Source organism: Natator depressus, chromosome 26 (genome assembly GCF_965152275.1).
Source record: "Natator depressus isolate rNatDep1 chromosome 26, rNatDep2.hap1, whole genome shotgun sequence".
Classification (NCBI taxonomy): domain Eukaryota; kingdom Metazoa; phylum Chordata; order Testudines; family Cheloniidae; genus Natator; species Natator depressus.
Window position 1 is genome coordinate 7,754 of NC_134259.1, and position 287,062 is coordinate 294,815.

A 287,062-nucleotide genomic window follows, 5' to 3' on the forward strand; every position below is an offset into this window, starting at 1 on the left:
AGTGATGCAAACCCAGTGCTGTGTAAGAGAGAAGAACAGAGAACGGAGCATCTCTAGTTACAGACAGGTCACTCTGCCAGCAATCGACCTTCCTCCACAGAGAACACACTCCCTCCGTACAATGAGCTCCCTCCCACACCAGTTAAGAACTAGCAGAGTTTGCAGGACTTCTGTCCCTAAACAAGAAGCCTCAACAGCACAAATAATTCTGACTATCGAACCCTTCAGCAGAGACTTAACTTTGACAGCTGCTGCTGCTCTCAAGATCTTCTTGTCCTTTGTACAGGGGCCTTTGCTCCCATACATTGACAGCCATACAGCGATGTTGTGACACAGTCAGAGAAGTAGTCACGACCCTCCACGGAACACAGTACCGATCTGGACACAACTGCAAAGACGAACAAAGCTGCACTGCAAACCGATTCACAAAGTGCCCAACTACACAATATGAAACATTACCTCACCTGCATACTGCTTCCTGAAGAGAAGGAACGCCTACTACACATTACACCCCCCTCAGAGAAGCACCCCCCAACCCTAAACACTCTCATCCACATACTGGTGGCCCTCCACATGTCCCACCACATTGGGACCCATCACTAACTAGAATGCTCACATCCTCCTCAGAAAACCACCACCACATAGAGGAGAACACAAGGTGGAAGCGGTGACCTGTGATGCAAACCCAGTGCTGCGTACAAGAGAAGAACTGAGAACGGAGCATCTCTAGTTATGGATAGGTCACTCTCCCAGCAATCGACCTTCCCTAGGGGGAAACACACACTTCCTCCATACAATGAGCTTCCTCCCATGCCAGTAAAGAACTAGCAGAGTTTACAGGACTTCTGTCCCTAAACAAGAAGCCTCAACGGCACAAATACTTCTGACTATCGAACCCTTCAGCAGAGACTTCACTTTGACAGCCACTCCCGCTCTCAAGATCTTCTGGCCCTTTGTACACAGGCCTTCGCTCCCATACACTGACGTGACAGTCACAGAGACGTAGTCATGACCCTCCACAGAACAACGTGACACGGTACCAATCTGGATGTGTCTGCAAATACAAACAAAGCATCACTGCAAACCTACTCACAAAGCACCCAACTACACAATCTGAAACATGACCTCACCTGCATACTGCTTCCTGAAGAGAAGGCACACCTACTAAACATTACACCCCCCCCCCCCGAGAGAAGCACCCACCCACCCCAAACACACTCATCCACATATTGGTGGCCCTCCCCATGTCCCACCACAACAGGGGCCCATCACTAACTAGGATGCTCCCATCCTCCTCAGAAAACCAACACCCAATAGAAAAGAAAAGGATGAAGCGGTGACCTGTGATGCAAACCCAGTGCTGTGTAAGAGAGGACATCTGAGAACGGAGCATCTCTAGTTACAGAGAGGATAATCTGCCAGCAATCAACCTTCCTCCAGCAGAAACACACGCTCCCTCCATACAACAATCTCCTGCCCACCCCTCACGCGCCCATTAAGAATGGGCAGAGTTTAGAGGACTCCTACCCCTAAATAAGAAGCTTCAACAGCACGAATACTTCTGACCATCAAACCCTTCGGCAGATTCTTATTTCACCAGGATGGGCTGCAATGGTGTCCCTAGCCTCTGCTTGCCGGAAGCTGCAATCGGGTGACGGGATGGATCACTTGATGATAACCTGTCCATTCATTCCCTTTGGAGCACCTGCCATTGGCCGCTGTCAGAGGATAGGATACTGGGCTTGATGGACCTTTGGTCTGACCCACTATGGCCATTCTTATGTACTCAACTTTGACAGCCACTCCCAAGATCTTCTTTTCCTTTGTACACGGACCTTTGCTCCCATACATCAGCATCCATCTGGCACCAATGCACAGCTATGCCATGACAGAACTAGTCACAACCCTCCACGGAACAAGGTGACACGGTACTGGATGTGGAAGCATCTGCAAATACAAACAAAGCTTGACCAAACACCTACTCGCAAAGCTCCCAGATACACGATACAAAAGATGACCCCACCTACATACTGCTTCCTGAAGAGAAGGAACACCTACTACATATTATACCCCTCAAGAGAAGCACCCACCCACCTCAAACACGCTCATCCACATATTGGTGGCCCTCCCCGTGTCCCACCACAACAGGGGCCCATCACTAACTAGGATGCTCACATCCTCCTCAGAAAACCACCACCACGTAGAGGAGAACACAAGGTGGAAGGGGTGACCTGTGATGCAAACCCAGTGCTGCGTACGAGAGAAGAACTGAGAACGGAGCATCTCTAGTTACAGACAGGTCACTCTGCCAGCAATCGACCTTCCCCCGGGGGAAACGCACGCTCCCTCCATACATCGAGCTCCCGCCCACCCCTCACGTGCCCATTCAGAATGGGGAGAGTTTAGAGGACTCCCGCCTCTAAACAATGAGCCTCAACGGCTCAAATACTTCTGGCTATCAAACCCTTCAGCAGAGACTCAACTTTGACAGCCACTCCCGCTCTCAAGATCTTCTTGTCCTTTGTACATGGGGCTTCACTCCCATACGTTGACAGCCGTACAGCGATGTCGTCACAACCCTCCACGGAACGACACGGTACCAGATCTGGATGCATCTGCAAAGATGAACAAAGCTGGACTGCGAACCAACTCACAAAGCACCCAACTACACAATATGAAACATGACCTCACCTGCATACTGCTTCCTGAAGAGAAGGAACGCCTACTACACATTACACCCCCCTCAGAGAAGCACCCCCCAACCCTAAACACTCTCATCCACATACTGGTGGCCCTCCCCATGTCCCACCACAACTGGGACCCATCGCTAACTAGGATGCTCTCATCCTCCTCAGAAAACCACCACCACGTAGAGGAGAACACAAAGTGGAAGCAGTGACCTGTGATGCAAACCCAGTGCTGCATACGAGAGAAAAACTGAGAACGGAGCATCTCTAGTTACAGACAGGTTACTCTGCCAGCAATCGACCTTCCCCAGGGGGAAACGCACACTCCCTCCATACATCGAGCTCCCGCCCACCCCTCACGTGCCCATTCAGAATGGGGAGAGTTTAGAGGACTCCCGCCTCTAAACAATGAGCCTCAACGGCTCAAATACTTCTGGCTATCAAACCCTTCAGCAGAGACTTCACTTTGATAGCCGCTGCCGCTCTCAAGATCTTCTTGTCCTTTGTACACAGGCCTTCGCTCCCATATGTTGACAGCCGTACAGCGATGTCGTGACAATCAAAGAGAAGTAATCACGACCCTCCACGGAATGAGACTACTCGGTACTGGATCTGGACACATTTGAAAATAAAAACAAAGCTTGATTGCAAACCTCAGTTATAAACTCTACTCACAAAGCTCCCAACACTACAATATGAAAGATGACCTCACCTACATACCGATTCCTTGAGAGGGAACAGCTACTACACATTACACCCCCCCACATGGAACACTCTCATCCACATGGAAAATGGCTACGCTTCTACATAGTGGTGGCTCTCCCCGTTTCCCATCGCTAACTAGGATGCTCACATCCTCCTCGGAAAACCACCACCGTGTAGAGGAAAACGCAAGGTGGAAGCAGTGACCTGTCATGCCAACCCAGTGCTGCGTAAGAGAGAAGAACTTAGAACGGAGCATCTCTAGTTACAGACAGGTCACTCTGCCAGCACGCTCAGGGGAAACGTACTGCTCCCTCCATACAATGAGCTCCCGCCCACCCCTCACAGGTCCAGTAAGAATGAGCAGAGTTTACAGGACTCCCATAAGTAAAGAAAGAGCCTCAACATCAGAAACGCTTCTGACCATCAAACACTTTGGAAACTGGACAGGTGCTCTCCCTCTTGAGATCTCCTTCGCCTCGGTAGACAGGCCTTAATTCCCATATGTTGAAATTGCTTACAAAATACAGCACTTGTGTGACAGACAAAGAGAAAAATATTCACAACCCTTCACGTCACAATGCGACTCAGTACCGGGTCTGGAAGCAGCTGCAAATACAAAGAAAGCTTGACTGCAAACATGGTTTATAAACTCTACCCACAGGATTCCAGACAACTGAGTAGGAGAAAATACAGGAGGAGAATGCAGTTGAGGTTAAGAGAAGAAACTCTTACTAAATACTACAGTCTCCTCAGACCAGTCCCCTCCTAACCCAGACAGGAAACTTCTATGCTTCTACAACAGTCCAACACAATGGACACACTACCAATACCAGATGTGTGTTTAACAGAATCTCTGTCAGAAACAACCTCCAATGTCTTCCCTCCTAATGAAAATACAAATGATAACACATGAATCAAACACACTATGAACAACCTGAAATGAAAGAAAACCACATTACACAAAAATAAGCACAGAAAAATAGTACACTAACACAAATACATGTCATCGTTACCTCATATTAACGCTCACCGTGGCCATAAACACCCCCTACAAGTGCCTATGCACATCTCTTTGAACCAACACAAAGTGGAATGACTTACTGTGACAAGACCCCAGCTTATATACTGCCTAAGCTCCACCCCTCCATTTCCCAGCATGCTTTAGAAGCCAAAGGCAGCTATAAATACAGACTCAGGCAACACAGAAACCCTTTCGTTCATGCCTAGCTTAGCAGTGGCAAGCACCGTTCATCTTGATGTATTAATCAGCCTTCCTTCTTACAATACAAATTTGCAGAAGACTTAAACTCTACCACCAGGTAACACTATAATTACCATGTTTCAGTTTCCTAAAAAGAAAATGCTACCAAGAGGGGACTCCACAGTAGGTCCAGTTGGGGGCTGCTGAAAGAGGTACCTCAACGGTGCTGGCGGGGTGCGTTTGTACTGTGAGAGGGTATTTAGGGGGTAATGGAAAGATTATTTAGCTGATGCTTGAGGGCATACCACGGCCTCAAGCTCAAAATGGAGGGCAGTGTCACTCCCTGACACTTTGCCCGGGCAGCTGCCACAAGCCAGAGAAACTGCACCATCCCCATGACCAACTTTAGGGAAAATGGCAACCTGTGCAAACTTGTACTTTGCCCTGAGCTACCTCCCCCCATCCCCTGCACACCCCACTGCCTCCTCCAAGTGCTTAATTTACCTAGACAAAGGTCACAGAGCTCAGGCCCGGCATAAATTAAGCACTGTATGGGCAGCTAGAGAGCACTGGCTGCCAGGTAGGCACCCGGCTCTTAAGGCAACACCACCACCCGCAGCAGAATCACAGACGTAAGGGTCGCGTAGTGTATTGCCACCCTGATGCCACCATTGCTGCTGCAGCTTGTGGTTCCTGGCACTCAGCATGCAGCTCAAGGTGGACTTTGTGCTGTCACACAGGGGGCTGCATCTTGCCAGAGTCCACAGCCCTCTGGCTGCTCCCAGCTCACTAGAGGCAACGTTTATATTTGGGGGGGTAAGGCAATTTTAATCATGATTCCAGGGGCTATTTGAGCACCTGAAAACTCCAGGTTTCTTCCACATGATAACTTAGATATAGTACTCCTGTCAGCTAAATCCTAATTCTTTTATATATATATATAGGAAAAAATATAAACTGAAAATGTGGCTTTAGTTGGAGTTTGTATATACGTATGTTTACAACAATCAGGAGACAATACAGCAAGACAGTCCCACTCCCAAGCCTGAAGGTGTCAGTTCTGGAGCTTTAACACAGATACCAGAAACACACATTTGCTATTTTGTACATTATCTTTAGTACAGATATATACAAAGTGAGCAAATAAGCACATTTTAAGCAGAGTTTATTTAACACACACTCTGTGTTACTACCATTATCTACTCAAAATTAAGTAAATGCTTTTTAGTAGAGTGAAAAACGATTCACTAAAATAAACATACATGATTGATGTGGTGTTTTCTCTTTTATTAAGAAAGGAAATTCATTTCTCTAAATATTTTTGCATTTATGTTTACCAATCGATCAAAATCATAAACATGACTCACTAAAGTTTGACAGGTTTCAGAGTAGCAGCTGTTAGTCTGTATCCGTAGAAAGAAAAGGGGTACTTGTGGCACCTTAGCAACTAACAAATTTATTTGAGCGTAAGCTTTCGTGAGCTACAGTTTATGCTCAAATAAATTCATTAGTCTCTAAGGTGCCACAAGTACTCCTTTTCTTTTTACTAACATTTGAGTCCATCATGATTATTAGTATCGTACATGTAACCACATTTATTTTCATACAAATGTTAAGTTATTTTACAGAGATCACTAAAAATACAATTTGAAAATAAGCGACCTTCAGCTGTAGTGGCTACAGTTGTGAGTAGATGCAGAATTTATGTTCTAGCAGGATACTATTATTTGATTGTCTGACTTTTATCATATTGTGCTTTATCATTGTTATTTTAAATAATTAATGAAAATTAAGCAATTACAATTACCAGCCAGGACAGGTTAGGCATTTTAGAACTCATTTCTACCTTAAATTTAATTATTTGAGTAGTAAAATTATGACATGCACAGACCACAGAAAAAATAAACAACCAGCACTGTAACCCTTATACTTTGAAATGCACCAAGCACATATAGTCTCTGCAATTTTATTCCTTCAAAGGAAGTAATAACAACAACAGTACAAGTGTGTATGTAAGAGAGAGGCTGTGTGTATTTGGAGAGTGAGAGACAGCACACTCTTACTTTAAGCGGAGACCTCACTAATCAGAAGGCTTGTTCAGTCCAGCAGCAGAACTCAGCATCTCCCACTCAGGACCCAGAGGCAACAGCACAAACTCCTCACTCCCCCTACCCAAGCTCAGCAGAGACCAGATACGAAGACGGGGCATTGTGACACCCCAGCATCAGCCTCTGCAGAGCGGACAAGAGGTTCCCAGGACCAGCTTGGCCAAGGGTTACTCCAAGTGTCGGTAGGGGGTAAGAGCAGGGGCACTGAAACAGAGGGCACCAGGGAGCCATGCCCCATTACTTTTAATATTACTTTCTACAAGCCATAAGGGGAAGAAACACCTGTGTTTCTCGACAGGACAGTATTCAGGGCACACCTCATGTTCCCATGAGGAGTACTATCGATGACACACCTCTTGTTTCCAGAGGGGACAGTATTCAGGATACACTCCTTGTTCCCAGGAGGAGTGCTATTGTTGACACACCTCTTGTTTCTGGCTCGGGGGAGGGGCAGTATTCATGTCACACCTCTTGTTTCCAGAGGGGACACTTTTCAGCACACACCCCTTGTTCCCAGGAGGAGTGCTATTGATGACACACCTCTTGTTTCGGGGGGGCAGTATTCAGTACACACCCTTGTTTCCAACAGGACTACAATTCATGACACACTCCTTGTTTCTGGATGGGGCAGTATTCAGGAGACACCTCTTACTTCCAGAGGACACAGTGTTCAAGACACACTCCTTGTTTCCAGAGAACATTGTACTCATAATATATCTCTTCTTCCCAAAAGGAACGGTGTTCAGGACACACCTCTTGTTCGCAGGGGGAGTACTATTGATGACAGAACTCTTGTTTCCGGAGGGGACAGTATTCAGGACACACCCCTTGTTTCCAAAGGGGGACACACCTCTTGTTCCCACTAGGAGTACTAATGATGACACACCCCTTATTTCCTGGAGTACACCAATGATGACACACCCCCCTTGTTCCCAGGAGGAGTACTATTGATGACACACATCTTGTTTCCAGAGGAGACAGTATTCATGGCACACTTCTTGTTTTTGGAGGACACTGTACTCATAACACATCTTTTGTTGCCAGAAAGGACAGTATGCTGGACATAGCTCTCGTTCTCAGGAGGACTATTAATGACTCACCCCTTCTTTTTACAGGGGACACTATTCGAGACTCACCCCTTCTTTCTGCAGGGGACACTATTCAGGATAAACCCCTTATTCCCAGAGGGGACTGTATTCAGAACACACCTCTCCTCTCTGGAGGGAACAGTCTTCGGAACATACTTCTTGGTCCCTGTGGGGACAGTATTCGTGACACACCACTTGTTTTTATGAGAAGTATTATTGATAAAACACCCCTTCTTTCTGTGGGGGGACAGTATTTGTAACACACCTCTCCTTTCCAGAGAGGACAGTATTCAGGACCCACCTCTTGTTCCCAGAGGGAGCACTATTGATGACACACTTCTTGTTTCTGGGGGCATAATATTCGGGACACACCCCTTGTTCCCAGAGGAGACAGTATTCAGAACACACTTCTCGGTCCCACTGGGGACAGTAATTGTGACACACCTCTTGTTCCCGGGAGTACTATTGATGAGACAGCTCTTGTTTCCGGGGGGACGTTATTCGGGACTCACTTCTCGTTCCCAGGAGGAGTACTATTGATGACACCCCTCTTGTTTCGGGGGGATAGTATTCAGGACACACCGTTTGTTTCTGGGGGGACTACAATTCACGACATGCCTTTGTTTCCAGGGGGACTACAATTCATGACACACCCCTTGTTTCGGTGGTCACCGGTCACACCTTGTTCCCAGAGCAGACGGTATTCATGACACACCCCTCGTGTCCAGAGGGCAGGGTACTCGTAGCACATTTCTTATTCCTCGAAAGGACAGTATTCAGGACACACCTCTTGTTCTCAAAAGGTGTACTATTAATGACACCTATAGTTTCCAGGAGCAATACTATTAATGATGAAAAGGAGTACTTGTGGCACCTTAGAGCCTAACAAATGTATTGGAGCGTAAGCTTTCGTGAGCTACAGCAGATGACGCTCACGAAAGCTTACGCTCCAATACATTTGTTAGGCTCTAAGGTGCCGCGAGTACTCCTTTTCTTTTTACAGATACAGGCTTACACGGCTGCTACTCTGAAACCTGTCATTATTAACGATACACCCTTTCTTTCAGGAGGGGACGCTATTCGACACACCTCTTGTTCCCAGAGGGGACTGTATTCAGAACACACCTCGGGGGGCCAGTATTTGTGTCACGCTTCTGGTTTCTGCAGGGTCAGTATACATGACACACCCCTTGTTTAATGGGAGAGGGGGACAGTATTCACGTCACACCTCTTGGTTCCAGAGAGGACAGTATGCGTATCACACCTCATTTCCAGGACTACTATTGGTAACACACCCCTTCTTTCTGGAGGGCACAGTATTCGTGACACACCCCTTGTTCCCCGAGGTTGTGTCACACCTCTTCTTTCCTGGAGAAGTACTATTGATGACACACCCCTTCTTTTTGGAGGGGACAGTATTCCTGACTCACCCCCTTCTTTCCACGTGGAATGCTATTGATAACAGATACCTGGGCTTCCCGAGCACGGAGTCAACCCTGCACGGGACATGTTTTCGCTGAGGGAATGTGGCCGAGAAGACACTGAACGCATCTTGTCACAGGAATGATTATATTGGGGAAAATTAGAATCGCATCATCTGCAAAGTAGACTGCTACAGCAGGGAATTAAACTACTTCCTGTTTCTGAAGAAAACTAACAAAACACACCATATTTTTTATTATACATAAAATGTTACTGACTAACCGTAGATCATTATTGGTTTCCAAGAGGACAGCAGGCTACTATTTGAGTGTTGCTATTAATATTTACTTCAGAAACAAGATGGCTGGGACTGCACCCCAAAGCACAAAGTTTCTAACAGCTGCAGCCCTTGTGCACATTTGAATCCTGCATGGAGAAAAGTGCTCTCTGATTGCCTCCCATACATGCCCCTCCTGGACTACAGCAACCTCTCAGATCTACCGTAGCGCTAGCTCTCTCACTTTCCCTAACCCAAACTCATTCCAAAGGGGCAGGAGGGGGGCCAGCTGTGAGCACTCCTCTTTCCCCAACTCCCAAAGCCTTTGAACGAGCAGTTACAGGAAAAAAAACCCTCCTCCCCATCATGAGCTTCTGTGAAAAACTCATGTCCCCAGAAACTGTCTCCTTTGACTAGAAAATGTTCCTCATTCCATCGCTAGTGTTCCCTACCCACCCAATGAAAATGGTCTCTCTTCCATATAAACAGGAAGTAGCCCTCCTTCCATAACTACATTTATCCCCAGCCTGTAAGTGGCGTACATTCCATCAACAGTAACCTGTCTGAACATAAAATGCCCCAAGTCCCGTCAAGGGTGTGTTCCGTGAAAAACAAGCAACACCCCAAATCCACTGTATACCATCCCCCACAGAAACAAGAAATAGCCCACATACCAATCAAAGTGACCCCCGGTGACGTTCCCCAGGGTAGAACCTGAACTGCTCAACTCCTGTCTCCCTTGAACTGTGCTTGGCTAGTGAAAAGCAGCCGCTCCACACTCTGCTCAAACACATACGTGAACATGTAGTCGCTCCCAGCCGCTCACGAACGACGTACCGGGTGACATACACACATTTTCAGTCCTGGCCTTGGACCCCAGAAATGTGCATCTTTAACTGTCCAGCACACTACTACACAGAACAAGCTCATTATTAGTCCATCACGTTATCCAAGGAAACGATTATGCCCGAGCCTTTGTTAACCTAACTAGAGATTCCCCAAATACATCGACCGCAACACGCTGCTTCGACGCAACAAGTCGATTAACTAGGAAAATATCACTTACGAGGATAAAATCATAAACCAATTCTGAATTTTATGACCTTACACATTTTATTTCTTTTGTAACCAATTCCTAAACATCACCAAGCTAAATACCATTTCAAAGCCAAAAGTTTTCTCACCCAACATCTTACAGCAGTTCATACTAACTGGAAAGACTTCCAGCCACAACCGCCCTCCCCACAGTTTGGTGATGATCCAATTGTCCGTCAAGCGATCTTGTTGCCGTGAGTACAGACAGAGGAGGACAGCTAACGATGAGGTCGCTGTCTCTTATTCTTGGGTCCTCCTCCTCTCTTTCACAAATATCCCCGACTGGGGTGCAGACAATCCATCACGGGCATAACTGAAATGAGTACTAGTTAGTAAAACTAAGATTGCTTTAAATAGTACAAGGACCTGTGATCGTGAGCAAACTGCAATAAATCCTTGCTGATCTTAAATACAAAAAAGAAGCTTACAAGAAGTGGAAGATTGGACAAATGACCAGGGATGAGTATAAAAATATTGCTCGGGCATGCAGGAGTGAAACCAGGAAGGCCAAATCACACCTGGAGTTGCAGCTAGCAAGAGATGTTAAGAGTAACAAGAAGGGTTTCTTCAGGTATGTTAGCAACAAGAAGAAAGTCAAGGAAAGTGTGGGCCCCTTACTGAATGAGGGAGGCAACCTAGTGACAGAGGATGTGGAAAAACCTAATGTACTCAATGCTTTTTTTGCCTCTGTCTTCACGAACGAGGTCAGCTCCCAGACTGCTGCGCTGGGCAGCACAGCATGGGGAAGAGGTGACCAGCCCTCTGTGGAGAAAGAAGTGGTTTGGGACTATTTAGAGAAGCTGGACATGCACAAGTCCATGGGGCCAGATGCGTTGTATCCGAGAGTGCTAAAGGAGTTGGCAGATGTGATTGCGGAGCCACTGGCCGTTATCTTTGAAAACTCATGGCAATCGGGGGAAGTCCTGAACGACTGGAAAAAGGCTAATGTAGTGCCCATCTTTAAAAAAGGAAAGGAGGAGGATCCTGGGAACTACAGGCCAGTCAGCCTCACCTCAGTCCCTGGAAAAATCATGGAGCAGGTCCTCAAGGAATCAATTCTGAAGCGCTTAGAGGAGAGGAAAGCGATCAGGAACAGTCAGCACGGATTCACCAAGGGCAAGTCATGCCTGACTAATCTAATTGCCTTCTATGACAAGATAACTGGTTCTGCGGATGAAGGGAAAGCGGTGGACGTGTTGTTCCTTGACTTTAGCAAAGCTTTTGACACGGTCTCCCACAGTATCCTTGCCAGCAAGTTAAAGAAGTACGGGCTGGATGAATGGACGATAAGGCAGCTAGAAAGCTGGCTAGATTGTCGGGCTCAACGGGTAGTGATCAATGACTCCATGTCTAGTTGGCAGCCAGTATTGAGTGGAGTGCCCCAAGGGCCAGTCCTGGGGCCGGTTTTGTTCAATATCTTCATAAATGATCTGGAGGATGGTGTGGATTGCACCCTCAGCAAGTTTGCAGATGACACTAAACGGGGAGGAGAGGTAGATACGCTGGAGGGTAGGGATAGGATACAGAGGGACCTAGACAAATTGGAGGATTGGGCCAAAAGAAATCTGATGAGGTTCAACAAGGACAAGTGCAGAGTTGTGCACTTAGGACAGAAGAATCCAATGCACCGCTACAGACTAGGGACCGAATGGCTAGGCAGCAGTTCTGCGGAAAAGGACCTAGGGGTGACAGTGGACGAGAAGCTGGATATGAGTCAATGGTGTGCCCTTGTTGCCAAGAAGGCCAATGGCATTTGGGATGTATAAGTAGGGGCATTGCCAGCAGATCGAGGGACGTGATCGTTCCCCTCTATTCGACACTGGTGAGGCCTCATCTGGAGTACTGTGTCCAGTTTTGGGCCCCGCACTGCGAGAAGGATGTGGAAAAATTGGAAAGAGTCCAGCGGAGGGCAACAAAAATGATTCGGGAACTGGAACGCATGACTTATGAGGAGAGGCTGAGGGAACTGGGGATGTTTAGTCTACGGAAGAGAAGAATGAGGGGGGATTTGATAGCTGCTTTCAACTACCTGAAAGGGGGTTCCAAAGAGGATGGCTCTAGACTGTTCTCAGTGGTAGCGGATGACAGAACGAGGAGTAATAGTCTCAAGTTGCAGTGGGGGAGATTAAGTTGGATATTAGGAAAAACTTTTTCACTAGGAGGGTGGTGAAACACTGGAATGCGTTACCTAGGGAGGTGGTAGAATCTCCTTCCTTAGAAGTTTTTAAGGTCAGGCTTGACAAAGCCCTGGCTGGGATGATTTAATTGGGGATCGGTCCTGCTTTGAGCATGGGGTTGGACTAGATGACCTCCTGAGGTCCCCTTCTAACCCTGATATTCTATGATTCTAAATTATTAAAGCTTAGAACATAAACTGTCTAAAATAATAACTGCACCGTTGTTGCAGTCATTCCAGAACAACGGTTTTGGCCTGTAGCTAAATTACAGCAAATTAGTAAACAAATGGTTTTTAAAAAACTGACAATTGTAAAGGTTATTTACTTACTTTTTAAAAACATATTAAGCCGTTAGCCACGTAGTTAATAAATATGCAAAAAACATTTTACCCATGTGTGACATTCCACAGCGTACAATCTACACCAGCGAGTCCCAACTGCGGGTCTGTGAGCCCTGGTGCCCCATGGGGGAGAAGACCTGGCATTGCACAAGGCTAAAGCTGGGAGCCCCAAGCACCAGCCTCCCGTGGGACAGAAGCCCCCAGCCCTCCAATCTGGTGGCTGAAGCCTGGAGCCCCCCACAGCCCCCCCGCGCAGTGGGGCAGAAGCCCTGATGTAGACTGTTGAACAGATGTGTCCCCTTGGTTCTCCAACCTGGAGTGCTTTTTACACCACTTTGCTGTGAGAAGCGCCACTACCGGTCAGTTCGTACACAGCCTCCGGGTTGTGAATTACTCCCAGCTATACAGCGTGAATGCCAGCAACCGGCCACGTGCATGTTACGCCGCAGAAGAAGAGCAGCAAATTCCCAATCTCAGACTCCCCCCACCCCCAGCAATGTGCATCTTGTACTGCCCAGGACACGAGCGGACAGTGTGAGCTCATATAAAGGCTGTCGTTTCATTAATAGAAAATGATATGCACAAGCCATGTTATCTCAAGTGGAAGGTCCCAAATGCACTGCTTAGCAAATACAATTGTTTTATTGTTAATCTTTCTTTCTGTAGTTAAAAGTCAGCAGTTCTCCAACTGCGGGTCCTGATGAAAAGGGGGGTTGCGGCATTGCCAATCTACCTTGTGTGCTGCCTTTAGAGCTGGGGGGAGCTGGCAAGTGGGGGCTGCTAGCTGGGCGCCCAGCTGCGAAGGCAGCACCGCTGCCAGCAGCGGTGCAGAAGTACGGGTGGCAGTACCATACCATGCCAGGTCAGCAGCTGCTGCTCTCTGACTGCCCAGCTCTGAAGGCAGCGCGTAAGTAAGGGTGGCACGGTATGGGGAGGGAGGTTGTCGCAGCCTGCAATATTTTCAAAAGGGGTCCCAGCCAAAAAGTTTGAGATCCTATGTTTTAAATGATTGCAAGTACTGAGGCATGAAAGCAAGAATTGGTTAAAAAGAAAATAAGATAAAACGCATAGCAATACCTAACTTAGCAAGTTGAATGGATTCAAAGCTAAGCTTTTTCTTACCGTACGCTCTTCACAGTCTGTACTATCTAGAGGCCTCCAGGCTAGGACCCATCCACCAGTTCTGTTTCTTTAGGTGCTGTTGCTGCTATGAGTGGTGAAGAGTGGAGGAGAGAGGTGATTTTTCTTCTCTCCTTATACTTTTGACTCACTGTGATTTATGCAAGGGAAATTCATTTTTACTTTGCCCGCTTAACCTAGCTTTGATTTGTTTGGTTCCAAGCATGTGTGTTCCCTGCTCTCATTTCCACTGGCTGTATCTGTCTTATATCGGTTATATTGGAGGTATACATGACCATTACTAACAAATCTGTCCCACCTTCACCTTGTAAAATGCATGGTCTCTATAGATATCAAAGATGATACACAAATCAGATTCAACCTTTGAAGTTGTGCCAACCATATCTGGAGAGCCGTATGAGCAAGAACATAATATATGTAATAAAAATGTATTGAACAAATTTTGCTTTTTGTAGAAAAGAAAACATAATCTAATCATTATGGCTTTGAGTCACAATTTGTGATACAGTTCTCCAATCAGTGGGCTTCATTATAATTTAAGGTTTCAGAGTAACAGCCATGTTAGTTTGTATTCGCAAAAAGAAAAGGACTACTTGTGGCACCTTAGAGACTAACCAATTTATTTGAGCATAAGCTTTCGTGAGCTACAGCTCACTTCATCGGATGCAACCAGCTCTCCTGGACTCCTTTCCCCCTCATGTTATTCTCCCAGGGGATCCGGCCCATGAGTTCCCCGAAGTTGTCAAAGTCTGCTTTTCTGAAGTCTAGGGTCCGTATTCTGCTGCTCTCCTTTCTTCCTTGTGTCAGGATCCTGAACTCGATCATCTCATGGTCACTGCCTCCCAGGTTCCCATCCACTTTTGCTTCCCCTACTAATTCTTCCCGGTTTGTGAGCAGCAGGTCAAGAAGAGCTCTGCCCCTAGTTGGTTCTTCCAGCACTTGCATCCGGAAATTGTCCCCTACGCTTCCTGGATTGTCTGTGCACTGCCGTATTGCTCTCCCAGCAGACATCAGGGTGATTGAAGTCTCCCATGAGAACCAGGGCCTGCGATCTAGTAACTTCCGTCAGTTGCCGGAAGAAAGCCTCGTCCACCTCATCCCCCTGGTCCGGTGGTCTGTAGCAGACTCCCACCACGACATCACCCTCGTTGCTCGCGCTTCTAAACTTAATCCAGAGACTCTCACGTTTTTCTGCAGTTTCATACTGGAGCTCTGAGCAGTCATACTGCTCTCTTAGATACAATGCAACTCCCCCACCTTTTCTGCCCTGACTGTCCTTCCTGAACTCTTTATATCCATCCATGACAGTACTCCAGTCAGGTGAGTTATCCCACCAATGGGCGGCCTCTTGGGAGAATGCCCAAAGCATTTCCCTAATGGAGCAAAAGTGACACTGGGTGGCCACTTGGGGAATGCTCAAAGCATTTCCCACATTGAGCAAGACTGACACCGGGTGGTCACTCGGGGTAACGCACAGAGCATTTCCTTCATGGAGCAACTATACATTACTCCAACAAAAAAACTTCAGAAACAGACTTCAAAGAGAAACAGCAGAACTAAAATTCATTTGCAAATTTAACACCATTAATTTGGGCTACAGTAGGGACCGGCTGGCTCACGACAAAAGCAGCTTTGCCTCTCCTGGAATTGACACCTCCTAATCAATTATTGGGAGTGGACTACATCCACCCTGAGCGAATTGGCCCTGTCAACACTGGTTCTCCACTTGTGAGGTAACTCCCTTCTCTTCATGTGTCAGTATATAATGCCTGCATCTGTAATTTTCACTCCATGCATCTGAAGAAGTCGTTTTTTACCCACAAAAGCTTATGCCCAGATAAATCTGTTCGTCTTTAAGGTACCACTGGACTCCTTGTTGTTTTTGTGGATACAGACTAACACAGCTACCCCCTGATACTCGACACCCGATGTCACTGTTCCTCCACGAGGGAAATGCTGTATGTGTTACCCCGAGTGGCCATTTGGTAACACAAAGTATTTCCCTCATGGAGGAACAGTGACACGAGGTGGCCAGTTGGGGTAATGCACAAACCATTTTCCTTATGAAGGGACAGTGATAATGGGTGGCCACTCTGAGTCACGCACAAAGCATTTCCCTCAGAGCAACGGTGACCTGTCAGAGTAATTCACAAAGCCTTTTTCCCACAGCGTTACAATGACATCCGCTGCCCAGTTGGGGTAACTTACAGAGAGAGCCCTCGAGTAGCAGCAAGCGCAGGGGTTAGGACCCAGGAGCCTGAGCTGGAGCGAGTCAGTCCAGAGCGCTGTGCATAGCCCTGGACCCTCCACATGCCCTGGGTGGTGCAACCTGGTGAGTGGAGACACAGGCCGAGGGCTACTCTCAGACCCCTGCTCACATCCTCGACTGAAAGTGGCCTACTTCAGAGAGGAGGACTAGACTGGCATGACCAGGGAAGCTCACCCAGTGATATAGAAGGAAGACACCTGAGGACTAAGCATCTCTTGTTACAGTCAAGTTGCTCTCCACAAAGTTACCGGACTTCAGGAAGATTCCGTAGCACCTGACAACTCCTTGGAGGGCACAAAGGATTCCCCCAAACTTATCGTGCCCCAGTTAGAAGCAGAGGTCTTTTTTCAGGGGCCCACCCTGTGACAGGTTTGACCCCAGTTCTGGGATGCCACCTGATGTACTGGAATTTCTCTGAGCCTGCCTGCTGCACTAGCCTGGCCTCTCTCTCCCTGTTTTGCTGACTTAGGCTCTCCAGCCTCTGGCAGCACACACACACACACGTGGGGACGCACCAGCTGCAGAATCACACAGAGTCTGTCAACAGCTCTCTACAAGAAGACTCAGCTACGATATCACCCAGCACTCAAGTGCAGTTCCCCTCTGGAAAGCACGCCCAAAATAATATTGTCTTGGGCCGTAGAGAAATCTATACAACATAAGCTCATAAATTGACCCCCTCCCTCAATGTGGAGGAAGATATGCACAACTCCCCCCCCCCCCCCCGTTAGAAGTTGCACAAACTGGGTTTAATGAACTTGTTTTTGTTTATTATTAACTATAAGGGAAGAAGATTTTAAGTGATTGTAAGGGATAGCAAACAGAAGAAGGCAGATTACTAAGCAAATAAAACAAACATGCATACTAAGCCTGAGATCTTAAAGAGACTGGACTCAGGAAGTGATTTCTCACCCTAAAGGTTGTTTTTAGGCAAGTTGCAGGGTTTCTGTAGCTGAGATTTCCAGTTATTTCTCTTTACAGAGCAGACTGCTGTCTTAGTCCGGACTCAGCCCTGGACGTTCCCGCTGCTCAGTTCCTTTGTCCCTTCAGGTACTTTTAGCAGTCTTTCTGCTTCGACAGGAAGGCAAAGGAGAAGAGACCTGTTTGCGTTACTCCCCAGCCTTAAGTAAGATTTACATAAGGCGGGAATCTTTTGTTTCCCAGTCTTGACCACCCCCTCCTTTTAGTGGAAAATTACTAGAAGTCCAAGATAGCGTTTAGTACCAGGTGACAGGACCACCTGACCTAGTAGCGTCACAGCTACATCCCAGGACGCATCTCAGGAAGGAGAGAGATTAGTGTCTTCACAGTCTTATTGTTTCTTCCTAATGGCCCATCAAGGCTGATGGTGTGTTGTCTGGTGGGTGTTTCCCAAGTATATACCCGGTTGTAATTGTTACATAGTCAATATTTCCAACTTTAGATACAGACATGATACATGCATCCAAATTGGATAATCACATGCAGTAAATTATAACCTTTCCAATGATACCTTAAAAGACTATCTCACTGACAGTGGCGGCTGCTCCACTCCCAAATGTATGGCTCCTGCCTCATTTCAACAAGGCTCACAGTCTCCCTGCTCTCGCTCGCTTTCCATCGTACGAGTGGAGTAAACTCTGTCATTTGATTTCTTTCCCCTTGGTACCAAACCCAGCACAAGGGAGAAAAACAAAGAAGTTAGCATCTCAGTCGGCAATGTGGCATAAGCTCTTCTTCTTGCATCTAACACACGCCAGGGCTCTGCCCTCAACCCCCCTCCCATTACACCTTCAGGACTACAAGTAGAAGCACCCCGGCAATGACACCCGAAATAGTCACTCTGCACAGCAGACTCTGGTCAAACACACCAAACCTGTGGGGAAAATACAGAAATTGGGCTTGTTTTTTGCTTAATTGGCTTGAGAGTTGCTTCTTGGCAAGTTTTTGGCTGCTGGCTTGTTGCTTGTTTACCTTGCAGCTTGTTACTTCTTTTTTTTAAATCAGCTCCTGGCAAGCAAGGGCACAGGGCAAGGAGAGGCAAAGTGGGGGAGAGAGTCAGGGGTGCACAGTGGGCCCACCACATTCCCAGACTGCACACCGGGGGGATCTAGTCACAGAGTGTTCGGGTTCTTACAGATTCCTTGTTTTGAAATGGGATTAGCTTGATTTTTGATTTATTGTGAAAGTCGGGGTGCTTATTTACCCCGTGAAAGATGGCAACTGTGAGTGTCATACCTTCCCCAGCCTTAAATACCAAAGAGCCCCGTATCCAATAAGCAAGCACACTGCCTGTGACAAAAACTACAGAGGAGGAATTCCAATCGCTGACTGCTTACACACAGCCAGTTATGCGGGAGGCAGAAAGGAGAGGACTGTTCATGTCTCCTCAGAAGGATGCCCAAGCTGCTCAGCTACACCTCTGCCACTTTCTTCTCTGGCTGGGCTCCTGGACAATTCCTCTGCAAGAGCAGCTGCAAAAGCCAAGCATAAGCCATCAGTACACAAAGCTCTACCGGTGCTTGAAATCTTGCCCTCATTCCTGCCTCCCTCTCCAAACCCATCTACACTGGCCCCACTCGATGACCAAGTCAACACCGACTGCCACGCAGATTTTCATCTGCTCCTACTTCTCCAGGGCTCCCGAGACCTCACCTGTCGGGATGCAAACCTAGTACCCCTGCCTGCGTCCTAAGAAGGGAGACAGCACAAGGAGAGGAGAGAAGACAGAGAGTTGGCCAACACACTAGAGTAGAGAGAAAGAAAGAGAAAAACATGGGAGGAAGGCAAGCAACTCAACACACAAAGTCATCCTCCTAGATGCAACCTTCTGCTGCGGAGGACACACTGCTCCTGGCCAGAGAAATGAGCAGCCCCTGAAAATGGGGACCTTGTCTCCCGCATAACAACAGCTAGTCAGGAACCTTTCCTTACAAACCCAGCCTTAGCTAAAGGAGCGTCCATACCTGGAGCCAGGTGGGCCACGGGCAGAGCAATCACCAAAACAGACACTTATCTCAGAGTGGCAGCAGTTCTGCTCCCAGTTGGACAGCTTTTGCGTGGCATCAACAATACTCACGGTCTTGTCACTGTCGCTCGCTTTCCATCGCATGAGGGCAGTAGACTCTGGCACGCCACTTCTTTTCCCTTGGTACTAAACCCAGCACAAGGGAGAAAAACAAATCAATTACCATCTGTCAGCAACGTCTCGTTGACCCTTCTTTTCCTTCTCCTGCATGGCGGGGCTCTGCCCTCAACCCTCTTCCCGTTACACCTTTAGCATTACAACCAAAAAGCACCCCTTGCAATGGCACCCCACATAGTCACTCTGCACAGTAGACATGGCCCTCCTCAACCTTAATACCACAGAGCCCCATACCCAACAAGGAAGCACACGGCCTGTGAAGAATACTACAGCGAGTACAGATGAGGAATTGAAAGCACTGACCGCTTACTCACAGCCAGTTAAGCGGGAGGCAGAAAGCAGAGGACTGTTCACGTCTGCTGAGAACAATGTCCAAGCTGCTCAGGTCCATCTCTGCCACTTTCTCCTCCGGCTAGGGCTCCTCAGCAATTCCTCTGCAAGAGCAGCAGCAGAAGCCATCGCTACACAAAGCTCTATTGGTGCCTGAGATCTTCCCCTCATTCCTGCCTCCCCCTTCCATTCCATCTACATTGGCCCCACTTGATGAACAGAGATCAAGTTAATACCGACAGTCACCGCTCCACTTTCGCACGCACTGCCCTGCATGATTTTCATCCCCTCCTACTTCTTCATGGCTCCCGAGACACAGCCTGTGGGGATGCACACCTAACATGCCTCCCAGTATCATATGAAGGGAGAAGGCACAAGGAAAGGTAAGGACAGAAAGGTAAGGGGGTGGTGTGCGTTGGCCAACATACTAGAGAAGAGAGAGAGACAGAGAGAAAAAACATGGAAGGAAGGCAAGCGACTCACCCCTGGAGTCATCCTCCTGGATCGAACCTTCTGCTGCAGAGGACACACCGCTCCTGGTGTTAAGGAAAAGTTAGCATATGTGACTCCATTTTGGTTTGGGGCCCACCATTGTCTAAAAGCAAGCACATCATGCAACAGGAGGAGTGTTTCTTAGATACTGCATTCCTGTGAAAATCCTCCCCCCGTTGTCTCCAGCCTGTCTCGACTCCCGGTTTCTGTTCTTTGTCTGTTCCTAACTCCCTGCCTCCTGGACTTGATGCGAGCCTCCCATCCTGATAAGAAAAGTTACTGATGCATTGCTTTAGGACCATGTAATGTAGCTGAAGTAATGGTTTAGCACGGGGAATGTACCTAGCAGGGATAGGTGGTAGATAAGGGAAGGGTTTGTCTATCGGCTAAGGTTTCCAACGCACGAGGGCAACGTGCTTTGCTAAAAGGTATATAATCTCTGTATAACCTGCATGCGGGGTCCCCTCCTGATTAGCAGGGGGGCACCACGCTCGAGCGTAATAAACTTAGTATCTTTGGTAACTCTGCAGTTGTGAACTTTGTTCGTGTGCCTCAGCCTAGACTCGAACTGTGCATGACCTATCAGGTATAATTCGCAGCAGTTCGTGTGCATGACCTGTCAGGTATAATTCGTAACACTGGCCAGAGAAATGACCAGCCCCTGAAAATGGGGACCTTGTCTCCCTCGTAACCACAGCTAGTCAAGAACATTTTCTTACAAACCCAGCCCCAGCTAAAGGGGCGTCCCTACCAGGAGCAAGGTGGGCCATGACCAAAGCAATCACCAAAACAGACGCTTACCTCACCGAGGGTGGCGGCTCTTCCGCTCCCAGTTGGATGACTTTTCCGTGGCATCAACAACGCTCACGGTCTCATCGCTCTCTTTCCGTCGCATGAGGGCAGTAGACTCCAACACTTGACTTCTTTTCCCTTGGGACTAAACCCAGCAGAAGAGGGAACAAAAAAAAAAAATTAGCATCTCCATCCGCAATGTTGCGTTGTCTCTTAATTTCATATCTCCCGTATCCCAGGGCTCCGCCCTTAACTCATCTCCCGTTACTACTTTACAACTGCAACTGGAAGATACCCATTGTAACGGCACCCAAAATAGTCACTTTGCTCAGGAGACTCTTGTCCCTCCCCCAGCCTTAATCCCAGAGCCTCGTACCCAACGAGGAAGCACACGGCCTGTGAGGAAAACTACAGTGAGTACAGATGACGAATTCAAAACACTGACTTCTTACTCACAGGCAATTATGCAGAAGGCAGAAACATGAGGACTATTCACGTCTCCTTAGAAGGATGCTCAGGTCCACTTCTGCCAGCTTCTCCTCCGGCTAAGGCTTCTGGACGATTCCTCTGCAAACTAACAAAGCCAAGCAAGAACCATCACTACACAGAGCTCTCTCGGTGTGTTTAATCTTGCCCTCATCCCTACCTCCCCCTCCCATCTCTGCTTGGGACTGTGTTCCAGTCGTCCAATAAACCTTCTGTTTTACTGGCTGGCTGAGAGTCATGGTGAATCGCAGGAAGTGGGGGTGCAGGGCCCCGACTCCCCCACACTCCATGACACACTGCCACCAGGGCAAGAAGCTTACACAACTTTGATCTTCTTGGGTCTGACTTCGAAGCATTCAGCATCCCCTTCCACACCATGGGCTTCCCGCAGCAAGTCCACCCGGACGGGGCTCCTGGGGAAGCCAGAGGGCCCTGCCCCCCAGCTCCACAGTCAGCGTGACTCTCAGCCAACCAGTAAAACAGAATGTTTATTATTCGACAGGAACACGGTGTAGATCAGAATTTGTTTGCACAGAAATCAGTGACTTTCGGCCAAGTCCACCTTGGGGAGTCGTGGGCCAGATGCCCTGAACTCCCCCTCTTCCAGTCCCCCGAAGCAGACTGCCAGCTTCCAGCGACCCAAAGTCAGACACCCCCATTGCTCCTCCTCCTTGTCTTTGTCTCGTTTCCTGGGCAAAGAGTCACCTGGTCGCACCCCATTTTTTACGAATTATACCCGATTGGTCACGCACACTTCAAGTCTAGGCTGAGGCACACGAAGAAAGTCCACAACTGCAGAGTTCCCAAAGATACTAAGTTTATTATGCTCGAGCGTGGTGCCCCCCTGCTAGTCAGGAGGGGGCCCCGCATGCAGGTTATACAGAGATTATATACCTTTTAGCAAAGCACATTGCCTTCGTGCGTCGGAAACCTTAGCCGATAGACAAACCCTTCCCTTATCTACCACCTATCCCTACTAGGTACATTCCCCGTGCTAGACCGTTACTTCAACTACACAACATGGTCCTAAAGCAATGCACCAGTAGCCTTTCTTATTGGGATGGGAGGCTCGCATCAAGTCCAGGAGGCAGGGACAGACAAAGAACAGAAACCGGGAGTCGAGACGGGCTGGAGACAATGGGGGCAGGTTTCACAGGAATGCAGTATCTAAGGAACACTCCTCCTGGTGCATGATGTGTTTGCTTTTAGACAGTGGTGGGCCCCAAACCAAAACGGAGTCACATATGCAAACTTTTCCTTAACGCATTCCTGGGTCTCAGGTTACAAAGGGCACCATGTGACGGGTTCAGTCACAGAGACCCCCATGGGACTGTCACCCAATGTGCTGAAATTACCTCTGAGCCTGTTTTACCTGCCAACTGGGGACTTCCAGAACCCTGTCTTGTTGAGCCAGACACACTAACCTGCTGCAACACAGACCCAGGGTCTGAACCACGCCCCCAAAGCTGCAGACTTTAAGTGAAAACAGCTCAGCACCTTACTTGTCTCCAGCACCCAGATACCAAGTTCCCAATATGATCCAAAACCCAAATAAATCTGTTTTACTCTGTATAAAGCTTATATAGAGTAAATTCATAAATTGTCCACCCTCTATAACACTGATAAAGAGATATGCACCGCTGTTTGCTCCCTTTGGTATTAATCACTTATTCTTGATTTATTAATAAACAAAAGTGATTTTATTAAGTATAAAAAGTAGGATTTAAGTGGTTTCAAGTAATAACACACAGAACAAAGTAAGTCACCCAGCAACATAAAGCAAAAACACGCGAGTCTAAACCTAGTACATTAAAAAAAGGATTACAGGTAATATCTCACCCTCAGAGATGTTCCAATAAGCTTCTTTCACAGATTAGACTCCTTCCTAGTCTGGGCCCAATCCTTTCCCCAGGTAGTGTTAGTTCCAGCAGACATCTCAGGTGGTAAGCAGGGGATTTCTCATGACTGGCCCCCTTTCTCCTGCTCCACCCCCTTCTATAGCTTTGACACAAGGCAGGAATCTTTTGTCTCTGTGGGTCCCCCCCCCTCCTTCTAAATGGAAAAGTACCAGATTTAAGATGGATTTAATTATCAGGTGACATGGTCACATGTCACAGTAAGACCCCTAGTCTCCATTCCCCATGGGCTGGCCCACACATACACAAGAAGGCTTTCAAGAAACTAAGGCCATTTACAACTGATTGTTTCTGGAGCAACCTTAATGGCCTCTACTTCATATGTTTACATCAGTCAAACAATTTTATAGCTAATTCTCCTAACTCCAGATATAGAAATAATACATACAAACAAATAGGATCAACACAGTAGATTACAAGCTTTCTAATGACACGATACAAGGGGTATTTAGCATGAAGCATATTCCAGTTATGTCATAAGCATATTTCCATAAAGCATATGGAGTGCAACGTCACACACCGGTCATAGCGTACGTGCAGGCAGCCTCACCAGCCCCAGAGGTCTCGGCCAAAGTCACACACCTCTATTCCCACCACCGAGGTATTGGTGCAGCACACAGGGAAACTGAGGCACATGCCGTATTCATGCAAAAGAGTAAAACTCACATAGGCTTAACAGTAAGACTCACATAAAACATAACAAGGAAAAATCCCCACTTTGTCACACCCTCTATCCCTACTCCTTCTCTGTTATATTTACATGGAGAAAAATGGTACAAAGCCCAACTGCTATTCAGCAGAACCCAGTGCAACGTGGCAACAACTGGGAATGAGGCAATCTGTCCCTAGTGGGGGAACCTGGTGACTAACAATCACTTTGCAGTGGGAGAAAAAAGTATAAACGTGATGCTCCAAATTTGGTTAGACTAGAAAAAGTCACGGAGCTTGTGTCCAGAGGTGAGGAAATTTGCTACGTTACCCTGGACGCTGTATGGGCTATTTTCTTTCTTGAAAAAATAGCTGTGTTTTAATATCAGGATCGCAAACTCCATGGAAAACCCTAGTGGTGTCAAGGCCCAGATAGATTTAACCTCCATGTACCTAGTAGAGGTCACTCCTGGTTCCCCCACCTGGGACCGATGGGCATTCCTGTTGGAGGGACGCACACTTCCATGACAGAGGACGAAGGAGTTGATGAAAAACACTGTGGGCTTCACTCCAAGGAAAGGTGAGCAGCAAAAGGGAAAAGCAGAGAACTCACCTGAAGGAGCTGAGATGCCACAAATGCTGCCTTAAAGTGCACTACTTGGGAATTAGGAAAAAACAATCTTTTCTGAGCCCAAGAAAAGATTTTCATGGTGTTTATCTCCCTTGCAGCTTCTCTGGTGATAAATAAGAAAAGAGTTGTGATGGAAGAATTTCCCACACTCACAGCATTCATGGGGTTTCTCTCCTGTGTGGATCCTCTGAGGTATGATAAGGCTTGAGCGCTGAGTGAAGGTTTTCCCGCACTCACAGCATGTATAGGGTTTCTCTCCTGTGCGGCTCCTCTGATGTGTAATAAGGCCTGAGCTCCAAGCGAAGGTTTTCCCGCACTCACAGCATTCGTAGGGTTTCTCCCCTGTGTGACTCCTCTGATGTGCAATAAGATGCGAGTGCTGAGTGAAGGTTTTCCCGCACTCACAGCACTCATAGGGTTTCTCCCCTGTATGGATCCTCTCATGGCGAATAAGGTGTGAGCGCTCAGTGAACGTTTTCCCGCACTCACAGCATTCACAGGCTTTCACCCTTGTGTGGATCCTCTGATGTTTTGTAAGGGCTGAGTTCCAAAAGAAGGTTTTCCCACACTCACAGCATTCATGGGGTTTCTCCCCTGTGTGGATCCTCTGATGGCAAATAAGGTGTGAATGCTGAGTGAATGTTTTCCCGCACTTACAGCATCCATAGGGTCTCACTCTGGTGTGGATTCTCTGATGGGTAATAAGGTGTGAGCGCCTCCTGAACTTTTTCCCACACTCAAAGCCTGTGTTATTTCTCTCTCCCGTCAGGATTCTCTGCTGGGCTGTGGTTTCCTTCAGGCCTTTATGAGTTCCCCGATAATGAACAGATATTCCAACTTTCTGCGCTGGCTGGTTTCCCTGCCGCTTCTCTGGCCTGTGCTGCCCCTGAGAGACTTTTCCCTGCTCACAACTTCTGGACACGCTCTTTTTGCATCTTTGCAACAACGCCCCATGTGGTTCCACTTGCTCATCTTCCTGCTGACGATTCTGTTCCACGGTCTCTCTCACCATCCCATCACCTGCTGGGACAGAGAAAGAAAAACCTTAGAAACCGGAAGGGAAAAGGGGAGAAGAAACCAAGAGAACAGCTGAAGATGGAAAAAAATCAGGGACTGAATTTCCCGCAACTCTTCCCCAAAGGGGCGAGAGGAGGGGATCAATTCTGCATCCAGTTCCCATCCAAACACTCAGGGAGATGGGAGTTTGGGGAGGGAACTACTGCCAGGAGTTAGTCAGGATGGGTATCAGAGTAGCAGCCATGTTAGTCTCTAAGGTGCCACAAGTACTCCTTTTCTTTTTTCAGGATGGGTAGGAAGCCATAAACAGTATTTGCCCAGAGGATATGACACCTGCTGGGGACCATCCTGAACCCAGAGACCTCACAAGGTCTTTGCTGGGAATCCCAGCTGTTTCCTTCAATGATCCCTCACTCGTGCAGCTGCCTCTCAGGATCTCTGTTTCCTCTGAGCCCTGGAGATCTGGGGCCCACGGCTCTTCCCCTCGTTCCAGCTGGGATATGACATCGGGTTTGGAAACTGGAAACCCTGCTCAGGGGAAAGAAGACCAGTGAGATCAGGTAACAGCAAAAGAAGAAATTACACAACTTGTGTATTAATGATGGTTCTTGTTAGGATATAGATATTCAGGCCTGTCTGCAAAGGCCTGTACTTTAAGAATGTAGATTTATTCTTACCACTTGGCTAGTTGGAGGTATAAAAGACAGAATCACAATCACTGTCTGCCGGTGTAAGGTCCTTCTCTTACTGTGACAGTCTGAGGCCCTGTTCTTAGGCTAAGGCCTTTGACTGAGCAACAGAGGCAGCCGTAAGCTGGGAAGCAACCGGTCACATCCTCACATTCCAAACTAGTCACATTGAAATAAGGTGCTATTGGGCTGTTAGGAATACACTCCTGTCCTGATAGTGCCTATCATCTCCAGAGAAAGGGAAGTGCCTAGAAGATGTAAAAGGAAACTTAGTTTGATAGCATCCTGTCTGGCAAGAACTCACTTATCAATCGCAGGGATGTGAAATCCTGACTTCTGTAATGTTTTGTCATTATAGTTCCCACTTCGCTATTGTTTGTCTGTATAATCTCTGTCTGGTTCTGTGATTGTTTCTGTCTGCTGTATAATTAATTTTGCTGGGTGTAAACTAATTAAGGTGGTGGGATATAATTGGTTACATAACCATGTTACAATATGTTAAGATTGGTTAGTTAAATTTCAGTAAAATAATTGGTTAAGGTATAGCTAAGCAGAACTCAAGTTTTACTATATAGTCTGCAGTCAATCAGGAAGTGAGTGGGTGGGTGTAGGGAGGGGAAATGGGAACAAGGAATGGGGCTGGGGAAATTCTAATCGTGTTTGGCTAACGGCAGGAATGGAAACAAGGACACAGGTGTAAGGCTCTGTAGTGTCAGAGCTGGGAAGGGGGACACTAAGGAAGGAAACTGGAATCATGCTTGCTGGAACTTCACCCCAATAAACATCAAATTGTTTGCACCTTTGGACTTCGGGTATTGTTGCTCTCTGTTCATGTGAGAAGGACCAGGGAAGTAAGTGGGTGAAGGAATAAGCTCCCTAACAGTTCTTTGAGAGGTGTCTCCTTATGGGTGCTCCACTGTAGGTGCTAGCCCATTAAAAATAGCTGTGTAGACTGGCGGCTTTCCACCCTACTGTGCCCCTTTCAGGAGTCTGATTTGTCTTGCGTACCTCTGAGTTATGCCTCATTTAAAAAACTACTTGCTTATAAAATCAGACATAAAAATAACAAAGCGTCACCTATCAGGGGATAGCCGTCTTAGTCTGTATCCACAAAAACAACAAGGAGTCCGGTGGCACCTTAAAGACTAACAGATTTATTTGGGCATAGAATTCAAGGTAACATTTACAAATTGGAGAAGTGAGCTGAATGAATGAGATGAAATTCAATAAAGACGAGTGCAAAGTACTAGACTTAGGGAAGGAAAACCAAATGCACAACGACCAAGTGGGGAATAGCTGGTTACAAGGTAGTACTACTGAAAACGATCAGGAGTTATAGTGGATCACAAATTGAATCTGAGTCAACCACGTGACTCAATTGTGAAAAAAACGTAATTAAGCACTGGAATAGATTAGCGAGAGAGGTGGTGGAATCCCCATCATTAGAGGTTTTCAAGGACAGGTTGGACAAACACTTCAGTGCTGGGGGATGGACTAGATGCCCTCTCATGGTTCATTCCAGCCCTACCGTTCTTCTACGATTCTATGCTGGGGAAATGTTTGGTCACTTGATTACAGTATTGACCGACCCCTCCCACTAGCACTAAACCAGCGAGACATTTTAAAACCCTCCCAGTAACAAAGTCTGGGAACCGAATGGGAGAGAAGAGCAGAACAAAAGGAGTGACATTGGGGGATTCCCCCTGACATTGTCCCCAGGGCAGCACACTCCTACAGCAGGGGGTACAGGGAGAGTCAGGAGCTGGCTTTTCCTCCCCCTGCACCTCACCTTGTTCGTAGCAAAGTGAATCCACCCAGGGATGCGGCAATAAGCGTGCATGGGCCGGTCAGAAATCTGGGAATCTCTCCCCCCAATTATTTCTCCCACTGCCCTTTTCAGTCTCTCTCTCTCTCTCCTTGTGTCTCCCTTCCCCTGTCTCTTGCTGGCACCCAATCCTGGGGGTTCCCTCTCCTATGGCTGGATCAGCTCCTGCAATTGCTGAGGGGAGGAGAAGCTCTTGGTGCAGAGTCACTTTCATGCCCACTCCCTGCCCACTCCCTGCACGTTCCCTGAGGTCTCTATCCATCGCCTGGAGTCTCTGGCTCAGATGTTGGTGTGGGCAGAGCCTTGGGTTGCCCTATGGGGCTAATTACAGCTGGAGAAAATCCTCACCTTGACTGGGCACAGAGGAAGCTTTACTCACGGTCACTCCCCAGCCCCGATCCCGCTGGGGGAGCAGCAGCTGCTCAGCCTGGGCTCCCAGATCAGGAAGCTCAACCCCAATATCCTGAGGCAGAGAAAGAGAGTAACTTTCCCCCCTTTAGCAACAACTGAAACCCCCTACAGGGACACAGGGACACACCCTGATCTTATCTGCCCCCCCATGTTAATTTGAAGTCACTCCTTGTTCTGCCTTGCAGTGACTCCGGATTAACACGCCTCTCAGCGAGACCAGAAACGTGGCTCAGGCTGGAGGAGGCCAGACTCCTTTTAAATGGATCATTGCAGCGGGGGATCGAACCTGCTCCCGCCCCCCTCGTTCCCCACGTGCTGAGAGAGAATCACAGCAACAGTTTCCCATGTCCCCCCCGCCGCCTGAACCCCCCCTTCACACCATCTGCCCCTCCCCGGCTCCGGGAGTCTATGTTTTCGCGGCTCCCCCGGCGTCTCTCAGCCAATCAGCGAGCGGGGCGCCCGTAGGTTGGGGCAACGTTATTTCCGGCCCGAGGTGCGTCAGGAACTACATCTCCCAGCCTGCCCTGGGGCGCTGCCGAATTCTCGGGCCCAGCCCGTACATATCCCCCCGTTCATACAGACCAGACCGCCCCGCTCCGCCCCGCCCCGCCTGTGAAACGCGGTGACACCGGATCAGACCCGCGAGGCGGGTTCGGCGGCGATGGGCCCCCGCGCGCGCTACCTGAGCTGGGAGTGAGCGTGCGGATTGAACACGGATGGCGCATGCTCAGTAGTAGCTGCTGAAGCCGCTACGTCCTCATTCTGCCCTGACTTGGCCCTAAACTTCCCTACGCGGGAGGGGGGAGGGGCGGAGTGTGGGAAGGGGGCGGACGCTGACGGTGCGGGGTGTGCGGGGCTCAAACAGCTGGGAGCGGGGACAGGGAAGCGGCCAAATCCGGGGTCGGGGAGCGGGAGTTAAGCTTGGGGGGGGGGGCAGAACCCCGGCACGGGGAAGGGGAGGAGCTGGAGGGTATTTTTTTATCCCCCCGCACCGACAGCCCAGCCCCCGTGTTGAGTGTTGTGCTGTGTGTGATGTTTTGTGTGCCGTTGTCTGTGTGGTGTGTGACGTGTTGTGTGTCATTTTGTGTGTCATGTGACGTGTTGTGTGTCGTGTTGTGTGGGTGTGACGTGTTCTGTGTGTCGTGTTGTGTGTGTGTCGGTGTCGTCTGTTTTGTATGGGATGTTATTTGTGTCACGTTGTGTGTAGTGTTGTGTGTGTATGTGACGTGTTGTGTGTGTGTGTATCGGGGTTGTGTGTCGTCTTCTGTGTGTGTGTGCCGCTGTTGTGTCGTGTGTCGTGTTCTGTGTGTGTGTCAGAGTCGTCTGTTGTGTGTGTGATGTTTTGTGTGTCGTGGTGTGTGTGTGTGTTGTCTTGTCTGCCTTTTGTGTGTCCTGTTGTGTGTGCGTCTCATGTGTTGTGTGTATCTTTCTGAGACTGGTTGTGTGCAATGTTGTGTGTGTGGGACGTGTTCTGTGTCATCTCGAGTGTTGTGTGGAGTGTGTGTGTGTCATGTTGTCCGTGTGCTGTGTGTCATCTAGCGTGTGTGTGACATGTTGTGTGTGTGTCCGTGTGGTGTGTTGTGTGAGCGTGTTGTGTGTGTGTGTGACGTGTTGTGTCTCATGAGAATGTGTGTGTCGGTATTGTGCGTCGCGTGTCGGTGTCGTGTGTCGTACATCGGGTTCTGTGTGTGTGTCGGTGTCGTGTGTCGCGTTGTCTGTGTCTGACGGTGTCATGTGTTTTGTGTTTGATGTTATTTGGGCCGTGTGTGTGTATTGTTGTGTGCCATTTTGTGTGTCGTCTTCTGTGTGTGTGTCGGTGTTGTGTGTCATGTTCTGTATATGTGTCACGTGTTCTGGGTCGTGTTCTCTGTGGGTGTCGCTGTCGTGTGTTGTGTGTGTGTCACGTGTTCTGGATCGTGTTCTCTGTGGGTGTCGCTGTCGTGTGTTGTGTGTGTGTCACGTGTTGTGGGTCGTGTTCTGTGTGGGTGTCACGTGTTATGTGTGTGTCGTTCTCATGTGTTGTGTGTGTTGTCTTATATGTGTTGTCTTGTGTGCCTTTTTGTATGTCCTGTTGTGTGTGAATCTGACGTGTTGTGCGTTGTGTTATGTGTGTCTTTGAGAGACTGGTTATGTGTAGGGTTGTGCGTGTGTGACGTGTCTGTGACGTGTTGTGCGTGTATCATGTGTCGTCTCGGCTGTTGTGTGGAGTGTGTGTCGAGTGTTGTCTAGCGTGTGTCTGAGACATGTTGTGTGTTCTTGTGTATGTGTGTCTGTGTGGTATGGTGTGTGTGATCTTTTGTGTGTCGTGTGTCTGTGATGTGTTGTGTCTCGTCTTCTGTGTCTGTGTGTCGGTGTCATGTGCTATGTCGTGTGTGTGACGTTATGTGTTGAGTGTGATGTGTGTTGTGTGTCTGAGGTGGGTTGTGTGACGTGTTGCGTGTGTTTGTGTGTGGGTGATGTGTTGTGTGTGTCATATTGTTTGTGTCTGTGTGATGGGTTGTCTGTGTTCTGGTGTGCATGCGTGCAAAGTTTTGTGCGTGTGCGAAGTGTTGTGTGTGATGTGCAATGTGGTGTGTCTGTGCATGTGACATGCGACGTGCTGTGTACGTGTGACACGCAATGTGATGTGTGTGCGACGTGTTGGGTCTGCGCTTGTGACGTCCCACGTCTTGTGTGGGTGACGTGCGAGATGTTGTGGGTTACGTGCAACGTGCAACATGATGTGTGCAAAGTGGTGTGTGTGTGTGACATGCAACTTGCGACATGTGTGTGGCATGGGACATGCGACATGCTGTGTGTGCCACGTGCAATGAGTGGGGTCTCGTGTGTGTGTGACACGTGTTGTGTATGTGTCGGTGTCGTGTGTGATGTTTTGTGTTTCATGTGTGTGTTGTGTTTTGTGCCATTTTGTGTGTCATGTTGTGTGTGTGTGTCAGTGTCATCTGTTGTGTGTGATTTTTGTGTGTCGTGTGCCGTTGTATGTCATGTTGTGTGTGTGTGTCGGTGTTGTCTGTCTGTGAAGTTTTCTGTGTGATGTTTTGTGTGGTGTGCCATTCTCTGTGTCATGTTGTGTGTGTCGGTGTCGTATGTTGTGTGTGATTTTGTGTGTTGTGTTGTGTGCCATGTTGTGTGTCATGTCGTGTATCATTTTGTGTGTGTGAGACGTGTTTATGTACCTGGGACATCTGTTCTATGTGTGTGTAACAGGCTGTGTGTCGTGTCGAGTATTGTCTTGAGTGTGTGTGTAACGGGCTGTGTGTCGTCTTGTGTGTGTGTCCGTGTCGTGTGTTGTCTTGAGTGTGTGTGTAACAGGCTGTGTGTCGTGTTGTGTGTGTGTCCGTGTCGTGTGTTGTGTGTGTGTTGTGTTGTGTGCCGTTTCATGTTTCGTGTCGTGTGTTGTGTGTCATGTTGTGTGTGTTGGTGTCGTGTGTTGTGTGTCATTTTTGTGTGTCATGTTGTGTGACATACAACGTGTGATGTGTTGTGCATCACATGTGATGTGTGACATGCAACGGGTGATGTCTGCAATGTGGTGTGTGCGACGTGTTTTCTGTGTGACGCAACAGGCGACGTGCTGTGCAGGTGATGCAACATGTGACGTGCGACATCTGACATGCTGTGTATAATGTGTGACGTGCGACATGCTGTCTCTGCGACGTGCAGTGTGTGTGACATGTGTGATGTGCTGTGTGTGCCACATGCAACGTGTCGTGTGTCTTGTCATGTGCCGCCTTGGGTGTGTTTGTGTGCATGTGACGCGTTGTATGTGTGTGTGTCAGTGTCGTATGCCATCTTCTGTGTGTTTGTGTGTGTGAGACGTGGTGTGTGTGTGTGTGTGTTTCAGTGTCGTATGCCGTCTTGAGTGTGTTTGTGTGTGTGTGACATGGTGTGTCAGTGTCATGTGTTGTGTGTGATTTTTGTGTGTCATGTGTGCCATTTTGTTTGTCTTGTGACTTATTGTGTGTCGTGTGTGTGTGTGTGATGTGTTGTGGGCGTGCGCACACGTGCAACTTGTGCGTCTGTGAAGTGCAACATGTTGTGCGTGACGTGCGACGTGCGGTGTCTGCGACGTGTTGTGTGTGTGCGCGCGCGCGCGCGCATGCGACGTATTCTGCGTCACATGCGACGTGTGCGATGTGAGATATGTGACGTACTGTGTATGCGACGTGTGATCTGCTGTGTACAACGTGCCACGTGCGGTGTCACGTGCAATGTGCGACGTGTTGTGTGTCATGTGGTGTGAGTGTCGTGTTGCGTGTGTATCTGTCGGTGTCCTGTGTCATGTTGCGTGAGTCTGTCAGTGTCGTCTGTTGTGTGTCATGTGTGTGTGTCATTTGAGTGTCATGTTCAGTGAGAGTCGGTGTCATGTGTTGTGTCATGTTGTATGTGTGTGTGTCAGTGTCATGTGTTGTGTTGTGTGTATATTATGTTTTGTGTGTCATTTGTGTGTGTGTGTTGGGGTTGTGCGTCACATCATGTGTGTGTATCGCTGTTGTGCGTTGGGTTCTGTCTGTATGTAGGTTTCATATTGTGTGTGTGTTGGTGTTGTCTGTCGTGCTTCACGTTGTGTGTGTGTGACATGTGTAGTCTTGTGTGTCGGTGTCGTGTGTCATGCTGTGTGTCGGTGTCATTTGTGTGTGTCGGTTTCGTCTGTCGTTTAGTTTGTGTGTGTCAGTGTCATCTGTCGTGTGTCGTTTTGTGTGTGTGGGTCAGGGTCGTGAGTGTCGTCTGTGTGTCGTGTGGTTTGTGTGTGTCAGTGTCGTGTGTGTGTTGTGTGTTTCCTTGACTACAGTGTGTCGTGTTGTTTCAGTGTCTCTGTATCGTTTCTGTGTGTGAGACGTTTTCTGTCTGTGTATGTCGGGGTCATGTGTCGTCTTGTCTGTGTGTGATGTTTTGTGTATGATGTTTGTGTGATGTTCTGTGTGTGATGTGTGTGTCTGTTCTCTTGCGTGGCCACACAGCGTAAGTCACAAAGCATTTCTCTCATGGAGCAACAGTGTCACCGGGTGGCCACTCAGGGTAATGCACCAACGATTTCCCTCACGGAGCAACAGTGTCACCGGCTGGCCACTCAGGGTAATGCACCAACAGTTTCCCTCACGGAGCAACAGTGACACTGGCTGGCCACTCAGGGTAATGCACAAACAATTTCCCTCACGGAGCAGCAGTGACACTGGGTGGCCACTCAGGGTAATGCACAAACAATTTCCCTCACGGAGCAACAGTGACATTCCGTGGCCACTCTGGGTAATGCACCAACAGTTTCCCTCACGGAGCAACAGTGACACTGGGTGGCCAGTCAGGGTAATGCACAAACAGTTTCCCTCACGGAGCAACAGTGACACTGGGTGGCCACTCAGGGTAATGCACCAACAATTTCCCTCACGGAGCAACAGTGACATTCCGTGGCCACTCTGGGTAATGCACCAACAGTTTCCCTCACGGAGCAACAGTGACACTGGGTGGCCAGTCAGGGTAATGCACAAACAGTTTCCCTCACGGAGCAACAGTGACACTGGGTGGCCACTCAGGGTAATGCACCAACAGTTTCCCTCACGGAGCAACACTGACACTCGGTGGCCAGTCAGGGTAAGGCAGAAACCATTTCCCTCACGGAGCAACAGTGACACTGGCTGGCCAGTCAGGGGAATGCACAAACAATTTCCCTCACGGAGCAACAGTCACACTGGGTGGCCAGTCAGGGGAATGCACCAACAATTTCCCTCACGGAAAAACAGTGACACTGGCTGGCCACTCAGGGTAATGCACCAACAATTTCCCTCACGGAGCAACAGTGACACTGGGTGGCCACTCTGGGTAATGCACCAACAGTTTCCCTCAAGGAGCAACAGTGACACTGGGTGGCCAGTCAGGGTAATGCACCAATAGTTTCCCTCACGGAGCAACAGTGACACTGGGTGGCCAGTCAGGGTAATGCACCAACAATTTCCCTCACGGAGCAACAGTGACACTGGGTGGCCACTCAGGGAAATGCACCAACAGTTTCCCTCACGGAGCAACAGTGACACTGGGTGGCCACTCAGGGTAATGCACCAACAATTTCCCTCACGGAGCAACAGTGACACTGGGTGGCCACTCAGGGTAATGCACCAACAGTTTCCCTCACGGAGCAACAGTGACACTGGGTGGCCACACAGGGTAATGCACCAACAATTTCCTTCACGGAGCAACAGTGACACTGGGTGGCCACTCTGGGTAATGCACCAACAGTTTCCCTCAAGGAGCAACAGTGACGCTGGGTGGCCAGTCAGGGTAATGCACCAACAGTTTCCCTCACGGAGCAACAGTGACACTGGGTGGCCACTCAGGGTAATGCACGAACAATTTCCCTCACGGAGCAACAGTGACACTGGGTGGCCACTCTGGGTAATGCACCAACAGTTTCCCTCAAGGAGCAACAGTGACACTGGGTGGCCAGTCAGGCTAATGCACCAAGAATGACCCTCACGGAGCAACAGTGGCACGCGGTGGCCAACCATCGTTATCTACGAACAATTTCCCTCAGGGAGCAACAGTGACACTCGGTGGCCACTCTGAGTAATGCACCAACAGTTTCCCTCACGGAGCAACAGTGACACTGGGTGGCCAGTCAGGGTAATGCACAAACAATTTCCCTCACGGAGCAACAGTCACACTGGGTGGCCAGTCAGGGGAATGCACCAACAATTTCCCTCACGGAAAAACAGTGACACTGGCTGGCCACTCAGGGTAATGCACCAACAATTTCCCTCACGGAGCAACAGTGACACTGGGTGGCCACTCTGGGTAATGCACCAACAGTTTCCCTCAAGGAGCAACAGTGACACTGGGTGGCCAGTCAGGGTAATGCACCAACAATTTCCCTCACGGAGCAACAGTGACACTGGGTGGCCAGTCAGGGTAATGCACCAACAATTTCCCTCACGGAGCAACAGTGACACTGGGTGGCCAGTCAGGGTAATGCACCAACAGTTTCCCTCACGGAGCAACAGTGACACTGTGTGGACATTCAGGGTAATGCACCAACAGTTTCCCTCACGGAGCAACAGTGACACTGGGTGGCCACTCAGGGTAATGCACAAACAATTTTCCTGACGGAGCAACAGTGACACTCGGTGGCCAGTCAGGGTAATGCACCAAGAGTTTCCCTCAAGGAGCAACAGTGACACTCGGTGGCCAGTCAGGGTAATGCACAAACAATTTCCCTCACGGAACAACTGTGACACTGGCTGGCCACTCAGGGTAATGCACCAACAGTTTCCCTCACGGAGCAACAGTGACACTGGGTGGCCACTCAGGGTAAAGCACAAACAATTTTCCTGACGGAGCAACAGTGACACTCGGTGGCCAGTCAGGGTAATGCACCAAGAGTTTCCCTCAAGGAGCAACAGTGACACTCGGTGGCCAGTCAGGGTAAGGCAGAAACCATTTCCCTCACGGAGCAACAGTGACACTGGCTGGCCAGTCAGGGGAATGCACAAACAATTTCCCTCACGGAGGAACAGTGACACTCGGTGGCCAGTCAGGGGAATGCACAAACAATTTCCCTCACGGAGCAACAGTGACACTCGGTGGCCAGTCAGGGGAATGCACAAACAATTTCCCTCACGGAGCAACAGTGACACTGGCTGGACACTCAGGGTAATACACAAACAATTTCCCTCACGGAGCAACAGTGACACTGGGTGGCCACTCAGGGTAATGCACCAACAATTTCCCTCACGGAGCAACAGTGACACTGGGTGGCCACTCTGGGTAATGCACCAACAATTTCTCTCACGGAGCAACAGTGACACTGGGTGGCCACTCTGGGTAATGCACCAACAATTTCTCTCACGGAGCAACAGGAACACTGGGTGGCCAGTCAGGGGAATGCACAAACAATTTCTCTCACGGAGCAACAGTGACACTGGGTGGCCACTCTGGGTAATGCACCAACAATTTCTCTCACGGAGCAACAGTAACACTGGGTGGCCAGTCAGGGTAATGCACCAACAATTTCTCTCACGGAGCAACAGTGACACTGGGTGGCCAGTCAGGGGAATGCACAAACAATTTCCCTCACGGAGCAACAGTGACACTGGGTGGCCAGTCAGGGTAATGCACCAACAATTTCCCTCACGGAGCAACAGTGACACTGGGTGGACACTCAGGGTAATGCACCAACAATTTCCCTCACGGAGCAACAGTGACACTGGGTGGCCAGTCAGGGTAATGCACCAACAATTTCCCTCACGGAGCAACAGTGACACTGGGTGGCCACTCAGGGTAATGCACCAACAGTTTCCCTCACGGAGCAACAGTGACACTGGGTGGCCACTCAGGGTAATGCACCAACACTTTCCCTCACGGAGCAACAGTGACACTGGGTGGCCAGTCAGGGTAATGCACCAACAATTTCCCTCACGGAGCAACAGTGACACTGGGTGGCCAGTCAGGGTAATGCACCAACAATTTCCCTCACGGAGCAACAGTGACACTGGGTGGACACTCAGGGTAATGCACCAACAATGTCCCTCACGGAGCAACAGTGACACTGGGTGGCCACTCTGGGTAATGCACCAACAGTTTCCCTCAAGGAGCAACAGTGACACTGGGTGGCCAGTCAGGGTAATGCACCAACAATTTCCCTCACGGAGCAACAGTGACACTGGGTGGCCAGTCAGGGTAATGCACCAACAGTTTCCCTCACGGAGCAACAGTGACACTGGGTGGACACTCAGGGTAATGCACCAACAATTTCCCTCACGGAGCAACAGTGACAGTGGCTGGCCACTCAGGGTAATGCACCAACAATTTTCCTCAAGGAGCAACAGTGACACTGGGTGGCCAGTCAGGGTAATGCACCAACAGTTTCCCTCACGGAGCAACAGTGACACTGGGTGGCCAGTCAGGGTAATGCACCAACAGTTTCCCTCACGGAGCAACACTGACACTCGGTGGCCAGTCAGGGTAAGGCAGGAACCATTTCCCTCACGGAGCAACAGTGACACTGGCTGGCCAGTCAGGGGAATGCACAAACAATTTCCCTCACGGAGCAACAGTCACACTGGGTGGCCACTCAGGGTAATGCACCAACAGTTTCCCTCACGGAGCAACAGTGACACTGTGTGGCCACTCAGGGTAATGCACCAACAATTTCCTTCACGGAGCAACAGTGACACTGGGTGGCCACTCTGGGTAATGCACCAACAGTTTCCCTCAAGGAGCAACAGTGACGCTGGGTGGCCAGTCAGGGTAATGCACCAACAGTTTCCCTCACGGAGCAACAGTGACACTGGGTGGCCACTCAGGGTAATGCACCAACAATTTCCCTCACGGAGCAACAGTGACACTGGGTGGCCACTCTGGGTAATGCACCAAGAATGACCCTCACGGAGCAACAGTGGCACGCGGTGGCCAACCATCGTTATCTACGAACAATTTCCCTCAGGGAGCAACAGTGACACTCGGTGGCCACTCTGAGTAATGCACCAACAGTTTCCCTCACGGAGCAACAGTGACACTGGGTGGCCAGTCAGGGTAATGCACAAACAATTTTCCTGACGGAGCAACAGTGACACTCGGTGGCCAGTCAGGGTAATGCACCAAGAGTTTCCCTCAAGGAGCAACAGTGACACTCGGTGGCCAGTCAGGGTAATGCACCAACAATTTCCCTCACGGAGCAACAGTGACACTGGGTGGCCAGTCAGGGGAATGCACAAACAATTTCCCTCACGGAGGAACAGTCACACTCGGTGGCCAGTCAGGGGAATGCACAAACAATTTCCCTCACGGAGCAACAGTGACACTCGGTGGCCAGTCAGGGGAATGCACAAACAATTTCCCTCACGGAGCAACAGTGACACTGGCTGGACACTCAGGGTAATACACAAACAATTTCCCTCACGGAGCAACAGTGACACTGGGTGGACACTCAGGGTAATGCACCAACAATTTCCCTCACGGAGCAACAGTGACACTGGGTGGCCAGTCAGGGTAAGGCACCAACAATTTCCCTCACGGAGCAACAGTGACACTGGGTGGCCAGTCAGGGTAATGCACCAACAATTTCCCTCACGGAGCAACAGTGACACTGGGTGGCCAGTCAGGGTAATGCACAAACAATTTTCCTGACGGAGCAACAGTGGCACGCGGTGGCCAGTCAGGGTAATGCACCAAGAGTTTCCCTCAAGGAGCAACAGTGACACTCGGTGGCCAGTCAGGGTAATGCACAAACAATTTCCCTCACGGAACAACTGTGACACTGGCTGGCCACTCAGGGTAATGCACCAACAGTTTCCCTCACGGAGCAACAGTGACCCTGGGTGGCCACTCAGGGTAATGCACAAACAATTTTCCTGACGGAGCAACAGTGACACTCGGTGGCCAGTCAGGGTAATACACCAAGAGTTTCCCTCAAGGAGCAACAGTGACACTCGGTGGCCAGTCAGGGTAAGGCAGAAACCATTTCCCTCACGGAGCAACAGTGACACTGGCTGGCCAGTCAGGGGAATGCACAAACAATTTCCCTCACGGAGGAACAGTGACACTCGGTGGCCAGTCAGGGGAATGCACAAACAATTTCCCTCACGGAGCAACAGTGACACTCGGTGGCCAGTCAGGGGAATGCACAAACAATTTCCCTCACGGAGCAACAGTGACACTGGCTGGACACTCAGGGTAATACACAAACAATTTCCCTCACGGAGCAACAGTGACACTGGGTGGCCACTCAGGGTAATGCACCAACAATTTCCCTCACGGAGCAACAGTGACACTGGGTGGCCACTCTGGGTAATGCACCAACAATTTCTCTCACGGAGCAACAGGAACACTGGGTGGCCAGTCAGGGGAATGCACAAACAATTTCTCTCACGGAGCAACAGTGACACTGGGTGGCCAGTCAGGGGAATGCACAAACAATTTCTTTCACGGAGCAACAGTGACACTGGGTGGCCACTCTGGGTAATGCACCAACAATTTCTCTCACGGAGCAACAGTAACACTGGGTGGCCAGTCAGGGTAATGCACCAACAATTTCTCTCACGGAGCAACAGTGACACTGGGTGGCCAGTCAGGGGAATGCACAAACAATTTCCCTCACGGAGCAACAGTGACACTGGGTGGCCACTCAGGCTAATGCACCAACAATTTCCCTCACGGAGCAACAGTGACACTGGGTGGACACTCAGGGTAATGCACCAACAATTTCCCTCACGGAGCAACAGTGACACTGGGTGGCCAGTCAGGGTAATGCACCAACAATTTCCCTCACGGAGCAACAGTGACACTGGGTGGCCAGTCAGGGTAATGCACCAACAGTTTCCCTCACGGAGCAACAGTGACACTGGGTGGCCACTCAGGGTAATGCACCAACAGTTTCCCTCACGGAGCAACAGTGACACTGGGTGGCCAGTCAGGGTAATGCACCAACAATTTCCCTCACGGAGCAACAGTGACACTGGGTGGCCAGTCAGGGTAATGCACCAACAATTTCCCTCACGGAGCAACAGTGACACTGGGTGGACACTCAGGGTAATGCACCAACAATGTCCCTCACGGAGCAACAGTGACACTGGGTGGCCACTCTGGGTAATGCACCAACAGTTTCCCTCAAGGAGCAACAGTGACACTGGGTGGCCAGTCAGGGTAATGCACCAACAATTTCCCTCACGGAGCAACAGTGACACTGGGTGGCCAGTCAGGGTAATGCACCAACAGTTTCCCTCACGGAGCAACAGTGACACTGGGTGGACACTCAGGGTAATGCACCAACAATTTCCCTCACGGAGCAACAGTGACAGTGGCTGGCCACTCAGGGTAATGCACCAACAATTTTCCTCAAGGAGCAACAGTGACACTGGGTGGCCAGTCAGGGTAATGCACCAACAGTTTCCCTCACGGAGCAACAGTGACACTGGGTGGCCAGTCAGGGTAATGCACCAACAGTTTCCCTCACGGAGCAACACTGACAATCGGTGGCCAGTCAGGGTAAGGCAGAAACCATTTCCCTCACGGAGCAACAGTGACACTGGCTGGCCAGTCAGGGGAATGCACAAACAATTTCCCTCACGGAGCAACAGTCACACTGGGTGGCCAGTCAGGGGAATGCACCAACAATTTCCCTCACGGAAAAACAGTGACACTGGCTGGCCACTCAGGGTAATGCACCAACAATTTCCCTCACGGAGCAACAGTGACACTGGGTGGCCACTCTGGGTAATGCACCAACAGTTTCCCTCAAGGAGCAACAGTGACACTGGGTGGCCAGTCAGGGTAATGCATCAATAGTTTCCATCAAGGAGCAACAGTGACACTGGGTGGCCAGTCAGGGTAATGCACCAACAATTTCCCTCACGGAGGAACAGTGACACTGGGTGGCCACTCAGGGTAATGCACCAACAGTTTCCCTCAGGGAGCAACAGTGACACTGCGTGGCCACTCAGGGTAATGCACCAACAGTTTCCCTCACGGAGCAACAGTGACACTGTGTGGCCACTCAGGGTAATGCACCAACAATTTCCCTCACGGAGCAACAGTGACACTGGGTGGCCACTCTGGGTAATGCACCAACAGTTTCCCTCACGGAGCAACAGTGACACTGGGTGGCCACTCAGGGTAATGCACCAACAATTTCCCTCACGGAGCAACAGTGACACTGGGTGGACACTCAGGGTAATGCACCAACAATTTCCCTCACGGAGCAACAGTGACACTGGGTGGCCAGTCAGGGTAATGCACCAACAATTTCCCTCACGGAGCAACAGTGACACTGGGTGGCCAGTCAGGGTAATGCACCAACAGTTTCCCTCACGGAGCAACAGTGACACTGGGTGGCCACTCAGGGTAATGCACCAACAGTTTCCCTCACGGAGCAACAGTGACACTGGGTGGCCAGTCAGGGTAATGCACCAACAATTTCCCTCACGGAGCAACAGTGACACTGGGTGGCCAGTCAGGGTAATGCACCAACAATTTCCCTCACGGAGCAACAGTGACACTGGGTGGACACTCAGGGTAATGCACCAACAATGTCCCTCACGGAGCAACAGTGACACTGGGTGGCCACTCTGGGTAATGCACCAACAGTTTCCCTCAAGGAGCAACAGTGACACTGGGTGGCCAGTCAGGGTAATGCACCAACAATTTCCCTCACGGAGCAACAGTGACACTGGGTGGCCAGTCAGGGTAATGCACCAACAGTTTCCCTCACGGAGCAACAGTGACACTGGGTGGCCAGTCAGGGTAATGCACCAACAGTTTCCCTCACGGAGCAACACTGACAATCGGTGGCCAGTCAGGGTAAGGCAGAAACCATTTCCCTCACGGAGCAACAGTGACACTGGCTGGCCAGTCATGGGAATGCACAAACAATTTCCCTCACGGAGCAACAGTCACACTGGGTGGCCAGTCAGGGGAATGCACCAACAATTTCCCTCACGGAAAAACAGTGACACTGGCTGGCCACTCAGGGTAATGCACCAACAATTTCCCTCACGGAGCAACAGTGACACTGGGTGGCCACTCTGGGTAATGCACCAACAGTTTCCCTCAAGGAGCAACAGTGACACTGGGTGGCCAGTCAGGGTAATGCATCAATAGTTTCCATCAAGGAGCAACAGTGACACTGGGTGGCCAGTCAGGGTAATGCACCAACAATTTCCCTCACGGAGGAACAGTGACACTGGGTGGCCACTCAGGGTAATGCACCAACAGTTTCCCTCAGGGAGCAACAGTGACACTGCGTGGCCACTCAGGGTAATGCACCAACAGTTTCCCTCACGGAGCAACAGTGACACTGTGTGGCCACTCAGGGTAATGCACCAACAATTTCCTTCACGGAGCAACAGTGACACTGGGTGGCCACTCTGGGTAATGCACCAACAGTTTCCCTCAAGGAGCAACAGTGACGCTGGGTGGCCAGTCAGGGTAATGCACCAACAGTTTCCCTCACGGAGCAACAGTGACACTGGGTGGCCACTCAGGGTAATGCACCAACAATTTCCCTCACGGAGCAACAGTGACACTGGGTGGCCACTCTGGGTAATGCACCAACAGTTTCCCTCAAGGAGCAACAGTGACACTGGGTGGCCAGTCAGGCTAATGCACCAAGAATGACCCTCACGGAGCAACAGTGGCACGCGGTGGCCAACCATCGTTATCTACGAACAATTTCCCTCAGGGAGCAACATTGACACTCGGTGGCCACTCTGAGTAATGCACCAACAGTTTCCCTCACGGAGCAACAGTGACACTGGGTGGCCAGTCAGGGTAATGCACAAACAATTTTCCTGACGGAGCAACAGTGACACTCGGTGGCCAGTCAGGGTAATGCACCAAGAGTTTCCCTCAAGGAGCAACAGTGACACTCGGTGGCCAGTCAGGGTAATGCACCAACAATTTCCCTCACGGAGCAACAGTGACACTGTGTGGACATTCAGGGTAATGCACCAACAGTTTCCCTCACGGAGCAACAGTGACACTGGGTGGCCAGTCAGGGTAAAGCACAAACAATTTTCCTGACGGAGCAACAGTGACACTCGGTGGCCAGTCAGGGTAATGCACCAAGAGTTTCCCTCAAGGAGCAACAGTGACACTCGGTGGCCAGTCAGGGTAATGCACAAACAATTTCCCTCACGGAACAACTGTGACACTGGCTGGCCACTCAGGGTAATGCACCAACAGTTTCCCTCACGGAGCAACAGTGACACTGGGTGGCCACTCAGGGTAAAGCACAAACAATTTTCCTGACGGAGCAACAGTGACACTCGGTGGCCAGTCAGGGGAATGCACAAACAATTTCCCTCACGGAGCAACAGTGACACTCGGTGGCCAGTCAGGGGAATGCACAAACAATTTCCCTCACGGAGCAACAGTGAAACTGGCTGGACACTCAGGGTAATACACAAACAATTTCCCTCACGGAGCAACAGTGACACTGGGTGGCCACTCAGGGTAATGCACCAACAATTTCCCTCACGGAGCAACAGTGACACTGGGTGGCCACTCAGGGTAATGCACCAACAATTTCCCTCACGGAGCAACAGTGACACTGGGTGGACACTCAGGGTAATGCACCAACAATTTCCCTCACGGAGCAACAGTGACACTGGGTGGCCAGTCAGGGTAATGCACCAACAATTTCCCTCACGGAGCAACAGTGACACTGGGTGGCCAGTCAGGGTAATGCACCAACAGTTTCCCTCACGGAGCAACAGTGACACTGGGTGGCCACTCAGGGTAATGCACTAACAGTTTCCCTCACGGAGCAACAGTGACACTGGGTGGCCAGTCAGGGTAATGCACCAACAATTTCCCTCACGGAGCAACAGTGACACTGGGTGGCCAGTCAGGGTAATGCACCAACAATTTCCCTCACGGAGCAACAGTGACACTGGGTGGACACTCAGGGTAATGCACCAACAATGTCCCTCACGGAGCAACAGTGACACTGGGTGGCCACTCTGGGTAATGCACCAACAGTTTCCCTCACGGAGCAACAGTGACATTGGGTGGCCAGTCAGGGTAATGCACCAACAATTTCCCTCACGGAGCAACAGTGACACTGGGTGGCCAGTCAGGGTAATGCACCAACAGTTTCCCTCACGGAGCAACAGTGACACTGGGTGGACACTCAGGGTAATGCACCAACAATTTCCCTCACGGAGCAACAGTGACAGTGGCTGGCCACTCAGGGTAATGCACCAACAATTTTCCTCAAGGAGCAACAGTGACACTGGGTGGCCAGTCAGGGTAATGCACCAACAGTTTCCCTCACGGAGCAACAGTGACACTGGGTGGCCAGTCACGGTAATGCACCAACAGTTTCCCTCACGGAGCAACACTGACACTCGGTGGCCAGTCAGGGTAAGGCAGAAACCATGTCCCTCACGGAGCAACAGTGACACTGGCTGGCCAGTCAGGGGAATGCACAAACAATTTCCCTCACGGAGCAACAGTCACACTGGGTGGCCAGTCAGGGGAATGCACCAACAATTTCCCTCACGGAAAAACAGTGACACTGGCTGGCCACTCAGGGTAATGCACCAACAGTTTCCCTCACGGAGCAACAGTGACACTGGGTGGCCAGTCAGGGTAATGCACCAACAATTTCCCTCACGGAGCAACAGTGACACTGGGTGGCCACTCAGGGTAATGCACCAACAGTTTCCCTCACGGAGCAACAGTGACACTGTGTGGCCACTCAGGGTAATGCACCAACAATTTCCTTCACGGAGCAACAGTGACACTGGGTGGCCACTCTGGGTAATGCACCAACAGTTTCCCTCAAGGAGCAACAGTGACGCTGGGTGGCCAGTCAGGGTAATGCACCAACAGTTTCCCTCACGGAGCAACAGTGACACTGGGTGGCCACTCAGGGTAATGCACCAACAATTTCCCTCACGGAGCAACAGTGACACTGGGTGGCCACTCTGGGTAATGCACCAACAGTTTCCCTCAAGGAACAACAGTGACACTGGGTGGCCAGTCAGGCTAATGCACCAAGAATGACCCTCACGGAGCAACAGTGGCACGCGGTGGCCAACCATCGTTATCTACGAACAATTTCCCTCAGGGAGCAACAGTGACACTCGGTGGCCACTCTGAGTAATGCACCAACAGTTTCCCTCACGGAGCAACAGTGACACTGGGTGGCCAGTCAGGGTAATGCACCAACAGTTTCCCTCACGGAGCAACAGTGACACTGTGTGGACATTCAGGGTAATGCACCAACAGTTTCCCTCACGGAGCAACAGTGACACTGGGTGGCCAGTCAGGGTAATGCACAAACAATTTTCCTGACGGAGCAACAGTGACACTCGGTGGCCAGTCAGGGTAATGCACCAAGAGTTTCCCTCAAGGAGCAACAGTGACACTCGGTGGCCAGTCAGGGTAATGCACAAACAATTTCCCTCACGGAACAACTGTGACACTGGCTGGCCACTCAGGGTAATGCACCAACAGTTTCCCTCACGGAGCAACAGTGACACTGGGTGGCCACTCAGGGTAATGCACAAACAATTTTCCTGACGGAGCAACAGTGACACTCGGTGGCCAGTCAGGGTAATGCACCAAGAGTTTCCCTCAAGGAGCAACAGTGACACTCGGTGGCCAGTCAGGGTAACGCAGAAACCATTTCCCTCACGGAGCAACAGTGACACTGGCTGGCCAGTCAGGGGAATGCACAAACAATTTCCCTCACGGAGGAACAGTGACACTCGGTGGCCAGTCAGGGGAATGCACAAACAATTTCCCTCACGGAGCAACAGTGACACTCGGTGGCCAGTCAGGGGAATGCACAAACAATTTCCCTCACGGAGCAACAGTGAAACTGGCTGGACACTCAGGGTAATACACAAACAATTTCCCTCACGGAGCAACAGTGACACTGGGTGGCCACTCAGGGTAATGCACCAACAATTTCCCTCACGGAGCAACAGTGACACTGGGTGGCCACTCTGGGTAATGCACCAACAATTTCTCTCACGGAGCAACAGGAACACTGGGTGGCCAGTCAGGGGAATGCACAAACAATTTCTCTCACGGAGCAACAGTGACACTGGGTGGCCAGTCAGGGGAATGCACAAACAATTTCTCTCACGGAGCAACAGTGACACTGGGTGGCCACTCTGGGTAATGCACCAACAATTTCTCTCACGGAGCAACAGTAACACTGGGTGGCCAGTCAGGGTAATGCACCAACAATTTCTCTCACGGAGCAACAGTGACACTGGGTGGCCAGTCAGGGGAATGCACAAACAATTTCCCTCACGGAGCAACAGTGACACTGGGTGGACACTCAGGGTAATGCACCAACAATTTCCCTCACGGAGCAACAGTGACACTGGGTGGACACTCAGGGTAATGCACCAACAATTTCCCTCACGGAGCAACAGTGACACTGGGTGGCCAGTCAGGGTAATGCACCAACAATTTCCCTCACGGAGCAACAGTGACACTGGGTGGCCACTCAGGGTAATGCACCAACAGTTTCCCTCACGGAGCAACAGTGACACTGTGTGGCCACTCAGGGTAATGCACCAACAATTTCCTTCACGGAGCAACAGTGACACTGGGTGGCCACTCTGGGTAATGCACCAACAGTTTCCCTCAAGGAGCAACAGTGACGCTGGGTGGCCAGTCAGGGTAATGCACCAACAGTTTCCCTCACGGAGCAACAGTGACACTGGGTGGCCACTCAGGGTAATGCACCAACAATTTCCCTCACGGAGCAACAGTGACACTGGGTGGCCACTCTGGGTAATGCACCAACAGTTTCCCTCAAGGAACAACAGTGACACTGGGTGGCCAGTCAGGCTAATGCACCAAGAATGACCCTCACGGAGCAACAGTGGCACGCGGTGGCCAACCATCGTTATCTACGAACAATTTCCCTCAGAGAGCAACAGTGACACTCGGTGGCCACTCTGAGTAATGCACCAACAGTTTCCCTCACGGAGCAACAGTGACACTGGGTGGCCAGTCAGGGTAATGCACAAACAATTTTCCTGACGGAGCAACAGTGACACTCGGTGGCCAGTCAGGGTAATGCACCAAGAGTTTCCCTCAAGGAGCAACAGTGACACTCGGTGGCCAGTCAGGGTAATGCACCAACAATTTCCCTCACGGAGCAACAGTGACACTGGGTGGACACTCAGGGTAATACACAATTTCCCTCACGGAGCAACAGTGACACTGGGTGGCCAGTCAGGGTAATGCACCAACAATTTCCCTCACGGAGCAACAGTGACACTGGGTGGCCAGTCAGGGGAATGCACAAACAATTTCCCTCACGGAGCAACAGTCACACTGGGTGGCCAGTCAGGGGAATGCACCAACAATTTCCCTCACGGAGCAACAGTGACACTGGGTGGCCAGTCAGGGTAATGCACCAACAATTTCCCTCACGGAGCAACAGTGACACTGTGCGGACATTCATGGTAATGCACCAACAGTTTCCCTCACGGAGCAACAGTGACACTGGGTGGCCAGTCAGGGTAATGCACAAACAATTTTCCTGACGGAGCAACAGTGACACTCGGTGGCCAGTCAGGGTAATGCACCAAGAGTTTCCCTCAAGGAGCAACAGTGACACTCGGTGGCCAGTCAGGGTAATGCACAAACAATTTCCCTCACGGAACAACTGTGACACTGGCTGGCCACTCAGGGTAATGCACCAACAGTTTCCCTCACGGAGCAACAGTGACACTGGGTGGCCACTCAGGGTAATGCACAAACAATTTTCCTGACGGAGCAACAGTGACACTCGGTGGCCAGTCAGGGTAATGCACCAAGAGTTTCCCTCAAGGAGCAACAGTGACACTCGGTGGCCAGTCAGGGTAAGGCAGAAACCATTTCCCTCACGGAGCAACAGTGACACTGGCTGGCCAGTCAGGGTAATGCACAAACAATTTCCCTCACGGAGGAACAGTGACACTCGGTGGCCAGTCAGGGGAATGCACAAACAATTTCCCTCACGGAGCAACAGTGACACTCGGTGGCCAGTCAGGGGAATGCACAAACAATTTCCCTCACGGAGCAACAGTGACACTGGCTGGACACTCAGGGTAATACACAAACAATTTCCCTCACGGAGCAACAGTGACACTGGGTGGACACTCAGGGTAATGCACCAACAATTTCCCTCACGGAGCAACAGTGACACTGGGTGGCCAGTCAGGGTAATGCACCAACAATTTCCCTCACGGAGCAACAGTGACACTGGGTGGCCAGTCAGGGTAATGCACCAACAATTTCCCTCACGGAGCAACAGTGACACTGGGTGGCCAGTCAGGGTAATGCACCAACAGTTTCCCTCACGGAGCAACAGTGACACTGTGTGGACATTCAGGGTAATGCACCAACAGTTTCCCTCACGGAGCAACAGTGACACTGGGTGGCCAGTCAGGGTAAAGCACAAACAATTTTCCTGACGGAGCAACAGTGACACTCGGTGGCCAGTCAGGGTAATGCACCAAGAGTTTCCCTCAAGGAGCAACAGTGACACTCGGTGGCCAGTCAGGGTAATACACAAACAATTTCCCTCACGGAACAACTGTGACACTGGCTGGCCACTCAGGGTAATGCACCAACAGTTTCCCTCACGGAGCAACAGTGACACTGGGTGGCCACTCAGGGTAAAGCACAAACAATTTTCCTGACGGAGCAACAGTGACACTCGGTGGCCAGTCAGGGTAATGCACCAAGAGTTTCCCTCAAGGAGCAACAGTGACACTCGGTGGCCAGTCAGGGTAAGGCAGAAACCATTTCCCTCACGGAGCAACAGTGACACTGGCTGGCCAGTCAGGGGAATGCACAAACAATTTCTCTCACGGAGCAACAGTGACACTGGGTGGCCAGTCAGGGGAATGCACAAACAATTTCTCTCACGGAGCAACAGTGACACTGGGTGGCCACTCTGGGGAATGCACCAACAATTTCTCTCACGGAGCAACAGTAACACTGGGTGGCCAGTCAGGGTAATGCACCAACAATTTCTCTCACGGAGCAACAGTGACACTGGGTGGCCAGTCAGGGGAATGCACCAACAATTTCCCTCACGGAGCAACAGTGACACTGGGTGGCCACTCAGGGTAATGCACCAACAATTTCCCTCACGGAGCAACAGTGACACTGGGTGGACACTCAGGGTAATGCACCAACAATTTCCCTCACGGAGCAACAGTGACACTGGGTGGCCAGTCAGGGTAATGCACCAACAATTTCCCTCACGGAGCAACAGTGACACTGGGTGGCCACTCAGGGTAATGCACCAACAGTTTCCCTCACGGAGCAACAGTGACACTGGGTGGCCACTCAGGGTAATGCACCAACAGTTTCCCTCACGGAGCAACAGTGACACTGGGTGGCCAGTCAGGGTAATGCACCAACAATTTCCCTCACGGAGCAACAGTGACACTGGGTGGCCAGTCAGGGTAATGCACCAACAATTTCCCTCACGGAGCAACAGTGACACTGGGTGGACACTCAGGGTAATGCACCAACAATGTCCCTCACGGAGCAACAGTGACACTGGGTGGCCAGTCAGGGTAATGCACCAACAGTTTCCCTCACGGAGCAACAGTGACACTGGGTGGCCACTCAGGGTAATGCACCAACAATTTCCCCCACGGAGCAACAGTGACATTCCGTGGCCACTCAGGGTAATGCAGCAACAATTTCCCTCACGGAGCAACAGTGACACTGGCTGGCCAGTCAGGGGAATGCACAAACAATTTCCCTCACGGAGCAACAGTGACACTGGGTGGCCAGTCAGGGTAATGCACCCACAGTTTCCCTCACGGAGCGACAGTGAGACTCGGTGGCCAGTCCGGGTAATGCACCAACAATTTCTCTCACGGAGCAACAGTGACACCGGGTGGTCCGTCAGGGTAATGCACCAACAATTTCCCTCACGGAAAAACAGTGACACTGGATGTCCACACAGGGTAATGCAGCAACAATTTCCCTCACCGAACAACTGTGACACTGGCTGGCCACTCAGGGTAATGCACCAACAATTTCCCTCACGGAGCAACAGTGACACTGGGTGGCCACTCTGGGTAATGCACCAACAGTTTCCCTCAAGGAGCAACAGTGACACCGGGTGGCCAGTCAGGGTAATGCACCATTAGTTTCCCTCACGGAGCAACAGTGACACTGGGTGGCCAGTCAGGGTAATGCACCAACAGTTTCCCTCACGGAGCAACAGTGACACTGTGTGGACATTCAGGGTAATGCACCAACAGTTTCCCTCACGGAGCAACAGTGACACTCGGTGGCCAGTCAGGGTAATGCACAAACAATTTCCCTCACGGAACAACTGTGACACTGGCTGGCCACTCAGGGTAATGCACCAACAGTTTCCCTCACGGAGCAACAGTGACACTGGGTGGCCACTCAGGGTAATGCACAAACAATTTTCCTGACGGAGCAACAGTGACACTCGGTGGCCAGTCAGGGTAATGCACCAAGAGTTTCCCTCAAGGAGCAACAGTGACACTCGGTGGCCAGTCAGGGTAATGCACCAAGAGTTTCCCTCAAGGAGCAACAGTGACACTCGGTGGCCAGTCAGGGTAAGGCAGAAACCATTTCCCTCACGGAGCAACAGTGACACTCGGTGGCCAGTCAGGGGAATGCACAAACAAATTCCCTCACGGAGCAACAGTGACACTCGGTGGCCAGTCAGGGGAATGCACAAACAATTTCCCTCACGGAGCAACAGTGACACTGGGTGGACACTCAGGGTAATACACAAACAATTTCCCTCACGGAGCAACAGTGACACTGGGTGGCCACTCAGGGTAATGCACCAACAATTTCCCTCACGGAGCAACAGTGACACTGGGTGGCCACTCTGGGTAATGCACCAACAATTTCTCTCACGGAGCAACAGTAACACTGGGTGGCCAGTCAGGGTAATGCACAAACAATTTCACTCACGGAGCAACAGTGACACTGGGTGGCCAGTCAGGGGAATGCACCAACAGTTTCCCTCACGGAGCAACAGTGACACTGGGTGGCCACTCAGGGTAATGCACCAACAATTTCCCTCACGGAGCAACAGTGACACTGGGTGGCCAGTCAGGGTAATGCACCAACAGTTTCCCTCACGGAGCAACAGTGACACTGGGTGGCCACTCAGGGTAATGCACCAACAATTTCCTTCACGGAGCAACAGTGACACTGGGTGGCCACTCTGGGTAATGCACCAACAATTTCTCTCACGGAGCAACAGTAACACTGGGTGGCCAGTCAGGGTAATGCACAAACAATTTCACTCACGGAGCAACAGTGACACTGGGTGGCCAGTCAGGGGAATGCACCAACAGTTTCCCTCACGGAGCAACAGTGACACTGGGTGGCCAGTCAGGGTAATGCACCAACAATTTCCCTCACGGAGCAACAGTGACACTGGGTGGCCAGTCAGGGTAATGCACCAACAGTTTCCCTCACGGAGCAACAGTGACACTGGGTGGCCACTCAGGGTAATGCACCAACAATTTCCTTCACGGAGCAACAGTGACACTGGGTGGCCACTCTGGGTAATGCACCAACAGTTTCCCTCAAGGAGCAACAGTGACGCTGGGTGGCCAGTCAGGGTAATGCACAAACAGTTTCCCTCACGGAGCAACAGTGACACTGGGTGGCCACTCAGGGTAATGCACCAACAATTTCCCTCACGGAGCAACAGTGACACTGGGTGGCCACTCTGGGTAATGCACCAACAGTTTCCCTCAAGGAGCAACAGTGACACTGGGTGGCCAGTCAGGCTAATGCACCAAGAATGACCCTCACGGAGCAACAGTGGCACGCGGTGGCCAACCATCGTTATCTACGAACAATTTCCCTCAGGGAGCAACAGTGACACTCGGTGGCCACTCTGAGTAATGCACGAAGAGTTTCCCTCACGGAGCAACAGTGACACTGGGTGGCCAGTCAGGGTAATGCACAAACAATTTTCCTGACGGAGCAACAGTGACACTCGGTGGCCAGTCAGGGTAATGCACCAAGAGTTTCCCTCAAGGAGCAACAGTGACACTCGGTGGCCAGTCAGGGTAATGCACAAACAATTTCCCTCACGAAACAACTGTGACACTGGCTGGCCACTCAGGGTAATGCACCCACAGTTTCCCTCACGGAGCAACAGTGACACTGGGTGGCCACTCAGGGTAATGCACAAACAATTTTCCTGACGGAGCAACAGTGACACTCTGTGGCCAGTCAGGGTAATGCACCAAGAGTTTCCCTCAAGGAGCAACAGTGACACTCGGTGGCCAGTCAGGGTAATGCAGAAACAATTTCCCTCACGGAACAACTGTGACACTGGCTGGCCACTCAGGGTAATGCACCAACAGTTTCCCTCACGGAGCAACAGTGACACTGGGTGGCCACTCAGGGTAATGCACCAACAATTTCCCTCACGGAGCAACAGTGACACTGGGTGGCCTCTCTGGGTAATGCACCAACAGTTTCCCTCACGGAGCAACAGTGACACTGGGTGGCCTCTCTGGGTAATGCACCAACAATTTCCCTCACGGAGCAACAGTGACACTGGGTGGCCTCTCTGGGTATTGCACAAACAGTTTCCCTCACGGAGCAACAGTGGCACTGGGTGGCCACTCAGGGTAATGCACCAACAGTTTCCCTCACGGAGCAACACTGACACTCGGTGGCCAGTCAGGGTAAGGCAGAAACCATTTCCCTCACGGAGCAACAGTTACACTGGCTGGCCTCTCAGGGTAATGCACCAAGAATGACCCTCAGGGAGCAACAGTGGCACGCGGTGGCCAACCATCGTTATCTACGAACAATTTCCCTCAGGGAGCAACAGTGACACTCGGTGGCCACTCAGGGTAATGCACCAACAGTTTCCCTCACGGAGCAACAGTGACACTGGGTGGCCACTCAGGGTAATGCACCAACAATTTTCCTCAAGGAGCAACAGTGACACTCGGTGGCCACTCAGGGTAATGCACCAACAGTTTCCCTCACGGAGCAACAGTGACACTGGGTGGCCACTCAGGGTAATGCACCAACAATTTTCCTCAAGGAGCAACAGTGACACTGAGTGGCCAGTCAGGGTAATGCACCAACAGTTTCCCTCACGGAGCAACAGTGACACTCGGTGGCCAGTCAGGGTAATGCACAAACAGTTTCCCTCACGGAGGAACAGTGACACTGGGTGGCCACTCAGGGTAATGCACCAACAGTTTCCCTCAAGGAGCAACAGTGACACTGGGTGGCCACTGTGGGTAATGCACCAACAGTTTCCCTCAAGGAGCAACAGTGACACTGGGTGGCCAGTCAGGGTAATGCACCAACAGTTTCCCTCACGGAGCAACAGTGACACTCGGTGGCCACTCTGAGTAATGCACCAACAGTTTCCCTCACGGAGCAACAGTGACACTGGGTGGCTAGTCAGGGTAATGCACCAACAATTTCCCTCACGGAGCAACAGTGACATTCCGTGGCCACTCAGGGTAATGCACCAACAATGTCCCTCACGGAGCAACAGTTTCCCTCAAGGAGCAACAGTGACACTGGGTGGCCAGTCAGGGTAATGCACCAACAGTTTCCCTCACGGAGCAACAGTGACACTGGGTGGCCAGTCAGGGTAATGCACCAACAGTTTCCCTCAAGGAGCAACAGTGACACTGGGTGGCCAGTCAGGGTTATGCACCAACAGTTTCCCTCACGGAGCAACACTGACACTGGGTGGCCACTCAGGGTAATGCAGCAACAATTTCCCTCACGGAGCAACAGTGACACCGGCTGGCCACTCAGGGTAATGTGTTTGCGTGTGTTTGCTGGGAGGGCAGTGAGAGAGCCTGAGTGAGTGTCTGATTGGCTGCTAGCCTGCAGGGGGCGGGCATTAGGGTGTCTGTGTGTTTGTGTCAGGGAAGCCTGGCTGTTTAAAAATAGCCAGAGCCTCGCAAACCAGCTGAGCGGCGGCGAACCAGCAGAGGAGCGGGGGACAGCAGAGCAGCTCACAGCAGGAGTTTGCCTGGGAGTTCGCCTGGAGTGAGCCCAGTGAGGCTTACATCTTGCAAACGTCTCTGAGGAAGCTCATAGTAGGTAGGTGATACGGAAGGGGGGTTCAGCTGTTGTGACCTGCACTGGATGTGCCATGTTTGTCTTTCTTCCACAGGACAGACGCGGCTTTGTCTGTACAAAGTGCAAGCTGGTCTCCATATTGGAAGAGAAGATTGAAGGTCTGGAGCAACAGATAACGACCCTGCGTTGTATACGAGAAACTGAGGATTTTCTGGACAAAACTCAGGATAGGCTTCTAGGGGCACAAAGCTCTAAAGATATAGAGCAAGTTGCACAGAGGAGCCAAGAGGCCAGTGAAGAAGCTTGGCAACATGTGACCTCCAGAAGAGGTAAGCGGAATGTCCGGGTTCCAGTAACACAGACACAGGTAACTAACCGCTTTCATGTTCTCTCCACAGGTACCATTGCGGAGAGTGGACCAGATGATATGTCTGGGGGGAGAAAGCAGAAGGAGACTCCGCTGGTTGGAAGGCATGTGATGCGATGTCCTGAGGTTGGGGGTTCCACGACCACCACTCCCAAGAGGAGAAGGCGGGTGGTGGTGGTCGGGGACTCTCTCCTCCGGGGGACTGAGGCATCTATCTGCCGCCCTGACCGGGAAAACCGAGAAGTCTGCTGCTTGCCAGGGGCTAAGATTCGCGATGTGACAGAGAGACTGCCGAGACTCATCAAGCCCTCGGATCGTTACCCCTTCCTGCTTCTCCACGTGGGCACCAATGATACTGCCAAGAATGACCTTGAGCGGATCACTGCGGACTACGTGGCTCTGGGAAGAAGGATAAAGGAGTTGGAGGCGCAAGTGGTGTTCTCGTCCATCCTCCCCGTGGAAGGAAAAGGCCGGGGTAGGGACCGTCGAATCGTGGAAGTCAACGAATGGCTACGCAGGTGGTGTCGGAGAGAAGGCTTTGGATTCTTTGACCATGGGATGGTGTTCCATGAAGGAGGAGTGCTGGGCAGAGATGGGCTCCATCTTACGAAGAGAGGGAAGAGCATCTTTGCCAGCAGGCTGGCTAACCTAGTGAGGAGGGCTTTAAACTAGGTTCACCGGGGGAAGGAGACCAAAGCCCTGAGGTAAGTGGGAAAGCGGGGTACCAGGAGGAAGCACAGGCAGGAATGTCTGTGAGGGGAGGGCTCCTGCCTCATACTGGGAATGAGGGGCGATCAACAGGTTATCTCAAGTGCTTATATACAAATGCACAAAGCCTTGGAAACAAGCAGGGAGAACTGGAGGTCCTGGTGATGTCAAGGAACTATGACGTGATTGGAATAACAGAGACTTGGTGGGATAACTCACATGACTGGAGTACGGTCATGGATGGTTATAAACTGTTCAGGAAGGACAGGCAGGGCAGAAAAGGTGGGGGAGTAGCACTGTATGTAAGGGAGCAGTATGACTGCTCAGAGCTCCGGTACGAAACTGTGGAAAAACCTGAGTGTCTCTGGATTAAGTTTAGAAGTGTGTGCAACAAGAGTGATGTAGTGGTGGGAGTCTGCTATAGACCACCGGACCAGGGGGATGAGGCTTTCTTCCGGCAACTCACAGAAGCTACTAGATCGCATGCCCTGATTCTCATGGGTGACTTTAATTTTCCTGATTTCTGCTGGGAGAGCAATACAGCGGTGCATAGACAATCCAGGAAGTTTTTGGAAAGCGTAGGGGACAATTTCCTGGCGCAAGTGCTAGGGGAGCCAACTAGGGGGGGCGCTTTTCTTCACCTGCTGCTCACAAACCGGGTAGAATTAGTGGGGGAAGCAAAAGTGGATGGGAATCTGGGAGGCAGTGACCATGAGTTGGTTGAGTTCAGGATCCTGACGCAGGGAAGAAAGTTAAGCAGCAGGATACGGACCCTGGACTTCAGGAAAGCAGACTTCGACTCCCTCAGGGAACAGATGGCCAGGATCCCCTGGGGGACTAACATGAAGGGGAAGGGAGTCCAGGAGAGCTGGCTGTATTTCAAGGAATCCCTGTTGAGGTTACAGGGACAAACCATCCCGATGAGTCAAAAGAATAGTAAACATGGCAAGCGACCAGCTTGGCTTAATGGTGAAATCCTAGTGGATCTTAAACATAAAAAAGAAGCTTACAAGAAGTGGAAGGTTGGACATATGACCAGGGAAGAGTATAAAAATATTGCTCGGGCAAGTAGGAATGAAATCAGGAGGGCCAAATAGCACCTGGAGCTGCAGCTAGCAAGAGATGTCAAGAGTAACAAGAAGGGTTTCTTCAGGTATGTTGGCAACAAGAAGAAAGCCAAGGAAAGTGTGGGCCCCTTACTGAATGAGGGAGGCAACCTAGTGACAGAGGATGTGGAAAAAGCTAATGTACTCAATGCTTTTTTTGCCTCTGTTTTCACTAACAAGGTCAGCTCCCAGACTGCTGCGCTGGGCATCACAAAATGGGGAAGAGATGGCCAGCCCTCTGTGGAGATAGAGGTGGTTAGGGACTATTTAGAAAAGCTGGACGTGCACAAGTCCATGGGGCCGGACGAGTTGCATCCGAGAGTGCTGAAGGAATTGGCGGCTGTGATTGCAGAGCCCTTGGCCATTATCTTTGAAAACTCGTGGCGAACGGGGGAAGTCCTGGATGACTGGAAAAAGGCTAATGTAGTGCCAATCTTTAAAAAAGGGAAGAAGGAGGATCCTGGGAACTACAGGCCAGTCAGCCTCACCTCAGTCCCTGGAAAAATCATGGAGCAGGTCCTCAAAGAATCAATCCTGAAGCACTTGCATGAGAGGAAAGTGATCAGGAACAGTCAGCATGGATTCACCAAGGGAAGGTCGTGCCTGACTAATCTAATCGCCTTTTATGATGAGATTACTGGTTCTGTGGATGAAGGGAAAGCAGTGGATGTATTGTTTCTTGACTTTAGCAAAGCTTTTGACACGGTCTCCCACAGTATTCTTGTCAGCAAGTTAAGGAAGTATGGGCTGGATGAATGCACTATAAGGTGGGTAGAAAGCTGGCTAGATTGTCGGGCTCAACGGGTAGTGATCAATGGCTCCATGTCTAGTTGGCAGCCGGTGTCAAGTGGAGTGCCCCAGGGGTCAGTCCTGGGGCCGGTTTTGTTCAATATCTTCATAAATGATCTGGAGGATGGTGTGGATTGTACTCTCAGCAAATTTGCGGATGATACTAAACTGGGAGGAGTGGTAGATACGCTGGAGGGGAGGGATAGGATACAGAAGGACCTAGGCAAATTGGAGGATTGGGCCAAAAGAAATCTGATGAGGTTCAATAAAGATAAGTGCAGGGTCCTACACTTAGGATGGAAGAATCCAATGCACCGCTACAGACTAGGGACCGAATGGCTAGGCAGCAGTTCTGCGGAAAAGGACCTAGGGGTGACAGTGGACGAGAAGCTGGATATGAGTCCGCAGTGTGCCCTTGTTGCCAAGAAGGCCAATGGCATTTTGGGATGTATAAATAGGGGCATAGTGAGGAGATCGAGGGACGTGATCGTTCCCCTCTATTCGACACTGGTGAGGCCTCATCTGGAGTACTGTGTCCAGTTTTGGGCCCCACACTACAAGAAGGATGTGGATAAATTGGAGACAGTCCAGCGAAGGGCAAGAAAAATGAGTAGGGGTCTAGAGCACATGACTTATGAGGAGAGGCTGAGGGAGCTGGGATTGTTTAGTCTGCAGAAGAGAAGAATGAGGGGGGATTTGATAGCTGCTTTCAACTACCTGAAAGGGGGTTCCAAAGAGGATGGCTCTAGACTGTTCTCAATGGTAGCAGATGACAGAACGAGGAGTAATGGTCTCAAGTTGCAATGGGGGAGGTTTAGATTGGATATTAGGAAAAACTTTTTCACTAGGAGGGTGGTGAAACACTGGAATGCGTTACCTAGGGAGGTGGTAGAATCTCCTTCCTTAGAAGTTTTTAAGGTCAGGCTTGACAAAGCCGTGGCTGGGATGATTTAATTGGGGATTGGTCCTGCTTTGAGCAGGGGGTTGGACTAGATGACCTCCTGAGGTCCCTTCCAACCCTGATATTCTATGATTCTATGCAGCAACAATTTCCCTCCCAGAGCAACAGTGACACTGGGTGGCCACTCTAGGTAATGCACCAACAGTTTCCCTCAAGGAGCTACAGTGACACTGGGTGGTCAGTCAGGGTAATGCACAAACCATTTCCCTCACGGAGCAACAGTGACACTGGCTGGCCACTCAGGGTAATGCAGCAACAATTTCCCTTACGGAGCAACAGTGACACTCGGTGGCCAGTCAGGGTAATGCACAAACAATTTCCCTCACGGAGCAACAGTGACACTGGGTGGCCACTCTAGGTAATGCACCAACCATTTCCCTCACGGAGCGACAGTGACACTGGGTGGCCAGTCAGGGTAATGCACAAACAATTTCTCTCACGGAGCAACAGTGACACTGGGTGGCCACTCTGGGTAATGCACCAACAATTTCCCTCATGGAGCAACAGTGACACTGGGTGGCCACTCTGGGTAATGCACCAACCGTTTCCCTCAAGGAGCAACAGTGACACTCGGTGGCCAGTCAGGGTAATGCACAAACAGTTTCCCTCATGGAGCAACAGTGAAACTGGCTGGCCACTCAGGGTAATGCACACCAATGCTGCGAATTATACCTGATAGGTCACGCACAGTTCGAATCTAGGCTGAGGCACATAAACAAAGTCCACAACTGCAGAGTTCCCTAAAGACACCAAGTTTATTATGCTCGAGCGTGGTACTCCCCTGCTAGCCAGGAGGGGACCCTGAATACAGATTATACAAAGGTTATATACTTTTTAGCAAAGCATGTCGCCCTCGTGCATTGGAAACCTTAGCCAATAAACCAACCCTTGTCTTATCTACCACCTATCCCTGCTTGGTGCATTCCTCGTGCTATACCAGTATGTTAATTACACAGCATGGTCCTAAAGCCATGAATCAGTAACTTTTATTATCAGGATGGGAGGCCTCACATCAAGGCCAAGAGACAGGGAGTTAGAGACTGACAAAAACCAGATACTGGGAGTCAAGGCAGGCTGGAGACAAGGAGGAGGATTTTCACAGGGATTCAGTATTCAAGGATCACTCCTCTTGGTGTATGATGTGCTGGCATTTAAACAATGGTGGGCCCCAAACCAAAATGGAGTCACATGTGCTAACTTTTCCTTAACAGTCCTCCCTTTCTTTTTGTACATCAGTAAGCTATATTGGGACTGAGTAACCGCGCTGCAGGGTTAGCAACTGCCAACAGCACATACTGCAGCATTGTAGGCATACAAAAAGTAACGCAAAAACAATAACAGTCAAAAAAAGTAAATACAAAATACGCCATCCCCAAGTCCCCACATCCGGTAGCCATGAGGTGAGCCAGTCCCAGACCTCCTGGAATCCGGCGCTGGTAGTGTCGAGGCTGATGTGGTGGAATAGGGCTGCCTGTTGCTTGAGGATGTGGATGTCAGTTTCCACCCTATGGTGCTGATTTACAAATACACAACAGCTTGAGTTGACCAGAGCACAAAACCCACCCTGATTTGCAAGGAGATAATCCAGGGCTAGGAGGTTTTGCAATGTAGTTTGGGATAGCTGGGTGACTTCAATTTGAAGGGCAGATAGAGCATCTGCAGTAGCATTTGCCATTAGTTTCAAAGCAGCTGAAATGTTAACTATAGCTTTTTTCAGCTCACTTACTCCCAACCATGGCAGAAACCAATGCACAAAGGAGTGAAAGCCTTTGGGCCGTTGAGAAATGGGGTTTAAAGGAATACTTTGTCTGTCCCTCCATACTAGATTGCGGATCTCTCCCCGGGTCAGGTTCTGGTGTACTGTCACGGCGGGTACGATAGCCCCTAAGGTACATGTACGACACCATCCTGCTGGGAGAACCTTATAGGCTGTGTGATTGCATAACCAATACCAGCCAGACCCTTTGGGGACTGGCCACGGGGTCCTGGAGTAGGTAGAGGGGCCTTCTGCACCAGAGCTGATTTGGCTGGTGTGCTTGCACCCCACAAAATTCCCTACAAAAACTGTATTTTCTATGCCCTTACGTCGTGACACACATAAAGCATAATTACCCTGGGCCACCATATCAATAGACCATATTTGGATTGTAACATCCAGTTAAATGTAGTGTTTGCCCATAGCTTAGTTTGGAGTGTTCGATTAAGGGGGATAGGTACCCCTACCAACGGGACCCCCTGACCTAAATACGTGGGGGTATGAATACCAATCCAACACTGCGTTCGATTTACACCCTGTTTGACAGCGCGGGTTAAATTCAAGAAGCTATTGCCCTCCCATCCTTGTACTGGACTTGGGAATAGGGAGAGGAACCCCCCAGGCAAACCATACCAATGTTGGCATTCTCCTTTATACCATATAAAAAACACTACCCCCAATGTAAGTCCAATAAACAGGAACACAAAAAGTCCTGGTGGGCTGTGAAGGTCCCAGTAGCTGGAAAGCTTAGTCCATGGGTTGGTCGTGGTGTTCATTCGTGAAGTGGCTCGTCCAATGGCTTGGCAGGGTCAGGTGGGAGTCCCAGCGCCAACTTAACGTAGCTATGATGGATCCAGGAACCTTTACCTGCAAAGGAGTGGTGGCAGATGGTGGGAGTAATGTTCGTGGCTGTAAGGCGTTTTTGGTATTTATACTTGCCTACAAGCACAGGTTCCAGCCTCTGGAATAAACCCACCCCACCACTTTACTTCACATTCCCAAGAATACATCCCGCAACTTCCTCCCTGCCAATGTACAATGCTCCGTCTTTGCCATGAAGGCCAATTCTCAGTGACTTTTGCAGTCAGGAATCCTTGGATTTTGGTGGTTTTAGCAGAGCAGGCGTTTCTTCCCCCTTTTTTTTTTTTTTTTTTTTTTTTGGAACAGTCATGGTTTTGCATTATACAAGGGAGAGGTTACTAGCACATCACCCTGTAGTGCTTTGGTTTCTTTAGCAAATACTGAATGCAGGTTAGCTTTGTCAGTGGACAAGGAAGAGGTTACTAGCACTTTACCTTGTTTTTTTTCCTGCTGTCCAAAAGGAGGAAAGAAAAAAAACCCAGAAGGAGGGACAGGCTGATCAGTAGTCAAAGTGAAGTCATCTTGAGGTGGAGGGGTCTTTTGCAGTAAGAAGCATGGGTCCAGGCAGTCAGTCCTTGGCACTTCACAGCGGTGTTGGTAGTTAGCAGGACTTAATAAGGGTCTTTCCAGCATGGGGCCAGAGTAGTTTTTTGTTGATGGACCTTTATGTAGACCCAGTTACCTGGTTTTAACAAATGGCAGGTTTGCTCAGGATTTTTGAAGCAGGACTTCTTTTACCTGTAAATACAGAGACTTAACACATTTTATTAATGTTTGGCAGTGTGTTGCAGATCTTACAGCTGCTTGGGAACATTCAAGCCCCCCTCTTTCTTGGCTGTTAGCCAAATCCTAGCTGTGAGTAGTGTCCTTGGGCAGGCCAGTGTCTTATCTTTGGACCGAGCCTGCCAGCTACAGCGTTGAATTAGCTTGTCCTCTGTTTTATTTTTTTTTCCCTTCTTGCATTTTATTAACCTGCAAAGGAAACTTTTACTTTTTACTTATACACCTTTGTTTAAAAAGGAACACATGTACATTGCCCATTATACAGCACTTTAGTCTTATTGTTTAATGTATGCACATACACCCTTTTAGGAAAACGACTTTATTACAGAGCTTTGGAGCAACAAGCCAGGACAAGCACACCCACTTTTGAGAAGTCCACTTGGTACAACTTCTGGTGTCCAATAGTTTTCCTCCCTCCCCAGCCCTCTGACTAGAAATGTGAGGTAGCCAGAAGGATCTCATGTATAATATGGGGAGTGGGTTAACCTTTCATGTCCTTGCTTCCAAAGACTGTTGGAAATTTTAACAACAATTTTTTTTAATTAAAAGATCTGGCCAATGAAATTTTTTTTTTTTACTTAAGCAAATGTATTAAACTTTAGTATATATTTCAAGTTGAATAAAACGAGTATCTGCATTTTGATTTAACCCTTCTATTTAGTTTTAAACTAAACTGTCCTATGAAAAATTAAACACAGCAATTCTGACCACAAGACAAACACCACAAGAAAACATAGAACACAGAACAGAATTCTTATTGTGCCAGTACATTTATGAGATGTTGAATTGCTTTTTAGCTGGCATCAGTTTTTTCTGATTTTTTGAAAGACAAAAAAAACCACAGATCTACCCCCTTTTGGGCAGTCAGTCATTGCTTAAAATATTTCCTTTTTATACAAATACACTTGTTAATTGCAGGCAAAACAGAGGAATTACCCATATTTTTTTGTATATGTTTTATAGGCAGCCCAGGTTTCAGTGGCCTCTACTTTATCAGTTAGGTAATTTACATTAAAACAAATGCTTTCTGGCTTGCTTTTGGATCCACAGGTTAAAGATTCTTACTTTAAAAAGGGCACAATAAACTTTACTAGACTTTTGATTGCCTTTTACTTTTAACTCCTGCTGTCAAACACACAGCGACCTGAAAAGGAAGACACCACCTATTGTAGCCCCTTGGAGCCTAATAAGATATTAATTAAGTAGCACTGTATAATTGCATTTCTTTGGAAAAGGGCCCATTTTTTCCAAAATGGCTGCAAAGAAACCAAAAATTTTTTTTCTTTCCAGTATTTTACAAAGTTTAACTGCTTAATTCTCTCCAGCAACTACAGAGTTAACTTCTTACTATCCTTTTTAAAATCACTTGCTTATTTCCCAAAACGACACCCAATTAACTTAGATTTTACCATTTCAAGTATTATTCCGGGATTTACGTTCTCCATTCCTGTAATTATTTACTCCTCTTTTTTCACTATGACCTCCAAGTTTCCAACCTGTTTTCCAATTTCTCTATCTGTTGCCTGCCCGCTTGGGCCCGATCCTGTTTTTTTCTCTGAACCGTCCCTTCCATGAGCACCAGCTTTGTTTCATTACCAAATTAACAAGGAGGGTGGGCTTCTTAACTAGCCCCAGGCCTCCTGGTCTCTTTTTTTAAATATTTTCACTTACAAGGGCTACCCGAGTCCTCCCCCCATGAGGCTTGACACCTGGATAGAAAGCAAGGCTAATTGGCAAGCAAGGAGGTGACGGGCATAAGTCAGAAAGCCGAGGGTAAGCCGGAGGAGGGGCAGAAGCAGGCATAGCACAGGGTGGGGCTGGAGACCCCTGAGATGAATAAGAAAAGGAGGAGGAAAGAGGACGTCCTTTCGCATGCGCATAAGCCCAGTTGTCCCATACATACCAATAATCCATCTGGGCTGGAGCTTTGTTTTCCAGCCTTTTCCTAAGCGCTGTTAATTTTTCCCCAGCAAACGAACCACCCAGTGGCCAGTCAAAAGGTGTTTGAGTTGTTAGTGCTGGCCACTCAACCTTGCACAAGATTACAGGTTTTTTTTTTTTTTTACCTAACCCATGGGAACCAGAAATATTCCCCCAATTCTTGAGAATTTCAGCCAAAGGGGTCCCCTTACTGACACTCTGACCAGAACCCATAATGGGCTACCAAAAGGACACCAAATGTGCCACCTTATCGCCTAAGCAACAGCTCACACCTCCCCTCCTCTGAGTTCTCAAAGGTGAACTCACCCTGTGCCGGCTGGAGCTGTCCGAGAGGAGGAGTGTAGTCTCGCTTGTTGCGGCGAGCCTAGAGCCCCTTCGTCGTCGCCAAAACTGCTGCGAATTACACCTGGTAGGACACGCACACCAATGCTGCGAATTACACCTGGTAGGACACGCACAGTTCGAATCTAGGCTGAGGCACATAAACAAAGTCCACAACTGCAGAGTTCCCTAAAGACACCAAGTTTACTACGCTCGAGCGTGGTGCCCCCCTGCTAGCCAGGAGGGGACCCTGAATACAGATTATACAAAGGTTATATACTTTTTAGCAAAGCACGTCACCTTCGTGCATCGGAAACCTTAGCCAATAAACAAACCCTTGTCTTATCTACCACCTATCCCTGCTTGGTGCATTCCTCGTGCTATACCAGTATGTTAATCACACAGCGTGGTCCTAAAGCCATGCATCAGTAACTTTTATTATCAGGTTGGGAGGCCTCACATCAAAGGCCAAGAGACAGGGAGTTAGAGACTGACAAAAACCAGATACTGGGAGTCAAGGCAGGCTGGAGACAAGGAGGAGGATTTTCACAGGGATTCAGTATCTAAGAATCACTCCTCCTGGTGTATGATGTGCTTGCTTTTAGACAATGGTGAGCCCCAAACCAAAATGGAGTCACATGTGCTAACTTTTCCTTAACAGCACCAACAGTTTCCCTCATGGAGCAACAGTGACACTGGGTGGCCAGTCCACATAATGCACAAACCATTTCCCTCATGGACGAACATGACACTGGGTGGCCAGTCAGGGTAATGCACAAACAATTTCCCTCACGGAGCAACAGTGACACTGGGTGCTCAGTCAGGGTAATGCACAAACAATTTCCCTCACGGAGCAACAGTGACACTGAGTGGCCACTCTGGGTAATGCACGAACAATTTCCCTCACAGTGCAATAGTGACACTGGGTGGCCCGTCAGGGTAATGCACAAACCATTTCCCTCATGGAGCAACAGTGACACTCGGTGGCCAGTCAGGGTAATGCACCAACAGTTTCCCTCACGGAGCAACAGTGACACTGGGTGGCCAGTCAGGGTAAGGCACCAACAATTTCCCTCTCGGAGCAACAGTGACACTGGGTGGCCACTCAGGGTAATGCACACCCTCATGGAGCAACAGTGACACTTCGTGGCCACTCTGGGTAATGCACAAACAGTTTCCCTCACGGAGCAACAGTGACACTGGGTGGCCAGTCAGGGTAATGCACCAACAATTTCCCTCATGGAGCAACAGTGACACTGGGTGGCCACTCAGGGTAATGCAGAAAGTATTTCCCTCACGGAGCAATGGCCAATGCGTGGCCAATTCAGGTAGTGCACAAATCATTTCCGTTATGGACCAACAGTGACAGTTGGTGGCCAATTCAGGTCGTGCTCAAATCATTTCCCTCATGGACCAACAGTGACACCGGGAAGCCCTTTGGAGTAATACACAAAGCATTTCCTCACGGAGCACCAGTTGCACAACCTGGATTTAAGAATAATAATAATAAACAAAAAATAGTTTCACTATTAAAGTTAGATTTTCAATGACTGTAAGGGATAGCAAACAGAAGAAGGCAGATTACTAAGCAAATACAAATACACACACATACTAAGCCTAAGATCTTAAAGAGACTGGATTCAAGAAGTAATTTCTCATCCTAAATGTCTTTCGGCAACTTGAAGAGTTTCTGTAGCTTAGACTTCCCGTTGTTTCTCTTTACAGACTAGACTCCTGTCTTAGTCTGGACTTCCCCCTTCTCAGTTCCTTTGTCTCTTCAGGTACTTTCAGCAACCTTTCTACTGCCCTGCATGATTTTCGTCCGCTCCGACTTCTCCATGGCTCCCGAGACCTCACTTGGGGGAATGCACACCTACCCGTGTCCTACAAAGGGAAACGGCACCAGGAGAGTAGAGGAGAGAGAGACTGAGAAAGTTGGCCAACACACAAGAGAAGGGAGAAGAACATGGGAGGAAGGCAAGCAACTCACCAGCTGGAGTCATCCTCCTAGATGCAACCTTCTCCTGCGAAGGAGACACTGTTCCTGGCCAGAGAAATGAGCAGCCCCGAAAATGGGGACCTTGTCTCTCTCGTAACCACAGCTGGTCAGGAACCATTTCTTACAAACCCAGCCCCAGCTAATGGGGAGTCCCTACCTCGAGCCAGGCGGACCATGAGCAAAGCCTTAACCAAACCAAACACTTATCTCACTGACATTAGCGACTGCTCCACTGCCAACTGGACGACTCCTGGCTTACATCAACAGTGCTCGCGGGCTCACTGCTCTTGCTTGCTTTCCATCCGATGAGGGGAGTAAACTGTTTGTACTAAACCCAGACTGAGGAGGAAAAACAAATAAGTTACCATCTCAGTGGCCAACATGGCATAGGCTATTTTTTTTTCTTCTCCTGCACAGCAGCATTCCGCCCCAACCCTCCCCACCATGAGGCCTTTAGTACTACAACTAGAAAGCACCCCTTGCAACGGCACCTGAAATAATCACTCTGCACAGCAGACTCAGGCCCCTCATCAGCTGTAATTTCACAGAGCCCCGTACCCAAAGAGGAAGCACACGGCCTCTGAAGAATACTGCAGCCAGCACAGATGAGGAATTCAAAGCACTGACCGCTTACTCAGAGCCAGTTATGCGGGAGACAGAAAGCTGACGACTCTTCATGTCTGCTTAGAAGGATGTCCAAGCTGCTTAGGTACACCTCGGCCACTTCTCCTCTGGCTCAGGCTCCTGGACAATTCCTCTGCGAGAGTAGCTGCAAAAGCCAACCATGAGCTATCATTATACAAAGCTCCATTGGTGCTGGAAATTTTGCCCTCATCCATGCATTGGCCCCACTCGATGAAGAGAGATCGAGTTAACACTGACAGTCACTGCTCCACGCTCGCACGCACTGCCCTGCATGATTTTCGTCCTCTCCTACTTCTTCTTGGCTTCCAAGACATAGCCTGTGGGGATGCACACCTAGTGTGCCTGCCCGTGTCCTACGAAGGGAGACAGCACTGGGAAAGGCAAGGACGGAGAGAGAGAGACAGAGGCAAAGTGTGTGTGTTGGCTAACATACTAGAGGAGAGAGAAAGAGAAACATGGTAAGATAGCAAGCAATTCACCTCCTGGAGTCATCTGTGACAAAGAAGGACTGTTCTTCATGTTTCCTCTGAATAGTGTGGGAGTGCCTCAGTTTCCCCTATGCAGTTCTTAAGTATCTAGGTGGTGGGAGAAGGGTGTATGATCGTTGCAGAGCTCTAGAGGGTGGGTGTGTGCAGGGGTCTGGACACAGAGAATGGCCGACACCCTCTTTCCTGGCAACTGATGGTCTGGCCCTTGAGAGCTAAAGGGTTGGAGAACAAAGGAATCCGGTGACCTCCTGGCCCAGGATAGGGACAAAGCCTAGAGGAGGAGGGACTAGAGGGGGAGTCAGTTTGGGGCTGACTGTGTCATGTTGTCTGCCCTTTTGTGTGTCGTGTGTCAGTGTCGTGTGTCATGTTGTCTGCCCTTTTGTGTGTCGTGTGTCAGTGTCGTGTGTCGGTGTCGTGTGTCATGTTGTCTGCCGTTTTTTCTGTCGTGTGTCGGTGTCGTGTGTCATTTCTGTGTCATGTTGTCTGCCGTTTTTTCTGTCGTGTGAGGTGTATCATGTGTCGGTGTCGTGTGTGATTTCTGTGTCATGTTGTCTGCCGTTTTTTCTGTCGTGTGAGGTGTGTCATGTGTCGGTGTCGTCTGTGTGTGTATGGGTACGTGAGAGAGACATCGTGTGTTGCATGTGTGTGGGCACGTGAGAAAGACTCGCGTGTTGTGTGTGTCGGCATCTATCGGCGTTTGTGAGGCAACGTGTGTGAGATGGCGCGTGTCGGTGCGTGTGAGAGATGGCGCGTGAGAGACTTCATGTGTGTGAGACGTCAGTGAGCGTCATCGTGCGTGAGTGTCGGCGAGCGTGAGACGGTGTGCGTGAGTGTCGGCGAGCGTGAGACGGCGTGCGTCGCGCTTGCGTGAGTTGGCGGATGTGAGACGTCCCGTGTCATGCGTGTGTGAGTCGGCGAGCGTGAGAGACGGCGAGCGTGGGTGTCGGCGTCGTGTGTGAGAGACGTGTTTGTGTGTGAGAGACGGCGCGCGTGGGTGTCGGAGTCGTGCGTGAGACGTGTCGTGTGTTGGTGTCGTGTGTGTGTCATGTGTCGGTGTCCTCTGTGTGTCGGTGTCCTGTGTGTCGGTATCCTGTGTGTCCTGTGTGTGTCGTGTGTCGGTGTCGTGTGTGCGCAAGACACGTTTATGTGTGTGAGACGGCACGCGTGGGTGTCGGCATCATGCGTGAGACGTGTTGTGTGTCGGTGTCATGCGTCGGTGTCCTGTGTGTGTCGTGTATGTGTCGTGTGTCGGTGTCGTGTGTCATGTATCGGTGTCGTGTGGGTCGTGTGTGTGTGCCGGTGTCATGGGTGTGTCACGTGGGTCGTGTATGTGTTGGTGTTGTGTGCCGGTGTCATGTGGGTCGTCTGTCGTGTGTGTGTCGTGTGTGTGCCGTGTGTCGTCTGTCATGTGTGTGCCGTGTGTCGTGTGTCATCTGTCGGTGTCGTGTGTCGTGTATGTCCTGAGTCATCTGTCGGTGTGGTGTGGGTCGTGTGTCAGTGTCGTGTGGGTCGTGTCTCGGTGTCGTGTGGGTCGTGTATCGTGTATGTGTCGTGTGTCAGTGTGGTGTGGGTCGAGTCTCGGTGTCGTGTATCGTGTATGTGTCGTGTGTCGTGTGGGTCGTGTGTCGTGTCTCGGTGTCGTGTATGTGTCGTGTGTCGTGTCGGTGTCGTGTGGGTCGTGTGTCGTGTATGTGTAGTGTGGGTCGTGTGTCGTGTGGTGTGTTGGTGTCGTGTGGATTGTGTCTCTGTCGTTGTCGGGTGTCTGTGTGGTGTGTCATGTGACGTGTCGTGTGTCGTGTCTGTGTGTCGTGTGGGTGTCGTGTGTCAGTGTCGGTGTCGTGTGTCGTGTCTGTGTGTCGTGTGGGTGTCGTGTGTCACTGTCGGTGTCGTCTGTCGTGTGTCGTGTCTGTGTGTCGTGTGGGTGTCGTGTGTCAGTGTCGGTGTCGTCTGTCGTCTGTTGGGTGTCGGTGTCGTGTGTCATGCGTGTGTCGTGTGTCGTGCGTCATCTGTCGTTTGTCGTGCGTGTGTCGTGTGTCATTTGTCATGTGTGTGTCATGTGTCGTGTATGTCCTGAGTCATCTGTCGGTGTGGTATGGGTCATGTGTCGGTGTCGTGTGGGTCGTGTATGTGTCGGTGTCGTGTGTCAGTGTCGTGTGGGTCATGTATGTGTTGGTGTCGTGTGTCGTTTGGGTCATGTATGTGTTGGTGTCGTGTGTCGTTTATGTGTCGTGTGGGTCGTGTGTCATGTATGTGTCGTGTGTATTGTGTCTCTGTCGTGTGTGTCGTGTGGATTGTGTCTCTGTCGGTGTCGGGTGTCTGTGTGGTGTGTCATGTGACGTGTCCTGTGTCGTATGTGTGTCGTTTGGCGTGTGTCATGTGTCATGCGACATGTCTGTGTCGTGTGGGTGTCGTGTGTCAGTGTCGGTGTCGTATGTGTGTCGTTTGGCGTGTCATGTGTCGGTGTCGGTTGTGTGGCGTGTGTCGTGTGTTGTTTGGGTGTCGTGTGTCGGTGTCGTGTGTGTGTCGTGTGTGTCGGTGTCATGTGTGTCAGGAGTCATCTGTCGGTGTCGTGTGTGGGGTGTGTATCTGGTGTCGGGGTCGTCTGTCGGGGTCGTGTGTGTGTCGTGGCGTGTGGCGTGTATGCGGCGTGCGGGTGCGGCGTGCGGCGTGTCGTGTGTGTGCGGCATGTGTCGTGTGTGTGCGGCGTGTGTCGTGTATCGTGTGCCGTGCATCGTGTGCCGTGCGGCGTGTGTCCTGTGTGCCGTGTCATGTGTGCGGCGTGTGTTGTGTATGTCGTGTGTCGTGTATGTGGCGCGGCGTGTATGTGGCATGTGTGGCGTGTGTCATGCGGCGTGTGCGGCGTGTGTGTGGCGTTTGTCATGTGCGTGGCGTGTCTGTGTCGTGTGCGTGGCGTGTCAGTGTCGTGTGTGTGTCTCGTCACGTCTTGTGTGTGTCTCGTGTGTGTTGCGTGTGTGTCGGTGTCGTGCGTGTGGCGTGTCACGTGTCGTGCGTGTCTGTGTGGCGTGTCACGTGTCGTGCGTGTCGGTGTCGTCTGTGTGTCGGTGTCCTGTGTGTGTGTCGGTGTCACGTGTCCTGTGTGTGTCGGTGTCGGTGTCGTGTGTCGGTGTCACGTGTCCTGTGACACCTGTCACGTGTCCTGTGTGTGTCGGTGTCGGTGTCGTGTGTCGGTGTCACGTGTCCTGTGTGTGTCGGTGTCGGTGTCGTGTGTCGGTGTCACGTGTCCTGTGTGTGTCGGTGTCGGTGTCGTGTGTCGGTGTCACGTGTCCTGTGACACCTGTGACGTGTCCTGTGTGTGTCGGTGTCGTGTGTGTGTGTCAGTGTCACGTGTCCTGTGTGTGTCGGTGTCGGTGTCGTGTGTCGGTGTCACGTGTCCTGTGACACCTGTGTCGGTGTCCTGTGTGGGTGTGGGTGTCGTGTGTGTCGTGTGTCGGTGTCCTGTGTCGGTGTCCTGTGTGGGTGTGGGTGTCGTGTGTGTCGTGTGTCGGTGTCCTGTGTCGGTGTCCTGTGTGGGTGTGGGTGTCGTGTGTGTCGTGTGTCGGTGTCCTGTGTGGGTGTGGGTGTCGTGTGTGTCGTGTGTCGGTGTCCTGTGTCGGTGTCCTGTGTGGGTGTGGGTGTCATGTGTGTCCTGTGTCGGTGTCCTGTGTCGGTGTCCTGTGTGGGTGTGGGTGTCATGTGTGTCCTGTGTCGGTGTCCTGTGTGTCCTGTGTGGGTGTGGGTGTCGGTGTCCTGTGTGTGTGTCGGTGTCCTGTGTCGGTGTCGTGTGTGTCCTGTGTCGGTGTCGTGGGTGTCCTGTGTCGTGTGTGTCGGTGTCAGTGTCCTGTGTGTGTCGGTGTCGTGTGTGTGTCGTGTGTCGGTGTCACGTGTCCTGTGACACCTGTGACGTGTCCTGTGTGTGTCGGTGTCGTGTGTCGGTGTCACGTGTCCTGTGACACCTGTGACGTGTCCTGTGTGTGTCGGTGTCGTGTGGGTGTCGTGTGTGTCCTGTGGGTGTCCTGTGTGGGTGTGGGTGTCGTGTGTGTCGTGTGTGTCCTGTGGGTGTCCTGTGTGGGTGTGGGTGTCATGTGTGTCCTGTGTGGGTGTCGTGTGTGTCCTGTGTCGGTGTCCTGTGTGGGTGTGGGTGTCGTGTGTGTCCTGTGTCGGTGTCCTGTGTGGGTGTGGGTGTTGGTGTCCTGTGCCGGTGTCGTGTGTGTCCTGTGTCGGTGTCGTGTGTGTCGTGTGTGTCCTGTGTCGGTGTCGTGTGTCATGTGTCGTGTGTGTCGGTGTCAGTGTCGTGTCATGTGTCGTGTGGTGTGTGTGTCGGTGTCATGTGTCATGTGTGTGTCGCGTGTCATGTGTCGTGGGTGTCGCGTTTCATGTGTCGGTGTCGCATGTCATGTGTCAGTGTCGCATGTCATGTGTCATGTGTGTTGGTGTCGGTGTCGTGTGTGTCATGTGTCGTGTGTGTTGGTGTCGGTGTCGTGTGTGTCATGTGTCGTGTGTGTTGGTGTCGGTGTCGTGTGTGTCATGTGTCGTGTGTGTGTCGTGTATGTGTCAGGGTAATGCACAAAGCATTTCCCTCACAGAGCAACAGTGACACTGGGTGGCCACTCTGGGTAATGCACTAACCAGTTCCCTCATGGACGAACAGTGACTCTGGGTGGCCAGTCAGGGGAATGCACAAAACAGTCCCCTCATGGAGCAACAGTGACACTCCGTGGCCACTCAGGGTAATGCAAAACTATTTCCCTCACGGAGTAACAGTGACACTCGGTGGCCAGTCAGGGAAATGCACAAACAATTTCCGTCATGGAGCAACAGTGACACTGGGTGGCCAGTCAGGGTAATGCACACACTATTTCCCTCACGGAGCAACAGTGACACTCGGTGGCCAGTCAGGGTAATGCACACACTATTTCCCTCACGGAGCAACAGTGACACTGGGTGGCCAGTCAGGGTAATGCACAAAGCATTCCCTTCACGGAGCAACAGTGACACTGGGTGGCCACTCAGGGTAATGCACCAACAATTTCCCTCACGGAGCAACAGTGACACTGGGTGGCCAGTCAGGGTAATGCACCAACTATTTCCCTCATGGAGCAACAGTGACACTGGGTGCCCACTTGGATTAATGCAGAAAGCATTTCCCTCACGGAGCAATGGTGACACTTCGTGGCTAATTCAGGTAGTGCACAAATCATTTCCCTCATGGACCAACAGTGACAGTGGGTGGCCAATTCCGGTTGTGCTCAAATCATGTGTTGGTGTCGTGTGTCGGTATCGTGTGTGTCATGTGGGTCGTGTGGGTGATGTGTGGTGTGTGTGTCATGTGTCATGTGGGTGATGTGTGGTGTGTGTGTGGTGTGTCATGTGTGTCTCGGTGTCCTGTGTGTTGGTGTCAGGTGCGTCGTGTGTCGGTGTCGTGTGTCTCAGGTGTGTCGTGTGTGTCGTGTTTGTGTTGGTGTGAGATGTCTTAGTGTATGTGACGTATTGGTTTATGTGACATGTTGTGTGTTGTGTTGAGTGTGTGAATGGTGTGTCGGTGTCGTCTGTGATTTTTGTGTGTCGTGCTGGGTGCCACTTTGTGTGTCGTGTTGTGCGTGTGCGACGGGTCGTGTGTCATATTGTGTGCATGTTCGACGTGTTGTGCGTGTGCGACGGGTCGTGTGTCATATTGTGTGCATGTTCAACGTGTTGTGCGTGTGCGACGGGTCGTGTGTCATATTGTGTGCATGTTCGACGTGTTGTGCGTGTGTGATATGTGTGCCGTGCTGTTTACGTGCAACGCTCAACGTGCCTGCGACGCGCAACGTGTTGTGTGCACATGTGACGTGCTGTGTACGTGCGATAGGCTGTGTGCGACATGCAAAGTGTTGTGCGATATATGACGTGCAGTCTACAACCTGCGACGTGTGATGCGCGAGCAACGCTCGACGTGCTGTGTGCTACATGTTGTGCGTGTGACATGCAACGTGCGACGTGTTGTGCGACGTGCTGTGTGTGCGACGTACATGCGTGCCACGTGCGTGTCAGTGTCATGTGTGCCGTTTTGTGTCATGTTGTGCGCCGTTGTCATGTGTCGTGTTGTGCGCGTGTGCACGTGTTGTGCATGTGCATGTGTGTAGTGCGATGTGTTGTGCGTGAAGTGATACATGCGACAAACTGTGCAACATGCTGTGTGTGACATGCGACGTGCTGTGTGTCGTCTTGAGTGTGTGTGGGTCGTGTTGTGTGACAGGTTGTGGGTCGTGTTGTGTTGGTGTCGTGTGTGTGATGCTTTGTGTGATGCTTTCCGTGTCGTGGTGTGTGCCGTGTGAGGTGTGCCATTTTCTGTGTCGTTTTGTGTCATCGTGTGTGATGTGTGCGCGTCCACACGTGTGACGTATTGTGCATATCCATGTGGGAAGTGCAAAATGGGATGGGTCAACTTACCACCCCCTTCCCCCACAGTTTAGCCCCGTCATAAACATGACCCTACCCCCTCCCTAGGGTGCTACTGACACTAAAACGACCTAAAAGACCCCCGACTTATCACTATTGGCTGGCATCCTATTGCCACCCGCACTTCTATGCTGCTGCTGCTGCTGGCCAAACCCTCCCCGCAAAATCGAAACCCCACCCCCTACCCGGAACCCAACTGGAACCCTTACCCTATAACCTGCTCCCCAACTCTAAACTCCTGAACCAAAACTGTAACCCAACCCTCACCCCAACCCTAACCTCCAGCTCTGAACCCAGCCCCTCTATGCCTGACACCGCTTTAAGGCAGAGCCCAGTTCCCCATTCCCACCCTGTGCAACAACAGTGCAAACCACACCCTCCTGCCCCCCCCATCCCCGGCCCAGGAATCCTGCTTCTTATCACCACTTGTTTTGAAATTAACCTTTTCTTCATTTGCATTCCACAAACCTTCATTCTCATTTGATGGGTTATTTAGTTACAGGGCTCTACACAATGTAACTCTTTGCTATTACATTGTAACAGGATACAGATAAGTGAAAACAGTGCAAACAACATTCCACTAGTTTTCAGGAGGTTTAAACACCCAATACATTTGAACATTTAACAATTGCTTTGATCTATACTAATACACACATCAATTGGCCTGAATACACTCTGACATAAGCTGCTGTGCCAGCGTCACACCTTGTACAAACATTACTGCAACAGCGTGTAGGGCAGCGTGACCCCCAGAGGTCTATGAGCTGGTTTCAGGGCGTCTGCAGGACCCTGCAGCTGAAGCACAGAGCCCCCACGCCTCCTGCGGGGCAAAAGCCCGGAGCCCCACTGCTCCCCACTCCTCAGGGCAGAACCCCAGAGCTGCCCCCCTACCCCAGCTGCGCCCTGGAGTTTTTATAGCATGTTGAGTGGGTGGGGAGGAGCAAAGTGCTCTAGCGAGGTGGGTCACCTCTTTTATAGGGCACAAGTGCCGGAAATCCTTCCTCCTATGCCCAAATTTTATTCCTCACCCACAATTGGGCGTATTGATGACATGTATAGACGCACGTTAAGTTTCCTTGTGATGTTCCTGTTAAGTCTGTGGGTACCACATTAAAAAACCCTATGCCATTCTTCATTATCTGTTGGTCTAGATAGAAGGTTATAGACATGTGTGTGAATATTTATTTATTTAGGTAACAAGATATAGGTTAACTTTACTTTTCTGAGTAAACGGTCTTAAGATAGATGTGTTAACTTTCCTTAGCTTAACATACAGGATATGGCCTTTAGGTCTCTTGCATTACAGCCAAGCTTACTTTAATATTAAATCTCTACACCTATTACAATAAACCAAATATTTAAACGTATACGAAAAAAATACATCTATGCAAGCAAGCAGCTTAGTCTTATTGGTTGTACGACTCAATCAGGACAAGCGATTCTCCCATTGCATTCTCCTCTGAGCCATTCAAACCTCCTTCACTCATTAGTTTTGAGTCATATTATTTACAAAAGTTCTAGTATTGTCATAATGGAAAAAAAACAAAAAACAAACCAGCCAGCCAGCCTCCCCCTCTGCAAACAAACAATCTCATCTCAGTAGGAAAAGTCCTATAACAGGCTTTGCCAACAGGTGGAAACTGGGATTTAAACTCCAAATGATCTCACTGTATTTCAGATCCATTCAAATTCCCCATCCAGGTCTGTGATACTTTCATCTCAGGCCCTAATTTACTGTTTTAGGAGCAAAGAAAACAAATTGTGATCCACAAACAGAGGGCTGAGAACCTTGAATCATAGGACACATTGAGCGGTGGAACTGTAGAAAGTGGAGATCAATTCTACATGGCTCAAAAAGAGGAAACACTGCTGGGGTAATTCGGAAGGTGGGAATCCCTCCGACTCACCACTTCAGGTGTCACAGAGGTTGAAAACACACACTCTCTCCCCTCCCCCCAAGTCAGAGTCACCAGGCGATGCTCTGGAACTACTCCATATGAAGCCAGTCAGGACTCTGGGGGAGCATGTCTCCTCTCTCTCAGCCCATTGTCACCAGGGCAAGAAGCTGACACAACTTCGACCTTCCTGGCTCTGACCTCGAAGTATTCAGCATCCCCGTCCACACCGTGTGCTTCCCGCAACGAGTCCGCCCGGACGGGGCTCCTGGGGAAGCCAGAGGGCCTTGCACCCCAGCTCCGCAGTGACTCTCAGCCAGCGGGTAAAACAGAAGGTTTATTATTCAACAGGAAAACGGCGTAGAACAGAACTTGTTAACACAGAAATCAGTGACTTTCGGCCAAGTCCATCTTGCGGAGTCGTTCAGTCACAGATGCCCCCTTGGGACTGTCACCTGACGTGCTGAAATTACCTCAGAGCCTGTTTTCCCTGCTAGCTTGGGACTTCCAGAACCCTGTCTTGTTGAGCCAGACACGCTAGCCTGCTGCAACACAGACCCAGGGTCTGAACCACACCCCCAGAGCTGCAGGTTTTAAGTGAAAACAGGGGGGAGGGATAGCTCAGTGGTTTGAGCATTAGCCTACTAAACCCAGGGTTGGGAGTTCAATCCTTGAGGGGGCCAGTTAGGGATCTGGGGCAAAAAATCTGTCTGGGACAGTACCTGGTCCTGCTAGTGAAGGCAGGGGATGGGACTCGATGACCTTTCAAGGTCCCTTCCAGCTCTATGAGATAGGTACATCTCCATATAAAAAAAATAAAATAAAAAAAACAAAAACAAGTGATGTTATTAAGTATAAAAAGTAGGATTGAAATGGTTTCAAGTAATAACGGACACAACAAAGTAAGTCACCCAGCAAAATAAAGAAAAACACGCAAGTCTAAGCCTAATACATTAAGGGCGGGTAGCAATCCATCGATCGGGGGGGTCGATTTATCACGTCTAGTCTAGCCATGATAAATCGAACCCCAAGCGCTCTCCCGTCGACTCTGGTGCTTCAGCGCCGCAAGAGGCACAACCACAGTAGACAGGGGAGCGACAGCAGTCGACTCGCCACCGTGAAGACGCCGAGGTTAGTCAACCTAATTACGTCAACTTCAGCTACGCTATTCCCGTATTCTTAGGTCGATCCCCCCCTTAGTGTAGGCCTGGCCTAAGAAACTGATGACAGGTAATCTCCCCCCCTCAGAAATGTTCCAATAAGCTTCTTTCACAGATTAGACTCCTTCCTCATCTGGGCCCAATCCTTTCCCCATGTAAAAAGAAAAGGAGGACCTGTGGCACCTAAGAGACTAACCAATTTATTTGAGCATAAGCTTTCGTGAGCTACAGCTCACTTCATCGGATGCATACAGTGGAAAATATAGTGGGGAGATTCTCCCCCCGATGAAGTGAGCTGTAGCTCATGAAAGCTTATGCTCTAATAAATTTGTTCGTCTCTAAGGTGCCACAAGTCCTCCTCATTCTTTTTACGGATAAAGACTAACACGGCTGCTACTCTGAAACCTTTCCCCAGGTAGTGTTAGTTCCAGCAGACATCTCAGGTGGTAAGCAGGGGATTTCTCATGACTGGCCCCCTTTGTCCTGCTCCACCCCCTTTTATAGCTTTGGCACAAGGCGGGAATTTTTTGTCTCTCTGGGTCCCCACCCCTCCTTCTAAATGGAAAAGTACCAGATTTAAGATGGATTTCAGTACTAGGTGACATGGTCACATCACATGTCACTGTAGAACCCCTAGTTTCCATTCCCCATGGGCTAGCCCACATGTACACAGGAAGGCTTTCAAGTAACTAAGACCATTTACAACTGATTGTTTCTGGAACACCCTTAATGGCCTCTACTTAATATGTTTACATCAGTGATACAATTTTATAGCTTATTCTCCTAGCTCCAGATATAGAAATAATACATGCAAACAAATAGGATGAACACACTTTGTAGATTACAAGCTTTCTAATGACACCATACAAGGGGTCTTTAGCGTAAAGCGTATTAATAAGCATATTTCCATAAAGCCTACGGACTGCAACATCACACACTGGTCATAGCACAGGTGCAGGCAGCTGGAGCAGCCTCACCTGCGCCAGAGGTCTCAGCAAAGTCACACACCCCTATTCCCACCACCAAGGTATTGGTGCAGCACACAGGAAAACTGAGGCACACGCAGTATTCATGCAAAACAGGAAAACTCACATAGGCTCAACAGTAAAACTCACATACAACATAACAAGGGAAAATCCCCACTTCGTGACACCCTCTATCCCTGCACCTTCTCTGTTATATTTACATTGAGAATATAGCTAATATAATGCCAATATTTAAAAAGGGCCCTAGAGGTGATCCCGGCAATTACAGACCAGTAAGTCTAATGTCAGTACTGGGCAAATTAGTTGAAACAATAGTAAAGAATAAAACTGTAAGACACATAGAAGGACATAAATTGTTGGGCAAAAGTCAACACGGTTTCTGTAAAGGGAAATCACTAAAGCTTATGCTCAAATAAATTTGTTAGTCTCTAAGGTGCCACAAGTCCTCCTTTTCTTTTTGCAAATACCGACTAACACGGCCGCTACTCTGAAACTAATCTACTAGAGTTCTTTGAAGGGGTCAGCCTGAGCCTGAGGAGGAGACAGAATTTACTAATGTACATTGCCAAAGAGCCACAGTAATATGTCAGCAGCCCCCCCATCAGCTCTCGCCTGCTCCCAGTGCCTCCCGCCCAGCGGCTGCCCATCAGCGCCTCCCCATCCCTCCCGATCAGCTGTTTTGTGGCATGCAGGAGGTTTGGAGGGGGAGGGAGAGGAGCGAGGGCATAGCAGGCTCACGGGTAGGGGTGAAGTGGGGGGCACATTGGAAAGTTGGCACCTATAGCTCCAGCCCCAGAGTTGGTGCCTATACAAGGAGCCACATATTAACTTCTGAAGAGCTTCATGTGGAGCCACAGGTTGGCCACCCCTCTACTAATCTATTAGAGTTCTTTGAAGGCTCAACAAACATGTAGACAAGGGGGATCCAGTGGACATAGTGTACTTAGATTTCCAGAACGCCTTTGACAAGGTTTCTCACCAAAGGCTCTTATGTAAATTCAGTTGTCGGGGGATAAGAGGGAAGATCCTTTCACGGTTTGAGAACTGGTTAAAAGACAGGGAACAACGGATAGGAATAAATGGTAAATTTTCAGAATGGAGAGGGGTAACTAGCAGTATTCCCCAAGGGTCAGTCCAAGGACCAATCCTATTCAACTTATTCTTAAATGATCGGGAGCAAGGGGTAAACAGTGAGGTGGCAAAGTTTGCAGAGGATACTTGTCACCGAGTCCAGGGGCGATGCTCTGGAACTGCTCCCTACAAAGCCAGGCAGGACTCGGGTGAAGTCTCCTTTCTGTGAGCAGCCTGTCTGCAGGGCAAGAAGCTCACACGGCTTCCACCTTCCTGTGTCTGAACTCGGAGCATTCAGCATCCTCTGCCCCTCCGTGCGCTTCCCACAGCAAGTCCGCCCAGGCGGGGTCCTGGGGAAGCCAGAGGGTCCTGCACCCCAACTTCGCAGTCAGACGTGACTCTAGCCAGCCAGTAAAACAGAGGTTTATTAGATGACAGGAACATGGTCTAAAACAGAGCTTGTAGGTACAGAGAACAGGACCCCTCAGCCGGGTCCATTTTGGGGGGCATTGAGCCAGACAACCCCGTCTGCACTTCACTCCATGTCCCCAGCGTGCCCAAACTGAAACTCTCTCCAGCCCCTTCTCCTCTTTGTCCCTTTCCTGGGCCAGGTCACCTGATCTGTTTGTCTTCAACCCTTTAGCTCTCACCTTGCAGGGGGGAAGGGCCAGGCCATCAGTTGCCAGGAAACAGGGTGTTGGCCATTCTCTGTGTCCAGACCCCTGCACACATCTCTAGGGCTCTGCAATGATCTAACACCCTTATCCCCACCACCTAGATACTTAAGAACTGCATAGGGGAAACTGAGGCACCCCCACACTATTCAGGGGAAACATTAAGAACAGTCCCACTGCGTCACAATACTAAACCGCTCAAGATAGTAAAGACCAAAGCAGACTGTGAAGAACTTCAAAAAGATCTCACAAAACTAAGTGATTAGGCAGCAAAATGGCAAATGAAATTTAATGTGGATAAGCGTAAAGTAATGCACATCGGAAAAAATAACCCCAACGATACATTCGATATGATGGGGGCTAATTTAGCTGCAACTAATCTGGAAAGAGATCTTGGAATCATCGTGGATAGTTCTCCGAAGACGTCCATGCAATGTGCAGCGGCAGTCAAAAAAGCAAACGGGACATTAGGAATCATTTAAAAAGGGATAGAGAATAAGACAGAAAATATCTTATTGCTCCTATATACATCCATGGTACACCCACATCTTGAATACTGCATACAGATGTGGTCTCCTCATCTCAAAAAAGATACACTGGCATTAGAAAAGGTTCAGAGAAGGGCAACTCAAATGTTTGGAACAGGTCCCATATGAGGAGAGATTAAAGAGACCAGGACTTTTCAGCTTGGAAAAGAGGAGACTAAGGGGGATATGATAGAGGTATTTAAAATCATGAGTGGTGTGGAGAAAGTGAATAAGGAAAAATTATTTACCTGTTCCCATAATACAAGAACTCGGGGCCACCAAATGAAATTAGTGGGCAGCAGGTTTAAAACAAAAATAAAAGGTAGTTCTTCACACAGCGCACAGTCAACTTGTGGAACTCCTTGCCTGAGGAGGTTGTGCAGGCTAGGACTATAACAGGGTTTAGAAGAGAACTAGATAAATACATGGAGGTTAAGTCCATTAATGGCTATTACGTAAGAATGGTGTCCCTGGCCTCTGTTTGTCAAAGGGTGGAGATGGATGACAGGCAAGAAATCACTTGACCCTTACATGTTAGGATAACTCCCTTTGGGGCACCTGGCATTGGCCACTGTTGGCAGACAGGATACTGGGCTGGATGGACCTTTGGTCTGACCCAGTTTGGCCATTCTTATGTTCTTATGAGAAAAATGGTACAAAACCCAACTGCTATTCAGCAGAACCCAGTGCAACGTAGGAACAACTGGGAATGAGGCAATCGGTCCCTAATGGGGGAACCTGGTGATTAACAATCATAGAATATCAGGGTTGGAAGGGACCTCAGGAGGTCATCTAGGAGGTCACCAGCTTCTCTGGTGATAAATAAGAGAAGAGCTGTGATGGAAGAATTTCCCGCACTCACAGCATTCATTGGGTTTCTCTCCCGTGTGGATCCTCTGATGTACGATAAGGCCTGAGCTCTGAGAGAAGGTTTTCCCGCACTCACAGCATTCATAAGGTTTCTCCCGTGTGGATCCTCTGATGGCGAATAAGTTGTGAGCTCCGAGCAAAGGCTTTCCCGCACTCATAGCATTCATAGGGTTTCTCCACTGTGTGGATCCTCTGATGGCCAAGAAGGTGTGAGCTCCGAGCGAAGGTTTTCCCGCACTCACAGCATTCATAGGATTTATCCCGTGTGGATCTTCTGATGGTGAATAAGATGTGAGTGCTGAGTGAAGGTTTTCCCACACTCGCAGCATCCACAGGGGCTCACTCTGGTGTGAATTCTCTGATGGGTAATAAGGTGTGAGCGCCTCCTGAACTTTTCCCCACACTCATAGCCCGTGTTATTTCTCTCTCCCGTCAGGATTCTCTGCTGGGACATGGTTTCCTTGAGGCCTTTGTGAGTTCCCCGATAATTAACAGGTATTCCAACTTTCTACACCTGCTGGTTTCCCTGCCACTTCTCTGGCCTGTGCTGCCCCTGAGAGCCTTTTCCCTGCTCACAACTCCTGGACACACTCCCTTTGCATCTTTGCAATAACATCCCCTGCGGTTCCACTTGCTCATCTTCCTGCTGAGGATTCTGCTCCACGGTCTCTCTCACCATCCCATCACGTGCTGGGACAGAGAAAGAAAAACCTCAGAAACCAGAAGTGAAAAGGGGGGAACAAACCAAGAGAATACCTGAAGATGGAAAAAAACCAGGGACTGAATTTCCCCCAACTCTTCCCCAAAGGGGAGAAAGGAGGGGATCAATTCTGAATCCAGTTCCCATCCAAACACTCCCCAGGGAGAAGGGAGTTTCGGGAGGGAACTACTGCCAGGAGTTAGGATGGGTAGGGAGCCATGAACAGTATCTGCCCTGAGGATACGACACCTGCTGGGGACCATCCTGAACCCAGAGACCTCACAAGATCTTTGTTGGGAATCCCAGCTGTTTCCTTCAAGCACTGAGTGGGTTTAATCATCCCTCACCCACGCGGCTGCCTCTCAGGACCTCTCTTTCCTCTGCGCCCCAGAGATCTGGGGCCCACAGCTCTTCCCCTCATTTCAGCTGGGAGATGACATCGGGTTTGGAAACTGGGAACCCTGCTCATGGGAAAGACTACCAGTGAGATCAGGTAACAGCAAAAGAAGAAATTACTCAACCTGTGCATCAATGATGGTTCTCTGAGATGTGTCTCCCTGTGGGTGCTCCCCTGTAGGTGCTAGCCCATTAAAAACAGCTGTGTAGACCGGTGGCTTTCCAGACTACTGTGCCCCTTCCAGGAGTCCGATTTGTCTTGCGTACCTCCAAGTTACACCTCATTTAAAAACTACTTGATTATAAAATCAGACATAAAAATACAAAAAAGTGTCACCACACACCGTGAATTGCTGACTTGCTCACTTTTACCATCTAATTATAAAATAAATAATCAGAATATAAATATTGTACTTACATTTCAGTGCGTATGTCAAGGTTCCGTCCCCACTCTGAACTCTAGGGTACAGATGTGGGGACCTGCATGAAAGACCCCCTAAGCTTATTCTTACCAGCTTAGGTAAAAAAAACTTTCCCAAGGTACAAACTTAGCCTTGTCCTTGAATGCTATGCTGCCACCACCAAGCGTGTTAAACAAAGAACAGGGAAAGAGTACACTTGGAGACGTCTTCCCCCAAAATATCCCCCCAAGCCCTACACCCCCTATCCTGTGGAAGGCTTGATAAAAATCCTCACCAATTTGTATTGGGGAACACAGACCCAAACGCTTGGATCTTAAGAACAATGAAAAAGCAATCAGGTTCTTAAAAAGAAGAATTTTTATTAAAGAAAAGGTAAAAGAATCACCTCTGTAAAATCAGGATGGTAAATACCTTACAGGGTAATCAGATTCAAAACATTGAGAATCCCTCTAGGCAAAACCTTAAGTTACAAAAAGACACAAAACCAGGAACATGCATTCCATTCAGCACAGCTTATTTTACCAGCCATTAAACAAAAGGAAATCTAATGCATTTCTAGCCAGATTACTTACTAACTAACAGAAGTTCTGAGACTGCATTCCTGATCTGTTCCCGGCAAAAGCACATCACACAGACAGCGAGACCCTTTGTTTCCCCCCTCCAGCTTTGAAAGTATCTTGTCTCCTCATTGGTCATTTTGGTCAGGTGCCAGCGAGGTTATTTTAGCTTCTTAACCCTTTACAGGTGAAAGGGTTTTGCCTCTGGTCAGGAGGGATTTTATAGCACTGTATACAGAAAGGTGGTTATCCTTCCCTTTTTTCTTATGACAGCATAGTATATAGATCAGCATAAGCAAGTCATTGTATGAAATTTTACTTTGTACTGACTTAGCTAGTGATTTTTCCATAGGAACTCTGGAAGACCTCTGCGTACCCCAGGGGTACACATACCACTGGTGTAGACACTGCAGCTCAGGCTTAAGAGACTGAGCTCCAGACCAATCTGCAACCCCTCTCTCTCTCTCTCTCTCTCTCTGTGTTGCCTTGTTTTTTCGCCCTGGATAGCAGCAAACTTGAGCCCAGTCTGTTTGTACCGTAGTTCCTGTGTCCCAAAGTGCAGTGCAGTTGTGTTCCCGTGTTCTGCTTCCCTTGGACCCAGTCATTACACATTAACCTTCAGGAGACTTCCACTGTCCAGTGTACTTCATACATATGTGGATCGTCCTTGATAGTGTTTCCATGTAAATGGAGACAGGCCTATGCTACTTCAACAGGAATTACATCCCCAACCCAGAAGAGGAATTCATTCCTTCACACCCAGTGGCTAACAAAGCAAATTGAGAGGGAAGCTGACCCATGCATATTTTTCATAAAAAAAAAAACTACTAAATAAAGCCCCCATTCTCCAGAGGGAGACAAGGTCAAAGTGAAGGGCTAGGATAATGAACTATAAAATCACAGAAACACACAGGGTAAAAGGACCTCAAGATGTCAGCTAGTCCATCCTCCAGCCCTGAGACAGGACCAAGTATACACAGACCGTCGGTCTAACCTCTTCTTAAAAACCTCCAGTGACCAAGATTCCACAACCTCTCTTGGTAACGTATTCCTGTACTTATCTATATGCACAGTTGGAAAGTTTTTCCTAATATCTAACCTAAACATCCCATGCTGCAGAACAAGCCAGTTACTACTTCTCCCTACCCTAACCCTAAGCAGGAGAGAATAAGGGAAGATCAGATTTCAAGAAGACGACCCTAATCAGTAGTGTCAGACAGCTGACAGGTCGAGGAGGAGGAGGAGGATGGAGTGCTGGTTCTGAGCTTTGCCTAGGGACCGGTCATTAGAGACTTCAGCAAAAGCAGCCTCGGTGAAGTGCTACAATCCCTGAATCCTTCCCTTCCTACCCCTCACCAGACCCCCCTGTGATGGGTTGGGTCACAGAGACCCTCTTGTCACCTGAGGTGCTGGAACTACCTCTGAGCCCATTGCTCTGTCAGTTAGCGATGTCAAAAATTGCATCCCCACTGGACATAAATTGCAGCAAAAACGTAGTGCCAACATAGTTACAGTGGCAAAAAAAGTCCATGAAACAGAAAACCAAGGACATTAAAGGCCCACAAAGTACATTAAGCAGAGTTAAGGATGACTAGTGCTGCCTCATGCCCTTCCGGCATGTGGATGGTGGTGAAAAATAAAACCTCTGAAAACCAGGAAATGAAGAATTAAACTACACACCACCCCAGCAATGTAACCTTAACTTCGCCCCTACCCCCTAGCCCTGGAGCTGGCAAATATCACTGGGAATAGGTCAGGAAGGGTGGTGCCAAGGTTACCAAACTACCCAAGGAAGGGGCAAATTTTCCATCTCTTGAAGTCTTCAAGTCAGGACAAGATGCCTTTCTGGAAGATGTTTTCGTCAAACACAAGGAATTCAGCGCACTGCAATGGTAACTGGATGAAACTCCATGGCCTGTATTACACAGGAGGTCAAACTAGATGACCTAATAGTCTCCCCCAGCCTAAAAATGTATTGATCAACAGAAGGAAGGACTAAGAACATGCCGCTGTGTGTTTTACCTTCCTCAGATTTTAATACCAGCATTTCTCCACATTCACTCCAGCAGTGTGCCAGCTGCAGCTTTAAATGAATGCTGGAGGGACTAGTTGGAGCAGCTGGGCAGAGCTGTGCCACGAAAAGAGGTGCATGTGAAACTGTAAGGAACAGGTATTCCTCATTTCAGTGCTGAGCGGCGTAGGCAGCGTCAATAAAGGCGCACAAGGGCGTGTTCTTGCCACAAGGATCGTCAGCAGGCTGGTGCCGTACATGCTAGGGGTCTCCGGAGCTCAGTAAGGGGTAAGTGAAGGCACTGACTCGGAAGGAATCTTCATTGGAAGGGTAAAGGGTTGGTGACATTATGAAAGTCTGAGATGGATTGTGTGCAGTAGGCTCAGTGTCTGAGTGCTGGCCAGGGGTAGGCAGCTTCCATTCCCTACATCGGACCTAACCCCAAGTTTTGCCTTAGCAAAGAGACGGTGTTAGCATTTGTGCTGTCCTGCGCTTGTGCTCTGCTCCCAAAGTGTTCTGTAGCGGGGAGGGTCGAGTGCTAGTCTGTGTGTCATTGGCCTGTCAGTGGGTTGCTGAAACAGGGAAAAACTGAGGGTGCAATGTGAACCTTAACTCTTCATTTCTCCTTCTAAGAACCGAGGGGACAGGAATCCTTACCCAGCGAGGTCACGTTCTCATAATTCTCCCGCATGACGTCTCCGTAGAGGGCTCTCTGAGCGGGGTCCAGCAGAGCCCACTCTTCCTCAGTGAAATACACAGCCACCTCCTCGAAAGTCACCGGCCCCTGAAAGAGCAAGAGCCCCCCACTCTGCACCTGCTGCCCAGTGACAAGCCCACCGTTCACAGGGGAGGAGGGCCAATCACATGGAAGCTCTGGGAGGCAGGCAGGCAGGAAGGATCCGACCTCCTTCCCATCAGAGCAGCCAGGAGGCATCAGGGTGAGGGGAGAAAGAGAGAGAGCCCCAACCCCTTCTAGCAGACAGAGATGGCTGGGGTCTTCACAGTCAACATTCACCTACCAGCCAGAAGTGGATACAAGAGATAGAGCCCCCAGGAGGGTCCAGGGGCAGCCAGCCCCCTGGTAGGAATCCCAAGCCCACCCCGTGCCAGCAGTTGGATGGAAAGGGATGGGGTGTCTTCCCCGGGCCTCACTGGGGTTGCCCTCTGGCTATTAAGTTCAGACTCCAGTATTGGAGTCAGGTACATTTCCCCAGCCCAGTCAAGGGGGGAGTGTTTCCTGCTTGACAAATTAGGGAATTTCCACCCACAAACCCCATGGGTCTATTGCTAGAATCTAGGCCCCACCGTGAACAAATCCCGGCAGGTTTGTCACCCCCTGTCCCCCTCCCTTTCTCCAACCTGTGTATTTCCTGCCCCCTCCCACCTGCCGAAGCACCCACCTCCTATGTCTTTACTGCCCTTCTCCCGCCAACAGGAGCCCACCAGCAACTCCCCGATAATCCCTACCTGAACTGGCCCCACGGCAGCCATTTCCCTTCCCTGGTCCCTGGAAGGATGGGACGTAACGTTGCAGCCTGTCAGGGCAAGAAGGGGACGTGTCAGAACAGGACAGTAACGTCACATCACCATTCCCCCCGGCTCTTTCACTGCAGACTGATGTTCTCGACTCTGTCATGCAAATAAGAGAAATATTCAAAACTCAATTAGTAATGTGGGGGATGGGGGGACATGGGACTTTAACTACTGTTACGAATTACACCTGGTAGGACACGCACACATGTGCTACGAATTACACCTGGTAGGACACGCACACAAGTGCTACGAATTACACCTTGTTAGGACACGCACATAAGTGCTGCGAATTATACCTGATAGGACACGCACAGTTCGAATCTAGGCTGAGGCACAGAAATAAAGTCTACAACTGCAGAGTTCCCAAAAGGCACTAAGTTTATTACGCTCGAGCGTGGTGCCCCCCTGCTAGCCAGGAGGGGACCCTGAATACAGATTATACAAAGGTTATATACTTTTTAGCAAAGCATGTTGCCCTCGTGCATCGGAAACCTTAGCCAATAAACAAACCCTTGTCTTATCTACCACCTATCCCTGCTTGGTGCATTCCTCGTGCTATACCAGTAAGTTAATTACACAGCATGGTTCTAAAGCCATGCATCAGTAACTTTTATTATCAGGATGGGAGGCCTCACATCAAGGCCAAGAGACAGGGAGTTAGAGACTAACAAAAACCAGATACTGGGAGTCAAGGCAGGCTGGAGACAAGGAGGAGGATTTTCACAGGGATTCAGTATCTAAGGATCACTCCTCCTGGTGTATGCTGTGCTGGCATTTAAACAATGGTGGGCCCCAAACCAAAATGGAGTCACATGTGCTAACTTTTCCTTAACAGTCCTCCCTTTCTTTTTGTACGTCAGTAAGCTATATTGGGGCTGAGTAACCGCGCTGCAGGGTTAGCAACTGCCGACAGCACATACTGCAGCATTGTAGGCATACAAAAAATAACACAAAAACAGTAACAGTCAAAAAAAGTAAATACAAAGTACGCCATTCCCAAGTCCCCACATCCGGTAGCCATGAGGTGAGCTAGTCCCAGACCCCCTGGAATCCGGCGCTGGTAGTGTCGAGGCTGACGTGATGGAATAGGGCTGCCTGTTGCTTGAGGATGTGGATGTCAGTTTCCACCCTATGGTGCTGATTTACAAATACACAACAGCTTGAGTTGACCAGAGCACAAACCCCGCCCTGATTTGCAAGGAGATAATCCAGGGCTAGGCGGTTTTGCAATGTGGTTTGGGATAGTTGGGTGACTTCAATTTGAAGGGCAGATAGAGCATCTGCAGTAGCATTTGCCATTAGTTCCAAAGCAGCTGAAATATTAACTATAGCTTTTTTCAGCTCGCTTACTCCCAACCATGGCAGAAACCAACGCACAAAGGAGTGAAAGCCTTTGGGCCGTTGAGAAAGGGGGATTAAAAGAATACTTCGTCGGTCCCTCCATACTAGATTGCGGATCTCTCCCCGGGTCAGGTTCTGGTGTACTGTCACGGCGGGTACTATAGCCCCTAAGGTACATGTACCACGCCATCCTGCTGGGAGAACCTTATAGGCTGTGTGATTGCATAACCAATACCAGCCAGACCCCTCGGGGACTGGCCACGGGGCCCCGGAGTAGGTGGAGGGGCCTCCCGCACCAGAGCTGATTTGGGTGGTGTCCTTGCACCCCACAAAATTTCCTACAAAAACTGTATTTTCTATGCCCTTACATTGTGACACACATAAAGCATAATTACCCTGAGCCACCATATCAATAGACCATATTTGGATTGTAACATTCCAGTTAAATGTAGTGTATGCCCATAGCTTAGCTTGGAGTGTTTGATTAAGGGGGATAGGTACCCCTACCAATGGGACCCCCTGACCTAAATATGTGGGGGTATGAATACCAATTCAACACTGCGTTCGATTTACACCCTGTTTGATAGCACGGGTTAAATTCAAGAAGCTATTGCCCTCCCATCCTTGTACTGGACTTGGGAATAGGGAGAGGACCCCCCAGGCAAACCATACCAATGTTGACATCCTCCCCTGTACCATACAAAAAACACTACCCCCAATGTAAGTCCAATAAACAGGAACACAAAAAGTCTTGGTGGGCTGTGAAGGTCCCAGTAGCTGGAAAGCTCAGTCCATGGGTTGGTTGTAGTGTTCATTCGTGAAGTGGTTCGTCCAATGGCTTGTCAGGGTCAGGTGGGGGTCCCAGCGCCAACTTAACGTAGCTATGATGGATCCAGGAACCTTTACCTGCAAAGGAGTGGTGGCAGATGGTGGGAGTAATGTTTGTGGCTGTAAGGCGTTTTTGGTATTTATACTTGCCTACAAGCACAGGTTCCAGCCTCTGGAATAAACCCACCCCACCACTTCACTTCACATTCCCAAGAATACATCCCGCAACTTCCTCCCTGCCAATGTACAATGCTCCGTTTTTGCCATTAAGGCCAATTCTCAGTGTCTCTTGAAGTCAGGAATCCTTGGATTTTGGTGGTTTTAGCAGAGCAGGTGTTTTTTCTTGGAACAGTCATGGTTTTGCATTATACAGGGGAGAGGTTACTAGCACGTCACCCTGTAGTGCTTTGGTTTCTTTAGCAAATACTGAATGCAGGTTAGCTTTGTCAGTGGACAAGGGAGAGGTTACTAGCACTTTACCTTGTTTTTGTTTTGTTTTTTTTCTGCTGTTTAAAAGGAGGAAAGAAAAAAAAACCCAGAAGGAGGGACAGGCTGATCAGAAGTCGAAGTGAAGTCATCTCGAGGTGGAGGGGTCTTTTTGCAGTAAGAAGCATGGGTCCAGGAAGTCAGTCTTTGGCACTTCACAGCGGTATTGTTAGTTAGCAGGACTTAATAAGGGCCTTTCCAGCATGGGGCCAGAGTAGTCTTTTGTTGATGGACCTTTATTTAGACCCAGTCACCTGGTTTTAACAAATGGCAGGTTTGCTCAGGATTCTTGAAGCAGGACTTCTTTTACCTGTAAATACAGAGACCTAACACATTTTATTAATGTCTGGCAGTGTGTTGCAGATCTCACAGCTGCTTGGGCACATTCAAGCCCCCCTCTTTCTTGGCTGTTAGCCAAATCCTAGCTGTGAGTAGTGTCCTTGGGCAGGCCAGCGTCTTATCTTTGGACCGAGCCTGCCAGCTGCAGCGTTGAATTAGCTTGTCCTTCGTTTTATTTCTTTTCCCCTTCTTGGCTTTTATTAACCTGCAAAGGAAACTTTTACTTTCTACTTATACACCTTTGTTTAAAAAGGAACACATGTACATTGCCCATTATACAGCACTTTAGTTCTTATTGTTTAATGTATGCCACATACACCCTTTTAGGAAAATGACTTTTTTACAGAGCTTTGGAGCAACAAGCCAGGACAAGCACACCCACTTTTGAGGAGTCCACTTGGTACAACCTCTGGTGTCCAATAGCTTTTCTCCCTCCCCAGCCCTCTGGCTAGAAATGTGAGGTAGCCAGAAGGATCTCATGTATAATATGGGGAGTGGGTTAACCTTTCATGTCCTTGCTTCCAAAGACTGTTGGTGTGCAAATTTTAACAACAATTTTTTTTAATTAAAAGATTTGGCTAATGAAATTTTTTTTTTTTTTTTTTTTTTTAACTTAGGCAAATGTATTAAACTTTAGTATATTACATTTTTTGATATTATCCAAACACTTTGTATTCCAAGTTGAATAAAACAAGTATCTGCATTTTGATTTAACAGTTTTAAACTAAACTGTCCTATGAAAAATTAAACACAGCAATTTTGGCCACAAGACAAACACCACAAGACAGGACATAGAACACAGAACAGAATTCCTATTGTGCCAGTAAATTTATGAGATGTTGAATTGCTTTTCAGCTGGCATTAGTTTTTTCTGATTTTCTGAAAGACAAAAATAAAACACAGATCTACCCCTTTTGGGCAGTCAGTCATTGCTTAAAATATTTTCTTTTTATACAAATACCCTTGTTAATTGCAGGCAAAACAGAGGAATTACCCAGATTTTCTTGTATTTGTTTTATAGGCAGCCCAGGTTTCAGTGGCCTCTACTTTATCAGTTAGGTAATTTACATTAAAACAAATGCTTTCCGGCTTGCTTTTGGATTCACAGGTTAAAGATTTTTACTTTAAAAAGGGCACAATAAACTTTACCAGACTTTTGATTGCCTTTTACTTTTAACTCCTGCTGTCAAAGACACAGCGACCTGAAAAGGAAGACATTGCCTATTGTAGCCCCTTGGAGCCTAATAAGATATTAATTAAGTAGCACTGTATAATTGCATTTCTTTGGAAAAGGGCCCATTTTTTTTCCAAAATGGCTGCAAAGAAACCAAGAATTTTTTTTTTCTTTCCAGTATTTTACAAAGTTTAATTGCTTAATTTTTTTCATCAACTAAAGAGTTAACTTCTTACTTTTCTTTCTTAAATTACTTGCTTATTTCCCAAAACGACACCCAATTAACTTAGATTTTACCATTTTAAGAATTATTCCGGGATTTACGTTTTTTATTCCTGTAATTCTTTACTTCTCTTTTTTCACTATGACCTTCAAGTTTTCAACCTGTTTTCCAATCTCTCTATCTGTTGCCTGCCCGCTTGGGCCCGATTCTGTTTTTTTTTTTTTCTCTGAACTGTTCCTTCCATGAGCACCAGCTTTGTTTTACTACCAAATTAACAAGGAGAGTGGGCTTCTTAACCAGCCCCCAGCCCTCCTGGTCTCTTTTTTTAAATATTTTTACTTACAAGGGCTACCCGAGTCCTCCCCCCATGAGGCTTGCTACCTGGACAGAAAGCACGGCTAGTTGGCAAGCAAGGAGGTGACGGGCATAAGTCAGAAAGTCGAGGGTAAGCCGGAGGAGGGGCAGAAGCAGGCACAGCACAGAGCGGGGCTGGAAACCCCTGAGATGAATAAGAAAAGGAGGAGGAAAGAGGACGTCCTTTCGCACGCGCATAAGCCCAGTTGTCCCATACATACCAATAATCCATCTGGGCTGGAGCTTTGTCCTCCAGCCTCCTTCTAAGCACCGTTAATGTATCCCCAGCAAAAGACCCATCCGGTGGCCATTCAACAGAGGTCTGAGTTGTTAGTGCTGGCCACTCAACCTTACACAAAATAACAGCTTTTTTCCTACCTAACCCATGGGTGCCAGAAATATTTCCCCAATTCTTGAGAATTTCAGCCAAAGGGCTCCCCTTACTTATACTCTGCCCAGAACCCATAGTGGGCTACGAAAAGAACACAAAATGTGCCACCTTATCGCCTAAGCGACGGCTCACACCCCCCCCTCCTCGGAGTACTCAAAGGTGAACTCACCCTGTGTCGGCTGGAGCTGTCCGAGAGGAGGAGTGTAGTCTCGCTTGTTGGGGCGAGCCTAGAGTCCCTTCGTGGTCGCCAAAACTGTTACGAATTACACCTGATAGGACACGCACACATGTGCTACGAATTACACCTGGTAGGACACGCACACATGTGCTACGAATTACACCTGGTAGGACACGCACACATGTGCTACGAATTACACCTTGTTAGGACACGCACACAAGTGCTGCGAATTATACCTGATAGGACACGCACAGTTCGAATCTAGGCTGAGGCACAGAAATAAAGTCTACAACTGCAGAGTTCCCAAAAGGCACTAAGTTTATTACGCTCGAGCGTGGTGCCCCCCTGCTAGCCAGGAGGGGACCCTGAATACAGATTATACAAAGGTTATATACTTTTTAGCAAAGCATGTTGCCCTCGTGCATCGGAAACCTTAGCCAATAAACAAACCCTTGTCTTATCTACCACCTATCCCTGCTTGGTGCACTCCTCGTGCTATACCAGTATGTTAATTACACAGCATGGTTCTAAAGCCATGCATCAGTAACTTTTATTATCAGGATGGGAGGCCTCACATCAAGGCCAAGAGACAGGGAGTTAGAGACTAACAAAAACCAGATACTGGGAGTCAAGGCAGGCTGGAGACAAGGAGGAGGATTTTCACAGGGATTCAGTATCTAAGGATCACTCCTCCTGGTGTATGCTGTGCTGGCATTTAAACAATGGTGGGCCCCAAACCAAAATGGAGTCACATGTGCTAACTTTTCCTTAACACTACCGAGACACCTGTTAGAAAAGGAATTCAAACAAACACAAAGCGTCCAATAAGTTCTCGGAATGCGTTAGGGACATCTGTTTGCTTCAGAAGATGGACGTAGTAACCAGGGGGATGGGCATTTTAGGGTTGATTCTGACTAACAGGTGGGAGTTAGTTAGGAAATGGAAGGTATCTGGCTGGTGAATCTTGCCCACATGCTCACGGTTCAACTGATCTCCATATTTGGGGTCGGGAAGGAATTTTCCTCCAGGGCAGATTGGAAGAGGCCCTGGCGGTTTTTCCACCTTCCTCTGTAGCAGGGGCACGGGTCACTTGCTGGAGGATTCTCTGCACTTTGAAGTCTTTAAACCACGATTTAAGGACTTCAATAGCTCAGACATAGGTGAGAGGTTTATTGCAGGAGTGGGTGGGTGAGATTCTGTGGCCTGCATTGTGCAGGAGGTCAGACTAGATGATCATAATGGTCCCTTCTGACCTTAATATATATGAATCTATATGGGCAAAAGTGTTCATGAAATGATGATTTCGACAACGGACTTCAAAAAAGCAGACTTCAACAAACTGTGAAAACTGGTATGTGAGTGTGACATTTCCCTCCATATTCTTTATGAAAATATGCTTATGAAATTAATAGGAGATAACCGAGATGTACTCTGTGCAAGATGGGTCTTGTAAGATATCATTGGAAAGGTTATAATTTATTGACTACGATTATCCAATTTGTGTGCATGTATCATTTCTATATCTGAAGTTGGGAATATTGACTATGTATCTGTATTTCAACTATGCTACTTTGGGTGACGCCCACTGCTAACACTTCAGGTACAACAATGGAAAAGCCAGACAGGACGGAAGGGCCATCAGCAAGAACAATGGACTGTGAAAAGGCTCCATACTGCCACTGACTCCTGGACGCTGTGACACTACAGAGTCAGGTGGTCTTGTCACCGGATACTCAATGTTACCTGGGACTTCTTGTAACTTTCCACTGGAAGGAAAAGGGGATCAAGTTTGGGAAACAAAGGATTCCCACCTTATGTAAATCCTATTTAAGGGTGGGGAGGTAGGCAAATAAAACGACTCCTCTCCGAGGCCTGTCTACCCAAGAAGAAAGACTGCTAAAGCCACCTGAAGAGAAGGCCGGGGGGGGGGGGGGGGGGGGGGAGGGGGAGTCCAGACTGAGACAGGTCCAGTCTGAAAAGAAATTTAACTGGAACTCTGAAACATTGCAACCTGCCTAAAATAACATTTAGGGTAAGAAATTACATTGTGTAACCTGTTTTTTTAAGTATATTGAGCTTAGCTTGCGTATTTTGCTTTATTTGGTCAGTAATCTGATTTGTTCTGTCTGTTAACTCTTATATTCACCTTTTGTAGTTAATAAACTTATTTCTTGTTTATAATTTAACCAAGTTTATGTAATTTCTATCTGCAGGGGGCAAGAAGTTGTGCATATATCCCTCCACATTGAGGGAGGGGGCAAATTTCATAAAACCTTTGAGTCTGTACCGCTTAAAGGGAGTGGGCACCAGAGTGCTGGGGCAAGCCCCTAAAGCTGACTATTTCCAGATCGGATCTCTCTCTTTCTGTGCAGCTGGGCACGGCCCTGCCCGTGTGCTTGGCTGGAAGAGGCTTGTGAGCCTAACCCAGCCAGGTAAAGGGCACCGAGGCTGGTAGAATAGGCTGCCTCAGTGGCACCCCAGCTCATCAAGTGACACCCTAAAGGACCCAAACCTGTCACAGTGAAGTCTTATGGGAATAAGATTCTAAGGAGACTAAAGCTCAGGAGAGCTGGCCGTTGCTCCGTTAATGCTGTCTCTGAGAAACAGCAAACTATCCCAATGGGAAGGAAAGACAGAAAGAATAGTAAGCTGCAAATATGGCTCCGTGAGGAGTTCTTTCATGACCAGACAATAAAAAGGAATCCTACAAAACTCTGAATCATGGACAAATTGCTGTGGAAGTTACACATGTTAGATACGTTAAAGTCAGCCATAAAATTCACCTTAGGGCACTCAAGGAATTAGCTGAAGCAATCTCGGAACCATTTGCAATTTTCTTTGAGAACGCCTGGAGAACAGTGAAGACTGGAGGAGGGCAAACAGAGTACGGATCTTTTAAAAGGGGAACAAAGAGGACTGGGGAATAAAGCCAAGTCTTACTTAGATACCTGGAATGAACAAATTATTAAACCATCAATTTGTAAGCACGTAGAGGACAGTAAGGCAATAAGTTATAGCCAGCATGGATTTGCAAAAACAAATAATGCCAAGTCAATCTAATGTTCTGCTTTCACAGGGGTACTGGACACTGTAGACACGACATATCTTGATTTTAGTCAGGCTTTTGACACAGGCCCCCTGTGACATTCTCATAGTGAACAAGGGAAATATGGTGAACATGAAAGTGCTATAAAATGGGTGAAAATGTTGTTGAAAGGCTGTACTCAGACAGGAATCATTAGCGGTTCACTGTCCAACTGAGAGGATGTATACAATGGAGTACCCAGGGGCCAGTCCTGGATCTGATATACTCAATATTTTCACTAATTACTTGGATCGCTGACTGGAGAGCATGCTGTCTAAATATGCAGATAATAGCAGTTGCAAGGGGTTGCAAGCACATTGGAGGACAGGATTAGAATTCAAGGTAACATTTACAAATTGGAGAACTGGGCTGAATGAATGAGATGAAATTCAATAAAGACGAGTGCAAAGTACCAGAGTCAGGGAAGGAAAACCAAATGCACAACCACCAAGTGGGGAATAGCTGTTTACGAGGTAGTACTACTGAAAACGATCAGGGATTATAGGGGATCACAAATTGAATCTGAGTCAACCATGTGACTCAATTGTGAAAAAACCTAATTAAGCATTGGAATAGATTAGCAAGAGAGGTGGTGGAGTCCCCATCATTTGAGGTTTTTAAGGACAGATTGGACAAACACCTCAGTGCTGGGGGCTGGTCTAGATGCCCTCTCATGGTTCATTCCAGCCCTACCATTCTACAATTCTATGCTGGGGAAATGTTTGGTCACTTGTATACAGCACTGACCGGCCCTTCCCACTAGCACTAAACCAGCGAGACATTTTGAAACCCTCCCAGTAACAAAGTCTGGGAACCAAATGGGAGAGAAGAGCAGAACAAAAGGAGTGACATTGGGGGATTCCCGCTGACATTGTCCCCAGGGCAGCACACTCCTACAGCAGGGGGTACAGGGAGAGTCAGGAGCTGGCTTTTCCTCCCCCTGCACCTCATCTTGTTCATAGCAAAGTGAATCCGCCCAGGGATGCGGCAATAAGCGTACGTGGGCCGGTCAGAAATCTGGGAATCTCTCTCCCCAATTATTTTTCCCACTGCCCTTTTCAGTCTCTCTCTCTCCTTTTTCTCCTTGTGTCTCCCTTCCCCTGTCTCTGGCCGGCAGCCAATCCTGGGGTTTCGCCCTCCTATGGCTGGATCGGCTCCTAAAATTGCTGAGGGGAGGAGACATGGGGTGAGGAGGGGCTGTTTGTGCAGAGCCACTTTCATGCCCATTCCCTGCAGGTTCCCTGAGGTCTCTATCAATCGCCTGGAGTCTCTGGCTCAGATGTTGGTGTGGGCAGAGCCTTGGGTTGACCTATGGGGCTAATTACAGCTGGAGAAAATCCTCACCTTGGCTGGGCACAGAGGAAGCTTTACTCACGGTCACTCCCCAGCCCCGATCCCGCTGGGGGAGCAGCAGCTGCTCAGCCTGGGCTCCCAGATCACAATCGAGGCAGCAGCGTCTGAACCAGGAAGCTCAACCCCAATATCCTGAGGCAGAGAAAGTAACTTTCCTCCCTTTAGCAACAACTGAAACCCCCTCCCCACAGGGACACACCCTGATCGTATCTGCCCCCCATGTTAGTTTGGAGTCACTCCCTGTTCTGCCTTGCAGTGACTCCGGATTAACACGCGTCTCAGCGAGACCAGAAACGTGGCTCAGGCTGGAGGAGGCCAGACTCCTTTTAAATGGATCATTGCAGCGGCGGATCGAACCTGCTCCCACCCCCCTCGCTCCCCATGTGCTGAGACGGATTCACAGCAACAGTTTCCCATGTCTCCCCACCGCCTGAACCCCCCCTTCACACCATCTGCCCCTCCCGCACCCCTGGCTCCGGGAGTCTCTGTCCGGACAGCTGCCCTCGGGGTCCTTTCGCCAATCAGAGAGCGGGACGCCCTCAGGCGCACCGTTAACGGCCTCCGCCCGTAAGTTGGAGCAACGTCATTTCCGGCCTGAGGTGCGTCAGGAACTACATCTCCCAGACTGCCCTGGGGCGCTGCCAAACTCTCGGGCCCAGCCCGTACAGACCCGTCCCCCCCTCTTCATACAGACCCCCCCCGCCCCGCCCCGCCCCGCCCCGCCCCGCCGTACCTGGCCTGTCAGACGCGGTGACACTGGGTCAGACCCGGGAAGCGGGTTCGGCGGCGATGGCCCCGCCCGCAGCGCGCTGGCTTTGCTGGGACTGAGCATGCGGATTGAGCACGGATGGCGCATGCTCAGTACTAGCTGCTGAAGCCGCTACGCCCTCACTCTGCCCTGACTTGGCCCAAAACTTCCCTACGCGGGAGGGGAAAGGGGCGGAGTGTGGGAAGGGGGTGGAGGCTAAGCGGGGCGGGGGGCAGAACTCCGGAACGGGGAGGGGGAGGGGAGGGGCGGGGGGGTCCTTTTTTATCCCCCGCACCGACAGCCCAGCCCCCGTGTTGTGTGTCGTGTTGTGTGTGTGTTGTGTGTCATCTCGAGTGTTGTGTGGAGTGTGTGTGTGACGTGTTGTGTGTCATCTAGCGTGTGTGTGATATGGTGTGTGTCGTGTTGTCTGTATGTGACGTGTTGTGTGTCGTGTGACGTGTTGTGTGTGATGTGGTGTGTGTTGTGTGTCATTGTGTGTGTGTCTGTGTGTTGTGTTGTGTGTGATGTGTTGTGTGCCATTTTGTGTGTCGTGTGACGTGTCGTGTGGGTGTGTGACGTGTGTCTGTGTGAGGCGGGTTGTGTGTTGTGTTGTGTGTGTGACATGTGTGTCGTGTTGTGTGTGTGTGTCAGTGTCATGTGTTTTGTGTGTGATGTTATTTGTGTCATGTTGTGTGTGTGTTGTGTTGTGTGCCATTTTGTGTGTCATGTGTGTTGTGTCATGTTGTGTGTGTGACGTGTTGTTTGTCATGTTGTGTATGTGTGAAGTGTGTCATGTTCTGTCTGTGTGTGTCGGTGTCGTGTGTTCTGTGTGTGTGATGTTTTGTGAATCGTGTTGTGTGTGTGTTGTCTTGTGTGCCCTTTTGTGTGTCCTGTTGCTTGTGTCTGACGTGTTGTATTGTGTGTGTCTTTGTGAGACTGGTCGTGTGTAGTGTTGTGTGTGTGAGATGTGTTGTGTGTGTGTGAGACGTGTTGTGTGTCGTGTGTTGTGTGTCATCTAGAGTGTTGTGTGGAGTGTGTGTGTCATGTTATCCATGTGTTGTGTGTCGTCTAGCATGTGTGTGGTGTTGTTGTTGTATGTGTGTCTGTGTGTTGTGTTGTGTGTGATGTTTTGTGTGTCATGTTGTGTGTGTGTTGTGTGCCATTTTGTGTATCGCATGACATGTTGTGTGTGACATGTGTTGTGGGTCTGTGACGTGTTGTGTGTGTGTGACGTGTTGTGAAATGTGTGTCATGTTGTGTAGGTTTGTGTGTGGGTGACGTGTTGTGTGTCGTATTGTTTGTGTCTGTATGAGATGGGTTGTGTGTTGTGTTCAGTATGTGTGAGACGGGTTGTGTGTGTGACATTCTGTCTGTGCGTGCACACGTGCGACTTTTGTGCGTGTGTGAAGTGTGACGCGTTGTGCATGACGTGTGACGCGCGAAGTGCATGCGACACGCGACGGCTCTGTGTGCCATGTCCGACGTGTGATGTGTGGTGTGTGTCTGTTGTGTGTGTTTCTCAGTGTCGTGTGTTGTGTGTGTGATGTTTTGTGTGTCGTCTTCTGTGCCATTTTGTTTGTTGTGAGGTGTTGTGTGCCATGTTGTGTGTGTGTGTGTCGGTGTCGTGTGTTTGTGTTTCTGTATGTGTGACGTGTTGTGTCTTGTTCTGTGTGTGTGTGAGACGTGTTGTCTGTCATGTTGTGTGTATTATGTTGTGTGCTGTTGTGTGTGTCATGTGAGGTGTTGTGTGTCATGTTGAATGTGTGTAGAGTCATGTATTGTGTGTAATGTTTTGTGTGTCGTGTTGTGTGTGTGCTGTGTTGTGTGTCATGTGAGGTGTTGTGTGTCATGCTCTGTGTTTCTGTCGGTGTCATGTGTTGTGTGTGATTTTGGTGTGTCGTGTTGTGTGCCGCTTTCTGTGTCTTGTGACATGTTGTGTGTGTTGTGTGTTTCCATGAGTGTTGTGTTCTGTGTGTGTCAGTGTCGTGTGTTGTGTGTGTGAGACATGTTTGTGTGTGTGAGATGTGTTGTGTGTCGTGTTGTGGGTTGTCATAAGTGTTGTGTTGAGTGTGTGTGACGTCTTGTGTGTCCTGTTGTGTGTGTGTGTCGGTGTCGTGTGTTTTGTGTGATGTTTTGTGCATGATATTTTGTGTGTCGTGTTGTGTATATGTTGTGTCGTGTGCCGTTTTAGGTGTCGTGTGTCGTGTTGTGTGTGTTGTGTTGTGTGCTGTTTTGTGTGTCGTGGTGTGTGTTTTGTGTGCATGTTGTGTGTGTGTTTTGAGTGTGTTGGCGTGTGTTGTGTGTGTGTGTTGGATTGTGTTGTGTGTGTGTTGTGTGTGTGTAGTGTGTGTGTTGGATTGCGTTGTGTGTGTTGTGTGTGTAGTGTGTGTGTTGGATTTCGTTTTGTGTGTGTGTTCTCTGTGTGTAGTGTGCATGTGTTGGATTGTGTTTTTTGTGTGTGTGTGTTGGCATGTGTTCTGTGTGTGTGTTGTGTGTGTCGCCGTGCGTTGTGTGTGTTGTGTGTGTCAGCATCTGTTGTGTGTGTGTGTTGTGTGTGTGTGTCGGCGTGTGGTGTGTGTGTAGCGTGTGTGTTGTGTGTGTGTCAGCGTGTGTTGTGTGTGTTGTGAGTGTGTTGTGTGTGTGTCGGTGTGTGTTGTGTGTGTATGTCGGAGTGTTTTTGTGTGTGTGTGGTTGGTGTGTGTGTCAGTGTTTTTGTGTGTGTGTGGTTGGTGTGTGTGTCGGCGTGTGTTGTGTGTGTGTGTGTCGGAGTGTGTTTTGTGTGTGTGCTGTCTGTGTGTGTTGGCGTGTGTTGTGTGTGTTGTGTGTTTGTCGGCGTGTGTTGTGTGTGTTTTGGAGTGTGTTTTGTGTGTTTGTTGTCTGTGTGTCGGCGTGTGTTGTGTGTGTCGTGTGTTTGTGTCGGCGTGTGTTGTGTGTGTTTTGGAGTGTGTTTTGTGTGTTATTTGTTTTGTGTGTGTGTTGTGTGTGTCGGCATGTTTTGTGTGTGTTGTGTGAGTGAGTCGGCGTGTGTTGTGTGTGTGTGTGTGTCGGAGTGCGTTTTGTGCGTGTGTTTGTGTGTGTGTCGGCATGTGTTGTGTGTGTTTGTTGTGTGTCGGCGTGTGTTGTGTGTGTGTTGTGTGTGTGTGTCGGCATGTGTTTTGTGTGTGTTTGTGTTTGTTTCTGCGTGTGTTGTGTGTGTGTGCCAGCGTGTGTTCTCTCTGTGTGTGTGTGTTTGTCGGCGTGTGTGTCGGCGTGTCTTGTGTGTGTGAGACGGCGTGTTGTGTGTGTGTTGTGCATGTGAGACGGCTTGTGTTGTGTGTGTGTGTTGCTTGTGTGTGTTGGCATGTGTTGTGTGTGTCGTTGTGTGTGTGTGTGTGTTGTGTGTGTGTCAGAGTGTGTTGTGTGTGTGTGTGTGTGTGTTGGCGTGTTGTGTGTGTGTTGTGTGTGTGTGTGAGAAAGAAGTCGGGGAAAACTACACCTCCTCTGATGCCATTGGCTTCACGGCTCCACACTGGCTGATGGGAGAGAGAGGCTGTGGAGAACTACATCTTCCATGGTGCCTTGGGCCTCCCAATGCTTGATGGGATACAGGACATGCCCCGCAATGGCTGATGGGAGATGAAGGCCGAGAGGAACACTACCACTCCCATCGGGCCCTGGACCCGCAATGGCTGATGGGAGATGAAGGCCGAGAGGAACACCACCATTCCCATCGGGCCCCGGGCCCCGCAATGGCTGATGGGAGATGAAGGCCGAGAGGAACACTACCACTCCCATCGGGCCCTGGACTCGCAATGGCTGATGGGAGATGAAGGCCGAGAGGAACACCACCATTCCCATCGGGCCCCGGGCCCCGCAATGGCTGATGGGAGATGAAGGCCGAGAGGAACACCACCATTCCCATCGGGCCCTGGACCCGCAATGGCTGATGGGAGATGAAGGCCGAGAGGAACACCACCATTCCCATCGGGCCCTGGACCCGCAATGGCTGATGGGAGATGAAGGCCGAGAGGAACACTACCACTCCCATGGTGCTGCAGGCCTCGCGATTGCTGATAAGACGTTGCTAAATTACCCACAATGCACTGCATCTCGTCTTTTCTGCCCCGCGTGTGGGGGCCGGGGCGGAGGAGTCTGCGGTTAATCCGCTCCTCGCTTCCCTCATCCTACCCGGCCTGGCAGCTGCCTGGGACCGAGGCCGCCATGAGCAAGCGGAAGGCGCCGCAGGAGAGCCCCAACGCGGGGATCACGGACTTCCTGAGCGGTGGGTCGGGCGAGCGAGTGGGGGCTGCGCCGGGCTCCGGGAAGCGGGGCGGGGGTTCGCTGTTGGCGCTCGGCGGGCGTGTGACGGGCTGGGCTGAGGCCGCTGGCCCCGAGCCGCGCTCGCCCGCCAAGGGGGTGCCCGGGGCCCGCCCGGGGTCGTTACCCCGCCCGCGCTTTCGTGAGAGCTGGTTCGGAGCGAGCGGTCAGCCCCGAGCGCGAGTAAGAAATGTCTCTGTGTCTCTTCTCATTGCCCCGGGCCGCAGAGCTGGCGAACTACGAGAGGAACGTGAACAGAGCCATCCACAAGTACAACGCGTACAGGTAGGGGCGCCAGCGAGCCGGCCGGGCATCGCCTTGCCCTCCGAGCCCTCCCGGGGTCCCTTCTCCTGGGTGCACGGGAACCTGCTGCGGGCCCAGTAGTTTTCAGTGCGGGTCGGTAGCTGGCTAAAAGACAGGAAACAAAAGATAGGAATAAATGGCCCGCTCTCTGAATGGAGGGGGGTAAATAATGGTGTCCCCCAGGGGTCTGGTCTGGGCCCAGTCCTGTTCAACACATCCATAAATGATCTGGAGAAAGGGGTGAACAGTGAAGTGGCAGCATTTTCAGATGATACAAAACTACTCAAGAGAGTTCAGCCCCAGGCAGACTGCGAAGAGCTACACAAGGATCTCGCAAAACCGGGTGACGGGGCTACAAAATGGCAGATGAAATTCAGTGTTGATAAATGCCAAGTAATGCACATTGGAAAACATCATCCCAACTATACATATAAAACGATGGGGTCTAAATTGCCTGTTACCACTTAAGAAAGAGATCTCGGTGTCACTGTGGATAGGTCTTTGAAAACATCTGCTCAATGTGCAGTGGCCATCAAAAAGGCAAATAGACTGTTGGGAATCATTAAGAAAGGGATAGGTAATAAGACAGAAAACATTATATTGCCTCTATATAAATCCATGGTACGCCCACATCTTGAATGCTGCGTGCAGATGTGGTTGCCCCATCTCAAAAATATATATATTGGACTTGGAAAAGGTTCAGAAAAGGGCAACAAAAATGATTAGGGGTATGAAATGGCTTCCCTATGAGGAGAGATTAATAAGACTGGGACTTTTCAGCTTGGAAAAGAGACGGCTAAGGGGAGATATGATTGAGGTCTATAAAATCATGACTGGTGTAAAGAAAGTAGATAAGGAAGTGTTGTTTATTACTTCTCATGACACAAGAACTAGGGGTCACCAAATGAAATTAATAGGCAGCAGGTTTAAAACAAATAAAAGCAAGTATTTCTTCACACAATGCACAGTCAACCTGTGGAACTCCTTGCCAGAGGATGTTGTGAAGATGAAGACTATAACAGGGTTCAAAAAAGAACTAGATACGTTCATGGAGGATAGGTCCATCAATGGCTATTAGCCAGGATGGGCAGGGATGGTGTCCCTAGCCTCTGTTTGCCAGAAGCTGGGAATGGGAAACAGGAGATGGATCAGTTGGTGATTTCTTGTTCTATTCATTCCCTCTGGGGCACCTGGCGTTGGCCACTGTCGGAGACAGGATACTGGGCTAGATGGACCTTTGGTCTGACCCGGTATGGCCGTTCTTATGTTCTTACATTTAAGCTAGGCTCAGGGTCTCAGCCAGACTCTGATTTGATTAACTGTATTCTGCAATCTTAAAATCCCAGTTCAGCCAGACATTTCATTGTGCACCTAACGAGATCTAAAATTTTTGGAAATTTAGATGGCATTTTAAAAAAAACCTGGGGGGGGTGGTTCTGCCTGTTCTCTCCCCCCACCCCCCCACCCCCAAATTTGAAATATCTATAGTAATTACTTGTTTGTTGAAACTAAAATCTCATTTTTGAAGACTGAGGAATGCGTTCTTTATAAATTAGTTAGCATATGAAGTGCTGTTTGGTATATTGATGACATAGGTATAAATTATTTAGTTTTGATTTGAATAATAATAAACAGGAAAAAAATATAAAACGTTTGAAAATAGAAAACATCAGTATTGTTGTAAGCCAAAAGGAAAGTTTATATCCTTTATGCTCAGAAATAGTATGTAAATAGACCTGACATTATCATGCAGATACAGGAGAAACTTTGTGTTTCCAGAGAAGAAGCTTGGAAAATGACTGTCCATATAATGTAGGTAACAGAGCACGATATTTAAGGATCAACAGTAAATTCAGGTAGATATCCAAACTTTATAGTAACACCACCACCAGATTCTTTAATAGTGTGTTATCATCACATATATGCTAAGTGTCAAAATAGTAGACAAACTAGCTGTTCTATGAACCTGTGTAATATGACTTAGTCTCATTCAAGGTTTTCCTTCTTTCCTTTCTTTTTCACTGTTCATTCTGAGAGAAACTATTTCACAAGTTTCTCTTCATATTTTTCTAAGCTGGGCCTTGGGGTTGGGGGAAATGGAAAAAATGTCCCCTTCTCTCCCCTGAAAATGTCTGAGGTGGCTAAGCAGATTCCTGTAAGTAGTTTTTGTAAAGTACTTCTAACAGGTTCTTTTGTAAATTTAAGTTAGCATTGCTGTTTACCTTATTTATAAAAGTCCATATGTGAGCCCCTTATGTTAAAGTACATAATTGTTACTGATTGGTTTGAGGAAAGTGGTATTCAGGTTGCTGTATGCTGAGCTTTTTCTTTTTTGTGAGGTCTCATATTCCTGGTGCATGAGTAATAGGGGGGTAGTTATACAAATGCCACTGCTCCAGGATGGAATCGCACAAACTGCATTGTATGGAGGGTGCGTACAAAACTTTTGTCTGGTCATTTGATACTGTTCACTGAAGGCTGGAAAGTGAATGGAACTGTCATTTTTTTATACAGAAAAGCAGCTTCTGTAATATCCAAGTATCCAAGCAAGATAAAAAGTGGAGCTGAAGCAAAGAAGCTGGTAAGCTGTAAAACAGATGATAATGTTTTATCAGAGTTCCTCTCATCCTCACAGTTGAATTCCATTTTTGTGTTAATATTTTAGTACATTACAATATATATTATCATAGTTCTAATTGAGGAGACCCAAAGATATGCTTTATTCCTGCATTTTCTCAGACTTCAGAGGTTGAAATTTAGTGCAGGAATTGTAAATTTTGCTAAAAGCCCATTTTGAAACTTCACTGTAAAACAGGGAAAATTAGAGTGTGCTTCTGTTGCTCATAAGGCTGCTGCTTACAATTATGAACATTAGCAAAATATTGTCTTGTAAGTTTGATTGTGTTTCTGTTTTGCAAGTTTCTGATTTTATTTTTTCCATAATGTCTGTGATGCTAGTTATCCTGAAGATAAAGTTTCATTGACTTTTTGGTTCTGTTTCCTTTTTTAGGAAGGAGTAGGGGCTAAAATAGCTGACAAGATTGATGAGTTTTTATCCACTGGAAAACTACGTAAGCTTGAAAAGGTGAACCGCTTTGACTTTCTTCTCTGTGGGCAATTTTTTTGTACCTTCCAAGGCTTCCTGCTAACTCCATGCAACTTCTTTACTGTTTTTGGAAAGGCTGAGGCGAAGCAGGAGGGAGATGCATGTAGATTACCAGGGGAGTAGAAATAAGGAAATAGGTATACAAAAACAAAAAATCCTGAAATAAAGTTGTGCCTCTCTGGAAATATTACAGGATATGATCAGTTTGCCTGCCTGTTCTGTCCAGCAAATTGATGAAGTGGGTTCTCATGGAAGTTTGATTTTAGCCAGGGCCACCTACCTTAGTCTGCACAGACACGTAGAAAGCTTCCTGCACGTGGCTTTTCCCAGTGTACATTAGTCCTGGCCTGTAACACCCCATCTTGTTCTGCCAGTGGATCTAAAACCTGACCAAGTCTCTCTTACGTACTTATTTCCAACTTATAGAGTTTACTTCAGTATATAGAAAGGTTCAGACAATGGCTTTAAAAATGTGTTTGTAAATTTGAATAGACATGTAAGCGAAAACTAAAAAGGACTCTTCTCCCTCCACTAAAAAAAGAACCAGCCTCACTTAAAACCTTAAACATCTCCCTGAGTATCAAACTCTCTTCTCTGAAACCAAAGAAGGAAGTGAATTCTAGAGCCAAGGGCCGCTGAAAACCACCTGTCCAGATTCTTTCAGAGTGGATATAGACAATCATGGCATGAGTCTGTGATGTATAGGTAATAGGTCAGATCTAAAAAGACTACAGCAACTTTCAAGTGCAATAACTCACTGAGTTACTTTATCTTCCTGTGACTTTTCAAGTGAGTTAGAGTACAGTCTCTTTTCTCCAGATTCGACAGGATGATACAAGCTCATCTATCAATTTCCTGACCCGAGTTAGTGGCATAGGGTAAGAATTTTTTTGTATGCTTCTATCTACTTGTAGAGTTACTAACAGCAGTGTAGAGATTGAGGGTTTGAATAAAGAATATGGAGATTGAGTTGGCACCAGGACATCCAAAGTGAGACATTGGAGATTCAAGATTTGAGCCCGGGGGAAATGTACATTTGGGAAATGACAATGAAGAGATGGTAGCAGTCACCTGCTTATAACATAGAGGGAGAAAAGAGGAGCAGAGCCCTGAGAGATACTGATGAGCAGGATTGGAGAGGGGGAGCAGCTTCCAAAAGGAATCTGAAGGAGCTACTGAAGAGTAGGAGGAAATCGAGTTGATGACAAACCACTTTAGCCTTTCCATAGCAAACTTTTTAAGGCGAGTAACATTGTTCTCTTGCATGTCGGGAAACCAAGGCACAAGAAAGTTAAGTGACTTGTCCAAAGTCACTGTTAAAGCTGGGAATAGAACCCAGGTCTTCTGACTCCCATCCTCTTCCTCCATTTTCCTGGTCTATGTAAGCAGTGTATGCCACGTTGAGGGAGAATGAATATAAGAAATGGCTTTGATACTGGAGAATTAGGTGCCTGATTATAAACTTTGGTGTAATCTGTTAGTAAATTCTGGTGTATTGTACTACTGTGTGATGTAACATTTTCTGCTGGAGCGGTTTCCCTGTGTTGATTTGGTTAAGAAGTGCTCTGTCTCTTTGCAGCCCTTCTGCAGCTAGGAAGCTTGTAGATGAAGGGATAAAGACATTGGAAGGTGAGTGTACCATAAACTGTACTGATTTCAGAGCCTTTGATTGGAAAAATGTGGAAAGGTTATGACTCAAGTTGTGCAAAACTGGTCGCTGCATAAATGACAGCAGTTATACAATTAAGGATAAGCATTCAGCATTCCAAAGCTTGAGTCAGTGCAGGGAAGAAAGGCATCAGATAAATTTTCAGATGGGGTTTCTCCCAAAATATGGGGAAAATGAAAATGATTTGGTTTGAAGAAACAGGCTTTTTCAATTATTTCTTCTAGTGCGGCAGTCTCTGAAGTACATGGCTTTGGTAGTACATGTGTGCTTACGTTGCATAAGCGTGATTCCACTGACACTGCATCCATCCCTTTCTTTTGGTTCAGCGCCTAAGAGCTGAAGATAGGATTGCTGCCTGTTGTGATAGCTCTGTGGACTTTTTTTCTTGAAAACTGCCATTTTCTTTTAAGGTCTTCTACTTTGCTGGATACTTTAATTGCAACTTAAATATTTTTGCCTGGGAACATAAAGAAGTTTTTTGGGACACAGGTCTCTAGGCTAGTAGATAAGACCCCTTTTCTCCCCAGGTTGCCCAGCCCTTCTCTCCCTCCTGCTCACCCTCATGTTAGGCCACTGCTGCCCCTCTTAATTTCTCCTTGGCAGTTTTTAAATCGGGATCAGATATTTCTTTAAAAGATGTGATTTGGTTCAAAAGGAATTATGTTGGGGAACTTCTATGGGCTGTTATACTGGAGGTCAGTCTAGATGATCATAATAGTCTCTTCTGGCCTTGGAATTTATGATGTCATAAACTATATATTGTGGCCCATCATGTATGCAGAAACTGATTTTGGTAACTAGCTCTGCCAACAAACTGCTCCAAAACCAGTTCAAGTTACCATTCTTGCCAACAGACTAAAACAAATGTGGGGTTTCTAGGCCAAGCCATTTTGGAGATATAGCTATCAAGCTGGGAAACAATCCTGGATTGGTGCTCCCCTCCTTTTTTGAACCTCATATTTTATCTTCACATAAGATCACACCTTGTCAGTCAGCACAGCCCTTGGACTGTGGTAACTTGCTCCAGAGGCCGCTTCAGTCTGGGATGGTCCAAACCAAAAGACCACCTTCTTCTGCTTCAGCTGTTCCCATACAGCTGAAGGTTTGGCCCTTTATAAATGTAGAAATCAAGTGTGCACTGAGCACGGTATTAAACATTACAATGACTAATTCTGACTTTTTTTTTTTCCCCAAGTTCACTATTTCCTAATAGTTTTGCTCAGTGACTAGAAGTGACTTCTTAGGTGCAACTAAGTGGGACTTTTCATCTGGGAGGAGTCAGGGTTTTATGTGGGTTTTGCAGGGGATGGGTTTTGTGGTGGAGTTTTTTTTTTTTTTTGAGGAATTAAAGAGCCCCAGTCAAGCCAGAGTAGAATTCTCCCCTGAGCAGGCTTTTTGCTAGCCATTTTACGCTGCCCTGCAATGCCCTTGCTGCAAACGGTGGCATAAGGGGTGTGTCCTGGCATAGGGGTGTGGTTTCGGTAGATGCTCCTGCATTCATTCTGTAAGCCATAGGGCAGCCTCCTCATAATTTGCAAGCACAACAAAAACTCTTTTTTGTGTGTGTTTCTCTTTAAAGTTGGTATTGTCTAAATGCTCTCGAGTTAAATCATCTTTACAATGCATGCAAATATCTACTTGCTAAAGTTATTTTCCTCCTCTTGAGTACTTTTTCTATCATTCTGCTTCTTCCAGATCTAAGGAAAAATGAACACAAGCTGAATCATCATCAGCGAATTGGGCTAAAGTAAGACAGTTTCATTTTCATGGACATAGTTGCTTGGCTTCTGTAAAAATTCCTTCAGAGGCCAGTACACTCTTTAAGTTTATAGCAACCATAAGTAGCATGCTTAATAGGTAAGATCCAGTTCCATCCCCTGTTCTACCCTTTTCTCAGTTGCTCATAACTTAACCAAACAAATTTGTTTAGGTATGAAATTAGCTGTGATTGGTCCCAGTCCAAAGATGCATTGTTTTAGAAAGGTTTAGTCAGCTCAGCCCATCCACTTTTGAGTCATTAAAGGAGGGGGAAAAAACAGGCTTTTCCTCTCCTGTTCTGATTTGAAATTTTGTGTCTGGATCACTGAGAGCCTAAATTCTAGAAAAATTGATGGCTTGGGTTGCTTCTGATCACTGCCTAAGGAAAGCTTTCTGTTTGCTGCTGATGAGTCAATTCTTAAAGCCATGTAGTTCTTGTCCCCTTTGGAAGGCTGCAGAAGAAACTCCTGATACAATATTCCTGTACGATAGAAGTACTTCCTCTCCCCTCTGAAATCAGTTTTAATGGTGGTGAAAGAGAGGACTTGCGGCGATGGGAATTTCTGAGGTGTCTGAGACTAGCAAAAGGAACCTATCATCACTGGCTTGCTATCACAGTCTAGGTTATTAGTTTCTAATCAATCAGTTTAATGTAAAGTGTATGGAATTTTATCTAATCTTTGCTTGGTTAAATTTTAAATGCACTGCCTTACCCATAGTCATTCAACTTCTTTTTTTTTTTTATCTGTACAGATATTTTGAAGACTTTGAGAAAAGAATCCCTAGAGAAGAGATGTTACAGATGCAGGTAAGATATAATCTTCCTCGACAAAGCAAGGCAATGAGAACAAATGAAGAGGGCAGCTCAGATTATTTGACGTGGCTTTTTTTTTTTCTCAATAGGAAATTGTATTGAAAGAGGTTAAGAAACTGGACCCCGAATATATTGCTACAGTCTGTGGCAGTTTCAGGCGAGGTTGGTACTCCACCATGCTGTCACATTTACATCGTGGTTCTAGAAGTCAAAACTTACTGACGAATGTCTGAATTGTGGACTTTAAGGTTTTTTTTTTAATTTATACTAATGTGCAGAGTTCTTAATGCGAAGTCTGTTACACTGACCAGATGGAATAAACTTATTTCTTGCTCTTTGCTTAGACTGACTAGTTCAGTTGATACATATAAGGCTATGGGTGCGATATAAAAAGAAGCAGAGTAGGATGCTGCGAATTGTAAAACCAAAGAATAGATCCCTTTAAATTTTCCTTCTCAGAACTCTCGCACCTGCTCCAGAATTACTTTCTCTGGAGTTTTTCTTATTACTGATGTGCAGACATAGCATAACAGAACCTTGCTAATTCACACAAATAATAAACACCCATTGAAAATTACTGAAATTTGCAAAATAGGAAGTCAACCAACTCAATTAAAAAATCAAAGCTAAAATATCATAAAATGTGACGAGTTTGTTTATTTTGGCATCTGTAGTTTAATCTTTTATGATTATTTCTACTAGTGTAGTATGAAGCATAAGAAACCTCACTACATTCGTCTGTTAATAATTTTGCTGAGCAGTGAGGGGTCAACTGTAATATTTTGTGTGAATTATGTATGAGGTCCTCGAGCTTAAAAAATGAAAACTTTATAAATGTCATTGTCCATAATCAGTCACTGTTCATGCCAATAGTAAAAAGTCTAGCATTCTAATGAAGAAAGACTGATGAAGACTTGCGTATATGTTCTGATCCACAATTTAAATTTTATTTTAAATATACCTGTGCCAGACGTAGATTTGGTACAAAATAGTTAAGCAGTTTAGAAGTTGTTCTTACTCAAAATTGCGTTTATTAAATAACAGTGATCTGTCTTTAAACACCATGAGACTATATAAACATTAAGAATAAGAGGCACACGCTTTGCTGTGTAATCAAGTAGTCAAAGTACGAACTTGGTTGGTTGGCCTCTGTGGAGTGAGTCGGTGATATCCGCTCAGTATCCAGTGAAAAGTATCCCCATCACACAGGCTGCCACCAAAATCGGTATTAATTGGAAATGCTTGACAGTTTCATCAGAGAGTCCCATGAAAGTTCATCCGCTTCTTAGCTCTGTTGGAGTCTCCTGTCATAGTCAATATGTGAGAGTCAGTTTGTTTCAGTACGTTGTCTTGCACAAATGTAAACTGATGAGGGATCTGCAGATGCATCCACATGTTAAGCCGATGTGGCTTCATGTGTGTTTTTTTTTTTTTTTTAACCAAAGCGTGCTTTCTTTGCTCATGTTTCTCTGACTTTTTTTTCTCCTCTGCTATTCTTGATGGCTTTAATTGCAGACCAACAGGTCTGCCGCCATCCTAATTTCTCAGCACCAGCAACTTCCCATGTGTTCGTGTTGACGTGGCCAGCTTTTAAGTGAGCTTTCAGAGTGTCATGTCATTTTCATTGGCCTCCCACTGTTTTCAATGGTCCTTACACAACTCCCCAAAGCCATATTTTGTCATCCGTATGTACAGGGTGACCAGCCCAGCAAAATTGCGCCTCTCTGATTAGGAATTCAGTGCTAGTTATGTAGCACTGGTCCAGGACTTCAGTTTTTGGTGTCCTGTCCAACCATTTGATTTTACAGATGAGATGCATACAGCACATGTGAAAACTCTAGTTGCTTCAAGTGCCTGCCATAGTGTCCGTGTTTCACTCCTTTGGAGAAGAGTGCTTAACATAACTGCATGGTAGACACTCATCTTGGTGTGAAGTCGAATGTCTATCTCATTCCACAGGCAGCAGCAAAGTCAAGCATAGGCAGAACTGGCTTTAGAAATGCACTGCGTGATTTTATCGTCAATCATGGATGGCATTATCGGATGATGAAGTGCTGCCAAGATAGCGCAATATTTGTACCGCATTAAGCACTCTGTCATCAATTGCTATTTCAACGGCAGAATACGTTTTTCTGGGAGCAGTCTGGTAAAGCCCTTTGGTTTTCTTGAGGCAGATAGAGTCCAAATAGTTTTGCCGATCTAGAAAAGCCATCTGTCGGATGCTGCATGTCTTGGACGGTATGTGCTGTGAGCGCACAATCATCAGTGAAGAGGAACTCCCTAATGAACAAGTTAGTTGCTTTAGTGTGAGCACGAAGACTCCGGAGATTGAAGATGCTGCCATCTGTGTGGAATTGCATTTAAATACTCCAGCTGTCGACTTTGGAAGAGTCTAGGACAATGGTAAATGGTCCCTGCTCTACACTGTTTGTGACACAGGCTCTGATGAAGCACCATTTTCCAGCTCTTTAGCCAGCATGAATGCATGTAGGATGGTTACAAATTTGTGTGGCCAGCTTAGGTCATGATCCATCAGAGACCCTCCTGACTAACCATGTCAAAGGCTTTGATCAGGTCTACAATCACCATATAGAAATCACAGTTTTGTTCCCAGCACTTTTCCTGTGTTTCGCAAGCAGCAAAAGTCATGTCCGCTGTTCTGTGTCCCAAGCGAAAGCCATGCTGATGCTCTGAAATGATGTTATTGGTGACGTGGAAGAGTCTGGCAAGCAAGACACAAGCCAAAATCTTCCCAGCAATGGAAAGAAGCAAGATACCACGATGGTTGTTGCAGAGTGCTTAATCATCTTTATCTGTATGTATGGACAACTGAAGCACCCTTGAAATCTTGAGGCGTGGTCTTCTGCTCCCAGATGTTGAAGAGCTGCATGAGCATTTCAGATGTTTGATAACCACTATGTTTATAGACTTCTGGCAGTATTCTATCTAAGCCAGGCACCTTTCCTTGTGACAGTTGTTGGTTGGCTGTTTCTGTCTCAATAACACTGGCAGTCTAGTGAGTCCTTCATGTATTGGGAACTGTGGTACACCATCGATAGCAGCTTTTGAAATTGCAGATGGACGATTAAGTAGACAAAGTGTTCAGCCCAGCGATGGATGATGTCTGTGTGTAGTATACTGCTGTTTTCGCTATGGATGGGAATGCTGCCCCAAGATAATGCATGTACAGTACTTGACTCATTGCGTGAGGCACATAAAGCATGGTTATCTGACAAGACTTTGATCGCTAAGAAAGCCACCTATCACGATTCTAAACAATCTGCTCTGTCTAAGATGTGTAAAATAAAAGATTGGTGGAAGCACACAGCAGAAAATATTCAACAGGCTGCAGAAAAGAAAGACCTTAAATGCTTTTACTATCAATTGAAAATGGTTTTTGGTCCCTTATGTCACTTCTTAGTGTTAGCACATTAGGGTTGAGATAGTTTAGAGGCTGTCCTATTAATCATAGACTCAGAAATGTAGGGTTGGAAGGGATCTCGAGAGGTCATCTAGTCAAGCTCCTTGTGCTGTGGCAAGACCAAGTATATACTTGCACCATTCCTGACAGGTGTTTGCTACCCTATTATTAAAAACCTTAACTATTGTGTGCTAGTTCTGCGGATAGAGGAGCTTCTCTTCTTTTCTTTAGCACTAAGATTCAAACGCAACCCTCTGTGATCTGTTCTTTACTGATATCAAGACTTACAGCTAGGTGTGTGTTTGTTTTTTTTTTTCCTTTCACTCTTTACTTTCTCAGGTGCGGAATCAAGTGGGGATATGGATATTCTCCTGACCCATCCAAGTTTTACTTCTGAATCGACCAAACAGGTGCCTGTCTTTATACAACTTATTACTATTTAAAAGCTGAGTTTATAAACTTTTATCAGGAGCTCATAGAATCATAAATTCCTTTGCATTTGGGTTCATATTGCAGCTTTTTGCATTTATTCATTGACACCATAACAACTTCATAGTTTATTAATAAAATCCTGAATATATGATCTAAGCATTATATTGGGGAATTTGCAAACTACCCTTCATGTGTTTGGATGTTACATGTTTTCATAATTTTGTAGAAGTTTTTTGCATAACTATTATATATGCTAAAGAAATTTCACATAATGAACACAATGTGTACAGGCCTGGCTCAATAGCTAGTGCTTTGCACTGCAGCGAGGAAGATAGTTTATTTCAGCCTCTTGCTCCTCAGGCCTCCAGGGAATTAGTACTTAGTCCCTGTGGGGAAAAGGGCATGATCCCTTTTGCCTAATACTACAGACATGCTCAAAAGTGCTTGCTGTTTGCACCTGGAAGGACAGTGGCCAGGACCGTGGAGGGCACAGGGTCATGACACAGCTGCTTGTTCAGTGTAATGTGCTTGGTATCTTCTTATTTATAAATTGAGTGTACTTTTCTGTAGCATTATAGTGATCCTGATTTATATCAAGACAAAAAAAAGGCCCTGCCTTCTTTAAGACCATATGCACTTTTGGCATAAAAACAGGATTTTGTTATCTTATAACCAAAAATAGCTACTTTCGGAACAGTCCCCCACCCCTCCCCAAAAAAGCATTTGTGTTTTAAAATGGAAAAACATTGTCTCACAAAATGTTTAATGCAGGCTTGACTATTGTATCTAAAGCTATGAGCCTCTTATGGGGCACACCAAAAATTTTGTTAATTTACTTACCAGTGTCATTACACTCTGTTCCAGAGTTCCTTTATTCTACTGGCAAGCTACACAATTAAAGTGGAAGTAATGGATTTAAAGTGTCCACCAGTAGCCAAGTTTTTATCAATTTTTTTATTTTTAAATCGGTGTGTCTCTCTTCCACTCAGTTTCACAGACACTGAGGGTGGAAGCTCAGCAGAGGACTAGGGCAAACTTAAAGTAGTTGAGTGACCCTGTAATTTTATACACCCAAATGTTTTGTTTAAGTGTAACCTCAACTTTTTAGAATTTCCAGGATGACATTTTCTGAGGTGTTTTGAAAGAATTGCATCGTTCTCTTAAGGAATTTTTCCTGTTAGGCAGTTGCATATATTTATATGTTTATCACTCTTTAATTACTATTTTTTTAAAATAGGTCTTAAAGAGGAACGAGGTACCTTTTTGTATGGAGGGAACCAACAGAATGGGAAACGAGTCTCCCACCAGATATGCCACAGAACTATCTTTAACTGTCACTGAAAGTTGGCAGTGCTATTCTTTTAGTTTTTACAAGAGAATATTTCTAGATTAAATCAAAGCAGATGCTAATGGACCTATGGAAACTACCAATCCACAGAAACACAGAAGGTCATTAATTTAGAAATGTAAGATTTAAAATTGTACAACAAGTTTTGTCAAGTCTAATGAAAATACTTTAGTGCTCTTCTTTGTCTGGCAATACAACATAAGTTTGAGAGAAGAATTTTCCTTAACCAGATTCTCAAGTATTGATTTATTTCTGGTATGTAGTTTCTGCCAAAGTCTCAGAATCTGGTCCTGAAAAAATATTTTCTGTCAATGAGATCTCCTTGGTTTTCACAAGGACGTATTGTACATCTGTGGGTCACGTTGTTGGTAAACAAACAGGTTCCTCTTTCTTAGTTAGGTAATGTTTCATTTCACTTTGTTTACATTTGACATTAATTATTGTTTCCAGCCAAAGCTTTTGCACCAAGTTGTAGAACAATTGAAAAAAATCCACTTTGTCACTGACACATTGTCAAAGGGTGATACGAAATTCATGGTGAGTCTTCTCTGAATATTTCATGTAAAAGGCAGTATTTCTGTGATTGATATACAAGAAATATGCTGCTTACTGTTTAAAAATGGAAAGTTTATGCAGTAACTCAGAGTAATAGTTGGCTTTTTGTTGTAGGATGTTAATATTATAACAATCTGTTTGCAATAACTAAAGGAAAGAATTTTTTTCCCAAGAAGCATTTTATCCCATTGTGTTTATATTTAAAAAAAAAAAAAATCTCTCAGCTACATGTGTGGAAATGTTGGTAGTGAACATTCTTTTTGTAGATTAATGTGTGGTTTTGCATTCTTTAAATTGTAAAAAACAAAACAAACAATACAAAAAACAAGTAGTATGTAAGGAGTGCAAACTCTAAATCCTGTCCCCACGTGACTTACTATCCAGTATGTCATAATGTTCACCACATCTCCATCCACCCTACTAACTACTGTACTCGCTTTCTAATTCTTTTAATGCTTCCCACCCACTGACCTACCTTTTCCTTTCTCATGCCCCATTACACACCTCTTTTACTACACCTACCACACATCTTAGGCCAGATTCGCAGACTCAAAGTACATTCCCACCTTGCTGTCACTGCTTGTAGCCCATAATGCACTTTCAGCTCCTTCAGCCTACGCCAGATGATGATCCTGAAATTTGTCTTGAATTCACAGTTTGGTCTAGATAACCATATATTCAATGTGAAACTCTCCAAGATTCAGAGGAACCATCTTCTGCTGTGATAATAGCATCTGTTACTTGAAGTTGTAGACTGCTCTGTATGAGTTTCTGTATCATCCTCTTTACTTCTGGATGCCAGTTTATGGCATATGAGACATTTGTGGCTAAGCTTGGACATCTTTCTGTGAATTTCACATAAAAATCAAAGTAAAGGAATCCCGGGCTTCTTCCAGGCTTGACATTCAGAAGTAGGGCATTCCTCTGAAAAATTCTTTCTGAAGTCAACCATGAAGTATTATAGAACAGAACAAGAAAGGAATCTTTGACCGCAGAATAGCCCTGAGGGTTTTATGACCAGTCTTACATTTATTGTAATGTACCTTATCAGGATACAGACCCTTAAGCTAGGCACTCCTTTTTGTCTGGAAGAACAAGCTGAGGTCTTGTTTTCCAAAAGAGAAGTTGGGTTTTTTTTAGGGGTTTTTTAAGTATTGAGTGCTATGATGTTTTACTTCCACATGGAGTTTTGTCTCTACAGGCTCCAAATACCTTGTTCTTAAAGACCAGTGAAAAGTTAATCCCAACAGATGAGTAAAACCATAAGCAACAGTTCCACTCAATCATTGATATTCGCTTAATGATGATCTTATGAAGCCAGAGATTTGTGGGACTGGTGTTGCTGGGCATGCTGTGGGAATCCACTTTTTGCTAAATGATCACCGTTAAGTCTATATGAAACCATTATATTTGGATAAATCATAGAAAAGAATGTAAAATATGAACCAGGATCCTACACAGAAACTCTTTCAAATGGGTATAAATATCTATTCTTGAAACTTATGCGGCTGTTACAGAGGGAAGGGTATTAACAGATGGTTCCGTATATTTTCACTTGAAGTAAAGGGGATGAGAATCAGAAATGGATTTCTGTGCTTACCTCAGTTGAACTCTGTATAGTTCCTTGTGAAATTAAACTTGTTGGTTTTCCTGGCGTTTCTTAGAAGGATAAAATCAGTGAAGTTGTTACCCTCCGTGCTCCTGGGACCAAAAAAAAAAAAAATATAGAGTAAAATTAAATTGAACTTCATCCCAATACTCTGGGCTATTTCCACTTGCTAATTTAATAGAATGGCTCTTATTGATGAAGAATACATGCAGGATAGCTGCTCGATTGCCCCAGACTAGGTAGTGTATATGTGTATGTACTTATGTGGGGCTTTCAAGTAGCAAGAAGAGAGGGAGGACTTTATCAGCCACAGCAGATCAGTGAAAGCCACAGTTAGAGAAGGGCCTTTATATTAGCAGAAGCTGCAGGGTCCCACCCAAAGTGGTGACCATTGATAATCCACCAGCTGGGTATTTTATCCACTGTTAGACTAATAGGTAAAACCACCTGGAACACCAGTTTGTGGGATAAGCTCTTTCAAATGGAACTAGATCTATGCCAGAAACTGGTCACGCTGGGATTTGTGTCTGGCCAAACTAAAAAGAATTCTGTAGAGTAGCAGTGAATTGTCTGGTGTCTCACTCTGATCTAGGATATTTCCATTTTCCGTTCTCTTAGCCCCAGAGCTCCTCTGATCAGAAATATTTATATTTTCTGCTAAGGACACTGTGTGATAGGAAACAAAGTGGTAACATTTTTGACTGTAATAACTTCATTTCTTCATGTCTCCACTACACGTTCTAGTCTTTATTGTTTTTAAAAGACGTACCAAAAATCAGTGAATTGTATCTCCCTTTCAAAGCTATTAAATAAGTGATGGTGGATTTGAGATGAAATTCAATTTCTGTAGGAATAACTGCTACTTCACCTTGGCCAGCCCTTCTGGTATTAGTACCAACTTGCTCTGAATTTAAATCTTGACCAATAGCATTTCCAATCTACAAGTCTATAAGAATGTGACATTTTACTGCATATGTTCTGTGTAAAACAGTCATTACTGGAGAGGACAGGGTAGAATAAGTAGAAATGGCAGGCAGTTGAAATCTTGGAAAAGTAAGTGGGATCAGGACTGCAGCTGAAGGTAGAAATGTCCCAGAGTGAAGACAGAGTGTATAAAAGAATCTATAACACATTCCAAAAGGATACAGAATTGCTGAGCTTTCAGAACAAACGTAACCAGGGGAGGAAGGGGAAACCTTACAGTGTAGCTGGAATACATTTCTACAAGGTTTTTCGGTTTTCCTGTGTAAACAGCTCTGATCATTCATTGCAACTCCTCTTCTCCCTCATCCCTCTGACAGTTATCCAACTGCACATAAAATAAAGATTGAAGGTGAATTAAATGGATTATACAATAATTCTTTCTGTAAGAGCCTTTCTGCTTTTTTTTTTTTTTTTTTTCATGTCAGAAAATGCCTTTCCATTCTGACTTGCTTTGGCTGTACTTTTTATCCATGCTTTCCCTCTGCTTTTCTGTTTAGCTATCATTTTCCATTCGTGACCATGCGTTCTCAGCATATTTGTAATTGCTAAAGTAGAGGCCTGGGAGTTGGGACTCTGGATTTCTATTTGTGCCTCAGCTCCCCAACCTCAAAACAGTTACTTACCTACTCTGTAGGGAGGTGTTGTATTTTGATTTTTTTTCTAAAACCTCATTGCATACAGGTACACATTATTCTGCTCCTCTGTTATAGCTTTTGTGTTAGGGGATTATGTCAGTTGCTACTCTGTTATGGAATTGATATGGTCTATGTCCCTGAAGGAGGGAGAGATAGTTGAGTTGGCCTTTTGAGTCCTTCACCTAACTGTCTTCTAGCTGATTGTGTGCCTTTAGGAAAGGAAGAGGGATTCCTCTGTTTAGTAACTCTCCAGTTTAGTATCAAGAGTACTATGTACATTTTCCCTATGTGGGGAAAGTGGCCTGGTTTGTGTTAAGTTTGACACACCAGGCTAGTTTCAGCCTTGAGTGTTGTGATACTTGCAGAGTTCAGATTTATTTATTTATTTATTTATTTATTTAGGTGGTTTTCCATAAGTTTACAAATCTTTGACAAATGAATATCAGAAACAAAACAATTATTACAACAGTTAGCTTTTGTTTAAAGAGACATTATACAGGAATATCGTCATCAGATCTTTAACATATTACGGAGTGATTATAATTAAAATCCCTATGTTTCTAGTGGTCTTGCTAAATTGAGTGAAATCTCAATATGCACACTTAACAGACATACCCTATCTGATGTATAATATTAAAAAAAAAAAAATTGGACAGGTATTTGGCTTTTTTTTGCAGGTGAATGTATTTTTTTCTGAGTATTAAAGATAACCAAATAGCTAGCTATCTATTTGTCCTCTGTCTATATTGCTGGGTACGTAGTTGATGTGTTAATTTTTCTATAACAGCCACCACCTATATATAAATATAATAATTTTAACTAATCCTCTATGGTTGGGCTATTTTTCTTTTTTCAGTGTGAGGCTGCAAGCAGCTACTAGCAGATGAGATTAATTCTTCGTTTCCATTTTTTGTGACCATTTCCATTCAAAAGCCTTCGGAGGATTAGCAAAGGATCACGTGGTAGTAATATCCAACAATTTGTGATACTTGGTTACTGATTGCATCCTAATACTCGCCGACTGGACACATCTGCCATATAGGCAAAAAATAATCCTCATTCACCACAATTTCTCCAACATTTATCCCCATTCAGTCTATATTTTTTAACCTGACCGGTGTGAGGTACCACTGAAACAGTATCTTAAAGAAGTTTTGTTTGTTTGTTGTGCTGCATACTGAAGTTGTTGGTACTCTTTTCCAGGTCAGACCCCATTCTTCTGGGGTAATTTGTCTACCCACATCCTTTTTCTCAGTGAGTCATATATATAGACACTATTTTGTTAGGGAAGCTGTCTGCGAAGATTAATATAAATTAGTTTATTTTATTTTGTTTTGTTTTCCAGGTTGCCATCACTTCTATTACAATTAGCTTTCTGTATAGAAAGGTTTCTGAGTGGTAGCCATGTTAGTCTGTATCAGCAGAAACAATGAGGAGTCCTTGTGGCACCTTGGAGACTAACAAATTTATTTGGGCATAAGCTTTCCTGGGCTAAAGTGGGTTTTAGCCCACAAAAGCTTATGCCCAAATAAATTTGTTAGTCTCTAAGGTGCCACAAGGACTCCTCGTTGTTTTTGTGTAGAAAGGGTTGTCTAGAAAGTTTAGAAACATTAATGCCTGAGTTGAGAGTACAGGTACCAGGAGAGAGTGGGTCAGTTAAATTTAGTTTTGATAGCTAAATAAGTTAGAAAAGTTTCTTGACTGAATAGCTGCCCAGCTGTGCATGTGTATTCTGTGGCTCTCCCAGTGTTTGAAGCTCTCTGGTTTGTGATTTGGATTAAAATCTGGATGATTTTCAGTGGGTGTCATTGGCAAGGGAGAAGAACTTATTTTCTATCTAGTTCTATCCAAAAGCCATTGTGTAGCCTTTGCTAAAGGATGTGTGTTAATTTCTGGAGGGTGTGATTTCTACTAATCATGGTATCCTAGCAGTATGTAAACTGCTGCAATATTCTTGTTTGTTAAAGACCTGGTGTTTCACTGGGTAAATGCACCCCCAGTCCACTCCTGTTTTGAGTTGGCTGGCTTGATAGTGCCATAGAATATTAGGAACGGCTAGCCCATTCTGTTTGTTGGGTCTGTACAAAGTTACTGGTCTCATTCTTGGTATTTTCGTATTCCGTATAAATTCTAACAACGTCCTCTGTATTCCTATACTCAGTCTTCTGAAGTTAAGTGATGGTAATGAGTCCTAAAATGAATGTTTTCCTGGAAACAAAAAAAGCTTCATTACAAATTAGCAATCATCCACAGCTTTGTTGCTCAAGTTTATGGTAAAGATGAGTATGAGGGTGGGCAAGTGTTTGCATTGGTTTGTGCAAGTGGCACATGATGTGTTTGCTGAGGTGAGGGGCTATGTGTGTTTGAGGTTGTAGTGCTGAGTTTGTCTGAGGGTATGGTGTTGGGAGATCATCCTGATGTGTGACAGTAACATTTGAGGGCAGTGCGTGTTTGGGCTATTTTGTATCTCACTGATATGGCAGGTAGTTGAGCCAAGTAATCCACTATCAGTGCAGTCTCCTTCATACAACCAATGAAATTGTTTCACCCAAATTAGCTGTAGAGTAAGGATGGTGATATCACAATGGTCTGGGACTCTTGGCATGTCATAGATACATGCCTTACTGTAGCTATACACCCACAGGTGTCATTCATAGGGTCACAATGGCTTAATATCAACATTTCTGTAATATTGCACAAATATTAGTTTATGTATATTTAACCCTGGTCTTCAGCATAGCGGATTATTGATCCTGATCTCTGGCATGCTTTAGTCTTAATACGTGCAGTGACTTCAGTAACTCCCGAAATGCAACCTTGTACTTGATAAGTCCAAGGGACAGGAGCAAGGTGCCAGCTATACAGTACTACAAAATGCTGGCATCTGATGCTTTATCTGTTGTCCTAATCTTTCTCTAATTCTTATGTTTCTTTAGAAATCCTCATGGTTATTAACAGGGGGAAATCAGAAGGCAAAACAAGCAAGTTTAATAAGCAAAACCTTTTATTTACCTCTCAGACTATATGCCTGTGCATGATGACATAACTAGACAGACTGCATGGTCTGCATTTTAAAACTATTTTAGTGGTTTTTTTTAAAAAGAAAAAAAAAAGCTCAAGACAATTTGAAAACTCTGATAACTTTATAATTTCTGCTTTCCTTGTGTCCTTTTAGGGTGTATGTCAGTTGACAGGCGAAGAAGATGGAACCAATTATCCATACAGGAGAATCGATATCAGGTAAAATTTTAAATGGAATAGGCCTGCACCCCTAGGGTAGAACAGGCATTTGTTAAAGCATCATCCAAAATGGGGGCATTAGTCATGATTGCACCACGTCATGTGTATCATACAGAACAGGTCTGCACAGCCCACTCAACTTCACGATGGGGCATTTATGGAAGTGCTATGTCCCAGTCCCTGACTGCAAAGCAAGCCCCCCCTTTTCCTGATTGCAGAACAAAGATCTCCATTTCTATCCTTCCCCTCCAGCAATTACTGAACAGGGAGGTTTGTCAGGGTACTGTGCCTTAACCGCTCAGTAATAGTTTAATGTCAAGAGTTGTTGCACCTCCCCTTCCTTTTGTGTGTGCCTGTAGGATGATGGATTTTCAGGAATATTGCAGTCCCTCAGACAGTGGTGATCTAGGAATAGTTATACAGAGTCCTGTGATATTGTGTCAGTAGAGCATTGGGTTTTGCTGTACATGGTAATAAGACTGGAGAAACTGTGCCTCAAATTGTACTGGTCTCAAGTTGCAGTGGGGGAGGTTTAGGTTGCATATTAGGACAAACTTTTTCACTGGGAGGGTGATGAAGCACTGGAATGGGTTACCTAGGGAGGTGGTGGAATCTCTTTCCTTATAGGTTTTTAAGGTCAGGCTTTACAAAGACCTGGCTGGGATGATTTAGTTGGGGATTGGCCCTGCTTTGAGCAGGGGGTTGGACTAGATCGTTAGGATTTAGATATTTAGGCCTGTCTGCAAAGGCCTATACTTTTAAACCAATTAAGGTGGTGGGATATAATTGAGGATTGGTTAGTCTATATAGTAAAACTTGAGTTCTGCTTAGCTATACCTTAACCAAGCAGAACTCAAGTTTTACTATATGAAATGAGGATTTCACATCCCAGCTATTGATAAGTGAGTTCTTGCCAGACAGTTTTTTCTTTAAATCTTCTAGGCTCTTCCCTTTCTCTGGAGGTGATAGATTCGATCACCTTTTTAACAGCCCAGAACTGCCTTATTTCAGTGTGACTGGTGAGGATGTGACCGTTCGCTTCCCAGCTTATGGCTGCCCCTGCTGTTTAGCCAGAGGCCTTAGCCTAAGAACAAGGTGTTAGACTATCATAGTGAGAGAAGGCCAATAAACAGGCAGGCTGATTTTTGATTCCTGTTTTGTACCTCTGTAATTAGCTAAGTGATAAGAATACACCTAAATTCTTAAATATACAGGCCTGAATATCTGTATCCTAACATAGATGACTTCCTGAGGTCCCTTCCAGCTCTGATATTCTGTGATTCTAAGTGAATTCCAACTGACTTGTAACTGAGGTTTTTTGTGTGTGTGGTTTTTTTTTTTTTACTCTAGGCTGATCCCCAAGGATCAGTATTATTGTGGAGTACTGTACTTCACAGGCAGTGACATATTCAATAAGAACATGAGAACTCATGCCCTAGAAATGGGCTTCACAATCAACGAGTACACAATCCGGCCCTTGGGAGTTACTGGTGAGTTTGAGCTTTACGCAGAGTGCTTTTTCCAGTCTCTCTTGTTGTGATGCACCTCAGGGGTACTCAGGGTTGTGAGGCACTTCACCACTTCCTGCCCTTCGTGAGGAGGGGTGTTGTCTGTCCCTGCTGTAGCTCAGCTCCCTGAAACCAAACCCCTCTGGCTACACACAGACTGCTTTTGAGCCCTCCACATACATCTCTTTTTGTGCAGTCTAATAATAAGGACACACCAACCCTCAGAGTCCTTGGCCCGCACCTTGCAGTGTCCCACTCCTGTCACTGGATGCTCACAGAAATTAGTAGATTCGCTCTCCCCCAGGGAACAGTATACACACATTTTGTTTGATTCAACTGAGAGTCAGCTCCTATATAACATTACAGCACTGAGATATATTTATGATGAAAACAATCATATGTTTATTATTAGAAGCTAAGATTTAAGAGCTAATAAGGATAACAATGGAAGCAGAAATAGTTATATATAAAAATGCTTTCTAGAGTTAGAAGTTTTAGTCTGTTAAAGTAGTTTCTCACCTAAAGCAGTCTCCCAGCATCTCCAACTAACATGGCTGAGATCCCCCTTTCATGAATGCAGAAAGCACTATCCTTTTTGGTTCCTTAGTGGAGGATAAAGAGGCATCCTTCTTGCCTTCTCCTTCTAGCCCCCCAAATTAATTGTTTTGTCCCCAGAGTCAGGATGACTCCCTGTGATTTAGTCTCTGGTGTCTTTCCATCCCCATTTACTCAATGTGCAGATTTGGCTTCCATTATATTGGTTTACAGTGATTGAGTTACATAGCCAACAATGTGACACATGAATAAGCTTCCTTTGTGTGACTCAAAACCGGTTTGTCAAATCCACCTTGGAAGACAGTCTTCTTAAAACATATATTTTCAGTACACATACACAACTCCTGAAATATCATCCATACATAGATTTTTGCAACATTTCTGAGGATCAGTATGATACGCTTTTATTAGATACCTCACTTGACTCTCTTTGGATATATGCTACAAAAGCCATGTGGTGGGTCTAGTGAGTTTGTCAGGACTGCCAGGTGTTACAGAAGAGTGAATCCTTTGCCCGTTGGCATTGAGGGGTTGTTAGGTTCACATTTGCCCTGAGAACCTTTCTTCTCCAAACAGACCTATACGCACATAATAGTATTTCAGGACGCTACTGCCAAATGCCGTAGTTAAATGTAGCACGCTATTCTCTCTGACTTCAGAGACCTACCTAGTATCAGGAGGCAGCTTTCTTCTCTCCAGCACCCAAGCGGCACTTTCACACAAGATATTCCCCGGGTCTGCCTGATCCAGCTCAATGGGATTATGCCATTGATTTCAATGAGAACAAGACCTGGTCTATTTCTGCCACACAAGGCGGGCGTCTGTTTTCCAGCACTATAGCTCTCTGTTGGCTTGGGATGGGCATACTGTCTAATTTTTAACTGATGGTGTATATTTATAAAGCTGTGTCAAGAGCTGGTGTTCTAGGATTGGCACTCTGAGGTTGGGATACAAAGTTGCTGCATTTACAGTGATACATTCAACACCTATTGATCAGGTGTGGGTTTGTTTGTTTGTTTGTTTGTTTTTTTTTTTTTTTTTGCTTAAGTTCTAGTTTTTAGACCTTATCTAACTATTAACCAGACTCCTATTTTCCCTTTCATTTTTTTATGCAGCTTCTTGGTTTTCAGACATCAGCCTCTTTTTTTTTTTTTCTAGATAAACCTGTCCTTTATAAAATGGTGTCTGCACAGCACTGCTAGTGATGCCTTGCAAAGTTGCTGTTTTTCACCCGTCTGTCATCTTTATTGTGTTTTCAGGAGTTGCTGGGGAGCCCCTCCCAGTAGAGAGTGAAAAGGATATCTTTGACTACATACAGTGGAAGTATCGAGAGCCAAAAGAACGGAGTGAATAACTTGCATTCATAGGTTTACTAGCTAGTGCTCACTTATTTTGTAGCTTTTATGAATAATCATCAGAGTCAAAGCTAGGTGCATATTTATTGCTTGAACATTACTTCAGAAGGTGTATATTACTGACACTGTTTTTAAACAATAGTTCCATGGCACTAGATTAAAATATGTTGTAAAATTAAATCACCTAGCATTGCAACTTGATTACTTTCCTTTTATTCAAAAATATCTTTAATACAGATGTGGTTTTTATCTGAATTTTAATTAGTCCCTTTGCTAAGGTGCTAAGATAAGTCTGCAGGGAAGATGAGGAACCAAGCAGCTCCCTCACGATAAAATTCCTCCTAGATTAAATTGGGAATTGGTCCAGATTTTTGTCTTCTAATAATAAATTATAGTCTGCCTTTGTCTCCCTGGGATACTGGATATCTGTGTTTAGAAAGCACAGCTTTTGTTTTATTACTTTCCCATACAATTTCCATGGAAAAATGTGGCTGCTCAGCAAGGACAATTACTATTAGTGTATTCAGTGGTGGCTTCTAAATGAAGATATTGTGTTTGTCTTTCATAAAAGTCAATGCACTTGTCATAAATTATATTTAAAATAGTCACCCTGTGAATAGATTTATGGGTGGCCAAGTTAGGTGCAAAATAATGAAGAAAAGTCACACTATCCCCTCTTGTCTCTGACAGTAACAGCATTAGTCCATGGGGTCGCGCTCTCTGCGTAAAGAAAACTGCATTTTAATCTTGATACATTTCCCTGAAGTGCTGCAAGTCAAAGGTCAAATCTGCAGACTTCACAACCATAATCAACTTTAAAAAGCTGAAAACCGTTATCAGATTTCTCTTAAAACATGTTGGAGATGAGCCGCACAAAACTTGGCTGTTTACTATTAGATATGACAGAAAAGCAATTGCATAAGGAAACAGTTTGGTTTAATAGCTATTTACTGTATGTTAGGATCATAGCATTTAGGGAAAGGAATTAGCAGATAATCAAGTCCATTCCTATAGGTCTTCACCTCCTGCCCTGAACTATAATTGTGCATTGTAAACTGGCTGCACGTTCCATCTCAGTGGTGACTGTTTAAGTGGCAGGTGAAATTTTATATTATACAGCCAGTAAATACGTTGGCAGACAGAGCACTTTGGAGTCTTCAGATGAGAGGTGGTGTTACAGGTTTTCCATTAGTAGCAGTTCAAAGGTGTCTGTCGCTGTGATATCTAAATAGCATAGAGAGAATGAAAAAAATATTCACTTAGTGCAGGCTAGGTGCGGTTTAAGTTGCAATATAACTTTCATTATAACCTCCAGTTTTTACTTATTCACCACTTTCACAAATTCCCATTGATGGTCTTAATGGTCTAACCAACCTTCTTTAGGCTTGAGTCCAGGCAGGGAGAGGTTTACTGACTGTTTATGGGGAGATGGAAAGATATCATTTGGATAAACCTTTAGAAATCCAGGTCCAGTCTGGTCTATGTTGACATTAAAGATCCCAGAGGATTTTTTTGTAAGAGTAGTTGTCTGAAAACACTAAGGACAAAACATTGTTTCCTTACATGCAGCTTGCAGTATCTTAGGTGTCTACTGCCTTTTGCCCTAGATAAAGCTTGCTCTCATCTCTGTGCTGCTCTAGGTAAATAGTTTATGAAGCACTTTTTGATGGTAACTGACATTTACATGTGATTCCGTCTTTGAGTCTGAGATGGAGACAGAAGTGGAAACAGCTTTCTTCTGTGGCTCTGAACATCCTTGAAACATTTGGGGAAAAAGTTTGACCCTATTGACAAGTAAATTGCAATTCCTGTGAAAGAATCTACTAGTTCCTTTAGTACACTTTTTTTTATTTTATTTTAGTAAATAACTAAATAGTTGGAAAGCAGCTGGAGAACCTCTGAATTTGAGTATGATAGCTATAAAAAAGGACCCTAAATAGTTTGTAAAAACAGACAAAAAATCAAGCCTTTTTGTACTTCATGCTATCTGAAAACAGAAGCGATTTTGTAAGCGTCTGATAGCTACTTAGTGCAGCCCACAAGGATACAACAGAGCCCATGTGACCTAAATGTACATCTAAGGTTGCCCAGTGCCCAGATCTTGCTTTGAGCTGCATGTTTCCTCCAGTGCAGGGCTCTGTTGGCCTGTGGAAGGTTAGGGAAAGTTTTATAGAATCTTGCATAAATTAACTCTGGAGTAGACAGCGAATCCCTTGCTCTCCCTCTGGAGCCAGTGTGTATTGGCGCTTTAGCTTCTCTGGCAGATGTTTAAGCGCGAGCGTTGTGGCAGCCCGGTGAGCGGTGGTCGGCAAGACAAACCAGGGCCACAATCACAGCGTTGGAAAATTTCTGGACCTTGAGCGACATCTTTGTGTCCCCGGCGGGAACAGACCAGTCCTTCACGGAGAACTGGCTTACAGATTTTGGTCCAGAAATGGCGAGCGCAGCAAAGCCCAAAGGCACAATCTGAAGTGCGAAGGCAGCTTTTTCCCTCTTGACCTGCAGTAAACAGAATAAAATGTGTAACATACCCCATGTCTTTGAGGTTCTTGGCTTGAGCAATGGGTCAGAGGAAAGTTGCTGAGCACAAAACTGAGGGTTGCTAGCAGAGAGGGGTGGGACTCGCTTCAGACCAGTCCTGATCTGCCCCATTGTGGAAAGCCCTCTGTCCTCCCCTATAAAGATCTCTAGCTCAGGGGTGGGCAAACTACGGCCCAGGGGCCGCATCCGGCCCTTGAGACATTTTAATCTGGCCCTTGAGCTCCCAGCAGGGTCGGGGCTTGCCCTGCTCTGCGTGGCACCTGGAAGCAGCGGCATGTCCCTCCTGCGGCTCCTATGTGTAGGGGCAGCCCTGGGGCTCCACATGCTGCCCCCACCCCAAGCGCTGCCCCCACAGCTCCCGTTGGCTGGGAACCGTGGCCAATGGGAGCTGCAGGGGCGGTGCCTGTGGATGAGGCAGCACGCAGAGCTGCCTGGTTGTGCCTCCATGTAGGAGCCAGAGTGGGGGACATTCTGCTGCTGGGAGCCGCTTGGGGTAAGCGCTGCCCAGAGTCTGCACAGCCGACCCCCTCCCACAGCCCAAACTCCTGCCCTCCGAACCCCTTTGTCACAGCCCGGAGCCCACACCCCCAGCCGGAGCCCTCACTCCCTCTGGCACCCCAACCCTCAATTTCATGAACATTCATGGCCCGCAATACAATTTCCATACCCAGATGTGGCCCTTGGGCCAAAACATTTGCCCAGCCCTGCTCTAGCTGATCTTCCAGCTTAAAAATCAGCAGGCATGCTAATGGGTTACATGTCAGTCATAACTGTGGACAAGGCTTGCAAGAATCTTCCTTCATATGGGGATTATTTTTCTAAATGAAAAAGATCTTTGGGCTCCTAATCCCTCCCAGTTTTACCATTTTGAAATCTCTCTGCTTTATTCACCAAAGAAATTAGCAGCTAGTGTGGTGCCTGTGGAACATTACCAGCTGATAATGGGAGCTACAACTACTACTGTGGCTCTGTTTTTGTCTCATTTTTTAAAAAGAAAAGCTGCACTGTCTACAGATAGCACACGTAACCTGTCTATGGAATCATAGGACTGGAAGGGACCTTGAGAGGTCATTTCGTCCAGTCCCCTGCCCTCATGGCACGACTCAGTATTATCTAGACGAGTGCTTCTCAAACTATCTGATGTGGGGGACCGGCAATTTTTTTTCCAATGTGCGTGCAGACCAGCAGCCGATGGCTCACGGACCAGCACCGGTCTGCGGACCACCACTTTGAGTAGCACTGATCTAGACCATCCCTGACAGGTGTTTGTTTAACCTGCTCTTAAAAATCTCTAATGTTGGAGATTCCACACGCTCCTTGGGCAATTTATTCCAGTGCTTAACCACACTGACAGGAAGTTTTTCCTGATGTCCAACCTAAACTTCCCTTGCTGCAATTTAAGCCCTTTGCTTCTTGTCCTATCCTCAGAGATTAAGGAGAGTAATTTTTCTCCATCTTCCTTGTAACAGCCTTTTTACATACTTGAAAACTGTTATCCTTTCCCCCTTCTGTCTTCTCTTCTCCAAACTAAGCAAACCCCATTTTTTCAGTCTTCCCTCATAGGTGATGTTTTCTAAACCTTTAACCATTTTTGCTGCTCTTCTCGGGAGTTTCTCCAGTTTGTCCACATCTTTCCTGAAATGTGGTGCCCAGAACTGGACACAATACTCCAGTTGATGCCTAATTAGCGTGGAATAGAGTGGAAGACAAGAATGTATTTGAGTAACCTAACTCTCCCTTTCCTAAGTTCTCTCTTTGCATATGCCTGTTTGTGATTTACTCTTAAATTGTAAGCTCCTTGAGAAAGAGATTGTTTCCTCTCTATGGCCCCATTCCTACAACCATTTAAGCACATGCATAAGTGTTTGCAATTTCAGACCTAGCGTATGCTAATGTAGTACAAATAATTAATAGTAGTAATAGTTCTTTTGAGCTTTATGAATAACTGAGCTCTTTGTGACCTTATTGCCCTCTGCTGCTTTGGTTCTGTTTGATCCTTTTTCTAATAATGTCAGTTTCCCTAGGTTAATGTTGTTATATCAATCTTAACTTTTGTATTCCCTGTCTTATTTGTTAATGTAATATTAAGGTTACATATTTAGTTTCTTGCATTTAGAGATATTCATATAACGTTACCTGTAAAATGGGGATACTGATACTGACCTTTATTAAGCGCTTTGAAATCTGATGAAAAGCACAACATAGCAGCTAGGTATTATCTATTATTAAATGCAAACAATGTGAAGACAGCCCCAAAGAGTGGTATCCTAAAATGAACTTACATCCTGGCAATAACCTATGTTAGAAAATTTACAAATAAGAAACTAATCTAACAATATTTACTCTGAGCAAGTACTAGCACTCGCAATTTAAATAAATGGAGAAGGGCACATTGCTGAATGTTCTTTTAACAAAGCCTGACCTCTTTCTCTCTTCCCCCCCCCCCCCCCCCGCACCCGTTTGCTATAACTAGCAGAGTTGGTTTCTGATTTATGACAGGTGATTAGTAATGCGCTCAGAGTAAATTGCTAAGTCGATCCAGATGCCATGCTGCACTTAGTGCAGCCGGGGATGGAGAGGGACACCAAGCTAGTTATACTTCAGGTTTGGCGCCTGGATTCTAGAACTGTCCAGGGGCCCAAAGGCTGCAATAATTTAAACTTGGCTGTCCCTAGCTCAAAAGGTGGTCGAAAACTGGGAATAGCCTTGGAATAAGGACATTCCAGCTGTGCCCCCTATGCCAACGGCACACCGGGGGTGGCAGAGAGCTGCTTTTCCTGATGAAAAGGGAATTTCCAGATAACAGCCAGAAGGCTTGCTTCATCAAGTTTTGCATCACCAGAGCAGGGTCCAGAATCTAGTTAAAATATTCCTAGTGAGTAAAGAGACAATGTGGGTGAGGTAATATGTTGTTGGACCAACCTCTGTTTGTGAGAGAGACGAGCTTACAAAGAGCTTGAATATAAAAGAAGTTACCTCACCCACCTTGTGTCTCTAATATCCTGGGACCGATGTGGCTGCAACACTGTATCCAAACCTAGTAAGTAACAGTTTATATTTTTACGGAAAAGATTTTATGGGGATTATTGTTTTTGTTTTAACAATTCCTGACGATTTAATATTCAAAACACCTAATTCTGTGATTGGCATTATTATAACTTCCATGTAGGAAGTAATGCGGTTATCCTCAGTGCATAATTTTAAAGCATGCTGGGACCCATCTGTTTGTTTGCTTTATGTAATAGAATGCTAGGGGTCTCCTCCTTTTCCTAATGAAAGATTACATACACATGCCTCCGTATAATTTTACTTTTCTAATCTGGAATATATTTCTCCTCCAAGATTGAATATAATTATTTCCCTGCTTTTAAGCCCATTTTACCTTTATGGCTTGGAGATTTGACAAGTCCTTTTTTAGAGTTTTCTTGGATCTGGTGTTGAGTTGTCCCTTTTGAATCAGAACCATTCTGTTCGTCAGTCCTTCTTCCTTCTGTTGGGGTAACCTCTTCAGTCTGGCTGCAAACATCTGGTGTAAAGGTAGAAGGTTGTAATTTTGGACAGAAACCGGGGGGGGGGGGCGGGGGGAGGAGGGAGGATGGCGACATTGCTGCTTTGAGACAACAAATGATCTTTTATTCCAGATGTGAAAATGGATCCAATTGCCTTCTGTCTCCCTCCCTCATACATCATGCTTTTATAGGTTCATACCTGCGTAGATTTTAAGGATAAAAGGGACCATTATGATCACCTTAGTTTGACATTTTACATAACAGACCATAAATTCTCACCCAGTAACTTCTGCATGAAACCTCTAAGCTCTGTTTGTGACATAGCAGTGGTTCTCAACCAGGGGTAGGCATACCCCTTGGGGTACACAGAGGTCTTCTAGGGGGTACATAAACTCATCTAGATATTTGCCTAGTGTTACAACAGGCTACGTAAAAAGCACTAGCAAAGTCAGTACGAACTAAAATTTCATACAAAAAATGACTGGATTATACTGCTCTATATAGTATACACTGAAATGTAAGTACAGTATTTATATTCCAGTTGATTTATTTTATAATTATATGGTATAAATGAGAAAGTAAGCCATTTTTCAGTAATAGCGTGGTGTGAGACTTTTGTATTTTTGTGTCTGATTTTGTAAGCAAGTCGTTTTTAAGTGTAACTTGAGGGTACGAAAGACAAATCAGACTCCTGAAAGGGGTACAGTTCTCTTGAAAGGTTGAGAGTCACTGAGCTATAGCATATCTTTTAGAAAGGCATCCAGTCTTGATTTAAAGATTTCAAATGATGGAGAATCCACCATGTCCCTAAGTCAGTTGTTCTAATGGTTAATGAGCCTAACTTAAAATGTGCACCTTATTTCTACTCCCAATTTATCTAGCTTCAGTTTCCAACCATTGAATTTTGTCATGCCTTTTCTGCTAGATTAAAGAGCCAGCTGTCCGCTATCAGAAGTCTCTTTCCTATATAGGAGTTGTAAACCATGATCAAGGCATCTTCCATTTCAGTATCACTGCCTTCCAGAATACTGTCTCCCATCTTATAGGTGTGACCCTACGTTCTTTGTTTCTACGTGTTTGTGACCTTGCATTTGACTATGTTAAAACACACATTGTTCAAGTGAGCCCACCCTACCAAGTGATTCATGTTGGTCTGTATAACTGACCTGTTCCCATCATTATTTATCACTCCATCAATTTTTGTGTCATCTGCAAACTTTACCAGCACTGATTTTACATTTCTTTCCAGATCATAGATACAGATATTGAATATCATTTGGCTGAGAACAGATCCCCGTGAGACCCCCACTAGAAACATCCCCCCTTTAGTTAGTGTCAGCTAATCCAGTTTCTAATCTATTTAATATGGCCCATATTGATTTTTGTACAGTGTTAAACTTTTAATCAGAATGTCATATGGGACTCAAACATATTACAGAAATTAAAGATAGTTGTGTTGACATAATATATTTTATTAACCCAACTTGTCATTTCAGACACACACTATTATTTTTAAGATCTATTTTCCATAAAACCATGTTGATCATGAACAATTATGCTACCATCCTTTAATTCTTTACTAACTGGATCCCATATAATCCTTTCCGTGACTTTGCCTGGGATTAATCCCAGGCAAACTTTCCTATAGTTATTCCTGATCATCACAGTTACCCTTTCTAAACAAGATTTGTTAAATCAATATTAATGATTCAGAGAACTCTGGCAATTCTCTAATCTTGGATGCAGGTTATCCAGTCCTGATGATTTTAAAAATATTTAATAGTTTCTTTTCCTACTTACTGGTGGAATAGTGAGGATGTTAACATGTCGTCTTATCACTGTAATATATTAAAACATCATTGTACTATAGTAGAACTTCAGAGTTACAAACCCCAGTGTTAGAAACTGACTGGTCAACCACACACCTATTTTGGAACCGGAATTACACAATCAGGCAGTAGCAGAGACCATAAAAAAACCCAAAACACACAGATACAGTACTGTGTTAAACATAAACTACTAGAAAAATAAAGGAAAAGTTTGAAACAAAAAGATTTGACAAGGTAAGGTAACTGTTTCTGTGCTTGTTTCATTTAAATTAAATGATTAAAAGACGCATTTTTCTTCTGCGTAGTAAAGTTTCCAAACTGTATGAAGTCAATGTTCAACTGTAAATTTTTGAAAGAACAACCATAACGTGTTGTTCAGAGTTACGAACAACCTGTCTATTCCTGCGGCGTTTGTAACTGAGGGTTCTACTGTACTTTCCCCAAACAGAATTATTATTGAATACTTTTGCCTTTTTCTATATAGCAATTGATATCTTTACAATCCTTATCTAATTTCAGACCGATGAAATTGTTCAGATTTATTTTGTTCCTGATATATTTAAAGAATTCCTCCTGATTGTATTTAACCCTACTGGCCATAGATCTCTTCTCTTCTCTCCCCCCCCCCCCCCCCCCGATACCTTTAGCTTTTATGAATTGTGTGCCGTTCCTAACTACTAATTTTAACTCATTACTATCAACTTCCCTGTTCGACGTGTTCAGATGCATGTATAGGACTTTTATTACTTTATTTTACAGATGCCTCATGGTAAAGATAGTTGCTTGTTTTAAAGAAATGCTGGAGAGTTCGATCATCTCAACATTAGCAGGAGGTAAGGGAAAACCAGGAAAATTTTTAAAACAGGCACCGACCACTTCTGTGTTTAGACCATATAGATTATAATCATGTAGTTCTAATCTCTACCAACCTTTAAATAACACAGACACCAGATGATTATTGCTTACCATTTAGACAAATAGTCCCTGGGCAGCACATAGCATTACGCTTGCATCTTCGTCGTAACCCACGACAGGTAACACAGAAGGACACATCATCTTCATGCTTGAGGCAGAATTTGCTAGCATTACAGTCCTGGTCTGTTATGCACTGTGAATTCTACAAATTAAAAATAACTTTCCTCAGAAGGGGAAAATGCTGTAAATCAGCAACATTTAGAGTAGAATATACATTGCACGCGCACGCACACACCACCTACTGCCCCCTTCATTGATCAGTCCAACATGTTATTTTTGGAATAATCTTTCTTGGGTCTGGTCTATGATCTCCCATTTGATTGGGAGCTCTCGAGGACAAAAGTCTACACCTCTCTATCCTGTATTGGGACCAGCACAGTTCTGATCTTCAGCAAGTAACAGAAACAGCATGTTAAAACTGACATGTTTTTTAAAGCAGCAGTTTGTGCACGTTTGTGTTTATTATACGTGTCAGTAGTGTAACTAGCCTAATGTTACACAGCAAATCACTTCCCAAATCAAGATTAGAACTCTAGCAGCCTTTGCTCACCCCATCTTGCACTCAGTGCATTTTAGAGCATAGTGCTCTGCTGAAGAGCTGATCAGTGCTGACAGGCCATCACTTACTCTGACTTCATTTATATTTTAAGAGGGTGAAATCTTGATGATATTCCCCTTCTCCCAAAGGGACACATTTTTCCATTTTTAAAATGTTTCCAATTTAGAAATACACAACAGCTATGACCGTATTAAAATTCTGTTTGCTAGGATGGTTGATTCACCTCCAGTTATCACATAGCTGGATCTGTTGGGGTCAGGAACATAAGTATTTTTTGTTTCCTCTAACAATTCTAATACTTTCTGGGCCAAGCACTATTCCAAGCAATTGTAACCCTTCTATTTAAAAACTGAAATTAATCATGCAATTTTTGCAGAATATTACTAATATTCTGAGATCATTTAACCCTTGAAAATTCAATTCAGGTCTCCAACTGACCCCCAGAGCTCTCACCTTTCTGGTGCCCTGCACTTCAGCTGAACTCTTGATGCTGTTGTAGTCTAGGACCAGGGCTACCAATGGGGAACAGATGCAGCTGAGCCCCAGCAGCAAGACTGCCACCATTCTTCAGGCAGGTTGATCTGTGTTTCCCCCGTGAGGTCTGGTGCGCTTACCACTGTTGTCTAAGATATGCTGAAACTTGAAAACAAGCAACACAGATTCAGCAAATATGGGATATTTGTGAATCTTTTTAAAGAAAAATTCTTGAATAAAAGTCCTTTTCTTACATTTTACATCTCTAGCCGAAGAGGAAAATCTGTGGAGAGGAGCTCTGTCCTTCCTGGGGTATTTATAGCCAAGTTTGCTGTCCTTTCCATCCCCTCCTCTCCTCATTTCCTTCCTCTTCAGCCCACACAGACTTCAACAAATCTCTTCAAATCTGTTTGATCAATAGTTCAAAACAAGGATTCAATAAAACGAGCAAGGAGGTAGGGCAGCAGCAGCAGCCACCTCTCCTCAGGGGCTGAGCCACTCCTAATTATTGCATATCAAAGTTAGTTCAAAGGGACAGTAGAGGAGCAGGATGTTTGTATCAAAGGCAGACACTGCAAATCACCTGCATTTCCTACCCTCCATACTCCCTTTGCAAAATTTTTTTCTAAGATCTGTTTTGACAGCTAATTGTGCTCTAAGAAAGAGTGATTCATGTTGGCCAGTCTGCCAATTACTAAACATTTATTTATCCCTGGTATGGTGGGAGTATAGAGGAAACTGTCTGGTTAGCTCTGGCATCCAGTCACAATTATCACTTGGTTCAAGGCGACTGCCAAAATAATCCCTGCTCGAGTCAAATATCTGTTTGGGAAAGCTTTCCTGCTTCCTGTAGTGGAACAAAGCTGTTTGAAGCTAGTGTTCATTCTGAAAACTAGGATATGTATCTGCTTTGATCCTGACTCCAAGTTGCGGGAGGTTTATACTAGTAGTAAAATCACAGAATATTTATCTTCACAAAATTTGATTGTCATCTGTATCACATTGCCTTAACTTGAAATAATTGGAACTGAATTACAGATCTATAGCTGATTACTTGCAGAATTTGACATGCCTTGAGTATCCCCAACCAGAACAGTCTTTTTCGCTCACTCAGAACTTTGCCATTCAATTGTCATGTTGAAACATCACCTAGGACAGATTGGAAGTGGGAAGCCTACATGTGTGCCTTAAGTTACTTTGTCGTAATGTTTTAAAGTTAGAAAGAATAAGCTACCTGCTGTTTTTATCATTGTACGTTTCCTGTCAACGCTCCAAGTTAATATGATCTGCTTATTATGCCATTAATGCAGTATGTAGGACATTTATGTAGGACATAAATAATTTCTCCTGAGTCCCATTGCAACTTGGCTATCAAAGGGAGGCATGAGCACAGGGCTGGGAGTCAAGAATTCCTGAGTTCAAACACTGGCTCTACCATTCACGTTCTCTGTGGCTTTTTGCCTCTGTTTCTCCATTATTAAAATGGACCTAACGCCCCTTCAGAATAATGTAATAAGGATATATTAAACAGTTAATGTTTGTACAGGGCTTTGCTCACACAGTTATATAAATGATGTTAAAGGCCTCCTTGCCTCTGCTTTATAGTCAAAATCAGCTTTTAAATTTTGTCTGCCTTAGATACTAGCCATGCTATTTACTATACTTGAATAAAATGATAGTTTTCCTAGGAAGTAGCCCCCCCAAATAATTTAGACCATCATCCTTTTTATATCACACACCTACATTTATCACAAAGAAATTAAATGATAGCTGGAATGGGTGCAGTTTTATTTTAGGGGAACTCTTCTTCCTGAGTGAGCTGTGTTTGTCCCTTCACGAGTGGCTTCCCCATGGTCAATTCTTGTTCCCTGTTAGAAACACATTAGTCCTCTGGAGCAGCACAGATCCCTTTTAAGAACATCAGTAGTGAGAACAGGGAAAGAAAAGGGGTCAAATCTTTTGCCTTTTTTAAGATGCTTTATTTTTATTTCCCCAGCTCCAACCCACAATTTAATTCTGCCCTACCTAGCTTCCCTCCTTTCACACACCACCAGCTCTTGAGCATTCCTGCCACTCTTCCATATAATCTTCCACTTTAGCAATAGCTTCCAGCCACTCGGGCAGGAAAGAGGCTCTTCTGCATTACTTCGCTCTTCCTGACCCACCCACTTAGAGCTGTCACAGTAATTGCAGCAGCACAAGGCAGTCTCCTTTCCCAGTGTACCCAAGTCTGGCTGGCAAGGACTGTGTAGCCTTATCTACACAGAATTTTTAGCAATTCTCATGCTACTGGTTTAGTCCTAGTGTAGCTGCATCAGTGCTAGATCAAAGGTGGGAGAATTTCTGAACGCCTTCCATCTCTGTGCTGTATTTCTGGAGGAATATTTCCCAAGTGATAGACTTCCTTCCATTAAATATCCCACATCCACATTCCACTACACCACCTATGTAACAATCTCTAGATTTATAACTGCTCTTGTTCAAGTAGATTAAAGCAAGTATAATTATGACTCCTGACTCAAACAGTTTAAGAGAAATATAAAACTGATTTGGAGGGGAAAAAAAACAAGTTTAAACAATCAAAGTTACTAGGGTAAGTAATTCCCTGGCAGTAATTTACAGGAAATCTTTATTGAGGTAACAGATGAAAGGGAGACATTGATGAGCAGACAAAATTACAGGAGATATTTATTGTAATTTTTCAAAAGCGTGTTAGTCATAAAAATCAAAGTCAGTACTTCAAATAGTTTACAATTTAAGCTTAGATGTGACATGAGTCTGAGTAACACACAATTTGGAGGGGTTGTAGAAGGGCCAGGGTAACAATATAATGTGGTTTATTACATTAGGCATGTGTATGCCTTTTTCATTCAGTTAAGATGGAGAGAGTCCAGAAGAGAGCAACAAAAATGATAAAAGGTTTAGAAATCCTGACCAATGAGGAAAGGTTTAAAAAAACTGGGCATGTTTAGTCTTGAGAAAAGAAGACTGTGGGGACGATCTGATGAGACTTCAAATATACTAAATACTGTTATAAAGAAGTGTCCCTTAAAGGTAGGACAAGAGTTACCGGGCTTAATGTCCAGCAAAGGGGATTTAGGTAAGGGATTAGGAAAAACTTTATAAGGGTTAAGTTTTGGCCATACTCTCTACACTGGCAGCTTGAAGGGAGACTGGTGTAAAAGTGCTACCATGGCTCTGACCCATCAAACAACCCTTCTACGTGTGCAGTAGTCTTCTTGTGTCACAAATCCTAGCCAAGCAGCCCCTTGTGTTTGCTCACTGTGGGTCCCCAGGTATAAGCTTTCTTGCGTCTCAGCAGGCTGCACTACTGTTTCCTCCCTTTGTCCCTCTCTGGCACATTTCCTGGGCACTGACTTTCACCCTGCTACTCTTTCATGGAAATGGAACCCCTTTGGCCTCAGTACCGGTGCTGAACCCCAAGATACCTCAGAAGCTTAAACATTCTCTCCCAGAACTCCACCCTAAGGTGTAAGCTTCTGTTTTACCATTTTAACTCTCTCATGGGGCTCGTAAATGTTAGCATGTAACACATCTGATTCTTTGCCGAGAGTCTCTCACAATTGTTCTTTTATTTAATCATATAAAGCACAAGAGAGTACAGATCAAACAAAATAGTAAACCCTGCACCTATTTCCCCTGCCTTTGTTTCCTCACCATTGCCGGTCATTCTTTGGCCTGGGGTCCAAATCCTGCTGCAGGGCATTGCTTGTCTGCTGAAATGTGAAAGCTTGTCCTCCAGCTCAACCTCTTGGCCCTAGGCCAGACCATTCCCTTCCCCTCTCCTGCTCCAAGTTCCCCCTGTGTGGTTCCTTATTTGACCCCCTGACTGGTCCCCCTGTACTGCTCCTGGTAAATTTCCACTGCTCCTACTTTCCTCCCTCTCCGAAAAAGGGTAGGGGAAAACTGTTTTTCCTAAGCTTTAGCTCACCTACTGTTCCAAGGGGTTTGCACCAGAATAGGATTGTTGAATTCTAACTATTCCCCATTGTATCTGTTCTAGGAGGATGTGACACCACCCATGGCAGCTAGGATGGGATTCATAGTCACACAGAGGCATTCAGAAATACTGCAATTTTATAGTACAACATCCCAGTGTCACCGTCTGGGCCGAGTCTTTGCAGAGCGGGGTCCTCCCTCTTTCGTGCAGGCGAGCCGTGCTTGCCTTATTGCCGAAGAAGGGGGACCTCCGCGATGTATGAAATTGGTGTCCCGTCTCGCTCCTCGGCACGGACTACAAGGTCGTAGCGAAAGCCATCTCACTGCGGCTAGGGTCTGTGCTGGCGGACGTGATCCACCCAGACCAGACCTACACCGTCCCGGGCTGCACCATCTTTGACAACCTGTATCTGGTCTGGGACCTCTTGGAACTCGGGTGTAGGGACGGTCTGTCGTTCGCCCTCCTGTCCCTGGATCAGGAGAAGGCGTTTGACAGGGTGGATCATGGGTATCTCCTGAGCACTCTGCGAGCGTTTGGCTTTGGACACCAGTTTGTGGGTTTTATCCAGGTGCTGTACGCCTCCGCAGAGTGTCTGGTCAGGCTCAACTGGACCCTGACTGAACCAGTCAGCTTCAGGCGAGGAGTATGGCAGGGGTGCCCCCTCTTGGGCCAGCTGTAGACTCTGGCGATCGAGCCCTTCCTCTGTCTCCTCAGCAGCAGGTTGACGGGGTTGGCGCTGCAGGAGCCGGCGCTGCGGCTGGTCCTGTCGGTGTCCACCGATGATGTGCTCCTTGTGGTCCAGGACCCGGGCGACTTGGCGCGGGTGGAGGCTTGCCAGGCCGTTTACTCGGCAGCCTCCTCCGCCCGGGTCAACTGGGTCAAGAGCTCTGGCTTGGTGGCAGGCGAGCTCCCTCCCACCCACGCTTCAGGCCATCCGGTGGAGCATGGGTCCGCTGCTCTATCTCGGCGTTTATCTTTCTGCCACGCATCCATCTCCACCGGAGAACTGGCACGGTTTAGAGGGCAGCGTGGTAGAGTGGCTCCGGAGATGGACAGGACTACTCCAGTGTCTCTCCCTTCGAGGGAGGGCACTGGTGCTTAATCAACTAGTCCTGTCCATGCTCTGGCACCTGCTCAACACCCTGGTCCCGGTCCCGGCCCCGGATTTCCTGGCCAACCTCCGGACGTTGATTCTGGAGTTCTTCTGGTCAGGACTGCACTGGGTCTCTGCAGGGATTCTCCATCTACCCCTGGAGGAGGGAGGGCAGGGCCTGAAGTGTCTCCGCACTCAGGTCCATGTCTTACGCCTCCACGCCCTGTAGAGGCTCCTTTATGGTGCAGGTAGTCCGGCGTGGAGCGTACTGGCGCACGCCTTCCTGCGCCGCTTCCAAGGGCTCCGATATGACTGGCAGCTCCTTTACCTCCATCCGAGAGGTCTTCCGCGAGACCTCTCCAGGCTGCCGGTCTTCTACCACGACCTTCTGCGGACCTGGAAACTGTTCATAGCGACCAGGTCCTTGGTGGCCTTGGTGGGGGAAGATCTCCTCGCGGAGCCCCTGCTACACAACCCTCAGCTCCGTGTGCAGGTGGCGGAGTCCCCCTTGGTGCGCCAGAGGTTGGTCCTGCAGAGGTCACCAGTGTCGGAGACCTCCTGGACTACGACCGGGGAGACTGGCTGGATCCCCTAACGCTCGCTCAGCGCATGGGGCTCTCCAGACCTCGTACTCCCCTGCGTATACTTCAGGAGGTGAGGGCCGCTTTACCGCCCGCTGCTTGGGTTTACCTCGACCAGGTCCTAAGGGAGGGCGTGCCCCGTCCACCTTCCACGCCAGGCCCTCTGGACCTTTTCATCAGGCCCCTGCCCCGTGGACCCGACCGACCCGACCCCCCCGCCCCTTCACCGTGAGCCAGCTACACGAGCTGCAGCTAATCCGTTTCCAGACCGCGCTAAGGAAACATCTATACACGCTCGTGCTCCACTCCCTTCACGTCCTCACTCTCGCATCCCGCCCTGACACAAAGTGGCAGGACCTCCTGCCACCTCTAGAGGGTGAGGAACCCCGGTGGGCCGGCCTATATTCCACCTTGGTCCCAAGGCCTGCCGGGGATATTAGTTGGCGGCTCCTTCATGGGGCCCTGAGCCCGGGCGTGTACTTGGTGCGGTTCACCCCAATCCCGGACACCTGCCCCTTTTGCGGCATGAGGGAAACCCTGGCGCACGTCTACTTCGAGTGTGCCAGGCTGCAGCCCCTATTCCGGCTCCTCATGAATATTTTGTTAAGATCTTCGTTGCACTTTTCCCCTCCTCTCCTTATCTATGCATTCCCTGTCTGTGGCCCCACTGAGTCACGGGACCTCCTGGTCGACCTCCTCCTGGCCCTGGCTAAAGTGGCCATCTATAAAACCAGCGTGAGGAGGTTGGCTGATGGAGGCTCCTGTGACTGTGGGGTCTATTTCTGATCCTCCGTCCGTTCATGCCTCCGGGCAAAGTTCCTCTGGGCAGCATCCACTGACTCCCTTGACGCCTTTGAGGAGCAGTGCACGCTGTCCGGGGTTCTCTGCTCGGTGTTCCCATCCGGTTCCCTTCGTTTGACCCTTTGACCACACTCCTGTCCCTGTTGTTCATTAGTTGTCCCCCGTAATTATTTGGTTTTCCAGGTTCTGTGGACCCCCCCCTTAGGCTGGGGGGGATACTTTAGCAGTGGGTGGGCTTTGCCTGCCTACTTCCTGGATCCCAATATGATCAGCCATAATTTGTACAATGATTATGAGACAGGTGGGGTGTAGGAAAATGTGATGGGGATGAGTGTTGCCAACTCATAATTTTGAGTCTTGAGATAGTGGAGGATGGTTCTCTTCCCCCTACGGCTCTCTCCCCCCCCCCCCCCCCAATCTGCAGCTGTTGGAATAAAAAAAAGTCCACTTTTTTTAAAAAAATTGTCAAGTGTCCCATTCTAGCACCTGTGGGAAAAGGCTTGAAAATATGAAGCAAGTTCACTGTAAAGGTTTAGAACACAAAAGCCAAATTAAAACAAAGGCCAAAATTATAATTAAAAAACAAACCAACATGATTTTTAAGTTAATGCCATTATTGGGGGGAAACTGATTCATGATTTTTAAATGCTTGGGATTGACATTAGGGTCATAGTGTGAGAAGGGAGGAGCTGAGGGCTGTGTGTAACAGAAGGGAGATGACATTTTGGGGAGACATACTGTGTAGGTGGGAGAAATGGCTTTGAGCTGGGGGGCCTAGATGACCTCCTGAGGTCCTTTCCAACCCTGATATTCTAGGATTCTGTGTTGGAAGGGATGTGTTGGGGGAGCATTGTGGTGTGAACAAAGTGTATGGGGCAAGTACACTTGTGTCACGGTGGTGGGCGGCTCTGTGTGAGAGGCATTCATGCTACAGCTTGGGAGAAAAGGTTGCGGGGGGACGCCTCGGGGAGTTTGTACGTGGTGTGGGGGGTGGAATGAAATCACCTTTTCCAGGTGGAGGCTGGGCACATCTGCAGCCCGGACTGGGCCTGTAGCGTTCAGGGAGGTGTGCACCGCCGATGGTGGAAGCTAGCAGTTACTCCTACCCTTGGCGCAGGCCTATAAGTCTCACTGCTGGGCTGACGCAAGGATGGAGCGGAGCGGGGCTGGGCCGGGCCTGCCTGAGCGGCCTCGGGGACGGCGCCAGCGGAGAGGCCAGGTGGCGGCAGCGTGCTGCCGTGCTCCAGTTATCGCTGCGGAGCCGATCGGCCCAAGGGCAGCTGAGCGAGCCAGGGCCGGCTCCGCCAGCAACTGTGTTTGCAGCCTCCGGGTAGCCGGGCTCCCGCTCGCTGGGACCCCGCTGGGAAGGGCGACCCGCTGGGGGTTGCCATGGCAATAGGCCGGTCATGGCGGCGAGCTAGGCAAGGGGATTCGCCAGGGCCTGGGGCGATAGGGATTGTGTGAGCTGAGCGCATCACTACTGGGAGAACGACGGGCGGGCGGGACACCACCCTCCCCCCAGCTCAGGCAACAGAGCATGCGGAGACTTGAGCCCCTCCTCATCGCCCTGGTGCTCTGAATTTTAGATTGCTGTGTGTCCTCCGCGCTTTTTACTCGCGCATGCGCGGTTGTGGTCTCTAACCACCAGTACATGCGCAGTACTAGTCTGTGTGTGCCGTTCTGCGGTGCTGTGAGAAAGGATTCAACGGGAATTAGAATGGATGGTACTACGCACGCGCGGTGATGTAAGGGAGAGCGACGGGTGTGCGTCATTGGGTATTGGGAGCGTTGGGCATGCGCTGTAGGTAGGCGTGGCGAGAGCGAGACCTTCAGCTTGAGACTAGAGACAGAAGACAGCGGCCTTACGGTACGGGGGGGCGGGTGTCTGAAGCTGGGGCCTGGGGGAGCCGAGTAGAGCCGGGAGCGGTGCCCGTGCCCGTGCCCGTGCCCGGTCTGTTCGCTCCCACACCCCGTCGGGCTATCAGAGCGGGTAGGTCAGTGTCCGGCCTGGGCGGCGTGAGGGCCCGCGCGGGGTGCTTGGAATAGTGCTTGGCCCAGAAAGTATTAGAATTGTTAGAGGAAACAAAAAATACTTGTGTTCCTGACCCCAACAGACCCAGCTATGTGATAACTGGAGGTGAATCAACCATCCTAGCAAACAGACTTTTAATACGGTCATAGCGTGTGAGGGCTGCGGGGGGAGGGCCCGCGCGGGGTGCGTGTGAGGGCTGGGGTCGTATAGCACTCAGGGAGGGTGTGAGGTGAACGTCGCTGCTGAACGGCACATTACGTACTTTATGCCTCAGTGAGTTTCTGTCTCTGGTGTCTGTATAATGTATTTACAGTAACGAAAACCTTTTTGTCTTAGAGAAAATCAATTGCGACCTGACAATTTCCTGCCCTGGGTGTCTCCAGAGTCACCTTGTGGTGCTGTCATGGCAACTGATGGCTTTGGCTGTTACATTCAAAGCAATATGAGCTGTTTCCTTTTTTGCATTTCCATGTCTTGGGGGCAGAAGGTGCGCGCGCGTGTGTGTGTATGTATGTATGTATGTATACATGTACATACATATATCTCTTCACAGTGTTTCCATTGGTTTTGTTCACTGACAGTCTGAAATTGCTTGGGTATTTCTGGACTGTGACACCTGTGACTTTGACTCCTGCCCTTGATTACTGGTTAAAGGACAATATAAACTTAAATCTATCAACTTTTGTTTTAATTGTGTTAAAAGCAGTTTAGGATACTATGCTTGCCTGTGGTTTAGTTGATCTTTTAAGGGTGGCAGGGGATATGGATGGGCACATTGCAGTGTGGATTTGATTTAAATCAATAGTCAGGAAGACTTGATTTAATCATGGCTTTTTACATAGAAGTGCATTCTTGTTGGTTGTTATAACCTTAATGCAGACTCTTCACAACTCAGAGATAGATGTAGGTTTCATTTTTAGAAAGTACACACTATACATTTTTAAGTGATTTATTTTGAAAACTTTTTCAGATTAGTTTACAGCTATACCAGAAAATGAATGATCGTTCGGTTATTTCATTTATCAAAGGTAATTGAAGCAGATATTTATGAAGTCATTGGGAGGTGAACTATCTCCAATTCAACAGGTTAATCATTAATATTTGGAGGATTTTCTTGCCATACTGTATTAGGAGGAGAAGGTCATCAGACAGACATTTAAATTATTTTATTTAACTAAAACAACAACGTTATGTATTCTGGATTTTTTTCTTCAACAACAAACATAATATTTTAACACAACATGCACATGAATTTTTGAATTTAGTTAAACATTCAGGTTTTTTTAAAATCAGGTTTGTTTTTGTTAAAATTGTTTTAACTAAAATAGTTAAATGAAATATTTAAAGAAAACAAACAAATCGACTATGTCAGCCAGGGCAACATGAGAAACTGAAAATATTGGCTTCTGCAGCTAACTCAGTTGTCTTCATCTTCATTTTCCTGTTTGTTCATAATCTGCTTTTCAGGTCCCAAACGATTTCTCAATTTGGAGTTAATTAGTCCAAAGGAAGAAAATATTCTTTCTACACCAGCAGAAGAAGCTACTGCTGTTAAAAGTGAGATTATCATCACTTCAACAGTCTCTCTAAATCCAAGTGCTTAAGTGACTTCTACCAGTTCACTGCTGTGACTTTCTTTAAAACATCATCAGCAAACATATACTTCTTGAATGGCTCACCCTTAGCTCTGAAGTTTATTATAGTTGGCATTATGGAGGCACAATTGCTGGATGTCCATGTCATAGCCAACTGCTCTTCTTCAGCAGTTAAGGTTTGACCCTGGTACGAGTATTGAGAATATTTGCAAGAAAATGAGCTGGAGATAATGCTTGTCCCATTTGTTTTTTTTTAATGCTTGTAATTTAACTTATTTCTCTATTTAAGATCTCACTTAGTTCCTTCCAAATTTCAACAGTGTCGGCAATAAAACAGCTATTCCCCTGCATTTTGTTCAAGGCTTCAGAAATAGTCTTCAGGGTACTCCGCATGAGTTCAACATTTCTCTTAAGCCCAGTGTTGAGAACTTCGGCTGTGACTGTGTAATCTGTTTTTTCACAATTTTATTCACAAAGTGTCATCAGATTAGGCCAGTTCTTGATATAATGCTCAAAACAGTCCATTACTGAGTTCCATCGCTCGTCTTGTGGCAGAGTTAGCGTGGTTCCTCCCACTCTTTTCAGAGCAGCTGCTGCAAAGTGATTGTTACGGAAGTAGTTTGCAATTTCAACAACGTTAGCCTTTATTTCTGGAACACTGAAGTCTTTGGCTAGGAGGTGCATCAAATGAGCACTGCAACCATATTGCTAGCTTGGGACTCTCTTCACACTCTCCTAGATTTCTTCTCACCTTGGATACATTTGCAGCATTGTCTGTGACCAAGGTGCGTACTAGACGTTTTAATTTATTTTCACAGTTTGTTATAGCTTTTACTGCTGCTTCTTGTAAGTATTCTGCTGTGTGCGCATTTCCTGATGTATCAATTGTTTCTGTAAGGAAGACGTTCCCTTCGTCTGTTGTCAAACAAGCACAAAGAACAGGATCATTGTGGAGATTGTTAACAATTTTACCCTCTAGACATTTTGCACACTGTTCAATTTCTCTTTCATAGACTTTATCCAGCAATTTGCGTGCGACATCTGCGCTGTTGGGTGGACTGTATCCTGGTCTTAATGGCTGAACCATGTTAATGAAGTGTGGGTTCTCAATCATACGGAAAGGAGAGTTTGTTGCATAAACAAACCAGGCAATTTTTTCATCAATTACCTCTTTTTGTAATCTGCTGGTTCTTATCACAAACTTATCTATGGTTGCTTCTGGATGGTGGAGTGTTTTTTTTCTTTTTGCTACAGGTGGTGTACTGTGGCTATGTGACATACATGATGTGACTGAAACACTATCATTGGCAGTTAACTCTGAAACTATAGTTAATAGAAAATGATAGTTATCTTGAAGGTGGATAGTCTTCAGAATCCTGTATGTTGAGGATGGATTCTCCTAAACAAAATAAGTCAATGTAGTTATTTAATTATTATTACCATACTGCTCATTTAGTAGTACTCATTGCATTCGCTGACACTCAGTAGTACTTTAAAGGTGAAATTGTAAAAGGAAGATCTGCCTATTTCAGCTATTTTTTTATCACAGCTGCATCTAAAATGATAGTACCATAGAGTAACAACTATATGTTCTGCTCAAACATGAGAATTCAAAAATAGTCCAGAAGGAAGACAGGCAGTCCTTAAGAAAGAAGAATGAAATAAAAAAGTTTACCAACCTGAAGATCATGCATGTTCAGACACGTTCCTTTCATCATCTTCAACACAGCTTCGTTCTGAGAAGGAACACTTCTCATGATGTTGTTTCATTCGGGCAACAAGGCCTTGCATTTCTTTGTTGCACTGTTTGCATTTTGCACACATGCCTGTCTCACCCACTCATAGAGGAACTTCATTAAAATATTCCCAAACTGGGTTTCCTTTACGGCCTGCTGCCATTATAGGTTTTCCCTTCTAGTGAGAGAATGGTATGGTAGATCTCAAATCAGTGAAGACTACACTCAGGAAGACTTCTGGAATATGCTGCTCCAACAATTTCACTTTTGTTTCTACTGCCTGTCCCTCCCTTCTCACATTTATCTCCAGATGACTTCTCCTTGTCCAGATCTATTCCACCCCCAACAATCTTCTATTCATTGAACATTTTGAAACTTTGCCCTTTTAGAGAGAGGTAAGGGATTGACTCTGTGTACACAAATTTGCAGAGGGACAATAGGGTTGAGGTCTGTTGTTTCTCACCTCTATGTATGTATTTATTTATTTTTATTTACTTAACATGCTTGTTAACAGCAAAAATGTGTTTATCTCTGGAGACCCAAATGGACAGTTTGAGAACTGCAAAACTAAGCATCTCTGATGGTATCTTCTAGACTGAGCACTGAGTCCCATTGGGTGGGTGGGTAGATTAATCTATACAGAAGTCCCTAGAACCCCATAAAATGGGGTCCCTAATCCATGAACTATTGGAACTCATTTACAAAACTTTTTCTTGAACGTTACATGAATGTATCGTCTCATACTATAGAATTAGAATTTATAATCCATATTCGAGATATCATTGAGCTATAATGCATCTTAATTAAAACTATCTTTCTCCTCAAAAAGCATTTTATCAAAAAAATTGATTTTTAAAAAAAGTAAAAATAATTGATTTTTTATCTACCCTGGCACGTTGAGTGGCACAGTCTAGCATGTGATGCTACGATCACACACTCAATAGATATGCCTGGGTTGTAATGCAGGCAGATGACTTTTCTCCCTCTTCCTCCTCCCACTGGAAGAAGATCATCCCTGGATTCACGTTGCTGGGACTCCGAAAGAATTTTTAGTTCATTTTGATTGCTCATTCAAAACCAGTGTCTAGAAAACCTTATTCATTCTGAAAGTACTTCTGCTACTTTCCCAAAGGGTGTTTCTGCCCTTGCAAGATGCAGAATACTGATATCTTTAATTAATAAAGACAGTATGACTACTTTTTCAGTATTTTGGATGGATGTTATTAATTTGACACCCCCCCCCCCCCCAAAAAAGATATTTCTTCCTCTTTGAGCAAAGTCTGAGAGCTGTTTGAGTCCTAAGCTGCTGCAGATTGCACGCACAAAGCTGTTTTTTGTTTCCGAGCTGCTACAACTGTCTGATGAAGTTTAATGGAGAAAATGTTTGATTTAATTCCTAGAAGTCTAATAATTTCACTACAAAACTTTATCGGGTAAATGTAGGTACTCTTCAGTGTGGAAATAAGAATTTCTTATGTCTACAGCCACCAGGTATTCACATTGCCTTTTGGACTTTGCTGGGAGAGGGAATTGCAGTGGAAATATAAATATTGACTTTTTTAAAGTTTTTGGGAAGCTGAAATCCATATACATTTTACATTAAATTTGATAAGTGCTGAAAACATACAGGAATAAAGGAAATGTCAATCTAAAATGTGATCATTTTGATAACTCTTTTGCTTACCTCTCACCCTGAAAATGCTTAATTATAGTATGAATAGAAGCCTGTATTTTCATGATCAGAGATTAATCCTCCATACTGATTGAAATGCAGCATTACAATATTGCAGTTGATAGTAGCAGAGTTCTTATTGTGTGCCACAGTGTTTTCATTGACCACCTATCACTACAGTCTCTAAAAACAAGACCACGTTTCTTCTGTGGCTACTGTAGTGGTTAGCGATGTGGGAAAAAAGAATGTGAAAATAAACTTGTTTAATGTGACTGCAGCTTAGTTATGGCCTTCCATTTTGTGTCTCTGCTGCTTTATTTCCTCTCCCTTTGTGTAACCGTTTACATTTTATCAGCATCAATTCTTCCCATGTTGTCTGCAGCACATATTGCTCTAGCTTTTCGAAGGCCTGGTCTAAGCTAGAAAGTTTTACCAATATAGCTATTTCAGTTAAGTGAGGGGGGGAAGAGATCACATCCCTGATGAACATATAGCTATGGCAGCAAAATCCCTAGTGTAGATACAGTTATACCTGCAGAAAAGTCCGTTTGTCGGTATAGCTTATTCTGTTTGGGGAACTGGTTGAAACTATACACACCAAGGAACTATTGCCGGTATAAGCTGTCTCTCCATTAGGAGAATTTACCATTATGTCTCCGCCTGTATATCTCTAGTGGCAAACCCTTTTAAGTGTAATCGAGGCCTAAGTCACTTTGCAGCAAGGTGCATTAATTTAAATCAAAGTGATCATTGATTTTAATCATGATTTAAATTAGCAATCACAAAACTTTGATTTTTAAATAATTTTAAGTGTTTCGCATTTGTACTTAGTTATCTTTGTTTGATAACCTTTAGAACATTCATTCCCAGCTAAATATAGCCCTTTCACTTAGGGAACTTAGTCGATCACAGTCTTTGAAAGTGGAAACTCCCACCCGTGGCTAGCAGAAAATGCTTCTGCCAGAGGCCTGACAAATACGTCGCTCTTGTGAAAAAAGCAGTTTTTCAGACCACCATTTATGAATCACTGGTAACACTGATTCGTACTAGCTCTAATAGTTCCCTAGAGAACAGCTGCTAAAGTCCATTCAGAAGTTGAGTTGGGGAAGAGTAAAAGTGTAATCCAAATGTGACTTCCAAAATCTGATATCTTGTGACTCACAACTGAAATAAGTCACATGCTCAGATTTCCATTGGTCCCTAGAATTACCTCTCTCAAATGATATATGTAGTATCTTGCCTTGAAATGGTCATTATATCTCAGACCAAGCAAAAATTTAGGCCATTTACCCAGTAGAGTAGTTGGGATGCTGAAATCATCCTTTACTTACACCAATCTGCCTTTGCTGCTGAGGTGTTGGATCCATAACTGGTGGTGATAGTCAGCACCTCCTTCAGGGATGGCACGGTACAATTCTCCCTTAAGCAAGCATTTGTGAGTCCCGTGGATTTTGATATCCCCCAAAAAGTCAGTGGGTGGGAGGGGGGGAGAGTGAATTACCTAGTGTGGATAGTGGAAGAGGTAGCTGTTTAATTTACTAGGTTTCTCACCAGGATGCTGCTTGTGCATCTGATGGGGGCTTGTGCAGAGCGCCATCTTTGGTATTGGCTTTTGCTTGTATATGTGCCTAATACATTTTTTAAGCCTCAAAAACAGTTACTGCATAAGCACAATATCTGCTTTTACACTTTCCTGGTGTTGGCTGTGTTCTCTTTATTTTGTTTGCTTTAATTCTTAGTAATGATTTTAAGTTATTGAGCTGTTTTGAAAACAATGGAATGAAAAAATTCTGACAATAATAAACTTTAAAAGATAACAGCAACTTTTTAAAAAATTGTGGAATAATTTGTTCCTGGCTCACCTCAACAGTTCTTTGGTAAAAATCAGGTTTTATATCAGAAACGCAGCCTGCTCCACGACTAGGTTGCAGATGCTGCTGTAATAGTATAAGTAAAACTTGTCTTTCATCTTTAATGATGCATCAATTTTTTTCCATATTTGACAGGTATAAAGGCCTTTTATAAGTTCACATTTGAGACGTACATAATTTATGACCTAATCTTCGTATAAGGAATCTGCAGTCATGTCCAGCTGTTCTGTACCTTCTAGACCCACAGGTATATGTGTGTGTGTGTGTGTGTATATATATATATATATATATATATATATATATATATATATAGCAGAAGGCCAGCTATTAAAAATAAAGAGGTTCATTAGAGAGTGTAAATTATCTCAGCTCTGTGTAATCCATCCACAAGATTGAGTTGTGAATTAATTCAGATACTTTGTTGATATCCTTGCATAATAGCCAGGATATGTGACAGAAAGTGAACTTTGTGAAGCAGTTCTGCGTTTGATTAGTTTTGTCTTTTTGTGAGTGAAGTCAGAATCTGCTTGCTGCAAGAATAGATTTCTTGTCACACAAAGGTCAGAAGAACACAAGTTTGCTCTTCAGCAAGAGCGTGGGGGAAGAGAAACCCAACAATAATAAGAAAGAGACTAAACAGTAGCACTGCTGTGTAGTTCAAAGGAAAGGTAAGTGGTGTGAGTATTTGAAGGGAATTGATGATTTTAAGGATTTTTACCTCTTAGTTTGCATTATTATTGTTCTCTTGGATCAGCGGTGCTTTCGGTGTAATATAATTTATCAAGTGGAGGATTGGAGATATTTCTAGTGGCAGCTGTTCAAGAGAAGATCTGCAACAAATGAGCCATTCAGCTGTTGGTTAGTTAGTCCTTTCTGGAACAGAAGCTACCACAGTAACATGATGGATATTTAAGATTTGCCATTATAAATCCATATTTCTCAGGCACAAACTCTAGAATAGAAGCTACCTATGTTTCTTTAATGTGAAGCCACTAGCAGAATATATTTTAAAATGGTATTTAATAATATTTAGGTAGTGACACCGATCAAAAGGATTGAGACATCCAACGTTAAAACTAACACTCCACTCATAATTTTCAGTTTCTGGCTTTTTTCTGTTTAAAGTTGAGACACAAACAGTTATTTATGTTAGACCATAGTCTCATTTTTTCTTGTAAGTGCATTATCAGAGAGAGAGACTCAGCAAGATCCTGGAACGCCACCTGGAACTGGGGTACCGCTGAGCCCTCTGATCCACCAGCCTGGGCTCCCTGTCACATTGTGCTGCTGTGACAAGTTGCAAAGCCTGCCAAGCTTGCACTTTCACAAGCATTCACACAGATAGGGATGCACCCAGCCGCAGTCACATGCAGGCTTTCTAACCACCAGCCTAGGACCCCAGAGCAGTACTGTACTGCCCTGGTCAAATCTGGCCAGAATGTGGGTTTAACACCCAGTCCGCCTCTCCCTCAATGTAAAGAGGACCATACACACTTTCCTCGGATGCCTTAGTTCAACACACACTGGTTTGGATTAAAATACAAAATAAGTTTTTATTAACTACAAATGGATACATTTTAAGTGGTTATAAATGATTACCTAGTAAATAAAACTGCAAACTGAGTTTAACATACCAGATAGATAGGATATGAATTAACAAATTCTCACCCTGATTGATAAACAGGCTGTCAGATTCTTAAGGCACAAACTGCCTTGGCTTTGCAGCTTGGGTTTCCCAGGTTTTCATACACAGGCTAGAAATCCCTTTTAGCCTATGACCATCGCTCCCTCCTCCTCTTCCCCCTTCCCCCCCTTGTTCAGTCTTTATTCCTCAGGTGTTTCCAGGTATGTTGTTGTAGGGAGAATGAGGTCCCCTCATGATGTCATTTTCCCCCTTTTATATCTTCTCCCCACCTGCTGGAAAGCTCTTTTGCTGTGAGCTGGGTCAAACAGTTCCCATTGTGTAGTGCTATCTTTGAGAGGTTTCTATTGTACACAGTTTCTGGGGTAATCCTTGTGCTTGTGTGCATTTCCTCAACGAGCCATTAGCATTGTTTGGCCTTTTTACTGTTGTACCTGAAAGGCTGCTTGTGGGTGTTTTCAGCCTCACAACAAGTTTCAGTAACACATACATAGCCCAACTTCATAACTTCACATACGATGATAGCACATACAATCCAGCGAGATATTCATGTCTAGCATAAGAACGTAACATAACATAGCAGATCAAGACTTTTAGAATACCTCCTCACAAAGTATACTTTGTACAAAACATATCCTAATTACGTAACAGTGGTGAATATTGGGGTGCCCGGGTGTGTCAGTCACATCCACATACTGTAGACAGATGTCCTTTTTGTATTTTCCAAAGCTCTGGAAGACTACCTGAGGGGAAGAATCAAGAAAATAACGGGGCGGGGGGGAAGAATCTTATACAGTTCTAAATTGGCTTTTAGTTAATATTGGACTCCATGGGCTTTCATTTTGCTGATTCATCAACAATTTAGATAATGGCATAGAGAGTACACTTATAAAGTTTGCGCACAATACCAAGCTGCAAGTGTTTTGGAGAATAGGATTTAAACTCAAAATGATCTGGAGAAATGGTCTGAAATAAATAGCATGAAATTCAATAAGGACAAATGTGAAGTACTCTACTTAAGAAGGAACAATCAATTGCACACATACAAAATGGGAAATGACTGCCTAGGAGGGATTACTGCAGAAAGGGATCTGGGTTCATAGTGGATCACTAGCTAAATATGAGTCAGCGGTGTAACACTGTTTCAAAAAAAGCAAACATCAATCTGGGATATATTGTAAGCAAGACACGAGAAGTAATTCTTCCACTCTACTCTGCGCTGATTAGGCCTCAACTGGAGTATTGTGTGAAGTTCTGGGCGCCACATTTTAGGAAAGATGTGGACAAATTGGAGAAAGTCCAGAGGAGAGCAACAAAAATAATTAAAGGTTTAGAAAACGTGACCTAGGAGGGAAGATTAAAAAAATTGGGTTTGTTTAGTCTGGAGAAGACAAGACTGAAGGGGGACATAACAGTTTTCAAATACACAAAAGGTTGTTACAAGGAGGAGGGAGGAAAATTGTACTCTTTAACCTTGAGGAATCAATGAGCTTAAATTGCAACAAGGTGGGGTTAGATTGGATATTAGGAAAAACGTCCTAACTGTCCAGGATAGTTAAGCACTGGAATAAATTGCCTGGGGAGGTTGTGGAATCTCCATAATTGGAGATTTTTAAGAGCAGGTTAGACAAACACCTGTCAGGGGTGGTCTAGATAATACTTATTCCTTCCTTCAGTGCAGGGGACTGGACTAGAAGATCTCTTGAGATCCCTTCCAGTCCTGCGATTCTATGATTATTCACCACCATGGGCTATGTCACCTAGGGCCCGTGTCAGAACGGTTCCTATCATGAAAGCAGCATTCAATTATTGGAACAGAAATGGAGTCAATACGTTGTTGGGTTCTTTCTCTGATACAATATTAGCAAATTCTGGGACAAGTACATTGCTAGAGTTTAATTCCATTCCTGGGGTACAGTGTTTCTGAATTATAGATTGGCTTATGTTAAATTTCTGATATGATAAAATACCTTTTGTTCTTTCTGACAAAACAAGGTGGAAGTAAGGAAGGTCTCTCTCCGCTTAGTACGATTTTTCAGCTCTGTCTTGTAAAATCTGGGTTCTCTCCACTTCCAATCTTTTCAGACCCAATGGCTGTCCCACCATCCTACTGTGACCTGGGGAAATCTGCCAGGGATGTATTCAACAAAGGATATGGTAAGCAGCATGATCATATGTTGATGCTAATAAACTTACATTTCTTAGGTGTCTTAACAAAAGTAATAACATTATTTACATATGTATTTAGTGAAATAATATTTTGTGATAATAATGTGACCAAATAAGTACAAGTGAAGAAGGAGAAAAAAATATCTCGTGCTACTTACTCAACATATTAACACATCATAAATATGTATCAAACTAGAAAGGAAACTGTTTCGAGTCTTGCCCAGAGAGATGCCACAAAATGTAATTTGAATAGTGAGAAGTGTTCCGGTGTCTTCAGCCTTTTATAGAGTGCTTCTCACCTTCTTTACTTTATACAGGGATATGTATAATTAGGTCCACCCCCACCATGGAAGTTGCCGTAGCAGACCATTGGCAACAGACGATCCCCTCAGATAGAGTGCTCCTATGTTGTTTGAGACAAAATTATGTGTGATGTTGGACACAGTACAAATAGTTTAGAGCACTTTAAATGGGTAAATATTTTATTTTAAAAGAAAACCCAGAAAGTCTCTCGGGGAGGAACTCTCTGCTTGAACTGTTCTCCTGTTTGCAGTTCTTGGTAATTTACATAAACAATGGCTTAATGCAGCATTTACATTGTTTGTGGCATAAAACTGGCACTATACAGCTGATAAAGAAGTGGCTTTTTTTCTGTATATGTATATTTATGTATTTTCCTGGATCTTGAAACTGGATTTCTTCCTAATTGATGATCGTTTCTCCATCTGCTGTATATGTCATATTAATTCATTTGAATAACTGTCTGCTTTCAGAGATACAGCCCATCTCGTGGGGTAGCTCTCTGTATTTTCATTTTCTGTGACTGGTTTAAATTATGGTCAGTTATGGGAATCCTGAGATTGACAGTACAGTGACATGTCATGAATTCTGAAATCCTCTATCTTGTGAAATGTTATTAAACAATGTGTGAGTGGGTGCGTTTCCCAAACTGGTCTAAAACGAAGTTCACACACTGTAAAGTCAAAAACTCACCCTGTTTCTCAGACTTGTCTTTTGTTAACAAAGATCAAACTATATTTTGACAAATTTCAGCTCAAGCTTTCTTTCTAGTTTTAGCTGCTTCTAGATTTTTCAGCCTAAAGAGAGAGCAAATGTTGTTCTGGGATGTGTAAACAAAGGAATATCAAGCAGGAGTAAGGAAATGGTATTATCTGTGTATGTGGTATTGGTGAGACTATGACAAAAAGATGGTGACAGATGGGACAGCTTTCAGAAAAGAGCTATGCAGATTATTTGAGGGCTGGAAGACCTGCCTTGCAGTGAGAGACTTAAACATGTCTGTTTATTTAGCTTCTAAAAGAGAAGGGTAGAAGATGGTTTGATCCCAGTCTACAAGTATCTAAATGGAGAAAAGATATCTGATAATATCTTCAGTCTGGAAGACAAATGTCTAATGAGATCCATTGAAGCTAGACAAATTCAGATTAAAAATAAGGCACAAATATCTAGCAGTAAATATGATTAACCATTGGAATGATATATCAAGGGGTAATCACTTTAAGTCTCAAGTAAAGATTGGATGTTTTACTATCAATATGCCCTAGCTCAAGTAGATGAAATTATTTGGCCTGTGTTACGCAGCAGTTCAGACAGATGATCATAATGTTCCCTTCTGGTCTTAAAATGTATTAATCTAATTCAGGACTGCTCAGCCCACACCCTCGTTGTACTCTAAAATAGACGCTTCTGCCTCCCTTACATCCTGATGGGTAGTGAGCCACCTACCTTGGTGAGTCATCAGAAACCATTTAATACTTTCCCAGGAAGATCAGCACCTAGTAACAGGGTGGGCTGTTTCGAGCGAACACTCCCAACCTGTTTCATACTGGAGTAAGTGTCTATCCTATTCTTGTACATTGCAATGTAATAGAAACTTGTGAACTTCGCTGTTTCAGGATTTGGAATGATCAAGTTAGAGCTGAAGACCAAGTCTTCCAGTGGCGTGGTGAGTACTGAAGACTTTCAATGACACCAGTGTAGCAAAGATGAGAGTAAACCTCTTTAGTAACAAAAGTAATTCACTGGTATTTACTACTTTTCTGTTTCATCTCTCATTTTAATGTTTGGAGGTGAGTGGTGTGCTACTAGAATGATGTAAAGAATTGGTGTCCCAGTATTTTCTATGTGATCTAAACAAACTTTCACATAGCATACTGTCATTGTTAGGATTTGCATAGGTACATTTGTTCACTCTTCCATCTTCGCAGTGTCTTCACCCCAGTCTTCAAAATGGGTTTCCATTGTCATGCTTCCAGTCATGTGTGTTCTCTCTCACTACCTTTTTATAGCTAAATTTGTTTCTGGCTCACATCTCTGCTTATGGATGCAGGCCAGATCATCCACCACTGTTAGTCTGGATTCACAATCCTGCATTAACTATTTATCCAAAGGACTCGGGACACCAAAAACCTTTAGCAAAGTGAGGTTTTGGATGAAGTTGAGAGCCAGCTGGCTGGCTTTGCAAAAGCTATACTCCCAAGTTCCCACCATCAAAATATTGCCAGAGACCTTCGCTGGATTTAAAGGGAGAGTTTGACTCTTTTAAACCATTGGTGACCTGGGGGACATAATTTAGCTAGAGTTTTATTGTGCTTGGGCTTGCATTTCCAGCTCTGTTCAAAATGGATTGAACCTTGCCTCTTTATGCTTATGCTGCTAAGCTTAATAATAAAGCATAGCATTTCTATAGCATCTATTACATGAGGCATTGACAGCATTTTACATGAAGTAAATCTCACGGGATCTCTGAAAAGTACAAAATATCATAATCGCCATTTTACAGAAGGGGAAAATTATTAGTTCCCCATGATCTCACAGGAAGCCTTGACAGAGCGAGGAATAGAATCCATATTTTTTTACCTTTACCCTCGAGAATATCTCCCCACTAGGCACACTTATTCTTGCATGGTCTTTTGCACTCCTGTGCATGCATGTCTACAGTGCCATCTATGCTTGCTTCACTCATGTTACTTTTCAACCTCTACCGTGCCCCGTTTGCTTCAGCTCTCCCTTCTGGTTGTACGTTCACACCTCAAATATGCACAAACATCTTAATTCATTCTTATAGCAGAAGGTAGCTTGTTATTTTGTAGTTTGTCACAGTTAAGTGGAGTACCACAGTGAGATAGTAAGGATATGGGGAATACAAGTTTTTTATTGTGACTGAAATGGAATAGCTGCAAAGTACGAAATATCAGGTTTTTTTTAGACAGTTTGTTTAGCAATGCATTGTAATTTTCAAATGCTAAGAATATTATACTAAGGCTGTGGTGTTAAATAATGGCCAGAATGTATACAGAAAACATCCAGATCTGCCTAAGTTTGCTGATTGATCAAAATCCTTAATTTCTCAAATGTTTTCTCCCCTTTCCATGCAACTTTGGTTTTGGCTACTTATTCAGCTGGTAAGAATAGTGATTGTTCTTGTGTGTTTTTTCCTGTTGTCACTTTCTAATGGGGTTTCCTACTTTTACATACTTTGCTCTGGACTGTGACACACATTGACATTCCTAATCTCTTTAGGAGGTGAAGGAAAAATGGTAACTGACATGAAGCATTCCTGTGTGCATGGCTTGCACTCCACTATAACCCAATTGTATAACACAGGTATTTAAAGTCTGTGTCAAAGAACCATAGAAACACAACAAAAATAAGAGGAAAGGAATCTAGAAATTATGTGGTATAGATAACATTTTCTGTTATTTCAGAATCATGGTTTAGCATTTATAATATCAGTATTTGCATTAACAATGAAAGGACAACAGGCTTGTGTGGGATGGAAGTGAGTTGAGGTCCAGAATGAGGGATGTGCCACATAATTGGGTACAAATGGAAGCTAAACTCTGTCTTGATATAACGGCAAGTAGTTTTACTGTGTGCTGAGCTATCTTTAAGTTTGAGAGGTAGAACCTTCATATACAGCTTTCATTCCCTCGCAGACTTTTCTTTCAGATGTTGCTTCGTACAGCACAACTGGTTCAATGTCCTACTAAATGTCTCGTGTTTTTCTAAGATGTCTGCCACAGTGAGCTGAAAGGTCAAATATGAAGGTGAACTTGAGGACTGGTTCAGACTGGTATATGAAATTAAGGCAGTCTGGCATTCTGATGCAGAGGATTTCAGAAATGCTCCCATGAGACATGATCCAATCAGAGCTCTGCTTTTGACAGTCTGGAGATGAATGGTAACAAATGTTGACTCTGCGCTGTCCTCTCTCAGAAGGAGATCCAGTTCTAACTGCTAGGAAAATCCTTCTGCTTTTGATCATATGACAGCAGGATTCTTTCCCTTCACTGTGTTTAGTGAAAAGGGCAGACAAGATCTTTGTTTTCCTTGATCTGAGAAATCTGTTCAGCCGTTTAGATTGATGATCTGCATTAAGATCAAGCGAGAGATTTTTAAAAGTCAGTTATAGATTGGTCTCTTAAACATAATCTCACAGAAGTAACAAATCAGAGATTTGTGCACTTGTATTTGGAGCCTGAAAACCCTGTTTAAAGGCTAATCAACCACAGAAGTTAGCTTCCTATATTTTCCTTTGCTGTCTGGATGGATATATTTTAAGACAGTTGTGTGCTGTTGCAGCATGGCATAATCATACAGTAAATGCCATCTTGCATATTGTGACAGAAATGTGTTTTTGGTAGTACCTCTCTGGTACTTTAAAACTGTTCCAAGTATGAGTTTCCTGAAACTTATAGCTCATTGCATTGGCCTGGGAGTGTGGAAAATGGGTATGTGAGAATCGAAGAATACAAGTTTTCACAGACTTGGAACAAGTCTAATCTTTACAATTAGGGTTCCAAAGATGGGAACTGAAATTATGTCTTTTGTCAGACACTTCTCATAACTTGCCTGATGTGCATTATAACTGTAGTTAGAATGTACCATACAGTTAACATTTTTAATGTGTTGCTCATGTCTTCACACAGCATTTACTGATTTAGTTACAAGAGGGTTAGACAGTAGATGCGGACAGTTGACAAGGAGAGGCATAAAGAAACCCTAAGGTATGGGGAACTGACCAGCATCTGGCTGGCTTTAGGCAGCGTCGGAAGATGTGGGTTTTGAGCTGTTTTACAAAAGTATCTGTGAGGTAGAGAAAAGGGACAGATTGTTCAACAGCTGGTGAGGCAGCATCAAAGAATGAACCTCACAAAGGAGGGTAAAGAATGAAGAACGTACGAGGAGGTCAGAATTGGAAGAGCAGATGAAGCCAGTAGAGTATAAGGAGAAAAGATTGGAGAAATAGAAGGGAGAGTCTTGGCAGTGCAGTGCCTTGAGGGTGAGGAGTGCGATTTTGCTAGTAGATAGAGGACCTGTGAAGCTCTTTCAAAGTGGTGGCGATGTGATTATGTTCATGTGTAAAGGTTAGAAGGTGGATACAGGGTTCTGAATAGATGGGAGTCTAGGTGCAGGTTCTCTTGGGAAGCTATAGAGGGGGGAGGGCAGCAGTAATCCAGGTGTGAAAAGGCAAATGGATATGAGTTCCAGTAAGTGTGTGTTGAGGTAGTGACTTGTGTGGAATATGGAGGCCTAGCTAATGGAAAGACTTGTAAGAAGATCCTGAGAGATAAATGAGCTAAAGACTCAACTGAGCATACCTATCTTTCAGAGGAAGAAGTTTGCCTCTCTGAAGATAAGTTTAAAAAAAAAAAAAACCTAAGACTGAATCAAGGGTCAACTTGATATTTGAAAAGAAGTTATTGAATGATCTGAAAGAGATGGAGAAATGTCATTAGGATAAAAGGGATAGTCAATTACAAGGGAGGGACGACCCTGAGGCATCAACATAGTGTCTGAAGTGAAGTGTTCAGAGGGTGATATAGATGGTTAGTAGTGTAAAGTGCTATACAGAGGCCCAAGAGGGTAACTAATGGGGCCACAGTCTACAAGGTAGAGCAAATCACTGAAAATTCTGAGGTGGATCCTTTCAACGCTATGAAGCACAGAAAAGATGAAGGATGTTGCAGGCAGTGAGGTGGTTGGAAACATGGGTTGCTAAGAGTAAGTTGGATATGGGGTTATATTTGTTGCGGTGAAAGATGGATTTCTAGAAGAGTTATGACAGCTACCACTGGATTTAATTTTGTTTGCTTGGGCTAAATTTGCTTGTTGGGTTTAGCGTGCGGGTGCTGGGTGGTGATGGTTGCGGCCTCTGATATACAGGAGTTCAGACTAGATGATTTGGTGGTATCCTTTGTCCTTAAACTCTGACACTTTGTGTGTGGTCTGGATAGGGAGCTAGAGTAGAGACTGTTGGAAAGAGATCAGACACTAATGGGTTCAGGGAGTTTTCTGTCCGAAGTGTATGGTATCAGTTAGGTGAGGTGCAGATGGTTGTGGTATCAGATGTGAGAGGACTGAATCTATGTAAAGGGAAAAAGAGAAGGTGGAGCTGGTGGGTATCGCATACTATTGCAGTTTTAGAATGGAAGAATATGGCAGACTTTGTAGGTGAAAAAGAAGAGGGAGACAGGGTGGTGAAGAAGTAAGCTAATGTAGCTGAAGAGTGATCAAGGATTTTTTGATGTCTTTAAAGAATACAGAATAATAAAATGATGATTTTTCCAGACCGGAGGGTGGCTTGAGGGAAGTCTGGGATTTATCCAGACATTACAGTGGAGGAAGTGTCTTTTGCACTAGCATTTCTCCAGTTGATGGCCTTTTGTCTTAAGGATTTGGAGTTCAGTAGTGGACTGGGTCAGGAAGTAGGTAACTGAGATACAGAGAGAATTATATTCAATGGTAAGAAGTAGAATAAAGAGGTTTGGAAAAAAGGGTCATAAGAACAGCCGTAATGGATCAGACCAATGATCCATCTAGCCCAGTATTCTGTCTTCCGACAGCTGCTGCAGAGGAAAGGAACAGAACAGGGCGATTATCAAGTGGTCCACTTCTGTTATCCTGTCCCAGCATCAGGCAATCAGAGGCTTAAGGACACCCAGAGCATGTGGTTGCATTGCAGGCCATCTTAGCTAATAGCCATTGATGGACCTATCCCCCAGGAACTTACCTAATTCATTTTTGAACCTAGTTATACTTTTGGCCTTCACAGCATGACCCTGGCAATGAGTTCTAAAGGTTGACTGTGCGGTGTGTAGAGAAGTATTTCCTTTTGGTTGTTTTGTGACTCCTGGCTCTTACGTCATGTGAAGGGGTAAATAACACTTCCTTATTCACTTTCTCCATACCATTCATGATTTGATAGATCTCTATCACATCCCTTGTTAATTGTCTTTTTCCCAAGCTGAACAGTCCTGGTCGTCTTAACCTCTCCTGATACGGAAGCTGTTCCGTACCAATAATCACTTCTGTTGCCCTCCTCTATACTTTTTCCAGTTCTAATCTCTTTTTAGAGATGGAGTGACCAGCACTGCGTGCAGTATTCAAGGTGTTGGCATACCATGGCTTTATATAGTGGCATTATACTGTTTACTGTCTCGTTATCTATCTCTTTCCCTATGGTTCCTAACATTCTGTTAGCTTTTTTGACTGCCTCTGTACATTGAGCAGATGTTTTCAGAGGAATATCCACATTGACTCTAAGATCTTTTTTTTTTTTTTTGAGTGGTATTAGCTAATTTAGACACCATCATTTTGCATGGATAGTTGGGATTATGTTTTACATTGGGATTACATTGCATTTATCAACACTGAATTTCATCTGCATTTTGTTTGCCCGGTCACCCAGTTTTGTGAGATCCCTTTTGTAACTCTTTGCAGTCAGCTTTGGACTTAACTACCTTGAGTAATTTTGTACTGTCTGCAAAGTCTGCCACCTAATAGCTGACCCCTTTTTCCAGATCATTTATGCATGTGTTGAACAACACTGGTCCCAGTACAGATCCTTGGGGGACCCCGTTATTTACCTCTCTCCTTTTAAAAACTGACCATTTATTCCTGTCCTGTTCCTGTCTTCTAACCAGTTACTGAACCATGAGAGGACCTTCCCTCTTACCCCATGACTGCTTGCTTTCCTTAAGAGCCTTTGATGAAGGATCTTGTCAAAGGCTTCTTGAAAGTCCAAGTACACTGTATCCACTAAATCATTCTTGTTCACGTGTTCTGTTCTTTACTATAGTGTAAATCAATTTGTCTGGTACTAAAGTTAGGCTTACCTGCCTGAAATTGCCAGGATCACCTCTGGAGCCCTTTTTATCTATCATCCAATCATCTGGGTCCAGGTATTATGATGAAAAGTATGAGTGTGTAAAATGATTATACAAATGGTTTAAAGCAGTGGTTCTCAGCTAGCATCTTAATGCTACTATATAAATCTGATATACCCACACCTTGAATAGTGCATGAAGTTCTGGTTGCCCTATCTCAAAAAAAGATATATTAGAATTGGAAAATGTTCGGAGAACAACAAAAATGATTAGTGGTATGGAACAGCTTCCGTAGCAGAGATTAAAAAGATTGGGACTGTTCAGTTTAGAAAAGAGACAACTAAGGGGGGGAGGGGTTGATAGCGGTCCATAAAATCACAAATGGTGTGGAGAAAGTGAATTGGGACAAGAACCAGGGGTCATCAGATGGAATGATTAGGCAACAGGTTTAAAATAAACAAAAGGAAGTACTTCTTGACGCAATGCACGGTCAACCTGTGGAACTTGTTGCCAGGGCATGTTGTGAAGGTCAAAAGTATAACTGGCTTCAATAAAAAAAATTAGACTAGTTCATGGAGAATGGGACCATCAATGACTATTAAACAAGATGGTCAGGGACACAAGCCCACATTCTGAGTATCCCTAAATGTCTGACTGCCAAATGCTGGTACTGGACGATGGGATGGATCACTCGATAATTCTCCTGTTTGGTTCTTTCCCTCTGTAACATCTGGCAGTGGTCATTTTTGGAAGACACAATACTGGGCTGGATAGACATAGTATGCCCATTCTTATGGTCTTATCAAACTTTCTAGGGGGACTCAGCAAGCCTTCCCACTCAGTCATGGGATTGCAATACCATCTGCTCAAATTTGGCCCGGTCACCCTCTGTCATGACAGAGGGGTGGCTGGAGCAAATCTGAGTGAGTGGCATTGCGACATGGCACATGGGAGTTGAACTCGTTTCTGAAATTGAGAAATACTGCCTTGTAAAACTTTGTGGATATTAAGGTGTGTGCTTTTAAAAGGTTTCCTAGTCTAGGCAGAGTTAGACAACAGGGTCAATGGACTGATTTTAGTTAAAATAGAATCCTCTTTAGTGGAATCAGTGTATTAATGTCTCCAGTTCCATCATTAGAATGTAATATTTTGCAAGGGGTGTGCTCCAAATTTAACAAACAAACAAACAAACAAAAAAAGGGGGGGGGGGAACAAGTGGTTCAAAGGGATGGGACTCATCAAGTAGAAATTAAATTTAGTTAAGTAATAAGTGTGTTAATTTTAGTCTCGTATTTTTGCCAGGAATTTACCACCACTGGTTCCTCCAACACAGACACTGGGAAGGCCTCAGGCAACCTAGAGACCAAATATAAGATCAAGGACTATGGACTTACATTCACCCAGAAATGGAACACAGACAACACACTGGGGACAGAGGTGTCCATGGAGGATAAGGTAAGAGAAAGTGGAAATTATGAAAGCAATTCAGCAAGTCAAGTAAAAATACTGTGTTGAGAATAAACCAATAGAAGATATAAATGATAGGCGAGCTGTGGTAAATTAGGACTAACTAAAATATAGCATAGAAGGGAATACCTCAACTCATTCTTTTTGTACAGTGTGTGGGAGTTTTCATATAACTCTGTTTCTGAATTTGATGTTCTTAAAGGTGGAGTTGTAGTGCAGAAAGGCAGAGAGCATACAAATATCCTCTCCCAATACTATGCATCATAATTCAGATTTGCAGCAGGACTGCTATTGCAGATGGGCATTCTGAGTATTCATATTGTATTTTAATAAATTGTGAGGTTATTTTCTGATACGTAAATATATCCATTAAGGACTAGAGGAGTCCTTGATTTTCATTTATGACCTAAGCCAGGTTTTAAATCTAATCTTTCAAAAGTGAAGCAGTTGTCCCATTTGGTTTGTACTGTAACTTGCCCCTACATACTTACTAACTTACATTACAAAACAAATATAGCAGCAGGTAGAGGAGGCACTTTTATTCTAAAGTGTGCAAAGATGCATAGTTGAGTCTGTTCTCTGCCTCAAAATTGCCTCCAAGCTCTGCTAGTGGAGCCAGCTGCTCTTGTAAACAGTATGAGGTGGATAGCTGAAGACAAACATAGTTGTGAATTTTTAATGTGCACACAGACTAGACAAATCTGTGTATCTGGAAAACCCACCAAAGCCTGTAAATTGCAAACGCTGATTACCTCCGAATCTTAATTTTTTCTTAAACTGCTATGACGTGAAATGCAGTAAACTAGCTGTAATTCAATATTATGGTTACAAGAAGAACCATTCAGAAGCTAGGAAGAACTAAAAATTAAAGTTAACTTGGCCGTGATGCATTTATGAAGTATTTTCTATTCTTTCCCTTGTTAAAATAAGCAGAAGATTACTGTGTCATGGACATATGATGTTTGTTACTGGGTCCCCCGGGTGCAACCTGGACTGTGGGACTGCTGAGCCCTCTGTCCACCATCGTGGGTTTCCTCTTACACTGTGGTGCTGTGTCAAGCCACAAACCTCTGTCGGGTCCTGCACTTACGCAGACATCCACCCAACTGAGTTACGTGAATGCTCTCCCACCCACTCATGAATCATCAATAGGAAGGCTCCACCAATTCCCCTCAGCTCCCTAGCCTTGCGCCCCAGAACTATACCGTCTTGTACTGGTCCAAAGTTCATTACCCATTCCAATCCTCCGTCAATGTGGAGAGGACACACACTAGCCTTTGTAAACTGAGCTGAGATTTCCCAAGCACTTCAACCAAAACACATTGTTTTAAGTAAAATAGAAAACAGATTTATTAACTACAGAAACATAGATTTTAAGTGATTATAAGTAGCAAGCATAAAGGCCAAAGTTGGTTATCTAAGAAATAAAAATAAGTTAAGTTCTGCAAACTAAACAGGATTTGAATCAAGCAGCATAGATGGTACAAACAGGTTTCGGTTTCCCAATACATGGACTGGGACTCTTTCCTAGTCTGGGACCCCCTTCCCCCATTCAAAGTCTTTGTCTTCTAGATGTTTCTTCCAGGTGTTGAGTTGGGAGGAAAAGAGCCAAGTGATCATGTCACTTCCCCTCTTATGTTTTCTTCCAGCTTGCGAAAGATCTTTGCTTTGAGGTGGGTTAATCCGCCCCCCAAGGCGTACATGCTTCCTCTAGAATAGAGGATTCTATTTTCAATGGGTATCGGTGAACCATTAACACTGTCTGGCTACTTCATTGTTGTACCTGACAGGCTGGTTGTGGGTGTTCCCAACCTCACGGCATATTTCAGTGACATACCCATAGCAAAACTTCCTAACTTTACATACAATCCAACAGGATATTAATGTTAAACAGATCAATACTTTTAAAATGATACCTCGCAACTAGCATACTTTGTACAAAACATATCATAATTATGACAGTGGTGAATATGGGGGTTCTAGGGGGCTGCTTTGAGGTACAGGGTATCACAATGTTTAATATGCCAGATGTGCAGTATGGCCAAGTTAAGCAACCTTACTTTTGGAATTGCCTGGTTTTTAAGTATTTCATTTTGCAAACTGGTGATTTGCATTTAACATATAAGAAAGATTAACGACCTAAAAACTAATATATGTAGCAATACAATATTATATGTATATTCAGGGGGGTTATTTAGATGTTGTCCAACCAGCTATGCAAAATATTTAAATAGTTAGCGCTGTGAGTGCAATTAAAGTAAAGATTTACTAGTTGGCCAACCAAAGCAAGGTCCTACACTCAGCTCAGTATTGTTTCTCAGTGCTGTGCAATAACTTTTGACAACTGTATCCAGTTAATTCAAAAATTTCATGGAATGTTTTGATTTTTGGTGAAGATTAAAAAAAAAACAAACCTGTTTTCAGCTAAAATCAAGCCCACAGAGTGTCCATTTGGTGCAGCAGCAGCAGAAACTCTGGCACCCTCTCCTGCTGCCTACGCACACTAGAGGGTTGCATGCTTCATTGCTCATGTAGGCCTTGCTCCGTAAATTTGTCTAATTAATTTTTTTTAAGTGCAAATGGAGGCACTGTCTTTCCCCGCCATGCCCCTTGAAATATCTTCCTTCCCACAAGATTGAGAAGGAAGGAGTGGACAACTGGTGCTGTCTTTGAGGAGGCAGAACATTAGGGAGAAGGAATGAAATGTGTTCTCTCCTTTCCCTCTGGCTGTCCAGGAGTATTGTTATGCTGCAAACTGTTAATGGATGCCATCAACAGATGACAACAACTTTGTCCCCCATTTTCCTGCCATTCAGTGTTCAAATTATCCCCCAAAATAAAAAGTTTCTGGCCACTGATGTCTAGAACATTCTCTGAAATTTCGGAATTGATCAGATGGGGCATTCAGAAGTTATTGCATTACATACAGACATATATAGAAACGGAGAAATGCCATCAAGTTGAACGTAAGGCCTCACATGGGAAAGATTAGTAAGGCTGGGACTTTTCAGCTTGGAAAAGAGACAACTAAGGGGGGGAATCTTACAGAGGTCTATAAAATCATGACTGGTGTGGAGAAACTAAATAAGGAAGTGTAATGTACTCCTCATAACACAAGAACTAGGGGTCACCAAATGAAATTAATAGGCAGTAGGTTTAAAACAAACAAACACAGGAAGTATTTCTTCACACAACACACAGTGAACCTGTAGAACTGTTTGCCACAGGATGTTGTGTATAACAGGTTTTAAAAAGGAACTAGGTAAGTTCAGGTCCATCAATGGCTATTAGTCAGGATGGGCAGGGATGGTGTCCCTAGCCTCTGTTTGCCAGAAGCTGGGAATGGGCGACAGGGGATGGATCACTTGATGATTACCTGTTCTGTTCATTCCCTCTGGGGTACCTGGCATTGGCCACTGTCAGAAGACGGGATACTGGGCTGGATGGACCATTGGTCTGACCCAGTATGGCCATTCTTATGCTCTGAGTACATATTTATAAGGTGCCCACCACTTCTGGAATCTGGGAATGTGGAAAACTAGTGAAGTTACTTGCTTTATTCACTCAAACTAAATCTTCAGTGTGGAGTTCTCTGCAAATTACTTACTTTTTGTGCCAAAGATCATCTTCTATTCAGACAAGAAGAGGAGATGGGAATTATAGTAAGGTAAGAGAATATAATGCCAATCATCTTTTTCAATAGAAGGAGTCCAGATAATCTGACTTCTTCTTTTCCTTCTTTGCAGTTAGCTGAGGGATTGAAGCTGACTCTTGACACCATATTTGTACCAAACACAGGGTAAATATCCTCCTTCAATTTTGTGTTAAGAGATTCCTAGAATTGGATTAAACATATGAAAAGTTAATTGTCTGTCTTCAGTGGCAGTGATAAATGGGCATAGTCCTATTCCAGTATCCCAACAGGTAGGCGTTCTGGGTAAAAATAAAGAACTTTTTTGATTCTGAAGAGCTTGGTAGAATATTTGTAAGGGCGCAGCTAATATCAGGTTTATAATAACATATATTAGATGAAAGATTCCTCTCAAAAACATAATTTTCCCTCCATCTAAAAATGTGTAATAAATAAAAAATACTCAGAAATGGTACTTCTATACCTCTAACATTGGGGATTGTGTGAAAGTAGAAAAGTGTCACCAATTCAAAAGGGAGCTAGATAGATTCATGGAAAATAGTCCATCAATGGGCTATTAACCAGGATGGGCAAGAATGGTGTCCCTAGCCTCTGTTTGCCAGAAGCTGGGATTGGGTGACAGGGCATGGATCACTTGATGATCTGTTCTGTTCATTCCCTTTGGGGCACCTGCCATTGGCCACTGTCAGAGGACAGGATACTGGGCTTGATGGACCTTTGGTCTGACCCAGTATGGCCACTCTTATGTTTTTATTAGTATTATTTGTGTTACCGTAGTACGTAGGAGATCTAGTTGTGGACCATGACCCCACTGTGCTAGGTGCTGTGCAGACACGGAACAGTAAGGCAGTCTCTGCCTCAAAGAGCTTAGAATCTAAATATAAGGCAAGAGATGACAGATGGATACAGACAACAGAGTACAAAGAAACGGTGAGACAATATTAGTCAGCATGATCAGCAGTGGTATCAGTGCACCACAAGCTTAACCATTGTCAGGGTTTTTTGGCTTTTTGTAGGCATCACAGTAAAGGAGAGTTTGAAGGAGGATAATGAGTTAGCTTTGCTGGTGTTTATGGGGAGCTCCACTGAATCATGAGGGGCAGCATGGGAGAAAGCACAAAGGTGTTTGTTTGAAAGTTTAACAAGTGGGTGATAGAGGCTAGCATCATGGGCCATTTGGAGACACGAGTTGACTCTCCATAGGAAATAAGAGATGATAGGGATGGTGGGGGTAGGCTGCAAAAGGGCCTTGAAAGCAAAAGCAACTTATGTTTGATGTGACTAGATGAATTTAAAGAGAGAGGTGACGTGGTAAAAGTGATGGGCTAGGAGAATGATTCTTGCAATAGCATTCTAATTTGATATGGGTGGGGCAGAATTGTATTTGCAAGAGAGAAGGAGGTTGCAGTAATTGTGATATGAGACGGAGAGCTTGGAGGAGCTTTTTACTTAGTGGGTGGTTAGTGAAAGGCCATATCTTAGATTTTATGTGGCAAGAATCTCCCAAGATTTAGACATAGCCTGGATATAAGGACCTAGAGAGAGGTCTGAGTGAAAGATGATGCCCAGGTCACAGGCCTGAGTGACAAGCCAGGATGCTGCTGTTGTCCACAGTGATAGAGAAAAGAGGTTTCTTGTAGGAAAGGGCTTGCGGGGAGAGGGAAGATTAGGAGCTGCATTTTAGTCATGTTGAAGTTGAGCTGATGGCTAGATGTCCACAAGGAGATCTCAGAGAGACAGGCTGAGACTTTTGTTTGGAGAAAAGGAGTTAGGTCTGGAGGAAGATCTGTAAGTCTTCAGCATAGAGATAGAAGTTGAATTTGTGTTTGCGGATAAGATGACCCAGATACGAGGTGTAGAGAAAAAAGAGATGAGGACAGATGAACCCCCCACACAGTTGAAGGGGGATAAGGAAGATCCTCCTCAGGATACACTGAAGGAGCAATTAGAGAGGTAGGAAGAGACCTGTAAGAGGACAGTCATAGAAGCCAAGAGAGGACAAGATTCAGAGAAGAGGAGGATGGATCACTTTTTGCAGATGTTAAGGTGCTTGAGGTATTGTGAAGAGTAAGGGCAAGTCTACGTTACAAAATTAAGTCGACCTATAGCCACCACAGTAAGTAAGTGATTGTGCATCTCCATGCTACTCTCCTTGTGTCAGCGCATTCTCACTAGCAGTGCACCATGGGTAGCTATCCCACTGTGCAGGTTGCCACCATCTAGTGAAGGGTGTTAGGGAAAGGGTTTGCAATGTCTCATGGGGGCAAAACATTCTCATGAGGGTGACTGGGCACATGGCTCGAACATCCCATGATGTATTTTTCTCCTTCCCCTAATTTTATCCACATCCCATAATATTTCACGCCTGTTTTCAAAAGCCTAGCGTACCTGGGAGTACGCCATCTCTAGAGAAGCATGGGTCCCGCACAGCTCTGCACTATTGTGAACTCAATGTGCCTGATCCTGCAGTATTTCCAGAGGAGCCACCAGATGGAATATGACAATTCCTTTCTGGTGGCCCTGCTGGAAGCCCTGGAACGAAACAATTCCTGGTTGCTATTGGCAGTCACGGAGCAGCTGAACATGGTGGAGAGTTGGTTCTGGTCCTGAGAAACAAGTACTGATTGGTGGGATTGCATCGTTACGCAGGTATGGGATTATGAGCAGTGGCTGCAAGGCCACTTCCCTGGAAAGGGTGGCATGGTATGGTATTGCCACCCTTCTGTGGTGGTGCTGGCAGTGGCGCTGCCGTCACAGATGGGTGCCCGGCCATCTGCCGCTGCTCTCCGGCCACCCTGCTCCGAAGGCAGCGCCGCCGCCAGCAGCAGCGCAGAAGGGTGGCAATACCACACCGTGTCGTCCTTATTTCTGCGCTGCAGCTGCCGCTCTTCGGCTGCCCAGCTCTGAAGCAGTGCCACTGCCAGCAGCAGCAGAGCATTCGGAGCTGGGTGCCTGGCCAGCAGCTGTTGCTCGACAGCTGCCCAGCTCTGAAGGCAGCACCACTGCCAGCAATAGCACAGAAAGGTGGCAGTACTATGCCATGCCACCCTTATTTCTGTGCTGCTGCTGGCGGCAGTGCTGCCTTTAGAGCTGGGTGCCCAGCCAGCACCCACCACTCTGCGGCTGCCCAGTTCTGCAGGCAATGCGGAAGTTAGGGTGTGAATACTGTGACGATACTACCCCCCCCCCCCCCACACACACACACACAGTAGGTTTGCAACCCCCTTTTGAGTTGGGACCGCCAGTTTGAGAAATGTGTACTTTTGTATACTTTTAGTATAGGGTAAAAGTACAGAAGACCAGTTTTCATGATCCGTGGCATGTTTTTCATGGCTGAGAATTTGATAGGGCCCCACTAATAATCCTGAGTACTGGTAACCAGTAACAGTGCTGACAAATTGAGGAAAATGGCATTAGGACTAAAATGGATACATTCATGCTCTCTCTTTTTTTATATATATTTAAATCATTCAGATGTTTAAAATACACCTGTGGGTGCTTAGGTCTGCATCTGTCCTATAAATTAATAATTACAATATATACAGACAAAACTTCTTGTAAATATATCTCTCTCTCAATCCCCACCCTTCACAAATTTGAAGGCATATGGAGTATTGGAGTATATGGAGTATGTGCAGACATCAGAAATACTACGTAGCTGGCCCATGCTAGGATGCGTAAAACAAAACGTTTCTCTCCACAGAAAGAAGAGTGGGAAATTGAAGACGTCTTACAAACGGGAGTATGTAAACCTAGGCTGCAACATTGACGTTGACCTTTCTGGACCAACCATCCATGGCTGGGCTGTGTTGGGCTATGAAGGCTGGCTTGCTGGTTATCAGATGGCTTTTGATACTGCCAAGTCTAAACTATCACAGAATAACTTTGCATTAGGATACAAGGCAGGAGACTTCCAACTACACACTAATGTGTGAGTATATACCAGAGGAGCCAGGCTAGATTATGGCAGGCAAGCTGTGTGGCTAACTGCATCAGATGTATACTGGGTGGAGAAAGGGAGGACACTGATTTCAGACTGAATTTTGAAAGGCTTTACATACCTTATTTTCCTCCCCAAGAGACAGGTACAGGAGGGTCACTTCCCAATTTGCTATCTTTTGAGACTTTTCTTCAGGGTAATTCTGTCCCCCTAAATTTGGTAGTGGAAAAGGCATTTTGGAATTAGGGTAGTTTTTAATGAGGGTATGTTTAGGATAACTATGGGATTTAAGTTAGTAAACATAATTTTGACTGCTGGTTTGTGGCACTCTTACTGAAGGAATTTGAATCTCGGGTAAGTTGCCCACTTCCACATACTAACATGTACTAAAACGTCAACTGGGAGGATTGGGATTAATGCAACATTTCTACCTTTTTCTCTTAGATGGTCCTAGACCATGGCAGTTTCCTATGTGGAAGTAAACATTTAACATTACTGTCTGGGAGGAGACTCAGTACTCTCAGTGGTGTTGGGTGTCGTGATACTTGCCTTCCACATGTACTTAAGAGGCAGTGTTTTGGGGGGGAATTGTCTGCATTGCCCCATTTTCAGTCTCCTCACCAAAGCTGAGCTGTATTGAGACTTATTCTAGCCAATGAGGGTTGCATGTAGCTCCCTCTGAACCCACTGGTTTATGCTCTGCATGGAATGTGCTTCCCTCCCTACTTCTAGTCGGGGAAGGAAAAGCTGAACTCTTCTGTCAAAATTTCAAGCCTCTTAGTGCAATGTTTTAGCTCCTGGAAAGCTCCCTCATTCCCCAGGCTAAACCCAGCTCTTGGTGAAGAACCTACAGAGCCCAGGTGAGGTGTCTGGTCAGGGAGTGAATAGGCATGGATCCAGCTGAGAGAAGTGTGGGATTGAATATGCCCACAGGGTTAGGGTTATCCTCAGGTTTGTTTGGGAAGTGGTGTTAGGAATTTACTTTGTTTGAAAGACGGTGAGAGGGAAAGATGAGACTTTGTGGTGATCGGAGGGTTAAACACCAGCAAACTGGAGAGATCTTCACAGACTCTTTATCTGTTACAAACAGGAACGATGGCACTGAATTTGGTGGGTCAATCTATCAGAAGGTTAACGATAAAGTTGAGACATCAGTAAATCTTGCTTGGACTGCTGGCAGTAACAATACCCGTTTTGGCATTGCCACAAAGTACCAGCTGGATGAAAATACTTCCATTGCGGTAAGTATTTTACCAGATTAGCACTTACAGCACAACTGGAGTTTGCTTAAATGCTGTTAACTGGTGACACAGGGTGGTTATTGTTTAAACCTATGGCACCTTGTGTTGTTATGTTTCCCCTTTTTAAGTTATTGGTGTATGGAGAGCGTATGTTGTAGACAGCTGGTGAATTATGGAATATACTTTACTTAAGCCTCATTCTGTGACATGCATTCTCTCTCAGGCTTGTCTATACTGACCATTGGTGTATGACAATCTGGAGTGCAAATCTACAGCACTCTAGTGCAGTGACTCTCAACCTTTCCAGACTACTGTACCCCTTTCAGGAGTCTGATTTGTCTTGCGTACCCCCAAGTTTCACCTCACTTAACAACTACTTGCTTACAAAATCAGACATAAAAATACAACAGTGTCACAGCACACTATTACTGAAAAATTGCTTGCTTTCTAATTTTTACCATATAATTATAAAATAAATCAATTGGGATATAAATATTGTACTTACGTTTCAGTGTAAACTGGATGGAGCAGTATAAACAAGTCATTGTATGAAATTATAGTTTGTACTGACTCTGCTAGTGCTTTTTATGTAGCCTAATGTAAAACTAGGCAAATACCTAGATAAGTTGATAAGTACCCGCTGGAAGACCTGTGCGTAGCCCCGGAGATAACTCAGACCCCAGTTGAGGACCATGCACTAACTGGCTGTGTGGAAGTTCCATAGTGTGCTTTGACCAATTGCAGTAGGTTTAAGATAGCTTAACTGCAGTTGGTCAGAACTTTTTAGATTATGTCTACAGTGCAGTTAAATACCTGTGGCTGCATGTGTCGGCTGACGCACGTTTGGGCTACTGGGCTGTAAAACTGTGCTGTAGACGTTCAGGCTTGGGCTGGAGCCCAAGCTCTGGGACCCTGTGAGGGGGAAGGGTCCCAGAACCCAGGCTCTAGCCTTAGCCCAAATATCTAAACCACAATTTTACAGCACTGCAGCCTGAGCCCTGCAAGCCTGAGTCTGCGGACACAGGCCAGCCACAGGTGTTTAACTGCAGTGTAGACATACCCTACAGTATACCTGTAGTGTGCTTTGACCAACTGCCACTAAGCTGAGATATGTTGAGTCTCCTGCAGTTGGTCAGCGCATACTAGGGAACGTCTAGTGCATGTAGCAGAGTCCACACTGCTTGTTAGTGCACAGACTGCTACAATGCTGTAGACTTATACCCCAGCTTTCTCTGTGCTAATTCTCCATATAGAGAAGCCCTTAGCAACGAGTGATGCACAGTGTGGTTTCATACTGTGCCTTTACTTTAGCCGTATGTGAGGCACTATAATGGTGCAATATATCTAGATTTCAGGAAAGCATGTGAGAGGGTGACTTTTGGGGGGAGGAATAATTTAACTAGCTAATTTGAAACAGGTTGAAATTTGCTGAAAAACCCTATCCAAATAGAGGTAAAAATAAACTGTCGTGTATTGAGTTGATGGGAGGTGAACTACAAACTCTATAAAGGAGTATTACCTCTTCTCTCCAGAATGGGTTTATGCATGCAGTCAAAAATGTTACTTTAATAGAAATACTGCCATATTCACTTGCAAACATCTGGTTTCTGGTCGCTGAAGCTCCTAATAATTTCAAGGAATTACTGCTTCCTGGGTTTCTCCCTCTTTATGAGATTATCTGTTGCAGAAAGCAAAGTAACTGCATTAGTTACTGCCCGTATGTCTAATCTCCCTGGATTAGTTCATTATCATTACTGGTGTTTGTAACACCTTTATTTAACTCCTGGGTTGAACTTCAAGGGTCATGTAATTCACAGTGGAGGGCTCGCAGCTCTGAAAGTCATCCCCTTTGATGATTTTTAAGATTGCATATGCCCATCTTTTCATAAAGAGGGCCAGTAAATCAGGAAGTAATTATCCATTCAACAGGTGAGGTTAAAATCTTATCACTTTGTGCCCACTGTGAGCAACAAATCTTGTGTTTAATCTCTAATATGATGACAACATGGTACTGGGTAAATAATTCAATCCCTTGGGAATTTCATTAGCTTACTCTATGTACTCTTACCTCAAGATTACTAAATGGAGGTAAATAAAGCACGCATAACATCTCTATTCCCCTCATTCCTGTTTATACCCTTGAACTAGTCGTGGGCTGAGCACAGTCCCTTAAAAACTTTTAGATAAATGTTACTACGTCCTTCCACACACTTCAGTTGCTTCTGCCTACTTAAGTAGTAGTTGTTGTTACTCATGTTCAAGTCTCTTGAGTAACAAGAAGATGGTTGCAAATTGAAGTGCCTAGAACAATACAGTTGGCAAGACTGGAGGGGAACTGTGTGGGTGAGCTTGAGGGTTCATCGGTGGGAGCAATGGGCTAAAATTGAGGGAAAAAGAGGGTTTATTTTTTTGTTTTTGCTGCTATCCTATCAAACTCTCATGTCTATGAGACAGTAATCTCTCAAAGAAACTGGCATATTATTATTGTAATTTTAAACAGAACTCTTTATAGAACAAACTACTCTGCATTTGCAGGGACATATATTTTTGAGATCTTTTTTCCATTGCTGGTTAATATGTCCACTTTCTGATGCTTGTAGATTTCTCTGCAACTGCTGCTGATTCCAGTGGAAAAGTTATTGTGCCTGCATGCCTATAAAAGTAGGCGCGATGCTGCTGTTTTGATGTGTGCTTTTATTCTCTCTCTACCTCTAGGCTAAAGTGAATAATGCCAGCCTGATTGGAATCGGGTACACTCAGACCCTTCGACCTGGTATGTAAGCCATAACAAAATACTAAAGGGAATCGCTTCCTACTGGGCTTAATAGAAAATATTATTTTAATTTGAGCTATTCAACAGAATGGGTAGCTATGGAGGTGGCAGCCATTAAGCAATCAAGGATTAGCAGTTTTAATGGAATTATTCTTTCATGTTTGCAGACCTACATGAGTCACTTTGCTTTGTGGGTGTGTGAGATAGACTTATGTATACAGGTAGTGCCTGAAATGAGGCATCTCATTTTAGGCAAGTCCCTGCCCAAGTCAAACTGCAGATGAAGACTGAGGTACTTTAGCACAGCTGTGTCATTAGCTGTTACTATATACCAAATTCCTTATTTGTGCATGAGTGACTGACTGCATTTCTACTTGAGTATTAGTATCGATGTTTGTTTTGTTTTTGCAGGTGTGAAGCTGACTCTCTCAGGTTTGGTTGATGGCAAGAACTTCAGTGCTGGTGGTCACAAGGTTGGGCTGGGCTTTGAGCTGGAGGCTTAATGCAGTTTTAAGTGGAACAGCGGCTCTGTTCCTGGAGATGAAGGGGAAAAAAGTAACCCAACATGTTTTGGCCTTAAAATTCTTCTGTGAAATTTCAAGTGTGAACTTTTTATTCTTCCAAAGAATTGTAACCCCTCCCCCAAGCTATAGGGTGTAAACTCATCATAAAAGGAGATACTTGAAGGCATGCATGGAAGTTGTAAAGGTTGTGCCACATTTCAGTTCCTCAGTGTTATTTTAAATTTGTTCCTTAAAGACAGCATAGCATTTCCTTACAAGGGAAAAAATCCCAGCTAGCACATCACATCCTGCATGTCCTACACCTGATGACCACTTATGAAATTGGTCTCTGTGTGGTTAGTGAAAGCTTTGGTTTTGCATCAAAGTGAAATAAATCAATCACATTTGGAACATATCCCTTCTGTGTGTTCCAGTACCGTTTGTTCAAGGTGTCCTTAGATTTGGCAGGAACTACTCAAAAATGCAACTAAAATAGGTAACCTGTTTGGTGCTGGTTTTCAGGGACAAAACTAAATCCTTTGCAGCAGTAAAGATTCAGGCACAGTCAGTCAGTGATGTGTGGTTTTTTATTGTTCACTAGTTGAGGGACTTGGCCCAATTCTCAAACACTTGTATAGTATAGTGAAAAATATTTCTCCTTTTAAAATTTAACATTCAAATAGAGCAAACCAAAAGTTTACATATTTCAGGTAGTTCGTTCCCATACAGGAAACAAGTATTCGGTAAGTACAGACATTACACTTGAGAAAAAGTGCAACCCAGCATGGTTAGCCAAATCAGTAAATTCAGTGCTTTTTTTTCATAAATGTCAGGAAAGACTTTGATTTCCAGAAAGGGAAAGGTAGCACAGCAGGTGGATGGGAGTTGTGGAAGATGACGAAGTATCTTCAGCTGCTGTTTTATAGGGTGAGTAAGATTTCTCATGCCCCTGCTGTACATTTGTGGGAAAAACAGTGAGAGTGATCTAAATTTTGTTAAAATTAGGCTGTCAGCTTTCCTTAAAAATAGGAATACATGTCACCATGAAACCACTAGATGGCAGTATAAATAGAGTTCAGAGGGTTTCATGTGGAGTAATGTCTGTCATGCTTCATCTGTCCTGAGCTGTGACTGAAGTGATTTTTACATCTGGGTTTGTTCTGGCTTATTTCTGTTTTCCCCTTCAAGCTGCAACCAGCTCCAGTCTAGAGACTAAAAATGAAGCACAGATTAGAGTTTAGCTGCCATCTTTCTAACCCAAAGCAAATATACTGGCTTTTCTTATAGTATTTTCTTTTAAGTACATAAGTAGGGTGCTTTTTTTTTTTTGTCATACAGTTTAAATGCCCAAAATTAAGGGGAAGGGATGTAGGGCTTTACTTTTTTTCCTGGTTTACTTAAACAATAGAAGCTGCTTCATATAATGTATTACTGACAGTCTCTTGTAATATTTAACCCCCTTTTGTTTAGGGAATGAGATATGTAACACACTGCATATACTAATAATTAAAATGGCAGAGGAGAGAGATCTATTCTTACAGCCAGCACTCCTCCCAAAAGTATGCTTATGGTTTAAAGTGATAGAAGTTGTTACCATAAAGCTCTGGTCCTGATCCCTCATTGTGTCATGCATCACACTTTCTAACTGGCTGCAGAGATTTTGTGATTCCATCAATAGTTCCTCACTGAAAAAGAAAGTTGCAGAAATGATTACATCAATTGAAACTGGAAGTCTCTCAAGTGTTAGAGGTGCAGCTGCCTTTTCCAACCTTGCATAGTACCTGTACACCAGCTAGCAACAAAGACTAAACTGTAATCCTTTGTATGCTGCCACAGTCCCACTTACATCAACTAAAAGTGTTGTTACTGTAGTCCATAGCACCTTAAGATTTACTGGTAAAGTGACCTAGAAAATGCATTCAACATGGCATCAAGCTTATATCCCTGTGCACTAATGGAAAGAGTCCAGAAATCAAACACTAGAAGGCGACCTGATGCGCAAAATAAGCCTGGCTCTGAATTTCTGAAATCAAGGGACCAGACTATTACATTTTTAATTAACCAAGGAGGAATTGGTAAACCAGCCACAATTACAACTGTTTATCCCCTGATTTGTCAGTGAATGTGCAAATTCCCACTGCTGTTGTGCTTTACAGGGACACTGTTTAAAGTCCAGCCCTGCCGTGTGGTTTCACAGTGAAATTTTAATATCTAAGTCTCCCTGTTGTTGAGACAGAAACCACAGGGGAACTGATTAGACACAAAGTGCACATTTACACTGTAGATGAAAGGTGTAAAATTCCAGTTCAAGGAGATGTGTGTGTTCTCTCTAAAACAAGATAAGAGCATAGCTCAAGCAGCAGGAAGGTCTAGCCACAGCCTATGTACCTAGTGTTTCAGACAGGATCCTATTCTGGGAAGCTACTCCTGGGGGAATTCAGCACATAATTGAGCTGTGCAGATTTTTAACTTTGTGCCCACTGTGGTGACTGAACGCAGCAGGCCAGGTCGAGGGAGGGAGGTTCGTGCGCATACAAAAAATCCTGTTCCGTACTTTTCTCAGCAATTATTTCCCTCTCCCTCAGCTCCTCTATTACCTCTGACTTTTCCCCAGCCTTTGCACTATTTCTGGGGGTGGAGGAAATATTGTTTTGTATTAATATGCCTAATAAGGAATCTATTTGTCAAAAAACATTTCTGAATCTTTTGTCTGTATTGTTAGACATACTTGCGAACAGGTATTTTGAAATAAATTACCAAAAATAACTGAAACTGGTGAGATTACATTGTGTTATTTTGACAAATAAAATATGCAGAATTTTTAGTTTTTTGGCACAATTCCCCCAGGAGTAAATGTGTACATCTCCTTGAGCTGGAACTTATACACCTTTCAGCTCTACTAGACGTGCCCAAAGTAATCTTAAAAATCCCTGTCAGCTAACAGTAATCTTAGGTGTTAACTGTAACCATAGATAAACAATGTGTCCCTTTAACATATGCACAGATGTAACTCCATCATTCTTCACTTTACCTTTTATTGTAAGTTACAGCTGGGACTTGCAACAGCAGATGGCCTGGGTTACTAAGCCGGGATGCATTCATACTCTCTGGGCTGCCACTGACAGGACCACGCACCTTACTCTGAAGGGAGAAGGCAGATTCAGATTGCTGCATGCACTTTATTTCTACATAAACTTATTTCCAGGAGCAAGTTCTGCCATTTCTCTTAATGGCAAGTAAGGGTTTGAGGTTTTAATATTAAGATAGGCCCAGATTTTCAAACCAAATTCAACAGAGGGAGGTGGGATATCCTGTTTTTACCTCATGTTCTTCAATGTCTATGCAGCATTTTTCTGCATGCTGCCTTTAGCCCAAAACAGGTTTTCATATACCCCTCAGTACCTGGTCACCCCACTAAAGTTGCAGAATATTGAACTGCAGTTCTATTATCTTCCCTCAGAATTAAACAATTTTTAAAAAATCTTTTATCATATGTTCTTTAGAGCAATTAAAGAACCTCACCCCCTTAATCTATAAATGCCCTGGAAAAGAACAAAGAGCGTAATTGTGTTGGGGGGGGAGGGTTTCCCCTGTGAAATTCCCAACACCAGTGATGAAATACCTGCAGCCCACAGCATTTCAAAGAAGGGGTTCTAAAGCCAGTGCAGGCTCTTGAATATAGCTGCACTTGTTCATCCAAGCCTCTACCATCAAAAGGGAGGTGGGGGGGGGGGGGGGAAAGAGGTTCAATAGACCATTAACTTCTGTTTCACTCACACAAGCAATTTTCAGCAGGTTCCATAATTCTTTCTGTCGTTTTTCCTGAAGTCTGACAACTGTGTTCTCATCTTCATTCATCAGGTTCATCACTTCCTCCACTCTGGGGAACAATTCCAGTGCCTTCTGCTTGCAAATTACTGTCTTACTGTAAAGAATAATAATCAGGTCAGATGAGCAGCTGCACTGTGTCAGTTAGAAACTCCATCAGCTCCAACTGTTTAACTCCTAATAATTGGAGAAGAACGTGATTCTTAATTTGTGAAGTTGTCTTACTGAGACTAATACATCCATCCCCTCATTGTAGTAAGAGCAACAGAGAAGGTTGCCCAGCATTCCTTATCTATCTTCCATAAAATGGATGTTCTGGGACTCACCTGAGCTGAGCATAAATTAGACGGACTGTCTTTTCAAATGTCTGGATTGCCTGCAGGAGCAGTCGCACTATTTCCTGACTGTCACCACTGGTCCTCTGGTCTAGAGAGATGAAAAAGTGAGGGCAGAGAGTGAGTTCATTAGAGATTACAAGAATCAGTCATGGTTTCTGTAGCTCTTTGGAAAGAGGCCACTTGGCAGGGGGCTGTAGCCCAGAGATTATACTGGGGGATGGGTCTGTGGCCATAGGGAGGAAGGGCTGGGCAAGAGTCCTGCCTACAGCACAAGCAGGGGCACATGCCTTCAGCAGTGGTTTGGGGAGAAGGGCCCAAAATGGATTCATCCTGAAGAGGCAGCCAGCTGCTAGAACCAATTGGTCAAGTGAGCAAAGCTGACCTCCCCGCTTTGAAGTACCACCTCTTTCCCAGGCAGCCACAATTGGGGTAGGGGTAGCAGTGCTCTTTTGGAACTGGAAAAGAGGAGAGAGACCATATGTTGGCGTGTGGGCCACAGGCCTGGAATGGAGAATTCTCAATGCTGTTTATCGCTCGTTCCAATTAACTGTCACACACAGCAACAAGACAACAGCAGCTACAGGTTCTTTACCTCTTGGCTTCTCCCTCAGTCGCCGGTAAAGTTCTCTGGCTTGTTCTTCCCTACAAAATAAAAGGCACAAGTGTTTCTCTAGAATCCAAATTGTAATCGACTCCTTCAAGGACTCTCAAAAACACTTCACATACCTGACCATGCAGCTGCCAGACAGCTGAGTCATGTCAGCAGTCCATTGCAGGCTTTTTGTTAGGCCCTGCCAACCCAGTCTGTGGTTTGGGCATTTGAGCAGGTGCCTCTGACTGCCTGCATTCAGAAAAGAGCCACTGTGCTAGAAATGCTAGCACCACAGGCTAGAGAGGGTTCCAACTTACAGATCCTCCAGGGTGCCCCCTTGCTTCCGCCCTAGTGGGCTTCTCTGCAGGTCCACAATGTCTGCCTGCAGGGCCATCATCCTCTTCACCAGCTGATCCACATCCTCCTCCTGAAAGAAGGAGCTTCAGTTAACAACATTACCCCCAGACATAGGCCAGCCACAGGGTGAGGGACTCTCTTTCTAACGGGCCTTAAATGGAACAGAAGTTGCTTTCTCTCTTCATCCACAATCCTACAGCCCTAGACAGGGAAGAAGGGCTTGTGCAAAGATTTCCCTTTGATACAAATAGATTGATTTGGTCCTCTCAAACTGGCCCCTTCTAATGATCTTGCCGCTTTCGATACCATAGCTCAGCTTGTGGTGAAGAGACACTGTTTGTTCACATTCTAAGGTGAACCTGCAGCTAGTGACAAAAAGGGGAACAAAATTTCCTCTCAGCTGCTCCGAAGGGCTATTGTAATTCTCTCCTCACCCACCAATACCCTTAACCTTACCCCTCAGATATCAGCATCCCAGTCCTCATATCCAGTGTCTATCTCAACCTGTGATATACTAATGCCAGGAAACAGGATCACTGACTCCTTCTTAGGGAGAAACCTTCTGTCCCCCTGTATTCTGGGGAAAGATGATATGTATGTGGGCAGGTAGGAGGACAGTCACCAAAGAAATCACTTTTCAGTAGACTTATGTATTTTAGATGCCATCTCAAGTTACCCTGTCCCTCAGTCCCAGTATTTGGGACCGGTGAGTGCACACACTGAGCAGATGGGAAAGAATCCCCACTTTTAGAATTTGGTATTAACACTTCCATTCCTAAAGTCTTTCTGAGCACTGCCAGCCAGCCACTTTCCTTTTCAGTTTTAACCTCCTGGTGAGTCTTCTCGTTACCCCAGTGACAGCCCCCTTGACAACAGTACAATTGCTTTTGTCTATAATTGGGCCTGTTACAAGTATCTCTCAGTTTAGACATTAGAAATCCTCTCCTTATCGCCTCCATATCTTTCTTCCCTGACCCTTCCCAATACAGAAAGGGCTACACTAGGCCAGGGGACAAGGAAAAACTGATGCAACCTACAACAAAGGAAGGCCAGTCCAGCCATGGAGTGGAGGATGAAAATGCAGGGTAGCAGCAGAAAGCTGCCTCTTTCAGGCAAGCAATTAAACCTAAATCTAGAAACCTACCCGCCCGCAAAGCTCCACAGCCAGCTCCATCTCCTTCCAGGCAAACAACAGCTTCTCAGAGGCTCAAAAAAGAAGGAAGAAACAAGTACATTACTCTGTGCTGCATGTGAGGAAAGGAAGCTACCATGTTGGGATTGGGGGAGCGGATGGAGGACTCCCCTGCATGTCACAGGGGCTGTACTCACTGATTCCAAACTCTATCTGCTCACTGTACTTCTCCAGGTCAATCTGGATGCTGGTTTTAAAGAAATCCAGCTTTGCCTTCAGCTGTTGGGACAGGGAGGCCATGGAATTCTTCATCTTGGAGAGATTGCTATTGTAACGCAGCAGATTCATCCTGTGGAGACAGTGAGAAGGGTCACATGGGTCCAGCGCCATAGGAGCTGCACACAGTGTCCCAACTGATCCCACATGCAGCTTTCAGAGCCACTCTCATTCAAGCTTACAGACCCCAGTATTCTCCAGCTGACCCATGATCAGCCCACATTTTCCTGTGTCACCAAGACAAATGAACAGGGCTGAGTGTAGCTGAGATGGCACAAAGACAACAGGGTTAGAGGCCACAGCTCTTAGCTCTCCATTAACTGCAAATAACTCCACCTTTACCAAGAACTTCCCCCACCCAGATAGTGCCTCACTCCTACATCACTGTAGGGCAGGTTTCTTTTCCTGTTATCTCCCTCTAGCCAGGAGGCCTAAGTGGAGCCAAGTATTCCCAAAGGGATCCCCACTGTACATGGCTGCTCGCTGCCCCTGCTGAAGCAGGTTACAATCCTCCTTCAGAGTCCGAATCGTGTGCCAGACCTGACCCCACACCTTCCGTAGCTGGAAGAAGGACAGATTCTTCTTTGGATCCTGAACTGGAAACACAGAGAGAGCATATTTTTTGTTTGTTTGTTTGTTTTAAAACAACAAAGAGAGAGAGAGAGAGAGACTTACCGGAGCAGTGCTACAGGCTAGGAGTTAGCACCACCCAGTCCAAGTCTGAGATAGGGTGCCACCTCCTCTTGAACGTGCACAGCCAAGTCTCTGTGCCCATCATATCCCATCTGGGGCACTAGAAAGGCTATTTCACTGCAACTGGCCACAGTTTGAGAGTCTAACTCAACGGGTCATGATTCTTCTCTACCCTCAATTAAATCCCACCCCTGAGATTGAATGCTATGACAATCTGCTTCGTTGCCCACTCCGCTCAAGAGCAAATGTCCTCCCCCTACAGCTCACATATACAGCAAGCTCTCTGCTGATTCCCCCTGGAAATAACCCATGCCCAGGGGAAGTCCTTACGGATGCAGTCAACACTTTCTGGATGAGGCCGCAGGAAGATCTGCCTCTCATAGGCAACTTTACGGTTGTCAAAGAGGAAGAGGAGGTCTGTGTCCGTGGCCGTGGCATCATTCACCTGCCAAGATGAGACCTATCTCAGTACTCTCCGATACAGTATTCCCAAGCAGCCTCCACTGAAATAACTCAGAGCCAGCCGTTCTTTCCAAGAGGACAGAGCCAGCTGGCTTGCCATGGCCCAGGACAGTGTGAGCAGCAGGAGGGAGGACTGCTTTGCTTCAGTGAAAACAGGTGGGAGTGTGAGGCTGGGGTAGGTGCTCAGAGTGCAAGTGCAGGCTTGGCTAGCAGGTGTTCAGGTTTCAGCCCCAGGCTCACCTTGCTGTCAGCCATGCACTGAATAGCCAATTTCTGAGGGTATAGTGCAAGCCCCGCCTCCTGCAAGAGCTCCTGCTCCTGTTCTGGAATACCAGTATCTGACTGAATCCTGGCCTTCACAGTCTGCAAGGTTTCCTCTTCTGTCACAGGGTACATGTGCAGAGTGCCAGTAACCATGTTTAGGATGCGAACCAGCTGCAAGAAAAGAAGTGGGACATGGGAAGAAGCTAGGTCATGGCTGAGCAGAGATGCCAGGACTCAGACCAGGTGATGGAGAAGTAAACTAGGAACACCAGGTTCATATGGCCACTTTAGGGGCTGCTTGGCAACATCATGCCAAGGTCTTTGACCTGCATCAGACAGAAGGGAGGCCACGCGACACAGAAAATGGGACCAACAACTCCCCTTCCCTCCGCCAGAGTGAGAGAGGCACAGACGCTCAGTGAAATAACAGACAGGAAAAGCCCTGGGTCAGTGAATATTTCTCCTCAGCTGACCAGGAAGAAGCCAATGTGTCTTGGACTTCGCCCTTCCACATGCCAAACACATCCCATTCCACATAAACCATTGCTAGTTTTCCCGAGTATTTTTCCTTGATTGTTACCAAGTGACTATCTTTCAGCCTCCAGAAAATCTAGGTCCCCTTGTGGCTTCAAAATAAGCACACTTTAACAAACTCAGAACTGGTAAGTAAGAAAATCTAAGGGTTAAACAAGTTCAGGAGAACCAGCAGTTTCTCAAGAAGACATTATTAAATGCATAACTTCAGACTATTCTGATCCGAAAGAAAGATAGGGCGAATATTAAGAGGCCACTATGGCTCATCAGGAGCTCTTTAAATGACCTGAAATAAAAAAGGATTATAATAAAAAAGTGGCAGCATGGACAAATGGCTAATGAGGAGTACAAAAGAGTAACAAGCATATAGGAACAAAATCAGAGCATTACACCTAGCTACATCAGAAGCAAAAAAGATGGACAGTGTAGGTTCTCTACCTAGTGGGGAAGGAGAGCTAGTAACGGATGACAAGAAGGCTGAGGTACTTAATGCTTGTTTTACTTCAGTCTTCACTAAACTGGTTAAACAGTGACCACATACTCAAACACATTTAACATTAACAACAAGGGAGCAGGAACAGACACCAAAATAGGGAAAGACCAGGTTAAAGAAAATTTAGATGTACTCAAGTGCGCGGGGCCTGATGAAATTCATCCTGGGGTACTTAAGCAATTAACTGAAGCAATCTTGGAGCCATCAGCATTATTTTTGAGGACTGGACAAGGGAAACATACCACTTGTCTTTAAAAAGGGGAACAAAGAGGACCTGGGGAATTACAGACCTGTCAGTCTAACTTTGATACTTGGAAAGATACTAGAACAAATTATTAAACAATCAATTTCTAAGCATGTAGAGGATAATAGGGTTATAAGGAATAACCATAATGGATTGTCAAGAATAAATCATGCAAAACCAATCTGATTTTCTTCTTTGACAGAATTACTATCTTAATTGGGGGGTGGAGGACAGCAGACATGATAGATCTTGATTTTAGTAACACTTTTGACACAGTGACGGTCTCATAAGCAAACTAGGGAAATGTAATATAGATTAAGTTCCTATAAGTTTGGTGCACAACTAGGTGAAAGACTGTATTCAAAAGTAGTTATCAATGGTTTGCTGTCAAACTGGGAGGTCATATCTAGTGGGTTCACACTGCAGGGGTCAATCCTGGGTCCAGTACTGTTCAATATTGTACTTGGATACTGGAGTGGAGAGTAGGCGTACAAAATTTATGGGAGGGGTTTCAAGGACAGGATTAGAATTCAAAATGACCTTGACAAATCAGAGAATTAGCCTGAAATCAATAAGATGAAATTCAATAGAGGTAAGTTCAAAAGTACTTCACTTAGTAAGAAAAAAAATCAAATGCATACCTACAGAATGGGGAATAACTGGTTAGGTAGTAATACTGCTGACAACAAGCTGGGCATTATAGTAGATCACAAATTACATATGAATCAACAATGTGATGCAGTTACAAAAAAGGCTAATGTCATTCTGGACTATATTAACAGGAGTGTCGAGGGAACTGTCCTGGTCTACTTGGCACTGATGAGGCCTCAACTGGAGTGCTGTGTCCAATTCTGGGTGCCACACTTTAGAAAAAAGAAAAGGAGTACTTGTGGCACCTTAGAGACTAACCAATTTATTTGAGCATAAGATGAAGTGAGCTGTAGCTCACGGAAGCTTATGCTCAAATAAATTGGTTAGTCTCTAAGGTGCCACAAGTACTCCTTTTCTTTTTGCAAATACAGACTAACACGGCTATTACTCTGAACACTTTAGAAAAAATGTGGACAAACTGGAGAAAATCCAGGAGAGCAACAAATGGTTTAGAAAACCTGATCTATGTGAAGAGGTTAAAAGCTGGGTACGTTTAATCATGAGAAAAGATGACTGTGGGGAAACTTGATAACAGTCTTCAAATACGTTCAGGGCTGTGCTAAAGGGGATGTCGATCAATTATTCTCCATGTCCACTGAAGGTAGGACAAGTAATAATCTTATAATCTGCAGCAAGTAGAGACTGAAGTTGGATATTAGGAAAATATGTTCTAACTCTCAAGAGTAGTTAAACTCTGGAACAGACTTCCAAGGGAGGCGGTGGAATCCCCATCATTGGAGGTTTTTAGGAACAGGTTGGACAAACACCTGTCTGGGATGGTCTAGGTTTACTTGGTCCTGCCTCAGCACCAAGGGATGGACTTGATGACTTCTTGAAGTCTCTTCCAGTCCTACATTTCTACAATTCTGAAGTCACCAGAAGGACCAAACTCTACAGTCATTCTGCAGCTCAGCAATCTGCAGCCCCAGAGAGCCTAAAATAAACCATCCACATTATCTCACCACAACATAGACCAATTCAGTACAGAAGGGGCTTCCCAGCTGTGGGGTCCATCCATTTTTGTGCCACAAATCTTTGCTCTACTGGACAGCTCTGCAGCTCCACTCCCTGCGGGTCAGCTCTGCATTTGGGGAGAACCATACTGACCTCCTCCTTTGAACGTGCTTTGAGATCTACTGATGTAAGAGTTCAGTATGTGTTTCTTGTTACAGCCTGGTACTAAACAACAGTACTCACTCTTGTGGATATACTTGCTCAGACCAGCCCTCAGCAGTGCTTTTCCTTTTTACAAACCAGCCTCTCCCATCTTAATGGGGTTTCCTCACATCCTTCCCTAGCCCCATGTCTAGCCTGCTTTTCTCTCATAGGCTAACATAAGCTGTACTCTCTGGACACTGGTCTGTCCATGAAAATCCAGTCCCAAGACTCACCTTTAGGTTCAGTATATCATCCAATGCCTTGAAACAGCCATTGAGGCCATAAACAGGGTCTGTCCCTCTCTGCCGCGGGTGCCACATTAACATGAGCTGCAGCCATTTCTCCAGCCGCCCAGCCAAAATGCTGTGGGGCAGAAACAAGAACCAGAGAAGAAAGATGTGTTTCAGTTGGCCATACCAGTTCACATCTACAAAAAGAGATGCGAAGCTCAGACTTCCCCCCTAATCTCTTAACTAGAGAACAGAGAAAGGAGCATGGAACCTTCTACAGCAAGCTAACAGGATCCTCCTGTTTTCATCTATGGAAACTTCAGCCAGATGGTACCATGTGCACTGGGTACTAAATTTTTCAAGGAGATCAGCAAGGTCATAGAAACAAAATAGACCCCTTCCTATTCTCAGGAGGAGATAGCCATCTTATCCCCATAGGATGCATTTGGGTCATACTCCTCACCTGTTTAGATTATTGGGATATGGTAAACTGCTAGAAAATTTCACTTCTCCAGCCAAGTCTTCATAGACAACAATATCCAACTCGCTCTTCTGTCGCACTTTTGTGTGCCTAAGGAGTTCAAGCAGGTACAGTGACAAAGTAAAGAAGGTTCTGTGATCCCTCTGCATGATCACAACTGCACCTCACCCTTCCCAGGACACACATTACCCTCTAGCCTATTTCACAACACAGAGATGCTGCTGAAAACACAGACACACAGCTAACAAAATCTGTCCCAGGTATCTTATTCAGACATTTGCAACTCCCCTGCAAAACATCCCAACTTGTATTTAAACCTGACAGCAGATACGCTGATGCTGCTCCAGCTCCAGGTTAATTGTTTGCCCAAAGAGTGTCAATCCCACTGGTCCCATAGATAACCTAGGTCTGTCCCAAAGAGATTTACCAGGGAAGACTGAACCTGGTAGCCAACTCAACACTCTCAAGTGAAGGGATCAACTCCCCCAACCTAATGGGAAGGGTGAGATACTAATTCCATCAGCCCCAGCAACCACTCAAGCTGCATGACAGTCAAGTGTTTGAAGCCAGGAAAGCTCTTACAATGCCTAAGTTCAAATCGCTAGTAGGCCATGAAACAATGATTAACCCTAAAATTGAGAACCCCTTCCCTCGCACAACATGAAAACAGGACGATGGTTTGGAAGCCACATTATAAGAACTTCCTCCTCCCTGTCTGGCCCCAGCTTACTCACCATTGCACAGGCTGCCAGTTGGGCAGAAATGGTCTGAAACCTGTTATGCATTCAAATGCCAGTGTGCCAAAGCTCCAGTAATCCACCGTCACCGTGTACTTCTGCTGTTCCAGCAGCTCTGGAGCCTGGGTCAGCCAACACAGGTTGAAGATTAAGCCATTTTCTCTCAGACCTCAACTGCACCTGCCTCCTAGGATGTTCATTAATGTTTGCGCATCACTGTGGAAAGCTCATGCTAAGTGTTTTATCACTCAGGAACCTTACTGGCCTCTTTGACCCAGTCCTAGGGGTTAATGAAACTCATACCCTCTATACAGGAGAAAGTTAGCAATGAAATGTGAAAACCCAAATGTTGGCAAAGAGCAACAATACAGCCTGTTCTTTTGCTTCAGCACGTGTATCCCAAACATCCATACCTGCGTGGTTGGGACTCCTCTCCCACCCCACAGCCAGATTACAGTGCCTGCTCCCTCCTCCTGCTCTGCCCCACAGACCTTGCTGGTCACAGCAACACTACAAGCTAAATCCACTCCTTACCAGGTACTGCAGTGTCCCAACGAAGGAAGTGCACAGACTGCCCTGATCCAGCTCCTTAGCATACCCCAGGTCAATGATCTTGTGTATTAACTGAGAGACAGACAGATGGCAGGGAGTAAGAGGACTGAAAACACATTCTGCAATGAGAGCATGCACTTCTCTAGAGAGAACAGATGATTTCAGTACTCAGAAGCACTGGGAGAAAGGGCAGGAAGCATCAAGGCAGTGTTGCACTCTTGCATGATCACAAGCACAAAGTTGCTGGTAAAGCAGCTCCTCAGGGTCATTATGAGCGTGAGATGCAAGGAACTGGAGATACTATTGCTGACTTACAATAGAGCCCAGTCTGAATGGGGGGACGTTCCTAAGAGAGCTGGATCACTCCGGCCTTTGAATAGGAGTTTATTTCTATTTCCTGAGGAGATGTTCATGCTCCCTTAAGGAGAAGTGAGAAAGATAGCCAGATCTGTGCCTCTGCTGGCACAATGCTACCATAGCCATCAAGTGGGGAGAATCCTCACATTATAAGAACTCCTATGCTGCACCCCTGCTATCCCTATGTAGGGGATGTGACCAGGGAAAAGTGGGCATGGCCATAACTTTCCCTAGTTACTCTGGTGTATGTTGCAGTCCAACCTGGCCCCAGGATCAGGGAAGCATAGAGATGGCTTAATGCTCCCTTGGAACCACCATGTGAGGTGTCATGTGCCACCCCGTGGTGCCCTGACTGGGAATGGGCAATCCAAATAGTCGTGCTTAGAGTGGCAGTCTGCAGCAGTGCAGCCACCATTTCATCACACAGCCAGGACTAGGCACAGAGTGTTTAAACTAAAGCCTCATGGGAATTGCTTCTGCATATCAAGGAAGCGTCAGAGAGGCAGAGATATCTGATGGTCTGAGCTCGGTCTGTAAGCCGGGAACCACACACACCCCCAGCCAATTTCCACACAATTCTGACACCTATTATCACTTTGGCTTTGGCAAAGTCACTTCCTCTCTGCCTCACTTCCCAGTCTGTAAAGGGTGGGGTGGGGGGAAGAGAAGGACACAATTCATAGTACTTGGATGTTCAGAGAAATCATTAGTTAGCAGTTTGTATAAATACCAAGAATTACAAGATGAACCCCACCACCACCTCTCAGATAGTGTCATGTTCAGACACCCTCATTGGGGCTAGTCGTTTTAGCTTGCGAGATCTCTGAGAGGGATCACGTTTTCAGCTTCAGCTCCTAGTCATTCTCTCTCTCTCTCACACCCCCGCGCCCCCTTTTGTGCTCCCACCCTTACACTCCACTCACTGTCTATATGGCCAAAGTCACCCAGCTCCTACTCACCCTTTGTTCTCCTTGCTGTAGGACAATGTTCTCAGGTTTCAGGTCTCTGTGGATGATCCTATTCTCATGAAGGTACCTGAGAGCAGAGGCTGAGACAGAGAGAGACAGCTGTTACTCAGCACAACTGACACCTTCCAGCATTACTCCAGAGGGTCTAAGCCTGCAGGCTCTAAAAGGCAAACATGGCTGAGAAGAGATTACAGTGAGGGAGAACAGGGATGGGGATGTAGTACAATGAGAAGGTTTGGCCTGGAAGCCACTTGCAATACGCTGTACCCTGAAGTAGCAAGGACAGGGGCTGGGTACAGCTCCTCCAGGATATGGAAGCAGAGCTTGTTCTGTTGGCAGCTGACCTCTTTGCATACATGAAAGTTCCATCACATCCATGGAAAATCCTCACTGACCCCTTCCCTATCCCAATCTAGTTCCTCCTGGCATTCCCCCAGGAGACAGGTACCTAGGGGATCTCCAGCTGCAGCAGGGAGGAAATGAGGCAGCCAGGTGGGAGACGGGCTCTAAGGGCCAAGCCCACTTTAGAGAGAGGAAGTGCTATGCTCAGCATTTTCACGCCTCATCTGTCCTAAAATCAGTGATGATCCAGTGGCCACTGTTCCGTGCCAGGCCAGGTCTGCATTGCCCTCAGTCCTTTGGCTGGCTGCAGTCTGCCCCACCAGGAAATACTTCTACCACATCCATCTGGCATAGCCATCTCTGCACCATCCTGGCTCACAACCACCAAAGGCAGACGGTATGCCTGGGGACAGAGTCATGGCTGGAGGGCCGATACACTCCAGCTATGCTGAGCCAACACGATCACCCCAGGGTATGGGCAGGCACAAAGAGGTAGATCAGAGCCACTTCCCCACTTTTCTGTGTCAAGAGAAACTCAGGCTGGATGGAGAATTGGGACCAAAGCCTGCATTTTTCCATGTTCAGCCAAGCCAATCCCTGAGCAAAACCCTGCAGCCATTAGGTGGGGACACAGCTCATTCCGGCTGTTTGTGAGGAAGAGGCTAGCAGCATTTCCATAGCCTGCAGCTGCACTTCCCAGCACTGACTCAAAGGGACTCACTTCCCGCTCCCTCCACATCGCTCATGAGGCGACACAGAGCGCAGAAGAGAATCCAGTGCCCCGAAACTCCCCTATGAGCGTCAGTCTGCCTAGCCTGACTTCAGGGAGACACCAACAATCATGCTACTCAAGGGGTGACTTTAACCCTTAGGATGCTGCCTAATCCCCAGCATGGCCCGATCCCAGGGTTTCAGCTGGGCCACTAGAGGTACTACTGAGAAGAAGGGAACACTTCTAGCTAACCAGGGTCAGGGCCTTGGATCATTAGACCCGGGGTTGCTCCCTCCACTACCTGTCCTCTCAGCATGACACCCCCCACCTCTGTTACCAGCCCTCAGCCTCTCCTTGGGCCAAGAATGAGAACCGGGGAGGCAAACAAAAGCTGTCACTGGGCCAGAGGTGCTCAGATTGAGGGGCAGGAGGAGGAGATTCTGTTCAGCTTTTGTGCCTCCAGGAAGAGTAGTTTGTTCCTCCTCTTGCTCATTCCCCAGGCCCACACCAGCCCAACAGGCACTTTTTAAATACCTTCCTCCGAAATACACTGTATTGGCCAAGACCTACATAAGAGTCACAACCAACCCACTTCATGCCAACCATCCCCTGAATCTAGCATCAGGAAGCCCCAAAGACAACAAAAGACACTCCCCCACATAGTTACAGATTAATGGTGCATTTGACTCAGGGCTGCCACTGGGGCTTTAGCTAGTGCAGGTCACGCTGCTTGAGCCATCCCAAGAGCAAGCTAGTGAGAGCAGGTTGCACCTGGGCACCAATACAGCACTGGCTTCCCATCTGCTGCTTCCAGGTGTGAACCAAGGTCTTGGTTCTAATCTAAAGAGTTCCACATGGATGGGGGCCTGCCTGCCCTGGAGATGGTTCCTTCTCATGCTTCACCACAACACCAGAGATCTTTGAGGTGCACCTGTCCCCAATCCCTAAATACTCATGCTTGGGGACTGGAGGCTGGCTGTGCTGGGGGCATCACCTCATTACCACAGGTCACTTAGGGTGATATATGTTTGAGGAAAGGGGGCCTGTTCAAAGCAAACAGTCCACAACAAGCACCATAATAGTGTCAGTCTGCGCTCCCATCAGTCTCAGATGCTATGGTGATGATGTAAGTCAATGCAGAGATGAGGGGCCCACCCTAGCCCCGAGGATGGGCTGCAGCTGGGAATCCCTATGAAGAACACAAGCTGGAACTCACTCATCCTGCCTAGCACCTCCCAGGAAATCCCTTGAGCTGGGAAAGGAAACACACTGCTTTCCACATCTCAATGTCAGAGACAAGTCAGAGGCCATTTCCCTTCTGGGGAGGCTTGCAGAGCAAGGCAGGAAGGAAAATACTATGAGATACCTATCTAAAGGGGAGGCATCCAGGATCACAGACCTACTTCCCCCAGATGGAAAAGACTCATGGAACTAAAATGGCTCCCTTCCCAGACTGGGACAGCGGCAGGCCCTGCTGCCATAAAGCCGCATTAGGCAGACCCAAAAAGAAAGAATCAGAAGAGCAACTAGCAAAAGACACTGACAGCAAATTCTTTTGCAAGTACATCAGAAGCAGGAAGCTTGCCAAACAGTGGGGCCACTAGATGATCAAGGTACTAAAGGAATACTAAAGGAAGACAAGGCCACTGCAGAGAAGCTAAATTAATTTTTTGCATCAGTCTTTGCTGCAGAGGACGTAATGGAGATTCCCACGAGGGAGATTTCCACACCTGAGCCATTCTCTTTAGGCAACGAATCTGAGGAACCGTCCCAGACTGAGGTGTCAATAGAGAAGGTTTTGGAACAAACTGATAAGTTAAACAGTAATAAATGACCAGGACCAGATGGCATTTACCCAACAGTTCTGAAGGAACTCAAATATGAAATTGCAGAACTACTAACCCTGGTACGTTTCAGAGCAACAGCCGTGTTAGTCTGTATTCGCAAAAAGAAAAGGAGTACTTGTGGCACCTTAGAGACTAACCAATTTATTTGAGCATAACCCTGGTATGTAACCTATTGCTTTAATCAGCCTCCATACCAAATGACTGGCATATAGTTAATGAAATGACTGCTTTTTAAAAAGGCTCCAGAGGTGATCCCAGCAATTACAGGCTGATATACCTAACTTCAGTACCACGCAAATTGGTTGAAACTAGTAAAGAACAGAATTATCAGACACATAAATGAACAAGATTTGTTGGGAAGAGTCAACATGGCTTTTGTAAAAGGAAATCATGCCTCACCAATCTATTACAATTCTTTGAGGGTGTCAAAAACATGTGGACATGGGTGATTCAATGAATATAGCGTACTTAGACTTTCAGAAAGCCTTTGACAAGGTCCTTCAGGCTCTAAGCAAAGTAAGCAGTCATGGGATAAGAGAGAAGATCCTCTCATGGATCAGGAACTGGTTATAAGACAGAAACCAAAGAGTAGGAATAAATGGTCAGTTTTCACAGTGGAGAGAGGTAAATAGTGCTGTCCCCCAAGGATCTGTACTGAGACCAGTGCTGTTCAGCGTACTCAAATGATCTGGAAAAAGGTGTAAACTGTGAGGTGGCAAAGTTTGCAGACAATATAAAATTACTCAAGATAGTTAAGTCCAAAGCTGACTGCGAAGAGTTACAAAGGAATCTCACAAAACTAGATGGCTCGACAACAAAATAGCAGATGAAATTCAGTGATCAATGCAAAGTAAAGTACAGTGGAAGACATAATCCCAGCTATACATAAAAAGTAATGGGGTCTAAATTAGCTGTTACCGCTCAAGAAAGAGACCTTGAAGTCATCATAGATAGTTCTCTGAAAACATCTGCTCAATGTGCAACAGCAATCAAAATAGCTAACAGAATTAGGAAAGGACTAGGTAATAAAACAGTAAATATAATACCACTACATAAAATTCCTCATATGCCCATACCTTGAAAACTTCACACAGTTCTGGTCGTCCCATTTCAAAAAAAGATATATTAGAATTGGAAAAAGTACACAGAATAGCAAGAAGATTGATAAGGGTATGGAACAGCTTTCATGTGAGGAGAGATTAAGACTGGGACTGTTCAGCTTGGCAAAAAAAAATGACTAATAGGGGATCTGATAGAGGTCTATAAAAATCACAAATGGTGTGGAGAAAGCAAAGAAGGAAGTGTTATTTACCCGTTCACATAACACATGAACCAGGGATCATCCAATGAAATTAATATGCAGCAGGTTTAAAACAAACATAGGGAAGTACTTCTTCACACAATGCAGTCAACCTGTAGAATTCATTGCTAGGGGATGTTGTGAAGGCCAAAACTATAGGTTCAAAAGAGAATTAAATACATTCATGGAGGATAGCTCCATCAATGGCTATTAACCAAGATGGTCAGGGATGCGACCTCCTGCGCTGGGTGTCCCTAAACCTCTGATTGCTAGCCGCCAGGTCTGGATGACAGTATGGATAACTGTCCTGTTCTGTTCACTCCCTCTGAAGCATCTGGCACCAGCCACTGTGGGAACAACAGAATACTAGGCTAGATGGACCCAGTGTGGCCATTGTTATGTTCACTTACCGATATCAGAGAGCAGGATGAGAATGGCTCCCTCCCGTAAGCCACAGCAGTTCTCAAACTGGTTCAAGTACTGCAGAGGATCAAAACAGAGTGTAAACTAATCTCCTCTGTGCCCCAGTCCTGGGTTTGGCCCCAATCCTGCAAATGCTTATGGATGTGAGTAGCTCTGCAGAACTCAATAGCATTACTCAGATGTGTAAATGTCTGCAGGATCAGGTCCTTAAATAGTAAAACTACAACTTCAAACAGTATTTCCCTCTCCACAGATAGGGAAATTGCCATCATCTTCTCCACCAGCTCCTCCAGGAGGAAGAAACCCCTTCACAGCTTCCTTCCCCGTGTCCCGCAGCAGTTGGCTCAGCCAGCCAAGCACCAGTCTCCCTAATTGCAGCCATGTGCTTTGGGCACTATCTGCATTTGGGCTTTTAGCAAAAGTTAGAAAAACAACAAGACGACCAAAAAAAACACAAGTTACTTTTCCTGCTGACAGAGGGGAGCTTATCACTTCTGGGCAGAGGTTCACCCACTGACCTGGTCTGGGCCATACTCACATCCTGTTCTCCATCTCTTACACATCCCTTGCTCTCTACGTTTGCATCCCACACACACACACACAATTTGCTCACTGCCCAACAGAAATGGAAAATTTCTAATAAAAATCCAGAAAAAGGATGAAAAATGCATCTGGGATCAACCCTGCCACTTGCTCAGAGGAGGCACAAGCAGGCACAGCCCCAGTTCAGGAGGATTAGGTGGCAACAGCATGTGGAAGCAGCTGGGGAAATCCCACTGAATCACAGTTGAGCCTCTGCAGAAGAAACCCTACACTTCCCCCAGTAGCTGTCCCTGCCCTCCCAGGATCATCAGCCTCACCTTGCGAAGGTCTCCACCCTGGCAGTATTCCATGGCCAGCAGAGGCAAGTCAGTGGGTGCGAGGTTCTGCATCCCTTCGGGGACATCGCGGGCAGCCACCACATTGGGATGATTCAGTCTGAGGAAAGGAAATGAGGGAAGCATGAGATCACTGGAACCAATTCATCTCAGCCTCCTCCCAAGCAATAACGGAAAGGGCCAGCATCCTGAAAAGTGATCATCCAAACAAGAGCTTTATAGTCTCACACACAGGTAGGTATTAGGAAAGGTCACAATGGGACTGTAACCCTTCGGACACAGAACTAGTGCACTTCAAAAGCTTCCTTCACCCTGCTCAATCCACTCTTTCCCCCCAGGGCACAGCTTTAGTCCTAACTTGTCTCCCAGCTGTCAGTTTCCTCATTCTCTCTATGAGCATCCAAACTTTGACATGCAGCCTGCTCCTAGCCCCATGAGAAGTCAGGGCTACATTCAGCCCATTGCAGCCTGCACAAAGTGGGTGCCACTTAGTGTCTTTGGGACTCATTCAGCAGGGATATAAATGGTGGGGTAAATTAGCCTGGAAACTGGGTACCTAGCAAAGTCATATAACTTGCACTGATGGGGCTTTCCGTGCATGTGCAAGACACTCACAGAAGACAGCACAGGAACAACAACAAATAGGAAGGTGCAAGGTGAAGCAGTTCCCTAACATGCACTGCCCCCAGGCTCCTGGGGCCAAACGCAGCCCCAACCTCCATGCACCTCAGCACCAGGGGCAGATCTAGATGCAAGTTACAGGACATAGCCTCAGAAAAGGGGTGTGAGTGACATTTTCCCCCCAGAAATGTGACCTGCATTCAGCACACCGCATTCCCATTATTGCTGAACTGGGCTCAGCTGGAAGCTGAAAAATGTTTTAGGCATCTCCCTGTGTGACAAACCCTTCTGCATGCACTTCACAAGCACTGTAGGCAGCACATGCTACATTACAGATGCTCAAACGGAGCATGAGTAAAGTCCCCTTTGAAAACATGGGTCTAGTTTTGTGGGCCCTATTGTATTTCGATGGAATATAAGAGCACAGAGATGTTAACAAGAGTGTCAGTCTTAAATAAGGTTTGTTGTACAGAGACCTCAGGCTGCTTAGTACCGTGGCAAACAATATTAAACACCACTTTAACCTTTTATTGAAGACACAGAAAAGGGAAAACAGCAAATACTTTACATTTCAAATGCTTTAAGTAAGGCTTTCATATTAACATCCCTTTCGCAGAGAAGACTTTCTAGAAGGAAAGACACCCTTGTTTAAGAGACTCTTCAGTGGTATTAACAATGAAAATAATTGTCCTTTTGGGGAAAGAGAAAGGAGGGGGATAGAAAAGGACACGTGGGGAGGAAGCAGGAGTAGAGAAAGGCTTACAGTGGTGACCCAGTGGTGTTTGGGTTTCAGCCAAAGCCAGTAGAGATGGTGATGTTCCCCTGGGTCCCTCTCTTTGCCCTAGTCTGGTGAGCACCTCTCTCAGAGTCAGGATAACAAAGGACAAGGATCCCAGGAGATGGAGGGGGTAGTAGCTGAGATGGTGCAATTCGCCCACTGATTTTTTCCCTGAAGTCTTTCTTTAAAGGACCCCAAAAGGAGTGATAGGTGGAATATCTTTACTTATCACTAATCTCATTACCTTGTCCACCAATTAGATCTAATTGCCAACACACCAACTTTTGTTCACTGATTTTTGGTGTCACACAGTCTTGTTTACCATGCATGCTCTTAACAAAGTTCTTCAATTATATTGGCAGGCCTTTTCGTGAGGACTAATTCAACCTGTCTCCCTTTCACACCTTTTTCCAATCGACATTATTATAAGTTATTGTGACCTTTTATAAGCTTTCATTCACTTTTTACAGTTGAGCTCACAATTACGGTAAATTTGTAGGTCCAATTATCACGACAGTGCTCCAAAACAAGAGCATGAGCACTTTTGTTTCCCCACTGTCTCTGCAGAAGCAGCAGCAAATTATTAAAGCTTATTTCACATCGCTGATGATGCTGATGCACAAACACAGAAGAAAGTAAATAAAAGGCAGCGGCACTGATTCCTACCAAAACAGATCCCCTCTGGGGAAACAGTCAATGGAGAAGACATGTCAAGAAACAGACTTCACCTTCGAAGTGCTTGACAGTGGCCATCACCATCCCTTCCCTTCCCTTCCCCTCCCCCCCCCCCCCCCCCATGGATTCAGACCTTTCTACACACAAATCTAAGCCCCTCAGCTGCTGAGCAAGAGATCAAGGAGTAAGGAATCACACAATGCTCACCTTTTCATTATCTGTATTTCCAGACACCATCTCTCCCGATTTCGGAGACTTAGCTCCTGACGACACTGTTTAATAGCAATCTGCTCCCCTGTTTCCTGCGCAGACACAGAGAGAGTTAGGACAAACACATATTTCCACGAGGGAAGTATTGTGAGGACCAACAGAAGATATAGCGGCCCAAAAAAATGTAAGGCTATTCTTGGGGATCCTCCCAGCTCTTCTTCAAGGCCCCTCCCAGGGAGACAGTCATTTAGGGCACCAAATATGCACCAGAACAGAAGACACTCGTTCTTGCCCCCCCCCCCCCCCATCCTCCTCAAAACCAGAATAGTACCCTGAATTTCAGGCTCATGCTTGCAGGTCTCCACAGTGAGGCTAATATCTGAACCATGGAAGTTCACCTCTCTTTTCATACAGAATGTGTCCGGAGGCCAGGTTAGCAGAGACAAGAGTCCAGCAGAGCTGTCATGCTCACAACTCAAGGAACTGGTTCTCAGATTAGTTGTTTTCCATAAGCCTTAGCTGGCTGCTGGGGTTCAACATCATAGGAAGCAGCCAGCAGTCATTTGCTTCCAAGACACAATGGAACAGTCTAGGCTGCAAGCAGAGCAAGAGATCTGAGAGAGCTGGAGGCTGACTTTATGGTGCCAAAGCTCTTACTCCCTAGGTAGGGCCGTCTTTAGGATTTATGGGACCCTATTCAGTATTATTAAACTGGTGCCCCTATGCCCAACTTGCTCTTAGTCACACAAACATAAGCTAACAGTATTGGAAAACTTGCCATATGCACTTTATTAAAAACAGTTTAAACCAATTAAGCACACTAAAATGCTGATGGACTATACTTGCACGAAAGAAGCAGAGCTATAGAAAAAATTCTGATTTATTGACAGAATGATGCAAATAATATTTTTTAAATTTGTCAACATTTTATTGGAAATTACTATGAAGAGGTATTGGAACAAGGATTTGTTTTTAATTAAAAGCAATCTTTCTGGCTTTTTTGGCTGCAAAATTAGAAATAATGTCATCGTATGACAAACACGAAGTGATATCTTGTTCGATTGCAAGAATAGCAAGACCAGTCAAGCATTCCTGACTCATTGTAGAGCAGAGATAGTTTTTAATGAGCTTTAGTTTTGAGAAACTCTGTTCTCCCGATGGTACTGTTACAGGAATTGTCAGCAGAATACGAGTGGCAATGTACACATTAGGATATATGTCAACAAGTTTGCTGGTGTAAATAAACTGTACAATGTCCATCACCAACTTCGCATGTGGCAACACTGATGACAGACAATGTACTCAAGTCTTCGTACAGTTCAAGTCCATTTAAATCAAAATTATCACCATGCTTCAGGAGGCTCTCTAGGTTCTTGCACTGTCATTAGCTGCTCTTGTTTTACTATTTCGCTGAATTTAGTTATGTGATACAAAAATCCAAACTGTTCATGGTGTGCTCATAAGGTATTAAACCGTTCATCAACGGCAGATATTGCTTTATCCATCACAACATTAAAAAATTCAACCTCAAATTTCTTTTCTGGATCTTCTACTGTACCCCTTTGAGGAGTCTGATTTGTCTTGTATACTCCCAAGTTACCTGAGGGGGGATATTGAGGGACGGGAGAGGGGCAGGCAGGGGCTCCACTGAAAGCGGTCCCAAGCCAGTGCCGCTGACCCCAGTGTGTCGAGGGGGCACAGCCACCCTCTCCACCCGCAGACCCCCAGAACCCCCCCCTTGCTGACACACACCGAGCTTTGTACGCAGCAGACACTGTGGCAGCCCGGGCTCCGCCTGGGGGTGGAGGGACGAAGGATGCCAAGCTGCCCGGCCCACGTCACGGCAGAGGAGAGTTACAGTTCCCTGCAGAGACCCCTGCGCCCTCTCTCACGCAGAATGCGCCGCATCAGCGCATTTGGCTGTGTGAATACGGCCCCGCCTAAGGAGACTGCAGCGCGCGCTGCGTGTGCGGGAGCCGACTCGCACTTACCTGCTGCCCCAACGGTGCCCCAAATTTTTGGGTGCCCTACGCAGCCGCATATGCTGCGTATGCCTAAGGACGGCCCCGTCCCTAGGTGTACGTGAGTGGATGCTGAATGCGACTGGCGCATAAGGGGCCAGTAGCCTCTCCCCCATCCCAGAGGAAAGGGACCCCCTACCTTGTTGTGCCATCTGAGGACATTTCCAAATCCCCCTGTCCCAAGCCTTTCCTTCATCTCCCAGGGACCGCATGTCTGGATTTGCAGGGGAGGCCGGCTCATGGCGCTGGGTGCCTGTGGCTAAAGAAGTACGAGAAAGGGAGGGACAGAGACCCTGGCGTTAACTCTCCTGTAAGGCAATGAATGACTCTGCCAGCAAACAAAGAGGGACGAAGACCCCCCGCCCCAGGGCCACCGCCCGCGGCCTCGGCTGCCGGGCTCACGGACCAGGCACGGGCAGCCCGTTGCTCGGCCTGGGCCCTCGGACGCCGAGAAGCCAGGGTGAGGGGGCGGCCGGGCGGACGCAGGGCTCCGGGCTCCCCGCTCAGGTGCGGACAGCGGCCCCCGCGCAGGCAGGGAGCGGCCGGGCCGGGCCGGGCCGGGCCGGGCCGCCAGCCCGAGGGTGGGGCGGGGCGAGAGCCGGGCCCGGCGCCGCCCCGCAAGCCCAGCCGGGCGGCCCCGCGGCGCCCCTCACCTGCCGGCGGGGCGAGCCAGGCGCGGCCGGGTCTCGAGCCCAGGCTCCGGCCCCCGCCCGCGGGACTCAGCAGCGGCCTGGCACCAGGGCCGCAGCAGCGCGCTTCCGCCAGCGCTTCCTGCGCCGACCTCACAGGACACGTGGTGCCGCCGCGCGCCCCCTGCCGGCCGCCGCCACCAGGCTCGCGCTGACTCCCGGCTCGGGCCCCCTGCTGGAGGGACGCCAGCCCTGGCCCAGGCTCCCCCATGGGGAACGGCGCCGGCTTCAGCTGCAGCTGTCACACAGCAGAGGCCGGACGTGCTTCGCGAAATGCAGGCTGTACGGTGCTTTTCCTGACGGTAAACGCGGGGGTGTCACACGCACAAAGCTGCAAATCCTGAGCGCTTTTGGCCTGAGGGGAAGAATGGAGAAAAAGCTTTCCAGCGACGGGCAGGCTAGCTGTCTAACTTGCAACAGAATTAAAAACCCAAGTCGATAGGGCTCCTAATAGGAGGAGGAGCCGTGTTAGTCTGTATCCGCAAAAGGAAGAGGAGTACTTGTGGCACCTTAGAGACTAACCAATTTATTTGAGCATGAGCTTTCGTGAGCTACAGCTCACTTCATCGGATGCATTCAGTGGAAAATACAGTGAGGAGATTTATAACACCCATTTTTTCATGTTCTGTGTGTATATAAATCTCCTCACTGTAATTTCCACTGAATGCATCCGATGAAGTGAGCTGTAGCTCACGAAAGCTCATGCTCAAATAAATTGGTTAGTCTCTAAGGTGCCACTAGTACTCCTGTTCCTTTTAGGACTACTAATAGATGTAAATGCTTGCCCAGTCGGGGCCTTCCTAGACAAAGTAGCTGGGTTTGCAGCCACCACTTCAGTGTCAAGAGTAATTTTTGGCTTTGCTTTATTTGGTAACATTTTCTGTTTATATTGTAATGGGAGCTGCTGAGTACAGGGATAAGTTTCAGGGGGGTATCCATGTTAGTCTGTCAGTAAACACAAGGAGTCCTCCTTGTGGCACCTTAGAGACTAACAAATCTAATTAGGATAACAAGGGGAGGGAGGCAGGAGGGAACCCCAAGTCAAGTGCAATGCACCACTCCTTGCACACTCTACCTTGTGCTTCATTCAAGCTCTCTTGGCGCTAGCAATTTTTTTGCAGGCATGAGTTCTCCCCTCCCCCAGGAAAGCTGGGACAAGCTATTTAAGTAAATAGAATCATTTTGGTACGACTGGTTTCTCTCAGTGTCTTACCCAATGCCCAACACTCCTTGTCACCACCTGCTCTCTCTCCCACACTCTCCCCCTTCCTTGGCTCTTTTCTCCCCACTTACCTTACCCATCTCCCTCCCACCTACCGTGCTCCACCTCCCAATGTTCTGAGCTAACGCACCCAGAGAGCGGCAGAGGTGCCTTTCAAAAGCCAGGTGAGCTCGGAGAACAGGAAAGACACCTGAGTCACAGTTTCTCCTTGTGACGATGTGACGCAGCAGGGAGGGGGGAGTGTTGACCTGGGAATGTGCCCTGGGGACGGGAGACCTGAGAGCCTGCCACCTGAGCCAGGAGGGGGAGGGGGAGGTAACACCTCTGCCCAGGAATGTGGACGGAGGCTGCAGCAGGGAACCTGCTGGGTGGGTTTAGTTTCAGTTCGGGGCTGGGTGGAGGAACACAGGGAACCCCAGGGCTGGGGTCTAAGCTCCCTGCTCCCCCAGAAGGACTTGACTGAGGGGTCCTGGGTGTCCCCACAAGCTCTGTTTTGGACTGTGTTCCTGTTGTCCAATAAACCTTCTGTTTTACTGGCTGGCTGAGAGTCTCAGTGAATCCCAGGAAGAGGGGTGCAGGGCCTGGACTCCCCCACACTCCGTGACACTCCTCCCTACAGATCCAGTCCTTTGTTTGTCTTGTTCACGCCCTGCAGCAAGGAGGAAGGAAGTTCAGCACTGAAACACCTATAGTTTTAAAAATTCTCTGAACTGAGAGCTTACAGCTGAACTCAGGGATCAAGGGTTTTGTTTTTCTCACTAGTATCCTCCTAGACAAATGCTGGTGCTGGAGGAGATGGTCAGAGTTGGGAGAGAAGATTTTATCAAGAACCCTACTGAGGCAGGTAGATTAGAGACGTTGCTGATGGTGGCAACATATAAATATTGCTTAAGTGCTCCAGAGACGGGGCTCCAGCGAGAAGGTGCTTTTGTTCAGAGGAGATGAGGTCAGTGACTTTGACAGAGAAGGGAAGGGAGATGTGGAGCAAATGGGCTTCCCAGAGAGAGTGTACTTCTCAGTCTGCAAGAGAAAGAAAGTCTCCAGGGTCCTTGAAGAAGACCAGGATGGAGGGAGACTCATTAAAGGAGTCTATAGTGAGATGTTGGAGCCTTTGCTGATGGTCAATGAAAGAAAAAATAATCTTTTCCTCCAGTGCAATCAATAAGGAGATCAGCTTCTGATGTCTGAGACCACCATGAATTCCAAATTGCACCATTGCCAGGCACCTGGTGAGCACCTAATATAGAAGTGTGAGTGCAAATGCCCAAGATATGGGTGGGAAAATTATTTCTATGGGGATGGAATTGGCACAGGGGATTTTCTCAGGAGGGATGGGTCCAATCTGTGGGTTCAAGTGAGCACATTACTGTACCATTACATTTCCTCTGACACCCAATGGGCTGGAAATTCCCCAAGGAGCGTAAGGTTTACTAATTATTTACAAGAAGTTTCAGCAATCTGGTATGACCCTTGTCCAAAGCTGCTTTTAATAGCAGCCTCATATATTGCTCCCTTCTGGACACACAGAGTCTTTATTGTGAATGGATACATTCCACAGATGCAAAATACTACGGCCTGGCCAGAGCAGGTTCTGAGTGATTCTCTTTACTGAATGCAGCGAGGGCCCAAAGTGCACAGCATGTCTCAGGATCAGACCTATGCAAATTTAAGATTCACATTTCACTTGCATAGAAGTCAGAAAATTCACACTTAAGGTTCCCATAGCAACAGGAACTTGGCCCCCTTGTGTGTATGTATTACAAAAGAGTCTTTTATAGGAGCACATAACACTAGGCTCTACCAGCTGACAAGAAACAGCATAACACAAAGGACATTTTATATAAAGGAAAATGTGCAAATATACAGACTCAGGCAAGGAGGGAGTTTAACCAGACCTGCCAGAGAAGGAACAAGTACAGAAGCAAAACAATGTTATAGTAGCAGGGAAAGGCTGTTGAGCACATCTCTCCCTGAGCAAAAGGACCAAGCTCTCAAGGGGGTATATGTTGTAAAACTGGTGTGGGCTATCTAGAAAGGTCTCCAGATCTGCACCTGGGGTTACACAGTCAACTCTCTATTCTCTGGGGTCACATAATTTTCCTACTGCACCTGGGATCCCACAGTCATTCCCCATGTTCTCTGCGGGTGCAGGGGTCAGTACAGTCATAGCTTTATCCCAAAAGCTATTTTTTGTACAGTAATAACTAACGCTGTCGCTTAATCACAGTTAACTCATGATTAGCTATAAAAAAAATCAATTGCTATTAAAAAAATTAATCATGATTAATTGCAGTTTTAATCGCACTGTTAAACAATAGAATACCAATTGAAATGTATTCAATATTTTGGATGTTTTTCTACATTTTCATATATATGGTATTCTGTGTAGTAATTGAAATCAAAGTATATATGATTTTTATTATAAATATTTTCACTGTAAAAATGAACAAAATAGTATTTTTCAATTCACCTCATACAAGTCCTGTCATGCAATCTCTTTGTTGCAAAAGTACAACTTACTAATGTAGATTTTGTTTTGTTACATAACTGAACTCAAAAAACAAAATGTCAGACTTCGGCGCCTACAAGTCCACTCAGTCCTACTTCTTGTTCAGCCAATCGCTAAGACTAACAAGTTTGTTTACATTTACAGGAGATAATGCTGCCCTCTTCTTATTTACAATGTCACTAGAAAGCGAGAACAGGCATTTGCATGACACTTTTGTGGCTGGCTTTGCAAGGTATTTACGTGCCAGATATGCTAAACATTCGTATGCCCCTTCATGCTCTGGCCACCATTCCAGAGGACATGCTTCCATGCTGATGACGCTTGTTAAAAAACTAATGCGTTAATTAAATTTGTGACTGAACTCCTTGGGGGCAAATTGTATGTCCCCTGCTCTGTTTTACCCACATTCTGCCATATATTCCATGTAATAGCAGTCTTGGATGATGACCCAGCACATGTTCATTTTAAGAACACTTTCACTGCTGGTTTGACAAAATGCAAAAGTGCGTACCAGTGTGATATTTCTAAAGATAGCTACAGCATTCCAACCAAGTTTTAAGAATTGGAAGTGCCTTCCAAAATCTGAGAGGGACAAGGTGTGGAGCATGCTTTCAGAAGCCTTAAAAGAACAACGCTCCAATGCGGGAACTACAGAACCCAAACCAAAAAAAGAACATCAACCTTCTGCTGATGGCATCCGACTCAGATGATGAAAATGAACATGTGTCCATCTGCACTGCTTTGGATTGTTATCGAGCAGAACCCATCATCAGCATGGACACGTGGCCCCTGGAATGGTGGTTGAAGCATGAAGTGGATCCAGACGGCTGGCACTTACATTAAAAAGGTTGCAGAGCAGTTTTTAAACTAAGACATGGGGGAAAGCTGGTTGCTGCAGAGGAGCACGTGGATCGGACAGAGACTTCTCTTAGAGGAGAGTCTATTGAAGTGAGCTGTAGCTCATGAAAGCTTATGCTCAAATATATTTGTTAGTCTCTAAGGTGCCACAAGTACTCCTTTTCTTTTTGCGGATACAGACTAACACGGCTGCTACTCTGAAACCTCTATTGATAGAGATTCTCTAGGTTTTAGTCAGGAGGAGAGGATGGAAGAGGATAAAGTATGGGCCAGATCAGATGAGAAACATTCACATAAAAAAGACTGACACATCAATAAAGGGCAGACAAATAAACAGTGACAAGTTTTTAAAATGTTTGTACACAAGTACTAGAAGTCTAAATAATAAGATGCGTGAACTAGAGTGCCTTGTGTTAAAGGAGGATATTGATATAATAGGCATCAGAGAAACCTGGTGGAGTGAGGACAATCAATGGGACAATCATTCCGGGGTACAAAATATATCGGAAGGACAGAACAGGTCGGGGGGGGTGGGGGGGTGGAAGAGTGGTACTATATGTGAAAGAAAAAGTGTAGAATCAAATGAAGTAAAAATCTTAAATGAATCCACATATTCCATAGAATCTCTATGGATAGTAATTCTATGCTCTAATAAGAATATAACAGTAGGGATCTATTATTGACCACCTGACCAGGACAGTGATAGTGACGATGAAATGTTAAGGGAAATTAGAGAGGCTATCAAAATAAAGAACTCAATAATAGTGGAGGGATTTCAATTATCCCCATATTGACTGGGTACAGGTCACCTCAGGACGAAATGCAGACACAATTTCTCAATACTTTAAATGACTGCTTCTTGGAGCAGCTGGTACAGGAACCCACAAGGGGAGAGGCAATTCTCGATTTAGTCCCGAGTGGTCCAAGGTCTGGTCCAAGAGGTAACTACATCAGGACCACCTGGAAATAGTGACCATAATATTTAACTTTTAACATTCCTGTGGTGGGAAGAACACCTCAACAGCCCAACTCTGTGGCATTTAATTTCAGAAAGGGGAACAATGCAAAAATGAGGTCAGTTAAACAGAAATTAAAAGGTACGAAAGCTTATGCTCAAATAAATTTGTTAGTCTCTAAGGTGCCACAAGTACTCCTTTTCTTTTTGCGAATACAGACTAACACGGCTGCTACTCTGAAACCAGTGACTAGAGCAAAATCCCTGCAAGCTACATGGACACTTTTCAAAGACACCATAATAGAGGCCCAACTTAAATGTATACCCCAAATTAAAAAAAAAAAAAAAACACAGGAAAAGAACTAAAAAGCCACCGTGGCTTAACAACCATGTAAAAGAAGCAGTGAGAGATAAAAAGGCATCTTTTAAAAAGTGGAAGTCAAATCCTAGTGAGGAAAATAGAAAGGAACATAAACACTGCCAAAGTAAGTGTAAAAATGTTATAAGAAAAGCCAAAAAGGAGTTTGAAGAACAGCTAGCCAAAACCTCAAAAGGTAATAACAAAATATTTTTTAAGTACATCAAAAGCAGGAAGCTTGCTAAACAACCAGTGAGGCCCCTGGACGATCAAGATACAAAAGGAGCACTTAAAGATGATAAAGTCATTGCAGAGAAACTAAATGAATTCTTAGCTTCAGTCTTCACGGCTGAGGATGTTAGGGAGATTCCCAAACCTGAGCCATCTTTTGTAGTTGACAAATCTGAGGAATTGTCACAAATTGAAGTGTCACTAGAGGAGGTTTTGGAATTAATTGATAAACTTAAAAGTAACAAGTCACTGGGACCAGATGGCATTCACCCAAGAGTTCTGAAAGAACTCAAATGTGAAATTGCGTAACTATTAACTATGGTTTGTAACCTGTCCTTTAAATCAGCTTCTGTACCCAGTGACTGGAAGACAGCTAATGTAACGCCAATATTTAAAAAGGGATCTAGAGGTCTAACATCAGTACCGGGCAAATTAGTTGAAACAATAGTAAAGAATAAAATTGTCAGACACATAGTAGAACATAAATTGTTGGGCAAAAGTCAACATGGTTTCTGTAAAGGGAAACCATGTCTTACTAATCTATTAGAGTTCTTTGAAGGCGTCAACAAACATGTGGACCAGGGGGATCCAGTGGACATAGTGTACTTAGATTTCCAGAAAGCCTTTGTCAAGGTCCCTCACCAAAGGCTCTTACGTAAATTAAGTTGCCCTGGGATAAGAGGGAAGATCCTTTCATGGATTGAGAACTGGTTAAAAGACATGGAACAAAGGGTAGGAATAAATGGTAAATTTTCAGAATGGAGAGGGGAACTAGTGGTGTTCCCCAAGGGTCAGTCCTAGGACCAGTCCTATTCAACTAATTCATAAATGATCTGGAGAAAGGGGTAAACAGTGAGGTGGCAAAGTTTGCAGATGATACTAAATTGCTCAAGATAGTTAAGACCAAAGCAGACTGTGAAGAACTTCAAAAAGATCATAGAATCATAGAATATCAGGGTTGGAAGGGACCTCAGGAGGTCATCTAGTCCAACCCCCTGCTCAAAGCAGGACCAATCCCCAATTAAATCATCCCAGCCAGGGCTTTGTCAAGCCTGACCTTAAAAACTTCTAAGGAAGGAGATTCTACCACCTCCCTAGGTAACGCATTCCAGTGTTTCACCACCCTCCTAGTGAAAAAGTTTTTCCTAATATCCAACCTAAACCTCCCCCACTGCAACTTGAGACCATTACTCCTTGTCCTGTCCTCTTCTACCACTGAGAATAGTCTAGAACCATCCTCTTTGGAACCACCTCTCAGGTAGTTGAAAGCAGCTATCAAATCCCCCCTCATTCTTCTCTTCTGCAGACTAAACAATCCCAGTTCCCTCAGCCTCTCCTCCTAAGTTATGTGTTCCAGACCCCTAATCATTTTTGTTGCCCTTCGCTGGACTCTCTCCAATTTATCCACATCCTTCTTGTAGTGCGGGGCCCAAAACTGGACACAGTACTCCAGATGAGGCCTCACCAATGTCGAATAGAGGGGAACGATCACGTCCCTCGATCTGCTCGCTATGCCCCTACTTATACATCCCAAAATGCCATTGGCCTTCTTGGCAACAAGGGCACACTGCTGACTCATATCCAGCTTCTCGTCCACTGTAACCCCTAGGTCCTTTTCTGCAGAACTGCTGCCTAGCCATTCGGTCCCTAGCTGTAGCTGTGCATTGGGTTCTTCCGTCCTAAGTGCAGGACCCTGCACTTATCCTTATTGAACCTCATCAGGTTTCTTTTGGCCCAATCCTCCAATTTGTCTAGGTCTGTATCCTATCTCTGCCCTCCAACGTATCTACCACTCCTCCCAGTTTAGTATCATCCGCAAATTTGCTAAGAGTGCAATCCACACCATCCTCCAGATCATTTATGAAGATATTGACCAAAACCGGCCCCAGGACCCCTGGGGCACTCCACTTGACACCGGCTGCCAACTAGACATGGAGCCATTGATCACTACCCGTTGAGCCCGACAATCTAGCCAACTTTCTACCCACCTTATAGTACATTCATCCAGCCCATACTTCTTTAACTTGCTGACAAGAATACTGTGGGAGACCATGTCAAAAGCTTTGCTAAAGTCAAGAAACAATACATCCACTGCTTTCCCTTCATCCACAGAATCAGTAATCTCATCATAGAAGGCGATTAGATTAGTCAGGCATGACCTTCCCTTGGTGAATCCATGCTGACTGTTCCTGATCACTTTACTCTCGTGTAAGTGCTTCAGGATTGATTCCTTGAGGACCTGCTCCATGATTTTTCCGGGGACTGAGGTAAGGCTGACTGGCCTGTAGTTCCCAGGATCCTCCTTCTTCCCTTTTTTAAAGATGGGCACTACATTAGCCTTTTTCCAGTCATCCGGGACTTCCCCCGTTCGCCACGAGTTTTCAAAGATAATGGCCAATGGCTCTGCAATCACATCCGCCAATTCCTTTAGCACTCTCGGGTGCAACTCGTCCGGCCCCATGGACTTGTGCACGTCCAGCTTTTCTAAATAGTCCCTAACCACCTCTTTCTCTACAGAGGGCTGGCCATCTACTCCCCATGTTGCGATGCCCAGCGCAGCAGTCTGGGAGCTGTCCTTGTTAGTGAAGACAGAGGCAAAAAAAGCATTGAGCACATTAGCTTTTTCCACATCCTCTGTCACTAGGTTGCCTCCCTCCTTCAGTAAGGGGCCCACACTTTCCTTGGCTTTCTTCTTGTTGCTAACATACCTGAAGAAACCCTTCTTGTTACTCTTGACATCTCTTGCTAGCTGCAGCTCCAGGTGCGATTTGGCCCTCCTGATTTCATTCCTACATGCCCGAGCAATGTTTTTATACTCTTCCCTGGTCATATGTCCAACCTTCCACTTCTTGTAAGCTTCTTTTTTATGTTTAAGACCCGCTAGGATTTCACCATTAAGCCAAGCTGGTTGCCTGCCATATTTACTATTCTTTCGACTCATCGGGATGGTTTGTCCCTGTAACCTCAACAGGGATTCCTTGAAATACAGCCAGCTCTCCTGGACTCCTTTCCCCTTCATGTTAGTCCCCCCGGGGATCCTACCCATCCCCTCCCTGAGGGAGGCGAAGTCTGCTTTCCTGAAGTCCAGGGTCCGTATCCTGCTGCTTACCTTTCTTCCCTGTGTCAGGATCCTGAACTCGACCATCTCATGGTCACTGCCTCCCAGATTCCCATCCACTTTTGCTTCCCCCACTAATTCTTCCCTGTTTGTGAGCAGCAGGTCAAGAAAAGCTCCCCCCCCTAGTTGGCTCATCTAGCACTTGCACCAGGAAATTGTCCCCTACGCTTTCCAAAAACTTCCTGGATTGTCTATGCACCGCTGTATTGCTCTCCCAGCAAATATCAGGAAAATTAAAGTCACCCATGAGAACCAGGGCGTGCGATCTAGTAGCTTCTCACAAAACTAACTGATTGGGCAACAAAATGGCAAATGAAATTGAATGTGGATGAATGTAAAGTAATGCACATTGGAAAAAATAACCCCAACTATACATACAATAAGATGGGGGCTAATTTAGCTACACCTAATCAGGAAAGAGATCTTGGGGTCATCGTGGATAGTTCTCTGAAGACGTCCACACAGTGTGCAGCGGCAGTCAAAAAAGCAAACAGGATGTTAGGAATCATTACAAAAGGGATAGAGAATAAGACAGAGAATCTCTTATTGCCCTTATAGAAATCCATGGTACACCCACATCTTGAATACTGCGTACAGATGTGGTCTCATCATCTCAAAAAAGATATACTGGCATTAGAAAAGGTTCAGAGAAGGGCAACTAAAATGATTAGGGGTTTGGAACGGGTCCCATATGAGGAGAGATTAAAGAGGCTAGGACTTTTCAGCTTGGAAAAGAGGAGACTAAGGGGGATATGATAGAGGTATTTAAAATCATGAGTGGTGTGGAGAAAGTGAATAAGGAAAAGTTATTTACTTGTTCCCATAAGAACTAGGGGCTACCAAATGAAATTAATGGGCAGCAGGTTTAAAACAAATAAAAGGAAGTTATTCTTCACACAGCGCACAGTCAGCCTGTAGAACTCCTTGCCTGAGGAGGCTGTGCAGGCGAGAACTATAACAGGGTTTAAAAGAGAACTAGATAAATTCATGGAGGTTAAGTCCATTAATGGCTATTAGCCAGGATAGGTAAGGAATGGTGTCCCTAGCCTCTGTTTGTCAAAGGGTGGAGATGGATGGCAGGAGAGAGAGAACACTTGATCATTACCCATTAGGTTCATTCCCTCTGGGGCACCTGGCACTGGCCACTGTCGGTAGACCTTTGGTCTGACCCAGTATAGTCATTCTTATGCTCTAAAACGGATTCCTTGAGGACCTGCTCCATGATTTTTCCAGGGACTGAGGTGAGGCTGACTGGCTCTGCAATCACATCCACCAACTCCTTTAGCACCCTCAGATGCAGCACATCCAGACCCATGAACTTGTGCTCATCCAGCTTTTCTAAATAGTCCTGAACCTCTTCTTTCTCCACAAAGGGCTGGTCACCTCCTCCCCAGACTGCTGCCCAGTGCAGTAGTCGGGGAGCTGACCTCGTTCGTGAAGACAGAGGCAAAAAAAGCATTGAGTACATTAGCTTTTTCCACATCCCCTCTCACTAGGTTGCCTCCCTCATTCAGTAAGGGGCCCACACTTTCCTTGACTTTCTTCTTGTTGCTAACATACCTGAAGAAACTCTTCTTGCTACTCTTAACATCTCTTGCTAGCTGCAACTCCAGGTGTGATTTGGCCTTCCTGCTTTCACTCCTGCATGCCTGAGCAATATTTTTATACTCCTCCCTGGTCATTTGTCCAATCTTCCTCTTCCTGTAAGCTTCTTTTTTGTGTTTAAGATCAGCAAGGATTTCACTGTTAAGCCAAGCTGGTTGCCTGCCATATTTACTATTCTTTCTGCACGTCGGGATGGTTTGTTCCTGCAACCTCAATAAGGATTCTTGAAAATGCAGCCAACTCTCCTGGACTCCTTTCCCCCTCATGTTATTCTCCCAGGGGATCCTGCCCATCAGTTCCCTGAGGGAGCCAAAGTCTGCTTTTCTGAAATCCAGGGTCCGTATTCTGCTGCTCTCCTTTCTTCCTTGTGTCAGGATCCTGAACTCGACGATCTCACGGTCACTGTCTCCCAGGTTCCCATCCACTTTTGCTTCCCCTACTAATTCTTCCCTGTTTGTGAGCAGCAGGTCAAGAAGAGCTCTTCCCCCAGTTGGTTCCTCCAGCACTGATGGGGAAGGAGAATTGCTGCCACCCCAGAGGAACAGGGAACAGCTGTGTAAAGTTCAGATTATAGTAGGTGAGGGTGGGGAGCAAGAGGAAGAGAAACAAAAACGGGAGAGAAAAACCAAGGAGACAGAAACATAGAGAAGGGACAAGCGGGACTGGATGGAGCATCATAGGAGTTCTGGGCTAAGACAGGGCAACACTGGCTGGAAACTGAAGAGAATCTGAGGGAAAGAGAAGGGATTAGTGATTTAACGCTTATTCTCAGTTACTGGAAGAAGCATTTACTCCTAAATGAGAATATTAATTCTGGTGAATACCCACTGGGAAGAGGGAGTTCTAACAAAAATGAAACAATGCTAGACTCTGGAGGTCAATATTTTCTGAGGCTAAACAGCTTACCTGGGTGCTTCCTGAGCCTCATGGTCACTTATCAGATGCTCCGTCACAACAATGACCACATTAGTACTCAAACCCAGTAATTTTACATCTGTTCTTCTTTTAGCTTGAGACATTGTTTTGCATTAAGAATTCTGAGGATGCCAACCCCAAAAATGCATATAACCGGCACCTTATTTTACGTAACTAGACATTTAAGGTTTGTCTATGCTATAAAAACTATCCATCACTGACAAACAGGTACAACTGAACCTGGAGCAAAGAAGGTTACCTCAATCAGCATATACTTGTTAAATATATATGGAGAAACAGTCCCTGCCCCAAAGAGCTTACAATCCTGGACAAGCAACATACAAAGGGGGGCAAGAGGCATAAAACATACAGTCAAAACATTCATCGTTTTCCTTTGAGTCTGCAGCCAAATGCCCAGTAACACAAGACTGCAATGCAGCTAGCCTGGTTCAGCTCCCATTTCCTCAGAGAATGGAAAGGACACACCCAAATAGTCAGAGATCACCTCTTAACTAGGTGTCTCACACAGTGACAATCACAACTGATCACTATAGGTGAGTGGTTCTCAACCTTTCCAGACTACTGTACCCCTTTCAGAAATCTGAAGCCCAAGCCCTGCCGCCCAGAGCTGAAGCATGTAACTTTGCTTTGTGGGACCCCACTGTGGTGTGGGGCTGCAGACAACTTCCCTGCTTGCCAGCCCTGCACTTGAGATCCCCCCGGGGATCACAATTCCCAGGTTAAGAAACACTGATCTAGATGAGTTGATGTACCCCTGGAAGACCTCTGCGTTCGCGTATCCCTGGCTGAGAACCAATGCTATAGGTCATGGCTGAGGTAACTAACTGGTCCCTATTTTTCATCTAGATGAGGTCAGTGACTGGTCCTTACCCATCATCATAGTTACTGATAAATGTAAAGCTGCCTCTGTAAACGAATGATGCTCTCTGTAACTCTCAATGGCCTGTTCCCAGCTTGCACTCCATGATGCAACTCTCAGATGCACAGAGATTCATTAGTCATTAAAACATTCAGCTTGGAAATCTGCATTAGTTTAATCACAAAACATCCTTTCCTGACTTGAACACGCACACAGTTTTGCCTCAGCCTGCCTCTTCGTCACTGTGGCAGACGTAGGAGTTACTGGATTGTGGGAGGGGATGTACACCAGTTATAGGGGGACGTGGATGAACAACAGTTACCATACAAAGATAGGGGAGAGTAGAAGTTGGGCAGTGAGCTGAAATGTTAGAACCTGTTTATTGTGTGCTTGGGAGACAGTTGCTCCATCCCTCATCTGTGCTCGTTCTGTCTCTAGCAGCAGTTGAGATAAGTGCCCCTGCTACACTCCCTAGGTTTGCAGACTTGCCATCCACTCAGCAACAAGTTACAGGCTGTGCTGAGCTGAAGGGATGAGGAAGAGAGAACTGCGTGATAAAAAACTAAGGAGCTGCATCACTGCAGGAAAAACATGTTAAAGTACACATGAAAAACCAAACACACAAACATGACGCACAAGGAGCGCAGAAAGAAGCCAGCTGAAGGGGCAGCCCCTAGAAATCTGCTCCAGCTCTGAAGAGAGAGAGTGAGACAGCCCCACGTGAGTCCTGCAGAGAACTTAGCTCTGCGTGACTGGGGATATCACCTGTTTACCTCCCACCACCTCTTGAAGTAACTGTTACAAATTAAACTTTGTTCTTGTTTCTGGGATTTGACAACAAAACAAGTCAGAACAAGTCTGTTTGGAAAGCAACTATTCACTGCAACAGTGTCCTGTAGACAGAATATATTAAATGCTCAACTTAGCTGGAGGGAACTAACTGCTCTATGAGTTCTGGAGGCAGAAAAAGGAGACCAGTAGCAGGAGTTGCCAATCTGATGGGGAAGGAGAACTGCTGCCACCCAAGAGGAACAGGGAACAGCTGTGTAAAATGCAGATTATAGTAGGTGAGGGTGGGGAGCAAGAGGAAGAGAAACAAAAACAGGAGAGAAAAACCAAGGAGACAGAAACATAGAGAAGGGACAAGCGGGACTGGATGGAGCATCATAGGAGTTCTGGGCTAAGACAGGGCAACACTGGCTGGAAACTGAAGAGAATCTGTGGGAAAGAGAAGGGATTAGTGATTTAACGCTTATTCTCAGTTACTGGAAGAAGCATTTACTCCTAAATGAGAATATTAATTCTGGTGAATACCCACTGGGAAGAGGGAGTTCTAACAAAAATGAAACAATGCTAGACTCTGGAGGTCAATATTTTCTGAGGTTAAACAGCTTACCTGGTTGCTTCCTGAGCCTCCTGAGTCTCATGGTCACTTATCAGATGCTCCGTCACAACAATGACCACATTAGTACTCAAACCCAGTAATTTTACATCTGTTCTTCTTTTAGCTTGAGACATTGTTTTGCATTAAGAATTCTGAGGGATGCCAACCCCAAAAATGCATATAACCTGCACCCTGTTTTACATAACTAGACATTTAAGGTTTGTCTATGCTATAAAAATTATCCGTCACTGACAAACAGGTACAACTGAACCTGGAACAAAGAGGGTTACCTCAATCAGCGTGGGACGGCAGGGCAAAGACACACCGCATCTAGTGTGGGAGGGGAGAGCAAGGACACACTGTGTCCTGCACTATTTTAGAAACTGTGATTAAATCCTACTCTTCCCCTTGATTTCTGAAGCAGAATTTTGTAGCATGGTCAGGATTGTTTGAAGTGTTAATATAGCCATGCTGGTCTAAAGATGTCAGTTCTAAGGCTAAAGTTGTCAGGACTCTGGAGGCCTGGTCCTAGCGCCTCCTGTGCACAGGAGGCCCGGGCTTTAAAGTCTCAATCCTGAGCCTGCTAGAGACTGATTTATATTTGACACATGCACAGCTTCCAGCTCTCTAAACTAAAGGATTGGCAGAAACACCATGAGGCTATGATAGGCTCAGTTACTATTTCTCTAGATATCTATACCAAGCTCATTATTGTGGTCCCTTGGAAAAGAGAGCCCTACAGAGGGCAATCAGTGGGAGTGGGGTAATGAGGAGAATTTGTGGCATGCTCCTGTTAATCATTCACAGAACAACTAGCTTCCTCTAGGGCAGCCTTATAAAAACCAAGACCCAGTAGCTAATCAAGGGAGTCAGGCACAGCCAGGAGAAGATGATGAGTACAGGGTGAATCCAACTCCAAGAATCCTAAGAATTTGTCTAATTAGCTGACCTCATGGCAGGTGTCAAGTGAAATGATGGCCTCTGATATGCTTGGCTCCAGCTGACATTGGGCAGGACTTATTGAAACAAGGTAGAAAAATGTCTCTGGCCAGAAGCCAATGGAGGTGAGGCGCTGACTGCACGGAAAGGAGACAGAGTCAGAGAAGCTGCCCTTTTCCCCAGTCCCTTTTGAAATACTCATTGCTAGATACCATCATGCAAGGGCCTAGACTCCACTGAGAGGATGCAGCCGAAACAGCTTGTCTGGAAATTCCCCAGGACTGCAGTTGAGGGTTGTTAGCTACTGTGTTCATAGACAAGAACCAGGAGAGTGAGGTGCTCACACTGGGAGGCATGACTAGCTGGGTAGTTAGACCAAACCTGTCTCTGTGGTATCTGAGCACCTTGTTACCTTCTGCTACTATCCTATCCCATTAACTCAGACTTGCTGGTGTCGGGCATCTGTTTAACTCTCCTTAACACTGAAGTAGCAGATTGCTGCTATGCAGCAAGAGCACTCAAACCCAGCCACCAGGACTGTAGCAGGTTAATCTCAGACTGAAGTTTTGGGCATCCCTGCAGGGGATACTCTGAGAATCATTCCCAAAGAAGTTTGACATGAGGAAGAGTTTCAGTGACCACAATCTTATCTCACCACACCACTTTTCCACTCTCAGTTAAGCAGAAAGGTCCCCTGCAGGGCAGCGACCTCTCTTCTAGCTGTGACATGAATATACTTTCACTATAGACCCAAGCTGGCAGAGAGATCAATCAAACCTTCAGGAGAGGGGACCCCAATTTGCAAGACACTCTTAGATCTGACAAGCAGCTGTGGGCTATGCTGCTCCCTGGCTTAAGTCTCTGCAGGCTCTGTTCACCGCTCATGTGCTGCACAGAAGCAGCTGTTGTGTTTCCAACAGGTCCTTTAAAAACATACTATTATTTCTTTAACATATTGAGCTAAAGTAGCTTTGTCCTGTTACGGAAATGTGCATTCACTGTGCCTTGGAGTAACTGAGTCAGTGCCACCTTCCCCCCTCCTTCTCCTTCCTGCTCCCACCAGGAAATACCTAGGCAAAAGAACCAGAAACTCAGTCCCAGCCATCACTACAACACCACACCAGATTCTTCAGGTTCATCCCAACAAAACCAGTTCCTCATATAATGGATCTAACAGTGACTCTGTCGGAAAATACTCCTGAAGCCAGCCCTGAGAAGTGTGTGGCAGTCAGGCCTGTTCTTTCCCATTAAGCACAATATGGGAAGGTGAACTAGTGGCTTTCTGGACTACTAAAGGTAGGAGCTCATAGCAGTCAGCTGATGCGTATAAAAAGGAAGCAAAACAAGTGTCTCTCCTGAGCCACAAGGAAAAGACACCTGGTGGAAACCCAGATCATTTGTAACAAGGTGAAAGCAGATGGTGACGGGACATATATAGTGGCTGTCACTTCACCTAGTCTTCTTTCATCAGCATGCACTGCTGCAGGATGGGGCGTCTTTATTTGAGAATGACATGCACGCTTGGGCAAGTCACTTCACCTCTCCATGACTCAGTTTCTACAGCTGTAAAATGGCTTTTGTACCCACTCACCAGCCTCTCAGCGGTTTGGGGTCAGTTAATGCCTGTCCAGTGTTCTGAACACATAAAATGCTAAGTACTGTTATTGTAACAGCCTATCACTGACCCCAGGACCATAGTGTGACACCCTCTCCATATCCCAACCCCTGCTACCCTCCATCATCCTCCTGCAGTATCTCACTTCCTTACAATCCTGCTGATATTTAGGCCACATAAAGATACCAGTAGGTAGAGGTGGGCCAGACATTCACCTAGCGTGCCACATTTTAAGGGGCACCTAGATAGTCCACTGAATAGCAGTGCTCAGATAGTGGGCCATTTTTCAGACTCTTTAAGAAGCTCTTGAGCCCTCCTCCACAGACTCTGGTGACTCTATCAGCTTTTCGAGACACCTGCCCAGTTCTAAATTCTCTTTTGAAATTGTTAGCGTTGGAGTACGTATGTTAAAGCATTGATCTGCTGAAAGGTGTTAATGACTACCACCAAGCAGGTCTTTGATCTACAGACAATCAGACTTGGTTTAAGTCAATGGGTGTTGTCATAAATATAAAGGGAAGGGTAAACACCTTTAAATCCCTCCTGGCCAGAGGAAAAACCCTTTCACCTGTAAAGGGTTAAGAAGCTAAAGATAACCTCGCTGGCACCTGACCACAATGACCAGTGAGGAGACAAGATACTTTCAAAGCGGGGGGGGGGGGGGACACAAAGGGTTCTCTCTGTCTGTGTGTCGCTTTTGCCGGGACCAGAGCAGGAATGCAGGTCAGAACTCCTGTAAAAAGGTCAGTAACCAATCTAGTTAGATATGCATTAGATTCTGTTTTGTTTAAATGGCTGGTAAAATAGCTGTGCTGAATGGAATGTATATTCCTGTTTTTGTGTCTTTTTGTAACTTAAAGTTTAGCCTAGAGGGATTCTCTATGTTTTGAATCTGGTTACCCTGTAAGGTATTTACCATCCTAATTTTACAGAGGTGATTCTTTTACTTTTTCTTTAATTAAAATTCTTCTAAGAACCTGACTGCTTTTTCCTTGTTCTTAAGATCCAAGGGTTTGGGTCTGTGCTCACTTATGCAAATTGGTGAGGATTTTTATCAAGCCTTCCCCAGAAAAGGGGATGTAGGGCTTGGGGGGGATTTTGAGGGGAAAGACGTTTCCAAGTGGGCTCTTTCCCTGTTATATTTGTTAGGTGCTTGGTGGTGGCAGCAATAAAATCCAGACACAAAAGGTAAAATAGTTTGTACCTTGGGGAAGTTTTAACCTAAGCTGGTAAAAATAAGCTTAGGGGGGGGTTTCATGCAGGTCTCCACATCTGTACCCTAGAGTTCAGAGTGGGGAAGGAACCTTGACAGGTGTGCTAAGCACCCTTCCTACAGGTGAAATGGAAGGAGCAATTAAATGCTCCTTTATACAGTGATAACTGGAAACAGGAAGAGGGTACTGCCCAAAGTCTCACTAGGAGGCCTATCAGGACTAAGATGTGTGGTGTGACTGATTTTCCTGGGACTGGGTGCAATCACAGGGGCTAAGGGAGTGTACGCAAGCTGAGTGTACTGGAGCAGAGAAAGACAGCAGAAAGCAAAAGAATCAGTGGTTGAGTGTGGCCCTGACATGGAGCAGAGAGACAGAGCTCCTTGGGCACAGAAATTACTAGATGAGCAGACTTGGAAACAACAAGAAAAGAAGATGCCTGCTGTTGTTTCTATTGTGTTCAAGGAAACAAGACTTTGGTGTAATCCTGTTTATAAACAAGAAATGCACACAAAGAATATACCTGATTCAGATCCTCAATTTCTTCTTCTAATGGAAAGAATTCTGCAAGGTCCCAAATATTGTCTAACCACTCAGGACAAAGGTGCAATAGTAAATTTACCTGTTGCAGATAGAGGTCTCACATGATCATGCCCTGCTTTCTTGGCTTCTCTTGCTCAGTCATCCCCTTACATATTCTGTTGGCCCAGATCTCTACCTGGGTGGCTTCGTAGGGCATTTAAAATGAAAAGCAGAAGTTGTGGCCCAGCAGAAGCCTCTGAACAGCTTCCCTCCCTCAGGAAGCCTCAGCTTATGACACACCCTTGCTGCAGTAATAAGTAGGTTCCTCCCTAGGCAGAGGAAGTCCAGCTGGAAACAGTCAGCCCCTGACCCACCAAGCGATGTCATGTTTAGTCCAACCGGGTGTGACACTCCCACAAAGCCACACACATATCTGGGATTGTTGAATTAAATTTGAGTATAATTAGATTTGCATCCAGTCTCCGAGGTTCCTGCTGCTTCACATAAAATATGTAGATGGATCAGTTCACGACCTCACCATTAGACACAAAACATGACATTTAAAGTGTGATTCAGTACAACAGCCTGCACCAGGACAACAATCTGATAGGAAATGGAGACTAGCAGATAAGGTGCTTCCCCAAAGAAGGCCCCTGAGAACTTCTTTCAGACTCTTGGGGTCTGGACTGTGGTCCAGAAAGAAATAATCAGGAAAATGTGCAATAAATGTTAGAAATTAAATTGGACTAGGAGTTTCCATATTTACCCACTGTGAAAAAAGGAGATCTCTGCAAAAAGCTAGGGACTTACCAACTGGAGGAGACACCCATGCACAGGGAGGTAGGAACAAGAGCTGGCTTTCTTTTATTGCTGGGGGAAGCTAGACTACCTGTGCAGTCTCTGAGAGTAATGCGGACAATCTGTGTGAAATAATCTTGGGCTGTGATAAGAGAAAATGTATTGATATTCCAATGCCCCTGGATCTCCCAATTCCAAAGCTCACTCAGAGCTATGGTCAGGGGTGAATGTAAGTCTAGGGACTTACTGGTTCGGGGCTGGGCTGGGGCTGGCTCTGGCCCCGGAAGGGGCGGGGCCTCGGGCAGAAGGGGTGGGGCTGGGGGAGGTCAGAGCCAGCCCCGGCCCACCCTGTACCAGCAAGTGCCTCCTTCCCCCTCCCCAGGGGGACAGCGGCAGCCGGGGCCTCTGGCCGTGATTTAAAGGGCGGTAGCGGCGGCTGAGCCCTGGGCCCTTTAAATCATCCCCAGAGCCCTGCCGCCACTTCCGGAGGGCTCCAGCCGCCACTACCGCCCCGGGCCCTTTAAATCACCGCCCCAGCCCCGCCACTGCTACCCCAGGGCTCTGGCAGCAGTTTAAAGGGCTGGGGGCTCCAGCCGCTGCTGGGAGCCGCAGGCCCTTTAAATTGCACCTAGGGAAGCCAATCCACCCCAGTACAGCGCACCAGCTCTTGCCCCACACAGCGCACACACCCCTCATCAAGAGCAAAGCCTGTTCTGCCAGCAGCATGCCAACCCTGCAGAAGTCCTCTCCGGACACAAGGCGAGTTCTGAGGTTGGCTGACAGAGGAAGGTGGTGTACTGAAGGAGGAGAAGGCATAGCCAGGGCAGACCTGTAACTTAGCAATTGCTTAGCTGCCACAGTGCACAAGGCAGCCCTAACCTGCCCCAGTAGATGAATTGTCTCCCAGCAGCCCCAGAATTGGGGAAGCACAGCTGCATGTGTTTGGTCCCTAATCCCTATGAGCACCCAGGCAGAACTAGATGGGTTAAAGAACACTATGAAGTCTGCAAGTGCAGCCTGGGAAACATCTTGTTGCAGTCTAGCAATCGGAAGTCCATAATATGCTAATTACACTAATATGGTCTAGAGTCAGTGTTATCTATTTTACACAGCTGTAAATACCTCCCTACAGCAGGGGACTTAAACACATAAGGAGGTTCTCAGTCAAAAACTTCAATCAAGTTGGAGTTAAGGTTAATTTGTATCAATAATTTAAAGGAAAAAGCATATGAACCCCCCCCCCCCCCAAAACACACACCCTGGAATGCCAGGAAGTTTAAAGTTAAGGTAGAACTACAACTTTTGAAATTATCCATCCCTAACACCCAGATTCGTCCCATCAATGTCCCATGAAGAGAACACTTTACTTCTTACAGCACCATAGTTGTCAAATCTCTGACTTATTGATGATCCCGTAGACAAACCACAGAAACAGACATACACACATTGCTAGTTCATGAACCAAAAAGAGCCTTCTCTATTTTTAAAGTGTGCATGTGCTACCAAATATAAAGGTGTCATGAGAACTGGCATATCTTTGTGTACAAACCTTTGAAGCCAAGATTGTAAAATTATGCCTTTATGGGCAAGATCATAGGACGCAGCAGCAACAAAGCATCACACAGAGATGTGAAACCAGTAATAAAGCCACATTCTTGATAGGCAGCTTGTAAGCTGTACAAAAGAGTGTCTCATCCATATTTCACCCACCAATACTGCAGCTTCATGAAGGTGAAGGTAACTACATAGGAAGAAAGCTGGAATGGGCCTATTTGCTTATTTTTATTTTGCTTCTTTCTAAAGAGAATTTTCTTTGTGCTTGTCTTTGCCATTAGAAATTCCAGCCCTGTACCCTGGTCTCTAAGTGCCCCTACCTGGGTATTTCCATACTTTCCAATATTTGTTCTTAAACTTTACATTAACTGATCATTCCTTGGCTTTCTGAGCTGTGTTTTTATTACACTGCAGAATACCTTGAATGCTTTTTCCATGTAGCGTGACAAAGCTCTGCCCTTGTCTCTGTGGGTCCCGTGTTTCCTGGAGAATTTCACTAGCCTCAGAGGCTCACTGTGACCCTCCACATAACCCTTCTCTCGCTAGAGACAAGGGTCAGTCTACTGAGCCATTTTCATCATAAGCCGGCAAGGGAAGTGAGGAGACGCTATCCTCCCTTGCACAGTCTCTGTTGTCTCCCAGTCTCAGTGATTAAGCCGGAGGGGGGGGGGGCGGTGGGAACAAAGGAGGAAACCCAGGCCCACCCTCTACTCCAGGCTCCAGCCCAGGGACCCTAATAGTATCAGCTATGGTAGCTGACCTTTTAGAAACATGACACATACAATTCCCTGGGGTACTTCCCCACAGCAGCCCCCACTTAGAATCATAGAACATCAGGGTTGGAAGGGACCTCAGGAGGTCATCTAGTCCAACCCCCTGCTCAAAGCAGGACCAATCCCCAACTAAATCATCCCAGCCAGGGCTTTGTCAAGCCTGACCTTAAAAATATCTAAGGAAGGAGATTCCACCACCTCCCTAGGTAACGCATTCCAGTGTTTCACCACCCTCCTAGTGAAAAAGTTTTTCCTAATATCCAACCTAAACCTCCCCAACTGCAACTTGAGACCATTACTTCTTGTTCTGTCATCAGCTACCACTGAGAACAGTCTAGATTCATCCTCTTTGGAACCCCCTTTCAGGTAGTTGAAAGCAGCTATCAAATCCCCCCTCATTCTTCTCTTCCGCAGACTAAACAATCCCAGTTCCCTCGGCCTGTCCTCATAAGTCATGTGTTCCAGTCCCCTAATCATTTTTTGTTGCCCTCCGCTGGACTCTTTCCAATTTTTCCACATCCTTTTTGTAGTGTGGGGCCCAAAACTGGACACCGTACTCCAGATGAGGCCTCACCAATGTCGAATAGAGGGGAACAATCACGTCCCTCGATCTGCTGGCAATGCCCCTATGTATACATCCCAAAATGCCATTGGCCTTCTTGGCAACAAGGGCACACTGTTGACTCATATCCAGCTTCTCGTCCACTGTAACCCCTAGGTCCTTTTCTGCAGAACTGCTGCCAAGCCATTCGGTCCCTAGTCTGTAGCGGTGCATTGGATTCTTCCATCTTAAGTGCAGGACTCTGCACTTGTCCTTGTTGAACCTCATCCGATTTCTTTTGGCCCAATCCTCCAATTTGTCTAGGTCCCTCTGTATCCTATCCCTACCCTCCAGCGTATCTACCTCTCCTCCCAGTTTAGTGTCATCTGCAAACTTGCTGAGGGTGCAATCCACACCATCCTCCAGATCATTTATGAAGATATTGAACAAAACCGGCCCCCGGAACCGACCCTTGGGGCACTCCACTTGATACCAGCTGCCAACTAGACATGGAGCCATTGATCACTACCCGTTGAGCCTGACAATCTAGCCAGCTTTCTATCCACCTTTTAGTCCATTCATCCAGCCCATACTTCTTTAACTTGCTGGCAAGAATACTGTGGGAGACCATGTCAAAAGCTTTGCTAAAGTCAAGGAACAACATGTCCACCGCTTTCCCCTCATCCACAGAGCCAGTTATCTCGTCATAGAAGGCAATTAGATTAGTCAGGCATGACTTGCCCTTGGTGAATCCATGCTGACTGTTCCTGATCACTTTCCTCTCCTCTAAGTGCTTCAGAATTGATTCCTTGAGGACCTGCTCCATGATTTTTCCGGGGACTGAGGTGAGGCTGACTGGCCTGTAGTTCCCAGGATCCTCCTCCTTCCCTTTTTTAAAGATGGGCACTACATTAGCCTTTTTCCAGTCATCCGGGACTTCCCCGGATCGCCATGAGTTTTCAAAGATAATGGCCAATGGCTCTGCAATCACATCCGCCAACTCCTTCGGCACTCTCGAATGCAGCGCATCCGGCCCCATGGACTTAAGCTCGTCCAGCTTTTCTAAATAGTCCCGAACCGCTTCTTTCTCCACAGAGGGCTGGTCACCTCCTCCCCATGCTGTGCTGCCCAGTGCAGTGGTCTGGGAGCTGACCTCATTCGTGAAGACAGAGGCAAAAAAAGCATTGAGTACATTAGCTTTTTCCACATCCCCTCTCACTAGGTTGCCACCCTCATTCAGTAAGGGGCCCACGCTTTCCTTGATTTTCTTCTTGTTGCTAACATACCTGAAGAAACCCTTCTTGTTACTCTTAACATCTCTTGCTAGCTGCAACTCCAGGTGTGATTTGGCCTTCCTGCTTTCACTCCTGCATGCCCGAGCAATATTTTTATACTCTTCCCTGGTCATTTGTCCAGTCTTCCACTTCTTGTAAGCTTCTTTTTTGTGTTTAAGATCAGCAAGGATTTCACTGTTAAGCCAAGCTGGTTGCCTGCCATATTTACTATTCTTTCTACACATCGGGATGGTTTGTCCCTGTAACCTCAATAAGGATTCTTGAAAATACAGCCAGCTCTCCTGGACTCCTTTCCCCCTCATGTTTATTCTCCCAGGGGATCCTGCCCATCAGTTCCCTGAGGGAGTCAAAGGCTGCTTTTCTTAAGTCCAGGGTCCATATTCTGCTGCTCTCCTTTCTTCCCTGTGTCAGGATCCTGAACTCGACCATCTCATGGTCACTGCCTCCCAGGTTCCCATCCACTTTAGCTTCCCCTGCTAATTCTTCCCGATTTGTGAGCAGCAGGTCAAGAAGAGCTCTGCCCCTAGTTGGTTCCTCCAGCACTTGCACCAGGAAACTGTCCCCTACCCTTTCCAAAAACTTCTTGGATTGTCTGTGCACTGCTGTATTACTCTCCCAGCAGATATCAGGGTGATTGAAGTCTCCCATGAGAACCAGGGCCTGCGATCTAGTAACTTCCGTGAGTTGCCGGAAGAAAGCCTCGTCCACCTCATCCCCCTGGTCCGGTGGTCTCCCACCACGATATCACCCTTGTTGCTCACACTTCTAAACTTAATCCAGAGACACTCAGGTTTTTCTGCAGTTTCATACTTGAGCTCTGAGCAGTCATACTGCTCCCTTACATATAGTGCAACTCCCCCACCTTTTCTGCCCTGCCTGTCCTTCCTGAACAGTTTATATCCATCCATGACAGTACTCCAGTCATGTGAGTTATCCCACCAAGTCTTTGTTATTCCAATCACATCATAATTCCTTGACTGTGCCAGGACTTCCAGTTCTCCCTGCTTGTTTCCCAGGCTTCCTGCATTTGTGTATAGGCACTTGAGATAACTCGCTGATCATCCCTCTTTCTCAGTATGAGGCAGGAGCCCTGCCCTCTCGCACACTCCTGCTCGTGCTTCCTCCCGGTATCCCACTTCCCCACTTACCTCAGGGCTTTGGTCTCCTTCCCTCGGTGAACCCATTTTAAAGCCCTCCTCACTAGGTTAGCCAGCCTGCTTGCGAAGATTCTCTTCCCTCTCTTCGTTAGGTGGAGCCCGTCTCTGCCTAGCACTCCTCCTCCTTCTTGGAACACCATCCCATGGTCAAAGAATCCAAAGCCTTCTCTCCGACACCACCTGCGTAGCCATTCGTTGACTTCCACAATTCGACAGTCTCTACCAAGGCCTTTTCCTTCCACGGGGAGGATGGACGAGAAGACCACTTGCGCCTCAAACTCCTTTATCCTTCTTTCCAGAGCCACGTAGTCTGCAGTGATCCATTCAAGGTCATTCTTGGCAGCATCATTGGTGCCCACGTGGAGAAGCAGGAAGGAGTAGTGATCACAGGGCTTGATGAGTCTCGGCAATCTCTCTGTCACATTGTGAATCCTAGTTCCTGGCAAGCAGCAGACTTCTCGGTTTTCCCGGTCGGGGCAGCAGATAGATCACTCAGTCCCCCTGAGGAGAGAGTCCCTGACCACCACTTCACCCTTACCTCAGGGCCTCCTTCCTTGTGCCTGATATGGTGTGTACTGCTCAGTCTCTCCAACAGTACAACTTCCTCTCACAGCTCCTGACATCCACACCCACCTGACCAACTGGGAGGCTTTTAACTAGTTTCAGCCAGTCCCTGATCAGCTTCCGGTGTCCCAATCAACTTAGCTGTTCTCCCTGCCTTCTGAAAAGTTCTCAGTTGGCCCCAGGTGTCTTAATTGACCTGGAGCACCTACCAGGGATTTGTTTAGCCTGGCGCTAATATATCTATCTCCCACTACTTTTCTATAGCCATCTGGCCTTGTCCCATCACAGTAGCTAGTGATTTGTATAACAATCAAAACTCCAGCTTCACTAAATTGTTTTGTTTTTAATCTGGAAGCAGAGAGATGCCAGCAGCAGACAGCCTATGTCTGTCTTTAATTTCCAATAAATGGTACCCTTTCCCTCTGTTAGCAGCCAACATGTTTTGTCACCTTTTTGTCAAACTGCTACAGAAACAGTTTCTCTCCCTGGCAGCAACACCTGATTGATGGTCCAGAGGCCTTTCAATCAGATGCTACATCACTGCACACAGATATGATAACCAAGTCCAAAAGCACCCTTGCTACTTGCTTTGTGAGTGACTCATGAAGAGAAGGATGTGATAAGGCCCCAGTCAAGGGAAGACAAGGCCTCAGAGGGAAGGTATCTCCTCACTGCATGGAAATCATGCCAAATTCAAAGGTTCACCAGCATAGTTGTAGTTTGACTTCTATATTTGGGGGGGAAGCTCCAATCAGGCCAATGAGGCTGGCGGGGGGCAAATTTTGCACCTGCCTTAGGCTTGCAGTTTGGGGGGGCAATGTCCCACTGTTCCCCCCAAACTATGCACAGGCCAGCCCTTCCTCTTGCTAAAGGTGCCGGGTAACCCTCATCACAGAGCCTGACAGGGGCTCTTTCCAGCTATTTCATGGGTTCTCAAACTGGAGGTAGTGACCCCTCAGGGGATCGTGAGGTTATTGTGTGTGTGTGGGGGGGGTCGCAGTAAGCCTCCACCCCCAAATCCCACTTCATCTCCAGCATTTATAATAGTGTTAAATACAAAAGTGTTTTTAATTTATAAGGGAGGTCGCACTCAGAGGTTTGCTGTGTGAAAGGGGTCACCAGTACACAAGTTTGAGAACCCCTGAGCTATTTCCTGAAAGTGAAAGCCTTTCACACACTGGTTTCTCTGGACATGCTACCAGACTGTACTTTCAGTGTGAAGTTGAGAGCAGGAATCTGATTCCTATTGAATCAGCTTCTTCATAATTCCTGCATATCTATTATTGCAGCAATTATCTCATCAGAGTAAACCTGCGTGCAATGATAATGCCATAGCGTCCAGCTCTAAGGCTGCCATCTTGTCCTTTGCCCTTCATGCTTACACACAGTAGTACCTATAGAGCTATATGTCAAATCGCTCTGAGACAAGCCCCTCTCCCTCAGCTTCTCTGGCTCCATAACCCCCCATATGTAGTACCCTTGTCTTATATACTCAAGTCATTAGTATTTACTGATGCAGGAGATGAGACTAGATGACCCAATTGTCCCTTCTGGCCTTAAATTGTATAAAATTCCTCATAAGAGAGCTAATTTCTCTGACTGCTTCTCTAGAACTGAACTCATCTGTGCCTTGGCAGGGCAACCATTCCTGCTCTAAAAAGTCCATGGGGTTTTCATAAAGCATTACAAACTCTCCAGTCTTTCCCCTCCACACCCATCACTGACAGCAAACCAACCAAGTGTTAATTCCTTCCTTTTTAGCAGCGTTGCCTATTGTGGCCTTTTCCTGGAAAGGAGCCTGTAGTTCATGCTGCTTCCAGATATTTCAGCCAAATGCTCCATCTTTATGATCTGAACCCAATCCGATCTGCCTCAGGGAATCAGAAGTTAGGGACAGAAAGGTTTGATGTCATGTTTGGTCCTTCCACCCAATCCCTCCTCCAATGGTATAAGACAGCTTTGTTCCTATGGGAATTTCTGAAGGGCTTTAATTGGTTATTACTGGTTTTAGGTTGTTGGCTCTAAGGATCAGTCATAGTCTTAGATGGACTCAAATAATGAAAAACAATTTAACTTGTTGGTCCTTAAATTGCTATTCCCAATTCCCCCCTAAACACTCTCTAGCCTTGAGCCTCCCACCCAATGTCTATTTTCCCAAGAGCCCTAATTTAATCTCTGAGTGTCAATGATTCCCCTAAGATTGCCTCCCACTTACCTGGTCACAGACAGTCATATGGGGCTACACTAAAAGGCTGAGAAATATCCAGGATCTCAGATGAGGCAGCAAGAATCTCCTGAGAGCGAAGAGAAAAGCTAAAGAATCTCTGTTAAAAGATACAGGGTGTATAAAGATCCTAGTAGTTAACCAGGGAACTGGGCAATAAAGAACTCAGACCTCTGCTGCTGTTGTTAAAATCAGGTAGCCTCTATTTAAAGAGCATCATCAATGTGCCACAAGTTCTCCTTTTCTTTTTTCATCAATGTTGGTGCCCCTGCATAAACATGTAAGACACAGTCCCTGCCCCAGAGAGGAAAGGCCTAACCTTTAGAGAAAAGTGGCCATTTGAGAGAGTGTAGCATCCACTAGTGGAGAGGTAGACTGGGTGCATGCAGGTTCTTATGTCAGGTGCTAGGAGAGCATTATCCCAGCACAGGGCCTCAGACTGCAAAATTCAAACCTAGATTCAACATGTCCAGTATCTGGCTGTGTTTGGACTCAAGGATTTTTTTGAGGCCCTCGTCTACTCTCCCGCTTCCTCCAGTTATCTCTCTCACACCCTTTCCTGCCATGTCCTCTCCCCCGTACATTGCTCTGTACTCTCTATGGCTGCGGGACAGGTTTGTTCCACTCACAGATTGGGGTCTCTTTTTCTAGTGATGTGAATAGGCACCATTCAGAGACAGACTCCTAGTGCATTATGTGCCTGAACTGCATCATCTGCCTGTTTAGCGTGGGAAGCTCCCTGGAGGAGGGACATGGTCTTTCTCTATAGTTTGCACAGCACCATTTAAGCTGATGGCCCAAGGAAATAATGAAGTTTTGTATCTCTTGGGGCATTGTGTGGGTGGTTCTCTGCCCCCCATTCCTGGAACCAGGATGAAGGTTCTCTTTGTAAGTAGCACTTATCTGATCTGTTCCTGGCTCTCAAAAGGAGTCAAAAGGCAATGATACCAAAAAGACGCTGTGGAGTCACTAACTGCTTTCTGATTAGGACCATGAATAATACTGATTGGATGAGAGCCAGGATGTGTTCTGCTGACTTCATCAGGCACTTCTCCTCCCCCTCATCTTTGCAAAAAACTAACCCAGCCCATCCTGACCTCATCACTGCAGCCTACCACTGTGTATCTTTTCCGCTGGGTGAAAAAGTCCCCCCCCCCCCCAAAGTCTCCACCCCCTTGACTGGCATTTTAAGGAGGACACTGGAGCTGTTTAGAGAGATCAGAGCTCAGACATATTCAAAGCACATCCAGGCTACACTGAAAGGAAACCATCAGCAGCATACAGAAGAGGAGAAGTGAAGGTATGTGTTATTCTGCACCTGTCTGTGCAGAGTCTTTCCCTTCCCCCTATGGCTTAGTGTTGCAATAAGAGTAGAGCAGGGGTAAATAAGGTCACACTTCTGATATTAATTATTACTACTTAATTAATTAGCATGATGTACGGCGCTTTAGAATGTGGAATTTAACTTAGCTGTTTCTTTTCAGCCTCTGGGGAGAACTATAAAGTTGGGGACAGATGGTGCTTTCCAGTTCTCTTAGGAAAGCCTTGCTACCCCAAGTCAGGGAAAAGTGGAGCAGCTAAAGGACTGACAGCCTCTGGCACTGAACTGCACTTGGGTAGGAGCCCCCTGCACAGCGAAAAAGAAAATAATAGTGTAAATAAAAAGAACAGATCTTCCAATAGCAACAAAAGACCCAGAGTGCCAGCTGTGAAATTATCATTTGTCCTGCTCATGAGATGGGCTAAAGTAGGGGTCAGACTGCACATTTCTCTTCAGGATTCCTGTCTAAGCAGGGATGACAGAGGGGCCTCCGTGGGCTCTCTAGGCTTCTTCCTCTTCCCAAACACAACCAGCGCTATAGCAAATCTTCAGAACAATTCCCAAAGGGGAAATCAGACTTCACAAATGTCAAGGGAATGGTGTATTTCAGAGACACTGAAGGGATATAATATAAATATAAATGCCCTGTCTATGGAGGTGGCAGCCAGGAAGAAATAGTAAGAAACTAGGCACCACAATGCTCAGTACAGGACTGGAATACTTGTGGCACCTTAGAGACTAACCAATTTATTTGAGCATAAGCTTTCGTGAGCTACAGCTCACTTCATCGGATGCATACTGTGGAAAGTGAAGATGATCTTTTTATATACACACACAGCATGAAAAAAATACCTCCTCCCACCCCACTCTCCTGCTGGTAATAGCTTATCTAAAGTGATCACTCTCCTTACAATGTGTATGATAATCAATCCTTTTCTTTTTGCAAATACAGACTAACACGGCTGTTACTCTGAAACCAGTACAGGACTGGGGCACTACAACTCCTCTCAGCAGGCAGTAAAGGGGAGAAAGGCACTAAGACTCTTTCTCCCTGCAGACAGGAGGGGCAGTAAGGCCCAGACTTTATGCCCCTCTGATCAGAGCTAAATCAGCTTAGAGAAGTATCAGCACAAATGGCAAACAGCTACTGATTCCAAATTCAGAGTCAAGGCAATGGGCTCTAAAGAGAAGAGCATGAAACTGGGAGTCAGGACGCCTGACTTTTAATCTCTATTCTGCCTCTGACTGTCAATGTGACCTTGGGTGAGTCTCTTCACTTCCATGGGTCTCACTTTCCCCACCTTTAAATTGGGAGTAACATTTATTTACCTATTACTGAGGAGAGTTGTGATGCTTAAATCATTAACGTGGAACATGTGAAGTTCAAAGTATTCTTGTTTATGAGACGTCTGCAGAGATGTAGCTGCGTCTGCAGAGTGCAGCATCCCTTTGCTGTGTTGATTCCAGACCGGTAATGAGTTACGTGCTAACAACACAACACGTGCATTAGGTGCACTAACTCCGTACTGCTCTCCAGCTGTGTTTAGCACAAGGTTATCGTGACATCATCAGGCAGGTGCACCAGGATCCAGATGTGCGGTTCTGGGGGTAGACTAGTTACATGCTACCCAGCTCACTTGGTGTTGTGCAGAGGTTTGCACTTGGGATGGCATTGCACTAAGGGCATGTCTACACTACACTGTATCTGGGAGGGAGTGAGCGACCCCGTCTGGATCCACAGTCTCATGCTAGCCCATTAAAAATAGCTATGTAGATACTACGGTTCAGGTTGGAGATTGGAATCGGAAGCCTGGCAGTGGGGAGAAGAGGGCAGCTTGAGAGCCTGAGCTGCCACATCAAAACACTGTTTACACAGCTATTTTTAGAATGCCAGCAGGAACCCGTTACCACAAGTCTGTGGACCAAGGCTGCGAGGCTTGCTCCCAGATTCTGTGTAGACATGCCCTAAAAGTGCAGCCATTAACCTCTGCACTGACTCCCAATCGATTTCTACACAAGACAGCCTGGGGGTGTTTTCTCTAGTCAGACCGTAAATGCTTTGGGAAAAGGTCTGTCTCCTTAGGTGTCTGTAGCACAGCAGATCCCTGATCCTGGACTGCACACACACTCTGGGCTTCACACCACTTAATATATTCCTTTAAAACCTCAATCCAAACATTGTAAAAACACCCTATCATAGCCAAATATCCTCTTTCATCTTCCCCCATCCTATTTCCCCCTCCCTCCTCTTTGTTTCTCTACTTAACTTCAGACAAGAAATGAGTTCATTCAAAACAGAACATTTGCCCATTTACATAAATGCCCCAGGTCTGCACAAATCAAGCAGATTCTAATCCATTTAGAATTCCATAAGAATCCAGCCAGAAAGTACTTTTAAAGTGACAGCATCAATTATAGTATGACCTGGATTACCTTTAATGTATCTTATACAGAACGAAAGTGTCAGCACAGTAAATCCAGCCCTTTCTATCTTATCGCTGGATTAATTTACCAACGGATATGGTGGATTCTCCATCACTGGCAATTTTTAAATCATAAGTGGATGATGTTCTAAAAGATTTGCTCTAGGAATTATTTTGGAGGAGTTCTATGGCCTGCTATATACAAGGAGGTGAGACTAGATGATCACAATGGTCCCTTCTGGCCTTGGAATCTATTTGCTGGTCACGGGGCAGAAGCGTTAAGGGTCAGAGCAACAGGAATAACTAGGCCAGAGGCAGCTGGGCAAAAAAGATTATTGCTAGAAGGTCTCTGCTTCTATCCATGTAAACATTCTCATATTTTCGGAAATCCATGTGCTTTCCTAGATAGGGCTTATCATTCAGAACACTCTGATTGGGTAAGGCACAACCGAGGCCAGGGATAAGACTGGGCAAACAACGGGCAAACATCAGTTACCAGCCTTCCAAGCACACTGGACATCAGAACTGCCCTACAGCTACAAATAAGGGACTATGCACTCATTTCTGTGCATTGGAGAGGCGCTGGCCTGGAAGGCATAGCAAGGGTTATTGGAACAAAGGAATCAGATGACATCCATGAGATACAGGAAGCACTATTTGGTACAAAGAAAATTAAAGGATATGGGCTGCAGGTCAGCACTGCTAGAGTGTACAGTAGACTAGAACACATTAAAAACTGACTAACAAGCTAAGTGTAATTGGGACAGAATTTGTTTTATATTTAATTCACACTTTAAGTAGCTCTGATGCTTTTTAAATGGAAGATTCTCCTCTCATACCAGTCTCCAAGATTTTAATATAAAATCTTTCAGGATATAAAAACATCTGATTCCTCCTTTTTCCTATCAGAACAAGCTCCGGTTCCACCTGATTCCACACAGCCCAACTCCTGCTAGGTGACTACCCAGGTTAGCTCCAATACTTTGTTCTACTGCAGGAAATTCGGACTTTGACACAACTGGCTTATTTCCAGGGAATCCTAAATTTCCTCAGAAGAAATGGCTCAGACACTCTCTCTTCCACAGACATACTTGCTGGAGTATTAGTTCAGAAATTCTTCCTCTCAGATGAGTAAAGTCTCACTTCCCTTAATGAGGTTTAAGAACCTCCATTCTCATGTGCAGCTTTAAGAAGAGGAATTGCAGCCTCCCTCTGGCTGGCAAGAGTGACATTGGTCCTATGGTGCTGATTACCATCCAGTTATGGTTATACGGCAGCATCTGTAAAAATTCAAAGAAGTCATAGCATAGCCCTGATTTCAGGCAATAGCCTGAGGGCTTCTGTGTAATAAATTGGCACTAGATTTGATCAACAGTCTTGTGACTTTAGGGTAACAAAGATTGAGATGCTACTTTGCTACAGCACTCCTGGGGACTTTAGAGGCTTATGTCAGATTAATGTCCATATTCCTGAGAATCATTGCCTGTTTGGAAAATGTTTCTGCACTTTTTTTTTTTTTTTTTTAAAGCCTGCTACATAGCAGGGACCCCCTTGTACAAGGAATTTGGTAAAGCCAGGGCCCTGAAAGTCTTTCCTGGGAGATTCTGTGAACATCCAGGACTTTACCACTGAAATGTGGAAATATCTGTGCATCCTCAAAACTCTTTCTCCAGGTCTGACATCTGGAGATTTTTTTAAAGTACCTGTAACACTCTCACATGCCCTCTTGAATCCCCCACTTTTTTCAGACCTATCATGAGACATGGTAGCCTACACTCTGCTGTTACCACTGCTCCCTCTGATTCAGGGCCTGGAATAGTTCACTTGGGTCTTTTGCTTTTCCATCAATCAAACCCCATTTCCTAAAACAAGACTTATTTTCATTTTCTCTCTCTCTGCTTTTGTTCCTGACCTGATGACTGACTAATCTGTCATCTTTGCATTCAGCCAGCCATTATCCAGCTGCCCTTACTGGCTTTATTTAAATAGCGGAGCCTGAACTCCAGATTTATGAAATATCAGTTCTTTCAAATACTTGAGCCAACTTTCTGCTCTCTCAAGGAAGCCTGATGTAGACAAGCAGAGGAGACAGAGAAATGAGAAAAGTTGAGAGCAGATGAATGATATGGCAGAAATACGTGTGACTGCAGAATAATCCTATAATTTAGAAACTGATAGAAGATATGGAAACAAAATCCTCTTGCTGCTCCTCCTATTTCCTGCTATCTAGAGCAGTCAGTACACCCTTGGAGGAAGACAGAAGCAAAATCCCTTACTTTTATGATGCTCTTGCCACAATGTAGTGAGTCTATTTACATGACAGTTGGACAAAAAAAAAAAATCACTAGTTTCTGACTGCAGCACCAGTAACACTGGGGGTTCTGAAATCTCTCATGTTGGGTACAGAGGGCAGTCACTAGCAATCTCATGAGAAGTCTCCCCACTCTGGCAGTGTATCCTACCTTGTTTAATTGGAAAAAAAATGTCCCTAGTATGATTATAGGTGAAAATGACTTACTTGAAGGGAGCTGTGCAAGTCTATGGCACTTTACTGAATGTCCCTGTACCTAGGAATTTACCATGTAACCCAGGCAAATATGATACATGGAACCAGATATCCGATACTTAATTATAGGCTTGATCCAGGAAACACTTGGTGAAATTCGTTGGCCTGTGTTATGCAGGATCAGAAGGACCTTAACATCTGTGGCTCATAAATGTGGAAACACAAAGTGCTGGAGTGCCCTTTAGTGCTATTTTGCTCCCAGAGTGGAGTCCCTATGAACTGTATACTACTAATTCTAATCTACCTTCCTCAGTAACCTAATCTCTGCTGTATCACATGCCTTTAACATTAGTATAGAGCCCCTTTATTAACCCAAAAAGAAAAGGAGTACTTGTGGCACCTTAGAGACTAACAAATTTATTTCAGTGTAAGCTTTTGTGAGCTACAATGAGCTGTAGCTCACGAAAGCTTAGAATCATAGAATATCAGGGTTGGAATGGACCTCAGGAGGTCATCTAGTCCAACTGCCTGCTCAAAGCAAGACCAATCCCCAACTAAATCATCCCAGCCAGGGCTTTGTCAAGCCCGACCTTAAAAATATCTAAGGAAGGAGATTCCACCACCTCCCTAGGTAACACATTCCAGTGTTTCACCACCCTCCTTGTGAAAAAGTTTTTCCTAATATCCAACCTAAACCTCCCCCACTGCAACTTGAGACCATTACTCCTTGTTCTGCCATCAGCTATCACTGAGAACAGTCTAGATCCATCCTCTTTGGAACCCCCTTTCAGGTAGTTGAAAGCAGCTATCAAATCCCCCCTCATTCTCCTCTTCCGCAGACTAAACAATCCCAGTTCCCTCGGCCTGTCCTCATAAATCATGTGTTCCAGTCCCCTAATCATTTTTTATTGCCCTCCACTGGATTCTTTCCAATTTTTCCACATCCTTCTTGTAGTGTGGGGCCCAAAACTGGACACCGTACTCCAGATGAGGCCTCATCAATGTCGAATAGAGGGAAACAATCACGTCCCTCGATCTGCTGGCAATGCCCCAATGTATACATCCCAAAATGCCATTGGCCTTCTTGGCAACAAGGGCACACTGTTGACTCATATCCAGCTTCTCATCCACTGTAACCCCTAGGTCCTTTTCTGCAGAACTGCGGCCGAGCCATTCGGTCCCTAGCCTGTAGCGGTGCATGGGATTCTTCCATCCTAAGTGCAGGACTCTGCACTTGTCCTTGTTGAACCTCATCCGATTTCTTTTGGCCCAATCCTCCAATTTGTCTAGGTCCCTCTGTATCCTATCCCTACCCTCCAGCGTATCTACCTCTCCTCCCAGTTTAGTGTCATCTGCAAACTTGCTGAGGGTGCAATCCACACCATCCTCCAGATCATTTATGAAGATATTGAACAAAACCGGCCCCAGGACCGACCCTTGGGGCACTCCACTTGATACCAGCTGCCAACTAGACATGGAGCCATTGATCACTACCCGTTGAGCCCGACAATCTAGCCAGCTTTCTATCCACCTTTTAGTCCATTCATCCAGCCCATACTTCTTTAACTTGCTGGCAAGAATACTGTGGGAGACCATGTCAAAAGCTTTGCTAAAGTCAAGGAACAACGTGTCCACCGCTTTCCCCTCATCCACAGAGCCAGTTATCTCGTCATAGAAGGCAATTAGATTAGTCAGGCATGACTTGCCCTTGGTGAATCCATGCTGACTGTTCCTGATCACTTTCCTCTTCTCTAAGTGCTTCAGAATTGATTCCTTGAGGACCTGCTCCATGATTTTTCCAAGGACTGAGGTGAGGCTGCCTGGCCTGTAGTTCCCAGGATCCTCCTCCTTCCCTTTTTTAAAGATGGGCACTACATTAGCCTTTTTCCAGTCATCCGGGACTTCCCCGGATCGCCATGAGTTTTCAAAGATAATGGCCAATGGCTCTGCAATCACATCCGCCAACTCCTTCGGCACTCTCGAATGCAGCGCATCCGGCCCCATGGACTTAAGCTCGTCCAGCTTTTCTAAATAGTCCCGAACCGCTTCTTTCTCCACAGAGGGCTGGTCACCTCCTCCCCATGCTGTGCTGCCCAGTGCAGTAGTCTGGGAGCTGACCTCGTTCGTGAAGACAGAGGCAAAAAAAGCATTGAGTACATTAGCTTTTTCCACATCCCCTCTCACTAGGTTGCCACCCTCATTCAGTAAGGGGCCCACGCTTTCCTTGACTTTCTTCTTGTTGCTAACATACCTGAAGAAACCCTTCTTGTTACTCTTAACATCTCTTGCTAGCTGCAACTCCAGGTGTGATTTGGCCTTCCTGCTTTCACTCCTGCATGCCCGAGCAATATTTTTATACTCTTCCCTGGTCATTTGTCCAGTCTTCCACTTCTTGTAAGCTTCTTTTTTGTGTTTAAGATCAGCAAGGATTTCACTGTTAAGCCAAGCTGGTCGCCTGCCATATTTACTATTCTTTCTACACATCGGGATGGTTTGTCCCTGTAACCTCAATAAGGATTCTTGAAAATACAGCCAGCTCTCCTGGACTCCTTTCCCCCTCATGTTATTCTCCCAGGGGATCCTGCCCATCAGTTCCCTGAGGGAGTCAAAGGCTGCTTTTCTGAAGTCCAGGGTCCGTATTCTGCTGCTCTCCTTTCTTCCCTGTGTCAGGATCCTGAACTCGACCATCTCATGGTCACTGCCTCCCAGGTTCCCATCCACTTTAGCTTCCCCTGCTAATTCTTCCCGATTTGTGAGCAGCAGGTCAAGAAGAGCTCTGCCCCTAGTTGGTTCCTCCAGCACTTGCAGCAGGAAATTGTCCCCTACCCTTTCCAAAAACTTCTTGGATTGTCTGTGCACTGCTGTATTACTCTCCCAGCAGATATCAGGGTGATTGAAGTCTCCCATGAGAACCAGGGCCTGCGATCTAGTAACTTCCGTGAGTTGCCGGAAGAAAGCCTCGTCCACCTTATCCCTTATGCTCAAATAATCTTGTTAGTCTCTAAGGTGCCACAAGTACTCCTTTTCTTTTTGCGGATACAGACTAACACGACTGCTACTCTGAAACCTGTCTTTATTATCCCAGTGTGACTCCTGGTTAGACAGTCAGGTTTATTACAAGTTCTTGAATTCAGTAACATTTCTCAAAAAGAAGATGAATTTCCCCTGTAGTTGTTAAACTCATGCTCTCAAGGTCAGGATTTGCAGGAGATCGCTTATATACCCTCGTCTCCCTAATCTTTTATTGTTGCTATGAGGTCTCTGAGATAACTGAAGAAAAAGGAAGCCCCTGAAGAAAAAGGAAGATGAAAGTAGTGCTATGAGACCAGAGCAAAGCTGCACTGCCCCTGTGGGGAACAGACCCTCTCAAAGAGCCCCTCACTGCCTACACCCCTTATTCCAGGGTGTTCTACTTGTGCGAGGATAAGAACAGTGCCTGGGTCCATACAGGAGCAGTAATGGATGTTATCAGTTTGGATTAGAGAATTTTACATATAAAAATGTTTTAATCTGCTCAGGACTGATGTTCCATGATAAAAGCTTTCTGCAAGGTGCTCAATGGGGCTCTCCCCTCCCTCCAGCAACTTCCCCAAACCATGAAGTACTTCTCTACTGCTATCGTGAAGAAAATTACCTGTCTCTTGCCTTTGTTTGTGAACAGACTGGGGGAGGGGATACTGGAGAGAATGAAATGGCAGAGACGCCACTGCAGAGTTGAGTTATAAAGATCAGAGCTCATGTTGCTGCCATTAAGTCTGTCACCGAAGGAGGCTGAAAATGCTGCTCAGTAAAGAGGCAGGGAACACACAAGACTACTGAACTCCTCAGAGCCTGAATTTTCCCACTGTAATCAGTAGTGATCAGGGCAGCTCCAAGGAAATTCACTACCAGAAAGGAATTCTGCCAGCCAGGTAAGAAAGAGGACAGGGGAAGGAGAGAAGGAAAGTAATATATTCATTGGAAGACATGGATGCAGGCAGAGGTCTAAGTCTATTCTTCCTCTCAATCACATCAGATGAGCTAATGAACTGTGCAGGAATAGATTGTTTCCCAAGGTTACTGTTGTGGGGACAGAAGATGTAAAGATTTCTCATAAGGGCTGGAATAGAGCTTTGTCTGAAGTGACAGCTGCTGAGGTAGATTAAAGGGAATGAGAGGCTGTTGTGACTACAGGGAAGTGAGTCAAGGAAAGAAATGCATGCTTGAACAAGTGAGATGGAGTGCCAGACCACAAGCTAGCATCCCAGCCAACTAACCTACTTTCAACTGCCTGCAAGAGGGGCAGGATGATAGTTGAAATAAAGTCCAGACCATACAGGGCGTGGAGGTTAAAATACTGAAAAACAGATCTATTGCTTTAAATTCATTCATGCTGTCCACACCCCTGTCTGACACCAAGTTGGCCCGTCAGCCTTTTTTGGGTCCTCTAGAGCTGACACCCCAACCCAAACACTCCTACTCTTTCAGACACCTCATTTTGGCTTCTCTTGAGACACTGTATTCTGTTTTATTAGACAAATCTGGGAGTCACAATTTCTTTTGTGAGAGTCTCGAGTTCTCTGCTGCCACTCAGCACCCTTGGATTCCCACAGCCTGTGGAGACGTGACCTGGACTTGTCTCTTGCCAACGTCAACCCCCCAAGTAGTGCCAGACAGGCACTGCTTAGTGCCAGAGCCTAGGAACATGGTTTCTGCCATTTACCCCTGGGAGGTGGCAGTGCTTAAAGTGGCCTGAAAAAAGTAGGGGTCTGTCGTACCCTGGGAGCAGCAACTTTGGTAACTCAGTAAAGTGCAGCCTTCCATGACACAGCTCAATTTTTTTTACTCTTTTCCCCCCTCCCAGGTCTGCAACCCCTGGCAACCCCTCCCCTCCTCCCCCTGCCACTTTAAACAGTGGGAGGTGGGTCTGGTTCCAGACTGTCAGGACCCTTCCAAGTTACACCAAGGCTCCTAGACTCTCAAATTGAGATTTGCAAATGCAAAGCCAACTCAGGGATTTAGCCACTCCCTGCAAGCCTCCTTCCCTCTGAAAAATCCGTGGGAGCTGTATGGATAAAAGCTCTTGTTTGCTTTGACAATATCAACCTCTGCTCAAACTGGAGGCTCACTGCTCACCGTTTTTGTTTGTTTTTTTTAGATTCTGAGATTTGAAGGAAACCCTGGAAAACACAGAGGATGGAAGGGAAACTCCTGTGTCTGTACCTGCTGATGGCAGCAATCACCACTCTGCAGTGCCAGGTAAGAGGTCAACATGCCAGTGCCACTCTGGGAGATCCCTGGAGGGTCCTAGCACCCCTTGGTGCCCTAACCCTGGTCTGGCAGCACTCATCTCTTCTTGCCGGAGCCTCCAGTGGTCTCTGCTGGTCAGGAGACGGGGCAGAGTTAAACAGTTATACAAGTCAGAGAGAGAAAAGCTGTAAGAGGGTACCAAAGTTCAGCTCTAGGCCCAGGCTGCAATTGTTCCCTGCAGTGAATTATTCAGGGCAGTTTTTAATTGTACCAAGCAATGCGCCTTCCGTCACTCTCTTTGGGTGACTGTCCACAGCCAGATACCCCTGACTGTTAGCAAAGGCTCCATCACAGGAGTGGCCATCCTAGCCTGAGAAGGAGCCAGAATTTACTGATGTACATTGCCAAAGAGCTACAGTAATACATCAGCAGCACCCCCCCCCCATCAGTTTCCCCCCAGCTCCCAGCGCTACCCACCCACCGGCAGCCCTGCCGATCAGCGCCTCCCTCTCCCACCTCCCGATCAGCTGTTTCGTGGTGTACAGGAGGCTCTGGGAGGGAGGGGGAGGAGAAAGAGCACGGCAGGCTCAGGGGAGGGGGCGGGAAGGGGTGGAGTGGGGGCAGGGCCTGTGGCAGAGCCAGGGGTTGAGCAGTGAGCGTCCTCTGGCACATTGGAAAGTTGGTGCCTGGAGTTCCAGCCCTGGAGTCGGTGCCTAGACAAGGAGCCACATATTAACTTCTAAAGAGCCGCATGTGGCTCCGGAGCCACAGGTTGGCCACCCTTGCTGATCATGTTCAACCTTTGCTTGATTTCCCCACATCAGTCTTACTTACACCATCCTATCATCCTCAATTACACTTGACCATTTGAATTTATGCAGAGGGTTACCACATCCCTTAGTCTCAGATATTGTGTGGCCTCAAAACCGCAGACCCAGAAGAATTCTAACTTTCTTAGTTCTTAATCTTTCCTCATTAGCAAGCCACTCCGCTCTTCAGTCATTTGTGCTGCTTTGTGTTACTTGGGACCAGATTAAATAGAATCTCTTTGTGGGAGTATTTCTATTCCCCATACCTTAATGGCAACACATGCTTTTCCCTCTACCTCTGGGCCTGGGGAAGGGCAGTTGCCTAAATTCTCATCTATGGCATTTGCACAGAAATAGTACATGGTGGTTAGCACATGTAAATTGTGTGCAACTGGAAGGATCCTTAATGCGCAACCCCAGGAACATGAGCCAATTTGTGCTTGGTCCCTGCTATCCTGGACTATTATACATGTGTCTAAGGCACTCCCCACAATACCAGAAATGCCACACTGAGGAGGGTGGGAGGAGTGTGTCTCAAAGCTCTCCAGATTTTGGGAGCACTTGGTAATTGAATCTCTAAGACAGCAGCCACTCAGGCTTCCTCTTTCTCTGCTTGCAGGAGCTCCTTGTGCGCCTCAAACGGGGAGCCAGATCTAAAGGTAAGGAGGGGAGAGGAAACTCATTCTAACTTGGGCTAAGCAGATGTGCAGGGCAAAGCAGGCTGGTGCTGAGGAAGTGAAAACAGGGCCAGGCTCATGCTCCAACTATGCCCATTCTCATAGGCTGTACTGACAAAGATTTGGCCACGGAAGATATGGAGAACATACCCAGCATGCTGTAATACACACACACACACTTCTACATCCAACAGCACAGCAGGGAGCACACACACTTCTACATCCAACAGCACAGCAGGGAGAGGGACACAGCAGCTCTGGCCTGGGAAGGGAAGAGAGCTCTGTTAACAGAGGGGAGCATTCTGCTGTCCGGGGAGGGGTGCGGAGCACAGCCTCTATGGTCAGACAACCCCATTTGCCTTTTCCTAAGGAGGGTTTCCTGTCTCCAATTGCAGCCACTTGCACTGACCGTTCATCCCGACAGATTTATCAGCAGAGGGAGACCTGGCTACGACTTGCAGGAGGCAGAGTAGAATATTGTGTGTGTGACAATGGTTGGAGTCGTTGCCACAGCGTGCCTGTCAGAAGTGAGTATGGAGCAGGAGCTGGGAAGGGAAAGGGGAGCATCTGCATTTCCAGCATTCAGCCCTGTTAGACAGAAAGGGGGACTCTGCTCTGGAGGGAATGATGATTGTGCACAGAGAATCTGGGGTTTACATGGATGCACTAGGATGTGCCTACTCATTGAGGCAGGAGTAAGAGTGCAGGCTGGGCCAGAGAGGTAAGCAGAGATCAGAGCCAAAGCATGTGCCAGGGTGAGTGGGGAAGATGGAGGAAAGGGGTGGAGGTGTGTACAAGCTGGACCAGAGACAGGAAACAAGGCGCATGTCTGGCAACTTGCCAGAGAGAAATGGGCAGTAAGGAGGCTGAGAGGAGAGGTCACAAATCATAGTTTATGGCCAAAAAGGATCAACAGATCATTTAGTCTGATCTCCTGTTTATCACAGACTAGCAACACCACCCAGCACCCACAGTTATAACAAAAATTATACAGCCCACATGAGAATACACTATTATGAGAGGATAGGAGGGATAAAGGTGCACCAATGTCGCAGGCCCCTGCAGTGGCAGAGAAATGATTAAGATAGATATACCCAAATAATCTGGGCAAGTGACCCGAGCCCACAGAAGAAAGTGATAAAACCCAAGCTTTCTGCCAAACTGACTTGGGGGAAAATTCCTTCCCAGCCTCACATATAGGGTCAGTGATGCCCTGGCAGGAACCAGCCAGTGAAGCACCAGATACAGAGATGCCACCTCAGAGCCCTAAATCACTCTGCCCAATGTCCCTTTTCTAGCTGGGGCTAGGCCTGATGCTTCAGAGGAAGGGGATTTTAAAAAGTGGGGGGGGGCAGGGGGAATCGCTTCCTGACCCCTGCCAGTTGCCAGCTGAAACCCAGAAGCATGAGCTTTTAGGAACATAAGACAATCTGGAAACGAGCCCTAGGACTGCTGTGCATTTCCCTTCCATCACAAGCAACCCCATCATACCATCACACTCATAAATTTATCCAACTCTCAGTTAAAACTAAGTTGTTTGCCCCGATAACTCCTATTGGGAACAGTCTAATTTCTAGCCCAGATTTGTTCATGGCCAGTTTATATCCATTTGTTTGTGTGCCCACATTGTCCTTTAGTTTAAATAGCTCTTCATCCTCCCTGGTAATTACCCCTTTTTGATGTTTTTACACAGAGTAATCAGAGCCCCTCTCAGCCTTCTTTTTGCTAGACTAAGCAAGCCAAGTCCTTCTAAGTCTCCTCTCATAAGACAGGCTCTCCGTTCCCCTGATCATCCTAGTAGCTCTTCTCTGCATTGGTTCCAGTTTGAATTCATATTTCTTGAACATGGGTGACCAGCACTGTACACAGTATTCCGAACGAGGTCTTACAAGGATACCTTGTACAATGGCATTAGTTCTTCTCTATCACTACTGGAAATGACTTGTCTGATACATCCTAGGATTGAATTTGCCTTTTTCACAGCTGCATCACACTGGTAGATCAGTCATCCTGTGCTGTGAGGGACCTCCACACCCAGGTCTCACTCCTCATCTGTCACCTCCAACTGATGAGCTCCCAACTTGTAGTAGAAATTCTTATTAGACCCTTATACTTTGTATGGTTGAATTTCATCCCATTTCTGTCACTCCAGTCTTCTAGATCATCCAGATCTTCCTATATAATAATCCGATCCTCCTCACGATGTCTCCCAACTCTGTATGATCAGCAAATTTCATTAGCACATGCCCAAGTTTGGTGCCAAGGTCATTAATAAAAATATTGAATAAGATTAGTCTCAAGAGCAATCCCTGAGGAACTCCACTGGCAACTCCCTCCAGTCTGATAATTCACCTTTCAGCACAACCCACTGCGTTCTCCCCTTTAGCCAGTTCCTTATCCATCTTAAAATGCTTGTACTGATCCCCATCTTCCCTGATTTAACTAATAGTTTCCCATGTGGTACCATGTCAAATGATTTACTGAAGTCCAAGTATATTAAATTTACTGCACTTCCCTTATTTTAAAAAATCAGTTATTTTCTCAAAGAAGGAAATCAGGTTAGTCTGGCACAACCTACCTTTGGTAAACCCATGTTGCATTACATCCCCTTTACCATTACATCCATGAATTTAATTATTCTTTCCTTCACAATTTGTTCTAAAGCCTTGCATACTACTGAAGTCAGACTAACAGGTCTGTAATTACCCAATCACTTCCCCCTCACCCCCTTTCTTAAACATAGATATGATGTTAAGTATTCTCCATCATATGGTATTAACCCCAAAGAGAAAGATTTATTCAAAATCCTTGCTACCTGACTATCAGTCTCATGTGCCAGTTCTTTCCATATTCTGGGTTGGAAGTTACCTGGTCTCCCCAATTTGAGCCCATTAAAATCTAAGTTTTCCTTCCACCTAAGATGTGGTAATTTCCATTTCTAGACCCTCATTTCCATCAGCTGTACTACACTTATTCACATGTTCCATATTATCATCCTTATTGAAAGCTAAAGCAAAGTATTCATTTACTTTTGGGGCCATACTAGTTTCTCAGATGGGGAGATATTCATGGCTGCCTGCGGATGTGAAATCTAATGAGGTTTCCTGGCTTGTTTGCTTGACAGGATGTGCTCACAAGAAATGTTACAATGGGGGTCAGTGCAAGCAGGCATTATACTCCCCTCTGCACTTCATCTGTCAGTGCAGTCAAGGCTTCTCTGGGAAGAACTGTGAGATAGGTGAGTGCATGTGCAGTGAGTACAGCTACATATGACTCGGGGAATGGGGAAGGGTTTGGCCACCCAGAGCTGTGGGAAGAGCTACCCAGAGGTTGCTGCAATGTAACAGGCCCTGAGCTATGCTGTCTCTATTTATTTCAGAGCTAATGCTACAGGGGATCTTATGCATCTGGGGGAAGGATACCTGTGCTGGTGGCCTGACCATAGATATATACTTTCTAGCCTCGGGGATGAAGACCCTCTGCTACACATGGGGTCTGGACTGGCCTGTTGAGGCATTTATGCTGGGCTACTGACTGTGGTAGCTAGGGTCCCTCCACAAGGGAACAGCTCTCAGAAGCTCAGGGGAGGGAAGCAGAGTCCATGTGGGACCAGTTTGAAGCTACCACTTTGCTTCCCTGTTGCTTAGATACCGAAGTCCCATGTTACACAGACCTGGGAGCAACATATAGGGGGACGTGGAGCGTGACTGAGAGTGGGAGTGAGTGCTTAAACTGGAATATCAGCATGTTGGCTCAGAAAAAGTACAATGGGCGGAGAGCAGATGCTGCTCAACTGGGACTTGGCAATCACAACTACTGCAGGTGAGAGGCACTGGTGATGAGGGAGTATAACACTGTGGGGAGGCCCTCTCAGGGGTGACCTGACATGGGGCTACTGGAGAACACTTATGGGAGAGAAGTGGGTCTTGGAACTCTCAGGGTGGTGGCCTGGAGAGTGGGGCCCTGAAGCAGGCTCAGAACGAACTGGGACAGAGTGGCTAATGGTTCTCAGATGGGTGACCTGGGAATAGTGACCTTGGCATGGGACTGAAGAGCTGCTGTAACCTTGTTTTGTTTTGGGAGGAACTGTTTAGCATAAGAGATCTGTGGCACCTCATGTGGATAAAAGGGTTTAAATTTGGTACTGAAAAAGACAGTCATTCTTTGCATGAGCAGATTAAGGGGAAACTAAGGAAGGTCACACCTGATCTGCTGAGGTTGCCCGTGACAGGGTTTCCCTGTAACAGTACCACAAAGAAGCGGGGATTGTATGTTGAAAGGGCCAGGAAGCTACTTTCTTCCTAGGCCCTACATTCTGGCTCTCCCACAGGGGATTTCACTCTGCTTCAAGCTGCATATCTAATCACCCCCTTTGTTCCTTTCTCCCACCCTTGCCTCTGTACCTGAAACCCCCTTCCTGAGCCAATCTACCTAGCCACCACCTGCCTCTCCAAACCTTCCTTAAATAACCCAATCCCTAGTGCTCTCTGCATCAGCATTGCATACGTGTAAGCTACAAACAACACTCCACTCCTCCTGCCTTCCATTTAACAATCAACATTCCTCAAGTTACTCAGCTAGACTGCCAGGGCTGGACTATGCATTGGTATGGAGTTATATACACGTTACCATCTCTCTCAGGAACCCAGATGAGGACTCCAAACCCTGGTGCCATGTCTACAAAGGGGGGCAGTATACCTGGGAATACTGCAGCACACCTGCTTGCTTAAAAGGTATGTGCAGGGCCAGAGGGGATACCTGCTGTGGAGACTAGATTTTTAAGGGGTCCCTAGGCCCACAGACATTTCCATAGGCTGCAGAATTGAGCACTTTAAACTACATTTAAGCTTCTAACTTTTCTGGCTGAAAAGAAAGCGTCTTACTGATGTAGTGGGGATTATTAGTGAGAGGAGATCTTTTTGGAAGAGGAGGCAACAGTTGATGCACTATATAAACAGCTGAGGAGGTGATGCTGGGAACAGTTAGCAGCTGGTACTAATCAGTTAATCTGCAGATTTCTTGTTGCAGGAGAGGAGGACTGCTTTTCTGGGAAGGGCATAGAGTACCGGGGCAGCCACAGCACTACCAGCTCTGGTGCCACCTGTCTGAGATGGGACTCCAAAACCATTGCCAACAAATTCTACACAGCTTGGAGGTTCAATGCCCACCAGCTGGGTCTTGGGAGCCACAATTTCTGCCGGTAGGTAGGGAGTTAATTCACAATTTTTACAAGGTACCTCCCTTGCCCCATTCTCCCTAAGGTGCAGCTCTGACCTGTCACATGAATTAGGACATAGGGGATACACAGTATTCCAGGGAACATGCCTGGCCACAGAGCGATTATCTTTGTGATGTCACTCCATGCATGCAGTTTTCTGCAGATACTACTAGGCACAGATCTGCTATCCTTCAGTGAAAGCTCACAAGGTGGCCTTGTCCCTAAGTTACACTCGAAGGATACAGACAGTTTTTGGAAAACAATGCTTTTCTCCATTGTCCCCTCCCCCACCAGGCTCTCTACAGGTCCAGTGGGAATGTGAGCAGCTGAAACAGCTTCCCCTTTTCTGTATTCCAGAAACCCTGACAATGACTCCAGGCCATGGTGCCACGTGCTGGAGGCAGGCCAGCCAAAGTGGGAATACTGCGACGTGCCTGTCTGCTGTAAGGGACATCCCCACACTCGCTCTCCCCTGACTTTTCTCTTCCTTTCAATCCCCACTGCTCTGCTTCTTGCCATTGTCACACTCAAGCCCCTTTCAGTAAGGTAAGAGCTGGATTGCCGCTGTGGCAGAGCAGCAGGGGAGTCTGTGGCTCCCACACAGGTGTCTCTTCCAGACTTGCAAGGAAGGCAGGAGAATGGGGGGCACGTGCAGGGCTTCCTTGCTGTCTTTCCTGCCCATGTGGCAGGTTTCCAAGGGGTAAGAGAAATCAGGTCATCAACAGCATTGTGTCCAGTGCTGCTTCAGCAGATGCTAAGCACATGGAGGCTTTTTACCCCATGAGAGAGGCTTTGTGCTGTGGCCCTTATTCTGATTTCTGTGTTTGTCATCCACAGCCACGTGTGGCCTACGGCAGCACAAAGTGGCCCAATTCCGAATTAAAGGCGGCCTCTATGCAGACATTACCTCCCACCCGTGGCAGGCTGCCATTTTTGCCAGGTATCGTCGAGTGACTGGGGAGCATTTCCTGTGTGGAGGAATCCTGATCAACTCCTGCTGGGTCCTGTCAGCTGCCCATTGTTTCCAGGAGAGGTGAGAGAAGAATCCAGTTAGCGCCTCTGGCATAGGGACTAGATACGGGGTCTCCCGATTGCAGCAGTGGGAGTACTGAGAGAAAAAGATCCCAGTGCCCTGACTACCCTTCCATGGTAGACACTGAGCCAGGGTGGGAGCTGCTGCAAGCAGAGGGAGTCCGAGTAACCGTGCCCTTCAGAACCTCTTGCTCCCTACGTTACTTTCCCAGCTATAGAATAAGATCCTCCCCACCACCACCACCCTTGGGGATGCAGGACAGCTTATAATAGATACAAAGGTCCCCTCATATCACCTCCCTCACTGCTGCAGCTAGGAAGGCACTCTCCTGCAGCGGCAGCACAGTGAAGGAAGGCAAGGCTGTGGTCTTGGGCTAGGCCTACTGTACTTAAGAACTATAGTGTAGGAATAGTGGGGTTTAAACTCTGCAACTTCCTGTCAATCTCATTCTTTTTGAGTTAACCCTGCATCTGTTAAGCTAGGCTCAAATCTGGGGAATGGGAGCGATTGTTGCAGTGACTGCTTTATACAGAAAATTTACTACACAGTAATGGAGACCCCATCCCACTGTGCATGGCTCCATCGAGGCCCCATCTGGAACCCTGCATGCTACTCTAGTTACTGAGTTTAAGAAAGGATTATCTGATTGTTTTTTTTTTCTCTGAGCGAGAGAGAGAGAATACAAAGGAAGCATCTGGAGTTATCAAAAGTCCTACAGTAAAGAGATGGTCAAGATGAACATGGCCAGTATCAAGAAAGGAGCTTGGGAGGCAAACAAGCTGTGGGACACAAGATACCTCAAGGAGACTAAGAATTAATCTGTTATACAGGGCAATGAGAATAGAACTTGGGGCAGCCTGAGACATGGCGGGGTGGGGGGAGAGAAGGGGAAAGCAGATGAGATTTTCCACTGTATGCAATAGTCAGTACTATGAGGAAGATGAGGACACCCCTGAATATAAATCCAGACTGACTGGTTATGTAAGGATTATGTAACAATTCTACATGAGAAAAAGTTGAGCTCCTGCTGGGCAGCTGACACCTTCAAAGGATGGGTCTCGAGTTGAAGCTGGGAGACGCTCAAAGCTCTTTCGTTGTCCAGGTTTAGTGTCAACCAGCTAAAGATTGTACTGGGTAGGACCTATCGAATGATCCCTGAGGAGAATGAGCAGCAATTCCAAGTGGAGAAATACATCCTGCATAGCAAATTTGACCCAGAAACTTATGACAATGATATCGGTAAGAACTTCCCTAGCCACACATTCAGAAACTGCACCACCAGCCCAAGCCTGTTCTTATACATTTTCTTTTCAGTTCTGTTACAGCTGAAGTCTGGGTCAGAAGAGTGTGCTAATGAAATGGACACTGTCCGCACTGTCTGCCTCCCAGAGCCAGGACTTCGGCTGCCTGACTGGACGGAATGTGAGATCTCTGGCTACGGCAAGCATGAGGAATGTAAGGAGATGATGTACCCTATGTAAGGGATTCTTCCACAGGGCTCCTGTCCCTCACCTTCATATTTAAAAGAACCAAGTTGTCCCTGGAATCACTACTACTGTAGTTAGAATTACAGTGACTATACACCTCAGGCCAAATTCTGCCCTGAGTTATACCTGTAGCACCCTACTGAGCTCCATCCCTTGTATGAAACCTACAGACAGTGGGGAAGTATCTTGGGAGGTGCAAGACTCAAGCACAACAAATGAGCTAGGTGGAACACGGCAGCCTTAACGCCGTATTTCCTCCTCTTAATTTATATGTAGAAAGATTCTCTCTCACTCATTCTCCTGGAAATAATTCTCCTGTCAAGTGTTATTGCACAGTTGCAGATCATGCCACTATATTCTAGTAAAGCACAATATCTGTATGATGCTTAGAAACAAGAGAAACAGCAATAAGAACAGATGTTTAGAAGCCAACTAAACCACAGCTAGATTATTTCTAGTTGGCTTTTTTAAAAAAGTGTTTATCCATCTAGATATGCAAATAGCTGTCTGGTGGAAATAAGTCTTTTTGGCCATCTTCCCCTATCCCCTGGCTCCTTCCTACTGCCTGTTATCCCTAATCTTGCATCTTTTCTCTCAATAAATTGCATGTCCTTCAAAGTAAGGGCCGACTGTTTGTGCAGGATCCAGCATAGTAGAGCCCAGATTCTGACTGGGGCCTCTCCATGCTGCTGTAGTTATGCCTCCAAGCGTATATCAGTGTACTTTTAGGACAAACAGAGGGTTAAGTGACAAAGTGTTAAAGGAAGCTAATCCTTAAAAAGCATCCTTTGGTGAAACCTCATTTGAAATCAAGTTTTATGTTTCTGAAAAATCGTTTGACAGATAAAAACTATTCTGCCAAGTTTCAGGCCAATGCAGCTTGAAATGACCAAGATATTAACCTCTCAAAACACAAGTTTTGTCCCTTTTGAGTTCAGTAGAGCCATAATGCATTCCTATCTAGTTACATATGATCGAGTCTGCATGTATACAGATAGGACATCTGGTTCCCATTAGAGCAAGTCTAATCCCCTAAAGCCATAACCCCTTTCAGAGAGCTCACAATATTATCCCTCACCCTCACCCCTCCCTAACTTTACACAATTAACAAACCATTTTACCAAACAAAAGCTTTAGCTGAAATGGAAGGCTTTTAGTGGATGCAATTTAGGACACTACAATCAGCTGAGAGAAGCCATATCCTGTCCCAGCTAGGTCCGAAGCAGTTTCCCAGCGCCAAAACAAAACCGATGGATTTTAAGTGACTCAAGTAGATAAGAGTTTTTTCTGTACCTACTTTAGAAACTTTGCTCTCCCTGATGATAGTTCTGGAATGGGGAGCGGGAAGGAGACTTGCAAAACCCCAGAGGTATCTGGGGGCAGCAGAACTAGGGAGGGATGGGGTAGTGCTCCAGCAATGGAAACTGTGTGGGCTCTGCCCCTGCATAAACTAGTGTGTGTGGGGTGGTGACAGCAGGACCCACAGGGACTGGAGCAGCTGCCATTGAGTCAGGGAGTAGGATCTGGAGGGACTGGAATGGGACTGGGAGCAGATATGTGAACCCCCCAGAACTCTCCTTCCAGCCTGAAACCAGCTGCTGCCCTCTCCCCCATTTCACTGTCAGTACCTCCCAAGTCCCCTTTCTATCCCTTTTCCCTATCCGTTTACAAGGAACTTCTGCTTCCCCCCCCCCCCCCCAATCAAATACATCCATTTCTCTTGCAGTTTCTCCTTTCTACTCGGAGCGGTTGAAGGAAGGTCATGTCAGACTGTTTCCACCTAGTCGCTGCACATCACAGCACCTGAACAAGACAGTCACTGAGAACATGCTGTGTGCAGGGGACACCAGGCAACTGGATGATGCCTGCAAGGTAAACCTACCCCTGTCCCTACCTGTTCCCTCTGGTTTCCTCCAGAAAATAGTTGCTAACAAAGCACTATGCTCCAATAAAGCAGAGCAAATGCAGCCCTGCATCAGCATATGGTGGGCTCTGGAGCAAGACTGTCCCTTGGTGATCCTGTAAGCTTCACAGCAGCGAGGAAGAGAGGTCACATTTAACCAAAATAAACATAGGACAAAAGGTATTGAAAACCCAAACTGCAGGAAATGTTACCAATAGCTGAGCAGGAAACCCCACCTGGTGCAGGGTTTCCTGTAACTTTTCTTTACAGAAACAGAACATGAAGTGCTCATCAGGGGGGTCTGTGATAGGACAGGGCACTGCCCCACAGAAATGGGACTAACAGGCAAAGGGGAGAGCATGCTCCAGTAGCATCAGAACTGGGGGGCAGAAATAGTTAAAGTTCCTAAAACAAAGCCCCACATATCAGCATCCATAATTCCCTAATGAGCATGTTCTCTACATACCACAGCATTATACAGTCACCACTTTACACAGTTGGGGGGGTGGGGGGCGGGAACCTGATCAAGATTCTTCTAGGATTATTGTACTTTAAAGATTCCTCATGCGAGTTTCAGACTCTGATTTTTACAGGGATGATGCTGGGAAGTATTTTAGGATCTCACTTTTTCCTTAGTATAGCAGAAGGGGTGTAGGATGCTATCCTAGTAAACACGGATCCTAATTTTTCAGAGGGGCTCTCACCAACTCTACTTGAAGCACGGCACATAAGCCGGGCAGTGCAGAGGAAGTATCTACAGGGAATCTAATATCGGAAGGCTTAGCGTCCAGTCAGCAAGTAAAGAAAGTGAACGAACCTCTTACTAACCTGCTTTCTCCTTGTAGGGTGACTCTGGAGGGCCTCTGGTCTGTATGAAGGATAATCGTATGCATCTGATTGGGATCATCAGCTGGGGAATAGGCTGTGGACGGAAAGACACACCAGGCATCTATACAAATGTGACTCGTTACCTTGACTGGATTCGGGACAAAATGAAACCCTGAAGGAGGAAAATGAATCACTCAAGGCCTTGCAGTCATGCCCCCACCCCTCCCGTACAGGAGGTACTAAGGATGCTGACAGGCGCTGCTGTTTGCACAAATGCCCTATGATCACTCACCTGTAGGGTGCAGGTGCACAGCAGAGTGGAGGGAGGGGCATACACTTTTTAGGTACTTTCTCTCTCCTCTTTAGAGATTATTAGCAGTGGGGTTTTTTGTTTTAAATTTTGTACCAGGTCATATAGACACAATGAAAAGTAAGTTCTCCCCCCCCCCACCCAGAAAACCCCCAAGTACTAACAAAGGAGTCTCTGCAGCCCACAGCAGTAGTGGGAGTGCATAGAAGGCAAAAAGGCACAAGTCTAAACTCTGGAAGCCATCTTCTCTCTCTTTTAGAGGGTAAGGTTATGACACTTGCACTATACTCCGAAGTATGTACACAGAAACATGACTGTAAATGCACTGTAGAGCTTGGACCATGTCCCATTTCCACCCCCACCTCAGAGGGTATGGGCTGCTGCTCAAATCCACTTCCACCTCCATATTTTCGTAAAATAAAAATATAGACATTATTTGGCGCTAGCCCCACCTCTCCAAGGTGCCCTTCAAAATCTAGAGAGGGGTAGACCGAGTGAAAGGGGATCATAGCTTGCGATGCAAAGAGAGAATCCAAGTTTTGTGATCTCAGGTGAAACAGCTGAAGATGAGCACACACTGAAAAGCATGGGATTAGAGGATGTTCTACCACCACCCTAGTTCCATGCAGTGGGATTCCTAGAATAAGTGAGCACTTTGCCTGATGTCAGTTTCACTCATAGGCACAAACATGCTAGGAGTCCATCCACTTGCTCAGAACAATCTTCTAATGACACTTATCTCCTGCAGCACTTTGAAAGATTATTTTTATACTATGCAGATATTTAAACTTTCCTGTATTTGTCAGTTTTGTTTTTTTGTATGACAGTATAATTCCTACCACTATACTGACTTTCTGGCAAACCTAGGCTTATCCCTAGGAATATTAAACTATATTGGTCTTCTGAATTCAGCTTTATTACCTCCAAAGTCATTATTAATATAAAGTTTGTCAATGAAAACAGACTGATTTACATTGCAAAAAAAGGCAAATGTCATTCTGGGATGTATTAACAGGAGAGCAATATGTAAGGCACAGTAAGTAACTGTACCATTCTAATCAGCACTGAGGAGGCCACAGCTGGAGTACTGTGCATCACATGTTAAGAAAGATGTGAAATTAGAGTCCAGAGGAGAGCCAACAAAAATGCTAAGAGTTTTAATAAACATGACCTGTGAAGAAAGGTTGAAAGAACTGGGTTTATCAAATTTGTAAAAAAAAAAAATGCTGTAAAGATGACAATTGATTGTTCTCCCTGTCCACAAAGGGGTAGGACAAGTAGGAATTGGCTTGCTTGTAGCAAGGGAGATGTAGGTTAGATATTAGGAAAAAACTCATCCTATAAGGATAGTTAAGCATTAAAACAGGTTAGCAAAGAGGTTGTGGAATCCCCCTCCTTGGAGGTTTAAGAACAGGTTAGACCAACACCTGTCTGGGATGGTATAGGTTTACTTAATCCTGCCTCTGGGATTAAGTAAACCTATACCATGAGAGCCCTTCTAGACCTATTTGACTATGACTGTGATATGGCTGCCAGGCTGAGAGAAATTCCACATGAGATGAAGGGCTGATCTTCACTGCAGCACTTAGTTTGAGTTCGTAAACTCAGAGGGGTTTGATTAGCAAAACCGAGGAGGTGCTGCTGCATCTGTACTTCATTACTAGCTCCAGCAGCACTCAAGCTTCATCCTATCCCGCCAGATAGCTTGAGTTTAAAGTACCATTCAGTTTGAGCTAGACCTTGGGGCATTAGGGACAAAACTCAAGTTATACTATGAGCTAACAATGCAATGAAATAAACTCTATCTTGCCCCCGTTTACTTTGGTAACTTGAACTGTTTGAGATTGGCTCTGGTATGAGCAGCAAAGCAAAATACATGGGTGGCTCAGCTCAACTCTTCATAGCAGTGCTGAAGTCCAAAATGTATGAACACACACAGGACAAGGCATACACTAATGGGTTTAAGTTGCAGCAAGGGAGATTTAGGTTAGACTTTAGGAAAAACTTTCTGACTGCAGGATAATTAAGCACTGGAAGAAATTACCTAAGGAGGTTATATAATCTCCATCACAGGAGGTTTTTAAGAACAGGTTAGACAAACACCTGTCAGGGATGGCCTAGATAATACTTAACCCTGCCTCAGTGCATGGGACTGGACTAGATGACCTACCAAGATTCCTTCCACTCCTGCATTTTTATGATTCTATGCTTGTTTATATACCAGCTACTCTTCCATTTGCTTTCCTTCTGACAGACAGCTGAACACTTAGACAAGAAAAAGGTCAAATAGGTAATGATGGAGCTGTCAGCAGAAAAAAAAACTGTAAGCCTTTTGTACATCACCCTTGATGCCTGGAATAGCCTCCCTGCCCTATATACTCAGGAATGTCACTGAAGACCCTCCGAAAAATTCACACTCTTTTTACCCCTCCCCTTTCACTCCCAAATGTCACCCTGACAGTTAAGCCATTACACCAAAGAAACCTGTAATCTAAACCATCCACAATGCATTATGTCACACTTACCTCTTGCACATACATAATTTTTCTACAGCTTTTCTTATCATACCACTCAGTTCTGCCACGCTTACTCACACTGATTAAAGAAAAGGAGGACTTGTGGCACCTTAGAGACCAACACATTTATTTGAGCATAAGCTTTCGTGAGCTACAGCTCACTTCATCGGATGCAACTGTAGCTCATGAAAGCTTATGCTCAAATAAATGTGTTAGTCTCTAAGGTGCCACAAGTACTCCTTTTCTTTTTGAGGATACAGACCAACACGGCTGCTACTCTGAAACCTGTCACATTGATTAGTATCACACTCCTCAAGCAATCCCACAGAAATCAATGGGATTGCTCTCAGAGTAAAACAGTACTCAGCATGAGCAAGGCTGGCAGGGTCAAACTCTTGGCTCATAAGCCCTTTTCTTATCACTGTCAAGAGCTATATACACGTATGGCATTTACCACTCACTAGTATTGTGTCCTGCTACTCCGTACTCACTGGTGTGGCAAGCCCTCTACAGTAATGTCTGGGTGTTTCTAGTCATGTTTCACCAGGATGTGCTCTCAGTCCCACTGACTGCAGGATGCATAGGGAGGAGAGATAGGATGCAGCATACAGTGGCCTTTGTTGTACCTGTGCTTAATGCCAGAACTGTTAAGGGCAGCTCCTTTTCCAGAAACAGGGTTGTCTGACTTTTCCCTGGGTCAAGAAGTTCTCAATGAAATTTGCTGGAACAGTTTAGTCAGAGTTACTACTGAGAAGGTATAATAGCCCCCAACAGTCATTAAGCCTGTCCTGAACACATGTGCCTGAGTCAGAGATTTTGATTTTAGATCCTTATGCATCCAAATTCCTAAGATACACACAACTTTCCTCTCCTCACAGAGAGGCTTACTCTGGATAATCATGCAATATTACTATTTGAAAAATAATAGTTTCAGGGCAAACAAAGGGAGGAATTTGGCTGCATCCCACTGGGGCTGCCCGGGCATGTTCAAACAGGAATCATTTTAAATTTAATTAACCAGAGCAGTTTGGCCTCCTGGTTTGAAAATGCAAAGTTAAAAGACAGCAGCCTCTCTCAGACTGGGTTACGGAAACCACAGACTATAGAGACAATGCCTCAGTGCAGAGGTCACTGACTCAGCAGCAGAGCAGGCTTGAGCACCAGGGTTGTTTGCAAAGTCCTGGTCAGGTTCCAGTGCATTTTTAGCAAGGTTCACAGCCTACAGTGATGAGAATATGGAAGACTTTAGAGATTTAATCAAAACGAAACAGCAGAGTTCATCAAAGAGAGATACTTTAACAGACTTACTACAAAAAAAAAAAAAAAAAAAAAAAAAAAAAAGAGAAGCATCTTGTTCCCAAGAGGTTTAGCAGGGCTCTGGGGTGAAGTTTTCTTTCCTTGGATGCTGGGGTGCAAGTTTATAGATCTCTAACAAAATCTGCTAACAGTAAGGAAGACAAACATTCCTTCCCAGACACCAAACCTGAGTCTTGAAACACAGCAGAAGTAGCTTGTAAGAAGCCTGTTGTATTGGTCAGAAAGTATTTTTTAAACTAACATTTCCTTCAATTGTCATCTGATGTGATGGAGCACAGGCTGCCCCTGGACCGGATCTTTGGTTTATAGTACAGCCTACCATTTAAATGTTGAAGAGGTTGAGATAATTTCAAGGAACATCTCTTGACAGGAAACAACATAGGCTAAACCCTGATACCATATACCAAAACCACCGATAAGACTTACACGATTATTTATTTGCATTATAGCAATGCGTAGATGGCCCAAGATCAGGGTCTCATTGTGCTAAGCGCTGTACATTCACATGGAGACACTCCCTGCCAGAAGAGTTTATGACCCAAATAGATGAGAGACAAGGGTAGGAGAAAATATTATCCCTGTTTTACAGAAGTCTCAACTGAGACAGAGATATTAAGTGATTTGCTCAAGGCCACATAGGGAGTCTGTGACAGAGCTGGGGACTGATCTCAGCTCCCCCAGGACCCAATCCCCTGCCTTACCCACAAGGCCAGCTTTCCTGATTTAGTCAAGGTGAGTACATTAGAAAACATTTCTGTTGGTTAGTGATATATCACAGCTTTGAAAAAAAAAAAACTCTGGTGATCCACCACCATGCTCTTCCACCAAAGACAGAGGCCTAGAGAATGGATGGCATTCTGAGATTAGTGTGTTCAGACAGGCCCATCCCTTCCATTCTGGCCTTGGGTGAGGTGAATTCCCTGTAAAAAGCAACCCCCAACCTCCAAGCCTGCTGGGCCTCAGTTCTCTTAGCACGTGCAAGTCTATCAGCCTCCAGCAGATGTGAAAACATACTATACTATTCCAGTGCAAGACATGAGCAGTGTGTGTAGGACAGTAACTTTGGCCCCATGTTATATTCAGTAAAAAACAGTTCATTATTTGAGTTAGGACCCCTACTTGGCACAGGAAAGAAATACAACGGAACCCCAGAGATGCAAATCGCAGAAAGCAGGTGGAAGCCTCAGATAAAGGGTTTGGCATCATATGCATTTCCAACTCTATGTTTGACAAGTTACTCACTGGAGGATTATCCTGAGACAGCTCAGGGGCAGAGGCAATGATGCAAGTTTCACTAAGGATACTAATGAAGGACCTCAAGCCAGCTTTGGCAACCATCTCTATGCTGACAACGCACATTCATTCCTGGCCTGGAAAGATAATGGAGCGGCTGATATGAGACTCGATTAATACAGAATTAAAGGAGGGCAATATATAATTAATGCCAACCAACATGGGTTTATGGAAAATAGATCTTGTCAATCTAACTTGATATCTTTTTTGATAAGATTACAAATTTGGTTGATACAGGCAATACTGTTGATGTAATACATTTTTATTTCTGTAAGGTGTTGATTTGGTATTGCACGACATTTTATTAAAACTAGAATGATACAGAATTAACATGGCACACATTAAGTAGATTAAAAGCTTGTTGATAAGTCTCAAAATGTAATTGTAAAAAGGGAATCATCATCAAGCAGGTGTGGGATTCCACAGGGATTGACTCTTGGGCCTATGCTATTTAACATTTTTACCAATGACCTGGAAGAAAACATAAAATCATCACTGATAAAGTTTGCAAAGGAAACAGAAACTGGGGACATGGTAAATAACGAAGGGGAGAGGTCATTGTGACAGAGCGATCTGGATCATTTGGTAAGCTGGGAGCTTGCAAACAATGTGTGTTTTAATACAGCTAAATGTAAATGTATACATCTAGGAACAAAGAATGTAGGCCATACTTACAAGATGGCAGACTCTATCCTGGGAAATACTGACTTGAAAAGGATTTGCAGGTTGTGGTGGATAATCAGCTAAACAAAAGCTCCCAGGGCAACTGTGGTTAAAAGAGTTAGTATGATCCTTGATAAATACATAGGGGAATCTCCAGTAGGAGTAGAGAGGTTATTTTACTTCTGTGTTTGGTGTGACTACAGCTGTCAAATTCTTGTGTTCATAGTTGAAGGATGTTGATAAAATTGGAAAGGGTTCAGAGAAGACCCATGAAAATGATTAAATGATAAGAAAACATGCCTTATGTGATAGAATCAAGAAGCTCGAACTATTTAGTTCAACAAAGAGAAGATTAAGGGGCAACTTGATCACAGTTTATAAGTCCCTACATGAGGAACAAACATTTGATAATGGGCTCTTCAATCTAGCAGAAAAAGGTATAACACAATCCCATGGCTGGATTGTAGACAAATTCAGACTAGAAATAAGGCATACATTTTTAACAGTGATGGTAATTAACCCTTAGAACAATTCACCAAGGGTCATGGTGGATTCTTCATCACTGGCAACTTTTTTAACCAAAGATCTGCTCTAGGAATTATTTTTGGGAGGTTCTATCACTTATTACACAGGCAGTCAGACTAGATTATCACAGTGGTCCCTTCTGACTTTAACAAATCCTTCCATTCAATCCAGCATATCAGCCTGTTACATCTCTTGGATGGCTCGTGGTCAGTTTAATAAGGACAAGAGAGTGAACTCCTCATCTTTCTTCCAAAAATCCCTGCCTCCTCCACTATCTGTCACTCAGGCCTGTAGCCTGAGGAGAGAGGGGGAACCTTGACACCTTCCTTTCCCTCACTCGATTGTGTACAAATACTACCACTTATTCCTCCACAACAGCTCTAAGACTCAACTTCTAAATGTAGCACTCTCTTTCTGACCCTTCTCTTACCTTGCGTACCTCCTCTCCAGTCTCCTTGAAGCCCCTGGTGCCATCTTTAGTTGATTAAAAGACAACCTACCATTGGCAAGAGCATTTCCCTGACCAGTCACTGATCACATCGTATTCAACTTCATTTATCTCACCTTCAAGATCTTCCATTACTGTACCCTCTAGCACTTAACAGACCTTATTTCTCATTGCATCTCTCCCATGCCTCATTACTGATGCTAGCCTCAATGCCATTTGTTCTCCTTCTCCTTTCAGCTTTCTTACCGCTCTGCTATTGCCTCTGATGTATGGCTCACCCTTCACAAACAAGTCTACAAAGCCAAGACCCGTATCTCATTCAAACTCCTCAAGAACTTCCAGCCCCAATGCCTGCCAAAAGTTTGCCAGCTAGACATTTATTCTAATTAAAATACACCCCAAGTCCTTCTAAAGCCCCACCTTCCTTTCCTCCATCATGTCACTTCCTAGCCATCAGAGTAACCTCATTAATGTTTCCCACCCCTCTACTTGGTGCCTTGTTTGTCCCTACATTCTATATTAGCTTGTAAGCTCCTCATGCAGGTATTTATTTATTTAGATTAAGAACAACAAAAAAATGCCTATCCAAGGCTCTAGGCATCCTAAAAAATCATTTACCATACAATACAATGAAATCCCAACCGCATTAAAGTAATTATTTCAACGGGAACATAGCCAGACAAGAAACCTACAGAACTCCTTTCCATTCCTTCATCATTTTGGGAAGCACACTCAGCCCTCTCCAAAAAACATATTAAACATATATCTTTTGCAGCATACCTGGACAGTCCAGGCAGGCTGCAAAAGACCCATCTGATAGCGTTTTTGTAGCAAGGTCACCAAATTCAAGATATCTTAGACCAAGGAAGGTGAATAAGATCTGGAGCCGCCCAGAGAATAAGCTATCAGCCACATCCTGTCTTTTATAATGAGGTATCATGTCTTCTGTTTTGGGAGGTGCACAGCACATCTTTGGGTGACAATAAAAATAGTAATCCCAATAAATCAATTAATTTCAGCATGGTAACTAGCTGATTTGGGAATAATTCAGATTATTGATACAGTGATCATCTCACTGGGGTCCCCATCACCTAAGATCCAGTTAGCATGATCTAACTTCAACCATGCATACCTTCTGCATCCCTTTTGAACCCCAGACAGAACACTGAACACAGACAACAGGTAAAATTGACTTTTATTGATACCCTGGAAGAACTGTTACATTTGCACTGAGCATGCTCAGATCCTAGGCCACCCTGCAGTAGCATTCATATTAGCTGCACAGGAATCTAATTCCAAAATGAGGTAACAATCACCCATTACAAACATACATCACACACAGATCAGAGCAGAATGCATGTTATCCCACAGTGGGTGTCACTCCTCTTGGTCACATACACACAGGTTATGTGTGCTTGACTGCACAGCCAAGGAAGCTTTCCGGGTTATGTAGTCATATGCCCAGTAGACCACAGGTAAGTTCTGTTACCCCAGAAGAGCACATATGGCATTCAGTGGCCGAAGAGCACATCCTGGGCAACATGGAGCAATATGCACACTGTCCATGTATACATTACTCTGTGCAGTGAGATGCAGCACAGGCTGGAATGGGAACAAATGCGGCATAGTCTCTCGTAGGACAGATGACCCCAGAGGAATGACAAAAGAGTCTAAAGTCTACCGGCACAGTAGCAAAACAAGGCAGGGAGTGGAATCAAGTATTACAGCCAGGAACAGCATAAACATACTAGGACATGGGACCTTAAACAAACACGTCAGTGAGCAACAGAACCACCATAGCCATTGTTACAGATAAGGAGAGAGGCATCACTCTCCCCTACACTTTGCCAGGACAGAGCCTATCCTCTTCATTTAGCAGCCATTAGGGTTGCCATCAGACGTCACTTCACACAGATGCTTAAATAATTATATATACAACTGTCCCACTTCCCCCAACAAGGGAACCAAGAGAACACTCACCCGCCCCCCAAAATACTGAATAGAGAAGAGAAGCAGGGTCTCACGACAGTAAGCATGTTCAGATACCCCCATCCTTCAGACATCACAAGGTAATCCCTGCTCCAGTCAGCTCTTGGCAGGGCATAAGGCTAGGTTTAGTTGGGAATTTCCAGTCTCTCCTCAGAGGCTCAAGTTATGTAATAATCAAGAGAGCTCTGTGTAGCAAGAGATAACCAGATTCACTCTTCCAACTTCCTCCCTACTCCCCTTGTGAACCTTCTGAACAGGCTCCTGCTCCCTCCTTCCCACTTCTGGAAAGGAGATGCCTCCATCTCCCTTTGCCTCTCCAAAGAAATATTCCAACTGACCCCTTCTCACATGACTAATCCTATCTCTCCTTCCAGTTCTAACAAGAATCGCCAGTTAGGGAGAGGAGCAAATTCTAAACCATTAAACTTTGAGTCCAGCTTCTTTAACTGAACCTTGTTCGATCTGCATAGAAATGCTAGCCAACCTAGCAATGCATGGTACGGGGCTCACAAGGGGAGTAGGCCTCCAGAGTGTCCTTTGCCAAGCAGGTTAAAGGTAGAAAGAACTGAGTTGACATATCGGAACCCATATCCCCGAGGAACTGGAACATTTCTCACATTTTCCTTTGCCGCCACTTGAGAACTTAAGACTCAGCTAAAGTTGAGATGGTTTCAGGTCAGTCCTGTTCTTCCCTGTATATGCCATTCCCAATCCACCTGGGTACTGGCATCCCTGGAGGAACTAGAAAAAAACAAGGGGGCAGCCCCACGGGGGTTGATAGCGGGCAGAGGCTGGATCCAACAACTGGGTACATAGGAAATGAGAAAATGCTTGTGTTTCTTGCCTCACTCTTGGGCTCTCTAAGTTCGGACTTGGAACTTGCCAGCCTTGGTCATGTATTTTATGCCCTTGAACGGTTTGTACTTCTCCCCATACATGTCCAGGCGATTTACCTTCAGCCCTAAAACAAATGAAAAGACAGTGAAACTTTGGGGGTTGGAGGAGAGCTGCAATACTGCCACAGATGGAGGGGAGAGGCCTTGAGAGAGCACAAAAGCTAGAAACAATGTGCAGGCAATACTGGAAAGCAGAAGGAAGGCAAAGGGACATAGGCTGCTGGTCACCACCTGCCTCAACTTTGTTAACAGCATTGTTCATACACACTGTACATGTCCCTAAAATGCTTTACAGAACTCTAGAGGGGGAGAGTAATTAAGGGGGGCACAGATAAGGGAAACACAGATGGGCTGTTCCACACAGCAATCAGGAGAGACTGTATGAACAATCCCCTAAGCATACACCAGTGTGTAGTCCAACTACAGAGACTATTTTAGATGAAGAACCTAGTTATGCCACTCACATGGCCCCATATGCATCCAGAAGCACATTCTGCATGTCAGACATATGTTCACCCAGTGCATGAAGTAGAATAGGACTGTCCAGGCTGACAGCCACTTACCAGAGATAGCCAGCTGCTGAATTTTAAACTGAAGGTTGATGGTGGGATTCTCATCAGGTTTGGATGTGCCAGCTTGAAGGCTCATAGTTCCCTTCAGACTCGGCAGCTTCTGGGGGTTTATTTTCCCTACATCCCATGAGAGCAACTTCAAAGGACAGAAACAAGGTATTAAGATAGATGGATGAAATGATGATACCTTGTAAAGCAGTGGCTCAACCTTTCCAGACTATTGTACCCCTTTCGGGAGTCTGATTTGTCTTGCATACCCCCAAATTTCATCTCACTTAAAAACTACTTGCTTACAAAATCAGACATAAAAATACAAAAGTGTCACAGCACACTATTACTGAAAAATTGCTTTCTTTCTCATTTTTACCATATAATTATGAATCAATTGGAATATAAATATTGTACTTACATTTCAGTGTATGGTATATAGAGCAATACGAACAAGTCATTATCCCTATGAAATTCTAGTTTGTACTGACTTTGCTAGTGCTTTCTAATGTAGCCTGTAGATGAGCTGACGTACCCCCGAAGACCTCTGTGTACCCCCAGGGTACATGTACCACTGCTTGAGACCCACTCGTGTAAAGGACCATCCCATTGATGGTTTTAAGCAAAGATGCTTTCAGCCCATCCCAGTATTTGGTTCTTCGCATTCAAGCCATGAAGAGGATTTAATGCTGCATAGTGAAACTGTGGTCTGATTAAAGGAGCGTGCCCCCCAGTGGTCAGGATTGGCAGTGCCAGTGAGACTCCACCTCACTTTTACCCAGTTGGGGCATCAAATGTTCCCTGTAAAGGAATCTGGGCAAAGGGACCCAAAAAAACCCAAACTAATAAAAATAAGTATATCCCCTTTGATAAGACCTTATGGCAAGGAAATTTTGTAATCACAGTTCAAGAGGCACATTCCTTTACACAGACCCATAGTCTGACCATGTAGCAATAAATCCTTCTTGTGGAGCATTACAATCCTTGTGGCACCTTAGAGACTAACCAATTTATTTGAGCATAAGCTTTCGTGAGCTACAGCTCACTTCATCAGATGCATCTTATGCTCATATAAATTGGTTAGTCTCTAAGGTGCCACAAGTACTCCTTTTCTTTTTGCGAATACACACTAACACTGCTGTTACTTTGAAACCCGTCATTACAATCCTTGTAACTTCTGTTCCCATCACCATGCAGGAGTGAGTGACCAAAAATCAGGTGTTTTACTGCAGGAGATAATCCCCATCTCCACTTCCATGGTATTGCCCATCCCAATTCAGAGGGGGTTGGCTATTTGCTCAGGGCCCTGAGCTGATCAGTCTGCATCACAATGGGCAGAAGCGACTAGTTTTGGCACCCTAGATAAGGATTCCTCTCAGTACAGGGCAGGGGGCTCTCTCCAGGTAGGGAAGGCTCTGCTAGGAGTGATGCTCAGCGCCAAACAAGTGGAGACATTTCTTGAGACAAGGAGCTCCCCTCCAGATCTTAGGCCAAAACCCAGAGAAAGCAGTTTACGCAGTTTGGCCACTGTCGGAAGACAGGATACCGGGCTAGATGGACTTTTCGTCTTATGTTATGTTCTTACCAAGAGAGTGACCCTTGTACATCAGGCTATAAGAAAAGTCCCACTGCATCCTTTTTTCTCACCTTTGTAACTGGATCAAAGGTGTGCATTCCTTGTGAGGGGGTGAGGCTCATGTTCAAGACCCCTTTTGGCATCTGGCTGGTGACCATCACCCCCTCTACAGTCTTTCCCATAGTCTGCTTGGGTCCCACTGTGATCTCAAAGCGTCCCAATGAGCTGCTGTCACGGAAACTGATGTTGTGTTTAACATAGACAGGAATTGCCACCAAGCTGAAACAAAGGACAAGTTACTGCTATTGTAGCCTACCCCTCACCACGTTCTATTCCACCACCACCACCCAGGCCCTGCACAGCCCACACTACAAGACATTCCTTCTGCATAAGGAGGAAGAAAATGAGCGTGGTATGGTAGCTAAAGCCCAGACCAGGAAGTCAGGATACCATCTCAGCTCTGTTAACCATACCCTTTGGTAGGTCACAATCTTTCTGTACCTCAGTTTCCCACTTCCTCACATTGCAGGTGTGTCAAGCATTAATTATTGTTTGGAACATGCTTTGGGGGTTGAGTGAAGGATGCTGGATTTTCTTGCAAAATGGAACCATGTCGGCAAGTTGCTCTAAGCAAAGGCAGCAGCACTGCCTTGGACTGTGTAAGCGTGGGCACCAATGATACTGCCAAGAATGACCTTGAGCGGATCACTGCAGACTACGTGGCTCTGGGAAGAAGGATAAAGGAGTTTGAGGCGCAAGTGGTGTTCTCGTTCATCCTCCCCGTGGAAGGAAAAGGCCAGGGTAGAGACCGTCGAATCGTGGAAGTCAACGAATGGCTACGCAGGTGGTGTCGGAGAGAAGGCTTTGGATTCTTTGACCATGGGATGGTGTTCCAAGAAGGAGGAGGACTGCTAGGCAGAGACGGGCTCCACCTAACGAAGAGAGGGAAGAGCATCTTCACAAGCAGGCTGGCTAACCTAGTGAGGAGGGCTTTAAAATGGGTTCACCGGGGGAAGGAGACCAAAGCCCTGAGGTAAGTGGGATACCGGGAGGAAGCACGAGCAGGAGCGTGTGAGAGGGGAGGGCTCCTGCCTCATACTGAGAAAGAGGGGCGATCAGCGGGTTATCTCAAGTGCCTATACACAAATTCACAAAGCCTGGGAAACAAGCAGGGAGAACTGGAAGTCCTGGCAAAGTCAAGGAATTAGGATGTGATTGGAATAACAGAGACTTGGTGGGATAACTCACATGACCGGAGTACTGTCATGGATGGATATAAGCTGTTCAGGAAGGACAGGCAGGGCAGAAAAGGTGGGGGAGTTGCACTGTATGTAAGAGAGCAGTATGACTGCTCAGAGCTCCGGTATGAAACTGCAGAAAAACCTGAGTGTCTCTGGATTAAGTTTAGAAGGGTGAGCAACAAGGGTGATGTCGTGGTGGGAGTCTGCTATAGACCAGCGGACCAGGGGGATGAGGTGGATGAGGCTTTCTTCCAGCAACTCGCAGAAGCTACTAGATCACACGCCCTGGTTCTCAAGGGTGACTTCAATCACCCTGATATCTGTTGGGAGAGCAATACAGCGGTGCACAGACAATCCAAGAAGTTTTTGGAAAGGGTAGGGGACAATTTCCTGGTGCAAGTGCTGGAGGAACCAACTAGGGGCAGAGCTCTTCTTGACCTGCTGCTCACAAACGGGGAAGAATTAGTAGGGGAAGCAAAAGTGGATGGGAACTGGGAGGCAGTGACCATGAGATGGTCGAGTTCAGGATCCTGACACAAGGAGGAAAGGAAAGCAGCAGAATACGGACCCTGGACTTCAGAAAAGCAGCCTTTGACTCCCTCAGGGAACTGATGGGCAGGATCCCCTGGGAGAATAACATGAGGGGGAAAGGAGTCCAGGAGAGCTGGCTGTATTTTCAAGAATCCTTATTGAGGTTACAGGGACAAACCATCCCGATGTGTAGAAAGAATAGTAAATATGGCAGGCGACCAGCTTGGCTTAACAGTGAAATCCTTGCTGATCTTAAACACAAAAAAGAAGCTTACAAGAAGTGGAAGATTGGACAAATGACCAGGGAGGAGTATAAAAATATTGCTCGGGCATGCAGGAGTGAAATTAGGAAGGCCAAATCACATCTGGAGTTGCAGCTAACAAGAGATGTTAAGAGTAACAAGAAGGGTTTCTTCAGGTATGTTAGCAACAAGAAGAAAGTCAAGGAAAGTGTGGGCCCCTTACTGAATGAGGGTGGCAACCTAGTGAGAGGGGATGTGGAAAAAGCTAATGTACTCAATGCTTTTTTTGCCTCTGTCTTCACGAACGAGGTCAGCTCCCAGACTACTGCACTGGGCAGCACAGCATGGGGAGGAGGTGACCAGCCCTCTGTGGAGAAAGAAGCGGTTCGGGACTATTTAGAAAAGCTGGACGAGCTTAAGTCCATGGGGCCGGATGCGCTGCATTCGAGAGTGCCGAAGGAGTTGGCGGATGTGATTGCAGAGCCATTGGCCATTATCTTTGAAAACTCATGGCGATCCGGGGAAGTCCCGGATGACTGGAAAAAGGCTAATGTAGTGCCCATCTTTAAAAAAGGGAAGGAGGAGGATCCTGGGAACTACAGGCCAGGCAGCCTCACCTCAGTCCTTGGAAAAATCATGGAGCAGGTCCTCAAGGAATTAATTCTGAAGCACTTAGAGAAGAGGAAAGTGATCAGGAACAGTCAGCATGGATTCACCAAGGGCAAGTCATGCCTGACTAATCTAATTGCCTTCTATGACGAGATAACTGGCTCTGTGGATGAGGGGAAAGCGGTGGACATGTTGTTCCTTGACTAGCAAAGCTTTTGACGCTGTCTCCCACAGTATTCTTGTCAGCAAGTTAAAGAAGTATGGGCTGGATGAATGGACTATAAGGTGGGTAGAAAGTTGGCTAGATTGTCGGGCTCAACGGGTAGTGATCAATGGCTCCATATCTAGTTGGCAGCCAGTATCTAGCGGAGTGCCCCAAGGGTCGGTCCTGGGGCCGGTTTTGTTCAATATCTTCATAAATGATCTGGAGGATGGTGTGGATTGCACCCTCAGCAAGTTTGCAGATGACACTAAACTGGGAGGAGAGGTAGATACGCTGGAGGGTAGGGATAGGATACAGAGGGCCCTAGACAAATTGGAGGATTGGGCCAAAAGAAATCTGATGAAGTTCAACAAGGACAAGTGCAGAGTCCTGCACTTAGGACGGAAGAATCCAATGCACCGCTACAGACTAGGGACCGAATGGCTAGGCAGCAGTTCTGCAGAGAAGGACCTAGGGGTGACAGTGGACGAGAAGCTGGATATGAGTCAACAGTGTACTCTTGTTGCCAAGAAGGCCAATGGCATTTTGGGATGTATACATTGGGGCATTGCCAGCAGATCGAGGGACCTGATCGCTCCCCTCTATTCGACATTGGTGAGGCCTCATCTGGAGTACGGTGTCCAGTTTTGGACCCCACACTACAAGAAGGATGTGGAAAAATTGGAGAGAGTCCAGCGAAGGGCAACAAAAATGATTAGGGGTCTGGAACACATGACTTATGAGGAGAGGCTGAGGGAACTGGGATTGTTTAGTCTACGGAAGAGGAGAATGAGGGGGGATTTGATAGCTGCTTTTAACTACCTGAAAGGGGGTTCCAAAGAGGATGGATCTAGACTATTCTCAGTGATAGCAGATGACAGGACAAGGAGTAATGGTCTCAAGTTGCAGTGGGGGAGATTTAGGTTGGATATTAGGAAAAACTTTTTCACTAGGAGGGTGGTGAAACACTGGAATGCGTTACCTAGGGAGGTGGTGGAATCTCCTTCCTTAGACGTTTTTAAGGTCAGGCTTGACAAAGCCCTAGCTGGGATGATTTAATTGGGGATTGGTCCTGCTTTGAGCAGGGGGTTGGACTAGATGACCTCCTGAGGTCCCTTCCAACCCTGATATTCTATGATTCTATGTGTTTGCAGCCTGAAACCATCATTTCTGCTCTTTTTTATACTGTGCAGATTTCAAGGTGCACTTTGCTCAACCAAGTCTAATAAATGGCTTCAGTGTCTACAATATAAACTACTAATTCCATTAAAACAGACACCAACATCATTGCATTATGCAATTATTTTACTTTATTTTAAGGAGCCTTGTTAGTGTAATGAACTAAAATAGACAGCAGACACTACGGGCTACTTTGTCCCAACTGTAGATTACACACCCGCCACTGGGATGTGAACAGAGTTGGCTTGCAGAACTGAACTGAAATTGCAAGGTTATTGCCTCAAAGAGTACAGAGTTTAAATTTTAAAAATAGCACTAGTTTTCCCAGTTTCTCACTCAGCAAAGGAAGCAAGTGATCCTTTTCTAGAGCAATGAGCAGGAAGGGACAAAAGTCTAGATTTTGAAAACCCTCAGTTCTAAATTCCCTACTTACTTCTGAGCGCTGACATGATAGGAGAGCAATCGGAAATTTCCATCTGGTGGGATGAAAGAGAGGATCCGCTCTGATTCCCAGCGCTTGAAACGCACACATGGATGGAAGCTGACATCATCCAGTAACCGGGGATTCTGAAATAAGACTGAGTCAAGAAGTCCAAGAAACCAACAAAATTTGTGAAAGGGAATCTGTTCGTGCTCTTTCCTCTAGCTCCTTTCCAGTGTCCCACCTCAAGCACCTGCCATGTGGCACACAACACAGTCTCCCATCAGACATGCCAAACCCATGAAAAAAACACAGAAATTGGACGTGGTTTTGGCTTAATTGGCTTGTGAGTTGCTTGTTGGCTAGTTTTTGATGTGTTGTTTTTTTTTTTTTGATCGGCTCCCGGCAACCAGGGGCAAGACGGGGAGAGAGTCAGGGGTGCACAGCGGGCCCACCATAGTCAGAGACTGCATGCCGGGGGGGATCTAGTCACATAGAGTGTTGGGGTTCTTAGGGCTTGTTTTGGCCTTGTTTTGAAATGGGATTAGCTTGATTTTTGGCTTATTGTGAAAGTCGGGGTGCTTATTTACTGCATGAAAGTTGGCAACTGTGTCTCCCACTCTGTTCTGTAGCTGTGTTAAGCTGTTTAATATTTGTGTAATAGGCTTCTTATACACTAGGATAGAATTACCACGATAGGTACTCCTATCTACTTAGTGATGTCAAACAACTATCCTGATGTGAACTCATTACAGATGAGCCCTGGGAGAAAGCTGCCTTAGGCAGTGCTACATCTTGGAGGTTAGTGAGTCCACACACTGCTGTAGGCTACTTCTAACAACCACCACCCCCACACTCAAAACTGTAGATGTTTATAGAGATTTTTCATTATATGCATTCCTTCTTCCCTTCTCTACTTGGAATACCTGGAATCTGTCATAGCTACACCTGCACCCTAGCAGCTGGTGGCACCTAGGATCCCAGTGAAGGTTATTTGATTAAAGAATACTGCACTTCTTCTATACAGTATCAAGAGGACCTATCACCCCTTTTCTTGAACTTTACCATGAAAGAGAGGGTGAGGTCTGGCATCCCAGTCAATTTAACACAAGCATCAATCACGCCTTGGATTTCAGCTGTAATTGTGGAACCTATAACAGGAAGTAAAACAAAACAGGTTATGGAAGGCAACTGTGGACCTGATTGAAATTCATCCTGGACAAGTGGGGAAGACTGCAACACAGCCTATTCAAACCCTATTCAGGTCTTACAGCTTGAATCCACTGACACTTTACAGAAATGTAAGACTAAACAGCACATCTGAGCTGTCAAAAGGTCAGAATGAGAACAGTTTCCAAGAGCTTCCAACACTCCTCCCTCCTCTAAGAAAAATATACATCCTCTCCCTCTAGGCACTCCCAGAGAAGGATATCTCAGCCTTAACTGGAAGGAATGCTCATACCTGATTTGTCAATGATTGCATCTATCTCCTCAATCACATCAAAATATGCCTCATTATTGGTGTATTTCACACCGGTCCGTCGCCATGGCACCACTGATAGCTGTCCAGTAGGGAGCTGGTCACCTACATTGGTGCTTCCTGGAAGAGTTAAGGAGATCAGGATGAACACAAGCAGCTAGCAAAGCCCCAGAAAAAGCCCCTGACCTCACCCATATAGAACATTGATTTGTTCCTGAAATCCTCCCTCTCATTATAGAAGAGCACAGTCACTCCAGTAAAGTCACTCTTCAATGACTCATAGTATGAATTCACCAAGCATTACCTCTCCTGCCACCCCTCCCACTAACCCCTCATTTGAAAGGAGGAGGAACAGTCCACTTAGGAAACCAACCTTGGCCATAAAGTCATTTCATGGATCCAACTGGAGTGCTGGACAATCCATTGTGGGCAAATGACTTTTTAGGTAAAAGGAGATCCTATGTCTAATGTTAGAAACTGGACTGCCCCAATGCCAATATGGGCTCCCTTACAGCAACAGCTACGCTAGAGGTTAGGAGGATTTGGTCAGACTATCAACTCCTCCTCCTCCTTCAGTAGAAGGATCATCACAATGACTCAACCCCTTACCCACGCCTCACTCCCCTGTACCTGTAATGGTATTGACAACAGTTCGCAAAATGGTGGGGGGTTTTATCAGCTCCTTCAGGATATTGGACTCAGTAGCCAATGGGAATCCATTGTCCAGCATCTCCTCTAGCACCTCATAAACCACCACAACATTGTCCTTGATCACTACCTCCGAGCAGACACCAAAATAATCCTGTGTGAAACAGACACAATTACCCAGCTTCCCCACTAAGCATATTCACAAGAACAGCTGTGAATTTTAATGGTGCTAAAAGCGAGAGACCAATGGGTCTGATAATTAGAGCCAAGTATTAGAGCTTGTCGTCACTTGAAATGCTACAGCAGCACAGCTGCGCCACTGCAGTTGTGCCACTTTACTCTTCAGTATAGACACTACTTACACCAACAGGAGGGGTTCCCCCATCACTGTACGTAATCCACCTTCCCCAGAGGCAGCAGCTAGGTCGATGGAAGAATTATTTTGTTGACCCAGCACTGTCTACACCGGGAGTCAAGTCAGATTAACTACGGCACTCAGGAGTGTGGATTTTTCACACACTTAAGCGACATAGCTAGGTTGACCTAACTTTTTAGTGCAGACTAGGTCTTAGATATGCTGCTTTTCTCAAACATCCTAATCTTCACCTGCAGGACTCTGCAGTCCCACTGCTTGTGGGGAATAATCCCCTCTTGATGCACAGCTATTCCACTTGGTTTTGTTACTCACATTGCAAAACACATACAGTATTATTATACTGGTGTAAGTCACTTCAGTTTTTAAAGAAAGTTGTAAGTTATTTATACAACGTCTCTAGTATGGGGGAAGGCTAGGGGAGAGCTGGAAAACTACAGCAAGCTGATTTTGATGCTGTTTGTCTCTACCTGGTCATGTTTTACAGGGAAACGCATTCACCAACTGACATTTCTAAAGTGCCTCCCTCCCACATTGCTCTCAGTCTTTTCACCCCAATGCCCTTTCCGATTCTTATATACTGCCAACAAAGCCCAAGGTAACTTGAATGGTCTGCTAACATTAGGTCCCGAGAGCAGAAGTCTGGTATTCCACAATCTGTTGAAAAGCCTGAGAAGCAGTTCTCTCCTTTTGTAGGGCAGAAACTCAGCGCACAATCTTGAGAAGTGGGTAAAAGGAGAAACCTGTAGCATGAATAATAGAAGATCCCCAGCCCAGCATCTGCTTCAGTCTCTCGGACTCTCAGTGACAGTTGGTACAGCTTGGCTATGCTTCCTTCACTGTTTCTCACTTCCCACCCACACACGTATTTAACAGTATTACAATTTCTAGTCAGAGCATAACAAATCAGGCTGTAAGCCTATCAAACCTTACCAGTTTAGCAAGTGGGATGGGAGATCTCCAACAAGGAAGTAGTGTTGGTGATTTAGCAGTTCCCTTTGATTCAGCACTAAATCAATGCCACAGCTTGATGCTCGGGGCTGTGTGTGACTTAAGAAGTCATCTTTCAGTAGAACCAAGCTCCTGACCATGCATGCTTATTAGAAATCCAGTGCATTTTACATAAAAGCAAGAGTGTTACTAAGCTATTTTGCCCAAATTCTGATGTGTGTAACTGCATCCTGCCTACCTAATTCTACCCCACCCACAAATATCAACTGAAGAGATGATTCTTCTTTTCCTATCCTCAACTGTCGCATAGTACCTGTGTGGTGTTAAGCAGCTAACATGTGCCATCCAAGAGATGGTTGCATATCAGTAGGGGTTAAGCCATTATACATGCTCATGCATATTTATTTTATCTATACACTGGCAATACTTTAAACACAAAAGGATGATGCAAATGACAAGTATTATCATCTGTGAAGTTTGTGAAGCACTCTGGGATCCTTTGTAATGAAAGGTACTACAAAATGTGAAAATATTGTAACAATATATTTGCCCTGGTGGTGTGTGTGTCTATCCAGGGCTCTTATACAGATAATATGCAGTGAAGTGCATCTGCACCTCTTTCTTGTTCTTTTCTCATTCTCCAGATTCTAAGTTTTCACTTAAAAAAAAAAAAAAAAAAAAGTCAGTGTCCAGCTACTATGGTTGTTGAGACAGTCTTGAAAATGCAACCTGAGCAACTAGTGCAATAGCCCTGAACATGCTTACACAATCTGTGTCAGCCAGCCTCCCAGCCCAGGTTGTCAGACAGGGGCTTGCACTACTGTGCTAAAAACAGATGTTGTAGACATTGTAGCTCAGGCTGGAGCTTGGGCTCTGAAGCTTAGGGAGGGTAGTGGTCTTCACAGCCCAGCCTCAATGTGCTGTCAACACAGCTATTTTTAGTAGGTAGTACAAGTCCAGTGCAAGTCTCTCAACCTGGGCTGGACGGTGCTGCTGCAGGCTGCGTAGACTGAGGTACCCTTGAGATGTGTGAACTGCCTCATTCATCTGAATAGGCAATAGCTCAGACAGCCAATGAGAACTTTGATACTTGAAATATTAACTATTTCACTGCTCATCAAAGCCCGTAAGGAAGAAATGGGGGGGGGGGGGGAGAATCATAGCATGACCATCTGAATAATGTACTGAGAGTGACTGCTCATTTTGGCACTGCTGTGAGCAAGCTTGAACAATACTGCCACTTCTCTCCAGCCCCCACAACCAAGAAGGAGCCAAGTCCAAAGAAGAGAGCTCCCTAGCAGAGCCTCCAGAAGACAGCCAAGCCCAAGCAGCCTCCTGGGGCACATGAGCCTCATGAATGGGAAGCCAAACATGAAGAACCTAGCAGAACCCATGGGTGCATTCTCTGTCTGAGGGGGAGCCAAGCACAAGCCCAACAAGCATGAGCAATCATATTCTGAATAACCTGCACAATCTACTGTAAATAGCAACTCATAGACTCCAAGGTCAGAAGGGACGGCCATGATCAAGTAGTCTGACCTCCTGCACAACACAGGCCATAGAACTTCCCCAAAATAATTCCCATAGCAGATCTTTTAGATAAACATCTAATCTTGATTTAAAAATGGTCAGTGAGGGAGAATCCACCACTATCCTTGGTAAATTGTTCCAATGGTGAATTACGCTGTTAAAAATGTACACCTTATTTCCAGTCTGAATTTGTCTAGCTTCAATTTCCAGCCATTGGATTATATTGTACCTTTCTCCGATAGACTGAAGAGCCTATTATCTAATATTTGTTCCCCCGGAAAATACTTATAAACTGTAATCAAGTCATCCGTAATTTTTTCTTTGTTAACCTAAGTAGACTGAGCTCTCTGAGTCTATCATTATTATAAGTAGGGTGACCATATAACAACTGTGAAAAAACGGGATGGGGTGAGGGGTAATAGGCACCTATATAAGAAAAAGTCCCAAAAAATGGGACTGTCCCTATAAAAAAGGGACATCTGGTCACCCTAATTATAAGACATATTTTCTTATCTTTTAATCTTTCTCGTGGCTCTTCTCCAAGCCCTCTCCAATTTATCAACATCTCCTCTGGGAAAGGCTTGGAAGAGTACCATCAAGTTTCATGCTCCACCTACCAGTCTGATCCCTGAATCTACCTAATTTCTATTCCCATTCCTCACCCACACCTCCCAAGTCTGAATTCACGTGTCTGACTATAGTGCTCAGAAGCAAAACATACATGATAAAGAAGTCTGACTAAAGGCTCCTATTTTCTCTCTGCTGCTGTAACTCTGGTCATGGGACACCTCAAATCCTGACCACAGGATTCAGAGCTTTGCAGGCAGAACATGATGTCTGCCTTCCTTCCCCAGATTGCCTGAGGATCCCACTACTACTGTACTCTGAATATTAACAACTCTCTGGGGCAACTCTAACATGACTAATCTTTCTGTGAAACAAGATTTGTACTTTAAATTCAGTACAGGAAACTCAGAGAAACCAAATCCAAAGATAACACTCAATTATCTGAAAGAAATACAGTTAGTCATCCAAATTCCTTCTGAGGGAGAAAAGTCCAATTAGAACAAAATTAGATTCAAAAAAATCCCACAGGAAGCAGCTCCACTTTGGGATAAATGTATGGTACTGGTTACAGCCCATACAATGCCATAACCCTTGCAAATATAAGTTGATCCTGATGTCTTGTTTTTCTAGTTATGAGTGCAACTGCATCTTGACTGGGAATCACCTCGCTGCTGATCCAGTCCTGGTCTTCTCATGAGCAGAGTGACAATTATGGGACACAGACAAAAGAGGAAGCAAATTACTGGTAACTTAACAGAGTTCCTTTTTTTCTCCCTTTTGCTTTTTAAAAAAAAATTAAATATAACCATAATATCACAATCTTTCAGAACTTTTGTATGTTTCAGTCCTCCATACTCATTACTTCACTGCCACTATAATCGATAAAATAGAATGTCCTGGTGAAAAAGAAAAAATATTTAGTTACAAAGAAACTGACAAAGTCAGCTCCTTTAGGATCCAAGGAGGATTTAAGTCCTAGATCTGCAAAGGTGAAAGGCTACTGAGTTAACTCTCAGCACTATCTAATACCCTTTCCCACCCTGCAGAAGACCCTGCAAACCCCAGAGTTGTTAATTATCATGTTAGGGTTATTTTGGAAATTTGTTTTATATGATCTTAAATGTCTATTTGTTTGCAGGTACAATTCAAGTTGTTCACTTTGATTTACTGTATTAAGCAGGAAATGGCTGAGGACTGACTAAGTGAAGCATCATCCATGCTCTGCTGTGAATCTCCAAAGTTGATATCAGCTAGTGTGTTTGAGCTAACAGTCCCTAGTTCTACATGTCAGGTGACAGGATGTTCTCAGAGGCAGGCTTTGGACTTGAAAGAGATCAAGCTTGTTGATTTTTAGGCCATTGTGTGAAACCCATCTCTTCTTACAGACTTTTGACTTGGCAAGCGCATGAAGTGGGGTGCAACTGCACTGAAAGAGCTTTGCCTTTGTCTAAGTTCTTGCTGAAAAAAAAAGATCTGTTGTGTTAAATTGTGTACATGAATTCAAGGAATTGTAGTTGAGCACATTAAACAACTAAATGCTAGAGACCTAATTTATAAATCCACTTTTGTTGGTCTACACCAGCCAAGCACAGCATGCCATGCAGAGAAAGGGCACTGCTGCGAAAAAGCTCATTATGGCAGTTCCTGCTGAAAACCAGAGTATTGCTGTAGGACCATCTTTGCTATTATTATAAGAGGGTGTATGCACCAATGATAGATAAATACGAAACATAATGACAAAATATCCTGCTTTTCTCACCTGGAAAGTGTCCACAACCCGATGTAAGAATTCAATGACAAATAGGGGCGGCACTTCTGTCTGAATCACTGCCACGAAAAAAATCTTATGACGATAAACATTCAGGAGGTAGTGATGAGGTGTGGGGATCACAGGAGGTACATTTTCTGCCTCTGTAGCCCTCTCCTGTGCTTCAAAAAAGTAGTCACAAACAGAGCGGCTGACAACACTTTTCCAGTGCTTCTCCAGAAAAATATCCCCTGAGGAGTTAATCAGGAAGAGGCTGTGAATCATGGTTGAACCAAAGGAAGTCCAAGTGCTGGAAACACTTTGCCTACCCAATAGGACCCCGTTCTGCAGTAGTTTGATCCTAGAAAACAAAATGGCCCCTTCAAGAGTTGATCTTTGACGCTATTTAATTTTACAGAAAGTAACAACATGCACACACTTGAATTTTGTAATTAGACTGTGTGGAGGGAACATAGTCTTGTGTCTAAAGGAGTCAAGAGACCTCGATTCTGCTCCTGAGACCGTCTCTACACTGCAAACATTTTGCCAAGGTAACTATACCAGCAGACCCCCTAACGTAGATGCTACATATGCCACCAGGAATTTTTCTGTCAGCATAACCCAACACCTCTTTGAGTGATGACAGGCTTCAGAGTAGCAGCCGTGTTAGTCTGTATCCGCAAAAAGAAAAGGAGTACTTGTGGCACCTTAGAGACTAACCAATTTATTTGAGCATAAGCTTTCGTGACCTACAGCTCACTTCATCGGATGCATTCAGTGGAAAATACAGTGGGGAGTTTTATATACACAGAGAACATGAAACAATGGGTGTTACCATGCACACTGTAACGAGAGTGATCAAGTAAGGTGAGCTATTACCAGCAGGAGAGCGGCGGGGGGGGGGGGGGGGAAGAGAACCTTTTGTAGTGATAATCAAGGTAGGCCATTTCCAGCCGTTGACAAGAACATGTGGGGGGGGGGGGGAGGAATAAACATGGGGAAATAGTTTTACTTTGCATAATGACCCATCCACTCCCAGTCTCTATTCAAGCCTAAGTTAATTGTATGCAGTTTGCAAATTAATTCCAATTCAGCAGTCTCTCATTGGAGTCTGTTTTTGAAGTTTTTTTGTTGAAGACTTGCCACTTTTAGGTCTGTAATCGAGTGACCAAAGAGATTGAAGTGTTCTCCGACTGATTTTTGAATTTGTTAGTCTCTAAGGTGCCATAAGTACCCCTTTTCTTTGAGTGATGTTAACTATGCTGACAGGAGCACTCTTCTATTGGTATACACTGTATCTGCATAGATACTGGAGTTTTGCCAGCACAGCTAAGTGGGCTGTGTGCATTTTTTTTACATCCCTAACCAACAAAACTTCATACCAGAGAATTGGCTTAATTGTGCCACTGACTTGTTGGGTGATACTGTGAAAGCCACTTTCCCTCTATACCTCAGTTTCCCCCAGCTTTAGGACAGAGAGAATGACATCACCCCGACATTGTAAAACATGTTGTGGCCCTGGATGGAGAGATTCTGTACAAGCCTGTGCATTCCCCGTGTAGCCTCCTCCCGTTTGGTCAACGCCAAGTCACAGGGGGTGGCTGTCTGGGGCCATGTTTTTTTGTTTTTTTTTTTAAAAACCATAATTTCCTCCAGGAGCTCCCTCCCGCCCTGTGTGGTACCATCACTCACTGCAGCTAAGCTACAGGTAGACCTCAGTGGGGGCCACATGGCTAGGAGGGGCTGCAGGTCTGTGGCGTGACTGCTGTGATGGCTGTGCCCTCGGGGTGGGGCTGTGGCGTGGCCGCTGTGACAGCCGGGGGGGGGGCTGTGCCCTCGGGGGGGGGGAGCTGTGCTGTGGCCGCTGTGACAGCCGGGGGGGGGGCTGTGCCCTCGGGGGGGGGGGAGCTGTGCCGTGGCCACTCTGACAGCCGAGGGGGGGGCTGTGCCCTCGGGGGGGGGGGGGCTGTGGCGTGGCCGCTCTGACAGCCGGGGGGGGCTGTGCCCTCGGGGGGGGGGCTGTGGCGTGGCCGCTCTGACAGCCGGGGGGGGCTGTGCCCTCGGGGGGGGGGGGCTGTGGCGTGGCCGCTCTGACAGCCGGGGGGGGGCTGTGCCGTGGCCGCTCTGACAGCCGGGGGGGGGCTGTGCCCTCGGGGGGGGGGGCTGTGGCGTGGCCGCTGTGACAGCCGGGGGGGGGGGGGCTGTGCCCTGGGGGCGGGGCTGTGGCATGGCCGCTGTGACAGCCGGGGGGGGGGGCTGTGCCCTGGGGGCGGGGCTGTGGCATGGCCGCTGTGACAGCCGGGGGGGGGGGCTGTGCCCTCGGGGGGGGGCTGTGGCGTGGCCGCTCTGACAGCCGGGGGGGGGGCTGTGCCCTCGGGGGGGGGGGCTGTGGCGTGGCCGCTCTGACAGCCGGGGGGGGGGGCTGTGCCCTCGGGGGGGGGGCTGTGGCGTGGCCGCTGTGACAGCCGGGGGGGGGGCTGTGCCCTCGGGGGGGGGGCTGTGGCGTGGCCGCTCTGACAGCCGGGGGGGGGCTGTGCCCTCGGGGGGGGGGGGGCTGTGGCGTGGCCGCTCTGACAGCCGGGGGGGGCTGTGCCCTCGGGGGCGGGGCTGTGGCGTGGCCGCTCTGACAGCCGGGGGGGGGCTGTGCCCTCGGGGGCGGGGCTGTGGCGTGGCCGCTCTGACAGCCGGGGGGGGGCTGTGCCCTGGGGGCGGGGCTGTGGCATGGCCGCTGTGACAGCCGGGGGGGGGGGCTGTGCCCTCGGGGGGGGCTGTGGCGTGGCCGCTCTGACAGCCGGGGGGGGGGCTGTGCCCTCGGGGGGGGGGGGCTGTGGCGTGGCCGCTCTGACAGCCGGGGGGGGGGCTGTGCCCTCGGGGGGGGGGCTGTGGCGTGGCCGCTGTGACAGCCGGGGGGGGGGGCTGTGCCCTCGGGGGGGGGGCTGTGGCGTGGCCGCTCTGACAGCCGGGGGGGGGGCTGTGCCCTCGGGGGGGGGGCTGTGGCGTGGCCGCTCTGACAGCCGGGGGGGGGGGCTGTGCCCTCGGGGGGGGGGCTGTGGCGTGGCCGCTCTGACAGCCGGGGGGGGGCTGTGCCCTCGGGGGGGGGGGCTGTGGCGTGGCCGCTCTGACAGCCGGGGGGGGCTGTGCCCTCGGGGGCGGGGCTGTGGCGTGGCCGCTCTGACAGCCGGGGGGGGGCTGTGCCCTCGGGGGCGGGGCTGTGGCGTGGCCGCTCTGACAGCCGGGGGGGCTGTGCCCTCGGGGGGGGGCTGTGGCGTGGCCGCTGTGACAGTCGGGGGGGGGAACCCCCTGCAGCCTCCGGGACTCGGCGGGGGAGGGCGCTAGGGACCAGGAGGCCGCAGGGCGCCACTCACCTCCCAGGCCCGTCCGGCTCCCACCACGTCCGAACGCTCCCCTCGCCTTGGCGGCGACAGTCCCCTCGGCAGCCCAGCCAACCCCAGCCCCGGAGAATGGCCGCGGCAACCCTCGGCCACCCGCGACGCGCCCGGGTCGGTGACGCCCCGAGGACTCTGATTGGGTGACTTGTGCCCCAATTTACGACTGATAGGTTGCGAAAGGGCAAATTGCTTACGACAAGAACGACGTTAGTGCACTGGCCTCTGATTGGTGTATCCCCACGGCAGTGAGCTATGATTGGCGCACACTCTAGGACGGCCCCAGCAACGCCCCGCCCCCGGCTCAAAGTGGCGGGAGTCCGCCAGGCAGACAGAGGGCCCGCGCGAGAGTGAGCGCCCGCGTGCTCTGGGTCCTGCTGCACAAAGAGAGCGTTTCCCCCGGACCTCCGCTCTCCCAGTCCGCCCCCTCCCGGTCCTGGGCGTGATGCGGGAGCCAGCTGCGCTCACGCGGTCTTCCTTGCCGTTCTGCACCAGTGGTTTGGGCTGCGCCCTCCCTGCTCAGAGCGGAGCTCTGCCCCACTGCCAGCCAGCACCTGCCAACAGAGTGCCCCCTCCTGGCTGTCGGGGCGCAGGCCGGCTCTCCCCAGCGGAGCACAGAGCCAAGGGCAGGTACAGAACACTGCACTGCAGCCCAATCAGGCCTCTGGACAGGAGTGCCAACCAAGCAAGCACAGCTCACAGCCAGAGATGAACAGGCATTCCGCAAGGGTGACCAGATGTCCTGATTTTATAGGGACAATCACGATACTTGGGGCTTTGTTCTATTACCCCCTCATCCATGTCCTGATTCTTCACACTTGTTATCCGATCACCCTACATTCAGCATCACTCAGCGTGGCCAACTCCAAGTGCTCAACAGTCACAAGTCAACCCACACCCTCAAACCATTTTTTTAAAGTGGGTGCTTTTTCTTCACCTCATTTCTGAGCCTTCTGCAGGTGCTCAGCTCCTGGTTTCAGATTTCTCTCTGTAAGCAGGAGGTCTGGAAACTTCAATTTTTTTCTAGAGGTAAATGAAAACCAAGATTCTCATATAGTCATAGCCCTCCAGCAGTGGGGTTTTAAGAAAAAATATCACAAGCATCAGTAACAATGGATTCACTATAGTATCCAAAGGGCTGAGTCATGTATCCTAGTCCTATGGTGCTGGATGCTATAATCACCCAAAAAAGAGCACTGTGTAGTTCAAAAGCTTGTGTCTCTCATTAACAAGTAGGTCCAATAAAAGATATTACCTCACCCAACTTGTCTCTCTAATAATCACACGTAATAAGTGACAGCCTCAGCCCCAAAAAGCTTACAGTCTTGGTTAGTGAAAACATGCAACAGCTGGAGAGGTTGCATGGAAATAACCTCACCTTGTTCTGGTTATCAATCTATCTCTCCTGGTGGGCGTGGGCAGCTCAGACATAAGAGCAGCACAATGAGAAAGAAACCCAGTAACAAACTCATAGTGGAACACACAAACTAACTGACTCCCTTCCTCTCACCCCCATTTCTCTCTGTGGGTGTCTGGCTGGCCAGCTGGTTGTTCCCACCACTCCCATTCTATATCTCTTCTAGTTCCACATTGTCTAGGCCTTGTTTTCTCCTGTTATGCTTGGATCTGGAGAGCGCTCCCTAGAAGTGTTTCCTCCTGCTCATGGAATATGGCAGATGCTGTCCCATTAACACTGACAAGAACATCTGTTGCTCCACACTCAGATCTGGGAAGAGAAACATGCTGTTGCTTTCGGACAGGATGTCCTGTTGCTCCAATTTTAGCAGCACGTCTCTGTTCCTTCATCAAAAGCTAAAATAAAAGCACCTCCATTCTTTCCAGTGTCAGTGTTTCCTCCCATGCATATTCTGAAATATCTCACCACAAATATAGTTTTTTTCTCAGTATAAGTTTTCTGCAGTCATGATTAAGGCTAAGATTTTATCATGAATATTTTCGGTAAAAGTCAGGGACAGGTCACGGGCTCCCGTGAAATTTTCTTTATTGCCCATGGCCTGTCCCTGACTTTTACTAAAAATATCCATGATAAAATGGGAAGGGCTGGGCAGCTGTCGGGTGGCTGGGAGCTACAGGGGCCCCCACCACCCGGGTCCCCCTGCCACCGGTGGCAGTGGGGAGCTGCTGGGGTCCCCCTGCTGCCAGTGTGGTGAGGAGCTGCTGGGGTCCCCCTGCCCCTCCACAGCGGTGGGGAGCTGCGGGGATCAAAACAAAAAGAATCCTGAAGTGGTATTGGTCCATTAATGGATGGAAATAGTAGAAATTTAAATAATAATTAGAAAAGGCAAACATGTTCAATAAATATTTCTGTTCTGTATTTGGGGAAAAACAGATGATATAGTCTCATCCTATGATGATGATAACATTCTTTCCATTCCACTAATATCTCTGGAAAATATTAAAAAGAAACTACTCAAGTTAGACATTTTAAAATCAGCAGGTCTAAATAACTTGCATTCAAGAGTTTTAAAAGAGTTGGCATCGGAGTTCACTGATTTTCAATGAGTCTTGGAGCACTGGGGAACTTTCAGAAGGACGAGAAGGAAGCTAAAGTTGAGCCAGTTTTTAAAAAGAATAAATGGGATGACATGAATAATTAGGCCTGTCAGCCTGACATCATTTCTGGGCAAGATAATGGAGCAGCTGATACAAAACTCAATTAATACAGAATTAAAGGAGGGTTCTGTAATTAATGCAAATCAACATGGGTTTATGGAAAATGTAGCCTATCAAGCTAACTTGATTTTTTTTAATGAGATTACAAGTTTGGTTTATAAAACTAATAGTGTTGGTGTAATATAGTCAGACTTCTGTAAAGTGTTTGTCTTGGTACCACATGACATTTTGATTAAAAAACTTAGAATGATAAAAAATTAACATGGCACACATTAAATGGATCAAAAACTGGTCAACTGATAGGTCTCCAAATGTAATTGTAAATGGGGAGTCAAAATCAATGGGTGTTTTTCCACTGCGGTCCCACTGGGATCGGTTTTTGATCCTACTCCATTTAACGTTTTTATCATCACTGATAAAGCTTGCACATGACTCTAAAATGTTCGGAGCGGGCAGGCCTCTGATTCAGAGTGATCTGGATCGCTTGATAAACAGGGGGCAGACATGTAATGTGCATTTTAATATGGCAAAATGTGTGTGTCTATATCTAGAAACAAAGAAGATAGGCCATACTTACAGAATGGGAGATTATACCCTGGAAAGCAGTAACTCTGAAAAAGATTTGGGGGTCATGGTGGATAATCAGCTGAACATAAGCTCCCAGTGCGACACTATGGTTAAAAGGGTTAATGTGATCCTTGGATACATAACACAGGGAAATCTTGAGTAGGAGAAAAGAGATTATTTTAACCTCTGTATTTGGTAGTGATGTAACTGCTGCTGTAATACTGCATCCAGTTCTGGTGTCCACAATTCAAGGATGTTGATAGACAGGAGACGGTTCAGAGAAAGCCACAAGTATGATTAAGGTATTAGCAGAGGTGAAAGTAAGCCGGTACGCCCCGGTACGGCGTATCGGTAAGAGCCAGTGTGCCGTACCGGGACTGGCTTTCCCAGAGGGCAATTTAAAGCCCTGGGGTAGCGGCGGCGGGGCTGCGACGGGGATTTAAAGGGCCTCGGAGCTCCAGCCACTGCTACCGCCCCGGCCCTTTAAATTTCCACCTGAGCCCTGCTGCCCAAGCCCTTGTGTAGCAGCGGCAGGGCTCTGGCAGGGATTTAAAGGGCCCCGGAGCTCCAGCCCCCACTACCGTCCCTTTAAATCCCCACCACCGCTACCCCAGGGTTCGGGCAGCAGGGCTCAGGCGGGGATTTAAAGGGCCCCGGAGCTCCAGCCCCCACTACCCCTCCGGGCCTTTAAATCCCCGCCTGAGCCCTGCTGCCCAAGCCCTGGGGTCGGGGTGGGAGGGCTCTTGCGGGGATTTAAAGGGCCCCGGAGCTCCAGCCACTGCTACTGCCCCAGGCCTTTAAATCCCCGCCTGAGCCCTGCTGCCCAAGCCCTGGGGTAGCGGCAGCAGGGCTCTGGTGGGGATTTAAAGGGCCCCGGAGCTCCAGCCGCCACTACCCCTCCGGGGCCCTTTAAATCCCCGCCTGAGCCCTGCTGCCCGAGCCCTGGGGTTGGGGTGGGAGGGCTCTTGCGGGGATTTAAAGGGCCCCGGAGCTCCAGCCACCGCTACCACCCCAGGCCTCTAAATCCCCGCCGGAGCCCTGCTGCCGAAGCACTGGGGTAGTGGCGATGGGGCTCCAGAGTGGATTTAAAGGGCCGGGCCGGTAGCAGTGGCTGGAGCCCCAGGGCCCTTTAAATCCCCGAAGGAGCCTGGCCGCCGCTACCCCAGGGCTCAGGCAGCAGGGCTCAGGTGGAGATTTAAAGGGCTCAGGGCTCCGGCAGCCCCTACCACAGTGGAGCCCCAGGCCCTTTAAAGCTCTGCCACAGCCCAGAGCAGCTGTGGCAGCCAGGAGCCCCCAGGGCTCCTCAGTGATTTAAAGGGCCCGGGACTCCGCTGCGATAGCAGCTGGAGCCCTGGGCCCTTTAAATCGCCCCCGAGCCCCAGGGTTCCCAGACGCCTCTGCAGCTGGTAGCTCGGGGGTGATTTAAAAGGCCCCGGGCTCCCAGCCGCCACTACTGCAGCTGGAGCCCTGGCCCTTGAAATCAAGATTTAAAGGGCCTGGAGATTTAAGGCCCTGCCTCTTCCAGTTGAGGCCATGCCCCCTGGTCAGGACTCTGGCGTACCGGTAAGTCCTCTAACTTACTTTAACCCCTGAGTATTAGAAAACATGCTTTGTAGTGATAAACTAAATAGATTGAACTCTTTGAGTCTAACAAAGATAAGGTTAAGGGGTGACTTGATTACAATCTATAAGCATCTATATGGAATAATGGGCTCTTCAATCTAGCAGAGAAAGATATAACCCAATACAGTACTGGAAGTTGAAGCTAGACAAATATATGTGAGAAATTAGGTATAAATTTTTGACAATGAGGGTAATTAATCATTGGAACAATTTACCAAGGATTGTGGTGGATTCTCCGATCACTGACTGTTTTTAAATCAAGCTTGGATGTTTTTCTAAAAAATGTACTCTAATAATTGGGGGGGGCGGGGAGGGGAGTTCTATGGCCTGTGTTATACAGGAGATCAGATTTTATTATCACAGTGCTCTCTACTGGCCTTGGAGTCTATGATACACAATTCAGCAGAGATAGCACCCCATTTATAATCATGTGAAACATGGACAGTTTACTGCAAACACATTAAATATCTTGTAAAATTTCATATGTGCTATAGCTGCTCTATTCTAAAGCTCCATTGGTGAGACAAAGTCTCAAACATTAAAGTACTTGAAAAAGCAAAAACAACCAGCAACAAGGCAATGTAATCAAAGCTCTGCTTAGACCAGAGGTGGGCAAACTACGGCCTGCGGGCCACACCCGGCCTGCGGGACCGTCCTGCCCGGCCCCTGAGCTCCTGACCGGGGAGACTAGCCCCCAGCCTCTCCCCTGCTGTCCCCCCTCCCCTGTAGCTACGCCGCTGCACGGGCAGTGCAGCTTGAGCCCGCCCACCTACCAGGCTTTCCAATAAGCTTGTCCTGCCGCTCTGTGCGACATGGTAAGGGGGCGGGGGGAGGTTGGATAAGTCGCAGAAGGTCCAGGGGGGCAGTCAGGGGATGGGATGAGGTGGAGATTTGGGGAGGGGGGCGGTCAGGAGACAGAGAGCAGGGGGCCTTGGATCGGGGGTGAGGTCCTGGGGGGTTGGGGAGTCCCAGGTGGGGGGGGGCAGGGAGCAGTGGGGTTTGGATTGGGGGTGGGATCCTGGGGAGGCAGTTAGGGATGGAGGTCCCAGGAGGGGACGGTCAGAGGACAAGGAGTGGGGGGGCGTGGATGGGTCAGGGGTCCCCAGGGGCCTGTCAGGGGGGTGGGAGTGTGGATAGGGGTCGGGGCAGTCAGGAGACAGGGAGCATGGGGGGGGTTAGATAAGGGGTGGGGTCCTGGGGGGGCGGTTAGGGATGGGGGGTCCCGGGAGGGGGGTTGGATGGGTCAGGGGTTCTGAGGGGGGCAGTCAGGGAGCGGGAAGTGGGGGGGCGGATAGGGGGCGGGGCCAGGCTGTTTGCAGAGGCACAGCCTTCCCTACCCGGCCCTCCATACTGTTTTGCAACTCCGATGTGGCCCTCAGGCCAAAATGTTTGCCCACCCCTGGCTTAGACAGACATAGTGTAAGAATGGGCGATGATAGATTCCCAACAAAATTTTTCTATGGTGAGCTGAAACTCAGAAAATGCAAGAGGGGTAGTCAATGAAAGCCCTGCTAGGACAGACCTCAGCAGAATCTCACCTCATGCAGCATAACTACTGATAACTTTGAACACAGAGCCACAGACAGATCTGAATGGAAAGCAACTATCCATAAAGGTTGTAAACACTTAGAGGAAGACAGATGTGAAAAATCGATTGAAAAGACAGCCAAGTATCAAGTGGGAGCCTGCACATTCCTGTGTAGATATCTGTTTGTGATCTTGCTCTTCACGGATTGGACTATACAGCCACATAAGAACACACATGATACCATGACATCACTGTTAGATGCAACAGTTATCTGCCTATTATTTAGTTAGTTTTAATTATTAAGATACATTCTCACACTATTAATTTATTCTGAATTTAAAGCTTTTAGTAACATAGATCTATGGAAAGAAACTCAAACAGGTTTTAAACATAGGACCCATGAGCCAGATATGGTCTGTTTCAGTTATTTATTCAGCCTACATGACAGATTTTGCAGAATGCAAGTTTTCATGAAAAGAAGCATATCTCTAGCTCTTACTATTGTAAAGAAAATCTTAAAAATATGAAACACATGTAGCCTATACATAACTGAGGCAGAGCGGTTTTCCTGAATCTGTACACAGCCTGAAATAACAGCTCTAAGAGACGTGAACGAGTCATCTAATTGGATTGCAACTCTTGAATCACGTCATGAGCCATATTTTACAATAATAAAGGTACATGACTGATCATGTAACTTGCATGGTTATTACCACTTGGTCAACAAATCAGTTCTTTGCATGCACAAAATAAACCAAATAATTTTAAACAGCAATTTGTCTTCTCAACAGAATTAATTTGGTACCCTTACTGTAAATAACTGAATATGCTGTACACCACAACACAGAATATATGGCAAAGAAGGCGACAAGAGTGTGAGTCCTTGTAGTCTCCCCCGTTCTAATGCAGCACTGAAGGCATTAACAATCCTTGGTCTCTTGACAGCCATGCTGGGCAATCCACCTTCCTCCATCAGAGTGAAGTAGGATGACATTTTTTCAACAAATATGTTATGTGCCAAAAATGCACTTTTGATTGAGCTGAAACTATCATGAATTTGACCCAGTCAGTTTGGGCCAGCTTCAGAGAAGTGAGAGAGAGCATGTCCATTCATCTGTCAGCCTAGCAGTTAGAGCACTTACCTGAGATGTGGGAGATGTGAATTCAAATCACTCCTCTAAATCAGGCAGAGAGAACATTTGAATCCACAACTCCTACCTCCCAGTGAGTGGCTTAATCACCAGGGAACTGTCATTTTCACTAACTCTTTCTCTTTGGTCCAATGAATATTTAAGTATTTATACAAAGTAGAACACCTTTAACAGGAGAGACTGAGAGTGACCCATCTCAGAATTGTCTGTAGCCTGGTGGTTAGAATGCTCATCTAGGAGAGTACAGCTCTCAATTGAATCCCTGCTCCAGTGTGGGGATTCAAACCGTAGTTTTTTCCTTCCCAAGCAAGTGCCCTAACCACTAGGCCGGGCATGACCAGCCTGAGGAGCCAGAATTTACCAATGTATATTGCCAAAGAGCCATGTACATCAGCAGCCCCCCATCAGTTTCCCCCCCACCATTCCCAGCGCCTCCCACCCACCGGCAGCCCTGCAGATCAGCGCCACCCTCTCCCTCCTCCACCTCCCGATCAGCTGTTTCGTGGTGTGCAGGAGGCTGGGAGGAGCGAGGGCACAGCAAACTTAGGGGAGGGGATGGGAAGGGCTGGAGTGGGGACAGGGCCTGTGGCAGTGCCAGAGGTTGAGCAGTGAGCACCCCCTGGCACATTGGAAAGTTGGCATGTATAGCTCCAGCCCCGGAGTCAGTGCCTGTCTATACAAGGAGCCGCATATTAACTTCTGAAGAGCTGCATGTGGCTCAAGAGCCACAGGTTGGCCACCCCTGCACTCGTCTAAAGGTCACACACATATTTGCTGACAAATTCTGAACATTTTTGGAATCTATCTAACTATTGTTTCTGATTTTTCGGTTTGCAGGTTGAACCAAAAAATAAATTATTTACCCAGCTCTAGATGTAAGATGCCTTAAACAAAACCTTTTGAAACCAACCCAAACCAGCAGGGGGCACCATTGAGATTTGCATGCAGGACACTGAAAGTCTGCTATCTATACTTCTAATTCCCCTACCTCTCTAGGTGTCATGTAACAAAAATTAGATTCACACTGGTTCTCCCTATATTGGCCTAAACTCTCCTCTCCTCCCTTGATTTATCCAGAACCCTAAAAAGGCTAAATCCGCACCTGGAGAACATACAGATCATTGTAGACCTCTGTTTCTGTGAACAGATTTGCACAAAAAGAAGTCTTTCACTGTGTCCTAAAAATGGCAAGACTCCAATTCTTCTTGTGTCTCCCATGTGATGTTTACACAAATGTACCAATATATATTTCAAATTTAAGGTGATAACCCTGGTGAATGATGTCCTTTCTCTGACTTGGTTTGAAAAGTAATTGAAAAAACCAATACATACCTCAAAAATACATGGTAATGTTATCTCCACAGAACCTTCAGCTAGTGTATCACAGGTGGTCTACAATAACACAAGTACGAATTCAAGGACTAAAGACAAGATTAAAACATGGAGTGTAATAAACTTAATGAGAATCAAGATATCCACCTCCTTAAAGTCCTCTGCAGATTCTCCCTTGTTTCTGATCTAAAACTGCTGTGTACTGTTTCTGTGAACTATTAAACGTTTGCTGCATTTCATATTAGAAATAATTCAGAGGAATAATAATTATAACCATCAATTTAGGCCAGAAAACACAATTTTCAGATGAA

At 46.3% G+C, this 287,062-nt stretch overlaps 7 protein-coding genes and 3 long non-coding RNA genes across 17 annotated transcripts; 3 read left to right on the forward strand and 7 right to left on the reverse strand.

Annotated features, from left to right (window-relative positions):
- Window positions 1-17,603: 17,603 nt before the first annotated feature.
- On the reverse strand, window positions 17,604-96,700 carry LOC141978171 (uncharacterized). The gene is made up of 11 exons (XM_074940056.1): window positions 96,595-96,700; window positions 86,310-86,377; window positions 85,500-85,626; window positions 26,361-26,474; window positions 24,912-25,952; window positions 21,705-21,822; window positions 21,258-21,393; window positions 20,448-20,500; window positions 19,949-20,068; window positions 19,569-19,643; window positions 17,604-18,963 (listed from the first exon to the last, which is right to left on the reverse strand). Exons 2-5 carry the CDS (start codon window positions 86,331-86,333, stop codon window positions 24,964-24,966), a joined length of 1,254 nt encoding a protein of 417 aa, XP_074796157.1. The 5' UTR covers window positions 86,334-86,377; window positions 96,595-96,700; the 3' UTR covers window positions 17,604-18,963; window positions 19,569-19,643; window positions 19,949-20,068; window positions 20,448-20,500; window positions 21,258-21,393; window positions 21,705-21,822; window positions 24,912-24,963.
- On the reverse strand, window positions 59,084-65,170 carry LOC141978172 (uncharacterized). Its single transcript, XR_012636344.1, has 3 exons — window positions 63,989-65,170; window positions 61,393-61,696; window positions 59,084-60,964 (listed from the first exon to the last, which is right to left on the reverse strand). It is a non-coding gene; the product is annotated as an uncharacterized LOC141978172 (long non-coding RNA).
- On the reverse strand, window positions 86,736-93,524 carry LOC141978173 (uncharacterized). Its single transcript, XR_012636345.1, has 2 exons — window positions 91,681-93,524; window positions 86,736-89,340 (listed from the first exon to the last, which is right to left on the reverse strand). It is a non-coding gene; the product is annotated as an uncharacterized LOC141978173 (long non-coding RNA).
- A 4,213-nt stretch (window positions 96,701-100,913) lies between the features above and the next one.
- POLB (DNA polymerase beta) lies at window positions 100,914-124,647 on the forward strand. 2 transcript variants are annotated; one of them, XM_074940310.1, is made up of 14 exons: window positions 100,922-101,136; window positions 101,399-101,456; window positions 103,989-104,055; window positions 104,485-104,559; window positions 105,400-105,458; window positions 106,160-106,209; window positions 107,945-107,996; window positions 108,761-108,815; window positions 108,911-108,983; window positions 112,582-112,652; window positions 114,473-114,559; window positions 120,981-121,045; window positions 122,396-122,535; window positions 124,368-124,646. In XM_074940310.1, exons 1-14 carry the CDS (start codon window positions 100,953-100,955, stop codon window positions 124,460-124,462), a joined length of 1,131 nt encoding a protein of 376 aa, XP_074796411.1. In that variant the 5' UTR covers window positions 100,922-100,952; the 3' UTR covers window positions 124,463-124,646. The 2 variants fall into 2 exon arrangements, with proteins under 2 accessions (XP_074796412.1, XP_074796411.1); XM_074940311.1 differs by lacking the exon at window positions 114,473-114,559 and having other exon boundaries at window positions 100,914-101,136; window positions 124,368-124,647.
- Window positions 124,648-124,695: 48 nt separating this feature from the next.
- On the reverse strand, window positions 124,696-142,174 carry DKK4 (dickkopf Wnt signaling pathway inhibitor 4). Of its 2 annotated transcripts, XM_074940313.1 has the most exons (7): window positions 141,792-142,174; window positions 134,605-134,756; window positions 134,330-134,515; window positions 133,309-133,459; window positions 130,387-130,530; window positions 129,990-130,041; window positions 126,748-126,962 (listed from the first exon to the last, which is right to left on the reverse strand). In XM_074940313.1, the coding sequence occupies exons 3-7, from the start codon at window positions 134,438-134,440 to the stop codon at window positions 126,878-126,880; spliced, it is 543 nt and encodes a 180-aa protein (XP_074796414.1). In that variant the 5' UTR covers window positions 134,441-134,515; window positions 134,605-134,756; window positions 141,792-142,174; the 3' UTR covers window positions 126,748-126,877. The 2 variants fall into 2 exon arrangements, with proteins under 2 accessions (XP_074796413.1, XP_074796414.1); XM_074940312.1 differs by lacking the exon at window positions 129,990-130,041 and having other exon boundaries at window positions 124,696-126,962.
- A 333-nt stretch (window positions 142,175-142,507) lies between these two features.
- On the forward strand, window positions 142,508-175,374 carry VDAC3 (voltage dependent anion channel 3). Of its 3 annotated transcripts, XM_074939964.1 has the most exons (10): window positions 142,508-142,653; window positions 149,828-149,939; window positions 153,420-153,491; window positions 155,420-155,469; window positions 162,938-163,090; window positions 166,849-166,901; window positions 170,458-170,685; window positions 171,785-171,935; window positions 174,651-174,708; window positions 175,120-175,374. In XM_074939964.1, exons 2-10 carry the CDS (start codon window positions 149,906-149,908, stop codon window positions 175,209-175,211), a joined length of 891 nt encoding a protein of 296 aa, XP_074796065.1. In that variant the 5' UTR covers window positions 142,508-142,653; window positions 149,828-149,905; the 3' UTR covers window positions 175,212-175,374. The 3 variants fall into 3 exon arrangements, with proteins under 3 accessions (XP_074796065.1, XP_074796066.1, XP_074796067.1); XM_074939965.1 differs by lacking the exon at window positions 149,828-149,939 and having other exon boundaries at window positions 142,564-142,653; XM_074939966.1 differs by lacking the exons at window positions 142,508-142,653; window positions 149,828-149,939 and adding an exon at window positions 150,227-150,360.
- Window positions 156,844-173,606, reverse strand: LOC141978112 (uncharacterized). Its single transcript, XR_012636333.1, has 4 exons — window positions 173,455-173,606; window positions 170,816-170,904; window positions 166,710-166,937; window positions 156,844-157,895 (listed from the first exon to the last, which is right to left on the reverse strand). It is a non-coding gene; the product is annotated as an uncharacterized LOC141978112 (long non-coding RNA).
- A 393-nt stretch (window positions 175,375-175,767) lies between the features above and the next one.
- On the reverse strand, window positions 175,768-200,477 carry IKBKB (inhibitor of nuclear factor kappa B kinase subunit beta). Of its 4 annotated transcripts, none has more exons than XM_074939961.1 (22): window positions 200,382-200,477; window positions 199,505-199,624; window positions 197,342-197,436; window positions 195,043-195,160; window positions 194,170-194,239; window positions 189,550-189,638; window positions 188,216-188,305; window positions 187,679-187,803; window positions 186,927-187,034; window positions 186,467-186,596; window positions 183,130-183,324; window positions 182,758-182,872; window positions 182,207-182,330; window positions 181,656-181,807; window positions 181,471-181,532; window positions 180,287-180,396; window positions 179,970-180,019; window positions 179,366-179,465; window positions 178,989-179,136; window positions 178,243-178,352; window positions 176,806-176,896; window positions 175,768-176,423 (listed from the first exon to the last, which is right to left on the reverse strand). In XM_074939961.1, exons 2-22 carry the CDS (start codon window positions 199,604-199,606, stop codon window positions 176,355-176,357), a joined length of 2,253 nt encoding a protein of 750 aa, XP_074796062.1. In that variant the 5' UTR covers window positions 199,607-199,624; window positions 200,382-200,477; the 3' UTR covers window positions 175,768-176,354. The 4 variants fall into 4 exon arrangements, with proteins under 4 accessions (XP_074796062.1, XP_074796061.1, XP_074796063.1 ...); XM_074939960.1 differs by lacking the exon at window positions 200,382-200,477 and adding an exon at window positions 200,019-200,149; XM_074939962.1 differs by lacking the exons at window positions 199,505-199,624; window positions 200,382-200,477 and adding an exon at window positions 197,676-197,708.
- Window positions 200,478-228,450: 27,973 nt separating this feature from the next.
- PLAT (plasminogen activator, tissue type) lies at window positions 228,451-252,591 on the forward strand. The gene is made up of 14 exons (XM_074939929.1): window positions 228,451-228,582; window positions 238,670-238,770; window positions 240,190-240,229; window positions 240,643-240,774; window positions 243,372-243,485; window positions 243,895-244,069; window positions 244,889-244,980; window positions 245,276-245,447; window positions 245,823-245,908; window positions 246,303-246,498; window positions 247,601-247,737; window positions 247,813-247,953; window positions 249,712-249,857; window positions 250,734-252,591. The coding sequence occupies exons 2-14, from the start codon at window positions 238,708-238,710 to the stop codon at window positions 250,890-250,892; spliced, it is 1,653 nt and encodes a 550-aa protein (XP_074796030.1). The 5' UTR covers window positions 228,451-228,582; window positions 238,670-238,707; the 3' UTR covers window positions 250,893-252,591.
- Window positions 252,592-260,006: 7,415 nt separating this feature from the next.
- AP3M2 (adaptor related protein complex 3 subunit mu 2) lies at window positions 260,007-278,020 on the reverse strand. Its single transcript, XM_074940290.1, has 9 exons — window positions 277,896-278,020; window positions 274,543-274,891; window positions 269,345-269,516; window positions 268,697-268,834; window positions 268,300-268,385; window positions 267,247-267,380; window positions 262,881-263,088; window positions 261,237-261,381; window positions 260,007-260,738 (listed from the first exon to the last, which is right to left on the reverse strand). The coding sequence occupies exons 2-9, from the start codon at window positions 274,813-274,815 to the stop codon at window positions 260,638-260,640; spliced, it is 1,257 nt and encodes a 418-aa protein (XP_074796391.1). The 5' UTR covers window positions 274,816-274,891; window positions 277,896-278,020; the 3' UTR covers window positions 260,007-260,637.
- Window positions 278,021-287,062: the final 9,042 nt, after the last annotated feature.

Coding starts and splice junctions, on each gene's coding strand:
- IKBKB (XM_074939961.1), bottom strand. CDS start 199,606: ATGAGCCGGCCTCCCCTGCAAATCCAGACATGCGGTCCCTGGGAGATG. Junction 187,804..188,215: donor TTGGGACACTGCAGTACCTG/GTAAGGAGTGGA, acceptor TGGCTGACCCAG/GCTCCAGAGCTGCTGGAACA. Junction 180,020..180,286: donor GGGGGCACCCTGGAGGATCT/GTAAGTTGGAAC, acceptor TTTATTTTGTAG/GGAAGAACAAGCCAGAGAAC.
- DKK4 (XM_074940312.1), bottom strand. CDS start 134,440: ATGGTGGCAGTCTTGCTGCTGGGGCTCAGCTGCATCTGTTCCCCATTG. Junction 130,531..133,308: donor AGGGACTATTTGTCTAAATG/GTAAGCAATAAT, acceptor CCTTTACACCAG/ATGTTTGCAGCCAGACTGAA. Junction 126,963..130,386: donor CAAATCTCCAAGCCATAAAG/GTAAAATGGGCT, acceptor TGTTTACTGCAG/GTCAAGAGGGAAAAAGCTGC.
- LOC141978171 (XM_074940056.1), bottom strand. CDS start 86,333: ATGGCTGCCGTGGGGCCAGTTCAG. Junction 85,627..86,309: donor CTGCCGTGGGGCCAGTTCAG/GTAGGGATTATC, acceptor TTGCTCTTTCAG/GGGCCGGTGACTTTCGAGGA. Junction 26,475..85,499: donor TGAGAACGTGACCTCGCTGG/GTAAGGATTCCT, acceptor TCCCCTGAGCAG/GGTTTCCAGTTTCCAAACCC.
- PLAT (XM_074939929.1), top strand. CDS start 238,708: ATGGAAGGGAAACTCCTGTGTCTGTACCTGCTGATGGCAGCAATCACC. Junction 244,981..245,275: donor CACACCTGCTTGCTTAAAAG/GTATGTGCAGGG, acceptor TTCTTGTTGCAG/GAGAGGAGGACTGCTTTTCT. Junction 245,909..246,302: donor CTGCGACGTGCCTGTCTGCT/GTAAGGGACATC, acceptor TGTCATCCACAG/CCACGTGTGGCCTACGGCAG.
- AP3M2 (XM_074940290.1), bottom strand. CDS start 274,815: ATGATTCACAGCCTCTTCCTGATTAACTCCTCAGGGGATATTTTTCTG. Junction 269,517..274,542: donor GGGTTGTGGACACTTTCCAG/GTGAGAAAAGCA, acceptor TGTTTCACACAG/GATTATTTTGGTGTCTGCTC. Junction 263,089..267,246: donor TATCATGTCAGCGCTCAGAA/GTAAGTAGGGAA, acceptor CCTTTGTTTCAG/CTTGGTGGCAATTCCTGTCT.
- POLB (XM_074940310.1), top strand. CDS start 100,953: ATGCACTGCATCTCGTCTTTTCTGCCCCGCGTGTGGGGGCCGGGGCGG. Junction 121,046..122,395: donor TACAGGAGAATCGATATCAG/GTAAAATTTTAA, acceptor TTTTTACTCTAG/GCTGATCCCCAAGGATCAGT. Junction 122,536..124,367: donor CCGGCCCTTGGGAGTTACTG/GTGAGTTTGAGC, acceptor TTGTGTTTTCAG/GAGTTGCTGGGGAGCCCCTC.
- VDAC3 (XM_074939964.1), top strand. CDS start 149,906: ATGTCCAGCTGTTCTGTACCTTCTAGACCCACAG. Junction 153,492..155,419: donor TGTATTCAACAAAGGATATG/GTAAGCAGCATG, acceptor TCGCTGTTTCAG/GATTTGGAATGATCAAGTTA. Junction 174,709..175,119: donor CACTCAGACCCTTCGACCTG/GTATGTAAGCCA, acceptor TTGTTTTTGCAG/GTGTGAAGCTGACTCTCTCA.